Source organism: Schistocerca serialis, chromosome 2 (assembly GCF_023864345.2).
Source record: "Schistocerca serialis cubense isolate TAMUIC-IGC-003099 chromosome 2, iqSchSeri2.2, whole genome shotgun sequence".
Classification (NCBI taxonomy): domain Eukaryota; kingdom Metazoa; phylum Arthropoda; class Insecta; order Orthoptera; family Acrididae; genus Schistocerca; species Schistocerca serialis.
The window spans coordinates 827,758,909-828,047,266 of NC_064639.1; the positions used below are offsets into that span (position 1 = coordinate 827,758,909).

Genomic DNA, 288,358 nt, shown 5'->3' on the forward strand with positions numbered 1-288,358 from the left:
GAATTTATTAGCATTTGCTACTACATACTAATAATTTACTGTCATCAGTTATTATTGATAAATAGTAATACAAATTTATTATCCGGTATTATAAATGATATCGTACATTACTGATGCTGCTGCACTAGTTGAGTTTACTACCTCATTAAATAAAAACAGAAACAATATTGTTATTATACAGGATAAAAACATTAATACTTCAGCTTTGACTGTTTTCTGCATGTGTTAAGTGTACAGTTAGGTAATTTATATTTTGGACACAAGAAGAATGTGCTCTAAGTAACGAAACATTATATTTTATAGAAAACAAAGTTGTGAAGAAAACAGTGAGAACATTTATTATACATCAGGAAGTTAAGGTATTTACTAGAGGTGCATACAATACACTCCTGGAAATTGAAATAAGAACACCGTGAATTCATTGTCCCAGGAAGGGGAAACTTTATTGACACATTCCTGGGGTCAGATACATCACATGATCACACTGACAGAACCACAGGCACATAGACACAGGCAACAGAGCATGCACAATGTCGCCACTAGTACAGTGTATATCCACCTTTCGCAGCAATGCAGGCTGCTATTCTCCCATGGAGACGATCGTAGAGATGCTGGATGTAGTCCTGTGGAACGGCTTGCCATGCCATTTCCACCTGGCGCCTCAGTTGGACCAGCGTTCGTGCTGGACGTGCAGACCGCGTGAGACGACGCTTCATCCAGTCCCAAACATGCTCAATGGGGGACAGACCTGGAGATCTTGCTGGCCAGGGTAGTTGACTTACACCTTCTAGAGCACGTTGGGTGGCACGGGATACATGCGGCCGTGCATTGTCCTGTTGGAACAGCAAGTTCCCTTGCCGGTCTAGGAATGGTAGAACGATGGGTTTGATGATGGTTTGGATGTACCGTGCACTATTCAGTGTCCCCTCGACGATCACCAGTGGTGTACGGCCAGTGTAGGAGATCGCTCCCCACACCATGATGCCGGGTGTTGGCCCTGTGTGCCTCGGTCGTATGCAGTCCTGATTGTGGCGCTCACCTGCACGGCGCCAAACACGCATACGACCATCATTGGCACCAAGGCAGAAGCGACTCTCATCACTGAAGACGACACGTCTCCATTCGTCCCTCCATTCATGCCTGTCGCGACACCACTGGAGGCGGGCTGCACGATGTTGGGGCGTGAGCGGAAGACGGCCTAACGGTGTGCGGGACCGTAGCCCAGCTTCATGGAGACGGTTGCGAATGGTCCTCGCCGATACCCCAGGAGCAACAGTGTCCCTAATTTGCTGGGAAGTGGCGGTGCGGTCCCCTACGGCACTGCGTAGGATCCTACGGTCTTGGCGTGCATCCGTGCGTCGCTGCGGTCCGGTCCCAGGTCGACGGGCACGTGCACCTTCCGCCGACCACTGGCGACAACATCGATGTACTGTGGAGACCTCACGCCCCACGTGTTGAGCAATTCGGCGGTACGTCCACCCGGCCTCCCGCATGCCCACTATACGCCCTCGCTCAAAGTCCGTCAACTGCACATACGGTTCACGTCCACGCTGTCGCGGCATGCTACCAGTGTTAAAGACTGCGATGGAGCTCCGTATGCCACGGCAAACTGGCTGACAGACGGCGGCGGTGCACAAATGCTGCGCAGCTAGCGCCATTCGACAGCCAACACCGCGGTTCCTGGTGTGTCCGCTGTGCCGTGCGTGTGATCATTGCTTGTACAGCCCTCTCGCAGTGTCCGGAGCAAGTATGGTGGGTCTGACACACCGGTGTCAATGTGTTCTTTTTTCCATTTCCGGGAGTGTATTTTGTATTTAATGAAACCATAGCTACTTTGGCAATTTTTTGGCTCTGAAACAATTGACCAATGTATTAAATTTCAAAATTTAGGACACTGAAGTGTATCCAGGATTAAAATTGTAGTAGGTTATTTGTGTGAATAAACATTTGGCAATAATATGATTCAGGAAAATAATTTTGGGAACTTTCATAAATAATAATGTAATTTCCTTTAACTGTAGTAGACTGCTAAATGATGAGAACTTATTGAATAATCATAGTGGAGTAAAGTAAATTATAACTAGCAAGAAATGAAGTGTAAGTGTTTTATGTATGTATGGAACTGTACGTACAAAGTGTAGTGATCTTGAAGGGACATGTTCCCTTCTCTACACCTAAGGGGCGCACAGGCCTACGTGGTGTGCCAGTTAAGAAAGTGGCAGTACATGAAAGAGGGTGCAGGAAGAGCCGTTCAGGTTGGTTCTAACTTACTAATGCAAAAGCTAACACCTACAGTAAAATTCGGTTCAGCATTGCCTAGTGGTGTGAGAAAAACTGCTTCAATGGCGTGCTTGGTAACAAAGGACCACAAAAATGGCTGGGGATAGGATAGTAATAAATTGGTCTGGTAGTCCTGGCACACACTGCACTATTTGCACTACACTGCACACAGTACTCCAATTGCTGATACTGTGGGGATGAATCGGGCATCTGACATCTGGCGGAAATGACCAGTGAGGGTGTTGTAGGGCTGGTTTCTGGTCTATGCAGCCCATCATCATAGAGGTAAGAGAAGGAGTTGCAATGCAGTTCCACCCTTTCGAGAGGAAAACACTGGTCCCAACACTGCAGAGGGGTGCTTGAAGCTGACTGACAATGCTTACTGTGGGGCATGCATGGGTTGTTGCTACTGTGTTCATGCTGTGGGAAATGCGTGGGTTGTTGCTACTTTGCTCATGCTGTGGTTTCCAGTGAAAGGAGGGGCACAGGCAGTGCCTGCATGCTGTGTAGGGAGTGTGTGAAGTAGCGTCACTGCTCCAACAGCACAGGTGCTAGCGGTGGTGGTGAAAACACTCTCTTGAATGTGGCGGGCACCGGTGGGGGTGGGGGTGGGGGTGGGGGTGGGGGGTGGGGGGTGGGGGGTGGTCTATGTCGGCAGGATGCTGCAAAAAGGGTCCCAGGCCCTGGGAGGTATGTCACTCATGTTGTTAGTTGGTGGTGGACCAGAGGCAGTGTCAGCTGGTGGTGCGTTGGACATGGTGTCGGCAGTGGCGTCAGCTGGTGGCACATCAGGGACACCAGAGGAGACGATGTTGGCCTCCATCATAATGGCTGCATTGTTGATTGTGCTGTGGCTGGATCCAGTGTTAGGTGAGGGTAACTAACTCTACCTTGATGGTGCTGTGCTAATTGGCTGGAGGGGGCTCTAGGATGTAGGCTGGCTTGAGCCTGTTTGTGGAGACAGTTGTGACCTCATTCAGATGAGTGGAGAATGTCTTGTTCCTGTGATGCAATACCAGATGCAGGCCCGAATGCTGAGGGTGGAGAGGCAGTTGGTATGCATCCATCCAAAGCATGATGTGTGTGCTTGCTGAGACATCCCGGTGGATGAAGGTGCGGTGCACACCTTGCTGTTTTGGAGGAGTTGGTAGCAGTTGGACCACATAGCGCCCTGGAGCTGCTGCACAAATCCTGGGATGGTGCTGTCGGGAGGGAGCAGGTCATTTCCAAAAACTCCCTAGTAATGGTGAGTGGCTGTCAGCATACGAGCTCGACAGCTAAATTTCCCAGGTCAGTTCTGTGTGCGATCCACAGGCCTAGAAATACCAGGGGCAGGGCAGCGGGCCATCCAGAGGAATAGCATGTAAGGCTGTCTTTATGGAATGGCCCCCACCACGCCGTTAGTTGTGGGATGGAAACTGGTGGTATGGTGGAAATTGGACTCGCAGGTAGCAGCCAGAGACTGGAAGAGGGCTGTGGTGAAATGGCACCAATGATCTGTACTGATATTGTGTGGGTAACTGAAGTGGGACACCCAGATCTGAACAAAGGATTTTGGATGAAATGTCTGCGATAGGGGTGGCCTCCAGCCAGCACGTAAATCTGTCAATAATTGTCAGCAGATATTGATAGCCATTGGAGGAGGTTAGTGGGCCAACAATGTCGAGGTGAATGTGTGTGAACTGGTGTTGTTGGGGTAAAAGTGGCAGTAAGGAAGTAAACGTGCCAAGGAAGTAAACATGCCAAGGAAGTAAACATCTGGCACGGAACACAGGATCGGGCCCAGTTGGTGCAGTCATGTTGGATGTCTGGCAAGTTGAAACATTGTTTCATGAGGGTGGCAAAAACATGGACGCCTGGGTGTGTGAGGCTGTGGACATGGTCAAATGCCAGTTTTCAGAGGGCGGGAGGGAGGAAGGGGTGGGGGCGATCATTGGAGTCATCGCGTTGTGAAGGATCAATGAAGATGTCACAGCAGATCTTATGGTTGGAGCTGCATATGGATCTTAGCTGGAGGTTGAGACTGGTGTCCACATTCCAAAGGGTATGGGCCAGGTCCAGGTTGCCCTCTTGAGCAGCAGCCAGGGCACTGTAGTCTAAGGGTTGGGTGATGGCACAAGAGCGGCTAAGGCAATCTGCCACCATTTTGTCGAGGCCAGCGATATGCCAGATGTCGGTGGTGAATCATGCGATATACTCCTGTAGCCTAAACTGTCGAGGTGAGATCTGGTCTATGTCTTTCCTGCAAAAACCAGAGGCAAGAGGTGATGGTCTGTGAAGATCATAAAGACATGTCCCTCAACTGAAATCAGAAATTGCAGACGGCTTCATGGACTGCAAGCAGCTCGCAGTCATATGCACTCCATCGGCACTGTGTATCAGAGAGCTCGGATGGAAAGAAGGCGAGCCGTTGCCAGAGCTTGTGCATATACACTCCTGGAAATTGAAATAAGAACACCGTGAATTCATTGTCTCAGGAAGGGGAAACTTTATTGACACATTCCTGGGGTCAGATACATCACATGATCACACTGACAGAACCACAGGCACGTAGACACAGGCAACTGAGCATGCACAATGTCGGCACTAGTACAGTGTATATCCACCGTTCACAGCAATGCAGGCTGCTATTCTCCCATGGAGACGATCGTAGAGATGCTGGATGTAGTCCTGTGGAACGGCTTGCCATGCCATTTCCACCTGGCGTCTCAGTTGGACCAGCGTTCGTGCTGAACGTGCAGACCGCGTGAGACGACGCTTCATCCAGTCCCAAACATGCTCAATGGGGGACAGATCCGGAGATCTTGCTGGCCAGGGTAGTTGACTTACACCTTCTAGAGCACGTTGGGTGGCACGGGATACATGCGGACGTGCATTGTCCTGTTGGAACAGCAAGTTCCCTTGCCGGTTTAGGAATGGTAGAACGATGGGTTCGATGACGGTTTGGATGTACCGTGCACTATTCAGTGTCCCCTCGACGATCACCAGTGGTGTACGGCCAGTGTAGGAGATCGCTCCCCACACCATGATGCCGGGTGTTGGCCCTGTGTGCCTCGGTCGTATGCAGTCCTGATTGTGGCGCTCACCTGCACGGCGCCAAACACGCATACGACCATCATTGGCACCAAGGCAGAAGCGACTCTCATCGCTGAAGACGACACGTCTCCATTCGTCCCTCCATTCACGCCTGTCGCGACACCACTGGATTCGGGCTGCACGATGTTGGGGCGTGAGCGGAAGACGGCCTAACGGTGTGCGGGACCGTAGCCCAGCTTCATGGAGACGGTTGCGAATGGTCCTCGCCGATACCCCAGGAGCAACAGTGTCCCTAATTTGCTGGGAAGTGGCGGTGCGGTCCCCTACGGCACTGCGTAGGATCCTACGGTCTTGGCGTGCATCCGTGCGTCGCTGCGGTCCGGTCCCAGGTCGACGGGCACGTGCACCTTCCGCCGACCACTGGCGACAACATCGATGTACTGTGGAGACCTCACGCCCCACGTGTTGAGCAATTCGGCGGTACGTCCACCCGGCCTCCCGCATGCCCACTATACGCCCTCGCTCAAAGTCCGTCAACTGCACATACGGTTCACGTCCACGCTGTCGCGGCATGCTACCAGTGTTAAAGACTGCGATGGAGCTCCGTATGCCACGGCAAACTGGCTGACACTGACGGCGGCGGTGCACAAATGCTGCGCAGCTAGCGCCATTCGACGGCCAACACCGCGGTTCCTGGTGTGTCCGCTGTGCCGTGCGTGTGATCATTGCTTGTGCAGCCCTCTCGCAGTGTCCAGAGCAAGTATGGTGGGTTTGACACACCGGTGTCAATGTGTTCTTTTTTCCATTTCCAGGAGTGTATTCTTGAAGAACGTCTCTGATAGCCATCTGGCTTGTGTCTGCCACTATTGGGAGGCACTGGCTGATACATATGGAGGGCATGCGAGAGCCTCCCCCCCCCCCCCCCCCCGCCTCCTGCAGGGCTGCCCGCATTGCCACCTGTGCCGCCCCCAGCAGTCATCCCACCGCACACTATTCACTCGTTTTTTTCATCAGTCGACTCAACTGAATTGAGTTGTTGTACTTTCCTATGTAGCATACGCATCTGGGTCATTGTATTTGATACTAATGGGAGAGCGTCTTCAATACAAGCAAATGAGAATAAACGCCCTTAATGATGGTGAGTCTGTTAGGCAAGCGTTGTCTGTTTGTCTACATCTGACTATCCTACTTTGCACATGCTCTACAAAATATTTGCTAATCTATCTGCATCTATTGCTACAGTGAAAAGAAGTTTTTCAACATTGCGGTGTAAAAGATGTGGCTGAGGTCAACAATGGAGGAGGATCGACTTAACAGCTTAGCTCTGTTGAATACTCACCCTGACACTGATTGTCCTATTGATGATGTAATTAAGCAATTTTCCAGGAAGAAGAAGTATATAGAATTCATCCTTTAAGGAAGAGAACCACAATTGTAACTTTTTTTTATATTATAAGATGGCATTGTCTTGTATACATGTATAATCAGTTTAAATAAAACTTTCTTAAACTTTGGATTTGACTTGATTATTTTTTATTACGGTAAAAGTAAAGGTAGCTCAAGATATCTTTAGTGCCCTCGCCTGGAGGTTTTCCTGTATCTGCCATTGTTGTGAGGAGGGCTTGGGGGTGAGAGTGGGCCAGTGGGCCAGAAGGACCGCATTGGCTAGGTGCTATTTCGTTTTTTCAAAGCTCTCGATCATGGCTGTGGTCTGCTCTTAATCAAAGGAGGTCTGTAGACTCAGCTTGTGCCAGACATGCTGCACTGTCGGTCATCTGATTCAAGCAGTTCTGTAGTGCTGACAGTTGTGTGTGGAGTTCCGACACCTCCAAAGCAAAGTGCTTGCAGGTGCAAGAGCAAATAGGGGGAGGGGGGGGGAAGCTAATGGGGGCCTGCTGGTTAGAGAGCCCATCGGGCACGACTGCCGTAGAGGTGGGAACATGCGCCAGAGACATCACAACTTAACCATGTTGACAGTGTTCTGCAGTATGCGGGAGGGTGCTGGCAGGCACTGTTGTGGAGAAGAAGGCAAGCGGGGCATGCATGGCATGGACTGCGAGTACAATCTCCACCGTGTGTTGTTGTGGAAAGGGATCTTCAGTATGCTGCATGGTTATGCTGTGGCTTGTCCAGGTGTGTGTCTGTCAGCTGTAGGAGGGGTGTGGTGGTGCCCTTCGAGGGGTGGCGTATGAGGAGAAGTGTGGGGAGGGGAGAAGGAAGGGCACGCTAGTGCGCGCAAAGGGATGGTATGTGTGGAGGGTTGTGAGGAGGGGACAGTGGTGGGTACTGAGGGATGGCATGCCTGGAGGGGTGCAAGAGGGTGGAGAGGGCAAGGGGCAGGTGGGGATGCAAGCAGCATGTGTCCGGCCGACCTAATAGGAACTGGTTTCATGACCACTTGGGACATTAAAAAAAAGGAAGACCAGAGGGTTTCAGTAATGAGTCTTGGCACTTCGGTTTAGAGTGGATCACCAGTGAAGGGATGAGTTACGTTACCTTCTAAACACCTAAAGGACACACATGCCTACGCAGTGTGCCAGTTATGAAAACGGCAGTACATGATGAGGCACACTGGAAGAGCTATGTGAGCTGGTTCTAACATACTAATCCAAAAGCTAATGACTACAGTATCATTCGAAACAGGCCTCTTAACCAAGGGACTGGCCTGTTTGTACTGCTAATACCACTTAATTGAGGAGGGTCTGGGCCAGGCGGACAACAGGTGGCTCATAACCTTTGTTCTGTGTCATCCAGTGGCGTGGGAAAAACTGCTTCAATGGCACACTTGGCAGCAAAGGAGTGCCAAAATGGCTGGGGATAGGATAGTAATAAATCGGCCTGGTAGTCCTGGCATGCACTGCACTTCCCTGCACTATTTGTACTACACTGCACACAATACTCCAATTACTGATGCTGGGGGACGAACCAGGCATCCGTCTTCAGGCTTTGTACTCCTGTAGTCAGTAGAACTGCATCAAGAAGACACAGCTCAGGTAAGCAGCATGGAAAAAACTGCAGTAGCACTCCTCTCATTAAAGGGCCGCGCCAGGACAATGGTGATGAGCACAGGATAACAGTTCTGCGGTTTGTGCATACCCCAGAAAAAATGGGGCAGATGACGATGTGGGCCACATGGTGTTGCATGGTCGAGCTGTCAAGTGCAGGAATGTTGTCTTGTCAGGGTGGAACAAGAGACTGGTCGAGCAATGGTTCAGTGTGTCTAATGTCTGGAAAGCATGGCCGGCAGAAGTGGCCAGCGAGGGTGTTGTGGGACTGGTTTCTGATCTATGCAGCTCATCGTCTGCTACTACAGATGGAGGTGAGGAAAGGAGATGCCACAGTCAAAACACCTTTTGTGCCCTTGCTAGGGGTGACATTTATTAGGATGTATCGTGATATATTAAGTAATGTAAAGATTCATGAGGAATCATAGCGTTAACTGATGTGTTGCTCTAGGAACTAATTTCTTTCACCCTTTAAGGGCTGTGCACATACCTGTTTCTGGCTGGAGTGGGCTGAAATAGGAGACTCCATCAGAATCAGTTACATTAACCACTAAATAGTAAACTGATGTGCATGAAGAAACAGAACATTCTCTGAATTTTCCACTAGGAGGGGCATTATAAATTTAATGATGTCAGTCCCATAACAAATTTAAATTAAGATTATTATCTGATTAAATGTTGTTGTCCATTCAAGTGATCCTGTTTATACACCCAAAGTGGTTAGGGTGACACTGCAGAAAGGCCATGCAACTACAAACTGGCATGTAGAGTGTTTCCATCCAACTGAAGCGTGATGGTGTTGATCTATATGCACCTGCAAGCAATGTGCTGGCAAAACAAGCACACTATTAATCACTATAAATACTCTCTGAATGTAGCACAGTTATACATACATACATACATACATACATACAAAAGGAGTGGCCATTCCACCGCCAAGATCTTCTGATGACAATGGCATCGCCAGATGACCATGCACCTGCAGTAGGCATATCCAGGGGCATCGCAGCACTACAACATTGTTATATCTTGTAGCAGAGTTTTTCTAGCAACTCCTGGCCAGCTCCTACACCATAGCGGCCTCATTCACCCTGGGTCACTACACAGTGATATCTGAAGCATTTTGGTGCCAGCTGACCTTGTTTGGCAGTTGGTGCCACCACAGTCAATATCCATGCAGCATGACTTCACAACCATAGCACACATTTACATGGGGTGATGTGTTAGTTAGATGCATAAGTGATTACCTTATCAATTGATGGTGAGGTGAGGAGGGAGAAATTTATGTGTAGTGTTATACTTCTGTGTTCATTTGCGTGTAAGGTAGGTGTTTTAAGGTTTGGTTTTCTTTCACTTGTCTATGAGAAAGCAGACCTCTAAATAGGGTTAAGGGGAGTGATGGGAGTTCCCTGTTCCCAGTTTTCCATTGGTTGAAGTAAAGATGAGGGAAGTTCTTATCTTGGCAGTGGTGCACCAGGAGTGGAGCACAGGCACTGTGTGTATTACCATTCGAAACTGGAGTACTTTTCTCGAGGCAAGAGGATGTAGTACTCACAAGCCACTGTTGGGCACTGAAGCTGATGCTGAATGCTTGGGAAATGTATAATGAGGTGAATCACTTAGAAGATATGTTTATGGAATTATGGCGGAGACAGAAGGAAAAGATGGGCTGAGGGGAATGAGGAGGGAGTAAGGTAAGTTGCACAAGTCACACAATCAGTTGTGAGGGCATATGCAGCAGACAGTGGAAGTGGTGCCACGCACAGTACAACGATGTGAGCGAGGTTGGTTAGACACAGGTAGTAGGCTACTGAATATGGTTTTTGGGACTGTGGATGTCAGCGACATGTGGGAACTGAATGGTGTGATAGAGAGCCTGAGTGATGTAGTGAGCAGGAATAAGGCCATCATGGAATGGCACACTATAAAGTTCTCTATTTTAGAAAAAGGGGTACTGAACAACACACAGGCATTACAACAGTTTGGAATGGAGATAACGCACCTGGTATAGAGTCAGTAAATATGTGAACTGGGACATGCACATTGTACAGGCTAGGGTAGATGCTTGGAGATGGGAATAGCAATGGAGGATTGTGCAGTCTTTAGCTGATAGTTTGTGGGACATTTTGGTAGTGGTGATGGAGACAAAGGAAGCAGTCTTACATGTGACACACGGGCAGCTGAGTCAAGCTCTGTAAATGCCAGATCAGTTCTTGGAAGGCCTGTGAAAAGTGCAGAAAGGATTGCTGTCAGAATAGGAACTCATAGTTGATTGAGACAAATCAAATCTACCACTTTATTACCACATAGTAGTAGATGAGATTAGGATAGACCAAATGCAATTGTACATATAGATATGATTTATGACTAGCAACAAGTTAGCCAGGTTTGAATGTTTCACCAAACATGCATACCCATTAGAATGGGGAAGTTGTCTAAGTAAAGGCACAAGATCTACCGCTGAATGGGGAAGATTGTGGTATTCATGCAATGATGTTGCTGACCAACCTTGAACATTGGCGGAGGGAGAGGGTTCCCTCTGCACAACGTGGGTGATGCATTAAGCTACTTGCATGTGTGTGATGCAACTGTACTTAGGTAAATTGGAAGGTGAGGATTGTCCATGTGATGTTTTTGGGCCATGATCCTATTTCCAGGAAGCAGGCCTGCACTGAATTTATTCTGTAAACATTACTGAAGTTGTAGTAGTGAACTGTTGTGAGAAAGATAGGCTCTCAGGAGCTGAACATTTGGTACTGCACAAGAGTGGAATGATTATTAATGGGAAGGACTCTGACGTAAAAGGACAGACCTTTCATCTGTCAGCCCGTTACAGGGAAAATGAAGTTGAACAACATGCAGAGAAGCCAGTAGCAATCCTTCCTGCGATAAGTATGAAATTGCATGAATGAAATGTTGGATCCTAACCTAATCCTATCCTTCAACAGGCTAATAAGACCACATAAGAGGGATGTGCTTCAGTAGAGCTAATGCTTTCATGTGCACAGCAATATGAGAAGCAGCACCAGTAGCACTTGATCAAGACCATAAGCTTCACAGGCACTGTGTTGATGTTGGACCCTGTTTTGCACAGCCTTCATCTAGCTTAAGCAGAGGGCCACCATCAATGTGATCCTCCAGTACATCAGATACCACTGGACTGGTTAACTGTTTGTACATGAGGAGGCACAAGGCATGCAAATAACTGGGTATAGTAATAAAAGTTGTATTGTATATATTTAACTGTGATTTGGAAGTGTGTTTCTTACAGTACAAGATGTTGCTATGGTGCAATGAGTGGATATTCATGTAAATAGTTATTTAGTGTTTTGGAGGGATTAACACTTAAAAGGCAGCACAAATGAGAATGGAGGTTTTATGTTGTACTGTATGGGTGGATTGACAAGCCAATGGGCTAATGTACAGGAAATGTGGGGGCTTCTGAGCTTTGCTGCTTAATGTAAGAGCAAAATTGTAAATAATCTATGTCATAATTATGTATGTGAACTCTTCTGCTGCAGACAGCTCAAGAGTTCGTAACATTGGTCCAGGTCTTCCCAAAGAGGGGAGGTATGTAAAGCACTTCACTAATTTTGGGTATTATTGCGTGAGAAGCAGCTCCATTGTAGCTGTATATGAGGGAAGCAGGCAGGCACAGAGGTGCTGATATGTAATATCACAAGCGAGCCTGTTTGTTCACCATATGGCAGCCACTGGGCCAAACAGTGCAATTACGGTGACACTGAGCAATAGGCCAAGCAACTACGATCTGGCCTATGGAGGATTTCCACATCCTTCAGACATGAAGGTGTTGATCTTTATGTGCCTGGAAGCAATGTATTGGCACAACAAGCATGCTATTAATCACTATAAATACCCTCTAGTACAGTTATACGCAGTCTGGTAGCACTCTCTGCGACATTAGATCCACAGACGTCTCTAACACACTATGGGTCAGCCAGCAGCCAATGGCAGTCTGGGCAGCCATCTCCACCAGACCAGTTCATGGTTCTACGTCCACACCTGTGGACTTAGAATGACATGATGGATCAGCTGTCCACAGTAGCAACTGAACTCCTGCCTTGGAGAGTAGACTCCTGCCTTGGAGAGTAGACTCCTGCCTTGGAGAGTAGCAATTCACAGCCAGGGTGGTACTGCCATCAACTGTCTTCACGAGGCTGAGCTTCTAACTCAGTAGCAGTGAACACCTATCAGAATTCAGTGGATGTTCTCATCACTGGCACTGCTCACTCAAGGCCACATAGTGCTAATGCTGGCATGTGCTGCTGAGTGTGGTAAACAGTATCAGCAAAATAGGCCACGGACATGAAAAGGCCATCCTGCTGCTGCGACCTTCCAATGTCAACTGTACTTCAACAGTTTTTGTTACTGGAGTATCTTCATGATCTTCAAACTATGGTTCGTCACTTGAGGGGGATAAATGTTTGACAGTGTGATGATTTATGAATGTGTTTTTACAGAAGTTTCATAGATAACAATGAAAAGCTAACTAGCAATAAGTGAAGTAGAATTTTCTTCCTAAAGATATACAGAACTGTGTTTATAATTATGAATATAAATGTGGTGCAGTCTAAGGACCTTCTGTGCCCTTGCTAGGGAGTAGCACTAGATTCTATGATGTAAAGACTCTTTCAAATGTTGTATTAATTAATGTGGTGGACATGGATCCATTTTCTTTCATCTCACAAAAGGATGGGTACCTATGTGACTTCTACAGAAGTAGTGTGAAGGAATGTGGACTTGCAGAGAATCCACCAATAATTACCATGGTTGTAGTATCATTTGTCTTCTGTACAAGGAAGAACCTTTCTTGCTGCAGAGAAGTACTAATTTATTGGTCTCTGTACCCACATCTTCTGGACAGGGAAGCAATATTTTTCTACTGCTACATGGAAGTATCAGTTCTCTGACTGGAAATTTTCTGAAATAGGAGAATCCACCAGAAATGGTAATTATAGTAATTGAAATACAGGAGGAAACAGAACATCCTCTAGAAGTCTTCCACTGTGAGAGACATATTCCAGTTAAATGACAATTTCAGTCCCGTAACAAGTTTTTCAATTAAGAATATTATTCTAAATTTATGACCATCCCATAAGAAGTTATGAATGAAAATTTTGTGTCTTTTATAGTGAATTTTGTAAGTTTAATTTATTAAATGACAAAATTTGATGATGGTTTGTACAGTTTTCTGTTGAGTGGTGGTAATAATTGGTATGGGTTTTGTGAAAAGGACATTTTTACCGTTTCTGAAATTACAGAGTGATAAAATTGGGTTTATGTAATTTTTTAAGGCAAGTTAGTGTAACATAGTATAGGTAGTCAAGTTCATTTCTTACCCTGCCTTAACAAAGTAATTTAAGATCATGCCACAGGTGCAACTGGTAGTAGTTCTCTTTGCAATTTAGTCCACATAGCAAATGGAAGTTCATATTTTCATTGCTACTCTCTCTGTAGGTATTCCACACAGGGTATTAAGAGTCAATTTTTGGAGCATATATGGGCGAAGCTGGAGGTGTCCATTCTGTATGATTGATGATGAGCTTCATCCTGCAGCCCATTAGTGAAGCATCCCTCACGGATGGATCCTGAAGTGCAGGGTAGGAAGGATCTGTGGTCTATCTTCTTTCTTATTTCAGTTCTAACAGTTGTAATTTACCTTTCTTTCTTCATTGCCTGGGGTGCCATTCTACCCTCTCACATACAACATTCAATAGTGTGAATCCTTCTTTTGTCCATATACTTAAAACCTGTTTCCTTAGTGCTACCCAAGTTGTAGCAACACCCAAGTAGCTTCTGGTTGAGGTATTCTAACATTTTGCACCAGAAAGGAAGCTAACATTATTCTGGATTTAATTTTAAACTGATCAATTAATATAGTGTTGTAAATCAGATGGATGACATAAATACTTTGTTGTATTGGCATATTTTAAGCTTCAGTAGTGAAGAAAGATAATAGTAAAGGAATACATAGTAATATCATAATATTTAGGGAAATTATCACAGTACATAGAAATAGTATGACATTAACAGAACTGTTTTTATTTAAGTCCATATGGTTCTCTGATTTTAAAATAAAAGTGATTAATACTCATGATACAAAGACAAAAACAAAATTGTATATACTCACCTGATGTAACTTGAACTATAGCCTTTAAGCAGCAAAACATAATCGTGTGAATGTTTGGAATAGAAAGATGATTAATAAATGAAAAAGAAAGAAATATGAATTATGTTCAACTATCTATTGTATATAAATTGAATGGGTCTTGTTATAATGTTTAATGTGTGCATTAGATTACTTATAAAATAGTTACATGCTTACACATTTATTTTTTTCAGAATTCTTGCAGAATTAAATCCAAGATTCTTTCCCCGTAAGAGTCAGAGGTGTGAAGTTTTCTGTACCCTTATCATCTGTAAAAGAGCAAATGTCTTGGTAATTAATATTATGTTAAAGGTTATGTTTCTAAATAATATGAAGGTGCATATTTTTACATATGTTTTTATGTGTTAGTGCAAATACTTGTTTTGTGTTGTACTATTTGTTTGAGGTACTATTTGGGAGGTGTGTGGCAGTTGGAGTTTGCCAGCAAACATCTTTACATCACACCAAGTATAGCATGGAGCTTCCAACACAGCATGAGCTGCTTAAGAGGAGAGAGTATATGATGTCACAAGATGACAATGGAAAACTTATACAATAATGGATGCATAAAAGATTTTTGTACACAAAATCTGCAGTTCAATTCAGTATGTTTTAAAGCTCTACTCAAACCTGATGTATGTTATTGGATGTGTGATAAGCGTTCATCATTACCTGTAACAGTTGAACTTCATTTCAATATTAGAGACTGTAAAAGAATTAATAAGTCACACATTAAGATGAAAACTATACCAGTATTGTATGATTTTTTTGCTACCCGGTTCATTCTGTCAACAGAAAAACTCATATAATAACTGAAATTATAAATTCACTGCAAAATAAACTGTATCTTACATAAACAGAATCCACCAGGTTTTGCTAAAGTGAACACTTCTTAAGAGTTCACAGATGTCACATCTGCCACTCATGTGCACAGCCCATGTACTCTGTCAGTGCTGAAAGCCCACTGTACTGACTGCCTGTATCTTGTTATTTTGTCACTTAGCTATTACATGAAATACAAAAGGACTTGGAAAACTCTAACTTATGGGCCTCTGTTGTTGAAACTACTGCGTCTGTAGGTCCATATGCTCTACATCTGACAGATGGAAAATTAAGTAGGATGGACTAGCACAACCTCATTAGTGTGCTGCACAGCCTTGCAAAAAACAAACTAATCTACAGTCCTAAATTTCTTTGCTGAAAGAATGTGTGAGCAAGTGTAAACAGAGAAACAATTGTATAATCTGTAAACATTTTGGTAACCCCAGGAGCCATTGCTTCAAAAGCTAAAAGTCTTTGGGCTCAGTGGCTACTACCCCATCTTTGTTATCTAACAGCATTTGTAGGTGTTCTCACAGGATTAACTTAATTTCATATTCATTACTTCAGAGAATACAATATTTGAACTAGACCTCCTTTGTTATGCATTTCACTTTATTTTTTTCTTAGGATTATGTGTGACATTTCTGCTTCAGTGGATGATCGGCATAAAGCATGTATTGCCAACACTGCATGAAGCGTCGGAAACTAATTTTCTCTGTACCACCCACAACCTTTTGAAAGTCTGTATGCTTCTTCACTCTACCCATGAACCAAAGGAGCTAGGTTTACTAAAACATTTTCGGACTTTACATCATTTTTCAAAATGTACTGGTAATCTGATATTTTTATTATTTTTTCGGCAATATTGTGGTACATAAATTTAGATAAAAAAGGGTCTTATTACTGTTAAGCAATGCTAAGTGGCAAGAAAGTGATTCAAATATTTTGTCCTAACTTAAAGCATGTTACATGTTTAGCCCATGCAATACTGTACAGTGTATAATTACTACTAACTATTGTAACAGCTTTGATATTTTTGATCCTTCCGTTGAGGCCAGGACAGGGAAGCATAGTGGTAGCGTTACTGCCTACCACACAGGGGGCCCGGGTTCGATTCCCGGCAGAGGACTGGGTGTTGTGTGTCCTTCATAATCATTCTCATCATCATTGAATTGCAAGTCGCCGATGTAGCATCACCTAAAAAGGCCACCGAACTTACCCGAATGGGGCCTCCGTATCAGACCAATTGTGTGATTGGATTGAAGAGTTCCTAGATAACAGAACGCAGCATGTCATTCTCAATGGAGAGAAGTCTTCCGAAGTAAGAGTGATTTCAGCTGTGCCTCAGGGGAGTGTCATAGGACCGTTGCTATTCACAATATACATAAATGACCTCGTGGATGACATCGGAAGTTCACTGAGGCTTTCTGCAGATGATGTTGTGGTGTATCGAGAGGTTGTAACAATGGAAAATTGTACTGAAATGCAGGAGGATCCGCAGCGAATTGACACATGGTGCAGGGAATGGCAATTCAATCTCAATGTAGGAAAGTGTAATGTGCTGTGAATACATAGAAAGATAGATCCCTTATCATTTAGCTACAAAATAGCAGGTCAGCAACTGGAAGCAGTTCATTCCATAAATTATCTGGGAGTACGCATTAGGAGTGATTTAAAATGGAATGATCATATAAAGTTGATCATCGGTAAAGCAGATGCAAGACTGAGATTCATTGGAAGAATCCTAAGGAAATGCAATCCGAAAACAAAGGAATTAGGTTACAGTACGCTTGTTCGCCCACTGCTTGAATACTGCTCAGCAGTGTGGGATCCGTACCAGATAGGGTTGATAGAAGAGATAGAGAAGATCCAACGGAGAGCAGCGCACTTCATTACGGGATCATTCAGTAATTGCAAAAGCATTACGGAGATGATAGATAAATTCCAGTGGAAGACTCTGCAGGAGAGATGCTTAGTAGCTCGGTACGGGCTTTTGTTAAAGTTTCAAGAACATACCTTCACCGAAGAGTCAAGTAGTATATTGCTCCCTCCTACATATTCCTCGCGAAGAGACCATGAGGATAAAATCAGAGAGATTAGAGCCCACACAGAAGCATACCGACAATCCTTCTTTCCACGAACAATACGAGACTGGAATAGAAGGGAGAACCGATAGAGGTACTCAGGGTACCCTCCGCCACACACCGTCAGGTGGCTTGCGAAGTGTGGATGTAGATGTAGATGTAGATGTAGACATACCACCACAATGGTGCTGCCATATCAGCACTGATGCTGCAGTGCTTAGCAGGTGACCGATGAGCTTCTCCCAATCAGATTGGGCATGTTTTACCATGACAGGCCTGGAAGGCTGCTCATTCTCTCTGCTTTTGGCCTTGTCATGCGACAGACTGATCTTAAGAGACTGAAGTTTTCCTTCATGGTTTCCCCTACCTAGCATCTCTGAATCCTTTTTTTTTTTCTCTCTCTCTCTTTTTTTCAAGAAACAATTTTGATGCCTTTTATGCCTTATTCTCAGAACCCTTAAATGCAAAGGCTATTCTGTTGCTCTCCTAGCTTTGCCATTCTGTAAATTGATGTGCACAAGAGTGGTGTGTAACGGTGCCATTCTTTTGCTGTACTGAGCCCAGACGATGTGTTATCCTCCAAATGATCTGTTACCCTGGTGCTATCGATGGTGCCACCAGTTCTTGCTGTGTGACTTCTTTCCCGTCTACAGAGAGTGGAGGACTGCAAGAGAGCTTTGTAGTATTCAAGCTGTGAAATGACAACTTCTTTTTAAAGAACACTTCTGCATTTTGTTGCAATAATGTAACAATTACAAGATTCTGTGAACAGATCTCTTATTTACTCAATCATCACATCTGAACCGAACCTCGGAACAGAACAGAAGAGACTCTGCCATTACAGACCATGACACAAAAGCATAGGAGACTCCTTCACAGCATGTGGAGACATCCAATCACTGTCGCACCTTGGTAGTGTTTTGTGCTTGTTCATTTCACTCCAACTTTGTACATTCACCAAACCAGCATGCACACAGTGGAAAGTTCTCTACATGTCAACTACCTAAACAATATTTTTAAATGAACACCTTACATCTGATTGCAAGGTAGGGCTGGACCATCACATTACACCATGGATCCCCTCACTAAGATGAATTTTAATCTTTACACTATAGTAAAACTGGTGAACCAGTGATTATATTTAACAGTAGGCTTTCTGCCACAGGAAACGAAAACAGATGAACACACAACAACATTCCATATGTTACGTAGATGCGTAAACTTTTTCAGTTAAATCCATTTTTATTTATAAATCGGTAAATGATAAAATAAGGCTAACTTCACCCCAGATAAGTAAATGAAGTGAATATAATTGTATAACAAAAGTAAATAAAAGTATTTTTCTTTTCTTTTTTTTTTCATCTCTCTGACTGGTAACATGAGGCAAACTACATCCATAATGTCCTCAAGAACCTCCTTTCTGGATCTGGAGAGTAAAAGCATCATAAATCTTTTCCACCTTATCTGTTAATTAATGCACTTCTCCCTAGTAAGTAGGCTACAGGGCACCAACACAACATAGGATGCCTGATACATCATAGATTTCACTACTCATTAAGTTCCAGCCCAGCTCTTGGGTAACACTTCCTTAAACTGCTTCAAATAGGCAACTTGGTGTACACAGAACCATTGGTTTAAACTTCAGAAATTCCTTCTGGTGCACTAAAATGTTGCCCTAGCAGTTGGTGGCAGCTCTAGGGGACTCAACATTCTTTTGTTCAACTAATCCTATAGGTGCTTGTCCAAAGTAGTAGAAAGTATTTGGAGTACTACTTACTTCAACAAATTCTTTGCTTTGCTCTAATGCCTATACTCATTTTCATGTCTCTAAGATTTGATTATGTATCTCTTCAAATTCTTGGCTGGCTAATGTGACCTATTTTTCATCTTACCATTTACTTCTTTAAATGGTTTTAGAACTTCCTTCCTGACTAAATCACATTGCTTTTATGTTTCCAGATGTCTATCCTTGAGTGACTTTACTAAGATAGCTTTGATATCAGAAATCTCATATACTTTTGCAGATACCTCCTCTAATGCTCATATGTTGGTATTGATATTATTGGATAACTCTTCTTTGCTGGTTTTCGTATCATCAGATAACTTGTCTTTGTTGATGTTAATACCATTTTTTGAAATTCCAGCCCTTGAGTTTGAAGGGATTTAACTCTGTTTGACAGTTTATCTAATACTTTTAGCTTTTCTAATATTTCAGCTGACCTCCTTTCCATGTTGCAGGTGGTGGGCAGCATACAGTAATGACAACAATATATAATATAACCAAGAACCCTGAAATCCTTCTATTCCATATGAAGATCTATTCCAAGAATCAGCAGAATGTATGTTGACAGCAACTCACAAAACAGTGTAGGCACAGCATGATAACTACCTAAACAGTGTTTTTACATGAACCTCTTTCATATAATTGTGAGGAAGAGGTGGAACATCATGTTACACCACAGGTATTAGCTGAGCTGTAATCTTTCAGCTTTTTTCGTGGCTACTACTTCCAGAATAGTAGATCTGCACAGAGTGCACTGCCCCCTTATGGCACAAGGGCATGCTAGAGAGCTCTGTTGTGCTATGCTTTCATGCATCCCCTGACTTCACTATGACACATGTCGCAGTGCGTGCTGCAAGGCAGTAAGCAGTTCTGGTTTCCACATGGCTGGGTGCCATCTGGCATGGTAACAAGTCGCTATCCATTCAAACTGGTTGGGTACACACTGCGTATAATGGCACATCTGGTATGCAAGCCTTGTGGATATGAGTATCTGATTGGCTGGACAACTGGCTACCTGCCCATTCATCATAGTGGGGGGTTGCATACTCGGCTCCTGCTCTGCCACACATTGTCCATGCACTGTTAGCTATCTGTGCTCCGTAGCATCATCAGTCCCATTGCAGTCTGAAGACACCGATCAGAGTTTTGAACTGTATTATTCTAGGTCACCGTGAATATTCCAGAGCCAAAAAATGGAAGAAGACCTGAGAATATTTATTTTAAAATGTAGCTTTATTTGCAGCTTAATAGAAACATGGGATGAGGCCTGAACATCTTTAATTGAAACAACAATTGCTTCAAAATATTTGCTTAGTACTATTGATTTGTTGCCTTGATTAATTGAAGTGTGGGACTATGTTATTATTTTATTATTTACTCTTTGTGTGAAAGTTGGGAAAATTTTTAGAATGTAAGTTGACGCAAAAGAAAGTCTAAGAGTAGAGCTTATGGGAAGATGCATGTAGCAAAAGTACTTCAACTGTAGAGGGAGTTATTATTAGTAAGTGTGTCATGAATTAGGTCAATAAAGAGAAGATACAGCAGTATATTGTAACTCTTAGGCTTGAGAATCAAAAATTAAAGGAAAAGTTGAATCAGCAGTTGTGGCTCAGCAGTATGTAGTGGGCACGAGAAAGTACAAACAAATCCCCATGCAGCAACTGCTTCCACTTCACAAGCCTTTGAAGTTTCACCCCCTCCGACAGTGATAGTTAATTCAGTAGCACACATTTCTTTAAGCAATTTCATACTGCTTTGTTTTTTTTTTTTTTGGGGGGGGGGGGGGGGGGGGGAGCAGGGAGGGGAACCAATTTTTTATTAAGCGTACACATTCCTTCAGATTATTAGAGATGTGGGTCATCTGTGTACATGTTAGGATAAATTCCAATTTAATATCATTCTACTTAAAATGCCAGGAGCTATACTGAGTCAGCAGATTTATTTAGGAGTGCTTCCTAATTTGAAATGCTTGCGCATGGGTTGATGGAAAGTTTCACAGACACAACAGTGTTAGCTTATATCAGGATAAGTTATCTACTTTCAGATAAAAACCTACGGAGGATTCAGAGTCATTTGCAGGTGGAATCCAAGCTGATTCTTGCAGCACACGTTTTGTCAGAATTCCCTGAACATAGTGGTACCCTGCTTCACAAGGTTGTGGCTCATGCTGTAGATGTCTTTATTAAACAAATTGATGTAAGAATAGGAGACGAGAAAAAGTTCACATCCCCTTGTACCTTACAAGAAGCAGTACGACTCTATTGAGGGAAGAAGCAAACCAATTAGTATGAATAGTGAGCTGTGCCATTGATGCAAGCCACATATTCATAATCACACCCAGGTCTGAACATTGTCATCGACCATGATATAATGCACATGTGATACTGCGGAGTCTGTGTTATTCCGAATTATGATACAAAGTTACTTTGAACAAGCATGCTTGTCCAAAGGAACAGGCACTGTGGCAACTACAGCTGTTATGAAACACATTAAATGCATTTGCAGATGCGAATATGGACAACCATCAGCTGTATAATGGAAAGATGACAATGAAAATTTGTGCCAGACTGGAACTCGAACCCGGATTTCTCACTTACTGTGAGTAGTCACCTTATCCTTTGGCTATTCGAGCACGACTCACAGCCAGACCCAAACTTCCACATGTTGTCAACCAAGTGTCTACAACCCCTGTACTCAAACATCCATTATGTACATTCCAGTACAGGGAATATAAATTATCAATTAGCCCATACAAATAAAATCAACATAAGTGTGATTAGGGTTTGTGTGCAACAAGTTCCAAACAAACTTAATTGTGTACGTAGATAGTTCATCCATCCCAGGACTTTGAAATTTCAGCAGTTTCTGACTGTTATTGATATCAATACTGGAAAGATGCCAAAATAGGTGACATAAATGGACATTTTTTGATTACATTGACAAAGAAGATTAAATTTCGTACAAGGGACCACAGGCACCAGCACGTGACGTAAATTCCAACTTGATATGACTACCAATTCTTGAGAAAAAGTGGTCTTCAGAGAGAGAGAGACAGACAGACAGACAGACAGTAGGATAACAAATGATAATTTTTTTCTGTGATATAATTACAAATTAACGATTTATTGATTTTTTCCCTTATTTGTACTGTGAATCCTTGCTTCTTACCAAATTTCATGATTTTAGCATTAACGGGAGGTATGCTATAGGTTTTGATGAGACATCATCATCATCATAATCAGCCGGTTCTGTCACTTAATGATGTGACCTCCTTGATTCGGCGTGTAAAAAAGCATCCTAGTAAGATCTTCCATTTCTTCCAATACTGAGCTTTCTGTTGCCAATTGAATCCCACTGCCTTCTTTATATCTCTGTCCCATCTGTCTGGTGGTCTTCCTCTAGGTCTTTTCTGGTAAATTGGGCTCCAGTCTAGGACTTGTTTAGGCCATCTAACATCTTTTGTTTGAGCAACATGACCAGCCCACTGCCATTTCAATGTATTCACTCTTTCCATTATGTTGGTGACCTTTGTTGTTTGTCTTATTTCAACTGCTCCCTTCCTGTATTCTTTCATGTAACCCAACACCGACCTTTCCATTTATCTTTGGGCTACTGTTAGTTTCCTAACAATGAACTCATTTAATGTCCATGTTTCGCAGCCATACATTATTACTGGCAATATACAATGATCAAAAGTAGATTTATTCAGCTCAACCGACATCTTAGATTTCAAAACTGAAGAGTGCCTCCCATAATCTTCCCACCTCAATTTAATTCATCATAATATTTCCAGTTTTAAATCTCCTTTCATGTTTATCAGTTGACCCAGATAGATAGATATATTCTGTGACTCTTTGGAGTTGTGTACTTCCAGCTGATATACTTCCCTCAGGTGTCCATTCATTTATCATTATCTTGGTTTTATCAATGTTCATTTTTGGTCCAACTTCAGAACACACTAATGCAAGTTCATTAACTAATACTTGAAGTTCTTCTATGTCATCTGCAAATAGGTAAATATCATCCGCAACCCTCAAGTTGTTCAGTCTTTTTCCGAGAACGTCAATTCCTTTTTCTACCCAATTTAATTTAGACGTGGCTTTTTCTAAGACTGCTGAAAATGGTTTGGGAGATATAGAATCACCTTGCGTTATACCATTTTCAATGGGAAATTCATCAGTATCTTTGGCAATGCTCACAAAGGCTGTGGAGATTTTTTAAATGTTATGTAGGGTTTTGATATAGCCCTGTTCTACTCCTTGTTCTTTTAGAGCTGCAAACATAGCTGGGTGACTGATTGAATTAAAGGCCTTTTCAAAGTCTATAACAGCAAGGCAAAGGGATAGTTGTGAAATAAATGGCCATATCTTTTGATTGCATTGGCATAGAGGCTTACAGTTTTTACATCCCAAAGGACCACAGACCTTAGCATGAGACATAATTTTCAATGTGATATATCTACTTGTTCCTGAGAAAAATATTTGTAACATTTGGACAGAGAGACAGATGATAAAGTGACCCTATAAAGGTTCCATTTCTAATGATTGAGGTACAAAAACCTCAAAAGGGATTACTATTGCTTTTCTTAGCCTAGTTTGGAGTAATTAATTGAGAACTAAATAAGACACTTTGAATCTGTAGCTAATGACAATATTAGAAAAGTTGGCTGTAGGCTATAACGTGTAATAGTCTTTTCTTTGTGCCTATCTGCAACTCAGTTGGTCATCTGTATGATTAGTAGCACTCTACCCTTTTCCTAATACTGTTGATACTCCAACCTGGATCCCACTGTTTGGAATCTGTAGCTATGTACGCAACCCAATGTGCCACATTGATAAAACAAGTAGATTTAATTGATGTCATTTTTCACCATTGTCAATTTACTTGACTTAGCTTTTGCCATTGTATTCTCAACACATTAATATGTCATCTCATTCTCAAAGCAAAAAAGGTAAAAATTAGAGTAAATACTTTTAATTTCTATTTTGGACAACACAACACCCAGTCCCTGAGCGGAGGAAATCTCTGACCCAGCTGGGAATCAAACCCGGGCCATTAGGTATGACATTCCGTTGCGCTGACCACTCAGCCACCAGGGGTGGACCTTTGTAGGATGACAATGTAGTAGTTCCCAAATAAATGTGCTCATACAATTCATGCAAATTTCCACTCATCTTCACTTATCCATCAGACCCAGCCTGGTGGTTGCTCTGTCCTGTCTACTGCCTCTGCTTTGTAGCCAAGCCACTGCTCATTGGAAAGCCATTGCTACTGTTCTTTCAATGGCATTCAGAAATTGCACATTATATTCAAATGTACCACCATTAAACTTTTTTTTCCATTGATACTCCCTCCATTAGTTATAAACCCCCTGTCAGAGTAAAGTCATTATGTCACATGGACATTTGGGAGGGAAAGATTGTACACTGTATGATTATTGCTAACTATTGTAACAACCTTGATATTTTTGATCCTTCCACTGAGGCTGGGGCAGGAAACAAAAGACAACATGGCCTGATGCCAGTGCTGCTCCATGGTGTCACTACTGATGGCATGGCGCTTCCCAGGTGAACAATGAGCTTCTCCCCAATCAGATCAGGTAAGTATTACTGTAGAAGGCTTCGGGGGTTGCTCGTTCTCTCTGTTCCTGACCTCAGCTCATGATCGGCCAATCTTGAAAGTTTTCATTCATGCCTCTGCCTCTGTAGACCCTCTATATCCCTTTTTCCAATAAATCACTTTGTTGTCAATTATGCTTTCTTCCTAGTACCCCAAATTTACAGTCTATCTTGTCACCCACAGTCCTAGCTTGGCCATACTGTAGACTACATTGTGTAGCTGGAACAGTATACCTAAAATTTGACAATGGGAATATGCTGATATCCTCCTCAAAGAAAATAAATATATGCATGAAATAAAAAGTTTGATAATTCTGACAGAACAAATCAAATCGTATGCTGCCTTTGTTCCTATTAAAGGTATTATTGAAAGCACTTCCCCAGGCTGCTGCATTTAGAGATAGGCTACCTGATTCAGCTCTACCACCACATTCTCTTTTTAACCAGATGGGGTACCTGGATAAATGCTGCCTTCTTTTAGTGCTATAATTTTGATGAATTTATAAAGATGCACAAGTGACACTCAAAAAATTGTTTTGAACCAAGACCTGATTGAAATCAAATCTAATTTTATTCATTTGCCATGGCAATAACAATGCTGGAAGCCACAGGTTTAGCACCATTGGAATCTTTGACAGCTATTGAACAGGTTGAAAAAACTTTGCAATAATCATATGATGGAAGTGGGTATTGCAGCGATTAATCTCAACAATATTATCAGATTGGAGGGTGGGGGTGGGGGGTATTATCAGCTAATGTTTGAGACTTTCAACTTGACCTGACTTTTTTCAAAATTTCTTTACTTACATCATCTCATCAAAGTATCTGGACACTAGTATGGGGTGAGTCCACCTTTCACCATGCTTGTATTGTGCTAAGGACACTTTCAGTGAGGTATGTCAATGTCTGTGGAGGAACAGCAGACCATTATCCTCAAGAGCCAAAACCTGAGAAGACAGTGATGATGTACTCTGGAGTTGGCCTTCTAACTTCTCCCAAAGGTGTCCCATTGGGTCCAGGTCAGGACTCTGAGCAACCCAGTGCATTTCAGGAATGTTATTGTCCACAATCCATTGCCTAACAGATGCTTGCTGCTTTACGACAGGTGCATTGTCATGAGATTACAATCAGTCATCATCACTGGACAGTTTCTCTACTGTATGCCTCAAAATGTTTTCATATCCTTTTGCACTTAGCATTTTCATAAGCACAATAAGTGGGCACACACTAGCTAAAAAAGAATAATAAAATAAAATAAAAAAAACCGTACCACCACCTCTCTGTAACGGCCCGTGCTGTCTAATGCACAGCTTTCCGGAGTGGGAAGGGGCGCCTGGTCCCCGGCACGGATCCGCCCGGCGGACTTGTGTCGAGGTTCGGTGAGCCGGCCAGTCTGTGGATGGTTTTTAGGCGGTTTCCCATCTGCCACAGTGAATGTGGGCTGGTTCCCTTATTCCACCTCAGCTACACTATGTCGGCGATTGCTGTGCAGACAAGTTCTCCACGTACGCATACACCACCATTCCTCTACCATGGAAACATAGGGGTTACACTCGTCTGGTGTGAGTCATCATACCAAATCATTCATTGCCAGTGGCATCTCTCTTTACACCACCTCAAGCATCACTTAGCATTTACTACAGACATGTGTGGCTTATGAGGAACTGCTCAACCATGATACCACGTTCTTTTTAGCTGGCTACACAGAATCAATGTGCTAGCTCGACAGCTGGTAGCACTTTGGAATTCATGAGTGATTCCTTCCACTGATTTCATGTGATTTTTGACATCCACTCCCCTCAGTGCTAGCTGGTCTGTGTCAGTCTGTACATGAGGTCTGTCTGGTCTGAGTTCAGCTGTGGTTGTTCCTTCATGTTTCCACTTCACAGCCACATCACCAACAGTCAACATGGGTAGCTTTAGAAGGGTTGAAACATCGCTGATGGCTTTGTTAATAGGGTGACATCCAGTGACTAGTCCATGTTGAAAGTCACTGAATGCTGAGCTGACTGGAAAATTCTGCTGTCACTGCTTCTCTCTGACAAAATGTTACTCCCTGCTTTGTTTTATGCTGGTGGGTCAGCCTCTAGTGACATCTAGTGGTCAGTTCCACATTTCATGAGGGTGTCTGGATATCTTGGATCCGATGGTGTATGTACAGCCGACAAAACAAAATTTTTCACGTGGATAATGGCTAAGTCTGACACCATCACTAATTATGGCAACATTTTTGCCATGGTAATGCCCACATTGGGTTATAGCAGCAATGTATTATTATACCAGCGAGGTGTACTATACACAAAATTGAAAATTAATACCAATTAAACATTATACACTGAAGACCAGCAAACATAAAATATGTAGTGATATGACCAACAGTGCTAGAAGTGTCCGAAGGAGTATAGTATCATGTGCATGTAACTCACAGTCAAAGTGCCTGATCATCATTCGTTGTATCAGAATTTGGGTCTGCCATCTGATCAATATTTTTTACATCCCCTTCTTGGTAGATTGCCAACTGTCTTTCTGTGATAGCTTTTATTGTCTTGACTAGCGCAGCACTGGTGTATATTATCTGTAGTCTTTAAGAAAACTATTACAGTATAAGCTAACAAAAACTTCATCACAAAATTTTGAACAAAGTTCACCCAAGTTATGTTAAAGGCATTTGTTTTATAGAAGTGAGATAATATTATTATTTTGAGGAGTCAGTGGTTTGAGATCAGTCAGACTTTTAGCAAAATTTTATCTTGTACAAACCTCATATTTCAAATGTAGGAGAGAGCAACTAATCAAAAACAGTTCTTTGGCACAAATGGAACTGGTAATGATACACTGTTTTTCAAATCATGCACCCAGTTGTAAGCACCAAGTTGAAAAGCACTTTTTTTGCCCTTAAACTTGGAAACACACTCAATTTTGAAAATCATCATGTCCAAATTAGATTGCTTGTCAAAGTAAAATTACAAATATGCAGGGAAAAATAAATCCAACTAATCAGCATAATGGAGCTGAATAAAATGTTTAAATTTTGACAGACAATACTTATTAAAATCCAATTGGATGTGTATAATGATCTAAAAGAAAACTTCAGGCACAAAACTGTGTGACCTTCCAATTGACAAGACAAGCACACAATATGGTTTTCCAACAGAAATTATGGTTTGTTACTCCCTAATTTTCAAGGAAAATAGAACTCACTAACTCTGGTGGTCTGCAGGTATAAAACTACAGAAGTCAGGTGACAGAATGCACCATCTTTTTCCTTACTGCAATTAGAATCTGACAAAATGACTATTCATGTTCTGATTTCAATTTTTTTTTTTTATTTACTCAACAGATACTACCATTGCTGAATATACAAAAAAATTGTCCATTATGGGAGAGTTTGGTAATGTGAGACAGCTAGATTCTGACTATATAAGTGCTAAGCGCTGTTGGGAAGTATAACAATTTAATTATCACAGCACCTGAGGTATGGAGCAGTGACAATAAGACCATTACGGAGCTGGACATTGCCAAGAATCCTTAATGTAAAAGTGTTGAATTTCAGGTTTTCTGCATGTCTGTGCCTGTACTGCTGTAACACCTGAAGATGAGTAGCTGTTGCAACAATATTCATAGGATTATATTTTTCACCAAGTACCCTCTTCATTCACTATAATGATATCGTACCTCAAACTGGGCAGCATAACTATGATGTTAGGTTTTTAAAGCAAGATGACTTATTCTTAATATGCAATGCTATGGGTATCCTAATATACGAAAATATCTCATACTAGAAAATCCTATCTCTTATTAGGATAACTTCAGATGCCATCCTCTTGGCTTGATTGAGACTCAGTTTTACTAAGTGTTTCGACAATTTTGTGAACTTTGTGATGCCATCTGGTAATGATCCTGTTGTGCTAATACCTGATGGACATCATATCACATTTGTGTGGTAGACAAAGCATGAGAATACCATGCCCACATCATTTATTTATCACACCGATCCACACACAAAATGCAGCCTGTTGTATGGAATTCATGCAATCCTTTGAAACGCATTATCCCCAATAAATTAAAACCTGGTGGGCAAATATCCAGGACAAGTAGTAACCTTGTTTTTGAATACAGTATTATTTGAACAGCCTTCTTGAGCAGTAACAATGGAAAACGCTATAAATGGCCTCTACAAAAAGGGACTCTTTCCATGTAACAATCACATGCCTAGAGAAATGACTTTACGATACACTGACAGTTTGACATAAAATATGCACACAATGGTGTAAATGTGAGTCCAAACGGTATCTGATCAGCTCCCACAATCAGCAGGCCACATCAAGAGCCACCTTTCAGGGAACATTTTAAACAATTCAAAGACATGAAAGCTGTAGTGGAATCAAAGGATACAGAAGAGAACATTTTGTTCTTAAAAAAGAAAAAGAGTAAAACACGTGAAACATAATCTTCCAGTCATTTGGAGTCATATAAATTTTCATATGTGCAATCTGAAGAATAACACACTGAATTCTGCAGCAGTCATTTCTCTGAAGACTGACAGAGAGAAACAGGCATATGGCATAGAGTGCTACCCTTGGGCTCCTGAAAAATGATAACTTGAAAAGAGCCTTTGAATGCCCTGAGTGCACTTCTTTTGCACACATAATGCAGAAAACGCTGGAGAGGCAGTAAGAAACAGAATATTAAAATTATAGGATTTATCTGTTGTTTGATATTAAGTGTTGTCTCTGTCTGTCTCATGTTAGGACGCCATTTCTATTTAGATTCAGATTGACTTGTTCGTGCTTCATCTGAATTTACATGTATCAAATGGTAAGTAGCATGAATTCAATAAATAAAATTTAAAACACAATTATTTTACCTTTAAATACTGTAATACAAAATGGAGTAATGTGAGATGAGGTAAGTTGACATCAGGGATGAGGCTAGTATGAGGTCACACATCACTGGCATCAATTACCTGCCTCATCCAAAGAGGCAGGGAGGCGATCAGACTCTGGAAATACCTCCTTGTCCATGAGGCCCTTCCATGTCTCACAGTTGGTCAGGTGCGCATGGGACCGGTGTCAGTCAGTGTAAGTTTATTTTGGCCCACAGATTTTCAATGGGGTTCATGTCTGGCACTCTAAGAGGCAGTCAACCTGGTCAACAGTAGCCTGAACACAACTGCTACATGATCCAACTTGTGTACCAGTTAGTGGTAGTGCTGGGACTGGATTGCTCCACAGGGATATTGCATACCCACACTTGGGACCATAGTATGTTTGCTGATGTGCACATACTGATCTGCGATGATATGACCATAAATTCAATGAATTATCCCTGCACCATCCAATAACATCCACCGCTGGCATGAGACTGTTATAATGCCAACACATGAATGCTGCGTTACATACTGTGGTTTGTAAAATACTTCCTGTGGCCTGGAGACCAACAGCAGATCCTCATTCACTGAGCTAAATACTAACACATCTAAAAAGATGATGTGATGCCAGTCACAGCCTACATTCAGTTCAATGGAGGCAAGCCTTAACATTTGTGATCACTAGAGAGGGCCTCTTTATTACCTGCCATGTGGACCCTAAGGCTGCATCCTGTAAGCAGTTTGAACGGTTGGCAAGCATCCACAGAGAATGGTCACATTCTTGAGCTGCGTTTAAAATGGCTTTTACTTATAGGCGTCTTGCTGAGGCATCAACGCCTTTCCTTAGCCCAATTCTCAAAGCTGGCCAATTACCTGTCTCACGCCACTGCTTTAACCCCTTCTGGGCACAGTGAGGTTGAATGTGGCACCTGGCTGTCCCTTCATTGTCTCGTCCCGGCATGGATCCGCCCGGCAGACTTGTGTCGAGGTCCAGTGAGCCGGCCAGTCTGTGGATGGGTTTTAGGCGGTTTTCCCTCTGCCTACAAGAATGTGGGCTGGTTCCCCTTATTCCCCCTCAGCTACACTATGTTGGTGATTGCTGTGCAAACAAGTTCTCCTCGTACGTGTACACCACAATTACTCTACCATGCAAACATAGGGGTTACAGTCATCTGGTGTGAGACATTCCCTGGGGGAGGGGAGGGGGGGGGGGTCCACTGGGTGCCAAACTGCACAATAACCCTGGTTTCGGTGTGGGGCAGCGGAGGGGCGAAATGGACTGCGGTAGTCGTCGTGAGGTTGAGGACCACTGCAGCTGTGGCAGGGACGGAGACTCTCCGTCGTTTCTAGGTCCCCAGTTAACATACAACATACATACATACAATCTCCAGAAGCTGAATTAATCTGTCAAAAACCAAATTCATTCTAATCCACACTCATAAATTAACACACGAATTTTGTGGTACAGTCCTGAGCTTCAGGTGGCAAAATGTGTATTACTGCCTATATATACACGTGAAGTGGCACACCAGCTTGCTTTTGGAACTAGTTGTTCCATTTTCAGGGAGGAGAAAGTGATAGATTGGGTGTCCAGTATTACACATTTTGCCTCCTGAAAGTAATTACTGACATTAGTGTATTTGACAATGTTGACTGGAATACACTTCTGAAATTTTGAAGGTAGAGGGATAAAAAACAGGGACCAAAAGGCTGTCTCCAAGTTGTACAGAAACCAGATTAGTTATAAGAGTCAAAGGACATGGAAGGCAGGTAGCCATCGAGAAGGGTGTGAGACAGGGTAACAGCCTATCCCTGAAGTTATTCATTGTGTGTATTGAGCATACAGTAAAGGAAACCAAGCAGAAATTTGGAGAGATAATTAATATTCAGGATGCAGGTATAAACATTTTAAAGTTTACTAATGACATTTTAATCCTACCAGAGATGGAAAAAGACTTGGAAGGTCAATTGAATGGAACAGAAAGTGTCTTGAAAAGAGCTTATAAGATGAATGTCAACAAAAGTAAAATTATAATAATGAAGTGTAGCAAAATAAAGATGGCTGTTACAGAGGTAATTAAACTAGCAAATGAAACACTAACACCTTGTTATGAAGATTAACATGCTGAGAACCAGACCTTTCTCCTCCCGGAGCAACTTGTGTACATTGTGAAACATATCCTCCCTATAGAGTGAAGGGTTGTGGTCTCTTAGGTTGTATCAGAGTGATTGATCAATGGAGTGCTTTTGAGTTTTCAGTAAAATTCTTTATCCCACTTTGAATCACAATATTTCAGCTTCTGTCCAGTTGTATTCTTCAGGTGCTGGGAGCTGTTTTGCTATGCATACTGCTTGGACTCTAAGCGAACTGTGGAGTATTGTGCACTATTTATAACTAAGCCCTTTGATACTCATTTGTTCTCCTTAACCCGCACTGTTATTCTGTGAAATACCCATTTTCTCAGCATTTTCCAGCTCTGGGGGGATGAGAACGCTGTAAGATTTTAATATATTCAGTATCAGACTCCAAGCCTTGTTCAAATTGAAACCTCTATCCTGGTTTATAGGCTTCTGTTTCAATAGATTCCTTAATTGTACTGCCCTGTAACTTGCTTTGTTGTTTTATTTGATGTGTTGCTAATGTTCCTCACATCTCTACTCAACTATTACACTAGTTGACCCCACATATGACATATCACATTCACATGGAATGTTTTATACCCCAGCTTTCCGAGACCTAGATCATCTGTAACCTTGCAAAGAACTCTTATTATTAGAACCCAGATTTTCATGAAGTATCAAATCATAAAATGTGTGCATACATGCAGTATCATATCAGTAAACATGTCAATGGGACAGAAAAACAATAGTCGGTATCAAAATTCAGTTCTATATTTATTTCCATTTTCTCCTAAAACGGTACACAACAACCAGTTTCTCCAAATTTTCTTCAGTTAGGCACATGCATTTATCTGACAGAACATTTTCATACATAGAAAATCTACATCGCCGAAGTGACAGGTACAGTCAATGAAACAAAACTGTTGCATACCTTGCTTGATATGCTCAGGTACAGTGTGTACCAGTGGTAACTCGACACACACCGGCTATGGCAGTAGCATCACATGTAACACACTTTTGGCATATTTGTTCTCAATGTATTGTAAAGATTTTACTTATAGACCTTTCTGATTTTTCTGTGATTGGTTATTGTTACCACATATATAAGTATTGTAAGTTTTATAACACTTTCTTTTACCTGTTCGAAATGTCAAGATGCTTCTGACTTGAATTAACACATAAGAGCCTATCTCCATAGTTATGTAGTAGATTTATGGCAGCATTTGAGGCTATGGAATTCAAGTGAAGTAACTAAGCTTCGATTCTCCTCAATACCATAAGTCTTTTTACATTGTACTGTTTTTTGCTGTTTTGGAAGCAATACATGAATAAAGCTGAGGTATGCGGAATGTGAAAACATTGCACCACGGATGGGGTGTATGACAAACAGTCATTTACTCCACCGCAGATGGGTGTAAGACAAACAGTCATTTACTGTCTGGGTGTCTCATGAATAGTGAACGTGTGGAATGGAAATTGATTAATAATTGGTTAAATAATTGGAAAAACTGTGTGGAAAGAGTAGTTGAAACTAATCTTAAGGTAAATTTATAAATCTGTGCACAATCCTGTGTGAGCTTCAACTGATACCATTATCAACAGACCTTTAATTTCAGTACATTCAAGGTCAATAAACGTAATTTGCATTACATGCTCCTTCACAATTCAATTGTGTTTAGTCTTGATTGTGACAATATTGATGCAGGAACGCTCTTCGAGTACCGCGTAAATTCTTTTTGTCTGCACCAAAACTCTTAATGCAGGATCTCGGTGGTGAGTGAAATGATGAACAGGTAGGAGTTGACCTCTTAATCATGTGAATAAATATTGTTTTTATAACACTTTTAATGAATGGTTGAAATACAAAATTTTAACAATGCTGGTACAACAGATCCAAGCATACGTCCGTATGCAACTGCTTCTCGAAACAAAACTGTGAAGATATAGAAATCAATCAATTGAAGAGTGTATTTCTTACTTTGTTTCATACGGATAATTAAGTTTGTATCAAAACATTATCCTTGCCACAAAACAACTCATTAATTTACCTTTGGCGGTGTCTATAACTTATTCAGTTTACACGTAGCTTATATATAAGAAAAGAAAGATTGAAAATAATAATAATAATAATAATAGTAATAATAGATTCAATACACTCAGCATACACTTACCATGAGAGATAGCTTCTTGGCTTGGCTTGGCTTGGAGATTAAAAGTCAACCTGGAAATAGCTCCATTTCGCAGATTACATCTGATCATCTTTGAAATGCAACAATATTAGCAGAAGGATAGATTGATACTCAATGTAAATATTACCCAATGAGTTGCAGACAGGCTCAACAGAGAGAGGGTTATACATTTTTTGTGACAGTGCCACGACATTTAACAGTGCCGCCATGACAGTACGCGCAAACGGCGATAGAGGCGCTCCGCAACTCGGCTGAGCGCGGGAGCACCACCTAGCTACGAACGGCACCGGCCGCATGTCACGGCACAGCAGTCGAATAAGAGATACTGAGTTGTTATCATGTAATGAGCTATTGTTTCTAAGTGAGTGTGTTTGAATATCCACGCAATTATTGGTGATTAAAGGTTATAACACTTTTTGGTGACGAGGTTGGATATTTTCACTGCATTGTGGATTTGTGTGTTCGTGACGGGGCAGACATGGAACAGCTTATGCAAGTGCTCATTGAACAACAAAGACAGCTGACGGCTGCTATTCAGGCGTCGATGTCACTCACTCATCGTCTGTCTTCCTCTTCTCTGCCTCCATTCCCTCCTTACGACGAGGCCGCTGAAGATTGGGAGGATTATGAGAAGCGTTTGTGGCAACATTTCTTGGCTTTCGGCATTGTTGACGCTCCTATATGTAAGTCGTTATTTCTATCTTGGATTTCCCCACGGATCTATCAGCTGTTATCTCAGTTAGCCCCTCTGCAGGAACCTGCCTCTCTGTCCTTCCAAGAAATGTGTGACTTATTGTCTAACTATTACCAAAAAATCACCCATGTCGTTGCCGCCCACGTGGCATTCTACCGGTGTCGTAAACAGCCCTATCACTCTTACCGGGCTTGGGCGGCAGAACTACACGGTCTGAGTAGGAAATGTAAGTTTGTCATGGACACTCATCATGAGTCTTATGCTGATTCAATGGTTAGGGATGCTATTCTACGGCTTGCTCCTGATAAAGAAGTTTGGCAACGTACCCTACAACTGCCAAAACCGTCGTTGTCGGAAGTTCTAAGCATCGCTCAATCCTTTGAAGTGTCTCACGCTGCTGGCACGCAAATAGACGCGTGGTGTGATGTAGGTGCTGTACAGTCAACTTTCAACACGGACAATTTGCCTGTTTCACAGGAGAACAAAGATGTGGCGGCAGTTCACTCACGTAAACAACGTCGCGTTGGGCCGCAACGATCGCAGCGAAAACAGCAACCACAGAAGCAGGTTCGTTCCACACTTCCTTCTTGTCCACGTTGTTTCGTACAGCATGACAGGGCTGCGTGTCCAAAACGTTGGGCCACGTGTAATTCATGTAGGAAAAAAGACCTCATTGCTTCTGTGTGTCAGTCCCCTAAAGTTCCTGTTGACGAGGACGAGGCATCGGACATGGATGTTAACTGTGTGCTTTCTCAAACAAATAAGTTGTTTGTTACTGTTCGTGTTCTGGATAAAGACATTCGCATGCAAGTGGACACTGGGTCTGCAGTAACTCTCATTAATTCTCGCACGTATTTGGATTTGGGCTCCCCTCCCTTGTCTCCAGTTACGCGAAATCTGAGAACTTATAATAAACAGAAAATTCCTATCATTGGCCAGTTTGATGCTTCCACTGCCTACAAGTCTGTTGTTAGGCCCCTCACGTTTTATGTGGTGGATCATGCGGGCACTGAAAACCTGTTCGGTTATGATGCTTTCCAATTGTTCGGGTTCTCCATTGATGATGATGTGCACCTCATATCTGAGGATATTCCGTATCAACAGCTGGATGGATTGTGTTCTGAATTTTCGTCCGTGTTCTCTGCTGGTCTGGGTCGTGCCAAGGATTTTGAAGCCCACATTACTCTTAAACCTACAGCTCGTCCTAAGTTTTTCCGGGCACGCCCTATTCTGGTGGCGTTGCGTGCACCTGTCAAGGCAGAGATAGACAGGTTAACAGCTTCAGGGATTCTCCTTCCTGTTACCTCCACCGAATGGGCATCGCCAATCGTGGTGGTTTCTAAACCAAACGGGAGTCTGCAATTGTGTGGTGATTTTAAAGCCACTGTCAACACTCAGAGCCTCATTGACACTTATCCTCTTCCCCGTCCTGAGGAGTTATTTACCAAGCTCGCTGGGGGCCAGTTCTTTTCCAAACTTGACTTATCTGGAGCGTACCATCAGTTGCTGTTGGATGCTTCTTCCAAGGAACTTCTCGTCATCAACACTCATTGCAGGTTGTATCAGTACCAGTGGTTACCATTTGGCGTCGCTAGCGCGCCGGCCATTTTTCAGCGGTTTTTGGAACAGCTCACGGCTTCCGTTCTCGGCTGCATAAACTATCTGGATGACATTGTTGTCACGGGGGCCTCCACTGAGGAGCACCTTCGCAATTTGCGTTCACTGTTTCGGGTTTTGCATTTCTGCTGGATTGAGGTGCAATCTGGACAAGTCACAGTTCTTCCAACCCTCCATTGTGTATCTTGGTTTCCACTTGTCCTGTGAGGGTATACGTCCTCTACGTCAGCATGTTGCGGCCATTAATGCTCTACCCCGGCCGTCTACGGTCAAAGAACTTCAGGCGTTTCTAGGCGAGATTGCTTATTATCACAAATTCATTCCATCTGCAGTGGCGGTAGCTCATCCTCTGCATCAGCCGTTATGCAAAAACGTCCCTTTCTGTTGGTCCGACGAGTGTGAGCAGGATTTTGTCCGCCTGAAGGCTCATTTGCAGTTGGCGCCTTGTCTTGCCACATTCCGTCCGGGTCAGCACTTGGTTCTGGCGACTGACGTGTCACAGTATGGCCTAGGGGCTGTTCTCGCCCATCGGTATGAGGGTGGGTCGGAACGACCCATCGCCTGTGCTTACAAGACCCTCCACGATGCGCAACGGCGTTACTCTCAAATCAAAAAGGAGGCGCTCGCTATCATTTATGCTCTAAAAAAGTTCAGCATTTTTTTTGTATGGTTCTAAGTTTCATCTCATCACCGACCACAAGCCGCTGGTCTCTCTGTTCAGCCCATCGGCGTCGCTTCCAGATAAGGCAGCTCACCGCCTGCAACGTTGGGCATTATACTTGTCTCGTTTTCACTATGAGATTCACTATCACCCCACGGCCCAGCACCCCAACGCTGACGCATTGTCGCGATTGCCGATGGGCCCCGACCCGGTTTTCGATCGTGATGAACTACTTTGTTTCCACATTGATGAGGAAGAACGTTGAGCGGTCGACGGTTTTCCACTTACAGGTTCGCAGGTCACGTCGACTACTGCGCGGGACCCGGTCCTGCGTCAGGTGATCGGTTTTGTTCAACGGGCTTGGCCGGACAGGACCAAGGGCCGGGCATCGGATCCCCTTCGCAACTACCATGCCTTGCGCCTTCATCTGTCTGTTCGTGATGGTGTTGTTCTTCTGGCTACGGATGGCGCATCTCCACGGGCCGTGGTGCCAGCCTCTCTTCGCAAAGATGTTCTCAAACTGCTGCATGAAGGCCATTGGGGTATTTCTTGGTCTAAATCCCTGGCCCACAGGCATGTTCATTGGCCCGGTATTGATTCGGACATCGTCCACGTGGTTGTTGCGTGTGGTCAGTGTGCTCAACAACTGGCTGCACCTCGTACAATGCCCTCTCTGTGGCCTGATCCGGCGCAGCCATGGGAACGGGTGCACGCTGACTTTGCCGGCCCCTTCCTCGGTACTTATTAGCTACTGTTGATTGACGCCTTCTTGAAGTTTCCGTTTGTTGTTCGATGTCTGTCGCCCACCACTGCGGCGACGACGCTGGCTTTGTCCAAAATCTTTGTGCTAGAAGGTCTTCCATCCATGATCGTCACGGACAATGGCCCTCAGTTCTCTTCACAGGCCTTCCATGATTTTTGTACTGGACAAGGGATTCATCATGTTCATCATGTTACAGCACCGCCCTTCCATCCGCAGTCGAATGGGGAGGTCGAGCGCCTTGTCCGCACTTTCAAAAGCCAGATGAAAAAATTCCTTAGTAAGTTTTCCACAGATGATGCTCTGCTGCAATTTCTGAGTTCTTATCACTTCACGCCTCTGGGTAATCGCAGCCCTGTTGAACTCTTGCATGGCAGCCAACCGCGCACTCTACTGCACCTGCTTCACCCTGTCAGGCCTTGTGCTGTGTCCCCTAGTGCGGGAAAATACTCGGTGGGTGCCGACGTGTGGGCACGAGGGTATGGATCTCGCCCTAAATGGATTCCAGGGGTGGTCAAGGCTCTTCGCAGCCACCGGCTTTGTGAAATACGTACAGACGACGGCATGGTTGTTCGTCATTACAACCAGATGCACCCACGAGTGGTGGCCACGCCGGTGCCACCGCCTCTTCCTTCGCCTCCACCAGCCCAAGAAGCCAGTCCTGTCACTGCTGCCGATCTACCATATGTGTTGATGCAGCTGGCGTTGCTACCACTTCTGAGTATGCCAGAACCGGCCCCAGTCGCGACGCCGCCTTCTCCGGGACCCATCTCGCTGGAGCACACCCCTAGGTCCACGACACTTATGGATGCTGCTCCGGGGTTTTCGCCCATCATCTCGTCCAGGAGGCATGTTCCACGCACGAGCTTCCATCCTGGACATTTTCGACCATACTCTGGTGTGTCTCCGCGGGATCTTCTCGGGGCCTCACAAGAGGCCATGGATGTCTCCGCACTGCCCATGGCTCCAAGGAAGTAAGTATTTTTTTTTTTTTCAAGGGGGGAAAAGTGTTGTGACAGTGCCACGACATTTAACAGTGCCGCCACGACAGTATACGCAAACGGCGATAGAGGCGCTCCACAACTCGGCTGAGCGCAAGAGCGCCACCTAGCTACGAATGGTGCCAGCCGCATGTCACGGCACGGCAGTCGAATAAGAGATACTGAGTTGTTATCATGTAACGAGTTATTGTTTCTAAGTGAGTGTGTTTGAATATCCACGCAATTATTGGTGATTAAAGGTTATAACAACATTATACTGGGTTGGTGCATAAGTTTGTAGTGGTATTCTGTAAGTTCTTTAAAACACAAAGATACACTTGAAAGAGACTTTAGTCATCAGTAATATATTCGCCTTCACTATTTGCAACAGTCCGCCAACGCTGGGGTAACTTTTTGATTCCACAACTGCAGAAATCACATAATTTTGAGATGAAGAATTCATCGAGCCATGTCTCGAGTGCATTTTATCTGTAAAGGACGTCCCTTGAAGTTTGTTTGACAGTGTGTGGAAAAGGTGAAAATCTGAGGATGCAAGGTCAAGTGAATAAGGTGGGTGCAGAATGAATTCCCAACACACTTCCTGTATAGCGTTTTCTGTCAGTCTACTAGAATGTGGGCGGGTGTTATTGTGGATTAACATCACTTCATGTACTCTTCCTTGTCGTAATTCTTGGTATATGTCTGCAAGACAGATGTTGACAATAAACATCAGCAGTGATGGTTACACCTTAGCAAAGCATTTTGTAGTACACCACAATGTCACTCTTCCACCAGACACAGAACATCATTTTTTGTGGATGCGCACAGGTCTCCGTATGGGCAGTTTCTGCTCTGTTTGGGTTCAACCATTCCTTTCTTTTCCTTATTTTAGAATAAAGACACTATTTCTCATCACCATTAACAATACGGGATAGGAATGGTTGGTGTTGTTCAAAGCCAATTGACGATTAGCGAGCAGAGATACAAATACAGCCACTCACTGATTTGTGTGATTTTGGCTTACAGCATGTGGTACCCACACACCCAATTTTTGATCCTTCCCCCTCATCACCATTAACAATACAGGATAAGAATGGTTGGTGTTGTTCACTAGCCATTTGATGAATAGCAAGCAGAGATGCACTTACAGCCACCCACTGATTTTTGTGATTTTGGCTTACAGTATGTGATACCCATACACCCGAGTTTGAACCTTCCCCCTTGCATGAAAATGTCACACAATGGTGGAATGATCACAGTTCATCACATTTGCTAGTTTTCAAGTACAGTGACATGGATAATTGTGGATTAATGTGTTTAAATGATGTTCATCAAACTCTGAAGGTCTTCCTGATCATGGAGTCACTAATGTCTGCTTCCAAATGAGAAAACAATTCTCTAGCCATGCTCTGTGCAAATGGCACTATCTTCATGCATGGCACCAATGTTTCTGGCTGCCTCCACTGCTGTTATCCCTCTATTGAAAGCAAACATAAGAATATGTTGGAAATGTTCTTATCTCTCTGCTTGGCACTTCACTTTCTAGCATCCACAGTTCCATTCACCATCTCCAAATGGCAAAATGACAACACACTGAGTAATGGGTTACTCCCTAATATTGTGTCAAATGTACTTTGGCCCAGTGTAGTGCAGCAAGGGTTCAACAAGTTGTTGGAAGTCCCCCACAGAGCCAGGCTGCCTCTATAGCTGTTTATAACTGCGAAAGTGTTGCTGATGTGGAATGTAGTGCACAAACTGACCTCTTGATTATGTCCCAAATATGATCAACAGGATTCATGTTGCGTGAGCCAGGCACCCAAATCATTCGCTTGAACTGTCCAGGATGTTCTTCAAACCAACCGCAAACAATTGTGGCCCGATGGCATGTCATCATTTGGGAACATGAAGTACATGAATGGGTGCAAGAGGTCTCTAAGTAGCCAATCACCACCATTTCTCATCAACGACCGATTCAGTTGGACCAAGCGACCCAATCCATTCCATGTAAACACACCCCACACCATTATGGGGGCCACCACCAGCTTGCACAGTGCCTTGTTGAAAACTTGTGTCCATGACTTCATGGGGTCTGCACCACACTCAAACACTACTGTCGGCTCTTACCAACTGAAATCAGGACTCATCTGATGAGACAACAGTTTTCCAATCATATAGGGTCCGCAGCTCGTGGTCGTGTGGTAGCGCTCTTGCTTCCCACGCCCCGGTTTCTGGGTTAGATTCCCGGGGGGGTCAGGGATTTTCTCTGCCTCGTGATGACTGGGTGTTGTGTGCTGTCCTTAGGTTTAAGTAGTTCTAAGTTCTAGGGGACTGATGACCATAGATGTTGAGTCCCATAGTGCTCAGAGCCATTTGAACCATTTCAATCATATAGGGTCCAACCAATATGGTTACGAGCCCAGGAGAGGTGGTACAGTGATTTTGTGCTGTTGGCAAAGGCACTCGTGTTGGTTGTCTGCTGCTACGACCCATTAATGCCAAATTTTGTGCCAATGCCTTGCCCTTTTATACCTTGAGTATATGATAACACTGTCATCTGTGTATGTGCATTTTGTTATCCCTTGACTTCTGTCACCTCAGTGTATTGACATTGTGCCATTTGGAGGAGAGGAAAAAAACTCTGGCAGAGTTTATAGATGATGAGGCAGACAATTGGCAGAGGTCTTTTGCCAGGTAGTCACTGTGATTCATCATCACATTGGTGGAGCCTTTATCTGCAGGGAGGATATTTAGGCCAGGATCTGTTTTGAGACTATGTGTAGCTGTCCTTTCCTATGCTGAAAGGTATATGAAACCCAACAACCACCAAAACTACCTGCATTTTGACAGCTGCCATCCTTTCTACACCAAGAAATCCCTCCTATACAGCCTGGCCATCTAGGCATTGGTTGGTTTAAAGGAGAGGGTGAAGGGACAAAACTGTGAGGTCATCGGTCCCTTGTTCCCAGTAAAATAATTACACAAGGGAAAGAAGGAAAGAAAGGAGATGTACAACACAATAACACCAGAAGAACGACAGAAGGACAACGAACAATACTATAGAGAAAACAGGAAAAGAAGACCACAGAGACAAGCAAGAAACAGGTAGAAGGGATAAAAATAACAGAGCAGATGACAGTGACTGGCCGACCATGAGAATAAAAAGGAAAAAACCAGCCACTCTGAGACACATTAAAACATCGAGCCTAAAAGTATTAGAGTGGAGAACACAAAGGGACCAAGGACATGTGAGAAAACTTATATAGAATGATAAAACCCACCATCACGTATAAAATGTAAAACTAAATTAGCCGACGAGACGTTGTCAGCTAAAATTAATGGCAACAAGTCCGGTAACATAAGAGCCCATTGCAGGGCAGCCAAAGAAGGACAGCTCACCAAGATATGGGCCACTGTCAGCCAGGTACTGCACTGACACTGAATTAGTTAGTTAGTTGGTTGCGTGTTCCATTGATCAATCGCACGGTACGGTAGCCGTTATGATGTGGAACGTGTCAAGTGCACAAGCAATGTACATGTGAAATAAGATTTTTTAATATATACATATTACAATACAGAGTTAAAGATTAATATTTCTATTATTTACCCCATTCCCTTAAATGGCACAAAATGCATATACCATATTTATAGATTTATATATTCCTATTCAAGAATTCATCTATGGTATAAAAGGAGTTGTCAAGGAGATATGATTTCAGTTTATTTTTGAAGTTATTACTGCTGTCTGTCAGCATTTTATTTCATCTGGTAATTTGTCGAAAATTTTTATAGCAGCATATTTTTACCCCTTTCTGTGCCAAAGATAGGTTGAGTAAAGGGTAGTGTAAATCTTGCTTTTTTGTGGTATTACAATCATGAATGTCACTGTTGTTTTTAAACTGGTCCACATTGTTGAGAACAAATTTCATTAGTGAGTAAATGTACTGTGAGGCTGTTATAAGAATTCCCAATCTTTTAAAAAGCTGCCTACAAGATGTGCGACTATGAACCCCCACACATTATTCTAACCACTTTCTTTTGAGCAGTGAATACTTTTTGTCTAAATGTTGAGTTATCCCAAAATATTATTCCATATGACATCAGAGAGTGAAAGTATGCGAAGTATGTTAGCTTACCAATTTCTATATCCTCAAAATTGGTAATTATTCTGATTGCAAAAGTTGCTGAACCTAGTCGCTTTAGAAGATCCAAAATATGAATTTTCCAATTAAGATTCTCATCTATATGTACACCCAAAAACTTAGTATGCTCTACCCTGTCTACTGACTTCTGTTGATGTGTTATATTTATTGAAGGGACTGTACTTTTTGCAACAAAAAAATGGATGTACTGTGTTTTTTCAAAGTTTAGAGTAAGCCCATTTGCAGAAAACCAATTAATGACTTTTCCAAAGACCTTATTTGTACGATTTTCAATTGGAGTTTCTTTTACTGGATTAATAATGATGCTTGTATCATAAGCAAACAGTGTCAGTTCAGCTTCCTGTTTCAGATAGTAAAGGAGGTCGTTCACATATATCAAGAACAGAAGAGAACCCATGATTGAACCCTATGGAACATCTAATGTAATTTCACCCCAGTTAGATGAAGTGGCAAACTTATTTAAATCAAATGACCCATATAAGGAAACCAAAGCCACAAAACCTTGCGGCATAGTACTGAACGCATGACAGTAGCAGAGAAGCCTATCTCCATAAGAGGTTTCTACATAGCCTGTTCGGCCAGCTGTCGGCATGTTTGATGCCTGGGATTCTGTGACCTGGGGTCCAGACAAACACCACTGAGGTGGGTCATCATGGCGCAGGAGGTAACCGTTTTTCACCCAAGCGTGGCCAACGTGAAGCCAAGAGAGAACCACAGAGTCCCTGCCATTCTGTCTCCCAAAGCCGCAACACCTTGCGGCATAGTACTGAACGCAGGTCAGTTGCAGAGAAGCCTATCTCCATAAGTGGTTTCCGCGTAGCCTGTTTGGCCAGCCTGTCAGCGTGTTTGTTGCCTGGGATTCCGATGTGACCTGGGGTCCAGACAAACACCACTGAATGACTGGACTGTTCCAGGGCATACATGGACTCCTGGACGGTCGCTACCAAAGGATGACAAGGGTAGCACTGGTCGATAGCTTGTAGGCTGCTCAAGGAGTCAGTACACAGAAGAAATGACTCCCCATGGCATAAACGGATGTGCTCAAGAGCAAGAGATACAGCCACCAGCTTGGCAGTGAAAACACTGCAGCCATTGGGCAAGGAATGCTGTTCAATATGGCTTCCATAGACATGCACAAAGCTCATATGATCATCAGCCGCTGAGCCATCGGTGTAAACCACTTCATTGCCTCAGTACATGTCAAGAATTGAGAGGAAGTGGCAGAGGAGAGCCCTGAAGTTAACTAAGTCCTTAGGGCCATGTGAAAGATCCAGGTGAAGCCGCGGCCTAGGTGTACACCATGGAGGTGTAAGTGAATGGACCTCAAGTATATGTGGTAAAGGCAATGACTCCAGTTTGGAAAGAAGTGATTGGACATGAACCGCGAATGGAAGCCCTGACCTGGGCAGCCATGGGTGGGTGAAGGAAATGGTAATTCGGATGCGCAGCAGAACTAAGAACATGTGCAACGTAACTGGCCATCAGTTATGCATGCCAAACCTGCAATGGAGAAACTCTGGCCTCCACCAGTATGCTGGTCACTGGACTCGTCCTAAAAGCTCCTGTAGCTAGGCGAACGCCACATTGGTGCACTGGGTCGAGTAAACACAATGCTGAGAGTGCTGCTGAACCATAAACCAGACTCCCATAGTCAAGGTGGGATTGAACAAGGGCTCTGTGTAGCTGCAACGATGTAGAGAGATGTGCACCCCAGTTGGTACTGCTCAGGCAGCGGAGGGCATTGAGGTGCTGCCAGCACTTCTACTTAAGCTGACGAAGGTGACAAAGCCAAGTCAATCGGGCACGGAAGACCAGTCCTAAGGATTGATATGTCTCCACTAGAAAACCAGTCCTAAGAATTGATATGTCTCTACTATAGTGAGTGGATAGTCATTAAAGTAAAGTTGTGGGTTCTGGTTGAACAGTACGACGCTGACAGAAGTGCATAACACATGACTTTGTGGCCAAAAACTGGAAACCGTGCGATAGAGCCCATGACTGTGTCTTGTGAATGGCCCCCTGTAGGTGCTGCTCAGCAACACCAGTACTGGTGGAGCAGTACGAAATGCAGAAGTCATCTGCATAGAGAGAAGGTGAGGCAGACGGCACTACAGCTGCTGCTAGATCATTAATGGGCACTAAAAATAGAGATACACTCAATACAGAGCCCTGAGGGACCCCAGTCTCCTGGATGTTGGGGGAACTATGCAAGGCACCAACTTGGACATGGAAAGTACGAAGCGACAGGAAATTTCGGATAAAAATTGGAAGCGGGCCTCGGAGACCCCACTCGTATAATGTGGCAAGGATATGGTGTCTCCAGGTCATGTCATACCCTTTTAGTAAATCAAAAAAGATGGCAACCAGGTGTTGGCTTCTGAAAAAGGCTGTTCAGATGGCAGACTCAAGGGACACAAGATTATCAGTGGTAGAGCGACCCTGGCGGAAACCGCCCTGACATGGAGCCAGCAGGTCACGTGACTCCAGGACCCAACCCAACCACCGACACACCAAATGTTACAGCAGCTTACAAAGAATGTTGGTGAGGCAGATAGCTATCCATATCAAGTGGGTTTTTACCGGGTTTGAGCACCGGAATAATCATGCTCTCCTGCCACTGTGATGGAAATACGCCATTGCACTCAATCGGGTTGAAGATGTCAAAGAGATGTTGCTTGTAGTCAGATGAGAGTTGTTTAATCATCTGACTGTGGATCCGATCTGGCCCAGAAGCTGTGTCAGGCCAAGGTGCAAGGGTGCTGAGGAGCTCCCACTCTGTAAATGGGGGGGGGGATTTCCCTTCCATCCACTGTTTGATAGTGCGATAGGCTAGGGGGTTCTCTGACGCAGAGGCTCAAGGATAGTGCTAAGCAAAGTGCTCGGCAATTGCGATTGCATCGGTAGATAACACGCCATTTATGTTAACACCGCGAACACCTGTTGGGGTCTGGTACCCACAAACATGTTTGACCCTTGCCCCGACTTGGGAAGGTGATGTATGGCACCAAACTGTCAAGACGTATCTCTGCCAACACTCCTGCTTCCGTTGTTTGATAAGTTGGCAATGCGGTCATGGAGCCGTTTAAAGACTATGAGGTGCTCCAGGGAAGGGTGCCGCTGTAGAGCCCGCCGATGCTATTTAATTGCTTCTGTGACCACCAAGGGACTGCCTTTCGACGAGGGCACCCTAAAGAGTGGGGGGTCAAGTTTTCTGCCGCAGAAAGGATTGTTGTAGTCACCTGCTCAACCATCACATCGATGTTCCCATCTGGGTGAGATTCAATGGTGACAGCAGAGATGATAGTTTCCCAGTCCGCCCATCTGGGCAGGCGTCCATGGGCATGACGCCTGGGGGAGTGGCAGGAAGATGGACAAGTGGTCACCACCACACAGGTCGTCATGTGCTTTCCAGTGGATAGATGAGAGAAGTCCTGAGCTGCAATATGATAAATCAATAGCTGAGTAACTACTATGAGCTACAATGAAATGTGTGGCGGCCCCAGCATTTAAGAGGCAGAGGTCCAACTGAGACAGGAAAGTTTTGACATCTCTGACTCGGCCATGATGCCAACCAACGAGTTAAAATTTCATAGAGTGGCTATAGGTCCGCCATGTTTGAAGCAAATTGAAGTTCTGTCCGCCATGTTTTCTTTAGTCAAGGCATTCGTCTACTGTGTCCCGCCCCCTTGTAACTGCGTTTGACTTAATTGAAATAGCCCATACTAGCTTTATTTTTTCTAAAACAAGCAATAGACAGCAGTGATTTCAGTGTACACTGACAGCGAAAAGGGATGTTTTTGTCGAAATATGGCTAAACTTTTCGCTGTAGATAACACTACAAGACAACTCAAATAAGTCTGTCCATCCACTATAACGTTACTTGTTGCCCATAAATTAATGCAATTAGAGCAGGTACCACCAGAATATTACGGTGTAACTTCTAAACATGCTGTGGTTAACCATTAGAAACAGTAATGGGCGCAGAAATGCGATATTTTTGTCGCTACTTCAAAGTAAACAGTCAAAGCCTCAAAAACCAGTACACTGTGAACGAGAATATTATTTGAAATATGTGTTACAAGTAGTTAACACAAGCATAGTAATTCAATAATAATAATAATCTACAAGAAAAGTAAAATAATTTATTTACATTTAATTTTTACAATGTTTTAACTGACATTCGTATTTTTTCAGTCTTTTCACTGACCTTTAAATAAAATAAGCTTCGTGTATAGTTGTCTCACAACTTTACCTCTCTGCTCAGATGATTTTGATTTGCATAAGTGATTTATTCGACATACAAAATAATGTTGAGCAGCAGTTTTATCAGTTTAACATAATGGGTTTCTTCATCAAATTCAATTTCTGTAAAAAGATGTTCATTGTTTATAAATAAGGAGCCTCTCACCAATTGCAACACTTCTGTCTGGAACCTCAACAAAATGTTTTTCTGACATTTCAGGATTATGTCCTCATTATTTCTGAAAACCTCAGCAACATTACAAAGTTTAACATCATTAGCTGGATTGATTAAACTGGTTTTCACATCTTTCACTGCAATCAATCCAGTTCTTTTAGCCTCAATACAAGCAAAAATAACTTCTAAGCAGTCAGTACAGTTAATTTTGTTTGTCGCCTGTCTCACTATACTTCCAGCTTTGTACTCAATGACATATTCTGAGTACATACTCAGTGAGGCATAATCTGGCACATAATCATGGTCTACAGCTGCAGGGCTTACCTTAGCAAAAGGAAGTGATGGAACAATAGCAGGAGGTAGCGTACTAGTATTTGATTCTTGGCAATTGCCATTTTGAGAACCTTCTATCTGTTCAATTAAGCATTTCCTGTATGCTGATCTAAACTGCGCAACATTTGGGTTATTTCTGTTTCCTCCTCTACTACGAATGCTGGAGAAAAATAATTCCAAGTTATCTTGACTTGTTCTATGGGTCAAAATATAATTGAGCTCTGCATTTTCTTTCCAAACATACAATTCTGCAATTTGCCTTATGCTCATTAAATTCAGCATAAGTCCATACAACGGCATTTTTCTGTTAGAGAGAATAACAGGACTTCCATCAGAAAGCTTTAAAGACTTGAAATACTTAATGTATTCATTGATCCTTTTACAGACTGTGTCTCTGTTCCCTCTGAAAATTGGTGCCTTAGTGCCCTTGCCCATTGTGTGACAAGAATTTAATAAATCAAAGGCACTGTCTAGCATTTTGATATATTTAACTGTTGCCTCACACCCATAAAATTCTTTAATGCCTAAATCTTTGCAGAACAACATGGCATTTGCAACAGAATTGCTAAGGGTTTATGCTGCCAAAGCCACTTGCATTTTTTGAGTATGGTACAGAATGTGCTGCCTCCTAAGTTTGTTTGCAGCATGCAAACCTTCCCTTTCATGCAAGTCCACTAACTTTTTAAAATATTCCCATTTAATTATGTTATCACTGCCTGAAATGGTACCATCTAACAAAAAATTCTTTTCTGCAAGTAAATTACGTGCCAGCTTTAGCATGTGAGCTGTGTCAAACATGCAAAATACCCTCATATCATTATTTGAAGGGTGGGGAAACCAACACTGTGCTCCCTGTTCATCACATCTGATCCCTAAATTTGCCATTAAAGATCTATTTGTGGCAGTACCATCGCAAACCACAGCTACTATAGTAACACCAGTGTTGTACCAAATTTAGCTTTACAGTAGAAGATAGGGAGTGAACTAAACAATAACCCACAGGAATTTTCCAATTTCTGTTTAGCGCTGTGACCATGAACACAAGAGCCTCTTTTACTGCCTCGCTAACATCATTTTCTGTGCCACCCTCCCCAAAATCAACATAGCCTCTTATTTTTTCCCCATCCCAAACGAGGTCCTTCTTAATAGCCATCTCATCAAACATCAATGTTGCAAAAATTTGGGTTGTGCTAGTCTCAACTTCAGAGGCAATTTTAGTGAAACCCTCCTCAGTAAAACCTGGATGGCCACCCACTGACATTGCGCAATGACGAAGCGTTCTTGGGTGGGGTAATTTCACAAATTTTCGTAAGTAGCTGTATGCCTTGGCAGTATAAAAGTGTAGGGTCAGGGCAAATTTCCTTATTTGCTGAGAATAATGGCATACTTTAGAGCTGCACTGAAGTTCCAATAGCTCCGTCAACAAACCAACTACATGTTCACTGTTTAACATATCAGAAAATGAACTACATAGCCTTCTTCTCAAACCAGCAACTAAAGTCTGTAACTGCACTATTCTTCTTTTGTGTCGTACACTAAGTTGCTTCATTTGCTTTATCCGCTTCTTTAGTCACACATTCTCTGCTTGTACTCTGTTATATTGTGTTTTCAACTTCTTAGGGCTTGGTAGACAGTAATTGTGGTCAGCAGAAACAGATGTGGGTCCGACAGGCACTGAAAGAATGCAGTTACATCATAAGTTTATAACAGAGTTACACCATAAGATTATAATAGAAAGTATGTAATTCAAAGTAATAAGAACACCGAGTAAAATTAAATTATTGACTTACTTTGTGCTAATGATGTCACTGTAACAGCACTATCTTGCAAATTGTCGAAAGATCGCTTTCTGGGTTGTGGTCGTAATACTTTATCTTGCTTTTGTAAATGTGGTGGAAAGTTAAAGATAGTAGGTACTGCTTTTGACAAAAGGCGCCTCTGGACATTTGTGTGGTACATATATTTCTCTTCAAAATGAGCTGAACAGAGGTAACTGGCTGTAGTAGGAAACCAGTTTTCTCGCTTCATATTTATAATCCATCTTTTTGTAATTTCCTTATCTTTTAAAGGAAATCTGTAATCAACAATAAATAAATCACTTCCTGCATTTGTCTTAAGCATAATTACAGTTCCAATGCAAATGACTCTTTAATAAACATTAAAAAACGTGTGTCGTGTTTCGGCACTAATATACTTACTTATAATATGAAATATTTGTTGTTTTATCGCTGCGATTTGTGCAGTTGAACGCTGAACACACTGCAGGCATGTTGACTTTATATTTTGTAACAAAAAAGTCAACTAGAAAAGTTAAATATTGCAGTAATATCACAACAGCTGACACACTTCCAACACAAACAACAGTAACGCTTTCCTAATGTTTTGACTAAGGAGAACATGGTGGCCGAGTTAGCATTGGTTGCCGCTAGGAGCGCTGTAACTAGTATCTCAGCCACTCTATGAAATTTTAACTCATTGGTGCCACCCCACAGGGTGTTAAAATCTCCCAAAAGTAGGAAAGGTTTAGGGAGTTGATCAATCAGTGCAGCTAATACATTCAGGGGTACTGCACCATCTGGAGGAAGGTATACATTACAGAAAGTTACATCCTGTGTCATCCTTATTCTGACAGCCACAGCTTCGAGAGGGGTTTCAAGGGGCACAGTTTCACTACAGACTGAGTTTAGGACATAAACGCAAACACAATCTGACAATCGATTATAGTCGCTACGATTCCTGTAATATCCCTTATAACCATGGAGGGTAGGGGTCCACATTGCAGGCAACCAGGTTTCCTGGAGGGCAATGCAGAAAGCAGGTGTAAAGCTTAATAGTTCAGTAGCTCAGCCAGGTGGTGGAAAAAAACTGCTGCAATTCCACTGCAGGATCAAGTCATTGTGTGACTGGAAAGGCATAGAACATCCAATGAGGCAGTTTACGCCTCGGGGTCACCTGCTGCCACTGACCTATTGCCTGAGCAGCATATATCCATTGTGTCTTAGGGTCCAGCGAATTCCAGGTCCTCAGCAGATGCCAGAATCTCCACCTCATCTGCAGACACAGAGCTTGTAGGTAGTGGTGGTGTGGACGCACCACAATTCCCTTGGTCTTGGGGATCTTTTTTTGGATTTCTCTCACTGCTCCTTCGGTTTCCCTGGCTGGGAGGATTTCACTGATTCAGTCTCCGGGACTGAGGATGAGCATGAAGCCCTACGACCAGCTGCTTTTGGGCTCTTCAGCCACTGGCAGGTGTCATCTTTCCCACTAGCAGAAACCTGCGAAGAGAGAGAGATCCAAGAAATCCCTTCCTAGCGAGAGGAGTTGAAGACTTACACTTCTCTGGCGCAGAAGTGGGGACTGATATCCCTGATGGTTGGGGAGTGTTACTCCCGAAGTAGGTGGTGCAGGACAACAGGGAGGGAAGTGCCCCCCACCATCAAGGGGGCAGGTGTAGTCTTCTGGCTCTGAGAGGTGACTGGGTTTGGCGGAGCTGATGGGGCTAGAATTGTCATAGCGGCGGCGTAAAATGATGTCATACATACAGGAAGTAGGCGTTCAAATTTCCTCTTAGCCTCAGTGTTGGTCAGTCAGACCAGGGTTTTGTACTCCATGATTTTCCTTTCTTTCTGGAGAATCCTGCAGTCAGGCGAATGGTGCTCTCCGCAGTTGACACAGATGGGAGGTGGGGCACATGGAGTATTGGGATGTGATGGGCGTCTGCAATCATGACATGTAACACTGGAAGTACAGCAGGAAGACATATGATTGAACTTCCAGCATTTAAAGCACCACATTGGGGGAGGGATATAGGGCTTTACATCACAGTGGTCCATCACCTTGACCTTCTCGGGTAATGTATCACCATTGAAGGCCAAGATGAAGGCACCTGAGGCAACCTGATTATCCTTCGGACCCTGGTGGACACACCAAACAAAATGTACATCTCGGCGCTCTAAATTGGCTTGCAGCTCTTCATCAGACTGCAAAAGAAGGTCCCTGTGAAATAAGATACCCTAAACCATATTTAAGCACTTATGGGGCGTGATGGTTACAGAAGCATCCCCCAGCTTGTCACAAGCAAGTAACGCCTGTGAATGGGCAGAGGATGCCGTGTTGTTCAAGATTGACCCAGATCTCATTTTAGACAAGCCCTCCTCCTCCCCAAACTTGTCCTCTAAATGCTCAACAAAAAACTGAGGCTTCATCGTCATGAAATATTCCCCATCAGCTATAGAACATACAAGGTACTGGGGCAAATAAGAGCCACTGCCATCCTTAGCCTGGCATTTCAGCCTGTGAACGCTTAGAGACTGCTGGTGTTTGACCACCATCAAGAGATGATGTACTACACTTCATTGCATGTCATCTGCCCTGATGCCCCCCACTCTGACCAGGGGCCCTCCCCACGGGCACCACCCAGCTGCAGCAAAGGCCACCTGGCAGGATGGCCATTGCCGGGAGTCCGAATACCCCAGGGTGACAGGCATCTACTCCTCGGCATACGTGGGGAGTTAATGGTGTAGGCATCAGCAGAGCGATCCCTGTGTGGTCAGGGGGCTACAACCAACAGGGTACATGGTGGGCCCACCACAATGGACTGGCTACTCTGCTGGATATCAGGTGCAACCAAGTCCATATCATCGTCAGCGTAGAAAACGATACTGCACAGTTGATGCAAAAATATGCACCCAGGAGGGTGACCTTTCCCAACAGTTGGAGAATTAGCAGAAGTGCAGACCCACGTTGACGAAGGATGCAATAGGTGTCAGCGCATGATGGCACGAAGGATCATGTAAGGCGCCCTTCTGCAATTAGCTCGCTCTTTGGGAAAATTGTGAAAAATGGAGGTCAAACCCTACAGGGGACCATCACATAAAGGCCAAAATGAGTGAGACTCTTTTTAGTCGCCTCTTATGACAGGCAGGAATACCTCGGGCCTATTGTAACCCCTGGACACGCAGGGGGTTATCTGGAGACATCATATCTGCAGTGACACCTCCCATTCCCAGTATGCTGAGAGCATTACCAAAGGCCATCAGACAGGCACTATCCTCCAGATCCAGTTAGCAAACAGATTTTGCATGCAATTTCCCCATACACCACCAAGAGCCAGCTACGAAAGAATGCCCACCTCGTCACCCAATACCACCCCAGACTGGAACAACTAAACCACATCCTTCATCAGGGCTTTGATTATCTTCCACCATGTCCTGAAATGAGGGATGTCACACCCAGGATCCTTCCCACCCTTCCTATTGTGGTGTACCATTACCCACCCAATCCCCATGACATCCTAGTCCATCCCTAAGCCACTCCCAATCCCAATTCCAACCCCAACTCCTTGCCAAAGAGATCATATCCCTGTGGCCAGGTGCAAGACCTGCCTAATCCCACCCACCCTGTGCTTCCTATTCCTGTCCCCATCACAGGCCACACTACCGATGAAAGCAGCCATGTCATATACCAGCTCTGCTGCAATCATTGCACTTTTTTGTATTGATATGACTACCAACCAGCTCTCCACCATGATGGATGGCCACTGTCAAACTCACCACGAGAAAAGTATAGCAGTCTGGGCACAATGTGCAGTTGAACATAACATGCTTGATTTGAACAGTTGCTTCGCAACTTGGACCATCTGGAACCTCCCCTCCACCACCAGCCTTTCTGAACTGCGTAGATGGTAGTTATCTTTGCTCCCAAAATTATCCCAGCCTCAGCCTATGGTATTCTCCTGTCTCCACACTGTCCACCCAAGTTTCCACTCCCTTTGTGATAACACCTTGTCCGTTTTCACATCCCCTCATGCTGACTGGGTGTGCCCACTGCCTACCCACCCATCCTTTCCCCTTCCCTGCTCCTCTTTTTTTCCACTCCCCGATTTTTTCCCCCACATTCCATCTCCTGATGCTGCAGTCTCATCAGGCTGCCATCTAGTCTCTGCACGCCGCACCATACAGTGCTCTTCTCTCCCTCCCTCAGAACCTGCCATCCATCTCACTTCACCACCCACTCCAGATTCTCATGTGACAGTCGCATTATGGTTGGAGTTGCCAGTAGTAGCAGTCATATGTGCATAAGGTGTGCTTGGTTCTGTGAATACGTGTGTGTGTTTTTTCTTTGCTGAAGAATGCTTTGGCTGAAAGCTATGATGTGTGACAGTCCTTTCATTGTGCCTCGTCTCATCCCAAGCATGGGTTTTGCAAGGGATTGAGCAACACGGTTTGTGAAAGGGATTTAGCTGGTTGACCTTAGTGAGAGGGAGACTTTTCATCTGGCTAAGATGTTGAAATCCCTGGTGTGAAGGTACAAGACTAGGAAGTGGGTAGAAGTAAACTCTCCCAAACCTTACACAAGTTCTAGTTTATTCAGAAATAATACAGATTGCCCTAACTGTGTAGTGATTGTACCTACAGGATGGCCAAGTCTATTAAAGAGATGGTGACTAACTTCCACCATTCCGACTGCCTGATAAAAGCTCTTCAGTACCTTCTCTCCACACTAGCACCTACATCAGAGTCCCACAGCCACTGCCTAAATACTCATCAGTGACTATCTCTGGCTGCCTGCCTACAGCCCGTTCCTCAGCTCAAGTCAGCTGCTGCTATCCACACTGACTATTTTCGTTACCGGGAGCCTAACCTCAAGAGAGAGAGAGAGAGAGAGAGACCGGAGCAGCGTGCTCCCAAGTTTTATTAACTTTTCCCCTTCGACCCCGTCATCAGTTGGCATGACGTAGCAAGTGCAACTTGTCCTGATTGGGTATCGTTTAAGTATTAATTTCATTACTTTTCTTCAGAAGAGGTAAAACACGATGACATTATACATGGACAGCATACAGTTACAATTATATCAAAATACAATTTCGTTAGACATTGATACATACAATTTGTAGTGTTGGCAGAAGAGCCAACAATGTGTTTCTAGAGGAGGCCGAAATGCACGCGTTTAATTACACGCTGACTGGCGTGAGGTCTGGAACAGGACAATATCTTGAGAAGTGCAAATAAAGTACGTAGATGAAGTAATACTTAACTTTAATCCACAATTGTAGAACATCTCTCGTTACGGTACATGCTTCACATAATATTAATTATCAATTGAATACGGCGCCTTGCTAGGTCGTAGCAAATGTAGCTGAAGGCTATGCTAACTATCGTCTCGGCAAATGAGAGCGTATTTGTCAGTGAACCATTGCTATGAACGTCGGCTGTACAACTGGGGCGAGTGCCAGGACGTCTCTCTGGACCTGCCGTATGGTGGCGCTCGGTCTGCAATTACTGACAGTGACGACACGCGGGTCCGGCGTATACTAATGGACTGCGGCCGATTTAAAGGCTACCACCTAGCAAGTGTGGTGTCTGGCGGTGACACCACACAATTAAACATTGATATATATCAAAATACAGTATCATTAATTACTGATAAATACAATTACAGCAACATCATTGAGCATGGCCAAGAACATTTAACATTGACACAGTGACATTATACATTTCATAAGACAACTTTTACTTTTAATTTTTTACAATTAGACTTTTGTATACATATTTTTAACATTTTACTGTTATTTAACATCTGTTTCTGAACAATACCGTCTCTTCTTGGCCTTTTCCACATCTTTCATAAATTACTACATCTTCAGACCCTTTATACTTTGTCTACTAGTTAAACTAGTTTCTGGGTACTGGTTCACAATGGTGTTTCTTATGCATACTTTAGAACAACAATCACTGTCTTCAAAATATTTCCATATGCTCTTAAAACAGTCTTTGCAACATGTGCATTATTCGCAACAGCATGTTATTATAATAAGGATAATTATTGCTATGGATACATTTGTGGTTATGGAGTAGTGTGTGAAATACCGTGAATATTCCAATTCTTCCTCCTGTCTCTCTACCATCCAATCTTTTTCCTGCGACCTTCAAATCGTCCAACTGTGTTACTACATGATCCAATGGTAAGTCTAACGTTAACATTGAGACATTTCGCTTTTCTTCATTTACAACTCAACAATCAAACTTTAAATTAATCTGCGCTATTATTTCTTTCTTGGTTACATTACTGTGCCTGTCTGTATGAACACTGGTTCCATATTCCTTACATTTAATATAGAAACTTATTTTGCCTACCCCTTTCATTATGAGGACCTTTGGTGGTTCCTTTCCACATAGTACCATTAAGCCTTCTTCCTTAGGAGCTACATATAACCATTCATTACTGTTTAGATGTGTCCAAAGGCTCTGATTCAGTGCGACTACCTTTCCCACACAGTCTCCCGGAATTTCTCTCACTGTCTGCAACAACTTGGCTTCACACTTTTCGTGGTCAAATGTTGATAAGGCAAAAAGACTGCACAGTCGCCTATTCTTACTTAGTTCTTTGCATTTTAGTTGCTCCGCAGAAAGTTTCGCGTATTGCCGTTTGGATTCACCTATTAGTAAGAATTCTTCTTCTGGCTGTATATACAGGTATCTCCCTTTCATCTCTAGGATCTCTTAAGTAATGGAAGTACTCTATACAGGTTGAAATTACTATTATCTATCAATGGAATGTTAATTACATACCCTAATAGGCTACCTGAGATGAAAACATCTAAATCAATTATTCTTAGTAATAGGTAACCTGAGGATTCAGCTAGAGGAATAGGAAACTTTACATCTTTTAGTTCATCCCGTATTAAACTCAGGTATTTTACAATTTGGACTGCAGTATTCCCTTTTGAGCATTGAAAATAGCGTTTATCATTTGTTTATATTCTTCCTCAATTTTGCCAAACACTGCCGCTAATTGTAATACCTGTTCTGTCACTGTGGCAAAGGACGCTACATGTTTGAAACCCATGTCCGTTTCCCTTACATATTCTCTCATGAACCGTTCTAATTTTTGCATGCCTGTTTTTAAAACATGTTCGTTTGATTCTAGTGTATACACTGTCCTGTTCACTCCTGTTGATGTGGCCCTTACCACTGCCACCTGTTCCTTTGTTAACCTCAGCAACCCTTCTGAGTTTCTCTCCATAGCATCTACTCCTTCTGTATAGTATGCTGCATCTGCTTCATCCAATGTTCCCAACAGTATTTTACTCACCTGTCTGATGAAGCTGGATACTCCTCTCTTACTTCTGGTTTCGTGTTTCATCAGCTGTTGTACTAATTGTTGCAAACCCGTGACCTCTACCATGTGATGTGTTACTTATTGATCTGATAACCTACAGTCTATTAATCCTACATTTAATTGTTTTAGTGTTTCCTAGCATCTTTGTACTGCTGCCTTACCAGACTTTTCCGCCTTCTGAAACCTCTCTGCTATTGTATCTAGATTCACATACATAACAATTCTCCATGTAGTACTATATATTTCTACTTGTCCTACATTATCATAGTACAATCCTGACGAGCTCGGAAACTGTGCCACTTGGAAATTGTTCGTTGCATACTCTGATACAGTGATGATATATGTTGCTACCACTATGATGAGTTGCACAACTTGCCACTTGATTGCCATACCTGAAATTTAAAAGAACTGTTTCAACCTATTGGCATGTACTTTTGTTTCCTTATTTCTCTTAATTTTTATTACTACATTAGGACCTTCCACTTTTAATACTTCAAATGGATCTCTCCACTGCGAATTTAATTTCAGAGATCTACCACGTCTCACCGACTCATCGTGCAGTAACACTTTATCTCCTACCTTGAATTCTTTTGGATTCAGCTTCATGTCATACTGTCCTTTACTGATTTTCTTACTCCTTATAACTGAGTCTCTAGCCACTCCGTGGGCTTTCTGCATTCTCGCTCTTAGCCTATTTACATACAATTCATAATCGTAACTTACCTGTTGTGTTTCTTGCTGCAGTGCTCCTGGTATGTTGACCTTTCTTCCACATAGTAGCTCGAATGGTGTGTAACCTGTGCTGCTGTGTGGTGTAGTGTTGAACACAAAAATTGCATATGGCACCCATTTGTTCCAAGAACATTGATCTCCTGTTACAAAGTGCCTGAGATATTCTGCAAGTGTTCTATGACTTCTTTCTAGTGCACCATTTGATTCTGGGTGGTAAGCTGTAGTATGTATGTGTTTAACCCTCAACAATTTACACACTTTTTTAAAAATGTTGCTCAGAAAATTTGAACCCTGATCCGTTAACAACACTGATGGAATTCCATATCTTAAGACAATGTTTTCCACAAACGCTTCAGCTACCGTTTCGGCATCTTGCTTTCAATTGGAACTGCCAAGGTAAACTTACTTAAATCGTCCTGAAATGTTAACATGTACCTTTTTCCTGTTCTGGGTACATCTAGAGGACCCACTACAACCATCGTGCATTTTTCTGTGTCTGTAATTGCTAAGGGCATCCTTGTTTTCATCTGTGTGTTTTTATTCTTTTGACATGAAGGACATTTCCTAATGTAGTTTTCAATGTCATGCTTCATTCCGCGCCACTGCTTGCATGCCTTGATTCTTTCGAGCGTCCTATGCATTTCCTGGTGCCCTCCCAAGGGATTTATGCATCTCTTTTAGTATATTCTCCTTTTCCTCGCGACTAATTTCCTCTTAGCTATCTGTTTCCTGTTCTACTTCAGCCGACACTTGTGCTTGCCGCACATTTATGGAACTTTGTTCGCCACTTTCTTGTGCTATGGAGATCTTGTCTGTCTCCATATTTGAGCTTCAGTCTCCACTTCAGGAGTCTCGAACTCTGATCTTTGACACTAAATATCCATGTTAGTGGCTTATGGTCTGTCACCACAGTAAACTTTTGGCCATATACATACGGTCTAAACTGTTTTACCACGTAGACTATAGCCAACAATTCCTTTTCTGTTGTACTATAGTTCAGTTCTGCCTTCTTCAGTGCTCTGGATGCATATGCAATTCTTCGCCAACCTTCTTTCCTTGTGATAACACAGCGACCACAGCTGCGTTAATAGTGTCCCTTGTGATGATAAATGGTTTCGTAAAATCAGGGTACTGAAGTGGCGAAGGGTTTATCAGTTTCTCCTTCAGCTCCTCGAATGCATTGTTCTGTCATTCGCCCCATTGGTACTCCACTCCTTTCTTTAAGAGCTCGTGGAAAGGTTTCACAATTTTGCTAAGGTTTGCAATGAAACAGTGGTAATAACCTATTAATCTGAGAAACCCTTTCAATTCTTTGGTTGGCCTTGGTTGTGGGAAGAACTTCACCTTCTCCATATCTGGTGATATTCCTTTGTATAAATACAATGACCTAGAAAGATTACCTCCTTCTTCAGGAATTCACACTCGTGTGGTTGCAGCTTCAAATTGTGCTCTCGCAACCTGTCAAATATTTCCCGCAGCTTTTCGTTATGCTCCTGCAGGTTTTTCCCATAGCATACTATGTCGTCTAAATATACAAAACATTTCACAATTTGCAAACCTGCCAAGACTGTATTCATCAGTCTCTGGAAACATCCTGAGGCTCCCTTCAGTCCCATCAGCATTCTTTCGTATTCGTAATGTTGATAATTTGAGCTGAATGCCGTTTTGTCTCTGTCCTTCTCATCCGTAAAAAATTTGATGGTACCCGCTTGCGAGGTCAAGCGTCGAGAAGTACTTGGCTTGCCCTAACCCTAGGACGCACAAGCCTTTTTTTCTAACTTGGATGCCTGTGGGGGGTGGGGGTGGGAGGTTCGGCAAGCCCACAGGTATTAAATAAGTTTACTGACAAAAAATTACAGCTTTCAAAATGGTTTATGTATTTTAATTAAGGCATTGGTTTATAAATGTTGTTAATTGTTATAAATATTGGATTGAGTGAATAAAAAATTGACACATTACAATACAAAATATAGATGTGTTGATATACAATAGACCACTCTGAGTCCTCAACTTCAAGGCAAGAGACACACTTCACAATTTTTTCTGAATGTGTGTTACACACATGTTTATGACACTGTCCACAATACTGTTTCGGTTTACTTAGATTGTTTTATTTCTGCTCCTTTGTTTTAGCTTCTCTTACACAAATATGGCACCGACCTTTCCCTGCAGGAGGCTGACGTGCTTCTGTTGTCACTTCTTTGATTTTCTTTTGTAGAATAGTCTCCATTGATTGAACAATTTGGTTAGATAACCCTCTTGCATTGGCACTTCTTTCTTCTACCTGCAATTTCACTAGTTCCATCCCAGCTTGCAGAAGATAAAGTTTCTGTTTGTTGTATTTCTTTTCATTCCATCTTGGATGTTGCTGGATGAATATGGTGGTTGCATTCATAGCAGAAATGTCGATGAGAGCGTAAAATACAGATAGAGGCCATCTCTTTCTTGCCCTCTTGCAGGTGTACATATGTGCCATTTGATCAATGGTATCAATACCACCTTTAGTAGAATTGTAATATGCATTTATCTTGGTTTTATTCTTCTCTCCTCCAACAGTGCGTTTATCTTGGTGCATTGTTGACAACAGTTTTTACTTGGTTTCATTTTTCCTATGTAGGACACCAAAGTTACTGAAGGCCTAACTGTTGATGGGTCTGTGAACAAGAACATTGATGAATATAGCTCTCGATTTGACGTGTTCTTCATTATGTCTTAAATATGCTTCCTGTTTGATTGGAGAGTTCCTACTGTAGTAACTTTGTAGTGTTGGTGTAACTCTTCCGCCAAATACACGGGTACGATAAATGTGTCAATCTTCTTGGTGGTTACGTTGAAAAGTAACCATAAGTGTACAAAACTTCTGGTAATAAAATAATTGTTTTCTATGACCTTGTCTTTTATTTATGGCCTATCGGAGGTTGGGAAAAAAACAGCCCTTGTATATTAAAGCAAGTAATTAATTGGTAGTGAGATTTTCTAATGATGGTGGCCATTTTGATTTATAGTTGTGGGGCAAACAACAGTTCAATATCACATCTTGTGTAGCAGTTAGACCTAAAATCCAAGAATTTTTGGGAGACAGAGCTATAATGAAACTATGCAACTACTCCCAACTCCTCCGTGCACCAGGCAGCGGAACTTACATTCCTAACAATCTTCATACATAAGAGGAATAAGTTCATTTATTCAAAATTGTCCTCTTCTGTGCTCATTGATGGGTTAATCATTATGTTAGCATCAAGGAGAAACTTCTATTGCATGTAAAATATTGCTCAAGAAACTAAAGAAAATAACAGGCAGGAATTTTAACACTATTATCATCTGTCTGTCACTCCCTAACACGTTAAGAAAGTACACTCTGATATCTTCGGGATGTGGTATTCATGCAGCAGATGTCAAACATATTGTTATAGGTACACACACCACAGAAAATTAGGCTCCAGTTGTCAACAACTGTCAACTAATTAATGAAGTACAATGAAATGAAAGGGCTAAAATGAGATCTCACGTACGTGCTATTGCCATGAAATTCTGCATATGAGGAATCCTCACCCTCAGCATCTTTCAGGTAACTGAGCTCTCATTTGTGGCTCTGACAAGAACAGAACATGAAGCACATGATGATAGTTATTTGATTTTTGCATCTATTTCTTGGTATGGTTGGTTATATTTGCCGTTTCAGTGGTGCCATTAGGTAGAATCAGACAGTGTAGTTTTTTTCACAGCATCATAATATCACAGTATGAGGCAATATATGCACACCTGACAAAAAATTAGTCACTTCCAGGAGACATCCTGACAATACTGCGTAATGCTATCTCAAGTCTCAAAAACGGCCTCAAGTTTCTTCAGGTATGCCATGTCCAGATGAAGTTACCAAACTGTACAGATGTTGATTACCACATTTCACCCATTGTTCCAAATAGTCCCAAACATTTTCTATGAGATTAAGATTGCGAGATTTAATGGGTAAAACAAAGTGCAATCACAGTGTGAATGAGCGGGCCCCCAAAGCATCATGAAACCACCTCTAACCTGAACTACAGCCTCAACACACTGCTGGTTGAACACCTCATTAAGCTGTCAGTGCACTCACTGCCTTGTATAACTGGAAAGAGGCAAAATCACATCTTACCAGCCAACACTGTACAACTCCAGTCAGCTGCTGTTCAGTTTCTGTGTTGTTTGGTCTACAGAAGACATCAAATGGCCTTTCGCAAGGCACCTCATTCCAAATAGCCAATGTGCGCATTTCCTGTTGTAATGTTCTGTCAGAAACTGGTTGAGATGGATCTGCATTCATTGGCAGTGGCAATTTACGTAATTTTTTTAAACCTACTGTTATTCTTTGGTTAGCATCTTTTTACAACATCTCTTCTTACATCATATCACAAGTCTGGGTGGTACACTATTCCTCCTAGTCAACATTGGACGCTCCACACTGATATACCAACAAATTTGGCAATGTCATTCACAATGTGGTCATTGGTAGGTCCAAAGACATTTAGCAATGTCTCCACACTGACCCATCTTACTGCACTGATTCCATAAAACCATCACACATACGACTTATGGCAGTGGAGGAGGATCACGTGAATGTCTGATACCAGTTCTACACCACCCGTAGCACTCCAGAGTGACCAGCATACTCTTGTAAGACGGTGACTAATATTTTGTCTTGTGAGCTTATATTGTGTGGTGTATCATATAATTCAACTGCAGGTACTTGATATGGTAACCACTGTTACCCTTTTCTCTTTATCACAATGTTGATTTGAATGGTTGAAAGTGGAACCACTCACAAACTATTATCTACAAAACAACAGTATTCAAGATTTTCCTGAAGAGGATTTTAGCTGACATTTATTGTAATGTGGGGGTATACACAACATATTAAATTCATTTTGTCCACATTGCATCCCCTTGTAACAACACAAGCACACAGTTTCCACATATCACAGGTAAAGCAGTCTTTATTGGTTGGATGATCTTAACTTCAGTAGGGCCTCCTTTTCACGCTGTAGCTCTTGACACCGCTTCTCGTTGGCAGTTATCCTTTTTTCCAGAGCTGTCAGTAATGGTCCAGATACAGCCTCAGTAATCCGGCAGAGGGCATGGGTTAGTACTGGAAGAAATAATAAAAGTTCAGAGGCAGGATTATCACTAATAATTGCATTCAGCAAATTCAAAAATTACACATCAGTTACTATTGGCTCACTATTAAACAACATGAAATGCTCTATACGGGACATTAAATTATTAAATCAAAGAAGACTTTATTCCGTGGCCAATGCGCTGCCTATTGCTGAATACTGATGACAATTAAGCAAGCTTCTTTCAAATCTTCCATGCTTTTTCTCCAATAATTACATATGTTGATTTATGTATATGGCTGCTACCCTACAAACTTTCTCAGAAAAACTGAGGGTTCATATGTTTTTTGCATTTACAGCCAAGTTTTGTCTATCATGATATCTCGACAACTTCTCTAGTTGTTTTTATACTGTGCCGAGTGCAAATTTCATTGCTTGCTGTTTGGACTGCAACCAAATTGTGAATGGAACATAATGCAGACTACCCTTGTGATCGAAACTTCCTGGCAGATTAAAACTGTAATCGGACCATGACTTGAACCTGAGACCTTTGCCTTTTGTTGGCAAGTGCTCTACTGACAGAGATATCCAAGCACAACTCGTCCTCACAGGTCCAGTTCTCTTACCTGGAAATGCCTCTAAGGTTGTTTCCTGGTGCTGTTAAACTTTAAATGATCAAAAGAAATTCAAAGCATAAATAGTTATATGTAAGAAGAATGTCACAAGACAATAAACTTTACTGAAAAAAGTCTTAGTAAGAGTGCATCGAAGTGTTGTCTGAGAAGATCTAAGCAAACTGGGTGCCACACTCCATGCTTTACTTAAAGAAAGCATCGGCCTTCGTTAATTAAATTATCCACCTTTCTAATTTCAATTGCCTCCTTTATTACACTGTCCCAAAAATTCATCACCTGTGCCATGATGATGGTACTTTCGTATTTCAATTAATGAAGAAGCAGTCAGAATTTTATACCTCCCATACACTGGTGCCATTTCAGGGAAGATCGGGAGAATACTGGCAAAATATTGTTTTAAGGTATATCAAATACTCCAACAAAATTAAAAGGTCTGAAAGGTTATGTGAAAGATAATATGAGGTTCCAAAAACTAGCTTTATACCATGTGCCATGCAAATGAATGTTGCATGTTGGGGAAACTTATAGCAACTATTGAAAAAAAAAAATTTTTTTTTTTAAAGAAAACAAGCATTACATCAGACTTGAGCAGACAATTTGATCAGCTGCTGCTGAACATTGCCCTAACCGCGAGCAGGAAATGAAATACAAAGAGACCACATATTGGTGCAGGCAGCAAATTTTTGGAACAGCTCAATAATGGAGGCAATTGATATTAGTGTGTCAGATAATTTAATCAACAGGTACCGACACAATAGCTTAAAAGCATGGGATATGCCATTCAGCTTGTCAAATCTCACTGGAAAAATGTCTATGTACCCTCTCTGGTCATAAATAAGTAAGTTCCTATTAAGACTTGTCCACAAGGTGCACAGTCTAATGGCATTCTTCTTACTAATAACTTTTTACATTTTGGCATTCTGTTTCTATTCGGTTTGAATTTATGTTGACTGTTTTGTTGTTTAATGATGCCAGCAAACAATCACAAGGGTGACATGCAGTGTGTTCTGATCAGTTTTGTTGAAGTCCAAACAGCAAACAACTAAATTTGTGCACAAACCTGACAGGCAGCTAGGGAAGTTGTTAAAATATTATGTAAAGAGAAAAATATAATTCTGCTATAAACCAAAAAACTTGTAAACTATATTGATATTATCAAGAGAACAGCTGTTCTAGTAGCAATGTGGATTTATGGTGGTTGGTCAGAAAGTAGTACTTCCTACTTTCAACACATACAGTACTGAAGTAACATAGCAAAAGTTTGGTGTTTGGTACCAGAGTACCGTTTTCTAAAGTTTTTGGGAATACTGGTAAGCTTCAGCACTGTAGTACTTGAGGAAACAGCTAATGTTAGCATGTGAATCAGACAAGTGTATGTGCTGGAATTCCTCAATGCTGAAGGTGAAACCCTGAATTTTATGTATGGGAGCTGTGAGACGACTGTCTCTGAGTGATCAAAAGAAGAGCAGCCAGTGCACAACTACCTTAACTACACTAAACACCCAGTATGTAATCCCTGAAGATACTTAAATCATATTTTCATATCAAAGTCTCTGACGATTTCCATGATAGTGCAAGAACATATATGTGTGGCAAAGACTGTTCAGTCTGCACAACTTGAATGGGAATTCTGCTTTATTTTCCTAAATTTGTCACTGAATACTACGAAAATTTCACTTGAGTTTTCTTGTGAATTAAAATTTACATATTAGGGGGCAGTACTCACTGAATGACCCACACACATTTCAGCTAGAAAAAGTCGCAAAAACCAGAAAGTTTTATGTAATGAAGTTTATTTTTATTCAGCTATTCTAATACAAAGCAGAGAAAATGGAAATATTAAGCATCCTCACTACACATCACCTGGCAAACAGTGTGCAGTACAACAATTTGTAATGCATATGGCAGTTTACAAACATTGCAACCATAAAAATAGTGGAAACGTTTAAATTACACATGCTTGTCCTTACTGAAGCTACTTTTCTAAGTGCTTGTCTTAAATATAGCCACATTTGTCTGTCTGACATCATTTTACATACAAGAATTTAATCAGCAATTACCTGCTCTGTTGTTCAACTGTGCAATGTAGTTCAGATGAGGAATCTTTGTTGTTTTGTCATAGCTATCCTTTTCTTCTTGAAACAGAATTTCTGGCAGTACCGCCATTGACTAAAAATTAATAACTTAATATTAGACATCTTAAAGACATTAAAAAAAAGTATCTATATTGAAATGAAACTTCATCTCTGTAATTCTACCTGAATATTTGGTGTAGATAGTGACACCGTTGGTTCTATATGTAGAGGTACTTCCAGCTGTCTGAATTGTGGAGAATCTCCATGTGGATTTTGAGTGACAGACTGGAAGCATGTGATTTGAATTTTCTGCTCCTGTGGAAAAAAATTACAAGTGGGATTTAGTTTTGATGATGGCATATTGCCCAACAAACAAGCCAATACCAATGATTATTAGGTAATTTTCCACACATATTGTTGAGTGTATTTTTAAGTGTTGCCTCTGTACTGATGGTCACCTTTCCTATGTTCAAATTCAAGATGATGCATAACCAAAGGCTACAGCTGCATAACCAAACTCTGTATGTTAATACTAAACTAGTATCGAGCTATGAGCTTATTCTTAGATTGCAATCTTGGCTAAAATAAAAGCACCACACAGAGAAAAGTATTCTGATGCTAGTTCATCTACATCTACATGGATACTCTGCAAATAACATTTAAGTGCTTGGCAGAGGAACCACCTTCACAATTATCTATTATTCCAATCTCGTATAGCATGCAGAGAGAATGAACACCTATATCTTTCAGTACAAGCTCTGATTTCCCTTATTTTATTGTGGTGATCGTTCCTCCCTATGTATGTCAGTGTCAACAAAATATTATCACATTTGGAGGAGAAAGTTGGTGATAGGGATATCGTGAGAACATTGCGTCGCAATGAAAAACGCCTTTCTTTTAATGACGTCCAGCCCAAATCCTGTATCATTTCTGTGGCACTCTGTCCCATATTTCACGATAATACAAAACTTGCTGCCTTTCTTTGAACTTTTTCGATATACTCTGTCAATCCTATGTGGTAAGGATCCCACACAGCGCAGCAGTATTCTAAAAAAGGACAGACAAGCGTAGTGTAGGCAGCCTCCTTAGTAGGTCTGTTACATTTTCTACGAGTCCTGCCAATAAAACATTTTCTATGTGTTCCTTTAAATTTAAGTTGTTCATAATTGTAATACCTAGGTATTTAGTTGAATTTACGGCTTTTAGATTAGACCGATTTATCGTGTAACCGAAGTTCACAAATTCCTTTTAGCACTCTGTGGATGACCTCACACTTTTTGTCATTTAGGATCAACTGCCACTTTTCACACCATTCAGATATTTTTTCTAAATCGTTTTGCAGTTTGTTTTGATCTTGTGATGACTTTTTAGTCAATAAATGACAGCGTCATCCGCAAACAACTGAATACAGCTGCTCAGATTGTCTCCAAATCGTTTCTATAGATAAGGAACAGCAAAGCACCTATAACACTACCTTGGGGTAGTTAACCCTATTCCTATTCCATTGCTATATCTTTGATTCCTGGAGTTCAGGAACTTATTGTCTCTAAATAAAAAGTAGCAGACTCAGCTTTTGCAAATGTCACGTAGCAAAATGTGGGGAGAATAGTAGCTAGGTATGTTATAAAGCCAGTGTCAGACTTCCTTCAGCCCACAACTCCTAGTATTCCTTCCCTTGAGTCAAATACGGGACGTTGGAGGCACTGGTAACTGGCAGCAAAACAAACCCCACTACAAAATGATACTGCGGATCTTAATACAAAAGAAAGACAATTTCAATAATGACTATGCAGTTAGAAGTTTTGGGACCAGTACAGGAAATTACAGAGGTCATACATTAGCACAATTTGCCAAAGATGACAACATGTTTATTGTTAACAGATGTTTAAAAAACAAATAGAAAAATGAATTTGCTAGGCTAAATTAACTAAACATGAAACGGACTATATTATATCAAACAGCAAATAAATTTTACAGTTCATCACAGTTTTAAACCATTTTAGACTTTCACAATAAAGGACATAGGCAAGGGATGGAAAACTATGTCTATCAGCATACTCTGTGTAACATACATGGTACTCACCAAAATAACATGTTGTTTTAGAAGTAGATAGTACAAAATGGATTATTTGCAAGTTGTGAACAAAATTACAGAATGGAGCAATAGTGGTGGCCTTCTGAATTATACAACACACACACACACACACACACACACACACACACACACACACACACACACACTGGTGTGTGTGTTTCCATTGTTTGAATATACATATAAGTCATAAAGCTTCTCTTGGACTTCATCTGGATAGTGGGAGACTTAGGACTGGAACAGAAGGCAGGCAAGGAGATTTCTTATCACATCACTAAACTATCCATAAACTAAAAAGAGGTTGAGGAAAATACACTGATCGAGTGTGCCTGAATCAGCTTCAGTTTACTGATGACATATGAGCTGAAGTGGTTAGAGAAGCTAACAAGTTTTTCAAAACCAAACATTTAATGTGACTGAAGCAGATAGTAAGCAATAGCAAATTTTGACTTCTCACAGTGAGAAAGCATTCAAAAATGACATTCAAAACACAGAGCTCCTAAGCAAGAAATGGAGAAATGAATGTTAGGAATCACCAAGAGACAGGAAGTCAAACAAATGGCTCAGGGAACAAATAAAATTATTGCAAATTAAAATGAAATGGAGGCGAGTGGAACATACAGTTAGATGTACAGATGGTAGTTATCCTCAGGTATATCTTTTAATGGGTTCCAAGAGATAAGAATAGACTGAGATAACAATGCAACGGAAACTGGATAGATGAAATTCAGAAATATGCAGGAAAACGTACCAGTACATGGATGAGATCTGCAATGCTTAGAGAAGCCTGGAAGTCGGACATTTTCTCTCTCTGTTTAGCTTTGTTGAACTGGTAGAGTGTTTGAAGATAACTATATTAATTACCAAGTAAGTCCTAGGTTATCTAGATTTGGACAATGAAGGTAACATGCAACTGACATTTTGTCACAATTTTTTCCCCCCTATTCCCAGCTTTCCATTCAACATTTCTCTTTCTGATCTGTTCCAACTTCGTGGTAATTAAATCTACTGTCAATGTCATAATCTGGGGACTGCTATTGATTTCCTTGCTGGAGTTGTTGACTTCTGATGTATCGCCATTTAATTCCCTATCGTAGATCTCTATATGTGGCAAACGTCCACAGGGCTGAAGTAAATGACGTCAGCAATAGTGGTGGCTGAAGGGTGTTATTATTTTTTTTTTTTCCCCCAGGGCATATATTACGACTTCCAGCTGCTGGCTCTACCAATGAGATTTCAACTTAGGGCTCTGGTTCCCCAAAGGCTGTGAGGGAATTGAAATTCTCCTCTCAAACTTAAATGCTAAGAGAGAGAGAGAGAGAGAGAGAGAGAGAGAGAGAGAGAGAGAGAGAGAAAATATTCAAGAATTGTTGGTTTGAAACTGAACTCATTTATTAAATTTCTTATAGATGGTACTGTGTGTCTGTACTTACACACGAGAAAGAGTGCTTATGTAGCTCAATAGTTAGTGAAATTTTGTGACGTAATAACAGTCCAGTCAACAAAGACCCAAAAAGGGTTGATTAGTGCAGTAATAACAGGGAAGGCCATGAACAATATACTACAGATCCTGACCAGTGGAGTCTGAGCATAGGGGGAAAGGGTGGGGGACGTTTAAAGGTAACTTTTATGAGTTTTTCTTGAATAACACCAAAACCGCAGCTTCTAGTGAAAATGTTTCGCAACACAAAATCAAACTACATTCAATTTCCTTTTAAAAAAAGCCCTGTTTATTTTTCTCTTGGATTAATAGTTTCCAAGTTGCAATGGATGGAAGAATCACTGATTATTAAAAGTATTGTTTTAATGGCATAAAATTAATGATTATTGTTAAATGAAATGGTTCAACAATAAATATTAAATGTGTGTACCTCATCTAAGTACAGTAAGAGTCATATTAAGGGAAAATTTGTGTGCTGGGTGTCTAATAGGGGGGAGGGGGTGGGGTGGAGGGCAGAAGTGCGAGGGAAGGTAGCTTACTGGATTGTGGCTGAGGACTTCCCTCCTCCATAGGCCTACAAACTGAAGAGCAAGTCCCCACACTGTTTCTACCCAATTACACCATAAGAAGGTACTACAGGGTGTTTCACAAAGTTACACGAACCTTCTGTAGTGCCCTTTATGGATCACGGGCAGAGATACGCCCAAAAGGGGGGGATAAGTTCTTAATAATACTAGTGCAAAAAACATGTATGGACAGACTCTATGTAAATGTCTGCACACTGTTCTACACTGTAAATCTATTCTTGGTCACCCCATACAGCAGCTGCAGCGTTCTTTCGGGAAAGGTAACTTCTCCTACCACGAGCACTGCTCAATTTTCAGTTTAGACAGACAGACTATACCTCTCCAGCATTTCTTGTCCAGATATCTTTTGTGAATAGACAAAATAACATCACTGAACTAAATTGGTTAGATTAGATTTACAGATTTACTTTCATTCCAATTGATCCATAGTGAGGAGGTCCTCCAGGATGTAGAACATGTCAGAAAAACAATAATACAAGACAAATATTTACAACTAAAACAAATAAGCTAATGAACCTTCCACAGCTCCCCAAGTGAAATGATCATCATATTTTATTTTTATCTGGACACTATATGAAAGGATCATGTTACAACACTCATTTACATCGCATTAATGCACTAAATTTAAAATAAATAAAAAAAGTTTTTTTGTTTATACGGTAATGAACATATAACAGAACTAGTACAATACTTATTTACAATGAACACATTACTGCACTGAAATGGTGCAGAAGTTAGATTGTACTATATACACACACACACACACAAGTGCACGTGACCCCCCCCCCCCCCCCCCCCCCCCACACACACACACAAAATCAGTTGGTTCTACTGAGCAATTCATCAATGGAGTAGAAGGAGTTGGCCACCAATAAATCCTTTAGGCTTCACTTAAACTGAATCTCATTGGTTGTTATGCTTTTTATGGTTGTTGTTAAGTTACTGCAAATGTGTGTTCCTGAATAATGCACACCTTTTTGTACAAGAGTAAGTGACTTTAAATCCTTGTGAAGATTATTCTTATTTCTAGTATTGATTCCATGAACTGAGCTGTTGGTTTGAAAAAGTGATATATTTTTAATGACAAATTTCATTAAGGAATAAATACATTGGGAAGCAGTAGTTAGTATCACTAGTTCCCTAAACAGGCCTCTGCATGTATCACTAGTTCCCTAAACAGGCCTCTGCATGATGTTCTTGAGTTCACACTACTCTTATTGCACATTTATGTGCCTGGAAAACTTTAGCTTGGCTTGATGAATTACCCCAAAAAATAATACCATATGACATTAGCGTGAAAGTAAGCATAGTATGCCAGCCTTTTCATTTTTATATCCCCTATGTCTGACAGAATTCGCATTGCAAATAGAGATTTGTTTAGACACTTCAGCAGTCCTATGGTGTTCTCCTCCCAATCGAATTCATTATCAAGCTGTAATCCCAAGAATTTAACACTGTCCACTTCTTCTATCTGCTTGTCATCATATGTTAGGCATCTACTCATGGGACATACCTTACAAGTTGTGAAGGTCATGTAGTGTGTTTTTTCAAAGTTTAGTGACAAGGAGTTGGCTAGGAACCAGTGGTTAATATCCACAAATATTTAATTAGCCGATCTTTCTAAGACTACACTTGACTGCTATTTATTGCAAAGTTTGTATCATTGGCAAACAAAACAAACTTGGCATCTGGTAATGTTACTGATGAAAGGTCATTGATATACACAAGAAAAAGTAAGGGAACTAAGATGGAATCTTGTGAGACCCCACATGTAATTAGTTCCCAGTTGGATGATGCCTGATAGCTTAATACATGTCTCTTTCCTAATAACACCCTCTGTTTCCTGCCAGAGATACAAGATTTGAACCATTTTGCAGCATTTCCTGTCACACCATAATATGTTAATTTACTTAAAAGGATATTGCGATTTACACAGTCAAATGCCTTTGACAGAGCACAAAATATACCACTTGCCTGCAATTTTTTGTCTAATGAATTAAGTACATTTTCACTGTAAGTGTAGCTGGCCTTCTCAATATCAGAACCCTTTAGAAATCCGACCTGCAACTTTGACATTATGTTATTTGCGATAAGATGGTTATAAAGCTGATTGTACATTATCTTTTCTACAAGGTGTACAACTTTGCTTCCGCCGTTTGCCAATAGGTGGCGACAACGGTAAGTAGCGGTCAAAAGAAACAGATTGCAGACGCCAGGCAGTTAGCTTGGACCTCGGTCAACATAACCTCACTCTACATTAGTCAATTTGTGTCTGCATCGTAAAGTTGTTCTTGATTGAAAATGTCGGTTTACGAGCCTAATTCTTGTCATTTGCGAGAGGTGTTACTGTTTCATTTCCATATGAAGAAAACAGTGGCTGAGTCTCATTGAATGCTCTCAAGTACGTACGGTAAGGATGCTATTGGTCAAAGAACATGTCATGAGTGGTTTCAAAGCTTCAATATCGGTGATTTTATCATGTTAGACTGGCATAGTGGTGGCAGAGAGAATGTTTCCGAAGATGCAGAATTGGCGACATTCCTGAGTGAAGACTCGCATCAAACTCAAGAAGAACTGGCATGATTAATGGGAGTGACACAGCAAGCCATTTCAAAATGTCTCAAAGCTATGGGCATGATTCAGAAAGAAGGAACTTAGGTCCCATGTGAGCTGAAACCAAGAGACATTGAACGGTGTTTGTGTCTTAGTGAACAGTTGCTTCAGAGGCAAAAACGGAAGGGATTTCTTCATCACATTGTGACCAGGGATGAAAAATGGGTTCATTACGATAACCCTAAATGCAAAAAATTAGGGGGATATCCCAACCATACTTCCACGTCAACGGCCAAACCGAATATTAACGACTCTAAGATCATGTTCTGCATTTGGTGGGACCAGCTCGGCATTGTGAACTATGAGGTGTTAAAACCAAGCGGAACGATCACAGGTGCCTGCTGTCGAACACAATTAATGTGTTTGAGCAGAGCATTAAAAGACAAACGGCCACAATACAGTGAGAGGCATGATAAAGTTATTTTGCAGCACAACAACGCTCAAGCCCGTGTTGCAGAGGTCAAAATGTACTTGGAAACGTTAAAATGGGAAGTCCTACTCCACCTGCCATTTTCTCCAGACATTGCTCCCTCTGACTATCACCTGTTTAGATCAATGGGGCATGGCCTGGCTGACCAACACTTCCGATCTCATGAAGAAGTCACAAATTGGATCGATTTGTGGATCGCTTCAAAAGATGAACAATTTTTTCTATGTGTGATTCGTACACTGCCCAAAAGATGGGAAAAAGTAGTGGCCAGTGATGGAAAATACTTTGAATGATACAAGTGTAACCAATTTGTTTCATTAAAGCCTCAAATGTTGGGGAAAAAATGGCGGAAGCAAAATTGTACACCTTGTAAAATTTTTGAGAATGCTGGCAAAAGTGAAACTGGATGGAAATTTGATGCTATTTCTTTATCTCCCTTCTTAAACAGTGGCTTAACTTCAGCACATTTTAACCATTCAGGAAATATTCCACTGATAAACAACTGGTTACACAGATAGCTTAATATGTTACTTAACTCAGAACCACATTCTTTAATTAACTTTGTTGATATTTCGTCATACCCACTAGATGTTTTTGATTTTAAAGATTTTACGATGGACAATACTTCTGCTGGGGTAGTGAGGGTCAAATTCATGTTATGGAAGTTACTTGAAATGTGATTTGACGCCACTTCGGTGACTTGTGTGTCAATGGGGATGAAATGATGATGATTAGGACAACACAACACCCAGTCCCGGAGCAGAGAAAATCTCCGACCCAGACAGGAATCGAACCCGGGCCCTTAGGATTGACAGTCTGTCACCCTGACCACTCAACTACAGGGGGCCGACTATACTCATCTGTCACCAATGTATCATTTACTCTTAATGCTATTTGCCCCTCTTCACGTCTGGTTTTATCGGTCTTCTCCTTCACTATATCCCATATTGTCTTTGTTTTGTTATCTAATGTGACTCTTTTCCTTGTACTCAATTACAGTCGTACAGTGCACTATTACATAAAAAACCTCAACAGCAGCAACTGAAATCTATTTACCACACTGAAGAGACTGCCCCAAGTGTAACATGCTGTCAATGTGTGTTTCACAATATCTGTTTCATTGTCTCAGTTGTCAATGGCTGCAATACTTTTTATAACATGAGAGGTTTAAAATGCTTCACGTCAACCTCAGATGTCCCAACGTCTGAAGAGGCCCAAAGACTTAAATTGGTTGCATATGCAACAGGTGGAGGTCACCCATGAGTTATGGAACTTCAGATTTTTAACATAAGGCAAGTAATGCATCACAACAAATTACTGTTCAAGACCTGAATATGATCAGTACTATTCCATCAGACATATTCACATCCATTTTGCAAGATACACTGTAGAGGCACGGTAAGCGGCTCGGCGCAATGCAGCCCACTCTACACATGCCATGAATTCCTGAATGGAAGAGAATTATGCAGTGTAACAGTAACGCAGTTATTGGTGAAAAAAGTGCACATAACTTTCTGGCCATTCGTTAATTCGCCACCACCTGTCTACAACATGGTTACATGTCTTTACAATATGGTGTCAATGACAAACAACACAAAAGAGCCATATTTACCAAGCCAATCCCTTTCCTGCTGACACTTCATAGGCCACTGACACCATATTTACAAATTAAATGCTTCTCAGTCATCGTTTATAGGGATGTATTTTACATAAAAGTGCCCACTTAACAACTGTACATAAGCAAACGCTCAATAAGCATAAAAACTCCACTATATAAATGAGCACAATGAAGAAATTTTATCTACTCATATAACACAATTGGACAAGAAATGCTGGGGAGGTATAGTCAGTCTGTAAAGTGAAAATAAGGCAGTGCTCATGGGGGTGAAACTGCCTTTCCCAAAAGAATGCCACAGCTGTTGAACAGGATGACTAACAACGGATTTACTTTATAGCAGTGTAGAATAGTGTGCAGAGATTTACACATAGTCTGCCCACATGTGTTTCCTGTACTAGTATTATTAATAGCTCATATCTGTATTCCATGTATTGTAAATATCTGTGCCAGTGATTCATAAGGCACACTACAGAGGGTGGTTGTAATTTTGTGACTTAATTGGGTATAAAAAATGTAGGGATTCACCTGCTTGCTCTTTAGTTTGCAGCCCTGCAAAGGAAAGAAGTGCATGACCACAATCCAGTGATCTACCTTCCCTCACATTTCTAGCCTCCACCCCCTACCCTCTTAGACCTCCAGAACACAATTTATCTCTTAATATGATTCTACTGTGCTTAGATGACATACACACATTTAATACTGTACTGATTCTTAACCGACTTCACTTAACAATAATCACTAATTTTATACAATTAAAAGAGTATTTTTAATAATCTGCTATTCTTCCATCCATTGCAATGCGGAAGCCACTAATCCCAGCAAAAAAAAAAAAAAAAAAAAAAAAAAAGGGCCATTTCTTTGTAGTTTAATTTTGTTCTGGAAAACATTTTCGCAAGAAGCTGCTGTTATCGAGTTATCCAAAGGAAACATAAGAAAATGCCCCTCCCCCACCCTACCTCGAGTTTGCCACCCCACCGGTTATCATTTTAGGTATATTGTCTGTGCCTCCCTACCACTGCACAATTTTGCGGATTCACAAGGTTTTTTTCCCATTATTTTCCTTTGTGGACTGTAAGTGCCTCTATGCTCTATCCATCATCCATCTGCATATGAGTGGTTGACTTTCCTGATTTTTTTAAATACTTAATTTCAGATATGCTTCAATTTGTGACCTAAAATTTAGTCCAGTCATCTTATGTTTACTGAGAAAGAGTCACACTTCAACAACACTTTGTTCTTCAAAATCTCTTTCTTCACACATAACCATCACATGAACTTGCCCCATTCTGTTTTTCAGAATTACGTTTCTGTTACAGTCTTCAGTGTGTTTTTACATGTGTGCTGCTGATCTGCCAAGTCCTGCAGGCAGATTTTTTTTTTTTTTTTAAAAAATAATTATTTGATTGTAATTTCATTGTAGGCCACTCTTCTAATATTATTTCTGGAGTAAGCTTCTGAATTACTGCTGTTTCAGATCTTTAGATGCCAAAGTATGTGTCACAGGAAATCAATTTATATGAGAATATCTGCAGTATATGCGCACAGAGCAGAGATCACAAATTACTGAAACAAACAGGATCTGCCTATCACTGAATGTACAACAACACAGAAAGCTTATTTAGTTTTTGAATTGACAAACAATATTAAGTTTTCAATGTTGAACAATATCATTTTTCGGAAAGTATTAACAAAAATTGCATCATCGTGTTTTACACGGTACTCAACAAATTGACTAACTTTTGGGTGTAGTTTAAGCAGACATTTAAATATGTATCTGTATTATTTGTTAATAAAAACATGTAAGGGAAAGTAACATCTATTAAAGTTATCCCTAATCCATACCTGCAGCTGTAAATTATCTTCAGTAAGGGGCATGGATATTCTTAGTCCTTCGTTTGTATCACCCAATAAACATTATTTATGTGAACAATAACTGCTTTTCTCCTTGCTTGTAGCTATATTCCTTTTACAGACCAAAGGAATGTAAAGCACAATTCCAAAGTGCAACAATGCATTCATTCCTTTGTTTGCCCTGGAACAATATCAACTCATCAAGACCAATGGCCACCTTCCAGATTTAAAGGGCAAAACATAATGTAGAGCTGATAACAGAGAATTTCACATAAAATGGAAGTTTTTGGTGGCTATGTAAGTGGTATTCAAAATGTTTTGCAAACTATAACTTCTTTATTAGCGTTAATAATGTCATGATGCAGAAACCTGATTTCTTTCATTTATATTTAGCATTTACGTAATATTTCTGTGGTCAGATGCTCTCCAATCATTATTTTAACCCAAAAATAAGACAGGAGGCAACTTTCAGTATGTCATCTTTCTGGAGTTTAGATGGGGAAATTGCCAAGACAGGTGTGTAAAATTACCCAAAAACTGCTCATATTAAAGACAGTCATTAAATCTGAGCATGGGTTCAATGTGCATCTAACTTATTTCCCTGATTCACAATACAGGATTCTACTTGTTACTCTTATGAGCAAATAATATGTTAATCTGTTTCACACAGTTAAAACTTATTTCCTCTTAAGGTCCACAAAATAAGTTCTTGGGCCCATAAGATATAAAATGAAATATATTAGAAAGTAAACTGCCACTAAACTGGTTCTTTGTGTAGAACCATCCATGTTAAACATTTCAAAAATCTAATAATTGACATTCTAAATGGGACCTATGTAACTTGATAAATGAAAGAAGACATGGTTCTGAAAAAAAATGTGATGCAATGTTACCACTGTGGCAAATGTATGGTGAGAATAAATTGCATTATGAAAATGCCGAAGTTATACCACAGATCAAATGCTCTAATTCATGTGTCAACAAACAGAACACCAGTTGTACTGACTGGTACATGTTTCCTGAGTATTTCTATTTTGCCACAGTAGTTTTCTGTCATTTATTGAATTTTGCAAAACCACATGAGCATCTGCGAAATTTTCTCTCAGAATGTTTTGCAGGCAATTCCCATTGCAAACTTTCCCCAAATACCATATTGTAACATATGTATTTCACCTGTGTCAATTCTAAAGCATCTGATTGTGTGAAGGTCTTTCTCAGACATTCACTATTAACATTGCTCAAACATGTTCACTGTGTTGCTTACTACATAGATTCTTTCCAAAAGAAAGAATGAATGGGTGGAGATAATACAGACTAAAGAGGATGCCTGGCAATGCAATACCAGAGACTGTTTTCAAGCAGGAGCAACCATAATTCCACATATGAAAATCTTATCTCCAACATGTGCTTGGACTGCATGATCTGCTTCCTCTTAGTTACACTTCTCTCCACGATGTGTGTATCTCTTCCAGTATTGCCATATCATCTTGTCACAGGAAGCTTCATCTCCTTGTTAGTTGTCTCTCTACCCTTTCTTTCATCCTCTTTTCATCATCTTTTTTCTCCAACCCTCTCATCTTCTCACATCTGCCACTTTTGACAACTTATCCCCCTTAAAAACACTCTTATTTCTCTGTCTCACTGGCTGCCTTCAGAAAACCAGAACATCAACTTCTCAGAAATGTAAATATAATCTCTATTATCTAACAGTTATGTGATATAAGTTGTTACAGCTCATCTGATCTGGGATGCTCACAAATTTTCCACCTGCTCACTATCATTTATCATCTTGCACGACTAACCATTTCTCCATTTCCCTTTAATTCTAAAAGCAAGGGCAATTTGTTTCCAAGTGTTTATATTCAAGAATGCTTCTCTGTGTTTTTCTGTTAGTAATTTTCTTATTTCAAGAAATGAATCACATAATTATTTACATAATATGAATTACTTTTTAGAGTGTTTCTTTCCTATTTACTTTAGATACCACAAAATTTTAAGTTTTGGGATCCCTACGCCCATTATAAAGCAGGTGCAAAACAGAAACACAATGCAGTATGGAAGCAGGTGCACATAAAGAACCCCATGATATGTAAACTAAACACGGCACTAAAAGCAAGCATGAGAGAACAAGTGACATATAATGTGATGAGGAGGAGTCAGTACTAAAGCCCTGCAGACTTGTGACCCGTCAGAGTATCAGAGTAGTCTACTTACAGCTGTGGTGTGTGACAGTGTGAATAAGCTTCCCACAGCACAGTGGAAGTTCCTGACGACGACTGATGCTGCCTCGCCTAATGACACAATCGAGTGAGCACTACCCACAGCCATGCAGATGTTACACACTCTAGCTCACTTGCACTTGCCACTACATCTTGCACTTACCTTCCTCTTTCTGGTCAGTGCTGTTAACATCATCTGTAATTTGTGCTATTAGTACATTCACTCAATTTATTCACGAAAGCCTACTTTGTAGCTACATTGAAGGATTTTTTTAAAATTAATTATAAACAAAGTTGACAATTATAATCAGGTGCCACATTCTCTACACTCATATTTACCATTAAATCTGTTCAAAATATCTCTCACTGTCAGTGGGGTTTTAGCTGCAGACTGAATACAAGCATTATTTCATTATCCATTCATTCACACAAATTTTCAGTCCCACTGCTAAATCAATGACCTCCAGTAACATTCAGTATTTGATTATCACTATAATTTTCATTATACATAATTATACTCAGTCATTGTGGTAATATCTGGTGAATCTCAGGCACATAGCACACACTTTCTCCTAGCAAACAAGAAAAACTGACACCTATGTTTCTAAATGCATCCCAACACTCAACGACTGCATGTCTTCTCAGTGGTGAGGGAGGAAAATGCTGGCCATATGCTTCCACACTGTGTGCATAGCAAGCGATGAAGCATGAACACTGTTTACATGGGTGCAGTGCTCTAGCACACCCCAACATAGAGAAAAGTTTGACTCACTGAAAAAAGTTCTGGGATGTTATCTTTTTATCCATTTTCCAGCTTTCACTGGCATACAGAAGGACAGCCTTCACATTTGTATTAAAAATACGGATTTTTGTTTTGTACGTGATATTTCTATTATTCCATATTGGATACAATTGTATGAAGGCAGCATTTGCCTTTTTAATGCGGTTTTTCACGTCATCTCCAGTTCCACCATCTTCCGCCACTATACTACCCAGATACAGGAATGAGTGGACAGTTTCCACCCGCTGCTCACCTATTAACAATGGCACCTCCATGATCCCTGAATTTACTCTCCTTTCCTTTGTTTCGCCTGTATTTATCTTGAGGCCAGCAGTTTCTGCAAGTTTAATTTAGCTTGCATATCAGTCAGCCTTGGAGCTAATAAAACTATGTCGTCTGCAAAATCCAAATCCTCCAGACATTCATGGATCCCCCACTGGATTCCTCATCTCCTGCCTGCTGTGACTCTTCTCATAACAGAGTCTAGAACAAGTAGAAAAAGTGTTGGTGACAAAATGCAACCCTGCCGGACTCCAGTTGTTACTTTTATGGGCTCTGTTATATTTCCCTTGAGGAGTACGCAGCAATTGTAGCCATCATATAGATCTTTTATGATGTTTAAGATCTTCTGTGGTATGCCATACTTCTGCAACACCTGCCAAAGCATTTTATGTTTCACGGAATCGAAGGCCTTTTGAAAATCAATGAATGCCAGGTGCATGGTTGCTTGGAATTCTTTGCTTTGCTCTAAAATGATCCTAAGAGTGTTAATAAGATCAACACAACTGCGTTGTGCCCTAAAACCGGCCTGTTCTTTACGCAGTCGCTTTTCAAGGGATTCTTTAATTCTGCTTAAATTAATTCTGGTGAGGACCTTACTGGGCACTGACAACAATGTAATACCACACCAGTTGTTCCAGTCTGACAAATTTCCCTTTTTTTTGGGAGCTTTACCACCAAACCATTTTTCCACTCCTTTGGAGATTTCTCTTCAAGCCAAATAAGCTTCAGCAAAGGATGGAGCATTTTAACAGTACTTTCAATATCGGCTTTTAAGAGCTCCAGTGCTATGTTGTCTAGGCTTGGAGCCTTTGTATTTTTTAGTGTTTTCAAGGCAATCCTAATTTTGTCCATTGTGGGGCACTGCAAATTTATATCTTGATCTTCTTAGACTTCCTCTGGAACATCTCTTACCTGTTCCTCTTGGTTGTCTTCACAATTTAACAGTTCCTTGAAGTGCTCCTCCCATCTCTGTGGATGTGCCTGTTGAGTTGTAAGCATCACCCCATCCTTGTTCTTAACTGGTACTTCATGTCTGAAGTTCTTTATTGACGACCGTTTGGTAATATTGTAGAGCTCTTTCATATTTCCTTGTCTTGCTGCCTCTTCTGCCAATTTTGCTTGCTCATCTATCCATTTCCTTTTATCTCGACGTAGCAATATTTTCACTTTTTTGTTCGCCTCCGTGTATTCTTTATGTGCTTCGCTCTTCTGCGCTCTTGTCTTACAAAAATTTAACTTAAGTTTTAGTTCTTTTCTGTGGCTGATTTCATTCCATGTTGCACCGGAGATCCATTCCTTCCTTTGATGTGCCTTAAATCCCAAGATTTTTTCTTCCACATCTAAATAACTTTCTTTGATTTTTTGCCAGCATGTTTCAATTCCCTCTTCCATAAGTTTTCTTCAGAGAGGACCTTAAATCTGTTTTGTAGTTCAAGGGCAAATGTTTCTTTGATCTGTTGGTCTTTTAACCTTGCCACATCTATTTTCTTGCATCTGTGATTGAGCTTGGTTCTATTTGCCACTATCTTCAATCTGAATTCCGCCAAAACTAGGTGGTGGTCACTTCCAACATCTGCCCCTCTTCTATTTCTGACATCTAACAGAGAGTGTCGGAACTTGCGGCTTATGGCTATGTGGTTTATTTGACTTTCGGTAACATGGTCTGGAGAAACCCACATTATCTTATGGCAGTTACGATGTGGAAACAATATGCCTCCAATGACTAGGTCATGTTCAGCGCATGTATCTATCAACAGTTCACCTTTTAAATTCCTGATCCCCATGCCATGCACGCCCATGATATGTTCAAGCCCTTCATTTTCTGAACCAACTTTTGCGTTCAAGTCACCCATTAAAATTTTTATGTCCCCAGAATTTGTTTGTCTAAGGACTCCGTTAAGCTCTGTATAAAATGCATCTTTTAATTCTCCTTTAGCTATTTCAATAGGTGCATAGCATTGAATTACAGTGGTATATTGCACATTTGTTTTAAAGCATGCGGTTATTATCCCTTCTGAGACTGGTTTCCACTCCAGTAAGCTCTTCTTGCTGCTTTTAGGTAGTAAGAGCCCTACACCATTCCTATGCATCGCGTTCTCACCTGTCTGACCCGCATACAGCAACACTCCACCATTTTGTGTTTGGAATTCCCCAGATTTTGGCCCCCTTACTTCACTTAGTACCAATATATCTAGTCGATAGTTCTCCATCTCTCCATCTCTTTTTCAACCTGTCTTAGCCTCCCTGCTTCTATCAACGTCCTTACATTCCAAAAACCGATACGGGTTTTCCTTTTCTGGCCAAAGGTCATATCCTTAAGATCCATCCGGCTGTTTCTTAGTTTCTGTGATATTTGTTTTTTGGTGGTGCGGGTTATCAGCCCACAGCCCCCGAGTGTCCTGGTGGGGCTGCCACCTCATGGCCTGGTCACCCCAGTTACAAAGCTTCATAAATAGATGTCTTCGACACATCATGAATATCTGGTGGCCAGAAAAAATATGCAGTGAGGAGCTCTGGCGAATAACAAACCAGATACCTATAGAAGACCAGATACGAGAGATAAAGTGGGGCTGGTTGGGGCACACCTTGAGAAAACTAGATGGAGCCATCGAGAAAAAAGCATTGGAATGGAATCCCCAGGGAACAAGGAAGAGAGGAAGACCAAGGGGCACATGGAAGAGGACAGTGGAAGGGGAAGCAAAAAGAGTTGGCAAGACCTGGGCAGAACTGAGGCAAATGGCCAAAGGCAGAGACAGATGGCGAGTTCTCCTGGATGCCCTATGCCCCCATAGGGGCCAAAGGAATTAAGTCAAGTAAGTAAAAAAAGTTCTGGGTCGTGGAAGAAACAGGACATCATTAATGGCAATAATAATGCAGATGTGTTGCTAACTCTCTAAAATCAAGTCAACTAGTCATGGCTGTGGCTACATGTATGTACTTGATAATTTAATATGGTGGCAGTGCATGAAAATAACAGTAATTCAGTAATATAGGCTGGAGTGGACACAAAGGTCACCAGCTTTTCCTGCTGCTGGTATAGTCTGCAGTCAATACTGACTTGGCATTCAAACACAAGATTAACATCATGCTCATATCTGGAGATCTTTTGAAGGTAACTGTTTATTTGGATATTGATGATGATGATGATGGTTCATGGGGCACTCAGCATCATGGTCATCAGCACCTGTACAAGTTCCAAATCTTTCCATTTCCAGTCTCCACACTTCCCGAATGATGATGAGATGATGAGGACAATGCAAACACTCAGTCTCCAGGGAGATAAAATCCCTGACCCGGCCAGGAACCAAACCCAGGACCCCGAGACAGCAACGCTAGCCGCTAGAACACGAGCTGCGGACTTATTTGGGTGCTAAGTAAAAGACTGCCATAAGTGAAGTGATGACAAATGAAAGAATAATCTTATCAAGACGGCAATAGTTAATGGCAAAGTGTTTGCATCACAGTAATATAATTCATCTTTCTGCTGGACAGCATGCACTCTAAGTTCAAGTTAGACACCAGGAATGGGACTACATCCAAAGTACAAAGTTCCAAAATCTTTCAAGAGATGTGGGAGATGATTTACAGAAATAAGTCAGAATTTAAGTCAGCAGTGTTCATTGCAGTACACAAAAATATTCAGTACAGCAAAGTTAAAACTGAACAGATTCAGAACTTATTTAGCCTGATATAGACAGCGAAAGTGAACTCACGTAAGTGATAAATGTTTTTACAGTCCACCAAATCATCATCATCATCAATGGTTGTAGAATCAGGCAAATATAGTTTACGTCCTCTGGGCAAATGATAAATAACTTTAACATATATAAAAGGGTGGTTTGAAAAGTTCTCAGAGCGGAATACAAAAAAGCACTTACATCAGTGAAACTTTTATTTTTATTTTTCAATGTAGTCTCCTTGTAGCACTTTGTCCAATGATGTTCCAGTGCCTTGATACCATCTCGAAAATGAGTTTCCTCCATGTCTCCAAAATAGTTGTCAACTCCGGCTACCAATTCATAATTTGAAGTGAATCTTCGTCCACATAGAAAAATTTTCAGTTTTGGGAAAAGATGGAAGTCTGATGGAGCCATATCAGGTGAATAAGGCAGGTGTGCCAACAATTCATATCTTAGTTCATGTAATTTTGCCATGGCGACAGCACATGCGTGCGGGCGCATATTGTCTTGATGGAAGATGACTTTCTTCCTTACTAAACCTGACCTTCCAGGAGGTTAGCCTAGTATTCTCCAGTAATTGCTTGGGGAGATAACCCACAAACAGAATTCCCTTCGCATTTCAGAACACTGATGCCATGACCTTTCCTGCCAAAGAAATTGTCTTTGCTTTCTTTGGTGGCAGAGAATCAGCATGTTTCCACTGCTTTGACTGTTATTTTATCTCTAGGGTACAGTAGTGCACACAAGTTTCATCTGTGGCCACAAACCAGTGCAAGAAACCTTGGTCATTTCTCCTAGAACAGGGCAAACATTGTTCAGATATGTCCACTCTCATACATTTTTGATCCAGTGTGAACAGTTGTGGCACTCATCTTGCAGATAATTTTTCTCGTTTCTAATTCTTCAGATGACATCTGGCAAGCATGAGCAATTTCATGCACTTTCAACTGGCAATCCTGCATGACCATTTTGTGCACTTTTGCAATGATTTCTGGGGTTGTGACACGTCTTGGCCGACCACTGTGCGGATCATCATCTAAGCACTCGTGACCAAATTTAAATTCAATTGTCCTCTTGGCAACAGTTGAATATGAAGGAGCAGAGTCCCCCAGTGTATTATGGAAATCAGCATGAATGTCCTTTGCTTTCATACCTTTCTTTACAAAGTGCTTAATTACTGCTCAAATCTCTATTTCTTCCATCTTCACTAATCACTACACGGAAACGACAGAACCACGTAACCGCCACAGCTCTCTTCCAATAGCACTGACATTGTACATGTTTACAGGCAACAGTCCAATGAACATCTTGTGAACAATTCGTTGCGCTAGTGCTGACCTCTTGTGGTGATTCTGAGAACTTTTCAAACCACCCTCGTAGTATTGATTGCACACCTGTGTATGCATTGTCTGTTGTACAAATAAAAATTAATGTTAAACAATCCTGAACAGAAGCTCCATAATTGCCTTAAAAATAGGATTGCTATTAACTACAGAAGTATTTTAAATCTCTTGTCAACAAACAGAGCTGACTTTAAATAAGCCTAACCTCGTTAGCAACTTTTTATCTATAAGACAGGGATCAGGGAACTTTATATCATTATAATAATAATTTATTTTGGAAAAAACCACAAACAGATAATTAATCTGATATATTTAACAGTTGTGCTTGAAATTTAAACTTGGCATTTACAGAACTCTAGGCATTAGTTCCTGAGGAGGGGCAGCCACCTTTTGAGAAATTGCAGGGCCACCAGTCTGAGGATGATTACCTGATCTGGCACAGCAACATTAGCTACCACGGCGTTATTCGGTTGGTACTGTGAGCAGTTTAAAGCAAATGGAAATTACAGCTGAAATTTATTTCCAAAGAGTGTGCAGCTCTACTGTATGGTTTAATGATGACGTGGTTCTTTCGGGTAAAATATTCTGAATGTAAAATAAACCTCCATTCAGATTTCCAGGCAATAACAACTCAGGAGGATGTCATAAAAAAAATAAAAATGGCTTTCTACACGTCAGAATATGGAATATTAGATTTCTTAATTAGGTAAGTAGGTTAAATAATTTATAAAGGAAAATGAATAGACTGACATTAGATATAATGTACAGTGGTAGGAAGAACTGGCCTACTGGTCAGATGAGTACAGGGTTGTGGTTGTTGTTGTCGTCTTCAGTCCTGAGATGGTTTGATGCTGCTCTCCCTGCTACTCTATCCTGTGCAAGGTTCTTCATCTCCCAGTACCTACTGCAACCTACATCCTTCTGAATCTGTTTAGTGTATTCACCTCTTGGTATCCCTCTACAATTTTTACCCTCCACGCTGCCCTCCAATACTAGATTGGTGATCCCTTGATGCCTCAGAACATGTCCTACCAACCGATCCCTTCTTCTAGTCAAGTTGTGCCACAAACTTCTCTTCTCCCCAATCCTATTCAATACCTCCTCATTAGTTATGTGATCTACCCATCTAATCTTCAGCATTCTTCTGTAGCACCACATTTCGAAAACTTCTATTCTCTTCTTGTCAGAACTATTTATCGTCCATGTTTCACTTTCAGACATGGCTACACTCCATACAAATACTTTCAGAAACGACTTCCTGACACTATACTCGATGTTAACAAATTTCTCTTCTTCAGAAATGCTTTCCTTGCCATTGCCAGTCTACATTTTATGTCCTCTCTACTTTGACCATCATCAGTTATTTTGCTCCCCAAATAGCAAAACTCATTTACTATTTTAAGCGTCTCATTTCCTAATCTAATACCCTCAGCATCGCCCGACTTAATTCAATTACGTTCCATTATCCTCGTTTTGCTTATGTTGATGTTTATCTTATACCCTCCTTTTAAGACATGGTCCATTCCGTTCAGCTGCTCTTCCAGGTCCTTTGCTGTCTCTGACAGAATTACAATGTCATTGGCGAACCTCAAAGTTTTTATTTCTTCTCCGTGGATTTTAATTCCTACTCCGAATTTTTCTTTTGTTTCCTTAACTGCTTGCTCAATATACAGATTGAATAACATCGGAGATAGGCTACAACCCTGTCTCACTAACTTCCCAACCACAGCTTCTCTTTCATGCCCATTGATTCTTATAACTGCCATCTGGTTTCTGTACAAATTGCTCCCTGTATTTTACCCCTGCCACTTTTAGAATTTGAAAGAGAGTATTCCAGTCAACATTGTCAAAAGCTTTCTCTAAGTCTACAAATGCTAGAAACGTAGGTTTGCCTTTCCTTAATCTATTTTCTAAGAGAAGTCGTAGGGTCAGTATTGCCTCACGTGTTCCAACATTTCTACGGAATCCAAACTGATCTTCCCCGAGGTCGGCCTCTACTAGTTTTTCCATTTGTCAGTAAAGAATTCGCATTAGTATTTTGCAGCTGTGACTTATTAAACTGATGGTTCGATAATTTTCACATCTGTCAACACCTGCTTTATTTGGGATTGGAGGTATTATATTCTTCTTGAAGTCTGAGGGTATTTCGCCTGTCTCATACATCTTGCTCACTAGATGGTAGAGTTTTGTTAGGCCTGGCTCTCCCAGGGCTGTCAGTAGTTCTAATGGAATGTTGTCTACTCTGCTCTGTCAAACTCTTCACGCCGTATCGTATCTCCTATTTCATCTTCATGTACATTCTCTTCCATTTTTATAATATTGTCCTCAAGAACATCGCCCTTGTATAGATCCTCTATATACTCCTTCCACCTTTCTGGTTTCCCTTCTTTGCTTAGAACTGGGTTTCCATCTGAGCTCTTGATATTCATACAAGTGGATCTCTTTTCTCCAAAAGGTCTCTTTAATTTCCTGTAGGCAGTATCCATCTTACCCCTAGTGGTATGTGTGTCTACATCCTTACATTTGTCCTCTAGCCATCCCTGCTTAGCCATTTTGCACTTCCTGTCGATCTCATTCTTGGGACATTTGTATTCCTTTTTGCCTACTTCATTTACTGCATTTTTATATTTTCTCCTTTCATCAATTAAATTCAATATCTCTTGTGTTACCCAAGGATTTCTATTAGCCCTCATCTTTTTACCTACTTGATCCTCTGCTACCTTCACTATTTCGTCTCTCAAAGCTACCCATTCTTCTTCTACTGTATTTCTTTCCCCCAATCTTGTCAGTCGTTCCCTAACTCCCTGAAGCACTCTACAACCTCTGGTTCTTTTAGTTTAACCAGGTCCCATCTCCTCAAATTCCCAACTTTTTGCAGTTTCTTCAGATTTAATCTACAGTTCATAACCAATAGATTGTGGTCAAAGTTCACATCTGCCCCTGGAAATGTCTTACAATTTAAAAACCTGGTTCCTGAATCTCTCTCTTACTATTATATAATCTATCAGATACCTTCTAGTATCTCCAGGGTTCTTCCATGTATACAACCTTCTGTCATGATTCTTAAACCAAGTGTTAGTTATGATTAAGTTATGCTCTGTGCAAAATTCTACCAGGCACCTTCCTCTTTCATTTCTTGCCCCCAATCCATATTCACCTACTACGTTTCCTTCTCTCCCTTTTCCTCCTATCGAATTCCAGTCACCCATGACTATTAAATTTTTGCTTCCCTTCACTATTTGAATAATTTCTTTTATCTCATCATCATAGACTCCATCAATCTCTTCGTCATCTGCGGAGCTAGTTGGCATATAAACTTTTACTACTGTGATAGGCGTGGGCTTCGTATCTATCTTGGCCACAATAATGCGTTCACTATGCTGTTTGTAGTAGCTTACCCGCATTCCTATATTCCTATTCATTATTAAACCTACTCCTGCATTACCCCTATTTGATTTTGTATTGATAACCCTGTATTCACCTGACCAGAAGTCTTGTTCCTCCTGACACCGAACTTCGCGAATTCCCACTATATCTAACTTTAACCTACTCATTTCCCTTTTTAAATTTTCTAACCTATCTGCCCGATTAAGGGATCTGACATTCCACGCTCCGATCCGTAGAACGGCAGTTTTCTTTCTCCTGATAACAACGTCGTCCTGAGTAGTCCCCGCCTGGAGATCCGAATGGGGGACTATTCTACCTCCGGAATATTTTACCCAAGAGGACGCCATCATCATTTAACCATACAGTAAAGATGCATGTCCTCGGGAGTACAGGGTTATAAATACAAAATCAAATACGCGAATGCATACGTGCATCTAACAGTGAATAAGAATGTAGGAATGCAATTAAGCTATTATGAACAGCATAGCGAATGAATTATTTCAGCCAAGACTGACACAAAGTCTACACCCAACTTTATGTGCCAAACACCTCTGTATATGACAAAGAGACTGAAATAATGTACAATGAGATAAAAGAAATTATTTAGGTAGTTTTGAGAGATGCAAAAATATAATTTTGATGGGCAACTGGAATTCAATAGTGGGAAAAGAAAGAGAAGAAAAACATGGACTCAGTGCAAGGAATAAAAGGGGAAGCCACCACATAGAATTTTGGACAGAGCATAAATTAATCATTGCAAACAACAATGTAGGAAAAGACAGATTGCTACTTACTGTAACTAAGACACATTAAGTTGCAGACAGGCACAATTAAAAGGTACAAAGTTTTCACCCACAGCCTTCATCAGTAAAAGGGAGACACACATCTTTCATAGACACAAGCAAGCACACCTCATGCACACATCACTACCAACTCCAGCATCTCTGGCCAGAATGCAACTGTCACGTGGGATGCAAGCAGTAATCTGGAGGGGGCAGGGAAGAGGAAGGGAGGTTGTGGGGCAGGGATGTGGGGAAGAAATGAGCAAAAAAGGAGAGGAACGTGAAAAGTCAGGCAGATGCATTGGCAGAGGTCAGCAAATAGATATGATGGGAGGTGAGAATGGGGAGATGACAGGTCAGATGGGATGGAAGCTGTTGGGTGGAGGGTGTTGAGACAGTAAGTTACTCTACGTTGATGCCGGGATAATTACAGGATGAAGAATGTGTTTTAAGGATAACTCCCATGCACGACGTAAAGAAAAGCTGTTGGTGGAGGGTAGTGAAGCAGCCATTGAAATCAAGTATGTGATGTTCAGCTGTATGTTGTGCCACAGGGTGGTCAACTTTGCTCTTGGCCACAGTTTGGCAGTGGCTGTTCACTTGATTTCAACACATCTGCCCGGCTTTTCCTGTTCCTCTCCTTTTCACCCCACCTCCATGTTCCAAAACACCTGACGCTGTACCTGCTAGCATTCTACCCCTGCACACTCCACCAGACGGTGCTCACCTCTCTCTGCCCACCCATACACTACTATCCCTTCCCCCTAACCCTCCAGACTGCTGGTTGCATCCCACATGACAGTTGCATTCAGGCCCGAGATGTTGGAGTTGGCAATCATATGTACAGTACATGAGGTGTGCTTGCTTGTGTGCACGAATGGTGTGTGTCTCTCTTTTACTGATGAAGGCTGTGGCAGAATGCTTTATGTAAGTGTCTTAATTGTGCCTGTCTGCTAGTCAATGTGTCTTCTTTACGGTAAGTAGCAATCTGTCTTTTCCTACTAAGCTGATATTCCTACCTGGAGGTTCAATTGTTTAATCATTGGAAACATTTAGTTTAAGGATCATTAAAGAACACTGTATACTTTGAAGAGACCAAGAGACAGAAAAGTTTCAGATTGATTATACAATGGCAAGATACAGATTTCAAAATGAGATTTTTAACTGTAAGATATTTTCAGGGACAGATGTGGACTCTGACCATAATTTATTTGAAAACTTAAGGAATTGCATAAAGGTAGGAAATTAAGGAGATGGGACCTGGACAAGTTAAAAAAGCCAAATATTACTGAGAGTTTCAAGAGGGAATTAGGCAATATTTGACTGAAACAGCGGATGGGAATACACTAAAAGATGAATGGATTAGCACCGAGAGATGAAATAGTGAAGATAGCAGAGGATCAGACAACCACAAAAGATATCCTTTAATAACACAGCAGATATTGAATTTAATTCATGAACAAAGAAAATATAAAAATGCAAAGCAGGCAAAAGGAATACACAAGTCTAAAAAATGAGATTGAGAGAAAGTGCAAACTGGTTAAGCAGGTGTAGTTTCAGGACAAATGCACAGCTGTGGAAGTATACATGTTTATGGGAAGGATAGATGCCATCCACAGGAAACTTAAACACACAGTTGGAGAAAAAGAGAATCACCTGTATGATGATAGCCCACTAATAAGGAAAGAAGAGAAAGTTGATATTTGGAAGGTATATAAAAAAAGGGCTATATACAGGAAATGGACTTGGGGGCACAGGAAGTAAATGAAGATGAGATGAAAGATACTATACTGCAAGAATAATTTGGAAGAGCACTGAAAGACACAAGTCAAATCAAAGCTCCCCGAGTAGACAACATTTCCACAGAATTACTGAGCTCATCGGGAGACAAGGCTACACATTAGACACACAAAATACCATCAAACTTTGAGAACATGAATTCCAGTAAAAGGCAGGTGCTGACAGGTGTGAATATTACCAATATCAGTTAAATAAGTCATGGTTGAAAAGTACTGAAGTGAATTACTTACAGAGGAATGGAAAAACTGCTAGAGCCAGAATTTGGGAAAAATTAGTTCCGGAGAATCTTAGAAGATAGATTTATGAAAGGCAAACCTATGTTTGTAACATTTGTACATTTAGAGAAGGATTTTGAGAGTGATGATTGGACAACACTCTTTGAAATTCTAAAGGTGTCTGGGATAAAAAATAAGAAACAAAAGATTATGCACAAATTGCACAGAAACCAGAATGAAGTTATAAGAGTATAGGGACACAAAAAGGAACAAGCAGATGAGAAGGGACCGAGACAAGTTTGTAGCTATTCCCAACATTATTCAATCTATACGCTGAGCAGCATGTGAAGATGAAATTCAGGAAAGGAATTACAGTTCAAGCAGATGAAATAAAAACACTTGAGGTTTACTGAAGCAAAGGATTTGGAAGAACTGTTCAACAGAATGGCTAGTGCTACAAAGAGATTATGAGATGAATATCAACTAAAGTACAGCAAAGGTAATGGAATGTAGACAAATTAAATCAGGCAATGCTGATGGAATTAGATTATACAATGAGACACTGAATGTAGTAGATGTATTTTGCTATTTGGATAGGAAAATAAGTGACAACATCCAATGTATGGAGGGGTAAAACATTACACTGGGCCGTCCACATTCTAAGTGCAAAGCCTGTTGTGGGCAGTCATGAAAATGTAAGATAACGCAACAGCTGATTTTTATTGCCAATATTGTAATGAATATTTCTCCAGCAATCAAAATAAAAATATAACTATTTAATGTAACAACTTTAATGTACAAGGTGCTAGCAGAAACAAATACACACTAACACACAATAAGTTGTTTAACACAGAGCTTTCATTAATTGCTTTTCTGAACCTTGGCCTTTGCAATAATCTCAATGCAATTAAACAGAAAATAATGGAAAATTAAACTATCAGCTCCGAAACTAACATAGATCTCTGGCTATATTACAGATCAGTCGGTCACCCACACATAAAATTCAACCACCGAGACAAAATTACGAGAATTACTGATGTGCGAAGAGCCCTTTCTTCTTTTTTCATTCTTCATGATCTGCTTACAGGAGTTTTTTTTTCATTAATTTATACAACCCTTTTTAACTGTCTGTGTTAAAATATAGTGTATATTTAAAAACAAAGATGATGTGACTTACCATACGAAAGCGCTGGCAGGTAGATAGAAACACAAACAGACACATACATATACACAAAATTCAAGCTTTCGCAACAAACTGTTGCCTCATCAGGAAAGAGGGAAGGAGAGGGAAAGACGAAAGGAAGTGGGTTTTAAGGGAGAGGGTAAGGAGTCATTCCAATCCCGGGAGCGGAAAGACTTACCTTCGGGGGAAAAAAGGACGGGTATACACTCGCGCACACACACACACACACACACACACACACACACACATCCATCCACACATATACAGACACAAGCAGACATATTTAAAGACAAAGAGTTTGTCTTTAAATATGTCTGCTTGTGTCTGTACATGTGTGGATGGAGATATGTGTGTGTGTACGAGTGTATACCCGTCCTTTTTTCCCCCTAAGGTTAAGTCTTTCCGCTCCCGGGATTGGAATGACTCCTTACCCTCTCCCTTAAAACCCACTTCCTTTCGTCTTTCCATCTCCTTCCCTCTTTCCTGATGAGGCAACAGTTCGTTGCGAAAGCTTGAATTTTGTGTGTATGTATGTGTCTGTGTTTCTATCGACCTGCCAGCGCTTTCGTATGGTAAGTCACATCATCTTTGTTTTTAAATATATTTTTCCCGCATGGAATGTTTCCTTCTATTATATTAAAATATAGTGTTTTACATATCAATAACAGAAACATCAATATACATCAAAAGCAGAGTGTGAGGGAAAGACCATCCAAAAACACCATTCTTATGTTAGTGGCATGAATACATACGCAATTAACAGCTGTTTGTTGGATACCACATCATATCCTCCCAATGGATGCTGCCAACTTGTTAGAGAGAGTTGTGCAAACATCTTTGCTTTAAACTACGAACAAAAGCAACTTGTGAATGGCCCTTTGTACAGTTTGGCTGTATGGAGGATATAAAATGTAGAACAGAAACGGCAAGAAAAAAAATTTCTGAAAGAGACAATTTGTTGACATCAAATTCAGATTTATATGCTAGGCAGCTCTTTTCTGAGGATATTTGTCTGGAATGTTGCCTTATATCAAAGTGAAGCACAGATACAACGCAGCGCAGGCAACAAGAGAATAGAAGCTTTTCAAGTATGGTGCTACCTAAGAATGCTAAACATTAGATGCACAGATTGAATAACTGATGATGAGATAGAGAACAGAACTGGAGAGAAAAGAAATTTGTGGCATTTGACTAAAAGAAGGGATCAGTTGACAGGACACATTCTGAGACATCAGCGAGTCATAAATTTGGCAATGGATGGAAGTATAGGGGTAAAAATTGTAGAGAGAGTCCAAGGTTCAAATAAAGTGAGCATGTTCAAATGGTTGGTTGGTTGCAGTAACTATGCACAAATGGAGAGTTTTGCACAGGATTAGCTAGTATTTAGAGCTGTATAAAACCGTTCTTTGGACTGAAGATGATGACGGTGATGGTGACAATGAAGACAACAACAAAGAAAATGACAACATGCAAATGTTGCCACACAAGTAAAGAATGGAGATGTCACCACAGCTTAACAAAAATATTTGGAAATTTGTGACAGAGCATACACTACCATACTCTTAGCTCAACAGAACGTAAAAAAAAAACTGACAAACTACAATAGCACACCAACTCCCACAATCATACCTTAGGTATTTTGGAGGACCCCAGAAAATTTTGCTCCTGTGTAAACATGCTTATTATATCAAAAGCTTCTCCCAACTTATTTGATCTTTCAATGCCTAAACAGAAGACAAGAAAAGGACAGCTGAAATCATAGATATTCAATCTGAAACATGCACTTGTACAGGGAGACAGTATTAACGTATCTGCCTGCTGCATAAATTGTTAAATCTGAGTCATAGAAAAAAATGTACATATGATGTAGAGAAGAAGTTAAAATTGTTGAAAGCTAATCGCACACATGGCAAGCAGCTACAAAGGAATGGAAAAGAGTACAAGTGGGTGTTATTTATTAGAAGAATACAAGAGCAGAAAACAAAATTATGGGTAAGTACCATTAATGTATGTGTGCTGTAAGAGTTTAAGGATTATTATATGTTTGGATATAATGATAAAACAGGGACAAAAGTGAACAGGCAAATTCACTATCCTCCTATTCCTGAAATGCATTCAACACCGTGCCCACAGATGACAGACAATGACTATATGTGTGCGAGCTGACTATGTGTGAACCTGTGTCAATGTTTGTCTCTAATTCACATTGCATGGAATTAAAATATTCGTACCTTTGATGACTTATCTTCATTGAAAACAGAAATTATTACTCCCACAAAACCTGGATCCATGACCTGGTACATTGATTGTGTTTGCACATCTGAAACAAATACCATGCTAAAAGGACTACTACAATTAAGTGATGCACTCAATTAAACCATATGAATGACTGAATTATTGTCTTACCCACATGAGATGGCCACACTGTAATATGAGGATGAGAGTGGTACCAACCAATTACTCTCATTGGCTGATTTAACTGGCCAGCCAACTTTTCAGCAAGGTTTGATGCATTTGACAATTGTTCTGGAGAAATTTCCACTCTGTCACGCCGTTTATCTGACCGCCTCAGCATTGCAACAGCTGAAATGTGTGCCACTTTGTGTGAATCAATCTGTGGAATGAAAATTTCAAGTTTCACTTCCTGCAACATATCTGCCATTGGAATATTACTTGTCCCTGTGATACAAAGTGATCTTGACTTTTACTGAATTACTGTCTCAAACTTAAATTTCACAACACAGTTATGTACTGCTACATATAGGCAATAACCTTCCCATTCATATGAACATTGCTTTAAATTAGTTGTATTCAACAGATAACACAAAGTGTGTCACTAGGATTTGGAAAGAAGCCTTGGATGTACATTTTACTTAAGTGCAATACAATAACTGCAAAACTCAAGGTTTTCATGGTCACTTTCTGACAAATTGCCTGTTGTCTGCTATCTCAAGTTCTTTGGCCAATGATTGACCGGTGATTTTTCTGATGTTTTGCCAGCACGAGTAGCTGGCACTGTCAAACCGTCATCCTCCATTGCTGGTGGTAGATTTGAGTTGAGCTCATGGCTGCAGATTATCTGTACCTGGCAGCCAATGTCCAATTCTGGGAATATACTAAATATTACATACATGTGGAAAAATCTATGCTGGAATGAGTGGACAATCAATCAGCACCAGGGACACGTAACATAAGCAGCACTGCAGGTCAGGGCAAATGGAGAAATTGCTGTGGCAGAGCACGCACTGTTTGAGACCAACCACATAATAAAATTCCCTGATATGGAAGTTCTTGCTAGAGAGAAGTGCTATAACACACATTCGTTCTGGGAAGCTATGAAATCCACAAACTGGCAATAGCTTCAACAAGAAAGAGCAGAGTCTGAAAATGAATAGATCCTGGATTACTGTGTTGCAGCAAATGACTGTTGGAGGTAGCAAGGGGAAAAACGCAATGGTGATGACCACAGAAAAGCCCCTGGGCTTTGGTGTGCCAGATGTAATCTGCAGCCATGAGCTTAACTCCAGTCCATCATTAGCAATGGAGGTTGACACTTTGATAATGCCAGCCATTCACTCATTCTGGTGCAACATTACAAAAATCGTCAAATATCAGCCAAAAACCTGAAACTGAAGTCAAGAGGCAATTTGACAATGAAATGACTTCAAATTGTGAAATACTGTTCTATTAACAACAACAACAACAACAACACATTGTTCAACATCAAATGATTTTGAATATGGCCTAGGTTGGCAAGGGCACAGTTTTTGCAAAACCTTTTGCATTTGCTTCAGCTTGGCACGGGACACACCAGGGTCCCCAAAATATAAAGTGTCACTAGCTCAGAATCAGTTCTGGTGACTGACAGCATCTTGAACTTATTGGTTACAGGGATGCGTATAATATCTTGAGTCTTATGTGGTCCCTGCCTCCCTTCTACACGGACCCTAGACCTAGCACTGACATGACACACACAGTCAAGTGGATGAGTAATGGTAAGTCCTGTACTTCCTGTAGAGTAGACAGCATCCACACCAGAGGATAACACTTGCTGGTACATTGTCTATTCTAGACCTCTCAACACATCCACTCACAGCAGCATCCAACTATATGACTGTAGTCAGGGTGATTTCCAGCTGCTCTTAAAGAGCAACTAACTCATCCTGAGCCCAATAACAGCATTCAAAGTGGGGCTTCAGAGTATATGAGTATTATGTCATTACAAGGCAGTGGCTGATGATAGAACCACAAGAATGTAACATGCTGACGACACTCTCTTGCCAGTATCTTGATGTGTTCATTCCGTGCCAACTGAAAATCAGTATTCATCCATAAAAACTTTAGTTTGCTACACAGTCTATAGATTTATCATTTCTGCTTAAAGACATTGAGTTGTTCTCCCTCTTTAAGTTGAAATTAATACTATTTATTTTCTTTATGATCAATGTTAATTTATTACATGCTGCTCAAAAGTACACACTGTTAACTTCATGAAACAAAACAAAAATAAACAAATAAATAAAAATACAGTAGGCCCTGTCACTACAATTGATCAACTCATATAAATAGCTGGATTTAACAATTTTGTAGTAAAATGTAAATGTCATGTGACTATGGCCTCCTGTCGAGTAGACTGTTCGCTGCATGCAAGTCTTTCGATTGGACGCCACTTCAGCGACTTGGGTGTCAATGGGGATGAAATGGTGATTGGGACAACACAACACCCAGTCCCTGAGCAGAGAAAATCTCCGACCCAGCCAGGAATCGAACCTGGGCCCTTAGGATTGACATTCTGTTGCGCTGACCAGGCAGCTACTGGGGGCGGACAATTTTGTACTGATATGAAATAAATGATCACATAGGCTCAGCAGTAGGTAAAGCAGGTGACATACACTGGTTTACTGATAGCATACAAGGGAAATACCATCAATCCACACAGTAGACTGCTTACAAGACACTTGTGTGACACATCCTAGAAAATTTCTCAAGTGTGTGGGATGTGTATCAAACAGAACAAACAGATGGTATCCTGTATACAGAGGACAGCACTTCTCACACAAAAGCTAAGTTGTTCAACAGTCTTTTTGTTGTGCCTGTATGCAATCCAACATCTCAAATATATGGTGAGAAGCAGCCTATCCTTTCTTAATATTGCCATTATTCCATCCTGGATTTTCCACTGTTTGACTGTCCAAACAGTACAAGACATGGAAAAAAATTTATCACTCATAATATGAGACGACCTAATTGAAGAGACAAATGAAATCCTCAAGGATCTACATCCATCAGGTGCCGATGCACAATGCAGAGAAAATGTGAGGTGGGTGGTTTGGGGAGTAAAGGGACCAAACTACAGGGTCATTAGTCCTTTTCCCCGTATTCAAACAGGTCTCAGGTTAGAAACATTCCCAAAAGGAGTCAGAGAAAGTAAAAGGCATAAAACTAACTGGGAACCACACTGAAAGAAAAAATGAAAGAAGCTAGCACAAAGGGGGAAACATACACTAAAAGAAAAAATGTAATGGAAGGTATTAAAATAATATAGCAGATGCTGATTGCAAAAATAAAAAAGGGTGAGCCAGCCATTCTGCAACACACTAAAATCTCCAGCCCAAAAGACAAGGGTAGAGGAACGCAGATAAGGAAAAGACGAACACCAGGGCAAACAAACAGCAAAGAAAGGGCGAGGAAGAGTTAAAATGGAGGGAGGATGGAGGCCTGGGAGAGAAGGCCAGACACACACCCTTAGATTGTGTGATAAAAACCCCCTCACACATAAAACATAAAACTGTATCAGCCACTGATGCACTGTCGCCCAACACCACTGGCAGTGTAACAGGAAGGTTAAAAATCCGCTGCAGAGCAGCTAAAATTGGGCAGTCCAACAAGATGTGGACAACATTCAAGTGGGAACCACAGCAACACTTAGGTGAGCCCTCGCGAACAAGGAGATGGCCGTGAGCCAGCCATGTATGGCCGATACGTAGCCGGAAAAGGACAATGGGGAGTGCCTGCTAATGGCTCGCATGGATGACTGCCACCCATTCATTGTCTACTTGATAACAAATAGTTTATTTGGAGTACTGAGGGTGCACTATTCAGTACCCCAGATCCTGAAAACTTTACAGCGTGACCGATAGGAGATCAGTCTCTGGTGGGCCGATCTCCAAATCTGTTTTACCGGTAGCCCGTAGGCCTGTCAGCAAATTCATTACCTGGAATCCCGACATGCCCTGGGACCCAAATGAAGGACACTGAACATCCACTGTTTCTGAGGCCGTAAAGATACTTCTGGATAGTCATTATGAAAGGATGGTAAGAGTAGCACTGGTCGAGAGCTTGCAGGCTGCTTTAGGAGTCACTACAGGTGACTAAAGCCTCACCTGTCAGGAGCGGATATGCTCAAGAGTGCGAGAGATGCCTACCAACTCTGTAGTGAAAACACTGCAGCCATCCTGCAAAGAGCGCTGTTCAGTATGACAAGCATGAGTGCAAGCAAAGCCATCATGACCATTGACCATCAAGCCATTGGTGTAGACTATTTCTGAACCCTGGAACTCATCGAGAATAGAAAAAAATTGCCAGCAGAGGGCCTCAGGTGGAACTGAGCCATTTGGGCCTTGCAATAGGTCCAGACAAAGCTGTAGCCGAGGCACGGACCAAGGAGGCATAAGTGAGTAGACCAACAGGAAAGGTGGTAGAGGGAAAGTAGTAGTAGTAGTAGTAGTAGTAGTAGTAGTAGTAGTAGTAGTAGTTGTTGTTGTGGACTTCAGTCCTGAGATGGTTTGATGCAGCTCTCCATGCTACTCTATCCTGTGCAAGCTTCTTCATCTCCCAGTACCTACTGCAACCTACATCCTTCTGAATCTGCTTAGTGTATTCATCTCTTGGTCTCCCTCTACGATTTTTACCCTCCATGCTGCCCTCCAATGCTAAATTTGTGATCCCTTGAAGCCTCAGAACATGTCCTACCAACCGGTCCCTTCTTCTTGTCAAGTTGTGCCACAAACTCCTCTTCTCCCCAATTCAGTTCAATACCTCCTCATTAGTTATGTGGTCTACCCATCTAATCTACAGCATTTTTCTATAGCACCACATTTCGAAAGCTTCTATTCTCTTCTTGTCAGAACTATTTATCGTCCATGTTTCACTTTCAGACATGGCTACACTCCATACAAATACTTTCAGAAACGTCTTCCTGACACTATACTCGATGTTAACAAATTTCTCTTCTTCAGAAATGCTTTCCTTGCCATTGCCAGTCTACATTTTATGTCCTCTCTACTTTGACCATCATCAGTTATTTTGCTCCCCAAATAGCAAAACTCATTTACTACTTTAAGTGTCTCATTTCCTAATCTAATTCCCTCAGCATCACCCAACTTAATTCGACTACATTCCATTTTCCTCGTTTGGCTTTTGTTGATGTTCATCTAATATCCTCCTTTTAAGACACTGTTCATTCCATTCAACTGCTCTTCCAAGTCCTTCGCTGTCTCTGACAGAATTACAATGTCATCGGCGAACCTCAAAGTTTTTATTTCTTCTCCATGGATTTTAATTCCTACTCCAAATTTTTCTTTTGTTTCCTTTACTGATTGCTCAATATACAGATTGAATAACATCGAAGATAGGCTACAACCCTGTCTCACTAACTTCCCAACCACAGCTTCCCTTTCATGCCCACTGATTCTTATAACTGACATCTGGTTTCTGTACAAATTGCTCCCTGTATTTTACCCCTGCCACTCTTAGAATTTGAAAGAGAGTATTCCAGTCAACATTGTCAAAAGCTTTCTCTAAGTCTACAAATGCTAGAAACGTAGTTTTGCCTTTCCTTAATCTATTTTCTAAGAGAAGTTGTAGGGTCAGTATTGCCTCACGTGTTCCAACATTTCTACGGAATCCAAACTGATCTTCCCCGAGGTCGGCTTCTACCAGTTTTTCCATTCGTCTGTAAAGAATTCGCGTTAGTATTTTGCAGCTGTGACTTATTAAACCGATGGTTCGGTAAATTTCACATCTGTCAACACCTGCTTTCTTTGGGATTGGAATTATTACATTCTTCTTGAAGTCTGAGGGTATATAGCCTGTCTCATACATCTTGCTCACCAGATGGTAGAGTTTTGTCAGGACTGGGTCTCCCAAGGCCGTCAGTAGTTCTAATGGAATGTTGTCTACTCCCGGGGCCTTGTTACGACTCAGGTCTTTCAGTGCTCTGTCAAACTCTTCACGCAGTATCGTATCTCCCATTTCATCTTCATCTACATCCTCTTCCATTTCCATAATATTGTCCTTAAGTTCATCGCCCTTGTATAGACCCTCTATATACTCCTTCTGCCTTTCTGCTTTCCCTTCTTTGCTTAGAACTGGGTTTCCACCTGAGCTCTTGATATTAATGCAAGTGGTTCCCTTTTCTCCAAAGGTCTCTTTAATTTTCCTGTAGGCAGCATCTATCTTACCCCTAGTGATATACACCTCTACATCCTTACATCTGTCCTCTGGCCATCCCTGCTTAGCCATTTGGCACTTCCTATCGATCTCGTTTTTGAGGCGTTTGTATTCCTTTTTGCCCGCTTCATTTACTGTGTTTTTATATTTTCTCCTTTCCTCAATTAAATTCAATATTTCTTCTGTTACCCAAGGATTTCTACTAGCCCTTGTCTTTTTACCTACTTGATCCTCTGCTGCCTTCACTACTTCATCCTTCAGAGCTACCCATTCTTCGTCTACTGTATTTCTTTCCCCCATTCCTGTCAATTGTTTCCTTATGCTCTCCCTGAAACTCTGTACAACCTCTGGTTTAGAGGGAAAGTGTTGAGTGCCATAAAAAGTAACCGGACACGGACTGCAATTGGAATCCTCAATCTGGGCTGCCGGTGCGTGAGATGAATCGCTGTGTTAAGCCAAAAGGAGACAGTGATCAGGATTTTTTTAAATTTTATTATGGTTTTAGGGTGCAAAACTGCTACAGTCATAAGTAACCATTCTGTGGCTTAGTGAAGGTTAAAAAACAGAAATTTACATCAGCAGCAATGGGGGCGAAACTCAAGAAGGAGAGAAACTAAAAACAGAAGGAAATCGTAGGAAATTGCTATTTGTTTTCCCCGGAAAGAGCTTCTAATGACCGATGTCATCACACTAACACTGATAAACTCAAGGATGTGATCGGCTTAGCGCATGTCATCTGCTAAAAGGAAAGATATATCAAGCGACAGCTGTAAACGGGTGCATAGCGGATTTAAATAGGGGCACTGAAGTAAAAGGTGTTTCATCGTCCACAAATGAGAGCAATGGGGACAAAGCATGGCAGGATCACCACTTACAGGATGCCAATGGCCAACAAGACAGTGCCCAATCGGAGTCTAGTTAAAATAATTACCTCCTCCCAACGATGAGGCCGGGAGGAAGAGGTCCAAGCACATGGAAGAGGTTTTACATCCTGTAATTTACTATCGGCAAGTGCAGACCAATGTATGCACCATAAAAGAGCAACACAACAACATAAAATGCTCTGTAGATTTGCAAAGGGAACCATGAGAACAGCAGGCCGAGGAAGAGAGATTGCAGCCTTTGCAGCTATAATCGGCTGCCGCATTTCTGTGGATACCAACATGTCCCCAGATCCAGAGGAATGCCAAAGAGATGCCACTCAAGTGGAGCATGTGGAGGCAGTCCTGAATCCGGTGGACCAGAGGGTGGACGATCATAAAGAGCTTGGAGGTTGTGAAGAGAGCTGAGCGAATCCACGCATATAGCAACGGATGTATTGGACAGTGTAACAACATAGATTAAAGGTCGACCTGCGACAGCAATCACACAACTTGCATACGGGCCGCTAGATGCCACCGCGAGCGCTAAGAGTGCATTGCGATCGCAGGCGCGCGTGTTGTGTACGGACCCCGAGGTGCCGCCACGAGTGCAACCGTATATAAGTGCCGACCGAGTTCGGCCAGCTCTCATTTTGTTGGCATCTCATTTTTGCCTATTCTCTTATTTGCTTAGCTCTTATTCATTTATGGCTTATGTTATTGTGCTCTCTTTCAGACATTCTGATTGTTTTGATTTACTCCCAATTGAGAAGTGTTCATTTTGGCGTTTCACTTTTGCATATTTCTCATTTTGCTAATAATATGCTCCTTAGCTTTTTACAGTTGAATTGATTAACATAGCCTCATGTACTGTTTGTTCATTTTAGCCTGTTCATATTTTGATGTTCTTTGAATACTGTAATAATTATCGGAAGCATTTCTTCCCTTAAACTTGTGTAAAGTATTCTCGATGTAGGATTTCTTCTGTGACACAGGTGTAAGGCTTTGAATATAAATTATATAAGAAACTTTGCTTTAAAAGGAATTTATTTTTTCAGTTTGTACTACATCAGACAACTATTTTGTGATATGAGGGAGAAATTTGAGGGGCGAACCCATGGAAATAGTCTTAAGTGATCCCCTTTAAAAATAAAAATTTGTGTGACACTGGATGTGACACTGCAGGCACCGAAAATTTATATATATAAAACATATACGTCACAACAGCCTATATGCACTTCCAACACCAAAGGTGGTCTCTGAGCTGTCAGTGTAAATAAATGTGGCATCCTCCATTTGTGCACATAGAGCAGCAAATGCCCGACGATAAACTATGGGGAGTGGAGGGTACTATCCTCAGGAAGCTGACAAAGGTCATGGAGAAGGCAGTTCCGGGGGTTAAGCAAAGGTGGCGCCGTACCCCGATTTGTCAAGAAAGCTCTAGGAGATTGGAAGGAAAGGGAACGTAGCAATTGATGGAAGCAGACTCCCAGTGGTAGTAGAGAGGAAGGGCAGCCTGCATACCCTAAATCCAAGGAGGCGTCGAAAAAAAGTGCATGGGTCAGATGAGCAGGCATGGAAGACAGATGACTAGCGTAAAGACTCAGAAGGACAGATCACCAATTGGACAGTGGAGGTTCAGCAGCCTCAGTGTGAAGCTGCAGGGCTGGTATAAAAAGCTCCAGATGCTAACCGCAATCCACGATGGTGGACAGAGTTTAAACACTGAGTAATAGACAGCCATGCAGAGGAGTAAAGTATACTTCCATAGGCCAATTTTGAGCACACTAAGGCGTGATATAGGTGGAGGAGGACCACTTGGTCTGCTCCCCAGGAGGTACCTTTCAGAACACAGAGGGTGTCGAGGGATCACAGACAGCGAGCCGAAAGATATGAAACATGACAAGACCAGCACAGTTTTCTGTCAAACATAAGTCCCAAGAATATGGTGACGTCCGGGAATGGATGGTTAACAGGGCCTAGATGTAGGGAAGGCAGATAAAACTCTGTACTACGCCAAAAATTTACACAGACAGTATTACTGGGAGAAAATTGGAAGCCAGTTTTGATGCTCCATGAGTGGAGGCATTCGAGACACCCTTGAAGACGTCGTTCAAGAAGGCTGGTCCGTTGAGAGCTGTAGCAGATTATAAAATCATCGACAAATAGGGAGCCAGAGACATTGGGAAGGAGACAATCCATAATTGGATTTATAGCAATGGCAAATGGTAAAACACTTAGCACGAAGCCCTGGGAGCCTTTGGAGAAAGAACAGGAGAGAGTAGTGTTTACCCGCACCTTAGATGTGCACTGTGTCATAAATTCATGTATGAAAAGAGGTAGCCGACCTCAAAAGCCCCAAGAGAACAGTGTGCGGAGGATGCCTGTCCTCTAACAGGTATTGTACCCACTCTCCAGATCAAAAAATATAGCTACCCTTTGGCATTTCCTGAGAAAATTGTTCATGATATAAGTGGAGAGAGCAACAGGGTGGTCAACTGTAGAACGATGCTTTCAGAAACTGCACTGGGGAGGTATTAAAATATTTTGTGACTCCAGCCACCAGCCTAAACAGCAATTTACCATATGCTCCAAAATCTTACTTACACAACTCATGTGAGAGATAGCTAGAGGGGAGAAGTTTGTCCTTTCCAGGTTTTAGAAAAGTAATGACGATAGCTTCCTGCCACCTTCTGGGAAAGATTACTGTTAGTCCAAATTCAATTATAAATGCGAAGGAGGAAATGCAGACTATGGTGTGACAAATGCAGCAACATTTGGACATGGATGCCATCCGGTCCTGAGGCAGAAGAGCAAGAGGAAGTGCGTGCACATTGGAGTTCCCACATAGAAAAAAACGGTATTATAGCTTTCGCGATTTTGAGAGGACAAAGTAAGAGGTTGCACTTCTGTTGCTCGTTTCTTTGGAAGAAAGGCTGATGGGTAATTTGAAGAGCTTGAAATCTCAGCAAAGCGTTGACCCAATGCGTTATAAATTGCAACTGGGTCCACTAAGGTATCCTGTACGACAGTTAGCCCAGAGATCAGGGAGAAACTAGACGTGCTGGTATCAGTCGAATTCGATTCCAAACTACAGATGAGGGAGAGAAGGTATTGAAGGAGATCCAGCTTGCCTTCTTGCTATCACGTATGATGCGACGACATCGCACACAACTGCTTATAGCAGAAACAGTTGGCAAACGTATGATGATGGCGGAAAAAGCAAAGAGCACGTCTCTGCTCGCGTATTGCGTCACGGCACGCCTCGCTCCACCAAGGAACTGGAGGATGCCGGGGCAAAAAGGAGGTACGAGTACTGAATGTTCCGCGGCTGTAAGAATAACTTCCGTAACATGAGTGACCTGATTGTTGATGTTAGGAAATTGATGGTCATCAAAGTGTCCAATTGGCTTGGGAATACTGCCAGCGTCTTAAGGCGCAAAGGTGGCAGTTGTGGCTGTAATTGAAGGACACATGGAAAATGGTCACTTGAGTGTGTATCAGCAAGACCAAACCACTCAAAGCACCGACCTAGCTGAACAGTACTGGCCGAGAGATCAAAATGAGAGTAGGTTGACGTGGAGGCAGACACAAATGTAGGTTCCGCAGTGTTGAGGCAAACAAGATCGGCTTAGTGGAAGAGGTCAATCAATAGGGAGCCTCTCGGACAAGGACACGGAGATCCCTAAAGTGGGTGGTGGAAGTTGAAGTCCCCAACCAGCAAATAGGGGGGTGGGAGCTGACCAAGGAGATGAAGGAGATTGGTTCTTGCCAGTGGTATGGACAACGGAATGTATATAGTGCAAAGAGAGAAGGCGTATCCAGAAAGGGAAAGACATACAGTGACAGCTTGGAAGGAATTGTGTAAGAGGATTGGGTTATAATGGATAGTATCATGGAGAAGAATCATAAGTTCCCATGCGCCGGAGCCCCATCAACAAAGGGGAGATCGAACCGGACAAATTGGAAATGAGGGAAGAGAAAAGTGATCATGAGAACGTAGCTTTGTTTTCTGAAGACAGAAGATGACCAGGGAGTGGGATTGTAAGAGGATCGACAATTCATCCCGATTGGAGTGAATTCTGTGTATATGCCAATGGATAGCTGACAGAGTGGACGGAAAAGGGAAAAATCTCACCACGGTTGCCATCAACTCAGCAACCACTGAGAGCCGGTGGCACGGAATGGCATTCACCCAGAGGCAGAAGATCCCAAACCATAGGTTGTTCGGTGGCAGCTCCCGCCACCAGCGATTGGCTAGTTGACTGGCTGCCATCGGTGCATCTCGGCGACACGGAAGACGGCTGTGGGCGGCTACTGCTGGGTGGCGCTGTAGAAGAGACGTACCATGGCAGAGAAGGAGAGGAACTGTATTTCTTAAGAGCCTTCTTGGAAGCAGGACGTTGAGATGAAGGACAAGTCACTGGTTGTGAGGTCTGGGTAAGTAAAAAATCTTCACAAGTAGTCTTTTTTGGTAGTCCGGGCACCCGATTTTGGGGCCCATGATTTAGCAGGAGCCGATGAAGGTTGATATTGGGGAGGGCTGGTTGATCTGAACATTGTAGTGCTAAAGATGAGATCACAAGTCTGCACAAGGTTGAGGAGAGGCGAGGACAGTGCTATAATTACCCATTGGCAGTACAGTGGACTTTCTACTGGTGAATAACTTACGAGCAGCAATGGTAGCCTTCACTCGGATTTCCTGAATAATTTGTTCATCTTTAAAAATAGGGCAACCTCTAGAGGAAGCAGCGTGGTTGCCCTTACAGCTGATGCAATGAGGGGATGGAGGGGGACAATCACCCTCATGGGCATTCCTGCCACATGTAACACATATGGCTGTATTGGAACACGACTGGCCGGTATGGTTAAACCCCTGACACCATGTAGGGTTGGGGATGTGAGGCCAACTGAAATTACCTCATATCCTGCTTTAATGTTCGATGGATGTTGAACTCTGTGAAATGTCAAGAAGAGAGGGCGAGTTGGTACCAATTCCTTTTCAACCCTTTTTATGACTATGTATGGCCTTAACACCCTGATCAAACAGGTAATTTTGAACGTCCTCATTCGATAAACTGTAGAGTGATCTTGTATGAGGTGTGATTGGAAAGTTTTAAGAATGGGCTTGTAATTGTACAATGATGGTACTTACATGCTACTGTGATGCATCTCCTTCAATAGTCCCCTTCTGAGTGAATACACCGACTCCAACAGTGTTTCCACTTTTGGAAACATTCCTGGACATTTTTTTCCTGAAGTGTGTTCAGGATGCTCTCCATATTTGCCTGGATGTCTCCAATCAAGTCAAATCACCTCCCTTTTAGTGAAAATTTCTGTTTAGGAAACAGGTAGAAGTTTGCAGGAGCTAAATCAGGGGAATACGGCCATTGTGGAAGCACATGAATTTTGAATTTGGTCAAAAATTCAACGAAGGAGAAGGCACTCCAGGGGTAAATTCATGATGCACAATACTGGTAGAATCGAAAAAAATCACCAGCATTGTCTTCACCTTCGACGGACTTTGCAATGCCACAAGAAGCGTTGCCAGAGCTGCACTCTGGCAGGACGGTCTTGTGCCCTAGCGGCCTGGACGCACTGAACATGGAACGGATACAATAATTGCTCATCAAGTACTGTGCAGGCCAGAGGATGACTAATACCTTCAGCTGCTGTTATTCATTGCACACTGGTTCCAGTACTGTTGTCCACTGCATGTAGAACATGTTCCTCAATTCCAGGTGTACGAACTGAACTAGGCCTTCCACTGTTTACACAACCTGTTTCCCCAAGATGCAGGAACAATTGGCTGAACAGCTAAACAGATGGTACCCTGCATGCTGGAAATTGTTCAGTGTACTGGTTATGGGATCTCAGATTAACTCCACCTGCTTAACCATAGCAGTAAATCATATCTGCCATTTCCCTTGTGGAATAAAAGTCCTCCATTGCTAGGTTGTGTTAGAGCATCTGCAAGAGAGAAAACGTGCTGTACCACACCACAAATATCACAATAACATGTACTGTTAATGTGACCTGTAAGTAGGCCAAACATCAATGTACACACCAGGGGTTAGGAGAAATGTATGTAAATGTAAACAGATGTAACAAGTTACGGTATATTGATAATTTTTACTTATGGACCGTCTGACAGCAACTGAATAAAACACAATTTTAGTGCCATACGCGTTTCGCCTTTATTTTCTGCAAGGCATCATCAGTGGCCTGGAATATGTACATATGTTAGGTATTTTATTTACACTTTTATCATTGTGCCTATAGGTTATAAACAGGGGGGGGGGGGGGGGGGAGAAGACAGGACTATAAAAGTTGAAGATGTAACAAGACTTCAGTACAATCACACAACATAAATGGAACAACTCGCTGCAGACCACTGAGCCAACTAATGTTGGCATAGATACTGCATGACAGTATCCCAGCATGCTGTTGACCCAGGTATGACAGAATGCCAATGCAAGAACTGTGCTCATATCAGCAACAGGATGTTCATGCCTTCCGACCTCATGGTATTCTATGCCAGGGGTTATAATTAAGGTTAATTATTGGGTAGTTATCTATAGTAGATCAAGTACTGCATTGTCGTGTGACACCACAAGAGCACCTCCTATGAACACATGTTCACACGCCATTCATCAGAATGTATGCTTTGCAGGACCCATGATCATAAGACATTTTTCTCTTGTTTTGATGCATACTATCGTCCCCTGAAATACTGGACAGTTTTTTTAACACCCTATATATTAAGAACAGAATTGGTCCCCAATATACGCCCCTGAAGAACTATGTTAATTGTTTTTGTCATATTACGACTATGACAGACAAACATTCTTCCACTTATAAATCTTATTGTCTAACCATCTCCAGATGGTACTATATCGTTATCTGTATAATTTGTGATGTTAAAATTTGCTTTTGCTAAACTAAGTAAGATAGTTGTCTCAACGTAACACAGTAATCGCGTTATTGTACAGTGAATTGCTTTTCTCGTACAAACAATGTACTAAAAATGGTTTACTGTACCAAACAAAGGTAAATAAATACGGTAACGATGAAGTTGACATGGTCAAAGGGCACATAAGTAACCATGGCCTGATATTCTTTCTTAACACAGTTTATTGTTTGAGGAATTTCAGCTTTATGAAACTTACTCTCTCAACATCATCTCCCAACAAAACTGATAACATCAGTGACAGGCGTCCTTACCTCTCCAATAAGAAGTCCCATGACTTCTTCTTTCTCAGTCGATAAAGCATGTTGCAAGCAAACCAAATAGACGTCAGCGGCCATTTTAACGGACGTTAATGCCATGATTAGGATCAGATTTAATTTATGCTAGTTGCTCTATTTACACTCACTACTTCGCCCACAGTATTAGAATCTCGTGCGGCATTTGTTAAGTTGTATGTTTCGTGTTTTGATACTGTACCTTACTGCCAACTGTACGAAATGGTTACGTCGTTGTTTTTCTTCCAACGAATCAGAATAGGTAATAAATGGCTGTGGGCTGGTAAAAGTAACAGTCATATAAAACTAGGGTCACTGGCCAAATAACAATGAAAGACGTTCATTGTTAATCACTACGCAAAATAGAATGCATTCGTTTGTAATCGGGAGTACTTCGCCTACGCTGGAAGCGACCGCATGGTTCTGCAGAGTGCGTGTACAGAAAAGGGACTAAAAGCAGAAATCAGAAGAAAACATGGGATTTGTAGAGGATACGCTTATAATACTTGTAACTCAGGTAGGTGGCTGAACGATTGCTTCGTCACTGAAGGGGGTAACCCCATTCGACGAGATGCTCTCATGTTTGCCAACATGCATCATCTTTACTGACGTTTACGGGAAATGAAAGATTTGAAAACTTGTATAAAAGCCGTAATTACTCTACTGCCTGATATAATAATTGCATACTCAGCTCGCATAATAATGTTAGCACAGAAATAAACAGAAAGAAACATGTGTCATCAAGTAATCAGCCGCGTTAGTGTAAGCCATGGTATCAGTTAAAACATCACTAAAAGTGACTTAATATTGTTGCGATACAAAATGCGGCGACGTAAAGCTATAATAATCTTGCATTACCAAACTTTGTATTAACTAACTGTGGAATATGAACTGCGCGATCGTATTAAAAGTAGTGTTACATTGAATCTGTGTTCTCCAGCATACAGGTGTGGCATTATTTAGTTCCCCTGTAATGTGAGCAATACCTGGCAGAGAAGTATGGGACATCACTCACCAGTTTGCTAAATGACTAACGATTGAAAGATATTTGGAAATGAGACTACAGCAAGAGTAAATCAGTTGGCTCTTGCCACTCACACTGGACTTGCATTCAGTAGTATGACAGTTCAAATCCATGTCTGGTCATCCAGATTTAGATTTTCCATGATTTCCATAAACTACTTAAGGGAAATGCCAGGTTGGTTTCTCTGAACGGGCGTGGACGATCACCTTTCCCATTGTGCTCTAATCGGAACTTGTGCTCCATCCCTATCTCCCCTTTTGCCAATGGAACATTAGACACTAATCTTTTTTCCTTTCTCTTACCATTGATTGAAACTGTCTACAATATTGGCGTTGCTTTCAAGTGATTTTGCATATAATTAAAATATCAATATTATCCCTAGGTCTGGGGCAACTTAATGAAGGAAATGGCATGCTTGCCTAGAGGAAACTATAGACAAGCATAGGTACCTGTTTTATTGATGTTATAACAATCAGCTATTCAACACTGGTGCTTTTATAGAACAATAAGCAAACGTTGATTCTGTTCAGGTAAAGAGTACAGCTTTCCAAAAGGCTGTTCGTTTCTTTTTTTTTTTTAAAAAAGGTCATAGGTTTCTGTGTTTGTGAGAGAAACAGAACTCATGATGAAAGTTGGGATAAACATTTTTTGAGACTGGAAAAATCACAGTGTAGAAACTTACATCACTTGAAGTATGTATCCTTACAACACGTGGATTAAATTAACTTTGCACTAAGGAAATGTGTGTGAGTTTTGTTCATGACACTCCTATAGTCCTAACACACACACACACACACACACACACACTCACAAAAAAAAAAAAAAAAAAAAAAAAAAAAAAAAAAAAAAAAAAAAAAGGCAAACGCTGTCTGCCTATATTGTTCCGGTTGACTCTGTCAGCAGTACACTTTGACTGCTTTGAGTTGTTGTGTCAGTTGGGAGGGAGACGCAGCAGGTGCACGGGAGAGGAATGTACACAAGTGAGCATGTTCTAGCAACCAGTCGGGGGAACTGCGTGTTGCAAATGGTGATGGGTGAGGGTGATTTGGGAGGAGGAGACAGAACAGAGGAAGAGGGAGATTTGGAGAATAGGGTGTCAGTGCAAGAGGAGTGAAATTAAGGTCAAAGGTCAGGGTTAGGTAGTTGTGGGGTAGGGGCTAGTGAAGACTGAGCTCAGGAGGACACAGGTCAAAAGATGTGTTTCAGAGGCAGCTCCCATCTGTGCAGTTCAGAGAAGCTGGTGTTGGGGTAGGGTGGTTGTCAAGTCTGCTCTTGGCCATTGTTTGGTAATGGCTATTCATTTGGATGGACCGGTAATTGATGACCATGCCCACATAAAGTTCTGTGCAGAAATTAATATGGAGATAGTATATAAAGTGACCACTTTCACTGCATATGATAAGGTGGATGACTCTGTAACGAGTTTGGGCTATGATGTGCTGGGTCAGTGTGTCGGACTGGTGTATCACCTGGTTGATCCACATTAGTAGAACCCATGTGACAATTTTTTTTAACTTCTATAGTTTGTAGGTTAACTTCTGTAGTAGGTTGATAATTCTGTGAAAAAATAGGAGTAAGCAATAGGAAAATATGGGTAATACACAATATGCACAAGAACCAAGAGGGAACAATAAGAATGTAAGTCCCAGGTTGGTGTGCTTGGATTAAAAGGAAGTAAGACAGGGATGTAGTATTTTGTCCCTACTGTCCATTCTGTGATGGAAATAAAAGAAAGGTTCAAGAATGTGGGATTAAAATTCAGGGTGAGACAATGTCAATAATAAAATTTGCTGAAGGCATTACTTTCCTCAGTGAAATGAAGAAGAGTTACAGGATGTGTTGAATGGAATTAACAGTCTAATGAGTACAGAGTATGGAATTGAGAGTAAACGAAGAAAGACAAAAGCTATAAGGAGTAAGAGGTGTGACATTAGTGATAAATTAAAAATTAAAAATTGTGAACCATGAAGTAGATGAAATTAAGGAATTCTAGAACCTTAGAAGCAAAATAGCACATGACAGATGAAGCAAGGAGGACACAAAAAGGAGACTAGCACAGACAACAAGAGAATTCCTGGCAACGAGAAGTGTACTAGTATCAAACATCAGTGTTAACTTGAGGAAGAAATTTCTGAGTATGTACATTTGAAGCACAGCATTGCATGATAGTGAATAATAGATTGTGGGAAAACAGGAAAATGAATGTGGTGCCACAGAAGGATGCTGAAAATTAGGAGGACTGATAAAACAATAAATCAGGAGGTGCTCTGCAGACTTGTGTGGTAAGGAACATACGGAAAACACTGACAAGAAGAAGGAACTTGCTCATAGGACATGTGTTAAGACATTAGGAAATAACATTTATTATACTGGAGGAGGCTGTTCTATAACTGGCCTGTATGGCATGGGTGATCCTGGGTGCACTTTTGATTGCTCATGGGCTGGCATAGCTAGTTTAGGCTATCCACCAGGTGGTCATATTACACATGTTCTGCACATACATGAACCTCTTCGCCAGCCCTGTTGTTTAGCCAGTGCAGAACTGTTGTATATGACCTGGCATGGCTGCAGGACTGTCCATACAGCAGCTGTTTGCCTGCTCCTGCCCACCTGAGCTTGTGGGTGTCTGGTGGTCTACAGGTCGGCACGGCTTGATGTATAGGGTATAATTTGTTAGGAAAGACAGAGACTGGAATACATGCGACAAATAATTGAGGCTGTAGTATGCAACTGCTACATTGAGACGAAGAGATTGGCACAAAAGAGGAATTTGTGACCGGCCCCATCAAACCAGTAAGAAAAGGAGCTATTGAGATGGGTGATGCAATTGCTGTTTCTATGTTCCTAGGCATTTATTTAATGTGGCTGTGACCCCCTACGATAGACTGGCCCAACCATCACACATTTATGTCTCCATAATTGTTGGTGTCACCTGAAAATGAAGCTTTAGACTTTGAAACTGGTCGTGTAATAAATAAGAAATTATTGACAACTGAAGCAGATTTTTTATTCTACCAGTATGTTTCTCAGTTTCAGATGTTCACATTATCAAATAGGATGCACTAGGATACTGCATAGGTTGGATAGACAATGGGATACCAATTTGGGAGTGGTAGGAAGGATTCTGGACAGGTTGTTCCTAATTTATGGGCAAAAGATAAGTAGTTGGAACCCTGGCAAAGGATACAGTTCAGTTATTCCAATCTGCAATGAGAGGAGTGCTCCTTTGTTGCTGGTTCCTGGAGATGGCCATGGGAATTAACTAAGAAATTTATGGAAATATAACCATGCTGGTCTAGTGGGTAGGGCATTAGACTCTGGTCCTGGAGGTCCTGATTTCAGTACCGGATAGGGTGGGGATGTACCCATGTACTCCTCAGCCCCTGCAGGACAGCCCTAGGTCCACTAAGCTTGCTATCAAATGAATACTGAGGATCTGTGTGAGGGTAAACGGTGGCTGGTGTGATTGGATCATCACCCTCACTCTCCTAGTGTCACAACAGATAGAAAGACTGCACTCTACTGTAGGCTAGTCATGGACTAGCATCACAAACTTCGCCTTAACCTGTATTACTTATCAAACGGCAGAAGATGTTGGAACAAAGAGACCTAAAGAAATGGAAATCTCAAATAGAGCGTGACAACTATTAAAAGAGAAGGTGAGTGTTTCAATCAAATGGCAGTGGCAACATGGTAGAATTTGAATGAAAGCTATTCAGAAAAACTAGAGAGACTGTAAGAGGATACAGTGAAAACATGATAAGAGAAACAGTTGAAAATGTCAGGAGTTTGAGAAAGCAAACCAATATCATCATTTCAGATGGGAATGCCACAGTAACTAATAACAGAGAGAAAGTTTACTAGTGTTTTTAATATTCCCCTATATGATTGTGTAGTTAAGAGATGAACCAGAAACACAGGTTACCTAGTGATGGCAATGATGACATTTCAGAATTAATGACAGATTAAGTATTAAAAAAGCTATCTTTTGAAAGAAAGGAAAAAAAGGGAGTAAAAGAAAAGGGGATAGCATCTGGCACATCAGTAGAAATGGCAATGGAACCTGGAGACAAGTAATACGTACATAAAGAACTTGTAAAATTATTTACAGTATTTCTGTGGAGTAAGACCATTCCCCAAAACTGGATTAATGCTGTAATTCTTCTACACCACAGGAAAGGAAACAGACAAGAAAAAAAATCAGTTTCTATCAGCCTCCATTGCTTAATGTGCAAAATATTCACTAAAATTGTCACCTGTTGTGTAAAAAACACTGATTTTTGATATGGCTCACAAAACATGCTGTTTTAGAAGTGAATGTAGCACAGTGATGCCGTTTCTGTTATGAAAGAAATTGTAGAACAGATTAATGTGCGTGAATTCAATTTTGTCATGGATACACGAATTTTGAGAAGGCTTTTCACTCACTTTCAAGAAAATCTATTTGCACAACACTTGAGAAACAAGACAGTGATTCAACCTATATTAGTATATTAAAGCATATGTATGTCAGTGCTGTAGTTTCCATTGGGCTTCATCTGCACAGTGAGAAATTCAGAATCTAAGGTGGAGACAGACAACGATATTCCATATGACCAGAACTATTCACAACAGCTTTCAAATCTTTAAACTCAGTGTGTTAATGGAAAATATCGCAAACACTTTCAATTCAGTGATGAAACTGTACTGTTTGTAAACTTCAACAAAAGATGAAAGAAGTCAATAGATCAAGCTTGAAAGTAGACATGAAGATCTGTTACATGTCTGAAATAATGTACAACAAAACATTGCAAAGTATCAAGTTATAAACTAATTAATGAGCTATTGTATTAGGACAGTTGAAGACAATGGGCTGGACAGGAAGAGAAATAAATGTGAGAGTAAAATTGGCCTCCACTGCATTTAATTAGACACATAGGTTTTCTAGAACTAAACTTCCAAAGATGTGACTGAAATAGAAAATTTACTGTTAGTGAGTATTACCGGTTTTGACTTACAACCTTGAGACATGGGCAACAGCTATTGCCTGCTTAACCTTCACAACATCGTAGTCCATCCCTAGGTCAGTCTCAGCTTGAACCCCTTGCCACAGGGGAAGATCCAGGCACAAGACGTGCCCAATGTACCCACCCAGCACTTCCTGTTCCAGTCCTGTCACAAGCTTGTCCTACTCCTTCAGAGACTGGGCCACCTGTGAAAGCAGCCATGTCATATTCCAGCTCTGTTGCAATCATTGCACAAATTTTTTTATATTGGTATGACTACCAACCAGCTGTCCACCAGGATGAATGACCACCACCAAACTGTGGCCAGGAGTAAAGTCGACCATCCTGTAGCACAACATGCTGTTGAATAGGACATGTTTGATTTCAATGGGTGCTTCACAACCCGAGCCATGTAGATCCTCCCCTCCACCACCAGCTTTTCTGAACTATTCTGATGGGAGTTATCCTTAAGACTCATTCTCCACCCCTAAAATTACCCTGGCTTCAACTTAAAATAACCTACTGTCCCCACACCCTCCACCCGACAGTTTCTGCCCCCACTGTTCTAACAGCCTCTCCAAATACATATCCCCTCACCCTCATTGTGCCCTGCTCCCTGCCAGCACACCCACCACCAGTCCTCTCCTCTCTCCATTTCTTTCATCTTCACCCCCCCCACCCCCCCCCCCTCCACCCCTTCTTCCCCACAGCTCCCTGATGCTTTGCCTGGCAGCCTTGTCTTGCTGCCTTACAGTCCCTACAAGCTACAAGCTTTGCCAGACCACACTCTTCTCTCCTCCCCGCCCCCCCCCCCACACACACACACACAATACACACACACATAAGCACACGCAAAAGTTGCAGTCTTGCCGGAGCAACTGAAGATAGCAATCGTGTGCGTAAGGTGTGCCTGCTTGTGTGTGTGTTTTTTTTCCTTTTTCTGAAGAAGGCTTTGGCTGAAAGCTCAGTGTGTAACAGCCTTTTCATTGTGTGCGTCTGCAACTCAATAAGTCATCTTTACGGTGAGTAGTAATCTATCATTTTCATAAATACAGCTAAATATTTTTCAGATGTCTTCTTTACATTGTCACTTACTGATTTCCTTTACTTCATCAACTTACAGTGAGTCATACTGAATACTAAGTAAATATTACAAAATTTTTGAGCAACTAGTATTTACATTGCACAAATTTTAGAATGTATTTTTCTAAATAATTAAGTAATTTCAATTTTATTGGTAGCTTTGTCTCATATCTTTATGAGCTTTTGATTTTTCAGATATTATTCTTTGTTGGAGGATGGGTGTTTTTTGTGAAGCAGCTTTTCCGTGACTATGAAGTTCACCATACCCTGGTGCAGCTTATATTTTCTGTTACGTTCTCCTTGTCATGCACAATGTTTGAGCTGATAATTTTTGAAATTCTTGGTATTCTGGACTCAAGGTGAGTGTAAATATGTGTAGATGTCTGTAGAACTGAATTTTGAAAGATCCAGACTCATAATATTCACAATAGTTCAAATAATTACAGTTAAAACTAAATATGTGAAGATAAAAAATCTACTCACCAAGCAGTGGCAGTGGAACACACACAAAAAAGGATTTAAATTTTTACAAGTTCTCGGAGCCAGTGGCTCCCTTCTTCTGGAAGAAGAGTTGAAGGGGAAGGGAGGGGGTGAAGGAAAATGACTGGAGAGGTTTAGAGAAAGGGGTACAGTTCAGAAAAGTCACCCAGAACCCCGGGTCAGGGGAGACTTACCAGATGGGATGAGAAAAAAAGACTGATTGTTGGGGACTGTTGGGCAGACATTTTTTCACAATTTTTAATCTTGCTTATGATGATCATTATTTTGTTTCTAGTTTATGCTCTGAAAAGAAATAAGTTAGTGTATGTAGTGTTGCTATTTTGATCAACAGAGTGGGGACGTACATGAAATTACACTTTTTATCAAGTGAACTTTTAGTGTTGTAGTGTTGCTGTGAATCCTGACTTAAGTTTCTGCACTCAGAACAGTGTGTCTGTTTTGGCATTGCTGCAGAGTAATGTCATATTTCTGATTCGATGAGTGACATCTCATAAATATATTACAGATGTTAAGTGTTCATTGCCAAGAACTCGGTGTTATCTGTGTGTTGGTTTAACATGGCATTTCCAAAAGAAGCAATAAATTTCTTTTTTATATCACAGATACGCAGGACTATAATGAAAACAATAAAGGATAATCCACAAATAATGTTGCAAACACAAATTTAGTTTTAAATATTTTTGATGACAGGAGCTTAGGATACGAGGCCAAATAATGAGAACTTGAAAATAGTACTCATATAATCCACAAAAACTACAAACTATTATCAGAAGCATACCATTCCAAATGACCTGCTGGAAAATATATCTGAAAATCCTGTTCCATGAGCTGTAAGAGATATAATCTGCAATTTATATGGCAGTTTCTACAACATTGTGAGTGAGGGAACATCACATACTTAATTTGCTGATGCTATGTATAGCCATGACCTTTTGTGACGTCAAATATTTTGTTACATTGTGGTTAAATTTTTGATTGTGACATGTTATGGCTCTTTAAATCCACGTGAGAATGACAAACATTCTGGAATAAATTGGGTCTGATATCCCTTACAGTTTTCTTGTAAAATACTGTCATTTCATAAATGCAGCAAATGCATTGCCAGCTATTATGAAAATATACATGTAGATGTATCTTCTATATTGCAAAACAGTGAAGTTGACACTGGAAAGTGAACATCATCTCTTCAGCCCCCTAGTATTCCTTTCTGTAACTAGCAATCACCACTTTATCCCTTGACTCATGACTACAACAGACAATTTCGCTGGAAATATGGAAGTCTGATGTAATTGCTTTTACCCGTAAATATCTGGGAATTCTAAAAATATTAGGGAATTCAGAAAGACCATTGAGTATTTACTGCTTGTTGACAGAGATGGATAGATTGAATTATTTGGTCGGAAATTACTGGGTGAGGTTCTGTTTTGGGAGAACAGTTGGTTGTGGAATCATTACGTATGGGAAAGCAGTGCATTTGTTGTTAATTTTGCTAGTTACTCAGTTGCTATTTGATGGCTAGTGCACTTTATGTTTCAGAAATTGTTTTGTACCTGACTTTATTGTTTGCATTAAATCAAATAATATGTGCAATAATGTTTCATTGATCAGCACTGAATATCCAGGCTCCGTCTGACTAATTTCAGTACAAACTAATACTTTGCCAACTTTATGAAACACTTCAAGTCAATAATGACCATATCGTGATTCATTATTGTTTTGAAATGTGATACATTATTGCTATCAAAGTTTTTACATATCAGAGATGCACTAAATTGGCTCAATACAGAACTGTGATGACGGGTAATCACAACAACAGGCTTTCCACTGGTGGTGAAAGGAACTAGAGTTATATCTTTTTAACTTTGATAATCGTTCATAAAACTGTAAGTAAACTAGTATTTGGTTTTTGCAGTATTGGGTATAGCAAATATTAGACTATATGTTCACAAAAGTCTCCCGGAAAATAGTCACAAAATCTAGCTCCCATACATCATTTACTATGTCTCTGTATTGCCAACAATTTCATTACTGTGAATGAAAAATCACTAATGGCAGAGGTAGGAGCAGAAATACTTTCAAGAAATGTTTCTTTTGCAACATTATTTGCCAATTTTACTGCATGTTATGATAACGTTTCACATTTTACTTAAAGCTGTACTACCTGAAGAAGCACAGGTTTATAAATATTCCAGTTCTGATACTTTTTCTCTCAAGATTTTATGTGAGTGGCTGGAAAATTTGGATATTGTGTTAGAGATTAGTGGAAATTCATCAAAAGGTTTGAATAGAGCAAACTTTATCCTAAGTCAGGGACTATAGAGAAGTTTGAGAATGATTTGCTGTTGCATGATAAAGTTACAATTTTCATTTTACTGGAATCTGATATGAAACCGTTACTTTGAGAATTTCAGATGCATTCTCTTGCAGCACAATTTTTACGCACTACCCAGACCTTGTTGTTGAGAAACAAAAATGAAATGACTTTGAAGCCTGAAATGTTGGTAAACACTTCTGCCATAACACTTCAAGATGTTTAACACAACAGTAATTTTTTCCCTGTAAAGCTCTGGGATGTGGAACATGTCAGAAAACAAGAATACACAATAAATATTTACAGAATAAGAACAGATATGCTAATGTACCCTCCACAGATACCAATTAAATTGGCCTTGTGGGTGTGAAATCAAGCAAAAAAAGAAAAGAAAAACTTGTCACCCTTAGGTACATATGATTATTCTTTGGCAGTTGTAGCAACACAGCTTTTTTTCTTTTTTTTAAAAAAGGCTGTTTTGCTAAGAAATTTGTCAGTGGAGTAGAATTGCATGAAATAGAAGAATTGTGTTTCAATTTCAAGCTGAGAATAAAGCAACCGGTCAAAAATGTATCTGCAAATGTTCCCCTACTTCCCCTGTCTTATAAATTGACAAAAGCTGCAACTTACTTGATACCAGCTTGACTGCGAGTAATCCCAATTTGAGCCAAAAATTGTAGGATTAAATTCTGTCAATATTTGTAGGAAATGACTGACATTTGCTACGTAATTGATGTTGCAGTGCACGAGTTCTATGAACTCTTAACAGGACTACAAATAATTCATGCATTCAGAGCATACAGTCACACATAAAGATAGTTTTGGCCTATCTGGAGGGCATCCTGGATGAATATTGGCAGAGTATGTAGTTACAAGTATTTCCTGTTTCTGTTAGCGGAGTACAAATGTACAGTGGCATGACAGTAGACTGGACTGTGTATATAGTATGTCTGTCTGAGAATATGAAAGGGATATCAATCCTCACACATTAAGAGCTCTTTGCCATTATCATATCCAGTTTGAGTATTCTCAGTGTAAATTACATTTATAATAAAACATTTTTCATTTTCTGCAGTCATGTCATTACAAAATTACATGGCTAAATGATGTGCCCAAACAGATGAGAAAACGTCTTTATTCTTGTTTATACCTTATTTTCATTCCAGACTAAATTCAGAATGATCATCGGTAAGTGATGTGGCAACTCAAATAGTTTTATTTGCAACCATGAACATTAGTAAAGCAGACCTTATTCTTGCACACAACAAAAATTATTTATGGGAAAATTTGAATTTCAGCCTGGCAACTCAATAAACCCATTTAATGGTATAGAATTGCTTTTGGAACAGTATAATTTCTACTGTGGGCACCATTCAAATAATGTCAGAGGAAAGCAGTGAGTACCAAACAGCTGATTGTCACTGATGTGGTTTATGTTGCAACATTGTGCTTGATTAATACAGCTGTCAGCAGAACAAGTTGCTGATATTCAACAGTAAAGCAACAGCTACAGCTGCAGCTGCCACTTATTTGATTAGGAAGGTTAACAGTTGAGTGCAGAAGCAAATGAAGTAGTACACCAAGAGCTTCCAATTTTTCTGTCACCTCTGTATTGGGTGCAGGAATGTGACAGTGAACCAAGCACCCAGGCAAGGTCCCATTTTGTCATTGGGGAGTTATATGTTGGTGACAGTAGGATTGGTCTGCAGTCTGTCACAAATGACAGTTCTGTAAACTTTCTCAGTAGTGTTTACTGAAAAGCACACTTTCTTCCCTCCAGGAATTCATATATTTGAGTTCATGGAGTGTTTCCATAATGCTCACATGTTGATTGAACCTACCGGTAACAAATACAGCAGCATGTCTCAGAATTTATTCAATATTTTCCTTTAATGTGGACTGTTCCCAAACTCTCAAGCAATACTTACGAATGACTTGCACAATTGTGTTACATGCAGACTCCATTATAGATGAACTAAACTTTCCCAGACTTCTTCCAACAGATTAAGTTGAGCATTTGCCTTACCCACAACCAATCTTACATGCTTGTTCCACTTCATGTCACTGTAAAATATTGGGCCTAGTATTTAATCAACACTAGCAGTATCAAGCAGCACACAACTAATGCTGTATTTGAACAGTGCAAGATTGTTAATCCTGTCATCTGCATTAAGACAGATTTTTCCACATGTAAAACAAACTGCCATTCATCACAACAAATAGAAATACTATCCAAGTCATCCTGTCTCTTTCTATTATCATTGGATTTTGACACTTTCCTGTATACTCAAGCATCATAAGCAAACACTCTGTTGATCATTTATGTACATAGAGAACAAGAGCAGTCCGATCACTCTACCCTGAGACACTCTTGACAATGCTGTTATATCTGATGAACAGTTGCCATTTAGGACTATGTTATGGATTACATTAAAGTCTCTGAGCCACTCACGTTTTTGAGAACATATTTCATATATTCAGACCTTCATTAACTGTCTGCAGTATGGCTCTGTGTCAGATGCTTTTTGGGAATATGGAATGTACTTTTTGCCTTTCATATATAATTCACAGGATATCATGCATGAAAAGGGCAAGTTGAGTTTCACAAGAGTGGTGCCTTCTAAATCCTTGTTGATTTGTGGATAGAAGCTTTTCTGTTTGAAGGCTGTGTATTATTGATCTTATAATTAAATGAAATCCTGCTTCGATCATTAGTGTAGCTGTCTTTTATATTCAAACTTAGAATATGCTCAGCAACTGTACAGCAAACCGACATGAAAGATATTGCACTACAATTTTTTGGGTCCATTCTTTTATGGGGTCATGCTTTTTCCAGTCACTTGGGGCTTTCTGCTGGATGAGAGATTCATGACATGCAAGATAAGTAAGGGGTCAGTGCTGAAGAGTACATACTGTAAAGCCAAATTGGGATTCCATATGAAGACATGTGTGGGGAAAAGGGGTAACCCTCAAATGTAAAAACTTAGAGATAAGTGTTGCCATCTGTTGATGGGTACGGGAACTATCAAATTTGACATTGGTCTCACCCCTAAATATGCTATTGTGATATTTAGGGGTGAGATCAGTGTCAATTTTGTTAGTTCCTGTACCCAGCAACAGATGGCAACATTGATCTCTAAGCTTTTACATTTGAGTATTAGCCCATTTTTCCATGTATGTCTTTACATGGGTCTGGTGCCTTATTTGTTTTCAATCATTCAACTGCTTTTCAGTGCTGGGAATGCTTATCCGTATCTCCTCCATATGGCAATTTGTAGGACATTCAAAAGATCACATGTCTGAATGATCCTCCTGCATCAATAATTTATTAAATGCAAAATTTAAAACTTCAACTTTCATTTTGCTACCTTCAGTTGCCACACCACACTAGTCTACAACAGTGACTGGATAGAAACCTTTGACCAGCTTAGTGATTTGGAAGTTGTTATATGCTTCATGCATCAGTATTTTTATAGATGCACAAATTTCTACAAACTTTAGCCTGTCAATATTTCTGCATTCTTTTTTGAACTGAAATAAGCTCTGGTTTCTTGGCATATTTTAAATATTGTTGTTAAACCACAGTGGTTCTTTTCCATCCTTAATCCTCTTACTCAGCGCATACTTCTCCAGAGTGATTTACAGTCAGTTTAAACTTTGTCAATAACTGCTCTACATCCATTATAATGGAACTAAATGTAGCCTGTTCCTTGTCTAAGTAGGATGCTGACAACTGCTTAACTACTTTCCTAGACTTCTTAGGGATTTATTAATTTTAGTAACCATTGTGGCTCTGATGTCTTCGTGACTGCTAAGACCTGTCTCTCTACTGACACTGTCGATGGGCTCAGGCTTGTTTGTAGCTTCCTGTCCTTTTCATCCTATATGGTACGTCTCCCCTGACCCACAGTTCTGGGTGACTTTTCCAAAATTTACCCCTTTTCCTTGACCTCACAGTCCTTTTTCTTCACCCCTCTTCCTTTCCCTCCAACTCTTCTGCCTGAAGAAGGAGCCACTAGCTCCGAAAGCTTGTCAATTACAACTGTCTTTTTATGTGTATGTTCTGCTACCACTTGGCGAGTAGATTTTTTACCTATTCAGTTTTGATTTTGATAGACATAATATTTTTTCGGTTGCAATGAACACTCCCCCTGCATTTTAGATATATATTCCACCTCAATAAATATGTTTGAGCTTTCTACTTTTGGGACTCATTTAGCTCTCAGTTCTGAATGTAATTTGAGCTGACAGCTTTCCTGGATGGCAGTAAATTCAATCACTTTGTTATGAATACTTCAGCAATTTACTGTTAAAAACACAACATTCAAAGTCTCTTTTTATAAAATCTGATCGCTCTCTCTGCATGTTCACTGGCGAGTGTTCATCATAGGACCTTACATACCATAACATAGGTCCAGAAATCTGCAGCAATGACCATCACAGAAACAATGGAGTCTCTTGTTGAGATTTACCAACCAAAGAATCCTGATTAATTGTGGTTATTGTACAGCATATCGTAAGCTCTGCTTGCACCCTACAAGCAAGGTCAGTAATCTTCACTATTTGTGGCAACCACCTGTAGTAACTGAATATGACCTCAGAACCCAAGCGACAGGGATCATTGGTGCCAACATGAGCCACAACTTGCAGGTGGCAACAACATTCACCCTCATTAGCTGCAGGCAGTTTCTCCTCCCCATCTTGGATGACGCTCCTTGGCAGATGTCCTGTGTGCATATTGGACTTTTTTACTTCTTTCCAACTCTCAATGCTATTCCCTAAGGGGATTCATATCACACCTAACATTGGAGCTCCAGATAACTAACAAACCCCTCACCCTGTGTGCCAGCTCAGACCTTGCTGCAGGAGTGGCCACTTGACCATTGTAGGATGAATGGGCGAGGGCGGAGGGTCAGTTTCCACATCCTGAAGTGAGTGCAGTTCCTCTCCATCAGGTATGCTGAAGTTGCCTCTGCAGCAGAGCTCATGAGGCAAAAACATGTGACACTTGAAGTGCACCGCTTTCTCCACCACCACTATACCCCGAGGCAGCAGCCTGTGGTGACTAACAGCATCTTCAGCTGTTTGTGAACTGCAGACAACTCCTCCTGTGCTCATAGATAGTAAACATACTCACTATCCATCCTAATATTAAAATTCAAAACCACACAACTGTGATGTTACAGGTGGTGCTAAGCTACCCTACAGAACTATGAACTACAAAGAATGAAAACAATAAACAAAAACAAACCCTGTTGTCCTATAGACACAGATTTGCAGTACCAAACTTCCTAAGATAACAAATGCAAGCTAATAGAAAGTATTCATACTGTCACTGACGCTATTTTACTGAACAAAGGCAGACAAGGAAATTTTGTGTGGTGCTGTGGAAGTTGCTTCTGGTATCAGTGATCTGTCCCTGTTTTCCTGCTCCACTTGCAAATTGTGCACATGAACAATATCTGTAAGTTTCCATATCAGTTATAATTTCTCTCATTTTTCATGTTATGGTTATTTTGTGAGATATATACAGGGTGTTACAAAAAGGTACGGCCAAACTTTCAGGAATCATTCCTCACACACAAAGAAAGAAAATATGTTATGTGGACATGTGTCCAGAAACGCTTACTTTCCATGTTAGAGCTTATTTTATTACTTCTCTTCAAATCACATTAATCATGGAATGGAAACACATGGCAACAGAACGTACCAACGTGACTTCAAACACTTTGTTACAGGAAAAGTTCAAAATGTCCTTCGTTAGCGAGGATACATGCATCCACCCTCCGTCGCATGGAATCCCTGATGCGCTGCTGCAGCCCTGGAGAATGGCGTATTGTATCACAGCCATCCACAATAAGAGCACGAAGAGTCTCTACATTTGGTACCAGGGTTGCGTAGACAAGAGCTTTCAAATGCCCCCATAAATGAAAGTCAAGAGGGTTGAGGCCAGGAGAGCGTGGAGGCCATGGAATTGGTCCGCCTCTACCAATCCATCGGTCACCGAATCTGTTGTTGAGAAGTGTACGAACACTTCGACTGAAATGTGCAGGAGCTCCATCGTGCATGAACCACATGTTGTGTCGTACTTGTAAAGGCATATGTTCTAGCAGCACAGGTAGAGTATCCTGTATGAAATCATGATAACGTGCTCCATTGAGTGTAGGTGGACGAAACTAAAATGAGCTCTAACATGGAAATTAAGCGTTTCTGGACACATGCCCACATAACATCTTTTCTTTATTTGTGTGTGAGGAATGTTTCCTGAAAGTTTGGCTGTACCTTTTTGTAACACCCTGTATACACCAACAGGGGGAAACAAAAGAAAAAGGAAATCATAACACCAATCAGAAGTTGTGCGACACAAACAAAAGTTGAAAGGCGTGTTTCTGCATCTAAAGATGATGTCTATTCAAATTTCACACCAGTTGCATAAGAGTGGCACTAGTAGTGCCTCTATGAGAATGCAAATCAGTTTTGCTTTAAATATATGCAGTAACACTCATGAGTGTTAGTTACCCTTGAGATGGATGTGGTGAGTTAATGTTAGTCAAGAATTCCTTTAAGGTGACAAAGCTGCCATTATCAGCACCTTTCTGAGTTTGAACAAGGTCTTGTAATAGGGCTAGGAGAAGCTGGATGTTCTTTCTGAAGTATTGCAAAAATACTTGGGAAGAATGTAGCCACTGTACAGGATTGCTGACAGCAGTGATCACAAGAATGTACGGTTGCAGGATTACTGAGCTGTGGATGGCTATGTGGCATTACTGAGAGGGTAGACCGTCATTTCGGCGTATAGCTCTGACATATTGTACTGCAGCTGCAGCAGAAATTTGAGCAGCAGTTGACACCACAGTGGCACAACAAACTTCTACAAATCAGTTACTTCAAGAACAGTTCCGAGCCAAATGCCCTGTAGTGTGCATTCCACTGACCCCAAACCACCTCCATTTGCGACTTCAGTGGTGTCAGGCAAAAGCTCATTGGAGGGCATAGTGGAGGTCTGTTGTGTTTTCTGATGAAATCTGGTTCTGCCTTGGTGCCAGTGATGGCTATGTGTGGGTTAGGAAGAGGCCAGTTGAGGGCCTGCAACCAACCCTTATGCATGCTAGACACATCGGATCTTCATCTGGGTTTATGGTCTGGGGTGCAGTTTTGTATTACAACAGGAGCACTCTTGTGGTTAACCCACACCCTGACTGCAAATTTGTGTCAGTATGGTGATTCGACCTATTGTGTTGGTATTAATGAACAGCATTCCAGGGGTTGTTTTCCAGTTGGATAATGCTCACCTGCATACCACTGTTGCCATCCAACATGCTCTACAGAGTGTCAACATGTTACTTTGACCTGTTCGATCACCAGATCTCTCTCCAATTGAGCACATTTGGGACATCGTCAGACGATAACTCCAGGATCCTCCACAACCAGCATTAATCGTCCCTGTACTGCCTGACAAAGTGCAACAGGCATAGAATTCCATCCCACAATCTGACCTGGCACCTGTACAACGCGAAGCATGCACATTTGCATGCTTGTATTCAACGTTCTGGTGGTTACACCAGTTATTGATGTACCAGCATTTCACATTTGCGATTGCTTATATCATGCTTACATTACCCTGTGATCTTGCAACATCAATCACTTAAATATCTTACCTAGGCGAATGTATTCTCAAAATTTCATTAATGTACATTAATTATTTTTTGATGTTGCAACTGTTTTTTCGTTGGTGCATTTTCTGTCCTATGTGGTGGGGGTAGAAACTATTAATCGTACTTGCTGTGGTAGATACAGCAAACCACAGGAAAGTGAACATATGTTCTTATAAGAGACTGACTCCACAAAGTGAGCGAAGCCCTAATGAGTCCAGGACATAGCAAAGTTGGGGTAGTGATAAAACAGTTCCAAATCAGTAACCATTCGAGACCGGAAACAAACTAAGTCAACTTGGCTGTGCAGTAATGTGATAAGAACAGCTACAAAGTACACCAAGGAATAAACTATGCCATAAGCCGGGCCACAGGCCCAGCACCAAACATTCGTCACTGGATGGTGCCACGTGAAATGCATATCTTGGCGGTGACTCCCCTGGTGAGGAAGCCCGCAGCAGCCACTTGCAGTCTTAGTACCTCTGATGTTTCCACACCCTTGTTAAGTGAGGAATCTGAATCACTGTCAGATACAAAAATATATATCTGAAAGAAATATGTTGCCTGAATGTTTTTGGAAAGTACACTCTCCGAATTTTAACCATAATCCTCTCCATGATCCTCAATGCCACTTTGGTAGGGTCTGCCATTGGAGTCTGAAAAGCATCTACATAATACTGTAATGTTTGATGAGTAAACCTGTGATGATACGCACTGTTCTTGCTTGGATCCTCTATATCTTCTCTATTAGTCCTACCTGGTAGTATCCCACACTGACAAATATGACACAAGAATAGGTTAAAAAAAGTATTTTGTTAGCCACTTCTTTCCTGGATGAGACATTTTTCTTAGGATTCTTCCAGTGAATCTCAGCCTATATCTGCTTTTTCCTACAAAGGTTTTTTGTTATATGGAAAGCAGCTCATTTTTGCATGTTTATGCAGTGCTAAACAATAAGATAAAATCAGAACTACTTCATTGATTGCTGGATAGATATTTCTTTTTCTCATTGCCATTCACGCATACATTTTTTTGTAACTTATTGACATTCAGGATAATTTTTGCAATTATTTAATACATGAAACTGTCCTAGGAATCTCTTAGGTTAATTCTTTTTTTTTTTCCAGCTCAAGATACTTCCACTGGAATGTTGGATTGTATCTGATGTTGTTCATGGTGATAGTACTTATACCATTTTATATTGGCTACTTCATTCTGAGTAATATTCGCTTTGGTAAGTATACATTGTGTTTATCGGTGACAGCACCTGTGTGCTTAATTTTCTCCATCTCTTTGAAGATAGTGTACTGGGCTTGCAGCTGAAAGATTTGATTATGGAAGTCTTTCTTTCCTTGCAACAGCTATTTTCTGTATGCTTTTCTTAGAGAACAACTGGTCTCTCACACCATCATAAGTTATTTATGATCAAAGGAATATGTCAACAATTGAACTATAAATCAGCTTCAGGGAAACCTGTATTGGTGGAAACCTGTACTAGCCATCTACACTTTTCACAACTCCAGATCACCCTTTCACACAAGAGGCCTTGCATCCAGATGTGGTGAGCTCAAGCGACTGTGTATACATTGAACTTTATATGGCCTCTCACATGAAAGGTGTGTGTCTTTGCCTTCAGCTCACTGTAGCTATTATGCAGCTTGTGAAGTGAGCAGTCACTACAAGTTAGTTAGTGAGTTACATGTTCCATGGTTCACTGTACACCTAAGATCACGATGATGTAGAATGAGTCATTTTATATTCACATCACAAATTAATTTGTCCATACAATTACATTTGTAACGTTACAAAAAGAAAATAGATATACAGATGCGAATTAGTAATTCCCACCCACCATCTTTACATGTTACAGTAATACAAATTATTCTATGGAACAGAAGTAGTTCTCTGGGAGAAACTTCCTCAGTTTGCCATCAAATTTTACGTTGCTGTCTGTCAGACATTTTGTGTCACTGGGTGAGGTATCAAACATTTTTGTTGCTGCTTTGTGGATTCCATTTTGTGCTAAAGACAACCTTAATGTGGAATAATGAATGTCATTTTTCCCTCTGGTATTACAAATATGTATCTCATTGTTCCTTTTGAACTGTAGTGGATTTTTTACAACAAATTTCATAGGGAATAAATATACTGTGAAGCATTAGTCAGAATGCCCAACTCCTTGAACAGATTTCTACAAAATGTTCATGGGTGAGCACCACTTATTATTCTTACAGCATGTTTTTGCGCATTGAAGATTTTCTTTCTCAAAGATGAATTATCCCAGAACATTATTCCATATGACATTATCGAATGAAAATAAGTAAAATATGTCAGTTGAGTTGTCTCTCCTCAAGATTTGCAATTATTGTAAGTGCAAATGTAGCTGAACTAAGCTGTTTTAGGAGTCCCAAAATGTGTGTTTTCCAATTTATATTCTCGTCCATATGGACCCCTAAGAGCTTTGATGAGCCACTGACTGTCAGTCATGCATGGTACTGCTTATCACTCTACACACATTGTTTTGCTACACTTCGGTATGACAGCAGCTGTGTTTTTCTGGCTGTTGTTTACCATTGCTAGTTATACAATATTCCATATTTTTTTGAAACAAAGAAATTTATTTTTTTCTCTTCAGAGTCACACTCACTCTCACTTTCGCAGTTATTCCGCATTTTGGTGTCCACTTTTTGAAAGAATGATTGCAGTGTCGTTCTGTGGACATCCCCAATATATGCTAAAAACTGAAAAATATTCTCAGGATCCATTTGAGTTGTCTCGTGAAGGCAAGGGCAACGGAAAGCCCCCTAAATGTAATGAAGAACTACTTACTGAGTGACCCAATTTTGTTTTTTGGCACTAATGACCTTGCTGTTTAGTGCCCTCCACCATAAATTATCATCAGCTTTGTTTTTCCAACAGGCAGCAGTTAAGCTACTATTTGACATTGGAGCCATAGTCAGTGGGAGTTTGAGTCTGTGTACCAATGACTGGTAAAATGAAGCAGCTCACTGCATCCAGATGCACAGTCTTTTGGGTGAAAAGAGCCTTAGTCGTATGCTTACATTTACTGGTACCTTTATTTTTCAGTGTCAGCTGTTATCATATTAGTTATTAGACACTGTTGTGAACGAATAAAAGCTCTGACATTCAAATTTTGGGTTCACTAGCCATTCCACTGAGGCATTTTTAAGAAAGGGTCTTGTACAAACGATGAACTGATTTTCATATTCTTCCATAAATGTGCAGTCTGGAAAAATTGAACTTGCAGTTAGGACTGTGTTTATGATATGAGTGCCCTAATACAGATCTTTGATAATTTTGTTTAAGGTGTATAAGATGGTAGTTTCTTCAACACTGTTAATACTATTCCTTTTACCTGTGGTTATCAGAGGTTCCACTCGTCTCGTATTACCTTCCTTTTGCCACCCAAAGAAAGACTGTTTATGTAGCTCTAAACTCAGTTTTGTGATTTTGGCACCAGGAAAGACATATGCCTAGGGATTATGACTAAACTGAAAAGAATCCGTGACCACACAGAAAATATAGATGTAAATGGAGGTGACAGGAAGACTATACCCATTTAACAACAGATGATTCACTTACTCTTCTGCCAACACAAATATGTTTTATATGTAGTATTGTTATGAACAGCAAACTATCAGTTGTGAAGGAAGCTAAACAACAAAATACCTTGAATCTAATAAGCATACTCTGTGCTTATGATGGCAATAGTAGTTATGATTGTATTTTTGGAAGGGGGTGGACTTCCATCTTAACAATAATCCTCTCAATGCATATGGCGATTCTGTAAGCACATTATTCAATCATTGTTACTGTTGGCCACTTTTACTTTAACAGAAAAAGCTTCATTCCCACTTTTGCTGCAGAATCATTTCATCAATGACATTTCAATAAAGGTGTGTCTACACAATGCCTTTTTTCTGTTCAACTTTGCACAACCACTTACATTTCCAACAGCGCATCTATGCATGTGCATTTCTGCCTTTTTTCTGTTCAACTTTGCACAATCACTTACATTTCCAACAGCACATCTATGCATGTGCATTTCTACAAACCTAATTTCCTCAAAACGGAGCTCGCGCATGAAAACACATTGCTTCCCAGGTTTTGGAGGGAATCTGTTTCACTCTTTAGCAGGTGACAGGCATTTGGTACCCATGAGTGTTTTGTTGTGTAGTATGTTGACATTATGCTGTAAGGTAATTTGTGTGAAATAATGTCCGTTGACTCCAGAGAAAGCACACTGAAATTTATGCATGCTGTAATCTCTTGTGAGAGTTGTGTAATCAGCATTTTATAAAATAAGATACAAATGATGTATTGAAAGTCAATTAACCTTCACAGAATGACTACAGATCTCCCTTAAGTATTTCTGCTTCAGGAATAATCACTGAAATATTTTGTTTTGAATTGCAGCATAAATAGTTCGAACTGGTATATAGGTTGCTGGTTGTCAGCTAATGAGCTATTTTGCCAATTTTGTCTCTGCGATTTTCCAAGTGGGAAATCATAAGTCTTGCTGTGACCTCATTGTGGAATTTGGAAACAAAACATTGCCATCACTTTGATTTCTTGTATCTACAGTCACCTTGTGATTTCTGTTTGTCACACCTTTCATCACAATTAACAGCACAAATTTCTGAGCAAAGAATGGATATGTAGCAGACTGCTTGAACGATGAGGCAACGTGTGGGCATGAGAACACACTTGAATTTGTGTGCTCTTTCCATTAATTATTGGGCATACACTTTTGTTCCCATGTGTCAGATTGTGCGTGAGGGAAGAGGCATTGTGTTTGACATACCTTAACGTTGTCAGTCTATAGATCTTCACTTTTCCAAGATTTTTAATATCTAGAAATTACATGTTTTTTTAAACACACCAAACTAGTGAGAATTTATAAATCTGTGAAAGTATAATGGTCTGTCAGAATTTGATAATGTTGGAGTACAGATACCAATTCACTGAATAGTAAGTGGCAGTGAGTCATCAAAAGGGGCGTAAACAAGACTAAAAACTTTGAATACTTGGTGGCTTTCAAAAGAATCCTTTTCCAAACTAGAGTGCATGCACATGTGCAGAGATTCTCTCAGTGGGGGCACAGTAACCGCCACAGTGGGTCATCCTGGGTGGTTGTGTTTATTGGCTTTATGAGGCATGTAGAAGGTAGGAGAGTGGGGACTGTTAGGGGTGAAGAGAGGGATGGACTCCGGAGAGAGGTTCTGGGATGCGCCTAAGAATTTGAGGGGAGACTTGAGATCACACTGGATTTCTGGAATGAGGTCACTGTGACAGGGCTTGTAGGTGGATGAATGTGATAGCTGGCGGAGTGCTTCTGCCAGATAATCTTTGCGGTGCAAAACAGCAGTGGTCAAGCCTTTATCAGCAGGTAGGATTTTAAGGATGGGATCAGTTTTTAAGTTGTGGATTACAGTTCTTTTTGCAGATGTAAGGTTAGTTTGCATGTTGAGGGATTTGAGGAATGATGGTAACATAAGGTTTGAGGTTAAGAAATTGTAGAAAGTAGACAGGGGGTGATTTGGGGGCTGTGAGGGTGGATCACAGTTGGATGGAGGAGCAAACTAAGTCAGGCAGGGTTCAACGTTGGTCTCTGGTTGAGTCTGATTGATAGGGTTGGTAGCGAGAAAGTGTTTCCACTGTAGGGACCGAGAGAATGTGAGAATGTGTTTAAGAAGCCCTACATAATTGAATTTCCGAGCGGGGCAAAAGGTGAGGCCATTGGGAAGAACGGGTCTTTCTGTGGGGCTAAGACTTTTTGAGGAAAAGTTCATGACTGTGTTTCAAGTCTGTTTAGGTTCTAAGACTCTGTGTGGTGGTGGGAGGGAGTTTTGGTGGGTAGAGTAAATGTAGCAGGTCTGGGGGACAGGGTTTGTCAGCTATGAGGGGATGTGGGGGAGGTTTGGTGGTTGTTGTTGAGGTGGTGGACAGTGGTAATCCAAGGCGGCAGTAGGAAGTGAGCAGAGTGGAGTGTTTTTTGAGGTGGTGTTGTGCATGTTGCTCTAGTTCCTGGAGGGCAAGAGTTTCAGTGTGCATTATGGGATCCAGGAATCTGGGATTGCATAGCAGGAGATTTTTATGGATGGAGACAAGGTATTGCAAGGAGGTTTGGGTTGACTGATATGGTTTTGCAGGACTGTGTTGGTGAGGCATAAGGATTGGCAGAATCTGAACAGATGGAGGTCATTGTGGAAGGTAGGGTGGCAGCCAGAGGTGGATAATTTTATGGTAAGGCCATTTGGTGGGATGTGTTTTCCCATTTTTTTTTCCACCACCACCATGGATCCTTGCTCCTTCCTTCTGCGTCAGTAGAGAAAAGTTTCCTTATCTTTAGCCACAACCCAATCCCACGTACTGTTCCTGTGTTTTTGCTTCGCTCATAGCATCCCCCCAAATGGCCTTATCAAATTATCCACCCACCATCACCCCAAAGATGGCTAATCAATATCTCTGTCCATCTCAACCAAACCAACTATCAGCAGTACCTCCATATCAACAGCTGCCACCCATTTCATACTGAGAAGTCCCTTCCATACAGCCTAGCCACCCATGGCTGTTACGTCTGCAGTGAATGAGAGGTCCATCTCGAAATATACCAACCCGTCTCACTGAGGCCTTTAAAGACCGTAATTACCCTCCCAACCTTGTACAAAAACAGATCTCCTGTGTCATATCTTTCCAGTTACCCAACACCTCCCAAGTCCCACTGTCCAGCCACAAAGAAGCATTCCACTTGTGATTCAGTACCATCCACAACTGGGGCAACTGAATTACATTCTCTGCCAGAGTTTTGACTACCTGTTGTTGTGCCCTGGAATGAGAAATGCCCTACCCACTATCCTTTCCATCCCTCCCACAGTGGTATTCCGCTGCCCACCAAACATACACAATATCCTCATCTGTCCCTACACAACCACTGCTCCCAATCATTGCCTCATGGCTCACATCCATAAATAGACCTAGATGCAAGACCTGACCCGTATATCCTCCCACCACCATCTACTCCAGTCCGGTTACAAATATCACCTATCCCATCAAAGGCAGGGCTCCCTGTGAAACCAGTCATGTGATCTACAAGCTAAGCTCCAACTGCTGTTCTGCAGTCTACATGGGCAAGACAAACAACAAGATGCCTGCCCGCATGGCTGGCTACTGACAAATTTTGGCCAAGAAACAACTGGACCACCCTCTTGCTGAGCACACCACCTAACACAATGTTCTTCGTTTCAATGACTACATCATATCCTTTGCCACCTGAACCCTTCCCACCACCACCAGCTTTTCTGGTTTGCGTGGGTGGGAACTTTGTTTGCAGTATACCCGATGTTTCCGTAACCCACCTGGCCTTTGTTAGTCATTGTCCTTATCCATCTGGCCCCTTCCCTGTTCCCATTCCAGGATTATGCAAACCTCTATTTCACCACTGCACTCAGTCTTTTTACTTCTCTCCTTTTCTACTACCCTCCCTCTCTCTGTTGCCCTCCATCTAACCTCCTGACTACACCTAGCTGCCGTACCCTTTCTCCACCTTGTCCTTCTTGCTCCCACTAGCAGCACTTTACCATCCCCCATCCCTACTCTGCTATTCCTCCCTCTGCCCCTGCAACCATGTTACTCCCACCCGGTTGCTTCTCCCATTATGCACTGCTGCTTCTAGTCTGGCTTTGGCTTCCAGAAATCATTGTACGTGTGTGTGTGTGTGTGTGTGTGTGTGTGTGTGTGTGTGTGTGTGTGTTTTGTCTGTTTCTGACAAAGGCCTTGTTGGCTGAAAGCTCACTTTCTGATAGTCTTTTTGTTGTGCCCATCTGCGACTCAGGATCTCCGCTGTATGGTGAGCAGCAACTATCCTTTTCATAATATTGATATATTCCATCCTGGATTTTCCATTGTTTGGTTTTACTTCTAAATTATATACAAGTACAAAGTATTTCAGTGCAGCAGCTGCTGAATAATGCTTTCTGTGGTTATGTACCTGAGAGGCAGCAGAATGAAGGCACTCTGCAGTGTGTGTGTGCAATTTGTGCTGCCTGTGAACCACCCATCTGCTCCGTTTGCAAGAGTGTAGGCTGAGCAGAATTAAATTTCATGATTTGTTTCTAAAATTCTTTCTATGCTTAGAAGCACTGATTCTTAAAGTTTTCTTGTTCAAAATCTCTATATCAATTTACTAGGATAGGTAGTATGCAGATGTAGCGCACTTCAGCAGGTTCCTGTGAATGAAAAGTCTTGGCGAGTTCTGTTTTTGAATATTCCTTTTGGTCGCTATCAGTATTTGCGCCTTCCTTGTGGTGCGGCTAGTGCCCCTGCTATTTTGCAAACATTTGTAAAGAAATTAACTATGCCTGTCCTGGGTTGCATTAATTATGTGGATTATATTGTTGTCATGGGCTCCTCCATGGTTGATCACTTGAAAAATTTGTGCACTTTCTTTTCTGTCTTACAGTCTGCAGGCTTTGTTGTCTGTCTTTTAGTCTGCAGGCTTATGGTGTATCCTCACGAAATTTTCTGTTTTTTACCTTCTATTGTTTACTTGGGGGCTCAAGGTCTTGTGCGATTGGGTTTGCCCTCTGCCAGACCACATCTCTGCTGTTACATTTAAATGCCTCGCCCCTCATCCACCAGGGAACTTCAGGCTTTCTTATGGAGGATAGCCTACTACCAAGAATTCCTGCCTGGGGCAGCCACATTGGCCCACCCATTGCATGCCTTGTTATGCGAGAAGGTACTTTTTGCTGGAACCCGGACTGCAAACATGCTTTACTGCTCTTCAAATATTGATATCCAAGCTACTCTTGGTCCCTTGTTTAGCTATGTTCTTTTGTGACCAGCACATAATTTTGGCGACTGACACCTTACAGTGTGGCATCAGTATGGTCCTAGCGCACTGATATGCCGACAGCTCTGAATGACCTGTAGCTTTCACCTCTAAATCTCTCAGTCCAGCCCAGCAGCATTACTATCAGGTGGAAAAAGATGCTTTTACCACAGTTGTGCTCTCCAGAAATTTCATGTTTTCTTTGTATGGCTTCCAGTTTCATCTTATTACTGACCATAAACATTTGGTTTCCTTCATTAACCCTCACACTTCCTTGCTTGACAAGGCAGCTCACCACCTACACTGCTGAGTGCTGTTCTTGTCTCACTACAATTACGAAATCCACTGTAGATCTACGTCCAAACAGCCAATGCAGATGCCTTGTCCCACCTTCCTGTGGATACTGATCGCAACTTTGATCATGAAGAAGTGCTTTGCTTCCATCTTGATACTGAAATGCAGGCCATGTTTGAGGGTTTCCCAATTATGAGCTTGTACATAGCAGCTGCTGTGGCCACCGCCCCAGTTCTCTGCCAGGTTGTTTGATTTGTTCAACAGGGTTTGCCATAAAACCGCTGGGTTGTGCTTTGGACCTCCTGCATAACTATTTTTCGTTACGGTGTCACCTCTGTTTTTCACGGTGTTTTGCTGTTGTCCATGGAAGACCTCTTTCTTAGAGTAGTCATTCCTGTTGCATTATGGCACATGGGTCTATGCCTTCTCTACCAGGACCAGTGGAGAGTTTCACACACTAAACAGTTAGCTAGGAGACATGTTTTTTGGCCAGGGATTGAGGGCAAAATTGTCAATTTTATCACAGCTTGTGAGCAGTGTGCCTGACAACAGGCAGCTCCCATGGCATCTCTGTCCGCTTGGCCCGCTCCACGCCAACCATGGGAATGCTTTCATGTAGACTTTGTAAGTCCCTTCCTGAATTCCTATTGGCCCTTGGTTGTGCATACATTTTCCAAGTTTCCTAACATTCTCTGCTGTTTGTCGATGTCAGCTAGGGTCACAGTTTGTACACTTTTGAGGGTTTTTTCTGTTGAAAGTTTGCAGTGTGCCTTAGCTTCTGATATTGGCTACCAGTTTGTTTCTCACACCTTCAGTTATTTTGTTCTCATCATGGCATTAGTCATGTTATGACTCCACCATTCCACACTCAATCAAATAGCGAGGCGGAATGACTAGTGCGTACATTCAAGTCCCAAATGAAAAATTTTGTTCTGTATTCTTTGCCAGATGACATTCTTCTCCGTTTTCTGAGCACTTGTCGCTTCATGTCTCTGGGAAGCAGAGCCCGGCTTAGTTACTTCACAGCTGGCAGCCAGGAACGCTACTCCACCTTCTTCTGCCTGCATTGCAACTGCCATGATTGGGTTCATCCTACCAATTCATGGTGTGATCATCAGTGTGGGCATTAGGGTTTGGTCACTGGCCCAAATGAATACCGTCCACTGCCTTGGATGCTGTCTATGTGATATCCATATGTCTGGCCAGCTGATGGTGCACCACTTTGATCCGTTGCACTCCCGCTTGCCATGGGCAGCAGCTACCAGTTCACAGATGTGACCCCTGTCGCCATAGCCCACATTGTCACCCTCTGTCTTGAGCCTGTAGTTGCCTGCTGTGGAGGTGCTTCCATCTACTTGCAGAGTCCTCAGGTTCTAGCTTCCTGGCGCCAAGCATCGGACCATCTGTGGCCTCAGGTCCATTGCCACAGCCTGCTGTTCTGGATAGGCCACTTCCAATGGACCCTTTTGCATTGTCGTCTCAGCCATCATCACCAGTGGGTCCAGCACTGTTTCTTCCGCACCGGGACGTGCCTGCTGCTGGTGACACAGAGATGACGATGGCACCCTCTCCCCCTGTGGTATTTTCAGGTGCCACATGGGCCCACCACCCTTGGGCGTGTTCCCATCTCTGCACATTCAAGCCCTATGCTTCGGTGCCTGCTCAACACATCATCCCGTCCCTGCCATTGTCACCGGCTGCTGCTGCTCAGGATCCAGTGGATGTGCCTCACATTGTGCTGCTGGTGTCTCCTCCATCGCCTGGGCACCCTGTTCACATAAGAGAGAGGTGTGCTGTATGCTGCTAGTACTGCATATGAGTGTGAGTGCGCTGAGTGTAGTGTTGCCACACTTACGTACTTAAATCAATCGCCAACTGTATCAGCTCATGTCAGCCACTAGAAGCTGCCTGTAGGAAGTGTGCACATGCCATCTACCAGAGACGCACCTGTGTACGCATGGAGGAGCACTGACTTGGTCTCTCTATGTCATTTTAGTTTGTACCTCTCACAACAATTCTTCTGTGTATCGTTTACATTGCGTCTTCTGTATGACTCTTTTTTTCTTGTTACTGTGGAGTCACAAGAGGCTTGGTGCAAGACCTGCCATATTCATCTACCCAGCACATCCTTCTGCAGTCCCATCACAAACTTATTCTATTTAATATGTGGCAGAGCCACCTGTGAAAGCAGCCATGTCATGTAACAGCTCTGGTGCAGCTTGTGCACAGGATTTAATGTGGACATAACCACCAACCAAAAACCATCCAAGTGAATGGTCACCACCAAACTGTAGCCAAGAACAGAGGTGACCATGCAGTGTTAGAACATGCTGCTGAACACTGTTTACATTATGCCTGCAATGAAACAATAAATTTAGTTAAAATCTGTTAATAAATATTTAGAATTGATTTGTAGGCTAATGTCCACACAAACTGTTAGGTGAGAGGTTGCGGCTATGGCCACCCACATGGCACCATCATATGCCAACCTATTCATGGGACATCTCGAGGAATCCTTTCTAAACACCATAATCCAAAACCTCTCACCTGGCTCAGATTCACTGATGACATCATCATGATCTGGACTAAGGGTGAAGACACCCTATCCACATTCCTCCACTACCTCAGCACCTTCTTCCCCATTCATCTCATCTGGTACTACTCAACCCATAAGCCACCTTCCTCGATGTTGACTTTCACTTCAAAGATGGCTACATCAGCACCACCATCCATCTCAAATGTAACAGCCACCACCTACACTTCGACAGCTGCCACCCGTTCCATACCAAGACATCCCTTCCACACAGCCTAGCCACTGGTGGCCGTTGCATCTGTAATGATGAGCAGTCCCTCTTGAAATATATTGAGTGTCTCACTCAGGCCTTCACGGACCATGATTTCCCTCCCAACTTTATACAAAAACAGATCTCCCATGCCTCATCTCTCCAGTCACCCACCAACTCCCAATCCCCCTGCGGGCCCGGAGGTTAGAGTAGGCCCTAGGTATTCGTGCCTGTCGTAAGAGGTGACTAAAAGGAGTCTCACACTTTTTGGCCCTATGAGTTCAGGTCCCATTCTATTGTTTGACCTGCCACTTTCAAAATTCTACAGAAGTGTGGGCCATATGGGAAAGGACACCTTGGGTGAGGACACTTTCCGCGGTATGTCATCTTCTTCTGCTGTCTCCTGTCCTCTTTCCCCCCCATGACAATATTGAATTTCTCTGCAGCCAGTATCCTGCACGGTAGCCAGTCCATTGTGGTGGGGCCATTATGTACCCATTTGGTGGTAGCCCCCTAACAACACAGGGATCACACTGCTGATGCCTGAGCTATAAACTCCCCACGTATGCCAAGGAGTAGATGCTTGTCTTCCTGGGGCATCAGGACTCCCGGCAATGTCCATCATGCCAATTGGCCTTTGTTGTGGCTGGGTGGCACCCATAGGGACAGCACCTGATCGGAGTGGGTGGCATCAGGGCGGATTATCCGCAATGAAGCAGACTAAGTCATCTCCCACTTGTGACCACATGGCACCAGCAGTCTCTAAGAAGGGCAAGATAGATACAATGCCAACAGGTTTGACCCTAAATCGTTTCCCTCCCTCGCTACACCATGGGAGGAATGAAGGGCTATAGAATGGAGAGAGCCATACTGTCTCAGTTTTTAGTCTGTAGCAGAACTGTGTGTGTGTGTGTGTGTGTGTGTGTGTTTTGTCTGTGAAGACTAAGGCCTTGTTAGCTGAAAGTTCACTTTCTGACAGTCTTTTTTTTTTTTTTTTTTTTTGTGTCTATCTACAACAGCATCTCCGCTGTATGGTGAGTAGCAATTATCCTTTTCATAATATTGTTACATTCCATCCTGGATTTTCAACTTTTTGGGAAAATATTCTTCACATTTAATGCATTCAGGAAAAGAAACGTGCTTGAATATTATTCTCCATTTTATTTATATAGTGCAAAGTGTGGTGTGATATTATGCAATTAGATTACAAATGAACAAATGATCAGACTATTATTTACTCTTTCTCTATAGTGAGACGACAACTTATTCGACCACTTACTGTGCTGATCTGGTTGGTTTACATCTATTTCTTCTGGAAGATTGGGGATCCATTTCCAATACTGAGTCCCAAACAAGGCATACTGTCCATTGAGCAGGGGATCAGCAGAATAGGAGTTATTGGAGTCACTGTGATGGCTCTTCTATCAGGATTTGGTGCTGTTAATTACCCTTACACATCAATGGCTTGCTTCATCAGGTAATACTTTCTTTAAGGCACTTTTTTCTGTTAGTTGTTGAACGTATGATGGACAGAAGCAGAATATAGATTTTTGAGTAGGGGGGTTGGGAACTGCTATAAACTGGAGATAGAATTTGTTTGCTTATTTGTAGAAAAAGAAAAATGATTTGTGTACATTTCAAGTCATTTATTCTACTTCAGGTAGATGTCTGGAAACACATTAATTAATAGATTTTCATGTTGTGCCAAACACAATGAAATGTCTAGGTTTTATTAATTAACATAATTTTTATACCACTGGTCTTCTATGCTGATTACAAAATGTTGTAGAACTTCATAACATATCAAGGTGTTATTATTATTATTGCTATTGTGCAGTGTATATGACCAGCAAGTTGTTTCATATTGACTCTTTTTATAGAACGATTTGGAATGAACCAACAGATATTTGCAGTATGTGTACATTTGTGAACTGCCTTGGTTTATACTGTATGAACTGCAAACTGTCATTGTAGGCTAAATATTTATCTTGGATTGTATTTGTCTCAACCCGTGACTGTCTCATTGCTTATTTGTGTATGTGCCATGTCTTTACTTTATCTGCTTATAGCTACTGTTTCATTTATTTCAGAATGTACACACTTAATGCCCCTCTATGTCTGTTAGTGCACAATTTCAGATGCTTAAATTCATGTGTATTCATCTCTGTCCATATATAGCAGGGGTGGCCACACATGCCTCATGAGCTGCATGTGGCTCTTGCTCTTATCTAGAGTATGACCTACTCTTGTAGCAAGTAATATGATTATTTGAGTAAAATTGTGATTATTGCTGTTGCCCTAACAATTATGGTCTGTGAGAAGTGTAAATATTAAACTTAGATGAATGCATAATGTAAATGGAAAGATAAAAGATCTACCCACCAAGCAGTGTTGCACACACACAAAGGGATTTGACTTCTACATGCTCTTCGGAGCCAATGGCTCCTTCTTATGGCAGAAGAGCTGAAGGGGAAGGAAAAGGGTTGAAGGAACAGTACTGGACCTCTCAGCCCTCTTCCTTCCCCGTCAGCTCTTCTGCCAGAAAAAGGAGCCATTGGCTCCGAAAGCTTGTAAAAGTCAAATCCTTTTGTGTGTGTGTTTCCATGCCATTGCTTTGTGAATAGATCTTTTATCTATCCAGTTACATTATATTATCAATAATTGATTATTTTTGTTGTTAGATGAATGTATGATATACACACTGTGCTGTCGTACAATATATTTATTCACCACTGATTTGGACCATCTTCACAGTGGTAGCAAAAAAAAAAAAAAAAAAAAAAAAAAAGTGAAAACTGTGAATATCAACACAAAACACAAAAAGAGAAAGAAACATGTAACAGCTGTAAGTGAACAGCACCACTGCTCAGGCACAACACCACCCTGTAGGGTAACACACAAATGTTGATCAAAGATGCTACAAGGTCAACAAACAGGTTCTAAAATATGTGGACACTACAGTACAGTCACAGATAGATAAACATGCGCTCAAATTACAGTAAAAGAGCTACAATAGAAGAAGATACAAATATATTAAAATATATTTTTCCCCTCTGTACAAATTTTCTTTTCTTCTTCTTTTTTCTTCCCTTTTTCCTTCTTATAATTTTTTCCTATTTTCTTTTTCATTTCTTGTCAGTACAACATTATATAACATAATAGTCACATGACACTATTATAATGTTGCATGATATAATGTCACATGATAAAACCAAACCAACCATTTGGTGAGAACCACCACATATAAAAATATACGTAGACATATACAATTATATGCAATACAACAGGCATGTGATGCTATTGCAGTGTCACTTGATACTAAAATATCACATGATAAAAAGAAACTGACCGTTTGGTAAGACCTACATCATATAAAAATGTACATAGGTTTTGGTGTTTAACAGTTATATTAGGCAATCCAGCTACCATGAATCATACAGACTGGCAGCAGCGAAACATCTCCAATGTCAAATTCATATCAGAGGTTCGAGGATATAATTAGTGTAATCAAATGTGGAACTGTGTTCTACATACAGTGTTATGTAATATAATAATCATATGGTACTATTAAAAATCCAGTGAAATTGGAGCATCACAGAACAAAGCAACACAGGGTGTATACGACCTGGCACAACCGGGAGATATGGGAAAAACCCGGGAATTTTTTAGAATTCCGTTAATTTTTCATTGTTTTGGTTTTCAGTTAGATTCTCGTAATTTTGGCTGGTAAGAACCAATATTCTAACAAAGGATATTACTGTATGCCAGTACTGCAGAATAATACTGCAGCAATAAGACATGAACGAGAGGAAAAAAAGAAAATAAAACTTAAGTTATAAAGGAAGTGCGCCATATACAACAACAAAACACAGTGCTCATACAAGCGTCTGCCAACAGCAAAATGTGTCAAAGGCTTTAGGAAGACTATGCTATGCTTCAGAACAACAAATTGCCTCCAATGAGCATGATGTCACAGTTGTTTACATTAGATTCCTTTGAGCAGTTGCGAGCGGGCTCATGCACATGCGCAGTTGAGTCGCATATGAGCAGTACCTTCTCCCGCTTCTGGCTACGGAAGTGTAGTTGTTAGCTGTATAAGCAGTAGCATCAAGCAGCCAGATGCTACACGTAAAGATTTTACTGGTGCACCCAAGCTGCCAGGTTCACTCATGCGCAAGAGATCTAGATCTAGGTGGCGGAAGAGGGGAGGGGCAAACCGGGGTGTCTGCCCTGGGCGGCAATTTCAGGGTGGGGAGGGGGTGGGGGCCGCCAAATTCATATTCTTGAGGAAAAAACCTTGTTTCACAAAGCGACTAGCATCCAGCGCACATTGGTCTATCGATTATTCATTTAGTCAAGCAGCAGTAGCCGACCGAGACAGATGCAGCAACAGGGAAGTAACCACTTTTGTATCATTTACGAGTTCCTAACCAGGAGTGAATTTTATTGTATCATCTGTGTGCTTTAATAGTTTAGTTTCTTGAGTTTCTACGTGTAAATTTAATATCTAATAGCCACAGTTGTCGCGCTTTCATTTGCGTCAGAAAGTAAACTGATTTTGTGACGTATTATAAGTTCCTAATCAGGGGCAAATTATTTAGTTTCACCTGAGTGCTTCAGTAGTTAGGTTTTTAAATATCTGCGTATTACTAGACGCAGTTTGTGTGTTTCCATCAGGGTCTAGAGTAGTGTTGCGCAGCACGTGCCAATAGTCGATTTATCTGCATAGTTTAGTTTTCCACGGACTTTAGTATGGACAGGGACTGCAATTGTTGTGTGCGGATGCGAGCCGAATTAGTGACACTTTTCTCTCAGCTTCAGGCTGTGATGGCTTCAGTTACACAGCTTGAGGCTGCAGTGGATGGGCGCTGCTGTTGTGGGCCGGCTGTGGGGATCCAACGGATGTCCAGCACATCAGAGTCCTCCGATCAGTCCTCAATGGTGGCCAACCCAGTTACTGCTCACACTGAGGCTGACCATTCACCTGTGGTCATACTTAACAATCATATACAACAGTTCACTCGATGAAAGATCTGTACCAAAAGACTGGAAAGTTGCCCAGGTCACACCAGTATCCAAGAAAGGTCGCCCCAGGGTGAAGCAGGCAGCGAAAGACTTCCCAGGTGGCCACACTAAGTTCTCCCCAGTTTGTCTGACACAGGTTCCAGGTGCTGTCTGTGGCTGACACTGTCGTTGAGCCAGACGCTGTCACCTGTCCTGTTTCAGAGGAAACCACTCAGCCCTCAAGATCCAGGCAATCGCAGAGGGTGGGATTATTGGTAGTTGGGAGTTCCAACGTTAGGCGCGTTATGGGGCCCCTTAGGGACTTGGCTGACAAGAAGGGTAAGAAAACCAATGTGCACTCAGTGTGCATACCGGGTGGAGTCATTCCAGAAGTGGAAAGGGTTCTCCCGGATGCCTTGAAGAGCACAAGGTGCAGCCAACTGCAGGTGGTTGCTCACGTTGGTACCAATGATGTGTATCACTTTGGATCAGAAGAGATTCTCTCTGGTTTCGAGCGGCTGACAGTAGTGGTAAAGGCTGCCAGTCTTGCTTGCAAGATGAAAGCAGAGCTGACCATTTGCAGCATAGTCGACAGGACCAATTGCGGACCTCTGGTACAGAGCCGAGTGGAGGGTCTGAATCAGAGGTTCAGATGGTTCTGCGACCGTGTAGGCTGCAGATTCCTTGACTTGCACCAAAGGGTGGTTGGGTTTCTGGATCCACTGAATACGTCAGGTGTCCACTATACACAGGAGGGGGCTACACGAGTAGCAGGGGCTGTGTGGCATGGACTGGGCGTTTGTTTAGGTTAGAGGTGCTCGGGAAAATACAAGAAGGGCTTCAGTCACAAAGAGTGCAGGCTGAACACAGGAAGAACGTAGATACAGGAACCATTGGTATAACAGTTGTAAATTGTCGTATAGCTGTGTTGGGAAAGTACCAGAGCTCCAAGCACTAATAGAAAGCACTGATGCTCAAATTGTTACAGACACTGAAAGCTGGCTAAAGCCAGATATAAGCTCAGTCGGAATTTCTGCAAAGAACCTAACGGTGTTCCGAAAGGATAGGCTAAACACGGTTGGCGGTGGCGTGTTTGTTGCTGTCAGAAGTAGTTTATCTTGTTGCGAAATTGAAGTAGATACTTCCTGTGAGTTAGTATGGGCAGAGGTCATTGTTGGCAACTGGAATAAAATAATAATTGGATCCTTTTACCAACCTCCCAATTCAGATGATACAGTTGCTGAAAGGTTCAATGAAAACTTGAGTTTGATTTCAAACACTTACCCGACTCATACGATAATAGTTGGTGGTGACTTTAATTTACCCTCGATATGTTGGCAAAATTACGTGTTTAATTCTGGAGGTATGCTTAAATATCATCCGAAATTGTGCTAAACGCATTCTCTGAAAATTATTTCGAGCAGTTAGTTCGTGAGCCCACGTGAATAGTAAACAATTGTGAAAACACACTTGACCTCTTAGCAATAAATAATCCTGAGTTAATAAGGAGCATCAAAACTGATTCAGGGATTAGTGAACACAGGGTTGTCGTAGCGAGATTGAATATTGTAATTCCCAAATCCTCGAAAAATTAGCGAAAAATATACCTATTCAAAAAATCAGATGAAAATTCACTTGACACCTTCCTAAGAGACAATCTCCACTCATTCCAAATTGATAATAAAAGTGTAGACCAGATGTGTCTTAAATTCAAAGAAATAGTATCGGCAGCAATTGAGATAACTGTACCAAATAAATTAACAAATGGCAGAGCTGTTCCTCTTTGGTACACAAAACGGGTTAGATCACTGTTGCAGAAACAACAAAACAAACATGCCAAAATTAAACAGATGCAAAATTCCCAAGATTAGCGATCTTTTACAGAAGCTTGAAATTTAGCGCAGACTTCAATGTGAGATGCCTATAACAGTTTCCACAACGAAACTTTGTCTCGAAACCTGGCAGAAAATCCAAAGAGATTCTGGTTGTTTGTAAAGTATGTTAGCGGCAAGAAACAATCAATGCCTTCTCTGCGCAATAGCAATGAAGATACTATCGAAGACAGTGCTGCCAAAGCAGAGTTACTAAACACAGCCTTCCAAAATGCCTTCTCAAAAGAAGACGAAGTAAATATTACAGAATTCGAATCGAGAACAGCTGCCAACTTGAGTAACGTAGAAGTAAATATCCTCGGAGTAGTGAAGCAACTTAAATCACTTAATAAAAGCAAGTCTTCTAGTCCAGACTGTATACCAATTAGGTTCCTTTCGGAGTGTGCTGATGCATTAGCTCCATACATAACAATCATATACAACAGCTCACTCGACGAAAGATCTGTACCCAAAGACTGGAAAGTTGCACAGGTCACACCAGTATTCAAGAAAGGTAGTATGAGTAATCCACTAAAGTACAGGCCCATATCATTAACGTCGATATGCAGCCGGATTTTAGAACATATATTGTGTTCGAACATTATGAATTACGTCTATTGACACACAGTCAACATGAGTTTAGAAAACATCGTTCCTGTGAAACACAACTAGCTCTTTATTCACATGAAGTGTTGAGTGCTATTGACAAGGGATTTCAGATAGATTCCGTATTTCTGGATTTCCGGAAGGCTTTTGACACTTTACCACACAAGTGGCTCGTAGTGAAATTGCGTGCTTATGGAATATCGTCTCAGTTATGTGACTGGATTTGTGATTTCCTGTCAGAGAGGTCACAGTTCGTAGTAATTGGCAGAAAGTCATCGAATAAAACAGAAGTGATTTCTGGCGTTCGCCAAGGGATTTTTATAGGCCCTTTCCTGTTCCTTATCTATATAAATGACTTTGGAGACAATCTGAGCAGCCGTCTTCAGTTGTTTGCAGATGACGCTGTCATTTATTGACTAATAAAGTCATCAGAAGATCAAAACAAACTGTGAAATGATTTAGAAAAGATATGTGAATGGTGCGAAAATTGACAGTTGACCCTAAATAACGAAAAGTGTGAGGTCATCCACATGAGTGGTGAAAGAAACTCGTTAAACTTCGGTTACATGATAAATCAGTCTAATCTAAAAGCTGTAAATTAAACTAAATACCTAGGTATTACAATTACGAACAACTTAAATTGGAAGGAACACGTAGAAAATGTTGTGGGGAAGGCTAACCAAAGACTGCGTTTTATTGGCAGGACACTTAGAAAGTGTAACAGACCTACTTAGGAGACTGTCCACACTGTGCTTGTCCGTCCTCTTTTAGAATACTGCTGCGCGGTGTGGGATCCTTACCAGGTAGGACTGATGGAGTACATCGAAAAAGTTCAAAGAAAGGCAGCACGTTTTGTATTATCGCGAAATAAATGGAGAGTGTGTCACAGAAATGATACAGGATTTGGGCTGGAAATCATTAAAAGAAAGGCATTTTTTGTTGCAACGGAATCTTCTCACGAAATTCCAATCACCAACTTTCTCCTCTGAATGCGAAAATATTTTGTTGACACCAACCTACATAGGGAGGAACGGAAAGATATAGGTGTTCATTCTTTCCGCACGCTATACGAAATTGGAATAATAGAGAATTGTGAAGGTGGTTCGATGAACCCTTTGCCAGGCACTTGAATGTGATTTGCAGAGTATCCATGTAGATAGATGTAGATGTAGATGTAGATGATTTTGAAACACATCCCTGTTGGTTTTTGAACACATTTAGAGTTGATATCTGAATGAATCATAAGCTGATTTTTGAATGTATGCATAGTGTATGTGATGTCTCTGCCAGGGGATTCCCCGTCGCATCTAGAAATAAACTTCCCTGCAGACAAAAGGGGATGGGGCCATACGAGCTGAGCGGAGTAAAGCCGAACGGGTGAAAGTCAATGTTTGTTTGTGTGGTTGACTGGGTTTGCAAATGATCAGCATTGTTATAATTACTAATAAAAGCCATAGATTCAGACTACCAGAGTGGAAATAAACAACTAAAAGGTAAGAAAGAGTCTATATCTACATCTACATCTACATGGTTACTCTGCAATTCGCACTTAAGTGCCTGGTAGAGGGTGCATCGAACCATTTTCATACTACTTCTCTACCATTCCACTATCGAATGGCGTGTGGGAAAAAGGAACACCTAAATCTTTACTTTTGAGCTCTGATTTCTCTTATTTTATTATGATGATCATTTCTCCCTACGTAGGTGGGTGTAACAAAATATTTTCGCATTTGAAGAGAAAGTTGGTGATTCAAATTTTGTGAATAGATCTCGCCGCAAAGAAAACCGCCTTTGTTTCAGTGACTGCCACCCCAACTCGCGTATCATATCAGTGACACTCTCACCCCTATTGCACGATAACATGAAATGAGCTGCCCCTCTTTACACTTTTTCGATGTCCTCTGTCAGTCCTACTTGCCCTTGCCGCGCAGCAATATTCCAACAGAGGACGGACAAGCATAATGTAGGCTGTCTCTTTAGTGGGTTTGTCGCATCTTCTAAGTGTTCTGCCAACAAAGCACAGTCTTTGTTTCGCCTTCCTCACAATATTATCTATGTGGTCTTTCCAATCTAAGTTGCTCGTAATTGTAATTCCTAGATATTTAGTTGAATTGACAGCCCTTAGATTTGTGTGATTTAATGTAGATCCAAAATTTATCGGATTTCTTTTAGTAGCCATGTGGATGACCTTGCACTTTTCTTTGTTTAGTGCCAAATGTCACTTTTCGCACCATACAGAAATTCTCTCTAGATCATTTTGTAATTGGAATTGATTGTCTGATGATGATTTTACTAGACGGTAAATTACAGCGTCATCTGCAAACAATCTAAGGGGGCTGCTCAGATTATCACCTAGATGATTTGTGTAAATCAGGACCAGCAGAGGGCCTATGACACTACCTTGCAGAACGCAGATATCACTTTTGTTCTACTCGATTATTTACTGTCTATCACTACTTACTGTGACCTCTCTGAGAGGAAATCATGAAGCCAGTCACACAACTGAGACGATAACTCCATATGCACACTTGTAAGGAACGGTATCAAAACCTTCTGGAAATCTAGGAATACGGAATCGATCTGAGATCCCTTGTCGACTGCACTCATTACTTCATGAGAATAAAGAGCTAGCTGTGTTGCACAAGAACGATATTTTCTGAATCCGTGTTGGTTATGTATCAATTAGTCATTTTCTTCAAGGTGGTTCATAATGTTCGAGAACAGTATATGCTCCAAAATCCTACTGCAAATTGAGGTTAGTGGTATGGGTCTGTAATTCAATGGGTTACTCCTATTTCCTTTCCTGAATATTGGTGTGACCTGTGCTACTTTCCAATCTTTAGGAACAGACCTTTCGTCAAGTGAGCTGTTGTATATGATTGCTAAGAAAGGTGCCATTGTGTCTGCATACTCTGAAAGGAACCATCTGGACCAAAGATTACTTGTTATCTTCTTGGTGTATCCAAGAAAATGAAATTTTGATAGAAAGTTTTTGGTGAGACTGCAACACTAGTAAGGGCCAGATGTACAGTCCCTGGCCAGCAGGCCCTAAGCTCTATTCCGGTAGTAGTGTGGAAAATGTGTTGCGCGAACACGTAATAATGCCTAACCGGAGAATAAGCGCGGGATAACTAAACCGGTGATTGTAGCAGGGTTAGTGAAGTTAACCGGATAATAAGTTTTGACGCAGGCAGGAATAGTTACAGAGTTACTGAAGACAAGATTGTTAGAACGAGGAAGGAGAAGATAGGAAGGTAGAGGGTATGAATGAAATGTGAAACTGTTTCCTAACATAAAGCTTTTTGCTTGTAGTAGGCCTGACAGGCATTTGATAGTGGTTCTTCATGAATTATATTCTGTGGTTTTGTAAAAATGACCATTTGCTCCAAACAGTCTCGTTTATTTGGGGTATATTACAATTGCTGCAATATTAGACAGGCCTATTTCGTTTTATATAGCAGACAGTGACAAAATACACCTAATCAGCTCCAGAAATAACGCCAATCTTGGGTACTATTTGTGTTAACAGCTTTTTCAGTATTAGATGTCGACATTTCATTTTTTCATATAACAAAAGGTTTGACGAACTTCGATGAGGTGATAGATTCTTTCGCAGAAAGGAAAGCACGCCATGTAAAGCCGTAACATGATTAGAGAGAAAAAAACGCTAGGACTCCAAGATTGGAGAAATGTGTACTGTGTCTTACTTGTCTCTTGTCTTTACTGGTTTTGGTTTTATGTATCTTATATTTAATTTTATGTCACACAAAACAGCAAGTTATGAGCTAATAGGCAATAAAGAGAGCAAAATTTCTTAGGAGTTCTTGTTCTTCTGGTTACAAATAATTACAGTATTAATTGCGAATTTTTTTTTTTTTTAAATGAGGGGCAGGATGTCAAATCGGTTGACTGGGAGTAGGTGAGGCACCACAAGACATTTTAATTTCCACTGTCCTGAATATGGTTTGATGGCGTCCATAACAAAATATACGCGTTTGAATTCGACAGAGTGAAATACAGTGACGTGCAATAGATGAAGCTGTTTGAAGTGGCGTGACACTGCACCTTGGCACACTAAAGACCAAATAACATGTCTTGCATTTCCTTGAAGACACATGTTGTATGTATGTAGAGTAGATTTGCTGACCGTGTTATAGTTTTGGGTGGAGATTTTAATTTACCAGATATAGACTGGGAGACTCAAATGTTTATAACAGGTGGTAGGGACAAAGAACCCGTGAATTTTTTTAAAGTGCGTTATCTGAAAACTACCTTGAGCAGTTATACTGAGAACCGACTCATAGCGATAACATATTAGACCTTCTGGTGACAAACAGATCCGAACTATTTGAAACAGTTAACACAAGATAGGAATCAGAAATCATAAAGTGGTTACAGAATCGGTGATTTCAGCCATAAATAGAAATATTAAAAAAGGTAGGAAGATTTTTCTGTTTAGCAAAATTGACAAAAAGCAGATTTCAGAGTACTTGATGGCTCAACACAAAAGTTTTGTCTTATGTGCAGTTAGTGTTGAGGATCAGTGGACAAAGTTCAAAACCATCATACAATATACATTAGATGAGTATGTGCCAAGCAAGATCGTAGGAGATGGAAACGAGCCACGGTGGGACAACTACAGAGTTAGAAAACTGCTGCAGAAGCAGAGGGAACTTCACAGCAAACATAAACATAGCCAAAACCTTGCAGACAAACAAAAAATTACACGAAGCAAAATGTAATGTGAGGAGGGGTATGCAAGAGGTGTTCAATGAATTCGAATGTAAAGTTCTATGTACTGACTTGGCAGAAAATCCTAAGAAATTTTCGTCTGATGTCAAAGCAGTAGGTGGATCAAAACAAAATGTCCAGACACACTGTGACCAAAATGGTACTGAAACAGAGGATGACAGACTAAAGGCCGAAATACTAAATGTCTTTTTCCAAAGCTGTTTCACAGAGGAAGACTACACTGTAGTTCCTTCTCTAACTGTGACCAAAATGGTACTGAAACAGAGGATGACTGACTAAAGGCTGAAATACTAAATGTCTTTTTCCAAAGCTGTTTCACAGAGGAAGACTACACTGTAGTTCCTTCTCTAGATTGTCGCACAGATGACAAAACAGTAGATATCGAAATAGACGACAGAGGGATGGAAAAACAATTAAAATCGCTCAAAAGAGGAAAGGCTGCTGGACCTGATGGGATATCAGTTCGATTTTACACAGAGTACGCGAAGGAACTTGCCCTCCTTCTTGCAGCGGTATACTGTAGGTCTCTAGAAGAGCATAGCATTCCAAAGGATTGGAATAGGGCACAGGGCATCCCCATTTTCAAGAAGGGACGTCGAACAGATGTGCAGAATCAGCAATCATAAAGTGGTTACAGCATCGGTGATTTCAGCCATAAATAGACCTATATCTCTTATGTCGACCAGTTGTAGAATTTTGGAACACGTATTATGTTCGAGTATAATGACTTTTCTGGAGATTAGAAATCTACTCTGTAGGAATCCGCATGGGTTTCGAAAAAGACGATCGTGTCAAACCCAGCTCGCACTATTCGTCCCCGAGACTCAGAGGGCCATAGACACGGTTCCCAGGTAGATGCCGTGTTTCTTGACTTCCGCAAGGCGTTTGATACAGTTTTCCACAGTCATTTAGTGACCAAAGTAAGAGCATATGAACTATCAGACCAATTATGTGATTGGGTTGAAGAGTTCCTAGATAACAGAACGCAGCATGTCATTCTCAATGAAGAGAAGTCTTCCGAAGTAAGAGTGATTTCAGGCATGCTGCAGGGGAGTGTCGTAGGCCCTTTGCTATTCACAGTATATATAAATGACCTTGTGGATAACATCGGAAGTTCACTGAAGCTTTATGTGGATGATGCTGTAGTATATCGAGAGGTTGTAACAATGGAAAATTGTACGGAAATGCAGGAGGATCTGCAATGAATCGATGTGTGGGGCAGGGAATGGCAATTGAATCTCATTGTAGACGAGTGTAACGTGCTGCAAATACATAGAAAGAAAGAGCCTTTATCATTTAGCTACAATATAGCAGGTCAGCAACTGGAAGCAGTTAATTCAATAAATTATATGGCAGTAGGCATTAGGAGTGATTTAAAATGGAATGACCATATAAAATTAATCGTCGGTAAAGCAGATGCCAGACTGAGATTCATTGGAAGAATCCTAAGGAAATGCAGTCCAAAAACAAAGGAAGTAGGTTACAGTACACTTGTTCGCCCACTGCTTGAATACTGCTCAGGGTGTGGGATCCGTACCAGATAGGGTTGATGGAAGAGATAGAGAAGAACCCAAGGAGAGCAGCGCGTTTCGTTACAGAATCATTTAGTAATCGCGAAAGCGTTACGGAGATGATAGATAAACTCCAGTGGAAGACTCTGCAAGGGAGACGCTCAGTAGCTCGGTACGGGCTTTTGTTGAAGTTTCGAGAACATACCTTCAACGAGGAGTCAAGCAGTATATTGCTCCCTCCTAAGTATATCTCGTGAAGAGACCATGAGGATAAAATCAGAGAGATAAAGAGACCACATAGAGGCATACCAACAACCTTTCCTTCCTTGAACAATACGAAACTGGAATAGAAGGGAGAACTGATAGAGGTACTCGAGGTACCCTCCACCACACACCGTCAGGTGGCTTGCAGAGTATGGATGTAGATGTAGATGTAGATGTAGACTCTGCAGAAAGATATGCACTACAAAACGAACATTTTTTGAAAAGTCACTGGAGGAAGGAGGGAGGGGTGTGCCACTATCTAGTATTGCCCCGGTTCGGAAACATCATAGATCCGTGACAGAGGACTCTTGAGTTGTTGTGGGGGGAGGGTAGTCTCCATGTGAGCCATGTTTACGTTTAGTGATTTTGCTGTATCCTCTTCGTTTATTGCTCTCAAGTCAAACAAAAACAAAACAAATTTCTGTGGCCAGTAGCTATCAAGTGAAATAAAATACATTCACATAATTGTGGAAAGCTAAAATAAGTTATTAGTTTCAGGTTTTATTTTATTTCATTTCCACCTTTCTAACAGAACAATGAAGTTATTTTTGCTGGTTTGCTAAAGAAATTTGGCTTTTATTACTCTTTTCCTCTGAGGCAATCCATTTAATTGAAACAAAGTGTTTAATTCCACACTACTGGCTGCTTTCAACTGTTCACTGCATTTCAAGTGCACATTTTCATCTTCTAGCGCGTATGGCATTATGCCATAATAAAGAACCAAACATGAGATAATATAGCACTGGTACTCCAACAGACTTTACACCCGAATGTGCACTTTAAGCCGAATTATGCATTTTAGTATGGTTTACGAAATTCCGATGCTCTTGGACTATCTTCACTTGTGAAGGTGTCATACAGAAACTGTAATTATTCATATTATTACAACATGTGTGACCATACTGTCCATCACTAACCAGTTTTATTAAATCAAGCAATGGAAACTCCAGGTAGGAATATCAACAATGCAGGAAAAGATATATTAAATCAAACGATGGAAAATCCAGGATGAAATGTAACAATATTATGAGTAGGGAAGTCCACCCCCGGTAGCTGAGCGGTGAGTGTGACAGAATGTCAAACTTAAGGGCCTGGGTTCGATTCCTGGCTGGATCAGAGATTTTCTCCGCTCAGGGACTGGGTTTTGCGTTGTCCTAATCATCATCATTTCATCCCCATCGACGTGCAGGTCACCGAAGTGGCATCACACCGAAAGACTTGCATCCGGCGAATGGTCTACCCAGTGGGATGCCCTAGTCACACAACATTTACATTTACATGAAAAGGGAAGTTGCTACTCACCATATAGCAGAGGTGCTGAGTCGCAGATAGGCTCAACAAAAAGACTTTCACACTTAAAGCTTTCGGCCAATGACCTTTGTCAACAATAGATACACATACGCACACACATCTTTTCATAGGTAGCTGTTAATGAGTAATGTATACAGCACCTTATATTAATGATATGTGTTATGTTATTGTCATCCAGCGTTTTTTATGGCGTTATCAGTGGCAACATTATTATTATTATTATTATTATTATTATTATTATTACGCACTGATGTAAAGCGTATTTAAGTTACTTAATGTGGTTAAACTGTAGTTCCTTTGTGTGTACTTGACTTCTCATAAACTAGACACCCCTGTCCCAATTACGTAAAACTTTTACATGTACATGTTATTTAAATTTTCATAAAGTTACCCCTTCCCCTCCCCCCATCAGCTCTTGGCGCATCATTGTTAGTTGCTGACACCAGCTTCTATCGTAGACATCTTTTTCTGTTATTAGGCACCTAATACTAGAAGGGTTAAGAATAATTTTAGAGCTGCGTCATTCGGATATGATAACAGATGTGTACATGTTTTCTGATAGTTAAATTCATTATTAGATTGTTCATAATGATGACATTTTATATTATAAGGTGTATTGGGCATATGCTAGACTCAGATTACTGAAATAAGTTTAATTAAATTGCTTAGTGATGGACTGTGTGTTCACACATGTTGTAATAATATGAAAATAATTTCAGTTTCTGTATGACACCATTACAAGTGAATTTAGCCTTGGTGTCTTAATTGGTTACACTATGTTTAATGCAGGAGTAGGTTTAATAATAAAGAAAAAAATAGGAGTGCTGATAAGTTACTACAAATAGCATAGTGAATGCATTATTGTAGCCAAGATAGACACGAAGCCCATGCCTACCACGGTAGTACAAGTTTATATACCATCTAGCTCCGCAGACAACAAAGAGATTGAAGAAATATATGATGAGATAAAAGAAATTATTGAGATAGTGAAAGGAGACAAAAATTTAATGGTCATGGGTGACTGGAATTTGATTGTAGGAAAAGGAAGAGAAGGAAAAATAGTAGGTGAATATGGAATGGGGATAAGAAATGAAAGAGGAAGTCACCTCATAGAATTTTGCACAGAGCATAACTTAATCATAGCTAACACTTGGTTTAAGAGTCATGCAAGAAGGTTGTATATGTGGAAGAGGCCTGGAGACACTGGAAGGTTTCAGATAGATTATGTAATGGTAAGACAGAGATTTAGGAACCAGGTTTTAAATTGTAAGATATTCCTAGGGGCAGATGTGGATTCTGACCACAATCTATTGGTTATGAAGTGTAGATTAACACTGGGGAAACTGCAAAAAGGTGTGCATTTAAGGAGATTTTATCTGGATAAACTGAAAGAACCAGACGTTTTAGAGAGTTTCAGAGAAAGCATTAGGGAACAATTGACAAGAAAAGGAGAAATAAATGCAGTAGAAGAAGAATGGGTAGCTTTGAGAGATGGAAATAGTGAAGGCAGCAGAGGATCAAGTAGGTAAAAAGACGAGGGCTAGTAGAAATCTTTGGGTAACAGAAGAGATACTAAAATAAATGTCGTGTGACTAGGGCCTCCTGGGAGGTAGACCATTCGCTGGGTGCAAGTCTTTTGATTTGACGCCACTTCGGTGACTTGCGTGTCAATGGGGATGAAATGATGATGATTAGGACAACACAGCACCCAGTCCCTGAGCAGAGAAAGTCTCCGACCCAGCCGGGAATCGAACCCGGGCCCTTAGGAGTGACATTCTATTGCGTTGACCACTAAGCTACTGGGTTGGACCGTGGAGATACTGAATTTAATTGATGAAAGGAGAAAATATAAAAATGTGGTAAATAAAGCAGAGAAAAAGGAATACAAACGTCTCAAAAATGAGAGCGACAGGAAGTACAAAATGGCGAAGCAGGGATGGCTAGAGGATAAATGTAAGGCTGTAGAGGCATATTTCACTAAGGGTAAGATAGATACTGCCTACAGGAAAATTAAAGAGGCCTTTCGAGAAAAGAGAATCACTTGTAAGGATATCAAGAGCTCAGATGGAAAACTAGTTCTAAGCAAAGAAGAGAAAGCAGAAAGGTGGGAGTATATAGAGGGTCTTTACAAGGGTGGAAGAGGACGTAGGTGAAGATGAAATGGGAGATACACTACTGTGCGAAGAATTTGAAAGAGCACTGAAAGACCTAAGTCGAAACAAGACCCCTAGAGAAGACTACATTCCATTAGAACTACTGATAGCCTTGGAAGAGGTAGCCCTGACAGAACTGTACCATCTAGTGAGAAAGATGTATGTGACAGGCGAAATACCTCGGACTTCAAGAAGAATATAATAATTCCAATCCCAAAGAAAACAGGTGTTGACAGGTGTGAAAATTGCCAAACTATGAGTTTAATAAGTTATGGATTAAAATGCTAACTCGAATTCTTTACAGATGAATGGAAAAACTGGTAGAAGCTGACCTCGGGGAAGATCAGTTTGGATTCCGTAGAAATGTTGGAACACGTGAGGCAATATTATCCCTATGACTTATCATAGAACATAGATTAAGGAAAGGCAAACCTAAGTTTCTAGCATTTGTAGACTTAAAGAAAACTTTTGACAATGTTGACTGGAATAATCTCTTTCAAATTCTGAAGGTGGCAGGGGTTAAATACAGGGAGCAAAAGGCTAGCGAAAGGCTATTTACAATTTGTACGGAAACCATTTGGCAGTTACAAGAGTTGAGGGGCACCAAAGGGAAGCAGTGGTTGGGAAGAGATTGAGACAGGGTTGTAGCCTATCCCCGATGTTATTCAATCTATACATTGAGCAGGCAGTAAAGGAAACGAAAGAAAAATTTGGAGTAGGAATTAAAATCCATGGAGGAGAAATAAAAACTTTGAGGTTTGCCAATGACATTGTAATTCTGTCAGAGACAGCAAAGGACCTGGAAGAGCACTTGAACAGAATGGACAGTGTCTTGAAAGGAGGCTATAAGATGAACATCAACAACAGCAAAACGAGGATAATGGAGTGTAATCTAATTTAATCGGGTGATGCTGAGGAAATTAGATTAGGAAATGGGACACTTAAAGTAGTAGATGAGTTTTACTATTTAAGAGCAAAATAACTGATTATGGTCGAAGTAGGGAAGATATAAAATGTAGACTGGCAATGGCAAGAAAAGCGTTTCTGAAGAAGAGAAATTTGTTAACATCGAGTATAGATTTAAGTGTCAGGAAGTCTTTTCTCAAAGTTTTTGTATGGAATGTAGCCATGTATGGATATGAAACGTGGACAAAGATCTGTTGGTAGGGCATATTCTGAGGCATCAAGGGATCACCAATTTAATATTGGAGGGCAGTGTGGAGGGTAAAAATCTTAGAGGGAGACCAAGAGATGAATACACTAAGCGGATTCAGAAGGATGTAGGGTGCAGTAGTTAGTTGGAAATGAAGAAGCTTGCACAGGATAGAGTAGTACAGAGTGCTGCATCAAACCAGTCTCTGTACTGAAGAGCCCAGCAACAATAACAACAACATGTTTATCCCCAAACTTCTGATATGGACTTGACATTGGAATTGTTTCGATTATTGTTTGGTCTTTATGCTCTTTGTTTTTAACAGTATTGCTTCCTATAATGTTTCACCATTTCGTGTCTCTGTATAGGTTTTTGTATGCCAGTGATCTCACCAAATTGTTGGTTTGTTTTGTGACACTGTAATTTCAGTGGATTTTTTAGTAGAATCATGTGAATACGATATTACATAATACTGTATGCAGTTCCTCATTTTGTTACGCTGTTTGTACCCTAGAACCTCTGATTGGTACTGATATGGATTTGACATTGGAATTGTTTTGCTGCTGTCAGTCTGAATTATCCATGTGACATTGTAGTATCAGGTGACTTTCCAATAACATCATGTGACTGTTGTATTACATATTATTTGTACATGTCTATGTATATTTATCTAAAAACAAAGATGATGTGACTTACCAAATGAAAGTGCTGGCAGGTCGACAGACACACAAACAAACACAAACATACACACAAAATTCAAGCTTTCGCAACAAACTGTTGCCTCATCAGGAAAGAGGGCAAGATGAGGCAACAGTTTGTTGCGAAAGCTTGAATTTTGTGTGTATGTTTGTGTTTGTTTGTGTGTCTGTCGACCTGCCAGCACTTTCATTTGGTAAGTCACATCATCTTTGTTTTTAGATATATATTTCCTACGTGGAATGTTTCCCTCTATTATAACCATGTCTATGTATATTTTTATGCATGATGGTTCTGACCAAATGGTTGGTTTGTTTTTATCATGTGACATTACGTCATGCAACATTATAATAGTGTCATGTGACTATTATGTTATATAATATTGTATTGAAAAGAAGTGAAAAAGAAAATAGGAAAAAATAATAAAAAGGAAAAAAGAACAAAAAAGAAGAAGAAAAGAAAAATTGTACTGAGGGGAAAAATATATTTTAATTAATTTGAATCTTCTTTTATTGTAGCTCTTTTATTGTAATTTAAGTGCATGTGTACCTCTCTGTGACTGTGCTATAGCGTATTTTGGAACTTGTTCTTTGACTTTGGCTTGTAGCTTATTTGATCAACAGTTGTGTGTTAACCTGTTGCTGTTGCATGTTTTCATGTTTTCAATGTTTTCTGCTTGCTTAAGCTGGTATTAGGGCATTAAGTATCATTTTATGACATTTTCAAGTCAGCAATGGTGTATACTTTTCTGATGAAATAGCATGTATGACATATGAAGTTGTCACATAGATATTTTTCATAAGTACATTTGATTTTTCTGACTAATAATTCTCATGAAAATGTAATTTGTGTTGATATTCACAGTTTTCACTTTGTTTCTATTTTCGTGCTGGCACTGTGAAGATAGTCTGGTGGTGAATAAATATATTGTAAGACGTCACAGTTTACATCACACATTTCTCCAACTTCGTTGACAGTAGCCTGAAAATTTTTTTAGTAAATGTTAAGAAGAGCAGAAAAGAGTGGTTAATAAAAAGTGGGAGGAGGAATTCGTTTTTGCTGAGAGAAACAGTAAATGGGTCAAATGACATTCCCACAGTTAAAGACAAGTCATCTTAAATGCCATGATACTAATCATTGCAATTTCAGTAAAGGCTTGCCTCTAAAATAAGACAAGGTACTAGCGGAACTAAAGCTGTGAGGATGGATTGTGAGCTGTGCTTGGGCGGCTCAGTCGGTAGCGCACTTGTCTGTGAAAAGCAAAGTTTCTGAGTTTGAGTCCTGGTCCAGCACACAGTTTTAATCTGCCAGGCAGTCTGTAGGCTTTCCTGTTGGTTCTCAGTTAAGACAATCTGAATCTGCATCATTGAAGGAAAACTTCAAGGTCACAGTAAAGTTATGTCCCTGTTTACAAAAGAAGCAGAAAAGCCTTGGCTTTTAGTATGGCAAAAGCAGAGAAACCTCACACAATGGGGGAGTTTATAAAGAAGAAAATGGCACAAGTTGTTTCTATTTAGATCCCAAAAATAAGATTAATTTTGTAAAAACTAAACGGTTAATCAAATGCCCACTGCTAAACATACAGTAGAGATGTGAGTTTCTGTTATCATTTGTAATATTGTATGCAATTTCCAAAAAATATTAGTGAGTGTTCAGCAGTGAGCCAGGCTTTGAATAAGTCTACAGATATTGAAGATCTATTGTAACTTGCCATACTTGCAAGATATCTGTCATATTTATTGGAGGTGATACAATAGCTCTTAGACCTGTTTACTCTGAAGGCTATTACATGACTTGTGTCTTCAAAGAAACTTTGGATGGCGTTTTAGTGAAATTGATTAAATGTGCTTATTTTGGGTTCTATCACTTCATTTATGCTGAGTGTTTTATGTTTCATTTTGCTGAACACCATTTTAATAACTGTTGGTTACTATATGATATTGTGATTTTATTTAGAGAACCATCACAGCATGTTAAAATAATTCATCACTATTTTTCATATAGTAGTCAAGCACTGCGAAGGCTGCTTCAGTTTTTGTTTTTGTACATTATTTGTGTACATTTGAAATATGTATCTTTCACACAACTTTTTTGAAATGGTTACAAATGGAACAATTTCATGTAGAAGAGATTTAATGAAAATTGTGTAGAACTTTGTGTTAAATCTTTGAGTCTTTGACAAGAGAGGGTAAGTATTAGCAACTTGCAGATTTGACTTTGTTATAAATGATGCACCATTTTGTCACAGATACTTTGTTCTTTATCCATCTTCCATAACCTTGTATTTTTCTTTTGTGATTTTGTTACACAGTTTAAAAATGAATGAGAAACTGATTTACTTCCAGGTTCTTCTCCCAGTTGACTCACATTGCTCCAACTTAAATTTTCTTTCAAGTTCATATGGTGTTTACTTTGTGGCCAATCATTGTAGTGCCCCACTTTGGTGTGGCATGTGGAAGTAAAGGCTTTTTTAGTTTTAATTGAGTACCTGTTATTAATACCATTTATACTAATTTCTTGTCACAACAATAAAAGTTTCAACCTTTGGTAATAATATCAGACTTGCTATGAATTACTTGTTAAACTTGAAATTATCTTTTACTTATATGAAGGCCAGTTGATCCAAAGAATGTCCAGGCTGTGGAGAAACGACTGATGCAAACAATGGATATGATACTAGTCAAGAAGAAGAGAATAGCTCTTGTTAAGAGGGGTACACTAGCAAGTAGTGCAAGAATGGGATCAGGAAACACCAGCATCTGGAGTATGTTTAGGACTGTAACTAAGACCATCAGCAGTAATAGTACAGAAAGTATCCTTTTGATACAGTACTTTTCCCTGCTGTTTGCACTTGCATCTATTTGGGGAGGTTGTGCTTTACGTGCAATCTGATGTATTTAGTGCCTAAAATTATTGAATGTATTACTTATTTCAGTTGTAAAGAGCACTGTGCATAATAATTTTAGTGGTATGTTTCAATGTTTTTTGCAGTTATTTTTATCTCAATTTTACAATTTTTTATGAGCACCACATAGAGTTAAATTGGGGAATGGTTGATTTATTAATGGTTGTTGTTGTTTGTGTGTGTGTGTGTGTGTGTGTGTGTGTGTGTGTGTGTGTGTGTGTGGAGGAGGAGGAGGAATAGGAGGAGGAGGAGGAGGAGTAGGAGGGGGGGAAGTAGGTTGTAAAATTGGGAGACGGGGCTCTAGGGCAGTGGGCAGACTCAAGTGGACGTGGGATTGCATGGTTGTACAGATACATGAAAAGACTTGTGCAGGATGGATTGCCATGGAGAGCTGCATCTCAAGCTATCTTCATACTGAGCCCTGCAACAACAACTAACATAGAACGCTCCAGGTTAGGCAACATAATTTGATAAAAATGGAGGATAGCAAAGTTAATTCACTGTTATTCAAACTGTCAAATTAAAGACTAGAATTTCAACTCAGGTTTCATAGGATGTCTTTTGTACTGTTTTATGTGACAGATGTACACATATATAAACAAAAGCAGAATCATTATTGGCAATGTCATATGTGTTAATGACTTCAACAAGTGAATTTTCATATTCTAGTTTCTTACAAAAATGCAGTCATCCACATGAGCACCACCTCATTAGATAGTCCCCTAATCATCACACAAAATCTGAAGATTGAAAAAATTCTCCTGTATAATGAAAAACACAAAACAAATAAACTCTTGGTGGTTGCACTGTTTTCATAATTTATTTTGGACTCTAATTAATATGTTAATTGCTAGCCAGATCATAAGTGAAATGTTTAAAATGCTTAAGTTGTGCAGTGAACGGTGTCTTGGAGAGGAGGGGACGGAATGAACTATTTTGAACATGAATATTGAATGTGAATGTGAATTAAATGTAGGTATGACTTTTGACTTATAACCCTATGAACAGAAATAGTATAGTTTTTGTTCTACGAGAAAATAATGGTGGCAAATGCCACTTCATTTTGTGTAAAATCTGTTAATAATATTTGTAAACCCAGCACCGTATAATATTTCAGAACACATACATAAGATATGCCTGTATCAAAATGAGATTCCAGGCAAGAGACAATGAAATTGTCTAACATTTGCTTTTGTTTATCATCCGGTTACTGACAGTTGATGGAAGCAAAACTGTGTTTATATTCTGCAAGCCCCCACACTGTTCATGGCAGAGGGTGGCTTCTATGGCTGCTAGTCATTCCCTTTCTTGTTCCCCTCAAAAGTGAAGATAAGGGAAAATTGGTGTCTATGTTCTTTCATAAGAGCTGTGATTTCTCTTATATTGTCTTCATGATCCTTACACAAAATTTATATAGATGACAGTAGGATCATTCTGCAGCCTGTCTTGAAACCTATTCTCTAAACTTTGTCAATAGTGTTTCATAAAAAGCAAGCCTCTGGTACAACAGGGATTCACATTTGAGTTCATGCAGCATTTCTGTAGCACTCACAAGCTGACTGAAATTAATGATGACAGAAGTAGCAGCACGCCACTTAATTGGTTTGAGGTTTTTCTTTAATCCAACCTTGTGGGGATCCTAAACACTCAAGCAGTACTCATGAATGGGTCGCACAAATGTTCTGTACATGGTCTCCTGTGTAGGTGAGTTACACTTTTCTAAAATTCTCCCAGTAAACCAAAGTCGGCCATTTGCCTTTCCTACAACTGATCTTACATACTCTTCCCATTTCATGTCACTTTGCAATGTTAAGCCTAGATTTTTAATCAAAACATTATTTGATTATTTTTTGCATTCACCTGCATTAATATACATTGTTCCACATTTAGAGCAAGCTTCCATTCATCACATCAACTAGAAATTATGTCCAAATTATCTTGTATTCTCCTATAGTTACTCAAAGACAACACTCTTTTGTACATTATAGCACCTTCAGCAAATGGTCGCAGATTGCTGCCCACCCTGTCTGTTAAATCATTTCTGTGTATAGCAACAGTGATCCTATCACATTTCCCTGGGGCACTCACAAAGGTACCTCTATCTGTGACAACCACTCATAATCCAGGATGACATTCTTGGTTTTGTTACTTAAAACATATTTGAGTTGGTTTCCAGGCACCAAGGCCTCTGTTTCCTTTTTATTCCTGGATCTTCAGTAAGAGATGATCTGTACTTCATTCTTTGTCATTCAGATTGATGTGACCACACTGGAAGCATTGCATCATTGTTATGTGACAGTGCATTGTTGCTGTAAACGTCCAAAAACTTGGAATGGAATGCTGCAGGATTGTTTCCCTTCAAATGCATGAACAAATGACCATACATTATTCCACTTTATCAATGGGCCATGCCATTTTTTGTGACTCTGCAGGTGGTGGGCTAGGTACGGTGGCGCAGGGATTTCAATATGCAACAGAACTGCAGATATATCTGCAAACAAATAAAATATTATTATGTACACAGTTCCACACAATTCCATAGCACCCGCCACTAAGCAACTGCTTGAGAAGAAAGCAAATTTTCTACAAATATTTACAAGCAGCATACGTGAGAGAGTGATTCTAACACTAAACCAAAAGCACGCCATGCCCAGGTAATAGTTGGCAAAAGTTCACGCAAGAGAACTTGAATTGGATGATGGCGGCTCGCAGTGCTAGCTACCACCCATATACAGCTGTGTTGTTGACATGGCAAGCTACTGCCTACATTGTTGAAACAAAGGACTATGCCTTCCTGTGCTATATTACATTTATGAAGATTAAACTGCATATCTTACATCTCCATACAGTGAATAAATTAATTTCTTTGAAGTAATTTTTTGCTATAAAATATATTAAGAAACAGAAATTGATAAAATGCTATTAAAATAGCTAAATAGTTAATTAAATTAATTGTAAATATTCATGAATATTGTTAACTTGTTCTCACAGTATCACTATTCAAAATAAAATAAAAGAAGAGAGAGTGAGAAAGAGAGAAAGCAAAATATATAAAATACAAGTTATCTGAGGAAGGATGGTCAGTATTCAGGGATATGACAGGAACAATCATTTGAAGCAAAAAATTCTAGTAAACATGGGCTCAAGAATGTGTACCCGAAGAGCTATGAACACTTCTTTATCTTCGATACTGTCATAAAAGTCTTTTCTACTGCAAGCTCTTTGCTTTCCATATTTTGGGGAGGAGGTAGTATGGACAAAAAAATGAAAAGAAAAAAAAAATCACGTTGTAAAGTGGGCTGCAAAATGTATAACTTAAGAGTTATGAGCATTTTTTCAGTGAAAGAAATGTGTTTCACAGTAGCAAAGATGAACAGGTACTCAAAGCTCTTAAGGTTTGCATTGTAGTTATTTCTAGAAAATTTTTTCTTGTTTGGTACATAATACCACATCTCAGAATATGGACAGCAAAGAGCTTGCAGTAGAAGAGATGTGTTTCACAATATTAAAGGTGAAGAAGTCCTCGTAGCTCTTAAGGAATGCATTTTGGAGCCCATGTTTACTAGACTTGCTTTGCTTCAAATGTTCATTCCTGTCTTATTCCTGAATGTTGGCCATTCCTCCTGGGACAACCTGTATATAATAAAAAATGTGTACTCTGTAAAAACATAATGTAAATAAATGAGTATATTAAGAATAACTTTCTCTGTATGCATTTCATTTGATGTAGGTAAAGTTTCTGAAAGAGTCAAAAGTATGTGGAGTACATTAGCTAAATCTTCATGTGGCCAAGCTACCTTCATTTATTTTATAAACACAAATGCATTCACATATTCGAATATTTGTATCCCTTGTTATATGCATCCAGTATAGTTTCATGTGTAAATTGTTATTTTTTATTTATGCAAATATCATATATAAAATGCAATAATGACTATAATATTATCCTCAGATGGCATACAGTATCTTAAGTTTATTCATTATACTCACTACAGCAAGCAAATTAAGACAACATTTCTTTTCTCCTTACAAATACAGGGCTATTACAAATGATTGAAGCGATTTCATAAATTCACTGTAGCTCCATTCATTGACATATGGTCACGATACACCACAGATACGTAGAAAAACTCATAAAGTTTTGTTCAAGGAAGCCGCACTTCAGGTTTCTGCCGCCAGAGCGCTCGAGAGTGCAGTGAGACAAAATGGCGACAGAAGCCGAGAAAGCGTATGTCGTGCTTGAAATGCACTCACATCAGTCAGTCATAACAGTGCAATGACACTTCAGGACGAAGTTCAACAAAGATCCACCAACTGCTAACTCCATTCGGCGATGGTATGCGCCTCTGTAAGGGGAAATCAACGGGTCGGCCTGCAGTGAGCGAAGAAACGGTTGAACGCGTGCGGGCAAGTTTCACGCGTAGCCCGTGGAAGTTGACGAATAAAGCAAGCAGGGAGCTAAACGTACCACAGCCGACGGTTTGGAAAATCTTACGGAAAAGGCTAAAGCAGAAGCCTTACCATTTACAATTGCTACAATCCCTGACACCCGATGACAAAGTCAAACGCTTTGAATTTTCGGCGCGGTTGCAACAGCTCATGGAAGAGGATGCGTTCGGTGCGAAACTTGTTTTCAGTGATGGAGCAACATTTTTTCTTAATGGTGAAGTGAACAGACACAATGTGCGAATCTGGGCGGTAGAGAATCCTCACGCATTCGTGCAGCAAATTCGCAATTCACCAAAAGTTAACGTGTTTTGTGCAATCTCACGGTTTAAAGTTTACGGCCCCTTTTTCTTCTGCGAAAAAAACGTTACAGGACACGTGTATCTGGCCATGCTGGAAAATTGGCTCATGCCACAACTGGAGACCGACAACGCCGACTTCATCTTTCAACAGGATGGTGCTCCACCGCACTTCCATCATGATGTTCGACATTTCTTAAACAGGAGATTGGAAAACCGATGGATCGGTCGTGGTGGAGATCATGATCAGCAATTCATGTCATGGCCTCCACGCTCTCCCGACTTAACCCCATTCGATTTCTTTCTGTGGGGTTATGTGAAAGATTCAGTGTTTAAACCTCCTCTACCAAGAAACGTGCCAGAACTGCGAGCTCGCATCAACGATGCTTTCGAACTCATTGATGGGGACATGCTGCGCCGAGTGTGGGAGGAACTTGATTATTGGCTTGATGTCTGCCAAATCACTAAAGGAGCACATATCGAACATTTGTGAATGCCTAAAAAAACTTTTTGAGTTTTTGTATGTGTGTGCAAAGCATTGTGAAAATATCTCAAATAATAAAGTTATTGTAGAGCTGTGAAATTGCTTCAATCATTTGTAATAACCCTGTATCATATTCTTTAAGTGTGCAAGTGTATGCCTCATATCCTTCAAACATTATCAACAGTTTTAAGCTATCATTCAAACTTATCAAGTAAGGAAATAGATTCTCTTAACCTCAAGTCTCTGTTGTGAATAGGCAAGAAACTCTCGTGTTCTCTACACTTGTACCTTATATCAACAACATGACCCTTGAATATGTATATGCTACAAAAAAGATTGTAAATCAAAAATTAACTAAGTGACACATGCTAACAAACTACTGGCAAGCAAACATAAATATATTGAAAGGGGAACATATATATTACACACATTGCACAGCATTATACCCATATAGTTTGCTTTTTATTTATTTATTTATTTTTTTGACATTCCAATATCCTTAGCACTTGTACATTCCACTTGAAAGAAATAAACAAAGAAAAACTTCTCTAATTTTTGTTATTTCTAGTAATGGTGCTCTCTGTCACTGTACATGTAAATTTTTCAGTGTTATGAATGCTGAGGAGGGCTATTGGACCTTATAATTGAAGGGCATTGTGGTTCAGCTGACCTTGTATGTAGACTGCCAACCTTGCTCATACATATTCTTGAACATCACCTCATTCGAGTAGCATTGCCCACTTATTGGTCCTCTCCCCGTACTGCTGTGATGTCAGGTATAAGGAATGTGGCAGATGCTCAGCTAGAGTTCAGACCCACACTCTGACGTTGCATGAAAAAAACACCATGCACATGTTAGAACATTTATCATAGCTGCCATGTTCACAAGCATGCAATGAAACTGCTCTGCTCCTTACCTGCTCTGTGGAATAATGACAAATATACATCACACAAGCATAATATCTCTTGTCACAGTCATTCATGTTTTATTATTCAATATGATATTGCCCTTGGAAGTGCACAATATACGAAACAAGAAGTTGCACTGTCACTCCAGCTGAAGCACAAGGTCTATTACAACTTAACTCACTGCAGGCAAATACTGGCAGTCCCTTGCCACCCATATATTGCATACTTTATTCGTTCAAATAATTTACTTTTGCATATATGTTTACATCTCACTAATTTCGTTAGTATCCTCATCTGTACTTCTCATACCATTGTCCTCCTTTAAATCCTGATGTTGCAGTACCAGAACCGATTCTTAGAAAATCATCTTTCTGTTCTTTTTTTCATATCTGTAGGTACCATTTCTCAATAAATTCATTAAGGTTTTGCTCTTCCAAGAATTTCTTGTAAAACTCACCCAGACCAAGGAAAGCTTCTCGCAGTGTCATGCCGGAAATTTTTTTACAGCAGGCAACTTTGATGGATGTGTTTCACTTCCTCTTGGTGAGATTATATGTCTTAAAAATTTGATTTGTTTCTTTGTAAAATCTGATTTATATAAGTTCAATGTCACCTTCCTAGATGTTGACCTTCACCTCAGAGATGGCTACGTCAGTACCTCCGCCCATATCAAACATACTAACCACCAGCAATACCTCCACTTCAACAGCTGCCACCCATTCCATACCAAGAAGTCCATTCCATACATCCTAGCCACCCGTGGTCGTCGCATCTGCAGTGATGAGCAGTCCCTCTCAAAATATACCGAGGGTCTCACTGAAGCCTTCACTGACTGTAATTATCCTCCCATCCTTGTACAAAAACAAATGTCCCGTGCCTTATCTTTCCAGTCTCCCACCACCTCCCAAAGTCCCACAATCCAGCCACAGAGGAACATTCCCCTCGTAACTCAGTACCATCCGAGACTGGAGCAACTGAATAACATTCTCCGCCAGGCTTTCGGTTACCTCTCGTCATGCCCTGAAATGAGAAATGTCCTGCCCACTATCCTTCCCACCCCTCCTACCATGGTATTCCTCCGTCCACCGAACCTGCACAATATACTCGTCCATCCTTACACAACCCCTGCCCCCAATCTCTTACCTCATGGCTCATACCCCTGTAATAGACCTAGATACAAGATCTGTCCCGTACATCCTCCTACCACCACCTACTTCAGTCCGGTCACTAACATCACCTATCCCATCAAAGGCAGGGCTACCTGTGAAACCAGTCATGTGATGTACAAGGTAAGCTGCAACCACTGTGCTGCAAGCTGTCTGTCCGCATGAATGGCCACCAACAAACTGTGGCCAAAAAACAAGTGGACCACCTTGTTGCTGAACACACTGCCAGACATGATATCCCTCATCTCAATGACTGCTTCACAGCCTGTGCCATGTGGATTCTTCCCACCGACACCAGCTTTTCTGAACTGCGCAGGTGGGAACTTTCCCTTCAATACATCCTATGTTCCCGTAACCCTCCTGGCCTCAACCTTCATTAGTCACTGTCCTCACCCACCCAGCCCCCTCCCTTTCTCATTCCAACACTACACAGCCGTTATTTCACCGCCACACCCAGTCTTTAATTTCTTTTTATTTCTCTCCTTCCGCTACTTACCCCCTGCCCCCTCCACACCTACTCTCCTGCCCTCCGCCTGAACTACAACAATTCACTGCCCGCCACTCCCACCATACTATCCCTCCCCCTCCGCACCCCAGCCTCCTGCTTACCCCCACCCAGTCACCACTCCTATCTTGCACTGGTGCTGCTGCTCGCAGTGTGGTTTCAGCTCTCTGAGGCTGCAGACGTGTGTGCAAGCTGTGTGTGTGTGTGTGTGTGTGTGTGTGTGTGTGTGTGTGTGTGTGTGTGGGCGCGCGCGCGTGCCTTAATGGCCGAAAGCTTTAATTGTGTGAATCTTTTTGTTGTGCCTATCGCAACTCAGCATCTCCACTAGATGGTGAGTAGCAACTTTCCTTCTCTGGTATTGTTATATATAATGTGCAGTGGAGAGGACATACATCAAGCAACAGTATGCAGACCTTCTACAACTCTATCTTCCCTGTAAGTACAATTCACTGTCAGAAATTCATGTTTTTTAACCTCTAAAGTTCCTTTTCTAAATCAACAATTTTGATCATAGAAAAAGACAAAAAGTAACATACACTGCTCTTGGTTTGTGACTGTGAAAAGACACCTGTACTCTTCACCAACACCAAGCATGTAAATAAACAATTCTTGAGTAATCCCCGCCCGGAGATGACATAGCTTTCTACATTGTTGATACAAATGAATATGTGTGCTCATGTGGCATAATACAATTGTGGAGGTTAAGCTACATGTCTTACAAAGTCTACATGCTTCATTTGCTTTCCCTACTACCAATTTTGTGTGTTCATTCCATTTGATATCACTTCGTATTATGACACAGCTATTATTAACTATATCCCATAACATGAATGCAATTGATACTTGACTTTGACATAGCTTCAGAGTAGTAATGTGATGTGTTTAAGCAAAGTATTGCTATATGTTTTGTAATCTATTTAATCCACTCTTAAAAACCAACTGACATGGAATAACACGTGTAGTTTTGAAATGTTGAATATCATATGTGATCTAGTTGAAAAATACTTCATGTTTTGCAGTTCACCTTGATTTTTGTGATCAAAGTGATTAATAATTTGCCATATATTTCTTTTGATTATGGGGTAACACCTCTTCATGACCATAAAAAAGATTTGCTTGATGATTTTGTTTGGGTGGAAGGAAAGGTGATAGAGAAATAATACTTGGGGTAGTTATTGAGCTATGCACTGAAGAGCCAAAGAAACTGGTACACCTGCTTAAAATTGTGTAGGGCACCCACAAGCACACAGAAGTGCTGCTGCACGATGTGGCATGGACTTGACTTATGTCTGAAATAGTGCTTTAGGGAATTGACACCATGAATCCTGCAGGGCTGTCCAAAAATCCGTAAGAGTGTGAGGGGGTGCACATTTCTTCTGAACGGCACGTTGCAAGGCATCCCAGGTATGCTCAATAATGTTCATGTCTGGGGAGGGTGACAAGTGGAAGTGCTTAAACTTAGAAGAGTCTTCCTCGGAGCCACTCATAGCAATTCTGGATGTGTGGGGGTGTTGGATTGTCCTGCTGGAATTGCCCAAGTCCGTTGCAATGCCAAATGAACATGAATGGATGCAGGTGATGAGACAGGATGTTTACGTATGTGTCACCTGTCAGAGTCGTATCTGGACATATCAGGGGTCCCATATCACTCCAACTACACACGTCCTACACCATAACAGAGCCTCCACCAGTTTGAACAGTCCCCTGCTGACATGCAGGGCCCGTGGATTCATGATGTTGTTTCCATACCTGTATATGTCCATCCACTTGATGCAATTTGAAACGAGAGTCGTCCAACCAGATAATGTGTTTCCAGTCATCAACAGTCCAGTCTAGGTGTCGACGGGCCAAGGTGAGGTGTAAAGCTTTGTGTTGTGCAGTCTTTCAAGGGTACATGAGTGGGCCTTCAGCTTCGAAAGCCCATATCAATGATGTTTCATTGACACTTGTTGATTGACTAGAATTGAAATCTGTGTAATTTGTGGAAGTGTTGCACTTCTGTCACATTGAACGATTCTATTCATTCATCATGGGTCCTGTTCTGGAGCAATGTTGGAGATTTGATGTTTTACCAAATTCCTGATATTCACAGTACACTCGTGATATGGTCATATGGGAAAATCCCCACTTCATCGCTGCTGGTCCATCGATTGTGCGCCGATTATAACACAACATTCAGACTCACTTAAATCTTGATAACCTGCCATTGTAGCTGCACTAACCAATTTAACAATTGTGCCAGACACTTGTCTTATAGAAGCATTGCTGTCCACAGCACTGTATTCTACCTGGTTAGATATCTTTGTATGTGAATATGCATGCCTATACCAGTTTCTTTGGCACTTCAGTGTGTTTAAGCACATAACAAAAAAATTTCTCAGAAAATATTAAAAAATGTTGACACTACAGGAATTCTGCTGAGGCATGTTGAATTTGAGGCAATCTGTGGCACCCACTATAACTGGTGCTAATTTGAATCTGGAGAAAAGAAAAAAAAATCTACATAATCTACACGAGTGTAGCTAGTGAACCACATTGGGGATTTTGGAAATATGTTTTTTGTGTAATTGGTGAGTGTTAATACCTATGCGATTCACTCTGAAATGTTGTTTCAAAATTGTTGTTAAAGGTTAAAATAAAAAGACTGGAAATTGTTTGAGCTATGTCATGTGCCATTTTGGAAAATCGTATACCAGGAAAAACACTTTTGAAATTTTGGAATGTGTTGTAGACATGAACAAATGGAAAAAATTATGCTTTTGAAAACTCTTACCATTAATCTGCCATTCCAGGACTAGCCTGTCGTACTGTTGCTGTTGCGATTGAAATCATATCCACTAGTTTATCATAGAATGATTGAAGTGTCATTTGTAGCAATTCCAAGATCACACAAAACTTTACAATTCCGTTTAGCCGTATGCCAAGTAGGACGATTTGACAGTTGATTTCATAAGCATTCCATATAAAGTTTCTACTTGGTGTAACAAGTTTCGGGCGGTTTGACAAGCAATAATTATTATGAAGCCTTAGCCTCAAGGACTTGTTCTTGCAACATGATATCTGCATTGCATGTTTTACATGTTGAGAAATAACAGAGAAAATGGCAGAAAATTTATAATCCTACACCTCAATCTGTAATTCACATCAAAATCCAGGTCACTGTCTTTCAATTTCGTAGCAGAGATGCTAACTCCTTCTGAACTGATCTCAGTATCATATCTGTTCTTAGGACACTTTGATGATACACTGCTTTGACACCATATTGGATATGATGTTTTTGTACCTCCTCTGCCTGAGTACCCTTTCTTACCACTCATTTTCACTTGAAAGACAAAACTCTGTACTGTAAGATCACAAATGTACTATCAAAAGTCAGTGATGCACTCAAAAATCTAGCTTTGAAGTGAAAGAGTTGTCTTTTCCATTCATGTACAGACACTTATTGATGCCAAGATAACATGTTATTGTTGCAAAATGCTTATAACTATACCCAGACACTACGTGGGGTATTGAGTTTGTGCAGAAAGGACAGTTTGGTTCATCCGAGATGCTACAGGAAGAGCCCCCAGTTTTTTACTGAGATGTCATGCATCCTTGATGGCTGGACCCAGCTGAGTATGTGTGTCGCTTCCCTACTCTCTCAGTCTTACTGCTTCTTCCCTTTCTACCACTTCCCTCAGCTTGCAGTCAGTGCTGCCACCACTTCGTGCCGCTAGCTTAGCAGCTGCCGATAAGAGACAGGGAGGCGTGAGGAGTTGTTTGTTTGTCTCTGATTCTCAGAGACTGTTGATGCAGCAGTTGGAGATGGAGGTCATGTGTGCATGAGTTGTGTCTGATTTATTGTTTGAATGTGTGTGTGCTCTCATTTTCGGACAAAGACTGTGACCAAAAATTTAGTTGTGAGTGTGATTGTCTTTTCTCTGTGCCTGTCTGTGCCCCCCCCCCCCTCCCCCCCCCCCCTGCAGGCCCAGGTGTTAGAATAGGCCTGAGGTATTCCTGCTTGTCATAAGAGGCGACTAAAAGGAGTCTCACACCTTTTGGCCTTTATGTGATGGTCCCCTGTAGGGTTTGACCTCCATTTTTCAAAATTTTCCTGAAGAGTGAGCCAATTGGGGAAGAGCGCCTTACGTGGTGCATCGTGTCCATTGTGCATTGAGATCTTTAGCCCACTTTATCGCCTTGGAATTGCAGTCCCATTCATCCTCCATTTCTTGAGCAAGGACACCTTCCTGGGTGTATTTTCCTCCACCCATTATGCAGTGTCGTTTTCTGTGCCGACAAGGACCATGGAATTCTTTGCACCTCATATCCAGCACGATAGCCAGTCCGTTGTGGTGGAGCTGCCATGTACCCTGTTGGTTGTAGCCCCCTGGCAACACAGGGATCATATTGCTGATGCCTGCACCATTAACTCCCCAAGTATGCCATGGAGTAGATGCCCATCTCACTGGGGCATTGGGACTCCTGGCAGTGGCCATCCTGCCTGCCAGGTGGCCCTTGCTAAGGCTGGGTGGCGCCCGTGGAGGGGAGCGGGGGGGGGGGGGGCTTGTCGGAGTGGGTGGCATCAGGGCGGATGACACACCATGAAGCATAGTACGTCATCTCTAAGTGGGCAAAGTCTTACTTCAGTGCTAAGAAATATGACCCCAAATCATTTCCCTCCCTGGCCACACCATGGGAGAATGCCAGGCTAAAGATGGCAGTGAAGCTTATTTACCCTGGTACCTCATATGTACGAGAGTTGATGGGGCAGTTTTCATGCCCATGAAGCCTCAGTTTTTTGTGGAGCATGTGGGAGGACAAGTTTGGGGAGGTGGAAGGCTTTTCCAAAATGTGCTCTGGGTCAGTCTAGATAAAAAAAGCATCCTCTGCCCAGTCACAGGCATTACTCACTTGTGACAAGTTTGGGGATGTTCCTGTTACCATCATGCCCCATAAGAGCTTAAATATGGTCCAGAGTATTATATTGCACAGGGATCTTCTTTTGTAGTCTGACAATGAGCTGGACACCAATTTAGAGCGGCGAGGTGTTCATTTTGACCGGTGCGTCCATCGTGGTATGAGGGATAATCAGGTTGCCACCGGTGCCTTCACCTTGGCCTTCGAGAGTGACACATTGCCCGAGAAGGTCGAGGTGATGGTCTACTGCTGTGACCTCAAGCCATATGTCCCTCCCCTGATGTGGTGCTTTAAGTGCTGAAAATTTGGCCATATGTCTTCCCGCTGTACTTCTGCGCCACATGCCGAGATTGTGGACGTCCATCACATCCCAATACTCCATGTGGCCTGCCTCCCATCTGTGTCAACTGCAGAGAGCATCATTCACCTTGCTCCCCAGAGTGCAGGATTTTACAGAAAGAGAGGAAAATCATGGAATATAAGACATTGGACCAACTGATCTACAGTGAGGCTAAGAGGTAATTTGAGCGCCTACATCCTATGGGTATGACCTCCTCTTACACCGCTACTACGAGAACAGTTGTCGCCCCATCAGTTCCTCGAATTCCTGTCACCTCTCAGAACCAGAAAACTACACCTGCCCTCTTGATGGTGGCGGGCACTTCCCTCCCTGTTGCTCCCGCACCACCTACTTTGGGAGCAATACCCCCCAACCACCAGGGATATCAGTCCCCACTTCTGAGCCAGAGAAGCATAAGTCTTCTGCAGCTCCTCTTGTTACGAAGGGGTCCCTTGGGTCATCCCTTCCCGGGTTTTTACTAGTGGGAAAGATGACACCTGCCAGTGGCTGAAGAACCCAAAAGCAGCTGGTCATAGGGCTTCACGCTCATCCTCAATCCCAGATACTGAGTCAGTGAAGTCCTCCCAGCCAGGGAAACCCAAGGAGCAGCAAGAGAAATCCAAAAAGAAAGTCCCCAAGACCAAGAGAATTAGGGTGGCACCAACACCACCGCTACCTACAAGCTCTGCATCTGCGGATGAAGTGGAGATTCTGACGTCCGCTGAGGAGCTAGATCTGACTGGACCTGAAGAAACAGCTCAGGCAAAAATTGGTGGCAGCATGTGACCCTGAGACATAAACTGCCTCATTGAATGTTCCATGCCTTCCAAGTCTCACAATGATGTCATCCTCCAGCGGAATTGCATTGGTTTTTTCCACCACCTGGCTGAGCTACGGCAGCTGTCAAGCTTTACATGTGCTTTCTGCATTGCCCTCCAGGAAACCTGGTTCCCGACAATGTGAACCCCTGCCCTCAGCGGCTATAAGGGGTACTACAGGAACCATAGCAACTATAATAAAGTGTCAGGTGGAGTTTGCGTTTGTGTCCTAAACTCAGTCTGTAGTGAAACTGTGTCACTTCAAACCCCTCTTGAATCTGTAGCTGTCAGAATAAGGATGACACAGGAAATAACTGTTTGCAATGTATATATTACTCCAGATGGTGCAGTATCCCTTTCCTACTTTTGGGAGATTGTAATACCCATAACCCCTGTGGGGTGGCACCGTGCTTACTGGTCAGGGAAGAGATGTCGAAACTTTACTCTGCTGTCACCGCTGGGTCTCCCCCACATGGTAACATTGATGTGATGGTTGAGCAGGTTACTACCACAATCATTTCTGTGGCAGAAAACACGATTCCTCACTCTTTAGGGTTCCCTCAGTGAAAGGCAGTCCCTTGTTGGGAGCCGGAAGTTGCTGAAGAAATTAAGGAGCATCAGCAAGCTCTACGGCGGCATAAGTGGCACCCTTCCCTGGAGGACCTCATAGCCTTTAAACAGCTGCTTGCCCGTGTTTGCCAACTTATCAAATGATGGAAGCAGGAGTGTTGGGAGATATATGTCTCAACCATTGGGTGCCATACGTCACCTTTCCAAGTCTGGGCAAGGATCAAATGTGTTTTCGGGTACCAAACCCCAACAGGTGTTCCCGGTGTTAACATAAATGGTGTGTTATCTACCGACACAATTGTGATTTCCGAGCACTTTGCTGAGCACGATGCTCAAGCCTCTGTGTCAGAGAATTACCCCCAGCCTTTTGCACTCTCAAACAGCGACTGGAAGGGAAAGTCCTCTCGTTCACTACATGCCACAGTGAATCTTATAATGCCCCATTTACAGAGTGGGAGCTCCTCATTGCCCTTGCACATTGCTCCAACACAGCTCTTGGGGCAGATCAGATGCACATCTCTCATCTGACTACAAGCGACATCTCCTCATCCTCATCAACCGGACCTGGTGCGATGGCGTCTTTCCATTGCAGTGGCTGGAGAGAAACATCATTTCAGTGCTCATACTCAGTAAAAACCCGCTTGATGCGAATAGCTATCGGCCCATCAGCCTTACCAATGTTCTTTGTAAGCTGCTGTAACATATAGTGTATTGGCGGTTGGGTTGGGTCCTGGAGTCAGGTGGTCTACTGGCTCTATGTCAGGGTGGCTTCCGCCACGATGTGCCTTGAGGCTGCCATCCGAACAGCCTTTTCAAGATGCCAACACCTGGTTGCTGTCTTTTTTGATTTGTGAAATGTGTATGACACGACCTGGCAGCATCATATCCTTGCCACATTATACGAGTGGGATCTTCGAGGCCTGCTTCCGATTTTTATCCAAAATATCCTGTCACTTCGTACTTTCCATACCCAAGTTGGTGCCTCCCATAGTTGCCCCATATCCAGGAGAAAGTGGTCCCACAGGGCTCTCTATTGAGTGTATATCTATTTTTAGTGGCCATTAATGGTCTAGCAGGAGCTGTAGGGCTGTCCGTCTCACCCTCTCTGTATGCAGATGACGTCTGAATTTTGTACTGCTCCACCAGTACTGGTGTTGCTGAGCAGAGCCTACAGGGAGCCATCCACAAGGTGCAGTCATGTGCTCTAGCCCACGTTTTCCAATTTTTGGCTGCAAAGTTGTGTGTTATTCACTTCAGTTGGCATCATACCATTCATCTAGAACCAGAACTATACCTTAATCATGATCCACTCACTGTAGTGGAGGCATATTGATGCTTAGGACTGGTTGACTTGACCTCCTCACCTTCATCAACTTAAGCGGAAGTGCTGGCAGCACCTCAGTGCCCTCCGCTGCCTGAACAACGCCAACTGGGGTGCAGATCACTCTACACTGCTGCAGCTCTACAGACCCCTTGTTCAATCTCACCTTGACTATGTGAGGATGGTTTATGGTTCGGCCACACCCTCAGCATTGTGTTTACTCGACCCAGTGCACCACTGTGACGATTGCCTAGCAGCAAGAGCTTTTAGGACGAGTCCAGTGGCCAGTGTCCTTGTGGAGGCCGGAGTCCCTCCATTGCAGATTAGGTGTGCTGAACTCCTGGCCAGTTATATTGCACAAGTTCGTAGTTCTTGTTGTGTCTAAACAAGACAGCCTAGACACAATGAGAGGAAGCCGAAAGGCACGCGCTAAGCCAAAGCAGGGTGCGTGAGGTCTGAAACAGGATACGTTATGAATGCTATAAAGAAAAGTACGTAGCTTCTGGAATACTTAACTTTAATCCATCCTTTTGGTACATCTGGAGATTGTGGCGATACAAGTGAGACTCTTTAGATACATGCAATGTTACTAATGGCGCCTTGCTAGGTCGTAGCCATTGACTTAGCTGAAGGCTATTCTAACTATCTGCTCTGCAAATGAGCGAGGCTTCGTCCATGTAGTCGCTAGCAAAGTCGTCCGTACAACTGGGCGAGTGCTAGTCCATATCTCGAGACCTGCCTTGTGGTGGCGCTCGGTCTGCGATCCCTGACAGTGGCGACACGCGGGTCCGACATGTACTAATGGACCGCGGCCGATTTAAAGCTACCACCTAGCAAGTGTGGTGTCTGGCGGTGACACCACAGTTCTCCTGCGCATCCGAATCACCATCTCCTTTTCCCACCCATGGCAGTTCATCCCCCACATCAGCAGCCCAGGTCAGGGCTTCCAATTGCAGTTCGTGTTCGATCCCTTCTTTCTGAACTGGAGTCCTTGCCTTTACCACCAATACTTGAGATCCATTCACGTAGACCTCCATGGTGTACACATAGGGCGCGGCTTTGCCTGGACATTTCATATGGGCCTAAAGATTCAGTTAACCTCACGGCTCTCCGCTGACACTTCCTCTCAATTCTTTACATGTACCAAGGCCACGAAGTGGTTTACACCAATGGCTCGATGGCTGATGCTCACATTGGCTTCGCATATCTCCATGGAGGGCATATTGAACAGCATTCCTTGCCCAATAGCTGCAGTATTTTCATGTCCATGCTGGTGGCTACATCTCGTGCCCTTGAGCACATCCGTTCATGCCCTGGGGAGTCATTTCTTCTGTGTGCTGACTCCTTGAGCAGGCTACAAGCTGTCAACCAGTGCTACCCTCGTCATCCTTTGGTAGTGACCATCCAGGAGTCGATCTATGCCGTGGAACGGTCCTGTCGTTCAGTGGTGTTTGTCTGGACCCCAGGTCATGTCGGAATCCCAGGCAACGAACTTGCCCACAGGTTGGCCAAGCAGGCTACGCAGAAGCTGCTTATGGAGATCGGCTTCTGTGGAACTGATCTGCGTTCAGTACTACATCGCAAGGTTTTGCGGCTGGGATATAAAATGGCATAACCCGCAGCACGCACAACAAACTGCGTGCCACTAATGAGACTACGAACATGTGGCAGTCCTCCACATGGGCCTCTTGCAGGGACTCTGTGGTTCTCTGCTGGCTCCGCATTGGCCATGCTTTGGTGACACACGGCTACCTCTTGTGCCATGATGACCCACCTCAGTGTTAGTGCGGCTCCCGTCTGACAGTGGTCCATATCTTGGTAAGCTGTCCTTTTTCTTTGGCCGCCCTACAACGGACTCTTGTTACCAGACTCGTTATCATTAATTTTAGCTGACAACATCTCATCGGCTAATGTAATTTTAAAATTTTTACATGACAGTGGGTTTTATTGTTTCATCTTAGTTTTAACGTATGTCCTTTGTCCCTCTGTGTTCTGTGCTCTAATACTTTTGGGGTGGATGTTTTAATGTGTCGCAGAGTGGCTGGCTTTTCCTTTTTATTCTTGTGGTTGGACAGTCACGGTCATCTTCTCTCTTCTTTTTACCACTTCTACCTGGTTCTTGCTTCTCTCTGTGGTTTTCTTTTCCTGTTTTGTCCATAGTAGTGTTGGTTGTCCTTTTGTCATTCTTCTGGTTCTTCCTTTCTCCTGTTATTGTGCTGTACATCTTCTTTCTTTTCTCCTTTCCTTTGTGTAATTATTTTACCAGGAACAAGGGCTGGTGACCTCGCAGTTTGCCACCCCTCCCCCCCCCCCCCCCCCCCCCTCCCCGTCTTTTAAACCAACCAACCAACCTGTCTGTGCCTCAGCAATTATCTGTACGGTGAGCTGCTACCTATCCTCATTAGTATTGATTCTCAGAGTATTCACGCAAGTTATGTGTTGCATGGATTTATCACCACAGTCTCATTTCGTCAACATGGTGTCTGGACATGTGTATAGCTGGCCACATGAGTGGACTTCCCTGAAGGGCCAAAACTGCAGGCCATTTCTGTGGGTACCTCCAATGGATCGTGCATGCCAATCTGAAGCCCATCATTTCCCACTAATGTAAGGCCCTGTCTGGTGGATCTAGTGTCACCGATGTTCCTGCTGGCCAGGTCTGTTGGTGTGTGGTGTAATGTGGCAGATTTTTGTGGTTTATCTGTGGGCACAGGACTCTGGTGCTCCTCTGCAGGCCAGAGGTAATTGGCAATGGATTTCAGGAATTGTGACTGCCTCACTGCATGTACATTGTACAGTGTGGCATTTTAGAAACATTTTATTTATTCTAGTACATTTTGGCACTTCAAAAGTAGTTTATATATTAGAAAATATGGACGATAAGGAGAAGAAAATTGTTGCAGTCGCTGGCAGTTTGTACGCTATGTACTCATGCATTTCTTGAAAGAAAAACCACACAATACCTGTAAAATAATAGACATAACATAGTGGGTAATAACCGACAATAATGAACATAGTAGAATGAACATTTTATTGGTGGTCACCTATAGTGTTGTTTTACACAACTCTTCCCTGCCTTATATACTTCTTACAAGAGGCCTGTTTTTTTTCTGAGATTATTTCTGAAATCAGTGAAGGTATTTTAAATCTGTCTTACAACTCCAATGAAATGCAGATTTTTGTCACCAAATGTGGTTTGTTTTATTGAAATAAAATAACATCAGTGGTCTTAATGAAACACCTGTACCATTTGGCTTACTTTCTCCATCTAAAAGCAGATCATTACAAAAGATGTGGATGTTAGTACTGAAGATTTTTGCACACATGATTAGAAATACAGATGTCCTTACATTTTTTTGTCAACTTATTTTTTACTAACCCATGAGATCGGAAGATTTGTCAGGGAAAAATGCTAAAACACATCTGGAAATCAGGAAAATATCAGGGAATTCCAGTTGGGGAGGGACTCACGACTTGTTACTGCTGCCCATGGCCCATAGTTAATTTTTCTGCCTGACCTTGTTTATCCATAACACTATGTCACAAGTTACAGTGTGTCCTGTGAACCTTTTAGTGCACACAGTATCATTGCATGTGGCCTTGAATCTTTAAGGTACACAAGATATCAATATAAGCATTAGTATTAGCAGTATTATAGTATAAGCAATAATATGTAGGAACTATACAAAGCTTGAGACATACGAAGAAAAAAACAAATAATGCCATTAAGATACTGGAAGTTGGAACACAAAGAGAAGCATGATTATCACTTGAATAGGTAAGTACTGAAATTCAGCGTAACAGTTAGAGGACTTATTTTATGAACCAAACTAACACACAGTGTAGAAAGAAAAATTAAGACATCCATATTCTAAAATACTGAGTATATAAAATCTTACTAACCAAAGAAAAATTTTGTCATTAAAGAAAAATTTGTTCCTGTTGAGGAGTATTCATCTAATTGTACACATAAATCAAAATATACAAGCAGACACTATGAAAATGTTACAGTATTTACTGCCATAGGCTTTGTATAGTTTCCACATATTATTGCTGATGTATTATTATCACTGAGAAATTTTAATTAATAATAAGAATTGAATTTGATCATTAGAAAATAATTTTCTTCACTAGATGTAGTAGAACGGAGCATTTTCTAGTAGAACAGAGCATGTTCACGCATTGAAACTGCTTTTCAGAACATAAAAAACTGTCCCTACCTTTCTTTGTAATCATCACTACAAGGACCTTGACAGTTATTCTCAGATGTGTCTCAGCTGAAACAAGAAATAGCTGGACTGGAGGAATTGAGCAGGCAGCTTTTTCTGGAAGCACATGACCTGCATAACATGCAGGAACGAGCTGAGTGGTCCAATACATGGAAGGGGAAGTATTTCAACTTCCTAGGGTACTTCTTCTCACTTTACTGTATGTGGAAGATATTTATAGTAAGTATAAGCTAAGTAGACATATTATACCTCAGTTAGTTACATGTTACACATATTATTCGTGTGGTATATCATAACTGTTGAGTCAGTTTAAAGGCTTTTTGATGTAATTACACTTAAAAATATGGCCAATTCTTAAGTGACTGCTTTACAGATATAGCAGTGAAAAATATCTACTTGATGCTTTGTGGACAAAGGATCTACTGCTGTAGTATTTGACCGAAAGGAGTATGTTAGTGAAGGTCTACGCCAGCTGTCTGGCACTCTTCTTATAGCGGTTGCCATCAAGATCCCGTCCCTGTGTTTCGAATTGCCCTCAAAACCTCAGGCCCCTCACAAGCACTAACATCTCAATCCATAGAACATCTCACCTCCACCCAAAATATGCACCCCAATCTTTTACCTTCTTCCTAAGATTCACAAATCTAATCATCCTGGCCATCCTAAAGCTGTTGGCCCACCCACCGAACATATATCTGACTTAGTTGATCAACATCTGCAACTCATAGTACAAAGACTCCCCTCCTATATCAAAGATACCAACCATGAAATCCATGACTGATGTCGAGTTTTAATGTAGTTGATGATTTGAACTGCTTCGTAAAGTATCTTTTGCAAAGGTTCAGGCAATCTTTTGTCTACTAAGGCTTCCATTTCACCTCAGGGGCTACTGCTTTGATACGAGCTAGAAGTCCTGTTTTTTTGCCAGACATTGACTTTATTTTATGCAGTAAAAATATCATCTGCTGTTGTATGCAGTAGTTCACATGAAAAAAGAAAATCTTTGAACACTTGGTCCTCCCATAAGAATCGTGCGAAAACCAACATTATAGCTTTTTTTGATATGTCTTTTCTTTCATCCAATTGTAGAGTGTACGTGTCACTCGTGCAAAGTCTAGCTAGCAATGTTTCTTCTATGTTAACTGCCATATCAGTAATTCGTCTTTGAACAGTATTATTTGAGAGCGGGAAAATTCCTATTACCTTAGCAGCTGCGTCACCTAACATTCTCTCACAAAGTATTATTTCTGATGGCAGTATAAGTTCCTCAGCAATTGTGTGGTTTTTTCCACATTTAGCAACAAGCTGAGCCACCTCGTAAGATGCAAGGGTTGCGTTTTCATTTACATTTGCACCACAGTGTTTGGTAATTGTTTTATGAGATGTTTTTAACTCTCCTAATTTATTCTTGAAAAATCAAATGACTTACTTTTGTACTCTGGTTACTTTGTTTCAAGATGACACCAGAGTTTTTCTGGTTTCATACACTCGTTCGAAAGGCTTTAATATCAAATTACACATTGAGGTTTAGGCTGTTGCTCAGGTCCAGTGAACATAAAACTGATTTCCAAGTAATCATAGTTATATTTTCTGATTTTTCCAGTAAGCTTAACACTGATCTTGGAATGGTTAGGTTCAAGGGACGCCGATGATTTAGGTTCAATGGACACTGACAACTTTGGTTCAAGAGTCACTGACTTACTTGCTTGAACATCAGATGCATTATCTTCCTCTTCATATGTAGGCCTTTCTCATTTTAATGAACCACTTTTTAACTGACAGTCCATTTTTAACTACGCGATCTGTAGCTTCTGCGAAAAACAACGCTTTACAAACACTACTGTTTTAATACAGAATAATGAATATGTAAACAACATGGTCTGTGAAAGCACTGGCAATAAATTAACAGTGGCCGATTGTCGTCTGAAATGTGAGTTTCTGTGTAATGTGACTGTCAGTTGTCAGCTGCAAAGAGGCAGCACGCGCAGTCTAACGGAATACAGCAGAACTATTTGCCTCTATCTAATTCAAGTTTTGCGCTAGAGTGTGCTAGTGTCAGTTGGCTCTAGGAAGATGCTGAGACGCAAAAGTTAGCGTCCACTAAAGCCCTGCTCATGCAGGAAGTGGCCAAAACAAAAAATCTGTTATCATACGAAATATATTTAATATATTTTTTATTCTAATAGCATCTTGCGGACCCCTCTGGCATAGCTCGCGGACACCTGGGGGTCCACGTATCACCTGTTGGGAACCACTGCTCTATAACAATGTTCCCCATGGACATGGTCTTTCTGATGCTGAACATTTCCTCAGTCAGTGCCCACCTGATTCCAGACCTACAATGTTCTTCCCACTCACCTAAATCAACTTCACCTTTAAGGGGCAGACACACAAACAGATCAGGGGTAAGACCATGGGAACCAGAGTGGCTCCTTCCTATGACAACCTTTTCATGGGGTGCTTAGAGGTGATTTTCCTGGGATCCATGAGTCTTCGACCCTGGTTTGGTTTAGATGCATTGATGATATCTTTACCATGTGGACTCATGGTGAGGCTGACCTGTTGAAATTCCAGGAATCTCTGAACGCCTTCTCCCAATTAATTTTCACATTCTCCTATTCCAAATCCCATGCCACTTTATTTGATGTTGATCTCGCCCTCACTGAAGGCCAGCTGCTCACTTCCATCCACATTAAACCTACCAACAAACAACAGTACTTACATTTTGTCAGTTGCCAACCTTTCCATGTCAAACGTTCCCTCCTATACAGCCCTGGTATCCGAGGCAAACATATTTGTTCAGATGCAGCCTATGTCAGAAGCAGATTTCCCAGGCCATCACATCCAATACTGGTACTGCAGATCTCTCCAGAAACACAATTTTGGAGCACACCACCGGTGACTCAGTATTATCCTGGTCTGGAATGTGTAAATCAGCTACTTAGAGAGGGCTGTGACTTCCTAATCTCATGCCCTGAAATGTGATCCATTCTGTCTGAGATTTTACTGACCACACCTAGAATAGCTGTTTGTCACCCTCCCAATCTCTGCAATATTCTTGTCAGACCCTATGTTCCTTCTGCACCCATCTCCCTAACCTATGTCTCCTATCCCTGTGACTGTCCCCGCTGCAAGACAAGCTCTATGCACCCTCCTGCCACTACCTACAGCAGCCCTGTAATTGGCAAAGCATATACTCTCAAAGGGAGAGCCACATGTGAAATGACACACGTCATATACCAGCTTTTATGTAAACACTGTTTGTCCTATTACATTGGCATGACTATCACAAAATTATCAATTAAGATGAATGGGCATAGGGAGAGAGTGTATAGTTGCAACATGCAATATCCTGTTGCAGAGCATGCTCTACAACAAGACAGCTGTGATCTCGACACCTTTTTCACCACACGCGCCATCTGGATTCTTCCCCCAGACACCAGTTTCTCAGAACTCCACAAGTGGGAACTAGGGCTACAACACATCCTTGGTTTTCACCACCCAACTGGCCTTAATTTTCGTTAATTTCTTCCTTCTCAGCATTTCTTCACAGTAACTATTGTTTCCGTCTCTCCGTTTGAGTTTTCTACATCTTTCATTGTCTTACTCATCTATTTTTCACTGCCCCCCCCTTCCTCCATTGTTACATACAGTGCATGTAGTGTTCACTCTTATTAGCTAATGCATGATAGTAATATCTGTCTTGCATATTACCCTGTATTCCACCTTTAAGCTCTCAGGTTCTCAACTCTCATCCAATGCAGTTCCTTCTCATCCTATGTAGTAACTCTCACTTGACCTGCGGTTCTGTTATCCTGTAAGTCGTGTATGTATATTGTGAAAATCCACTCCTTTTCCAAGGTCTCTCCAGTACTTTTCCTTCCCCTTCAAACGTTTTGCCAGAAGGAGCCACTGGCTCTGAAAGCTTGCCTAATTACAACCGTCTTTTGTGTGTGTGTTCTGCTGCCTGAGTTGATATTTTATCTATCCTATTAAATTGTCTCAATACTTGAAGTTCATATAACAACAATGGAAATTGCTATATGGAAAATGTGCAAAATAAGGGGAAGGCAGTCACTTACCTATAGGGGATTGGTGCTTGTTCACAGAAGAACACAATAGAAAACAGTTAACACTAGCTTTTGAGCTCTTGCTCTTCTTCTAATAAGACTACATTCATGCAACCTCACAGACACCCAAATGCAAATGCTCACAGTAACAGTCCCTCACTAGGCAGGAAATAGGAAATGCACAATGATACTGTTCAAAGTCCATGTGTTTCTAGTTAGGCCTCTCAGCCACAGTGCTAATGCGATGGCAAATTTAAATGTGTGCAAAAAACTTGAATCTTCCAACAGTGAAATATAGTAAAACAAGGCACCAGATGGAGAGAACCATGGACAGATGTAAGACCATTGCATGTGTCTCCCCATCTAGGATGGGGTGTCCTGTGACTTTGCACTGGACACCGTGTGCACAAATGAAGGCATGCATGACTTTGCACCAGCACATGCACCTCATTGCCATTTCATGGAATGGCCACATTCACGTAATGTTCATAGAAAGTTGCACAGGTGTAAATGCGCTTCTACAGCATGTGGTTGTGGTTATTTTGTGGACCATTGTCACTTCTCCCTTTTCCTGTTCCACTAGCGAACAATTTTTGGGAAGAACAATTAGGGTAAAATGCCATATGAACTTGAATCTCGCTAATTTTACAGTTGTGATCTTTTTGTGAGGTATATGGAGAAGGAAACAATATGTTGGTCTACTCAAAGCTCTCGTATCTTTAACAGTAACCCATACTGTGATGCAGGAAACCTCTCTTGCAGCATTTGCCACTGCAGTTGGCTGAGCACCTCCATGATGCTTTCATGCTTAGTAAATGAACTTTTGGGTTTCTCTGTTTCTTCTATTGATCCTATCTGGTACGGACCCCAGAATGGCAAGCAATATTCAATTACTTGTCAAACAAGTTTTTTTTTAGCTGTCTTCTTTGCGGGTGGGCTACATTTCCTGAGGATCCTTACACTGAATCTCAATCTGGCATCTGACTTACCTGCTGTAAGTTTTATCTGGTTGTTCCACTTTAAATAACTCTGTATGTATACTCCTAGATATTTTACGGATGTAGCTGCTTCCAGTAATTGTTCTGCAATTGTGTAATCTTATAATAATGGGTCTTTCTTCTTTATTTATATGAAGTGTATTACATTTTCATGTTTATGATCAGTTGGCGCTCCTTGCACCAAGTGTCAATCCTGCATTTTGCTACAGTTTTCTAGTGTTGCAGCTTTTCTTATGCACTACCATAGTTCACAAAAAGTGTCATGGAACATCCCATGTTATCCAGTAGGTCATATATGTATGTTGTGAAAAATAATGGTCCTCCCTTGGGGTATGCTAAAAGTTACTTTTACATCTGAATATTTTTCTCTTTTGAGAATGATATTCTGTGCTATAAACTTTTCAACTCAATCACTCAAACTATCTGATACTCTATGCTCATATTGTGTTCAGTAGGCAGTGGTGTGAAACTGTAACAAATGTCTTCTAGAAGTCAAGGAGCACAGCATCAACTTAAATTCTAGGACCTACTGCTTTCTGGCCCTCAGGATGGACAAAGCAAACTGGGTTTCATATTATCATTGTTTTCAGTACCCATGTTGGTTCCTGCAGAGGAGAGTTTTGGTCTCCCAAAATGTAATACGTGAGTGTAAAGCAAGTTCAAAATTGTACAACAGCCTGAGGTCAGAGATATAGGCTTATAGGTTTGCGTATCAGTTCGATGACACTTCGTGAAAACGGGAATGACCTGCACTTTTTTCCAATCATTAGGAACTCTTCGGTCCTCTGGCAACCTATGGTAAACTGCTAGTAGAAAAGGAGCAAGTTCTTTCTCATACTCTTAAGTAGAATCGTATTGGTATGCTGTCAGGTCCAGTGCGTGTTCCTCTGTTGAGTAATTTCACTTGCTTTTCTATCCCATGGCCACTTATTTTGATATCTGTCATTCTGAAGTTCATGGATGATTTAAAGAAGGAACTAGAGTGTAATCTTGCTTATTAAAATAGTTTTGGAAAACAGTGTTTAGTGTTTCAGCCTTTTCTGTGTTATCATCAATTTTGATGCCATTATGATCACCGAGTGTCTGAACAGAGGGCTTTGATCCATTTACTGATTTAACATAAGACCAAAACTTTTTATGATTTTGTGTTAAATCAGTAGATAGAAGAAATGTTGGCTATGTTTAAATTTACAGTGTAGTTACCTTCGCTTTTGTAACAATTTTCTAACACGTTTGGTAAGCCACGGTGAGTTTTTTCCATCCCTCACAACTTGTGATAATCACTCAGGTGATCTGAAACTGTTTCTTATCACTCTTGCTATGCAAAAATATCAGGCTTTCGTGGCTGTTTTCACCGAGACTCGTGAACAGGGGTCAACAAGAGATTCGTGAACTTACACCACTTACTGCCCAAACCGCCCGTTTCTGAGCCAAAAATATCCGTTTAGAATGGGAAGAGTTACCCCAAAATATAATACCATATGACTTAAGCAAATGAAAATAAGCAAAGTAGACTAATTTTAGTGTCGGACAAACACTCACTTCAGATAACATTTGAATAGTAAAAATGGAAGCATTAAGACTTTGAACAAGCTCCTGAACATGGGCTTTCCATGTCACTTTACTATCTATCTGAACACCTATAAATTTGAACTGTTCAGTTTCACTAATCATATGCCCATTCTGTGAAATTAAAATGTCAGGTTTTGTTGAATTGTGTGCTAGAAACTGTAATAACTAAGTCTCACTGTGATTTAGCGTTAGTTTATTTTCTACAAGCCATGAACTTATGTCATGAACTGCACTATTTGAAACAGAACCAATGTTGCACACAACATCCTTTACTACCAAGCTAGTGTCATCAGCAAATAGAAATATTTGAAATATTTTAGAGTTAGCCGTAACACTAGAGGGCATATTTATATAAATAAGGACAGGAGTATCCCCAACACTGATCCCTAAGCCTCCCCCCACTTGACTGTACCCCACTCACACCTCACATCACACCCATTCTCAACATAGTGAATAATGACCTTTTGCTGTCTGTTGCTAAAGTAAGAGGTGAACCAATTGTGAGCTACTCTCTGTAATACATAATGGTCCAACTTCTGGAGCAATATTTTGTGATCAACACAACCAAATACCGTAGTTTACAAAAAAATTGCCTAGCATTTGAAACCATTTGTTTAACCCATTCAGTACCTCACAGAGAAAAGAGACTATAGCATTTTCAGTTGTTAAACGACTTCTATAACAGAACTGTACACTTCCCTCCCTGTTGCTCCTGCACCACCTACTACTTCAGGAGCAACACCTGCTTCCCACCCCCCTCCAACCATCAGGGATATCAGACTCCCTTTCTGTGCCAGAGAAGCGTAAGTCTTCTTTGACTCCTCTCGTTAGGAAGGGGTCCCTTGGGTCACTCCCTTCCCAGGTTTTTGCTAGTGGAAAAGATGACACCTGGCAGTGACTGAAGAGCCCAAAAGCAGCTGGTCTTAGGGCTTTACGCATATCCTCAGTCCCAGATACTGAATCAGTGAAGTCTTCCCAGCTAGGAAAACCCAAGGAGCAGCGAAAGAAATGCAAAAAGAAGATCCCCAAGACCAAGGGAATTGCGGTGGCACCCACACTACTGCTACCTACATGCTGTGCGTCTGCGGATGAGGTGGAGATTCTGGAGTCCACTGAGGACCTAGGTCTCACCGGACCCTCAGACACAATGGATTTGGACTGCTCAGGCAATAAGTTGGGGGTGGCAGCAGGTGACCTTGAGGCGTAAACTGTCTCATTGAATGTTCCATGCCTTTCCAGTCTCATGATGACATCATCCTCCAGTGGAATTGCAGTGGTTTTTTCCACCGCCTGACTGAGATACGGCAACTGTTAAGCCTTACACCTGCTTTCTGCATTGCCCTCCAGGAAACCTGGTTCCTGACAATGCAGACCCCTGCCCTCTATAGCTATAAGGGGTATTACAGGAACCTTAGTGACTATAATCAAGTGTCAGGTGGAGTTTGGTTTACGTCTTAAACTCAGTCTGTAATGGAAATGTGCCTCTTCAAACCCCTCTTGAAGCTGTGGCTGTCAGAATAAGGATGACGCAGGAAATAACTGTCTGCAATGTATATCCTCGTCCAGATGGTGCAATACCACTGAATGTATTAGCTGCACTGATTGATCAGCTCCCTAAACCTTTCCTACTTTTGAGAGATATTAACGCTCATAACCCCTTGTAGGGTGACACCATTTTTACTGGCCGAGGCAGAGATTTCGAAACTTTACTGTCTCAGTTCGACCTCTGCCTCTTAAATACTGGGGCCACCTCACATTTCAGTGTGGTTCATGGTAGCTACTCTGTCATTGATTTATCAATTTGCAGTCCAGGACTTCTCCCATGTATTCACTAGAGAGCACATGACGACCTGTGTGGTAGTGACCTGTGTGGTAGTGACCAGTTCCCCATCTTCCTGTCACTGCCCCGGTGTCAGGCCCATGGACGCCTGACCAGATAGGCCTTGAAGAAGGTGGACCGGAAACTTTCACCTCTGCTGTCACCATTGAATCTCCCCCACAGGGGAACATTGATGTGATGGTTGAGCAGGTGACTACAGCAATCTTTTCTGTGGGAGAAAACATGATCCCTCGCTCTTTAGCGTGCCCCCAGCGAAAGCCAGTCCCTTGGTGGTCCCCGGAACTCGCTGAAGCAATTAAGGAGCGTTGGCGAGCTCTGCAGCGGGATAAGCGGCACCCTTCCCTGGAGCACGTCGTAGCTTTTAAATGGCTGCGTGCCCGCGTTCGCCAACTTATCAAACGATGGAAGTAGGCATGCTGGGAGATATACGTCTCAACCATTGGGTGCCATATGTCACCTTCCCAAGTCTGGGCAAGGATCAAATGTGTTTTCGTGTACCAAACCCCAACAGGTGTTCCTGGTGTTAACATAAATGGCGTGTTATCTACCAATGCAGTCGCGGTTGCTGAGCACTTTGTTGAGCACTATGCTCGAGCCTCTGCGTCGGAGAATTACCTCTCAGCCTTTTGCACTCTCAAACGGTGACTGGAAGGGAAAGTCCTCTTGTTCACTACATGCCACAGTGAATCCTATAATGCCCCATTTACAGAGTGGGAGCTCCTCAGTGGCCTTACACATTGCCCCGACACTGCTCCTGGGCCAGATCAGATCCACAGTCAGATGATTAAACATCTCTCATCTGACTACTAGTGACATCTTCTCATCATATTCAACCAGATCTGGTGTGACGGCATCTTTCCATCGCAATGGCAGGAGAGGAACATCATTCCGGTGCTCAAACCCAGTAAAAACCCACATGGTGTGGATAGCTATCAGCCCATCAGCCTCACCAATGTTCTTTGTAAGCTGCTGGAACATATGGTGTGTTGGCAGTTGGGTTATGTCCTGGAGTCAAGTGGTCTACAGGCTCCATATCAGGTCGGCGTCTGCCAGGGTCGCTCTACCACTGATAATCTTGTGTCCTTTGATGCTGCCATCCGAACAGCCCTTTCAAGACGCCAACACCTGGTTGCTGTCATTTTCTGATTTATGAAAAGTGTGTGACACTATCTGCAACATCATACCCTTGCCACATTATATGAGTGGGGTCTCGAAGGCCCGTTTCTGATTTTTATCCGAAATTTCCTGTCACTTCCTACTTTCCATGTCCAAGTTGGTGCTTCGCATAGTTCCTCCCACATCCAGGAGACTGGGGTCCCGCAGGGCTCTGTATTGAGTGTACATCTATTTTTAGTGGCCATTAATGGTCTAGCAGCAGCTGTAGGGCCATCTGTCTCACCTTCTCTGTTTGCAGACTACTTCTGCATTTTGTACTGCTCCACCAGTACTGGTGTTGCTGAGCGGCGCCTACAGGGAGCCATCCACAAGGCGCAGTTGTGGGCTCTAGCCCACGGTTTCCAGTTTTTGGCCACCAAGCCATGTGTTATGCACTTCTGTCAGCGTCGTACCATTCATTTTGAACCAGAACTTTACCTTAATGATGATCCACTCACTGTAGTGGAGACATATCAATTCTCAGGACTGGTTTTCAATGCTGTCAACTTAAGCGGAAGTGCCGGCAACACCTCAATGCCCTCCGTTGCCTGAGCAACACCAACAGGGGTGCAGACCACACTACACTGATGCAGCTGTACAGAGCCCTTGTTCAATCCTGCCTTGACCTTGGGAGTGTGGCTTATGGTTCGGCAGCACCTTAAGCATTGTGTTTACTTGACCCAGTGCACCATTGTGGTGATCGCCTAGCAACAGGAGCTTTTAGGACGAGTCCAGTCACCAGCGCCCTGGTGGAGGCCGGAGCCCCTCCATTGCAGGTTAGGCTTGAATGACTGCTGGCCAGTTACATTGCACACATTCATAGTTCTCCTGCACATCCAAATTACCATCTCCTTTTCCGACCCACGGCGGTTCTTGTCCCGCATCAGTGGCCCAGATCAGGGCTTCCAATTGCAGTTCATGTCTGATCCCTTCTTTCCGATCTGGAGTCCTCGACTTTACCACTTATACTTGCGGTCCATTCACATAAACCTCCATGGTGTACACCTAGGGGGTGCAGCTTCGCCTGGACCTTTCACATGACCCTAAGGACTCAGTTAACCCAGCGGCTCTCTGCTGTCACTTCCTCTCGATTCTTGACATGTACCGAGGCCATGAAGTGGTTTACATAGATGGTTTGATGGCTGATGATCACGTCGGCTTCGCATATGTCCATGGAGGACATGCTGAGCAGCATTCCTTGCCCAATGGCTGCAGTGTTTTCGCTGCCGAGCTGGTGGCTATATCTCGTGCTCTTGAGCACATCCGTTCATGCCCTGGGGAGTTGTTTCTTCTGTGTACTGACTCCTTGAGCAGCCTACAAGCTATCGACCAGTGCTACTCTTGCCATCCTTTGGTAGTGACCATCCAGGAGTCTGTCTATGCCCTGGAACGGTCCAGTTGTTCAGTGGTGTTTGTCTGGACCCAAGGTCACGTCAGAATCCCAGGCAATGAACTTGGCGATAGGCTGGCCAAACAGGCCACGTGGAAACTGTTTGTGGAGATCGGCTTCTCTGCATCTGTGCTGCGTTCAGTACTATGTTGCAAGGTTTTGTGTCTTTGGGAGACAGAATGGCATAACCTCAGTATGCACAATGAACTGCGTGCCATTAAGGAGACTACGAATGTGTGCAAGACCTCCACGTGGGCCTCTCGCAGGGACTCTGTGGTTCTCTGTCAGCTCTGCGTTGGCCACGCTTGGGTGAAACATGGTTACCTCCTGCGTCGTGAAGACACATCTTAGTGTCGTTGCGATGCCCGACAGGCAGTGGCCCTTATCATGGTAAGCTGTCCTTCTTTCGCCACCCTGCGATGGACTCTTCAGTTACCGGACTCGTTGCAATCAATTTTAGCTGACAACAGCTCATCAGCTAATTTAGTTTTACATTTTATGCATGACGGTGGGTTTTATCATTCTATATAAGTTTTTGCACATGTCCTTTGTCCCTTTGTGTTCTCCACTCTAATGCTTTTAGGCTGGATGTTTTAATGTGTCACAGAGTGGCTGGCTTTTCCTTTTTATTCTCGTGGTCGGTCAGCCACGGACATCATCTCTCTTATCCCTTCTACCTATTTCTTGCTTCTCTCTGTGGTTTTCTTTGCCTGTTTTGTCCATAGTAGTGTTGGTTGTCTTACTGTAATTCTTCTGGTTCTTCCGTTCTCCTGTTGTTGTGCTGTACATCTCCTTTGTTTTCTTCTTTCCCTTGCGTAATTATTTTACTGGGAACAAGGGACTGATGAGCTCCCAATTTGGTTCCTTCCCCCTCTCCTTTAAACCAATCAATAAATCTACCAACATCCTTTTTCTTGCTCTATCACATACAACATTTATATTGAAGTCATCACATATAACTAATTTTTCGTACTTCCTACAAAGTGTATCAAGAACCCTCTCTAGCTTGAGCAGAAATGCTCTGAAGTCAGAGTTAGGGGACCTATAAACAACAACAACTAGAAGTGTAGTTTCATTAAAATTAACTTCCCCTGCACAAAATTCAAATATGTTTCCATTGCAGTGCTGTGATATGTCTATGGGCTCAAATGGAATACTGTTTTTTGTGTACATAGCCACTCACCCACCCCACAAGGAACTCCTTGAAAAGTAGCCAGCTAATTTGTATCCTGGTAAAGGAAGCCTCTGAATTGCCAAATTATTTAAGTGGTGCTCTGACATACCAATAATTTCAGAGTCAACATCTATAAGCAGTTCACTAACTTTATCCCTAATACCTCTTATATTTTGATGAAATATGCTAATTCCTTCTCTACTTGGAAACATGACGTCCTCTGAAGGTGAGCTCTTAGTTAGAGGGACTTCCTTTAAATAGGTGTACCCGTCAGCTGACTTCAATCTAAAAAAGGTGCAACTTTTTATACCAGCTACTACAGGAATTTTTCCATGAGTGATCCCACCACCACCCACTACACTGTCACCTATAAGCTTTGCCAGCCTCCCCTTTCTTACAGCTATAAACAAGCCTGCACCACAGGCATTCGACCTATCTTTTCAATATATATTCCAGTCAGAATTTAGAATTTAATTGCTATTAACATCTGGTTTCAGCCAGGTTTATGTCCCTGGTATTATATGGGCCTTGTTACCGTTTATAAGGGAGACTAGTTCTGGCACCTTTCCATAGATGCTCTTGCAGTTAACTAGTACTATATTAATATTTTCTTTCTCCAGTCTGCCATGACAAATGCTACTTTCTTTAATTACTGGGGGTAGTATTCTTCCCTGTCTACTGTGGGGTACAAATGCCACCTTCCAATAGTTTCATGAGGATTGGCACAGGAACACTGCAGTAGTATGCTTGAAGCATGGGAAAAGTTTATTTACAGTAGACTAATTGTTCGCAGCTCGCTTTGGCACATTAGCACAAGCTCTTAGTAGGGTGCGATTACATGCGTTAATGCATTTAAACTGCTAAAAGGGTCCTGTTCATGTAAGTAAGGAGTTATTCACTTATAGATACTTTACACAGGATGAAATGAGCTCCCTGATAAATGGAAGTCTCACACACAAATCTTGCAGAGTCTGCAATCCAGTCATGTACATCCGTTTGTTCATCTGTTGTAGCATCAGGTGATCTGTACCATTAGCAAAACAATGCACCAACCTGCCTCTCCTGAACTGTGTCAAAATGGTTTGAGGAACACTCGATGAGCAAAGGGGTGCTATGTGGTTCCCATATCATCTGACAATCCTATTTATCACAACTGAGGCACAGCTGATTGAGATTTGTCAACTCAGATAAATCTCAGTGAGCTGTAGGTGTTTGAGCAGTCATGTGTCAAGAGGACTCCCCACAATTTCAGAGTTTTGTCAACTTGTTCAGGGCAACGTGGATTGGTGCACATTAATAGGTTGATTTCTTTAATTCAGTTGCTTGCAGATTTATAAGTTTTATAAAAGGTATGCAAATGTATGTAACGCTGTTCACCAAGTTATTGAAAATGGATGTAACTATAAAGATGAGCGTAAAGTTTCATTTGTAGCCTTTCTTATTTTACAGCTACAGAAGTTCACTTATCATTTCAGATTTCTGGATCTTTTCAGGTACCAATAAATCTATTTCTCATTTTTTTTCTTATATTTAATTTAATTTAATTTTACAGTCAACTATCAACATAGTTTTTGACAGAGTTGGAAAGAAAGATCCAGTAACCAGAGGCATTGAAATTGCAGTACATTGGGTCGGCATTAATATTGATGTGACTTTCTGGTCACAACATATTTCATTCTTTCTTGTTGGCTGCATTGTGGTCACTTCTATTAGAGGTCTTCTTCTGACACTTACAAAGGTAAAGTACTAGATTTTAAGTTTCAAGTTTGTTAAAATTTGTTCCTTTTAGTTGTATCTTGATTGATGTGAAAGGCATAACTATTATCACCAGCTTTGCTTTGTTAAAAACATGCAGTGTGAAAATAAAGAATCTGTTGTTATCAAGCTTTAATATATTATGCTGAAAATAATATAACAAATATTTAAACATATACAAAACAATGCAATTAATTATATTTATTTATGTTACAGTTCTTTTATGCTATATCCAGCAGCAAGTCCTCGAACATAATTGTTCTCATTCTAGCTCAGATAATGGTAAGTCAGTACTTTCCAAATGTTTCATTTTTTTTTTACAAAAGAAATTTTATTTTTAAACAAGATGGAAAATAGGATAGGATAGAGACTGGTGAACCTACCCTGATGCAGGCACCGGAAGTTGAATATGGCACACAAAGTAGAGGAGTGGTTTGAGGAGATAAATAGAGAAAGAGGCAGAATGCAGAGAGAAGAATGTGAATGTAGATTAATAGAGGGAAGTAGGATTCCTGGGAACAGGTGTGCATGTGGATGACTAGGGAACATGGCAAGCAGAGACTGAGGTCACGAGGATTTTGGGATTGGGGGATGTTTTGAAAGGACAATTCCCATCTATGTAGTTCAGAGAAGCTGGTACTGAGAAGTGAAGGATTCCCATAACCAAATAGCCATTGAAGTAAGCATGTTGTGCTCAGCAGTATGATCTGCCACTATGCAGTTAACTTTCCTCATGGGTGGACTGCTGGTTGCTGGTCATATCCACATAAAACTGTGCAAAAGGTACAACAGAGTGGGTATGTGGCAGGACTGCAGAGTGGGTATGTGGCAGGACTGCTTTCACAAGTGGCACTGCCTCTAATACAGTAGGATATCTCCATGAGGGAACTGGAAGAAATAGATATAATAGGCTTTGCACCCAAGTCTTCCACAAAATATGGGTCATGTGGTAAAGGGATGGGGTAGCCATAGCACAAAGGTGGACCAGGATATTTCTTTGATGGTTGAGCAGTGGAATACCACTTTGGAAGAGACAAGAAGCATTTTGTAGGGAAGGTCCTTATCTCAAAAGCTTGCTGAAAGGTAGTATAAACCCAGTGGACTATGTGCTTAAGTAGTACCACCATATTCTTATTGCACCCGCTCCAGCATGACTACTTCTCCTTTGAGGGCAGATATATGAACAAATCTGAGGCATGGTCAAAGGCACCTGCATGACACTTCCATATGCCAAAGTTTTTAGAAGTAGCCCAGAGGATGGTGCCCAGATATCCAATATCCGAAACACGTGCTTGGTATAGGTTCATTGTATATATCTTCATGATGTCCTGTATCCAGGACACTGTACCATCCTTCCTCTACAGACTCAATGCTTTCTCTCCTATTCGTTTCTGCCAATCCTCTTCGTCTCATTGTGTCAAGGAGGTCATTGATCTCCAACTTTCCAGTGACTCCATAAAACCTACTGTCCATATAAAACCTGTGAACCATCAACAGTAATTCCACTTTGATAGCTGCTATCCTTACCACACTAAGAGGACTCTCACATACAGTCCATCCACTCACAGACAGCACAGCTCTAGTGATGAGCAATCCTGTGCTCAGTATGGCGACTTCACAGCTGATCTCCTATGCCATATCCACACATGCCAGTGATTCTCCAAGCACCTCCACAAATCAGCTCCAGAGAATAGTCTCTATGCTCCCCTTCTCCCTCCTATTATTGAAGATCAGTACAGAGTGGAACAACTTAACAATGTCCACTAACATGGCTTTGACTACCTCTCATTGTTCGATGAAATGAGGAACATCCTTCCCAGAATCCATCCCATCTCACCCAAAGTGGTAATCCACCATCCGCTCAACCTACAAAATACAATAGTCAATCCTTAAAACACATATACCACTACTCCTTGTCACACAGGTCATATGCATATGGAACATCCAGGTGCAGAACCTGTCCTATGACCCATTCTGTATATCCTGTTAAAGTCCTGTCACAGTAAAATCCCATCCTATCAGAGGTAGGACCATTTGTGAAAGCTGTTCTGTCGTACACCAATTATGCTGTAACTTTTTCTTGGTCTTTTATGTGTGCATTACCATCATCCATTGGTCCACCTGAATGAATGGCCACCTTCAAACTGATTTACACAAAAGTAATGTAGACCTCCTAGTGGCAGACCATACCACCAAGCATAAAATACCCACTTACACTGGCTGCTTCACAACCTTCTGGATCTGAATGCCCCCCTTCCCCTGCCAGTTCAGTTTTTTTCATTGTCTATATCTTCATGATGTAAATGGGAACTGTCATTATAGAACATCCTTCCACCGTGCTGTCTTCATGGCCCAAATCCCCACCAGCCGTTGTCACTATGCCCCACCTCCTTCCCTACTTCACTCAATTAATTCACTCCCACCTTGTTCTTTCTGCATTCTCCCTCTTCCTTTATTCTATACCCCTTCCCTTTCCAATCCACTACTCCATTTCTTCATGTGCCATTTGCAATTTTCCCTACATGCATCAAGGCAGGCTGCAGGTGCCACAGTCCTATGCCATTCTATTTCCAGCATATTCTGCAAAGTGTATATACTTTTATAATATTATCAAGAAGATTAAAACAGTGTGATAGTCAGGGTATCAGTCATGAACCTTCTCAATGAGTGAGGTTTGACTGAAAGTTTGACTTACAGTTTTAATCTGTCAGAAAGTTTCTGTGTGATTTTGTTGTTGTGTGTATGACATATAGAGTACAGCATAGCAGGAGAATAGTTTCCAGCTGCAGAAGGATACATATACGTCGTGTTGAAGCAGCATATTTGACCACTGAAATGTGGCAGATTAGATGAAGCAAAACATGTCTGACAAAACATGAGGTGTATTTTTAAGTAAGTACTGTTTTGAAATAAAACTAAAACAGTTAGACTTTTCTTAGCAAGTTCATTTTTAAATGAAAACCTGTACTTTAATCTACTTTTCTACATAATTCATGCAATAGTTTCTACACAATTCATACTACCAGCTTTTGAATACCATCCTCATGGAAAACTGCCACCTGATTAGACAACCATTGCAACAAGGTCATTTTGGCATTGTTATCATCATTGTAGTGCTAACAAGTCAAAAGCCTCTTCAATTGCAGGAACATGTGGTAGTCACTGGGCACTGGATTGGCGCTCTATGGTGGGTAGTCAGGTTGTTCCCATCCAAATGATCAGCTCTTGAATTCGATTGGCCATGTGTGGACAGGCATTCCCATGAAGCAAAACAATCCCCTTACTCAGCATGCCATGCCTTTTGTTTTGGATTGCATGGCAGAGTTTTTCTAATGTCTCACAATAAGTCTGAAAGTGGATGGTCCCATCACAATTCAAAAAATCCGCGAGAAAAAAACAGTACACAGGATTTTTCTGGGCTGAAATTATTTGCTTGAACTTCACTTTCTTGGGTGATGTTGATTGCTGTCATTCCATGGATTGCTGCTTTGATTTATGTTAAACGTAAGTGACCCACGTTCCATCAGCTGTGACAATTTGGCTTAAAAATTTGTCACCCTCATCACAGTACTGCTCTAGAAAAGTTAAAGAACTGGCTGCACATTTGCTTTTGTACACCTCAGTCAGCATTTTTGGTACTCATTTTGAGCTTAACTTTCCATAATTTAAACATTTTGTAACAGCTGCATAATGCACACTTCTTGACACTTACCGGTAATGTTGAAAGAGTAAAGTGTCTTTTCTGTATCAATTTTTCATCAGTTTTCTGCACCAAATCATCAGTAACTACTGAATGTCATGCACTTTGTTACTCATTGTGCACATTCGTACTGCCATCTTTAAAAGATATCATTGATTTACGAACCACCCCATCGTTTATAATCTTTCCTCCTTACACTTCTCTAATCTGCTGATGAAATCCAGTCACTTTCACATCTTTAGCACAGCATGTATTTTGCAGTCAGTGGGATTCTCAATGGAGACCTTTCAGATACTCACAAACATGCCAAATGACTGTAATGGAGTTTGTGGCTTGCCAATTGAGTGTGGCGCACATTGTGCATGTGCCAAATGCTGACCATTATGCTGCAACGGTGGAACTTCAAAACGGTACTTACTTTAAATACACACCTTGTATAAAATCATTTTTTTCATTTGTTCATCAGACAGGTCCTTGAATTAAAACTGTAGTATAAAATAAATGTTCATTCATGTTTCATACCTTTTTCTGGATAACAGAGGGCTATGAATGTAGGTATTTCTTAACCAGTTTTAAATGGGGTGGAGCAGAGTGTAGGAGGCAAGGAAAGGAAACTCGATCACACACATAGAATGCTGTGGAAAGAAAAATGGTCTGAGGGAAGTAAGCTTCACCTCCATCTAGTAATACTTGTCAGTTGCAGAGGTGATGAACACTGAAATATTTCATATGATCACAGTTAAAAGTGTCTTGTGCAGATAATGCTATGGCTTGTTGCATCATAAAAAAATATTTTTTTGTTTTAATTCCTCCCTAAAAGCACATAAATGTGTATTCTCAGAATTCATAGAGTTGAGCTAACAGTAACAGAAGCGAAGTATAATATTAATGTTGCATGTCATGTACTAGACATTTCATGGAAATTAATGTAAGGTAAGCAGTCAACCATGGATAACATTAGAGAACATTCTTAAGTGAATTGTGTGTCAGAATTTAATTTAATTGTTTGCTATTAACTGTTATTTTTTTCCTTAAAGAGAAAGAGAGAAAAAGAAAAGAAAATGTTGTGATTTCAGCCAAAAGCTAAACATTGAGCATTGAGACAATCCAAACCTTTAAAGGTCTCGGTCAAATGTGTTCTCATTCCCTACATTAGACTTTGTCATTTTATTCATATTTTACTCCACCTTTGTTTTCCCGTTTTACACTCAGATGAATACATTGTCCCCCCCCCCTCCCCCCCATGAAGTCCAAGATGCTGCATTTATTACATCCTTTATTACTGTCTAATGGCTTTGTCTCTGAGTTCCCTCTCTCTAACATACTGTATTTATTTTATTACATTCTAGGGCATGTACTTTGTGTCATCTGTGTTGCTGATGCGGATGAACATGCCACCAGAGTACCGAATCATCATTACACAAGTCCTGGGTGAACTACAGTTTAATTTCTACCACCGATGGTTTGATGTCATTTTTCTTGTTAGTGCTCTCTCATCAATTGGCTTCTTGTACCTTGCTCATAAGCAAGCTGTGGGTGATGGTGGCTAAAAGCTGCCAGCATACGGCAGCAATCGGAGCATAATGTGTCAGTCAAGATATTAATATCTCTAAGGATGCTGTTTTATGGAGGTATTGTCATGTTTTGACATTTCTGTTTGTTCAGGAATAATGTAACATCAGTCACAAACAAATAATGATTCATTTCTTAGAAGTCACTCTGAGAGAGAGACAATTAATATATATCTGTTTTAATCTTTCAGTCGGCAAAATACTTCTAAACAATGAAATTTGCTTTATTAAATTTTATAATATTATTATGGTTTTGTTCTTAATACCATCTACTGCATCCAGATGTTGCAACACAGGGAACTGATTGAATATTGTGAAATTCATGCAGCAGACTGGTAATTAATAAATGATATTTCTAATTATTTGCAATTCCAGTAGCATAGTGATGAAGAGAACTATATCCAAAAATATATCGAACGAGGATGTCAAACTGTGTGATATCATTCTAAAAGTTGTTATTGGTAATTTCAGTAATGTAGTGTTTTGTACATACTAAGTTTCAGGTGAGTGTTGAGTCACTTATCATGCATCATCTTCCAAAACCTTCATTCATTTGTGTGTGTGTGTGTGTGTGTGTGTGTGTGTGTGTGTGTGAACAATCTAACAATTTCATAGATCTGGGAAGGAATTATGTACTAAAACGTATTAGAAATTGGGTTCCTCTGCTGCTCTTGTTAAATTACACCTGTAATTTTATGCTTCTAACAACAATACAGTGCTTCACTAGGATAGGAAATTCTTTATTAATTGTGTATTGCTTCCTGAAGATTTGAATGTAGTATAGTGGAATCAGTGTCTGCATAGAGAGGCACTGCACCTTGATTCGGCACTATGTAGTCGCCGAGAGGTGCGTGTGTAGCCTATAGTTCCGAAGAAGCAATATTCTCAGTCTTGTTCATGTGCTTGTTGATGGCTCAAAATGTCTCAGCTATTCAGCTACTTAGTGAGTTGTTATGTTTACTACTCCCATTATTTATCTTCCACCAAGGACTTTCCATTACCATTTTAAGATGTGAGTTAACTATATATGACAATAACACATTTAAACAGAGCATAAAATATGAGTGGCCAATACTATACTAATTTCTGTTTTTAATCCTTTAGAACCATGTTTTGTATACTGAATGTGAATATAAAAATTAACTGAGAATGATTGTGAAGAAAGTGAAGTGTATGGGTCAGTCAATACCCTCATCAAGTGTAATTAACGAGATGTGTGAGAGTTAAGACATGAAAACAAACAAACTACTACAAAGAAGATAGAGATCATAACTGAAGATACCTTTTTCTGTAATTCAAGTTTAGTGGTCATGTTTAAAGGAATGGGTAATCAGGATCTGATTTGTCTGTCCCTGCTAGAAGTTTCTGATATATTTGCATACAGTTGTCTTCAGAAATGTTCATGCACATTCCTTGTTTCTTGTACTTCAAGATTTCCTTTCTTTTTGGCCCCACGTCATTATAATAATCTTTGTGCCATAATTTTAAATGATTATGGAGACCAAATGTTAATGCACTTGTGGCTTAGGACTGCCCATGCAAGCTGCGTATGGCTTGTTTTCTGTCCAATGCTCTATAAGAAACTGTCACACTTACAATCTTCATTTTGACATCTCTAAAAAGTATTTCCATAAACAAATTTTGCAAGAATAATACATGAAACTATAAAAACTTCAACATACCTACTTCTCTGTGTGCTTCATAAATTATACTAGAACACTCATTGTCAGTGTCCTTTGCTTATCTTTCATCAATAGACCACCTCTTCTGATTCATCACCACCTCCTGTGATAGCATTATAAACAATAAGATCGAACACACTTGGCAGAATCTCTGATTTACTCATCAGTTAACTAGTCAGCTGATTGTCTTCTAAGTTTCCTGCTACCTATTTCCTTTTGATTGTTGGCAGCTGTGGTGGTTCCAGAGATAACCAGAGAGAATGCAATATTTAGCTTTTTAGCTGCCACTTTCACACGTCTTAATTAGACACATCGTCCCAGAAATTCAAAATGTCAAAGTAGTTCCATAGTCAGGAAAAGAGTGTAGGGGTGCAGATTCAGGAATCCTGCAGTGCCATTCTAGGAAAAGTCCTAATGAAGATAGTTTGGCGTTGCTTTCATCCAACTTATTATTAAGGATCATGCATGTAACATGTGAACAACTGTGAGGAGGGCTTGTACGATGTCTTGTTGTGTTTTTGTTGTGATGGATGAAGTGAAGGGAGAGGAGGAAACCCATTGCTGGCATATAGTCTACTCCTCTTGAATAGCATCAAGGGAGCCGACTCGCTTAACATCCCCCTTTAATAGACGGATCACCATCAACAGTATCACATGCCATCACTTCATGAGACACTGCCGAGAGGTTTAGAATTTAATCAAGGACATTGACACAGGAACTGGTGGTCAGGAACTTTACGCCACCACCTCTCCTCCTCTTGCTGGCCAAATATTGGAATTGAAAATTTTCTACCATTAGGATTCAAATTGGTTCACCCCTTAGTGAAATGCCACTGCACAAGCATACAAAGTGACCTCAGCTATGCAGGTGGGTTTTCACAGAAATTACTTAAATGAAAACTGCATTGGTTTCTAGGAACTGAGGGACTGATAACAGAAACACAAAATGAACATTTTGTATATCTGTTAGCACTGCTTACATTGTTAATAGTTCAGCATTTCTGTTCCACATAGAGCAACTCTGTATGTTCAATTATTGTACTTTGAATTTAGTGTGATGGTGGAAAACTGATTGAAAGCAAGCAAGGGTGTAAAAGGAGACACACACCCACAATAAAGAAGAATTACTAAACAGTAGATAGGCATACAAAGAAGATGTCAGTGACTTGCTTTCTTCATTGGAGCATAGTGGCTTTTCTCATACCATATTTGGAATGAGAGTAAATAGAGCAATTTGAGCGTGTCTTATCTATTTAAACAGCTTGATGTTCTCCTTTTTGTATCACTCCATGTCTGTTAGTTCCTCTTTCTTATCATTTGCTCTGTTATGCAGTGCTACATTAACATTTTCCTCTTAATTTGCTGAATATATGTTCCCTGTGTTGATGTATATACTTTCTTCACTGAAAGTGTCCAGTCTTTGACAGGTAGAGCTCATAAGTCACAAGTCACGGTAGACTGTGAATACATTTACCCAGTGCTTGATTTGTAAAAAAAGAGGTTCTGTACTGTTACTTCCTGCGGAGGAGGTGGGTGGGAGGGTGGGTTGTTTTTGAAATTTAGACTTCTTAAAGTGTTATTTTAATGCTTTCTGCACATTTTAAAAGTCAAATACAACATTGGTACTGGTAAAAAATAAGTTATATCGTACAATATCTCAAAATCTGTGGTTCTGATTTTTTTTTCCGGTATGGAGTGCTGGTGTGTACTGTCAAAAATCAAGCACTGCATTTATCTCTTTTTGCCATGTGTAGATTTCTTATGGACCTATGTTGTGTGCTGCAAAGACTACTGGTGCTATAAGCTATGGTGAAAGACATTTTGAGTGGAATTTCTTGTACCATTGCTACTGTGAAATCCTTTGCAGAAGAAGAGCACAAGAATACTGAAAAAATGTAATTAGCATTTATTTTGTTTCCTCAGCTGTTTCGCTTTTGTAATGAAGGTTGTGTTACATGTTCATTCATAACACATGCTTCACAAATACCTCTAAATAAACTGTTTTCACTGTGGCCTATTATGTAGATATTCAATTGTGTTCAGTGCATTTCAAATTGTTATTATGTTATAAAATTGTAAACATTCCTCCATTTCCAAGTACATAGTTCTAACATGTGTAATTTGTGAATCAAGTGGGCTGTGCTTATTTCCTTAAAAGGCTTTACCACATTGTGTTCAAAATGAAACTCGACAACAGAGAGAGAGAATTTTTTTAACAATATTTCTTGTACTGTTTCTGTATTGAAACTGCAATTTATGCATCCTTATTGTATCATTTTCATTTAGCTTACATAAAGGAAAGTTTTATAGATGCAGAATAATAATTTCTGAATATGTATGACATATATACCCAGGATCCCACTATTATTGTACACTGATAAGCCAAAGCATTATAACCACTGCCCGTTGCAATATCAGATGACACCTAGTGGCATTGTGGGCACAAGACACGGTAACAAAAGTGTGTAAGCAGAGCAGACACAGATAGGGGATCACACTAGTGAAGATAAGGGCTGCAAATGAGGAATTCCATTGAGATAAGCGACTTTGACAAGGGGCAGATAATTATTAACAGAGCCTTTGAACAAGTGTCTCAAAAATGGTGAAGCTCATCAAATGTTCATGTGCTACTGTTGTGAGCGTGTACAGAAAACGGTATCCCATTTGAGTCAATTGATGTTTCAAAGTACTGCACTGAAAAGGTGTTTGAATGTTGTGCAGGTGTGGTTAAATTTAGTGGAGCTAAACTTCTTACTGTTGTTATTTATAGATCCCCAGACTCCGATTTCACAACATTTTTGCTAAAGCTAGAGGTGGTTCTTGGTTCACTTTATAGGAAATACAAAAAGTTAGTTATATGTGGTGACTTCAATATTAATTGTATAAGTGATTGTGCAAGGAAAAGGATGCTGGTAGACCTCCTTAATTCATATAATCTTATGCAAACCGTATTCTTTCCAACGAGAGTGCAAGGGAACAGTAGAACAACCATAGACAATATTTTTGTTCATTCGTCATTATTAGAAGGGCATTCTGTTAGCAAAAAGGTGAATGGCCTTTCAGATCATGATGCACAAATTTTAAGTCTAAAAGATTTTTGTGCTGCAACACATGTTAAATATAGTTACCAACTTTTTAGGAAAGCTGATCCAGTTGCTGTACAGACTTTTGTAAACCTTATCAAGGAACAAGAGTGGCAAGATGTTTATAGTGCTGATACAGTAGACGATAAATATAATGCTTTCCTCAAGACTTTTCTCGTGCTCTTTGAAAGTTGCTTTCCGTTAGAACGTTCAAAACAGGGTACTAGCACAAACAGGCAGCCTGGGTGGCTGACTAAAGGGATAAGAATATCTTGTAGAACAAAGTGGCAATTATATCAAAACGTTAGAAACAGTCAAAATCTAAATGCAGCAGCCCATTACAAACAGTATTGTAAGGTGCTTAAAAAAGTTATTAGGAAGGCAAAAAGTCTGTGGTATGCAGATAGAATAGCTAAGTCTCAGGATAAAACTAAAACCATATGGTCAGTCGTAAAGGAAGTGGCTGGTCTGCAGAGACAGGTCGAGAATATAGAATCAGTGCGTAGTGGGGATGTCCGTGTTACTGATAAGTCACATATATGTACAGTATTTAATAATCACTTTCTGAATATAGCAGGTGAACTAAATAGAAACCTAGTCCCAACAGGGAATCATATAGCGCTCTTAGAGAAAAGTGTTCCGAGACTGTTACCTGAAATGCTCCTCCATGATACTGACAAGAGGGAGATTGAGTTAATAATTAAATCACTAAAGACCAAGAACTCTCATGGATATGACGGGGTATCTAGCAGAATACTGAAGTATTGTTCCACGTATGTTAGCTCAGTACTTAGCCATATCTGTAACTTTTCCTTTAGGAGTGGTCAGTTTCCTGACCGATTAAAGTACTCGGTAGTGAAGCCACTTTATAAAAAGGGAGACAGGGATAATGTTGACAATTATAGACCTATTTCTATGCCATCGGTGTTTGCTAAAGTTATCGAGAGGGTTGTATATACAAGGTTACTGCAGCATTTAAATTCACATAATTTGCTGTCAAATGTACAGTTTGGTTTTAGAAATGGCTTAACAACTGAAAATGCTATAGTCTCTTTTCTCTGTGAGGTTTTGGATGGATTAAATAAAAGGTTGCGAACGTTAGGTGTTTTCTTTGATTTAACGAAGGCTTTTGACTGTGTTGACCACAAAATATTACTGCAGAAGTTGGAACATTATGGAGTAAGGGGAGTAGCTTACAATTGGTTCGCCTCCTACTTTAAGAACAGAAAGCAAAAGGTAATCCTCCGCAATATTGAGAGTGGTAATGATGTTCATTCCCAATGGGGCACTGTTAAATGGGGCGTTCCCCAAGGGTCGGTGCTGGGGCCACTGCTGTTTCTTATTTATGTAAATGATATGCCTTCTAGTATTACAGGTGATTCAAAAATATTTCTGTTTGCTGATGACACCACCTTGGTAGTGAAGGATCTTGTGTGTAATATTGAAACATTATCAAATAATGTAGTTCATGATATAAGTTCGTGGCTTGTGGAAAATAATCTGATGCTAAATCACAGTAAGACTCAGTTTTTACAGTTTCTAACCCACAATTCAACAAGAACTGACATTTTAATCAGACAGAATGGGCATGTTATAAGCGAGACGGAACAGTTCAAGTTCCTAGGCGTACGGATAGATAGTAAGCTGTTGTGGAAAGCCCATGTTCAGGATCTTGTTCAGAAACTAAATGCCGCTTTATTTACCATTAGAACAGTATCTGAAATAAGTGACATTTCAACACGAAAAGTAGTATACTTCGCATATTTTCATACGCTTATGTCATATGGTATTATTTTTTGGGGTAATTCTTCTGATTCAAAAAGGGTATTTTTGGCTCAAAAACGGGCTGTTCGAGCTATGTATGGTGTAAGTTCGAAAACCTCTTGTCGACCCCTATTCAATAGTCTGGGAATTTTGACATTGCCCTCACAGTATGTATTTTCTTTAATGTCGTTTGTTGTTAGCAATATTAGCTTATTCCCAAGAGTTAGCAGCTTTCACTCAGTTAATACTAGGCAGAAATCAAATCTGCATGTGGAATGCACTTCCTTGACTCTTGTGCAGAAAGGAGTGCAGTATTCTGCTGCATCCATTTTCAATAAGCTACCACAAGAACTCAAAAATCTTAGCAGTAGCCCAAACACTTTTAAGTCTAAACTGAAGAGTTTCCTCATGGCTCACCCCTTCTATTCTGTCGAGGAGCTCCTGGAAGAGCTAAAAAATTAAGCAAATTCCAGTGTTACATTCTTGATTTTCTTTATTTAAACTAACGACTTGTCGCCTGAATATGTTTCTTATATTTCATTTTATCTGTTTCTACAATCGTGTTATAATTTCATGTATTGACTCGTTCCATGACCATGGAGACTTCTCCTAAATGTGGTCCCACGGAACAATAAATAAATAAATAAATAAATAAATAAAAAGGTAAAAGGACACTGAAACTATCACTAGGCACTATATGGTTGGATGCCCATTACCCTTCACAGAACATGGGGTTTGGAGGCTTGTCTGCCCTGTAAAGTATGATTGGTGGTGATCGGTGGCATCTCTGCTGAAAGAGCACAGTGCTGGTCCATGCACAAATTTTTCAGAGCACCCCATTCATTATACAGTGTTGAACATGGAGCCCCATAGCAGACCACTACTATGTGTTCACATGTTGATCCAACATCATCATCAATTATGATTGTAGTGGGTACACGGTCATCGGGTTTCAACTGTTGATCAATGGAAACATGTCGGCTCTCTGTGTGAATCAAATTTTTGCTGCACTAGGTAAATGGATGCCTCTACAGATTCCGTCATCTAGGTGAATGGCAGTTTGGAATATGCAGTGTGCCCCAGCTGGTAATAATTGAAGACATGCTGATAGCTGTGAATCACCTGCATCCCTTCATACTTGGTGTCTTCCCCGATGGTGATGTCATATTTCAGCAGTTTAATTTTCTGTGTCTTGGAGCCATAACTGTGCTACAGTGGTTTGAGGAGCATTATAGTGAACTCATATTGATGTCTTGGCCACAAATTCGCCTGGTGTACATCCTGCAGAACTCATTTGGGTCGCTATTGGTCATCACCAATACGCAAATCAGTGGCCTATTATTTACACAAATTACGTGACCTGTGCATAGACACTTAATGATACATACCTCCAAAAACCTACCAACAAACTGTCAGATCCCTGACGTATGTATTTCGTTCCAAAGATGGACAAACAAGCTGTTAAGGAGGTGGTCATAATGTTTTGGCTCATCGGTGTATAAGTGCTTCTAGCATCATAGTAATTGATAGAGTGTATATCCTCTTTATTTCAAAGCATGTGCTTTTGAAAGCAATACATACAATTCTGTGCATACTCTATAGCCTAAGGAATCCACAGCGAACAAATCTTTTCCTCAGCATGCTTTACACTGCAGAAGACTACCTGTGTCTCACGGTATGTCATATGATGCCTCTTTTCAATCGAGTAGCACACAGCTTCAATGTTTTCGGGAGCAACATCTGAATTTGGTCAATCTGTAAATGTTCATTGCTGATAGAAGCATGATCCTGACAAAATTCTGCAGACCCCAATTGCAAACTGTTTTTCTTAGGAGGATTGATTACCATAATTTGAATGACATGATTTGAGGCATTGTCATTGAGTTTGGTCTTAATGAAAATGTAAAATATCAGCCAGTGAAAACTTTCATGTGAAATTTTTGTTTTTTTCAGCATACCTTTTTTAACACTTGCAGTAACACTTCTCATTAGTGATATGTAGCGGTCATTTGTGAAAACCTAAACATTGACCCTCATAATACTGTACTTTGTGTCTCATTAATCATGTTTCATGCTTATGCTGTTTGCTCTGTTAATTGTGTGGCTGTTTTTGCCATTCACTCCTTTAGAGTCTCACAACATATATCCCCTACGCTGGTTCTAGGTATTATAAAAAAATGTTGACACTTTTGCTATCTTATTTATTACATCCTGATTCTACCTTAATTAATCCATTTTAAAGAACTTATCAGTTTATGAAAATTACAGATCATTCAGTTCTTTACTCTACCTACATTTTTGTTGATCAACCAGTGTTCAGGTGAAAAACAGTTTACCCTTTTTGAGTCACCAGGGAAACCTTTTTATGCTACAAAAATTGTTACAGTGTGAAAGAACATTTCATCTTGTTATGTAAAATATTCTTCTAAGCCAAGCCTCATTTCCATAAGGAAAGACTTTATTCTGCTAAGCTAATTTATAAATGTATGGTTGCAGATAAGGGTGACTTTGTGATTTGTGCCAAATGACTGTGCATGCGTGCGTGCGTGCATGCGTGTCTTGTCTAATTCAGTGTCAAAAGCTTACTTGTTTAGCAGTGTTTTTGCTCTGCCTGTGTGTGACTCAACATCTCCATTATATAGTGAGTAGAAATCTATCCTTTTCATTAATATTGTCATTACTCCATCCTAGACTTTCCATTGTTTGATTATATCAGAGCAGTTTTATCACTAGTTCAGCTACACCATTAAAAAAAGGAAAGTGCTAGTTTTCATTTTGAGACTAAATTGTTTTAGAAATTTTCTGCAGAAAGTTAAATAGTCATGGTATGTGAGAGTTACTTACTCTTCCGATGTTTCTGAGTTGTGATCATTGACTGCTCTTTTGGTGGTCAGTAAAAATTTGTTGTCTGTTTGAATCGCATTTACAAGAACCTCTCTTAATCTTTGTCTAATTTAGTTTTATTCATTTAATTAGTCTGGGATCATGTATTAAAGCTGATTAACAACATGAGACTGGTTTTTAATTAAAGTGGTGACAAGGTGCTACCCCACATGCTGAATATTATGTGTAAGTGATTATGCTCAGTTCTCAGCAAAAGATCCTAACCAAGAAGGACAGGAGGTTACTGTCACTCATTTCTAGAAATTGTGAAAAGGAAAGTTGCTACTCAACATGTAGTGGAGACACTGAGTCGCAGATAGGCACAACGAAAAGTCTGTCACAAATAAAGCTGTTGGCCAGTAAGGCCTTCATCAACAGAGACGACAGACAACACACACACACACACACACACACACACACACACACACACATACACACACGGGGGCATGAGGAAGTGAATGGGTTGGGGTATCTACCTCAGCACTGTTTGTAGAGGTTCATATTCACCTTGATTGCATGACAGTGTATAAAAGAGTTGGCAAAGGCCGTACTGGCTGAAAGATTTATTTGTGGCAGTCTTTTTGTTGTGCCTATCTGCTTCTCAGCATTCTGCTATATGATGGATAGCAACTTTCCTTTTCATAATATTGTTACATTCTGTCCTGGATTTTCCATTGTTTGATTTCTAGAAATTGATCATCTGCAATTCTACTAAATCATAAGTCTAGCATTGCTAAGTGGCAGGTAACACTGTATCCTGGGTTTGTTCAGTTGTTACTGTACTCATGTGAAATTAAGAAGTTTTCATGGCATGGAGGCTTATTGATCTGCAGAAAAAGGAGAAATCCAATGCTGTGGTGTCTGGAGACTCACCAGTTACCTGAACACCCCTCTCCTCTCTCACCAGCACATCATCATCATGGCTGTAGTACTCCTGGCCAACATCAGTCCCCAATCCCTTCAAGTACACCCCCTTGCCCAGGTGCATAACTTAATCACATCAGAGTTTACCTTTTGTTTGTGTATAAATAAACCTGTGACGGCTTGCTAAGACTATGAGGTCTGTTAAAAAATTTCTGGAACTTTGTCCACAAAATTTTTCTATGCCTACCTTGTGCATAGTTTATGCCTACTTATTGTGCGTGGTCTCCTTCAACATACTCTCCTTCACAACTGATACACTGCTCCCATCAATGTTTCTGCTTCCAGAAGTAGTCTCGATACACCTTCTGCTGGATCACATGAAGCACTGTCTGCGAATTTTCTTTTATGTCGTCTATCATTGCAAACCTTTGTCTTTTCAGTGGGGTTTTCAACTTTGAAAATAAAAAAAAAGTCCGCAGGGGCCAGGTCTGAAGAGTACAGAGGATGAGGTGGCATAGTGATTTCATTTCTTGTGCAATAGTTACACACAAACAGGGATGAATGTGGGGGTGTGTTATCATGATGCAAGAGCAATGAATTGTACACCGTATTAAATTTGTGACATGAAGCACTTGTCAACATCGAGTCTGAGTACTTAAAATGAAAGGGTGCCACATATGCACAAAATAGTGAGGCAGTTAACATACGTAGGGTAACGTCTGCAGACAGATTATGTTGTGGGTACAGTGGTTACACTGGAAGGTTGTCTGCTAAGAAACTAGATTTCTATTCAGCAGTATGGCAATCAAATTCTCCTCCATCTATTCAGCAGTATGGCAAGCAAATTCTCCTCCATTCATTGGATTTGTGCCTCCTGCAAGAGATAGGGGTGGGGTGGGGGGAGGGGTGGGTATGTGCTACACCTGAATTATGGGCTACAGGCTTCTTATTCAAGATGCAGATTCAGTATAGGGCCAAGTTTCTTAGATTATGTGCTGCGTGGCAGTGAAGTGATGTGTATGTGCCACTAGGTAGAGTGGAATGACTGCAGTAAGATGGGTCAACATGGATTGCATCAATGTGGACTATTTAACGTATCTACAGGGAATCCACTCACAGCCATGTAACGTGGAGTAAGAACAGAGGTTGATGACAATCGAGTTCAAACAAGACAGGAAGTGATACTGTCAGGTCTCTCTCAACCAACTGCTGAGTAAACATTACGAAAGGAATGGCATGCAATGGACTTTTAGAATTGGCTACCTTGCAAAAGTTCAAGGTGCCAAACAACATTGAAACTGGGCAGTAGCTGACTGGAGTTATACAGTCAGGTCTAGAAAGTCACAATTTTGCCTCTTTTTCAAATGATTCAAGGCACTGAGTGCAGAGGTGGCCAAATGAAACATTTAATCTGTGGAATGAAAAGAATGTAGTTCGGGCTGGAGGTGGTTCTGTGAAGTTTGGCTATGTCTTTCCTGCCATGACTTGGGCTCACTCATTCAGATTACCTTGAGCATATATCAGAGTGTTTATTTCAAGTGACAAATTGTAGCTCTTTCTTCTACATCTTCACGATGAGTATGCTGAGGACACACTTGTCTTCCAAGATGACAACAGCCTTGTTCACAGGGCCTGCACATCTGTATTCCTCTTTTGACAAAAGCAATAGCAACTTGACTGGCCTGCTAATTCACTTGAGCTTAATCCCATAGAAAATGACTGGGACTGTTTGGAAGGGGGAGGGGGTGAAATGTAGCAGTCAACATCTGTGCTGTGAGATCAATGAGATAGCAGTGCAGGATCTAATTATCAATGAGTGGCTTTAGCTGCATATGGAAAACATGAAGAAACGTATGGACTCTCTTCCTCACCTGTGTCCATTACCAAAGCCAGATCCATGTTACATGGTGTTAGTGTGATGTCTCCTTAAGGTGTAAAATATTTTGTCTGGTGTGCTTATGTATATTGATGAGCAATTAAATAGAGACATATTCTTAGTATTGTTTACAACTCTGCTTTAGCCTGTGAAGGAGGCAAGTTGCCATGAAGCCTATTCCACTAGCCACCAGAGGTGTTAGGAAAAGAAATCATCCAGTGCCCTTCAGTAGCCATCCGTGACCTACAGGTGTTGTGAAATGAAGTGTAAGTCATGCAACCCATTTGCAACAACATCCCACATGGGCTCAATTGTATTGGGGCCAAGTTGGCATATGGGAGACACAAGTAGACCTACAAATGTGGAGGCTTCATCGAACCACTATCATTCAGTTTTTGATAATGGAGTGATATGTTGTCGTTATGAGCATTTGTAAGTTGGGAACATGTGCTTGTCTCTTGTTAATAAAAGTGTGCATGTGTTACTCTGCCACATACTGTTCATAAAGATTGCTTCAAGAACTAAATATAGTCATGAACAAGTCATAGATTTTCAACCCTGAGTCAAATGTTGTTCTGTTTCCAACCACTTTATATTTGCTGCAGGAATACCTTAGGTGTATTTAACTGTGATTTTTGTCATTTTAACTTGCTAGAGTTACAGAGTGTCTTAAGTATCATGTACCTGAAGAGGATTCCAGTTTTTTATCTGGTCCAACAATCCTAATGTGAATTTCTTCCCAGTATCATTCTATTTGAATATTGGGTAGTTTGTAATAACAGGCCATGATCTGTGACTTCCATATTACCTACCCATTATTGGTAATTTGAATCAACATGACAGAGGCAGTCACTTCAGTGTAGTGCAATTAATCAGTGGTCCTTTGGAATAAAAAAGAAAACAAAAAAATCTTGTTTATCCAGTGCTCTACTGTCAATCACATGGGTGGTGCAAAGTCTGACAGTAATATGGTTACAATACCAAAATAGTCAACTTAGGCATGTGAGTACTCTGTCTCCTGCATAACAGCTCTCTCTTCCTTTAGTACGTCCTCTATAATACAAAAGGAAAATTCAAAAATTGCTGGATGTGGCTTAGCCAACTAAATATTTCTGTCAGAGCTGGTAGGTAGTGTAGACTTGGTTGTACAAAAGATATAAAATGCAGCCACATAGAAACAACTCATAAACAGAATGTGTGAGGTAGGGGTTGTAGCTGAATAATTGGTCCCAAGTTTATGCCACTTTTTAATTCTATTTGGATGGAAGCATTGTGTCCACGTAAAAATTTCACTTCAAAATGGCCAAACTATCAGTAGACATTATAGAACAAACTATCCAAGGATGAAATCCACAACTGAAGACTCCTGCCCATACCTCATTATGGGATGTAATATCTAAAAGACATGATCTCAGAACAAATATGCAAGATATATGTAGTGCCAGATGTGTTAGATTGGGAAAAAATGTGATGTGCAAAGCTGAATGGATCCTCTACAATCTATTGTCTGATTCTATCTGGCAATTTGACTGGGAAGAACCAAAAGTGTGATGGCATCTTAACTTCATTATTGAGATGGTTGCATCTAGGGTAGCTCTAGTAAAACATGCATATGTGTCATAATGTTCTAGAAAGTGAATGACTATCTCTTGCAACATAGAACCTTGTTGGCACATCATTGATCCAAAAATCTTTGTCACCATAATCATATTTTTAATGGAATACTTACTCTAGATTTTCTGCTTATGGAAACTAATACAGGGCTGAACTGTACTCATTTGGCTCCTTAAATCATAGGGAGGGAAAAGTCCTGTTATTGAAATTCCTCTATATTTGCCAGATTTTAATTCTGCAAAACAGAAATGTCATGTTACACATTATGGAAGACAGTTATGCCTTTTGCAAACAATTATATCTTCTGTATCACGTGACAGTCTTCCAAAATGTTTTGAGTTTTATATCTTTTTGTTTCTAAGAAAAGATTGTTATTCATGCTGGGTTCTGCTGGTTATGTAAATGTCAGCGGCTGTTGTGAGTTTTCACGTCCATCCTCAATTTTCCTGGGTACACTTTGTATCAGATAGTATTTACTACTGTTGCAAATTGATATTTTATTTAAAAACCCTAGTGCAGTGATGTTGTGGAATTAGAAGTGACACCTGATGGTGATGGCGGTTGGTTGCCTGTTGACTACGAAGTTGGTTTTGTTGTAGAGTGCATCAGCCTCCTCCTATGATGATGACCATGTGAGGTGATCAATGTAGTGGGGGTCACTGCAGTCTATGCCTTATGTTAAGAGTCTGAATTAAGTCACTCTGGTGGCATCAATGGTTATGTCTGAAGCAAGTGTGGCATATCTTGCAGCTGTTGCCTGCGGAGGACCTCAGCCAGAGCCTGCGTATTGACACAACCACGGATCCATACCTGCCGGGGAGGGTTGTCAACACCTGAGTTGGAATAAGACCAGGTGTTGTCTTCATTTATTGCTTGAAAGTCTTGACCATTTCTTCAGACTCTTCTTTCGTAGAAGTCAGTATGATGGTATGTTAGCAGTATATGAGCAATTTGGCAGAACATCACTAATAAGGAATCACATTATGCCTCTGATGGACCACATAATAATAATGAATTTGATCCTGTAGACATCAGATTGCTGGTTAGTGGGTGAATTTATGGGATGGGCCACCTGGTTGTGTCCTATAGTGGGCACTCTGCCACTTGAGGTGATCAGTGTTAACCCTCGAGCAGGTGCACCGTTTTTCATAACACGAGCGGGCACGCAGCACCCTTTGTACACATAAAAAGAATAGCTTTCCTTATGTTACCAAGGTAAGTCCAGTATGATCAAAATCACAGTTTAATCTAAGTTTATTTAAACAAAGAGAAAATAAACTTACATAATACAGGGTGTTTCAAAAATGACCGGTATATTTGAAACGGCAATAAAAACTAAACGAGCAGCGATAGAAATACACCGTTTGTTGCAATATGCTTGGGACAACAGTACATTTTCAGGCAGACAAACTTTCGAAATTACAGTAGTTACAATTTTCAACAACAGATGGCGCTGCGGTCTGGGAAACTCTATAGTACGATATTTTCCACATATCCACCATGCGTAGCAATAATACGTCGTAGTTTCTGAATGAAATTACCCGAAACCTTTGACAACGTGTCTGGCGGAATGGCTTCACATGCAGGTGAGATGTACTGCTTCAGCTGTTCAATTGTTTCTGGATTCTGGCGGTACACCTGGTCTTTCAAGTGTCCCCACAGAAAGAAGTCACAGGGGTTCATGTCTGGCGAATAGGGAGGCCAATCCACGCCGCCTCCTGTATGTTTCGGATAGCCCAAAGCAATCACACGATCATCGAAATATTCATTCAGGAAATTAAAGACGTCGGCCGTGCAATGTGGCCGGGCACCATCTTGCATAAACCACGAGGTGTTCGCAGTGTCGTCTAAGGCAGTTTGTACCGCCACAAATTCACGAAGAATGTCCAGATAGCGTGATGCAGTAATCGTTTCGGATCTGAAAAATGGGCCAATGATTCCTTTGGAAGAAATGGCGGCCCAGACCAGTACTTTTTGAGGATGCAGGGACGATGGGACTGCAACATGGGGCTTTTCGGTTCCCCATATGCGCCAGTTCTGTTTATTGACGAAGCCGTCCAGGTAAAAATAAGCTTCGTCAGTAAACCAAATGCTGCCCACATGCATATCGCCGTCATCAATTCTGTGCACTATATCGTTAGTGAATGTCTCTCGTGCAGCAATGGTAGCGGCGCTGAGGGGTTGCCGCGTTTGAATTTTGTATGGATAGAGGTGTAAACTCTGGCGCATGAGACGATACGTGGACGTTGGCGTCATTTGGACCGCAGCTGCAACACAGTGAATGGAAACCCGAGGCCGCTGTTGGATCACCTGCTGCACTAGCTGCGCGTTGCCCTCTGTGGTTGCCGTACGCGGTCGCCCTACCTTTCCAGCACGTTCATCCGTCACGTTCCCAGTCCATTGAAATTTTTCAAACAGATCCTTTATTGTATCGCTTTTCGGTCCTTTGGTTACATTAAACCTCCGTTGAAAACTTCGTCTTGTTGCAACAACACTGTGTTCTAGGCGGTGGAATTCCAACACTAGAAAAATCCTCTGTTCTAAGGAATAAACCATGTTGTCTACAGCACACTTGCACGTTGTGAACAGCACACGCTTACAGCAGAAAGATGACGTACAGAATTGCGCACCCACAGACTGGGTTGTCTTCTATATCTTTCACATCACTTGCAGCGCCATCTGTTGTTGAAAATTGTAACTACTGTAATTTCGAAAGTTTGTCCGCCTGAAAATGTACTGTTGTCCCAAGCATATTGCAACAAACGGTGTATTTCTATCGCTGCTCGTTTAGTTTTTATTGCCGTTTCAAATACCGGTCATTTTTGAAACACCCTAAACTACTGTTTTATTAAACAATAATGAAATAAATTTTCACTATAACCCTCTTTTGCCAAGGATAGGTGTTAAAGAGACAGTAATGATGCATTCAAAGCATTAAGCAGTGCAGTTGTATCAGATCTTGGTCAGCTGCTTATTCGATCACTAACTATCTCATAGACAACTGCTTCAATGTGAGATTATGTTGCTAGTTCGTAACTGGGGTCATTTTTTTGAACTGATCTTAAATTTTTTCTCGCCAAGCTTGCTTTGTATTTTATGTTACTGCTGCTCCCTTGGACGTATGACAAAGCAATTTATTGCTGCATTACCTGAAGCAATACTGAAAGAATAGGTATAGGTTTGCAGTTGTGAAACAAAAATGGAACTGCACAAAATCATTTTATTTTTGGTTGGCACACTTTATACGCAGGTGCACCCGCTCGAGGGTTAAAGTCAGTATTGGTTCAATAAGTATGGCACTTACCTAGTGCCTTTCTAGTGACCTGAAGGTCAGCAACAACAACTGACTGTCACAGACTGATACATTTTGTCTTGTTGTTAAGTTCTTTGTATTCTGTTTCAGAGCACTTTATTGTGACCTAGTGACTTTTATTGTGTGAAAGTTTGTGTGTATTAAAAGTATCTATTAATGAGCTGTGTGTGCATTTACTTCACACCAGTACAGCATCCAAAAATCCTACAGTGGTTATCTGAGTAAGAACACAGAAAAATGATGGAGCAACATGGAAAACAGTGTTAAATGGGGGGGGGGGGGGGGCGTGAATGATGTACAGGAAACACCACACCCTGCTGCAGCATCCACTGTTGGGGCCCAACCTTTTGCGTGAGAGGTAACTGAGAATACTTTGATTAAAAATGCTTCCTGATATGACAATAATTATATTAGTCACAGACACAGATTTGCCATTGACAGTATTGGCAGAAAAAGCAGAAGCCATTACTGTTTTCATGCAATTCAACATTGGCAGTGTTGTAGTTAGAATCAGCACAGCGAGTGGGCCAGAACCAAACATTTAATGAGCAGTTACATTGACCAGTCCTGGGCTAAGCATTCACTTGGGTGCTCCAGTGAATTTCAGAAACTGCTGACAGAGAGCGTTCATGCACATAAGGCGAGTCGCAGCATTACAGAATAGACAATGTTCAGAGGGCGCCTTGCTAATAGAGGAAGTCATCCACCAACCTAGCAATATAAAGACAGAACAGATAAAGATTACTGATGTCGGTTTCACCAGCATTTTGGATGCAGGGCATAAAAGGGCACAGCCCCTTGAAAACACCCAAACTCTTTCAAAGGCCTTTAAATGGCAATACAGGGTGTCATGCTGCATTCTTCAATCTCCCCTCTCTATCCGCGACTGCTGCACCAGGTATGTTGGTGATGCTCGTAACCAAAAGTTCCATGGTGTGTGCTAGGATGCATAACTCAAAATGTCTGTTGTGTGTTTTTGTACACACGGCACTAAACAGGCACATTGACCTACTTCTGAAATGTGTCAATTTTTGAAAATGGAAGAGGTTCTCAGTCCTGGTACACAGAAGAGCAGTACAAGAGATGTTTTTCCTGCTCATCAAAATGTGAACAGGCAACACAACACCGTGAATCTTAGCTGGTGCCTCACACTGAACCGATCAACACATGGTGTCATTGCATTATTTTCACATATGGCTGTGAAAACCTCAGCTTCGAGTAGTTACAATATTACACTACTGGCCATTAAAATTGCTACACCAAGAAGAAATGCAGATGATAAACAGGTATTCATTGGACAAATATATTATACTAGAACTGACATGTGATTACATTTTCACGCAATTTGGGTGCATAGATCCTGAGAAATCAGTACCTAGAACAACCACCTCTGGTCGTAATAATGGCCTTGATACGCCTGGGCATTGAGTCAAACGGAGCTTGCGTGTACAGGTACAGCTGCCCATGCAGCTTCAACACAATACCACAGTTCATCAAGAGTAGTGACTGGCATATTGTGAGGAGCCAGTTGCTCGGCCACCATTGACCAGATGTTTTCAATTGGTGAGAGATCTGGAGAATGTGCTGACCAGGGCTGCAATCGAACATTTTCTGTATCCAGAAAGGCCCGTACAGGACCTGCAATATGCGGTCATGCATTATCCTGCTGAAATATAGGGTTTCACAGGGATCAAATGAAGGGTAGAGCCACGGGTCGTAACACTTTTGACATGTAACGTCCACTGTTCAAAGTGCCGTCAGTGCGAACAAGAGGTGACCGAGATGTGTAACCAATGGCACCCCATACCATCACACCAGGTGATATGCCAGTATGGCAATGAGGAATACACGCTTCCAATGTGCGTTCACCGCGATGTCGCCAAACATGGATGCGACTATCATGATGCTGTAAACAGAACCTGGATTCATCCGAAAAAATTACGTTTTGCCATTCATGCACCCAGGTTCGTCATTGAGTACACCATCACAGGTGCTCCTGTCTCTGATGCAGCATCAGGGGTAACCGCAGCCATGGTCTCCGAGCTGATAGTCCATGCTATTAGAAACGTCATCGAACTGTTCGTGCAGATGGTTGTTGTCTTGCAAACATCCACACATCTGTTGACTCAGGGATCGACGTGGCTGCACGATCCGTTACAGCCATGCAGATAAGATGCCTGTCATCTCAACTGCTAGTGATACGAGGCTGTTGGGATCCAGCACGGCATTCCGTATTACCCTCCTGAACCCACCGATTCCATATTCTGCTAACAGTCATTGGATCTCGTCCAGCGCGAGCAGCAATGTCGGGATACGATAAACCGCAATTGCGATGGGTAACAATCTGATCTTTATCAAAGTCGGAAACATGATGGTATGCATTTCTCCTCCTTACACGAGGCATCACAACAACATTTCACCAGGCAACGCCGATGAACTGCTGTTTGTGTATGAGAAATCAGTTGGAAACTTTGCTCATGTCAGCACGTTGTAGGTGTCGCCACTGGCGCCAACCTTGTGTGAATGCTCTGAAAAGCTAATCATTTGCATATCACAGCATCTTCTTCCTGTCGGTTAAATTTCACGTCTGTAGCACATCATCTTCGTGGTGTAGCAATTTTAGTGGCCAGTAGTGTATTTCCTGAGATGACCAATAGTCCTAACGCACCTGATTACGGTCTTCAAAGAATTGGTTTCATGAGTGCACGCAACATTTCTCAATGGCTTTTTGTGGTGGACACAAAGTCTGAACCATAGCTTTTGTTGGACACAGGTTCAGACCTAAGTGTGCTACCAATCAGCCTTTTCCAACTGAACAGTACAATGGCGGCACTACATCTTGCAGTAGCAAACAATTTAGTCATCAAGACATATTGCAAAAAGACCGTGAAATTAGACATCGACGTAAACAAACAACTTGAGTGGAATATTTTGGTAGCAGATGTCAGTGATCCCATTTTAGGAGCAGATCTTTTATATCATTTCAAACTGATTGCAGACCTGAACTATGGAGAACTGCAGACATTCCAGAGAGCGAAGTGGCAGAGCACAGGATATTTGAGCTATATTTTAGGCAAGTTTCCTGGTATTACGTTAATGATAGAGGCAAACAGCAAGATGCACCTCAACACAATGCACTTCATTCACATCTTACTGGGTCCAATGGCCACAGTCAAATCATGCTGGCTCAAGCCAGAAAAATTTGCTGCAGCAAAGAATGATGTAGAACAGCAAATTCAGGAAGGCATGATAAGGCCATCAGAAAGCCAGTGGGCTTCTCCATTACATATGTTAGGAAAACACAATGGCACTTGGCGATTATGGGGCAACCACCATATGTCAAACTCCAGAACAATGCCTGACATGTACCCGATACCACTCATCAAGGATTTCGACAGCCACATGGAGACAACTGAAATCTTTAGCATCATTGACTGCACACGAGCTTGCTTACGGATTCCTATAGCACCAACTGATGTAAAAAAAGAAGGCAGTCACCTTGCCAGTTGGATTATTTGAGTACCATTGCAAGCCATAATGCCAATGGCCTTATGGCGGTGGTAAGACCAGTTCCCAGCAGATCACCAAGTTAAGTGCTGTCAGGCTTGGCTAGCATTTTGATGGGTAACTGCCCGAGTCTGCTGAGCGCTGTTGGCAAGCAGGGTGCACTTGGCCCGTGTGAGGCCAATTGAGGAGCTACTTGACTGAGAAGTAGTAGCTCTGGTCGCGAAAACTGATAATGGCTGGGAAAGCAATGCTAGCAACATGCCTCTCCATATCCGCAGCCAGTGATGCCTGTCAGTTGAGGATGACATGGCAGTTAGTCAACACTCTTGGCACCTTCTGAGGCCTATTTGGATGGAGAGTTACATGCCATGCAGGATGAAAAAATGCCACCCGAATCTGCACACAGCACGACTGATATGTGCAGGCACCCCATCATGCTGCAACCACACGTGTAGCCGTATGTCCAGGGGACCATCTTCCAGCAGGCCAGCAGAATTTCTTGCAGAAAGTGAAGGTAATTTGCTCCAGTAAGTCGAGAAGGTTGATGGACAGGCCCAGTCAGATGGTCACCCACAATGCCTGCCCAAATGTTAAGCGAAAATCATTCCTGGTGTCCGTGGACATACGTGATGTGAGGACTTCCCCTTGCCCAGTAATGAACATTTTGAGGGTTGTAAAGGCCATCCTGATGGAAGGTGCACTCATCGGCAAACAACACAATGGCGGGGAAGTCGGGATCTCATGCAACACGTTGCAGAAACCACCGGCAAAATCCCAGCCTGTGTTCATAGTCCACCACAGGATTTAAGTCTTGGAGAGGGTGGAAAGTAAATGGATGCTGGTTGTCATCCCTCAAAACTTCCCAGACTAACCAATGAGTGACCCCCATGCCGTGTCCAACTGCTCGAGTTCTTGTCGTAGATGCTTCCTCAAAGTGCTCAAGAACAGTCTCTTCAAATGCAGCATCCCGTCATGTTTGAGGTCTTCCAGCATCACCATGACATCACAGTAACGAGCCTGTTTTGCCAAGTCGCTGGTGAATTGCTCTAAACGTTTGCAGGTGTGGGTGCTGTCTTGCTGGGTACTGTTCCTCATACAACCATCGAGCTTCATGCGCGTTACCATTGGCTGTTCCATAAACAAATACCATATCTCATTGTTCTTCAAACGAATACTTTGCAGCCATGCTTACTCTATGACTAAATCACAGGCGACATGCGTGTGCTGCAAAGCAAAGCTTATGTGTGAATGCCTCTGACATGATGCGGAGACAAACAGAAAGACCTGTTCAACACGTGTGCGTATCATGTTGGGGCAGTGACAGGGTGAGGGACGTTTGCATGTGTGAATGGACAACCATAGCGCTGCCCGTCAACTGATGAACACCAACGGGGCAGTCCCATGGCTAATTGGAGTGTATGGCACTAAGCTTCCGTAGCTCAAGTTGGTGCGCTGTTGACCTACACAACATTAGTAATTTGGTTCCTACTGCCATCAGCTATCCAGGGTTAAAATTTCGTGACACAATTTTTCTCCACCCTGTATATAGATTGACGGACTACAGTAAACTTTCCAGTCGGGTAAGCACACTCTTTTACAGCCTGAACGTATCTGCTGCCAACAACAAACCCAGCAAGGTTCAAGAGACCAAAGGTAGAGAACTAACAAACCACAGAAAGTGGTGTTAAACAAAAGATCATCCACTAAGGAAAAAATAACAGAAAGATTAACTTCTGTGACTGGAAGCAAAAGCAGCTGAAAGAAACAGCATTCTTCTTTATACACTTACACAGCCGTATTCTGCATCATGTGTTCATAATGGCAGAGCAAAGTGGATTGCTGATAATGGTGATTCCACATTTCAGTTTTATACCTTATCAGTTATGAAGTTGTGAAAGTTTGTTGCTGTTACAGTTCTTAAATCAACTGCATAACCTGTGAATTTTACAAATGCTTTACAAATGGTGTAATTTTCTGAACTGCAATTTTTTGAACTTATGCTAAAGTAATGTACTAAATGCTAATGTAAATAAATTATCATCATCATTATTATATTAAAACAATTTACGTATTGTACCATCATTGTTAAAATTCTGGGTATCTGTGTCACAGTGCAAGTGATGGTGACAACAAATTATATTTTGGGGGGGGGGGGGGGGGGGGTAGGAGGAGGGACTGACTGAGTAGTGAAAACATAACAAACTATGATGTCGTCATCATCATCCCGCTTACCCCACCAAAACTGCAGAACCTAACTCTGAATCTACACATGGGGAAGGGGGATGTGGGAAGGGGAGATGGTAACAAATTGTGGTTGTCTCCAGACCTGGGCCTGAGCCGTAGATCCACACATGCATGTTAGCATATATGACAGTGACATCCCATTGCTGCACTTCATTGGATAAACAAAGAAAGGAGTGCCACAGTGAGTCCGCTACAAACTGATGAGTGACAGTGGGTGAGATAATTACTCTAGATGTGCAGAATTACGTACCACAATCACAAGTTGAAAATACACAGACACATTAAATGTATGCAAAATGAGATAGCTGGATTTAAAAGGTTGGCACCGACTCTTGCTAATGAGCTACAGCAGAAACTCAAACTTCATATCAACCACTGTGTGAATTGTGCAATGGATAAGCCACTGAAATCAAATTTCCTTAACTGGTGGTGATGAAGATTCTCAGAGACAAGGTACCAAGTTAGAGAGTTCTATTTATAACTGATGAAGTTCATTACAGTGTAGGTACGTAAGAATGACCCTCTCATGCAAAAATTATTGCTGTTTTTCAAAATTTTGCAGATTTTGATATGAAAGAAAGATGTTGTTTAGAAGAATTTGTAGTATTGGCAGTGCAGAGGTGGGACCTCATCAATCAAGAGTGGTGATGTAAGGGTGGCATATGCGTGGAGGAGGAGTGCATACAAAAAAGTGAAGCACCATCAGCAAGCAGTTAATAGTCCGCAGTGACTTCACTGTAGATTTTCTAAAGTATTCTGATAAGAAAAATGATATGGAATCCTTATTTGGATCCTACAATTTAATCTCAGTAATTAACTTTCCAATACATGTGGATAAATACGGTAGAACCCTAATTGATAATGTTTTCTTTGATGAAACTCAAAGTGGGAAAATAACTTTTTACCCAGTAACAAATGATCTCTCTGATCATGGTGCACAGTTAGTAGGAATAAATAATATAGTGCCTTACAGTATGATACTCCCCAGTGGAAATCAGTTAGAATAATTAACGACTCCAGGACATTTGTTTTTAAGAATAGTTTACAGGTGGTGGCCTGGGATGTAATTTATAATGAACCAAATGCCAAAATAAAATTTAATTTGTCCAAGATAAATTCACATCATTATTTGAAAATACCTTTATCCATAAGCTAATCAGAAAGGACTCTAAATAGCCATGTGAGAAACCATGGATCACTAGAGGGATTAAAGTACCTTGTGAAAGGAGAAGGGAAATGTATCTTTTGGCAAGAACAAGTAGGGAGCCTGCAGTAGTTGTATACTGCAAAAACCACTCAAAATTATGAATAAAGGTTATTAAAAAAAATCAAGGAACATGCAAATGGTGTCAGGATAAGTTCTTCGAACAATAGACTTAAATTTCACATTAAAAAAAAAAAAAGAAAAACACCTGACTTTGTTTTTTAACTTCCACTGCCATGAGTGTGAATGCTGAAGCCTTCCTGGTCATGCTGACAAATTTTATGAATTTATTTGTAAAAGTATAGACAGTGGAAATTAAAATGACCTGTGGCGCCTTCCCTGCTCCAAGTCGGCCCGTTTGACGTCCTACCCCCCTTATTAAAGCTATATGGAATGTAGTAAAACGAGAGAGGATAACCATCCACAAAACAAGATGACATCACTATTGAACTGAATGAAAGGGCTATAAATGATGAGTCACAGGTAGCAAATGCATTTAATAATCATTTCTTAAATATGGTAGAAAGCATAGGGACAAACAGTTCAAGAGCAAAATCACAGCAGTATATTGAAAATGGAACTCTCATAAAATTAAATCACATGAATGTATCACCGTTTCTGCTTCTGAAATTAAGAAAATTATATAGTCTCTCAAAAATAAAAGCTCTACTGATTTTGTTGATGTTTCCAATAGAGTACTAAAGATTTGTTTCAATGTAATAAGCCCAATCTTATCCAAAATCTATAATGTATCACTAGCTCAAGGCATTTTTCTAGAGAGACTGAAATATGCCATTGTTAAACCCCTCTTTAAGACAGGTGATAAAAGAGACATCAATAACTACTGACATATTTCACTGCTGACATCATTCTCTGTAATTTTTGGGAAGGTGATGTATTCTAGAATAGTATCTTAGCAGCAGTAGTATCCTTAAAAGATCACAGTTTGGGTTTCAAAATGGTTGCTCTACTGAGAATGCCATTTACATGTTCAGTCACCAGATTTTACAAGCATTAAACAATATAATAGTGCTGGTTGGTATTTTCTGTGACCCCTCTAAGACTTTTGTGTATGTGAATTACAGTATTCTCCTTTATAAATTGATATTTTATGAGACTGATGGTATAGCCAACCAATGGATAATGTCATATCTAACAAAAGAATGCAGAAAATTCTGATTGGGAAGAAATTGCGTATATGTTTCCCCAAGGTTCAATCTTAGGTCCAGTACTGTTCCTCATATATGTGAATGATCTTCCATCTAATATACAACATCAGAATTAGTTCTTTTTGCGTAACTAGTATTGTAATCAATCCAAGCATACATACAGAAACAGAAGAAATGGTAAACAAAGTTCTTAAAAGTATAATCTAGGGGCACTACACCAATGATAAGTGGAACACAATGTGAGATAATAATAAATAGGGTGAAAACTTCAAAATTTTTAGAGGTCCATTTTGATGAGAATTTAAGTTGGAAAGAAACACATTTTGGAACTTGTAAAACAACTTAATTCACCACATTTGTACTTACAATCATTGCAAATCTTGGGGAGAGACAAATTAGTAAGTTGGCACATTTTGCATATTTTCTTTCAGTAATGTAATATGGAATAATGTCCTGGGGTAACTCATCTTTAAGAAAGAAGGTGCTCACCCACGATCATCTTGTAGACTTCTCTTTAAGGAGTTGGGTATTATGACTACTGCTTCACAGTATAATTATTCTGTCATGAGGTTGTTGTAAATAATCCATTACAGCTTAAAAGGAAGAATGATGTACATAATTACAGTATGCGAAGGAAAAGTAACATTTATTACGCAATGCACAAAAAAAATTTTTTTGATCACTTATCCAGTGATATAGAGTGTCTGAGAGACAGCCAAGTAAAATTTGAAAACAAACTGACAAAGTTTATCTTTGACAACTGTTTCTATGCTGTAGAAGACTTTCTATTACTGTAATGTGCAGAAGTTGGTGGGTAGGAATTTTTTACTAACATCAGTATATCGTTTTTTTCTTTTTGTAATTAATAAAAAAAAAAAGCTTAAAAATGTTGAGAAGTAACTGTTTGTACAAATTAATGTGTGATATGAATGTAAAATAACTTATTCCTCATCATTATGATCTATTGTGCAAAATGATCCATGGAACATGTGAGTAACAGTGACACTAACAAAATCATTCCAGAAAAAAATGGCTAGATCAACAGGGAATGAGAATATTTTAGATTTCAATATTGGTCTGTGGAGAGAAAAAAGCACTACTGCTGTGTAGATGTAGAAGAAACTGGCGAGGACTTGAGGAAACACCAAAAAGACTGCTGTGGGACTGAAAGAGTAATCAACCTTCCTTTTCAAATATGTCTGATGCATCTTAAAGAACTGAGAAATTTCAAAAAGTGTCTGGCCTGTCTGGAGCCAAGAAAATTTTTTTTGTTTATTCATTTATAAGTCCGCAGCTTATGGTCTCACGGTAGCGATCTCGCTTCCAAAGCACAGGGTTCCGGATTCAATTCCTGACGGGGCCAGGGATTATCATCCGCCCCGAGATGACTGGGTGTTGTTTTGTTGTCTTCATCATCATCATTCATCCCCATTACAGTTGGAGGAAGGCAATGGCAAACCACCTCCATTAGGACCTTGCCTAGTACGGCGGTGCAGGTCCCCCCATTGTTCCCCTACACTCTGTCAAGAAGCATGGGACTTCATTTCCATTTCCATTCATTTATAACATGCTCCATTACAATACTTATAATACTATATGCATGAACTGTGTGTGTATGCATGGAGTGTAGTGTAAGGTTTCTGTTGTAAGGTGGTGATGATAGAAGGGAGAGGGTGAAACCTGGTGGTGTCACATAGCGTACTCCTGACAAGGAGCACCAAGGAGGCTGTCAAGCTTAATGTCCCCATCCAATGGATGGTTCACCATCAACAGTGTTACATGACATCACTTCATGAGATCCTGTGAAGAGGTCTGTATTTAGACGAGGACATTGGCGCAAAGTCTGGCAGTTAGGAAGTTTATCCCACCTTCTCTCCTCCCCTTGCCAAACAAATAGTGGCCATGAAAATTTTTTTAATCACCAGGATTTGAACTGGCCTAGCCAAAGGCGAATGTTACTGCACAAGCATGTATTGGCGACCTCGCCTGCAGAGATGGGTTAAAAGTAACCATTATACTGCTTTGCTTAGCAACTGCTTTCTTGACACATGGATGTCTCAAGTCTCATTTGGCCCTTGGCTACAGCTGGGTATTATGAAGAGGCTGAAAAAAGCTAAAACAAAAACTGAGTGAACATGAAAGCAGAGCTGATCACAAAAAGTCATACTTTGAGTGGCAATGATCAGAAAATATGCTAAACAGCAGTTCAGCCATAGAAAATCTTTTAAGCCACAACATTTTAAAGAACAGTATTGAAATGAAATACTGAATTATGTAATTAATGTGGTTCTTTTTCTTGCAGTAAGAGTTTTAGCTTGATGAGGTGATAGTAACTTCAAGGGTGCCCATAACCAGGAAAAGGAAAAAATACAGTGTAGCCAGGTATTTTTCTTTTAGGAAAATTATTTAAACACCAGTATTATGCAGGTTTTTAACAGGATTGGAACTGGAACTAACGAGTACAAGTTGCCATTTGTCATCCAAAATTTTAAAAATACTCGATACCCACAGGCGTTGCCTCCCCTATCCCACAGACTGTCGTAAGGGTGCCCTTGAGTAAAGCAGTCGTAGTTAATAGAAATGGCACTTTTTTGGACCTCTTACAGATTTTCGTGAAGTTTGATACAGTTATAAAACAGCATTTACGAAAATTCAAGGCATCACAACAAGGAGGAAAATGGATCATTTATTATTGTCTGTCATATGATGCACAGTACAAATTTATTGAAATGCAGACTGCCTGTTTGCTTCTGTCTTGTGTTCTTTGGACAATGTTTGTTTGCTGAAATAAGTGTTGGCCAAAGAGCTCAAGACAGAAGCCAAAAGGCAGTTTGTCAACAAGTGGCCACAAAAACCTTAACAATTTTTTTAAGTAGTTGAAGACATTGTTTTCCTAACTCTTTCAACAGAGATAAAATGTGATAAATATTTTTCTGTTATGGTAGATGCGAATCCTGATGAAGCTCAAGCAGAGCAAAATGTTTTTATGCTGTGTTGTTTTGCCCTTGATGAAAAAAATCAACACAGAATTAGAGTGTTTTCTTGACTTTGTTGACTGTGATCAGTAGACTGGTAAGTACAATTTGTAATGAGCTGAAACATTTTGGCGTAGAGCTTCAGTCTATCGTAGGCAGGGCTGTGACAGTGGGAGCTATATGGGTGGCACCTGTCAGGTACCTCAGTTGCATAGGGAAGGTGCCGCAAAATGTTTGGATCTGATTATTTTTCATCAAATAATCTAAAAGTCTTATTTCTATTACATATATGCGTTTATTATGCTGTGAGGAAGTACAAAATATGTCTAGAGCAGACATATAGCTCTTGCAACTTTTTAAATCAATCATTTAGCACAAAAGTCTGTTCTGCCCAATATGTGGGACACAGCCAGGTAATATTTTCTTTGTTAATTAAATGTTAAATATATCCTGCAGCAAAATGTAAACTGAAAAAACGGTTCTATTCACATAATGCACAAATGTGTGTGGTTTTCTCATCGTGTGCATCAGCTCCTGCATATGAGTTGTTGGCCCATTTCTTGCATGGTGTGCATCGAGTTCATCCTTCTTCAGAAAAATCTTGACAGTAGAGACAATCATCTTCCACACTATCACATGATTTAAGTCTGTAGGACAAGCACAACCAGTCTTGTTGTTACTTTTGCCATGCTTAGAAGAAGGTTTTGTTCTACTTCCTGCAAATTTGGGACATTTTTGTGGTAAATCCAAGCAACATTCAACACTTCTCTTACATTGCTTCCCATTCAGAGATTGTCGTAACTCCTTCTTGTGCGGGGATGACATTAAGATGGTGGCCCAACCTCGTTTTCTTTAAATTTATTTAGTACTTTGTGTAGCTGTAGGAGTGGGCAAAACTTTTTCTCGGCCTACACGCTGGAAACTACTGCAGGATGGTGAGTCTCTGATGTTGTCATCAGATGATAAAGTCAGAGGCTCCTTGCCAGTTGAAACTCAGGGTGGTTCTTTAACGACACTGAATATCGGTTGTTGCATATGGAAAGAAATCTCTGTCACTGAGCACATTCCTGTCGACAGGCCAGATTCCATTTCATAAGAATCCATTCACAGCAGTGATCGTTGTTGCAGCTTGCACATAATAAGCTGCACCAAACAGCCAAGTGATCTGAAATAAGGTCACATCTCTTCCAGGATTAGAACAATTTTCATACTTCATCCTTGTGATATTTGTTCAATGGTTTCATAAATGATACAGCCAATGGCTACAGTCTTTGAGAGCAATGTAGTGGGAAACACAACAGAATCACCCCATTTTCCCATTCTAGGACAATCAGGTTCAAACTTTTTGTGTGGATTGAGTGTCCATCCAGAAGAAGCAACACTGATCTTTCTTTTGTCACTCCTGTGAGTGAAAAGAACTTTTTGAACCACACTGTAAAAAGTTCTATAGTAGTCCATCATGTTTCATGAACTTTAGCAGAAGTACCAGGAGGAAGTCCAGTTTGGAATTATTGTTGCATCCATTTTCTTGGCAAGACCAGTATGGTCTTTAGGATTCACAGTTAGTACTGTTACATTACAGTTGAAGATCCTTTCATTGGTGAGCTTGTAAGTGTCTACTACCGGAAAATGCTGGTCATAAAATTGTTCTACTGCCACCTTGTTGAACGCCATTGTACAAGCTGCCGGTGTAGCTTGGGTGTTGTCAGGCTTAAATTAGGATGTCTCTTGCCAAATCTGTACCTCCTTTTCCATCATGAAATGCATGAGGGGGCTTATTACACTTGGCTAACTGGAATGCAAGTTCACACAACTCATCAACGGCAAGTCCAAACAGTTGAGCTTTCATTTTTATTGGATACTGAACAAGTTCTTTTTCCTGCTCCTCATATGATTTTGTTTATGAACTTTGCACTCCAGATTCTCCCATCTTTTCTTAATGTGGTGCTCTTAAGTTGTCTGGGGCACATAGAATTGAGTAGCTGCTCTTTTGCATCCCATAGAGCCATTCACAACTGCCTGGAACTGCTGCTCCCATGAATACACTGCACCACTGCTTCCTTTCCGTCTTCCTTTTATATGTTCTTAACATTCTGAAAAATAGAACTGAAAAAGAAATCTATCAGAATAAATAAAATGTAATCAAATATGAAGTGGGGCAGAACATGGTACTACCCCATTATGCCCCACACATTTTGCCACAAAAGCACGTTTTTACAGTTATGAGGTCTTGACAGCGAATGTATTTCAAATATTGTAAGTAATATAATGGAATAAGAAGCTCATAAGGCACACTTCAAAATAACAATACAACATGTTATCTAAATGTATATCATTTATACTTACTTGAGGTGAAAGATTGCAGAACAACTGCAAAACAGTGGGATAATACTAGGTAGGGCTAAAATAACACAGACACATGCAAAGTATGGTGTTAAACTTTTGTGTGGTAGCAGATAGGCACCTGGTATCAATGTCTTGAAAGATTTAGACAGATTGCACAAACTACCACGGAGACATGTGCTATACTCCATTTTGCTCCACTACTCAGTTTTGTCCCATCTTACTAAAAGAAAATCTGTTAGGAACTTTTTCTCCTTGCGCCACTCAGTCATTAAATCTTTGTGGCATCCACTCTGTGGAGTGTCACACAGATGTATTCACTCTTTTTGCAATTGTTTTGAAAGCATGTTTTTTTTTTCATTCTAGTCCTCATAGAAAGTTTTAAAAGAAATTATTGGTTCGTCCCTTTGCAGGATATCTGCATGGATACATGCTATGCATCTACTTGCTAAGCATTTTGCACAATTACAAAGGGTGTTTGAACTTGTTTTTAACTTTGATTGTGTAGGCACGTGCTGAACTAAGGGGCATTTGGAAATATTTGAAAACATTTCAGTGTGTGTTGATGTCTTCAATGTGGTACAAAGTATTAGCTGTAATAAACATATGTAACATTGTGATTCAAACAAAGGAAATCACAATAGATGTTGAAGTGCCAATATCAAGAGTCTATCAGAAGAATTAAATAAACTGAGAAATAGCTGGTATGCTTTTTACATACAAAGTTGCAAGGTGGCAGAAAAGATTGGAATATCACATAACTTGAATGTAATGATTAACTATTTGGTGTGCTGCCATAACAACGTGGTGGAAAGGTTTTTGGTTTCTTACTGAACTGCGTAAGCTTAGATGATCAATGCTTTCATAGTGCATAGCACAAATGGCATATTTGTACGGAGTAGACGTTAATAAGCAAGATTAAAGAGAACAAAATTTTGCAGTTAAAAATGATTTGTGCAGCTAATTTTGGGTTCATGCCACTTCCCCCTCCACACCTTCTCAATGCTCTTCATAAGTACAAGTTAAAGAAAATTTATTTCTGAATATAATGGCAGGCCCGTGGATTTTTGGCACTTTCCTTGATACGTACTGTTTTCCAAACAGAGCGATAATTCATCTTTTTTGCAAAAGTTAAGAACTGTTTGAGAACTACAGTGGGGCAAGAGTGGCTTAGCAATGACTGCAATTGAGTCAAAGTTGGCCCCATCATTATGGGATTTATAAAAAAAGTTTGCATCTAAAAATGTTAGAGAAAATGTTTAATTGTGTAAAGTAGTGAATTTATGTAAACTGCAAGCATTAAAAGAATTCCTGAAAGGTGTTGATTTGGACTGCTGGTAGCTCTTTTGAACTCACAGGTGATTCCTTCCACTGATTTCAGGTGAGTTTCTACAACTATCCTCTGCTGTGCTTGATGATCTCTGTCTGTCAGTGTATGAGACCTCACTGGTCTTAGTTTAGCTGTTGTTGCTCCTTCGTGTTTCCAATTCACGTTTCACAGTCGCATCACCAACAGTCGACTGGGGCACCCTTAGAAGGGTTGAAATACCCATGATGAATATGTTACTCAGGTAACACCAGATGATTAGTCCACATTCAAAGTTGCTGAGCTCTTCTGACTGAGCAATTCTGCTTTTATTGGTTCCCTACTGACAACACAATACTCCCTGTCTCCTTTTATGCTGGCAGGTCTGCCTCTCATGACATCTAGCATTCACTTTTGTGTTACATATGCATGTTGGGATACTTTTGATCAAATAGTGTATATAGACCGACTTGAAAGCAGAAAACGTTTGACATTTTTTGGGATTTATTCTGGATGCTACAGGAGAAGCTCAACACAGCTGTACTGATGAATCGTCTTGCTGGTTATGATCGGTAGCATTTTCCCTCAACGTCATGTGCAGCCCCAGTATTGGGCAGTACCAATGATCCCAACACACTAAGAGACAATTTTTCATGAAAATCATACTAAAGCATTTGGTTTCGGGATTAGTGTACCAGTGACAGCAAAAGGAGGAAACTGGGATGAAGAAAGCAATAAAATGTGATAAATGGTGTATTGCAAACTGTGTTACATTTAAACGAGGACTTTTTACACCAAGACAATATCACAATGAATGTGTGAAGGATCTGTTAATATCTCAGAGTCATTAACTTCTACTTCTCATCTCTTTAGAACACTTCCTTAACTGAAGGGCCTACTCATTCTTTGACTGAATAATTCCAAGATACAGTAAAACAGAACTGCCAATGACCTTGCCCTTGTAGCCAAAATCCAAAAGGATGTGCAAAGAATGCTGCAGATCTTGCATGAAATCGCTGGAAAAATGGGCCTCAAAGTCTCATATGAAAAGATGGAATATATGGAACACAGATGCCAAGGGGAGAAATAATTGGAGGTAAAATATGGAAACATTAAAAGTACAGATAAATTTTAATACTTAGGAGAATGGATGCAACCTAATGGGCTGAATAAATAGACAGCTAAAGGAAGAGCCAGACAATTAGACCTTGCTTCCAGACCAACACAGAACAACAAAACAGGTACAACAAGTGAGTGATTTTCTACAAGACCTAAACCAGGCACTATAATTCAGTTACACACTGTCCAGTCATATTAATGTGACCACCTGTCAGAAACCTGAATAGCCACCTTTTGCAATGTGGACTGCTGCAAGACATGTAGGAAGAGCGTCAATGAGGTTCTGGAAGATACCAACAGGGGTGTGGTGCTGTGTCGACTCTGTGCCATGGCGAGCTGTGCTAGGTTTCTCAGATGAAGAAAGGTGCAAACAGCGTGACTGAGAATTTGTGGAACCACCTCGGTCCCACAGATTCTCAATTGGGTTTAAATTTGGTGAATTTGGTAGGGGAGTACAGTAAACTCATCCAAGTGCTCTTAGAACTCTGAAAATATTGCACTGTCCTGCTGGTATATGCCATCGTGCTGAGAAAAAGCAAACTGCATTTAGGTGTGGACATGGTCCCCAAGGACAGATGCATACTTGTGTTGATCCATCGTGTCTTCCAGAATGACAAGATCGCCTAGGAAATGCCACGAAAACAGTCCCCAAACTATAACACTCCCTCCTCTGGGTGATGATTGTTGCAGGGTGTTTGCTTTCAGATGTTTCATGCTGTACATGCCACTGGCCATCTGTCCGATGGAGCATAAAACATGATTCATCTGAAAAGACCACCTCATTTGAGGAGAAACTACTAAAGAGGTGGTTCACACATTATTACATGTGTGAGGAGGAGAGAAATAAAAGAAATGAAAGAATTAAGCGGTTCTGGGTAGAGAGGGAACAGGACCATTGCTAGTTGTTTTGCTACTTTAGGTGAGAATTGAAAAATGACACTCTCTCTCTTTTACTACCTTTGGTCCCTCCAATAACCCCCTTCTGCACCATTACCAACATCCAATGGTTCAACAATGCAAATCTCCTATATCAGTTTTAATCATTAAACTAAGGTGATCAGACATCTTCCTTTCTGGGGAGAGCCCTCAGTTTTCTTGCTTTGACCTAAATTCCCTTAAGATTGACTGGGGACAACAAATGTCATCAGTTTCTTATTTTTAGTTCTTAGTGTTTTAATTTCTCCTCTTTTTCATTTTCCCCCTCATTTGCTCAGTTGTTTTTACACTTTGATTTGAAATCAGTCTTTTCTGCCCTTTGCTGCTCCTAAAATTTTGCCTCTCTAGTCAGGTGCCTAGTCTTGCCTAATGGTGGAAATGGGCATGGAGGAAACAAAAGACCAAGAAGCTCTAAGTTCTACATGGTCCCAGTTTGCCAGAATCAGAAGAAGGAAAGAAAATCAGCATTCGCCATGGCTCATGAATTAAAGAGAAATCATTCTAGAACTAAGGAATGGAAGAAAAATAATAAAATGATGGCATCTACACCTCTAAAGAATGCTGAAAGATGTCAAAATTAAAAATGAAAAGAAATTTTATACTTTCAGTAATGAAATGCGCCAGTGCAACGCTTTGTACACAGGTTGTTTAAAAAAGGTGTCACATATAGCTACATGGGGCAGTAAGGTCAAGACTAAAACTGAAGTTCTTGTAATGACATGTCTGGAAACAAATATCTGTTGAGATATTGACCAATTTGTCCCCTCATTCCCATATGTCAGTTACATAGAAGTAGACACTATTGGCAGTGCTGTATGTGGGTACCATGCATCCTGCCATCCTACAGCCCTTGTTCACGGGAGATCATTCACTCCTTCAAATACACCTGGCTAAATTCGGATTCCATCACACGCATTGCTGTCGATGGGTTAAGCATATGATAATGGCTTTAAATGTCCACATAGCCAGAAATCTAGTGGATTCAGGTCGCGTGAATGGGGAGGCCATGCTGCTGGACCACCTTGACCAATCCATCACCCATGAAACGTTGCACAGTGAGTTATTGTCACATGATCTCTATAAAATTGAGTGGTGCTCCACATGCATAAACCACAGTCATTGACTTTCTGCATAAGCAGGGTTCTCTAATGTTGTTATGATCTTCAGTCTGAAGACTGGTTTGATGCAGACACGGACCTCAGATTACAACATTATGTAACTTTTAGCTGTTCACTGCCTTTATATGAAGCATAAATTCTTGAAGTACTTTACACAGTATGCAATGTATGAAATATCTAGATTTCAGCTATATGTGTATTATACATGCATTTTAAAGCTTCTGTATTTCACTCTTCGAATGTGGTTGACTTCATGAACATGTTACAGAACAAACTGGGATATTGCTTATTAGTCATCAGCTTATTGTATTTTTACGTGCCAGCAGTTCATGCTATATTCTATAACAAACAGCTAAGTATAATGTCACTTTGATAAAATCTTGTCTTTCTATCGTCTGCAACATGTTATAGTTCAGTTATACTTCTGTTGGTTAGCGACATATGTACTGGTTGAATTATCATATCCATTTATTGGCTGTTTGCATTTGGTACCTAGATCTCGAGTTACAATATTATTTCTTCCTTATATTCAATACATTCATAGGTGGCTACATCAGTTCCCCTGTCCATATCAAACCTACCAACCAGCAGCAATACCTCCTCTTCGACAGCTGTCACCCATCCCTTACCTAGATATAGCCCATGGCCATCACATTGCTAAGGATGAGCGGTCCCTCTCGAAATACATTGAGGGTCTCACAGAGGCCTTCACAGACCATAATTACCCTCCCAATCTTGTACAAAACAGATCTCCCATGCCTTATCTCTCCAGTCATCCATCACCTCCCAAACACCCACCGTCCGGCCACAGAGACGCATTCGCCTCATTACTCAGTATCACCCAGGACTGAAGCAACTGAATCACATTCTCTGCCAGGATTTTGACTCTCTCTCATCACCCCCTCAAATGAGGAATGTCCTACCCACTGTCCTTCCCCACCCCTCCTGCAGTGGTATTCTGCCACCCAACAAACCTGCACAATATTCTCATCTGTCCCTATACAACTCCTGCTCCCAACCCCTTGCCTCATAACCCATATCCCTGTAATAGACCTGGATGCAAGACCACTCCCATGCATCCTCCCGCCTCCACCTACACCATTCCAGTCACAAGCATCACCTATCCTATCAAAGACAGGGCTACCAATCATGTGATCTACAAGCTAAGCTGCAATCACTGTGCTGCATTGTACATGGGCATGTCAACTAACAAGCTGTCGGTCCACATCAATGGCCACCGACAAACTGTGGCCAAGAAACAGCTGGAGCAGCCCATTGCCCAGCACACTGCCCAACACAGCATTCTTTATTTTAATGACTGCTTCACTGACAGTGCTATCTGGATCCTTCCTACCAACACCTACTTTTCTGAATTGCGCAGGTAGGAACTTTCTCTACAATGTATCTGCTGTTCCCATTACCCTCCTGGCCTCAACCTTTGTTAGTCTTTATCCTTACCCTCTAGCCCTTCCCTGTTCCCATTCCAGCACTACACAGTCCTCTATTCCACCAATGCACCCACAGGCTTTTTACCTCCCTCGTTTCCTGCTAACCCCCCTCCTCCGTTGCCATCTAACCTCCCAACTGCGCTTAGCTGCCCAACCCGTTCACCACCTCACCCCTGTGTACTCCCACAAGCAGCACTTTATTGTCTCCCACCCTTAACCTCTATCCCTCCCCCTCCCTGCCCCAACCTTCTCATTACTCCCACCACTGGGTTGCATCTCTCATCATGTGCAGCTGCTCGCAGTGTGGCCTCAGCAGCTAGAGACTGCGGTCATGTGTGTGTGTGTTTTTTTTATTACTAATTTATGTTTTTTGAACAGTAATATTGTTATATTTTTCTATATTTAAAATAGTGTATTGTCTCCAGTCATATCTTTGGATGTAATTTCCTGACATTCAGTATTTCCTGTTTTTTATTATTATTTAACAAGCAGATAATACTCAATGTTTATTTAATACAAATACACTGATATGAACATAATTTCTCTCATTTATATAATGTAAAATTATCAGAAATTTCATTTTATTAACATCCTTTGTCTTATTAGAGACAAACTTGTATTAAATTATTTGGTTGATAGTGCATCTAGCAGTAAGTGTTCTCATGTAGCCATGACGCTACACCTCAGCCAGTTGGCTGACAGCTGTCACATAGACAGTTACTAGTTCCTGTTGTCAACATTAGAAGTGGTACCTTGTTTAAATCCACTCATGGGCAATGCAACTATCATTGCTTTCAATTGTTTGTACACGTTTGGCAATATGGGCACTGTAACAATATTTGATTAGTGATTAATGGTGTCAGTTAACTTAACTAGGTATGATTTTTCATTTTAGGTAAGATATTTCATTTTATCCATCATAGTTTTGCACATTATTATTGTGTCATGTTTTAATATTTTTCGTGCTGATATTTTTTTTAACTATCCCTAAAAATATGATGGTGTGTAATGACTGTCACACATTGAACAACATTTTAGATTGGTATGTGTTGCATAATGGGAATTCAAATATTGAATGTATTTCATATTGTTCACTTTTTATATGCAATATTCTGTACTTTAGATCTGAAGGTGGCTAGTCAATGAGGCAAACCCAGTAAACAATAAAGAAAAGTTACAATCTTGATGTATGATTTTTATCCACTAATGTTTTAAATCATCAGATCATGTATCTCCCCTCTGACACTGTCAAAGAGTAACACAATTTTGTGTTATTTGCCAAACTTATTTCACTACTATTGTGACATTTTCAGTGTGTTTTTCTTTTATTGCTCCTGGTAGATGTACAAACATTTTTTGTGTTTATCTTGGAGAAGCAATAAAAAAACCACTGAAGATACCAGAACCATGGTGAAACATTTCAACTTTGCGAAAATAGGGAGGAATGAACATCCGTATGGAGTTTCTGGGAAATATTCACTACATGAAGAAAAAAATAAGAATGGGGACTTACTATCCCAATTCACGGGAAGGAATAATATGATTACTCAAAGTACCTGCTTCCCACTCAAAAGGATCCATCTGGGTACTTGGAAGTCTGCAATCAATGGAGTAGTCAATCAGATTGACCACATTTTAATGATTGCACACCAGTCCACGTCAGATATGGATGTACGGAGCTGCAAGAGGACCAAACTGTGACCAGACCACTTTGTGATAAAATTAGTCTTGAGAGAGAAACTGTCAATAACAAGTGGCAACAGAACAGGAAAGATGATGCAATGGAATACTGACAAACTGAAAATCTCTGAGAAGTAAAAAAATACCAAGTAACACTAAGCAGAAAGTTGAGCAATGAAGCGACCACAGCAGGAGTAGACAAAAGGTGGGGCAGGATTGAAAAAGTCATTAAAGATGCTGCAGAAGAATTAATAGGCATAAAAAGATGCAGAAGAACCCAGGAATGGTTTGTCAAAGATTGCTGGTCAGCAATAGAGGAAAATAACAGGGCAAGAACAAAAGTGCTACAGAGAGAAACCAGATATAATGTGGAAAAATATAGAGAATTAAGGAGAAGAGCTAACAAACTGTGCAAAAGAAACTGGAAGAGTTGAAGGAACAGAGTGAAATAAAAAAGTTCTGTCATGCTGTAAGCAAAATAAAGAACAGATTCCAGCCAAAAATAATGACATATTCCAGTGAAGATGGGAAAATTATAAGGGAGCAAGAACAGATAGTGAGAAGATGGGCAGAGAATTTCAAAGATACACTAAGCTCCAGCCAAGAAGATGAAGAGATAGCTTTGCAGGAGGAAAGAGTGGAGCTGGAACTAGTCAATGGTGTCAATGAGGCAAGTAAGTCAACACTACAATAAGTTTCCAGGATTGTGCTCAAGTCAAAAAACAATTGAGCCCTGGGGGAAGACAGCATAATCCCTGAATTAATAAAAAAACTGATAGTGAGGAACTGCACACATTAACGTCAGATATATGGGAAAAGGGAACTATGCCAGATAATTGGAAAACTGGAGTAATAATTTCCATTTACAAGAAAGAGGACAGAACACCATGTGAAAACTGTAGAGGTATAATATTCCTAAGCACAGCTTATAAGATCTTCACAAGTATATTAAATGAAATGATATAGAAATGTGCAGAAGCCATAGTAAGGGAATATCAGTGTGGCTTTCGACCAGACAGAGGAACAGTTGATCAAATATTTGTGATAAGACGAGTGATGAAAAAGTTCCATGAATATGATATAGATCTGCATTTCCTATTCATTGACTTCAAAGTAGCCTTTGATAGCATAAACTGGCGAGAACTATACAGAGTACTGAAAGAAGTTGGTATATGTGCTAAACTAATAAGACTAATCACAATGACAACGACAGAGACAAGAGCAAAAGTAAAGGTCTTCAGCAGAACAAGTGAAAGCTTTGACTTTAGTAAAGTTGTGAAGCAAGGTGATAGTCTCTTCACTGTCCTATTCAATATAGTCCTGCATAGTGCAGTAAATAAAATCAACAAAAGAGCACCATATTTATGAAAACCAGCCAGATATGTGTATATGCTGATGACATTGCTATAATAGGAAGAAATATCAATACACTCCAAGAAACATACCAGGCAATAGAAACAGAAGCCGTAAAAATTGGTGTCATAGTAAATGAAAACAAAACAAAATATATGGTAATGTCACAATATGAGGCCAGAAGAACCCCAAGGACCTAAACATCAATGGGAAATGCTTCAAAGGAGTGTCCTCTTTTAAATACGTAGGAGCTTTAATAACAAATGATAACAGTATTGGAAAGGCTATAAGGGAACGAATACAAGCAGGAAACAGAGCTTACTTTGCAAATATGCAACTTTTCAGAAAGAGCCTTGTTACGAGAAAAAAAAAAAAAAAAAAAGCTGCTAATTTATAACTCCTCAGTCCACCCAGTTATCACATATGGGTCAGATGTGGATGCTGACAGAACATGACAAAAATGCACTAAGAACCTTCGAATGGAAAATACTATGCAAAATCTATGGTCCAATAAAGGAAGAAGGAGGCTGGAGAATATGCTACAATGCCAAATTACAAGTGTTAATACAAGGCAGGGGCATAAACAAATTTGTGAAATCACAGCAAATACGATGGCTAGGACATGTGAAGAGAATGGCAGAGGATAAAATTTCAAAGAAAGTGATGAAACATGTGATGTGTCCAGCTAGGTGAAAAGGGAGATCTAGAAGAAGATGGATTGACACTGTAATAGTGGATTTCACCAGTCTGGGAGTCCGGGGGTTGAAATGACCAGCAAACAACCGGGAAATGTGGAGAAAGATAGTTGAAGAAGCCAAGGCTCACAAAGGGCTGTAGTGCTATCGAAGTAGATTTTACCACAATTGTGGCTTCTTCATTGCGTTTTTCTTTTACTGCTTCTGAAAGATTGGAAAAGCAATAAAAAATCCGCTGAAGATGCCAAAACCATGGTGAAACCTTTTTAGGCCTAAAATTATGTTGTGTTTTGCAAGAAGACCTACCCTTTTAATTCATTATTTTTTCAGCAAGCACGGGAACAAAGCTTAAATTCCATTATCAACAAATTCAATATATCATGTTAGGGAAAAAAATACAAGTTATATAAACCTTCTACAAAAATAGGAAGTAAAACAAAATCTATATCTATGTGTGGTGTCTGTTCTTCCAGACATATCCAAAAGAACAGACACTCATATGTATATAATAATGATCTCTTCAGTGCTGATGGACACTAGGCTCAAACTCTTAGGAATCGGCAAAATGCCATGAATAATGAGACTAATGGGCAAGGGGCACTACATTTGTAGTGTGTAGGTAGATTGAGAATTTGGATCTACGGAAGGCATGCTGGGATTCTCTGTGCAGTTGCGATGATTACTGTGTCTGGAAACTGAGTGAGGCTGTGCAGTGGTTAGCACACTGGACTTGCATTTGTGAGGCTAATGGTTCAAACCCAAGTCTGGCCATCCAGATTTAGGTTTTCCATGATTTTCTTAAATTGCTCCGGGCAAATGCTAGGATGGTTCCTTTGAAAGGGCATGGCTGATTTCCTTCCCCATCCTTGACACAGTCCAAGCTTGCGCTCCGTCTCTAACGAGGTGAAATGTTTCCTGAACATCCAAAACACAAACTTCTACAACCAAGGTCTACCCTAAGTCACCCATCGTAGGAAAAAAAATGTATCGAATTAAGTGGTGAATCTGCAGAGGAGGACTGACACCTGCACCAAGTTTCATGATCGCAGCTTGACTTTCTCATGGTGATAATCAAAATTTTATGACTACTGCTCATAGACAATAGAGGTTAAGTGAAAATGATATTCCTGAAATAAATATACGTCATTTCTATGTTTATGGTTGCTATCTATCTATACTTCGCAGGTCACCTTACTGGGTGAGGCAGAAGGTTCTGCTTTGCTCCCCTTTCATGTTACCTTTGGTGCAGGATGACCGACTGTTGGTAAACGGCTTGAAATTCTGTAAGCCTCCTTGCTAGTTCTAAAAAAATGGTTCAAATGGCTCTGAGCACTATGGGACTCAATTTCTGAGGTCATCAGTCCCCTAGAACTTAGAACTACTTGAACCTAAATAACCTAAGGACATCACAAACATCCATGCCCGAGGCAGGATTCGAACCTGCGACCGTAGCGGTCGCGAGGTTCCAGACTGTAGCGCCTAGAACTGCTCGGCCACCTCGGCCGGCTGCTAGTTCTAGTTTCTCTAATTTTCTCGTTGTGGTCGTTATGCAAGCTGAAAGTTTTTACTAAAGTAACGAAGCAATTTATTTATTGTGATTTCAAATAAGTTTTCTTTTAAAATTGGGCGTACCTGTTTTTCAAACTGACAGATAAGGTGTTTGATACCAGGAGTTACCTTGGACGATGACACGTTTCCTGTTTGTGCATAATGTTTCCCGTAATTGGGCAAACTGCCTGTTTCTATTATCAGAGAAGCTACGCTACACCGAACAAACATGCTTCGCCGATTATGCGTGTGTGCTGATACGATTACTCATACGTGCTTTCGATGCTTTCTGAGTGCAACCACAGTAGCTGATACTGTAGCTTTTCGTGCTTGTATCAGTCGCTCACGGACTTGATCTCTCTCTCTCTCTCTCTCTCTCTCTCTCTCTCTCTGTGTGTGTGTGTGTGTGTGTGTGTGTGTGTGTGTGTGTGTGTGCGCGCGCAACGTTTAAAACGCCGGTCGTATATCTGTTTCAAGTTACGGTTCGTTAATGAGGCTTATCTCTGTTTACTGGATTTGCTTTCCAGTTTAGTGGCAACAAGAAAGGAACAAAATGTGTAGCTCTGACAGATGGGTTATTTATATATTTCTGGTCTTCGGGAGTTTCCATAAGCTGTTAATAGATGTCGTCCCTCTCACTGCGGCCGCCACGCTTGAAATGCCTATAGAACGCGTGACGTGACACGACACTACAGCGCAACGCGCACGTGTCGCTCTGGTCCAACGCATATTGAGACGCGTACACGTACTTTGCACACGTCAGTTGGCGGCGCTTTGCGCTGACAGAAACGAAGCGCGAGCTCACTGTGATCTTTCTCAAATGATTTTACAGAAACTATTTAGTAAAAATATTTGATTTTTGCCTTGCTTGTAGCGTTATATGTCAGCTTCAAGGCGAAGTGCCCATCATCTCGCTAAGGGTCATACTTATTGTGATATACACATTTTAGTAAGACGCTACGCACAATTCGAAAAGTTTGCAATGAAATCGAGGGGTTGCTATGATTTTGCGTTTGGTGCGTATTACACCATACGTTGCTGCGTATGAAATTTTGCCAACGTGTTGAATTTTTCTTTAGGCTTAGAGGGAGGTCTCTATCTGTCTCCGATCTCGAGAAAATGGATCCCATGTAGCGCGCTCACTCCCAAGCTCATGCCCGCGAGAATGAAATATTCACAACAGCCCTCATATCTCCTAATCCGCTCGAGACATCGAAACGACATATTGGTGAATGATACCACACAAGCAGGAGAGTATTTTGCCAATTCGTAATCACACGGAACTTTCTTATCTATGACGATATATCAGTAGTTATACTGCCTTCTTTATTTTTTTTTAACTCCACTGACTGCAAAAAAATGGTTCAAATGGCTCTGAGCACTATGGGACTCAACTGCTGAGGTCATTAGTCCCCTAGAACTTAGAACTAGTTAAACCTAACTAACCTAAGGACATCACAAACATCCATGCCCGAGGCAGGATTCGAACCTGCGACCGTAGCGGTCTTGCGGTTCCAGACTGTAGCGCCTTTAACCGCACGGCCACTTCGGCCGGCTACTGACTGCAATTTTTTAAGAGTTATCGACAGCTAGTGAAACAGGAATTTCCTAGTGTGAAAATAAACATGAAATTTCTTCTCTTATGTTAATGCAAACCGACACAGTGAGGTTTTTTGTTAGCTGTTGAGCTCTCTGGTTGCCAACTATTGGTTTAATGAGGCACTTCAGTCGCAATAGCTACTGTAAGATGAGTTTGTGCAAATTATACTGTGTTTTGGCAAAGGAAGTACAAATAAACATATCAACAAGAGAAATGTGGCCGTTACTCGTAAACGGTGATGCGTCTTCGAATAAGAAAAGGTTAAGAATTCACACAAAAATAAGTTACCAATTCTGTTGGAATTTTGGTTGAATCCTCGTAATCCACCGTATTTTTAACACCTAACAACTGGAATGGAAACGTACCAGAGGATTTTATTCCTTTTCTTGATCTGAGCAGTATTTAAATAATGATGAGCGTTCCCTTCAGGCGGAAGAACAGCCACATGCTAGATGCTGGTTACTCACCTACGTCTTGCCAAACTGACAATGTGTGATTCGCGAATAAAATAGTTGTTATTGAGAAAAACAAACAATTGATGTGTTGCACAACACAATGGTCAGCGCATTGTCAGCAGCTGAGAATAGCCGGCTGGTGTGGCCGAGCGGTTCTAGGCGCTTCAGTCTGGAACCGCGCGACCCCTACGGTCGCAGGTTCGAATCCTGCCTCGGGCATGGACGTGTGTGATGTCCTTAGGTTAGTTAAGTTTAAGTAGTTCTAAGTTCTAGGGGACTGATGACCTCATATGTTCAAATGTGTGTGAAATCTTATGGGACTTAACTGCTAGGGTCATCAGTCCCTAAGCTTACACACTACTTAACCTAAATTATCCTAAGGACAAACACACACACACATGCCCAAGGGAGGACTCGAACCTCCGCCGGGACCAGCCGCACAGTCCACGACTGCAGCGCCTTACACCGCTCGGCTAATCCGCCTCGGATGTTAAGTCCTATAGTGCTCAGAACCATTTGAACCATTTAGAAGGGGCGCTTAAACGGCGAAACGAAACACTACTCAGTGACAATAAAATTCAATATACCGTAAGGCCGTATTTTTCAGATGGGCAATACTTCCTGTGCCCATATGCGCCATGCCGAAGTGAGCATATATATGGTAGGACTACGTTCCCCTTTCCCCGCCTCACCCCTCCCACAGTACTCGCCTGGCGCGCGGCGCGAGAAACTGTGCGCCAACCACAACGCCGCGCGACCTGGCGCAGGCGCGTGTTCCCGCCCCAGTTGCATCGCGTCGCAATTTGCCTACCAAATAAGGCTAGGCGCGAATTGAGACGCGTACAGCGCGTGTGGCGCTGCGCAGTGCAGCGCGCATTTTTGTAGCTTCACGCTTTCAAATGGGACACCGCAGGACGCGGCGTTGACGGTTGTGGCACAGTTTCTCGCGTCGCGCGAATACTGCGGGAGGGGTGAGTCGGGGAGCGGGAAGGCAGTCCCGCCGTATGTTCACTTCGGCATGGCGCATATGGACAGTGGAAGTTGTGCCTATCCGAAAAATACGGCCTTATTGTATACGGAATTTTATTATCACTGACAAATTTCGTTTTTCGCCGTTTAAGCGCTCCATCTCTTTTCGTTAGTACATAACAGTTTTCAGTTACATATAACTCTACAGTTCTTTCGTTTTGTTTATTCTTCTGTCAAGAGCAATGCACAGTTCAATAACTGGTGAGCCATTAGCCAATGGGATTGTATTTTCTGCCTCCACAATGTTTTCAAATCGTAAGAAGGGACAGATGATTCATCGTGAAGGTAATGAATAAGGAAGTAAGGAATATTATAAAATCACGTGAGATAGAAGCAAGGTAGAAAAGTAAAGGAAGGTTATCTACTTGTTGCCTGTTATACTGACGTATCTCTGTGATCTGTTGCGAAAAGTCGAAAATGTGCAATTTCAACAGACATGACCCCTTTGTGCTTCTGGAAAAAATCGTCCAAGGAATGAAGTAAATATGTTTCACTATCGTTACTTGGATATGGATGTAATAAGAGACATTACACTACATACATGTGGATATCACATTTCCACTGCAAGCTAGAAATAGTCGACAAGCAGTCACAGATAGCGATGTTTTAATTGGCTCGCCGTGTTGAGAAAAAGCATTTCAATTGTTACATACACATGATTAGCATTAATAAACTAATTATACAACAGGCTACACAAATGAAAAAAGGTTGGTATTATTACAAAAGTAGGAGTATCCTGAAAGAGTGTGGTTATTAGATATATTTAATTTGTTGAAATGTATTGCTGACAAAGCCAGCTCTACATTCATGGCAACGTTTTTCGAATTCCCGCTCACAACTAGCTTCTGCATTCCTTTCACGTGCATTATGTTCAGCTGCAGAAAATGCACTGAGCTTTGTGTTGTGTGACAGACCAATCGTTTATTTTTCCGTCATTATTTTAATACTGCACAGATTAGGAGAAGGAATACAATCCTTCGGTAAGTTTCCATTCCAGTCGTTCAGTGTTAAAAATTCGATGGGTTATGCGCATTCAACCAAAATTCCAACAGAATTGGCAATTTATTTTTTTGTGAATTGTTAACCTATTCTCATTCGAAGAAGCATCACCATTTATAAGTAACAGCCACATTTCTGTTGTTAGCAGGTTTAATTGTACTTCCTTTGCCAAAACACAGTGTAATTTGCACAAACTCATCTCACAGCAGCTATTGCAACAGAATTCTGAAACAGAGTGCATCATTAGACAAGTAATTTTCTCGAGCTCGGAGGCAGATAGAAGTAGTGGGACTACCTTCGTGTTGCCCCAAAGTACCATTCTCGAAGATGGTGGCGATGACATCCAAGATGGCGGCCGTGACGTCACCTGATGATGTCATACAAGATGGCGGCCTTTGGCGGGAAGTGTTAATTTTTGCGGGAAGATAGGTCAATTGGGCTACCTCCACTAACTTAACATGCCCAGAAAATGGCGGGAAGTTCAAATTCCATTAGGACAATGCAACACATTTCTACTAACCTATGAAAATGGCAGGAATGAAAGTGCAGTTGGGCTACCTCCACTAGGACTCGATCTGTGCTGGACATAAGGCCTTATTTTGCGTGCACTGTTTATTTAAACAATTAGAGGCAGTGCCACCATCAAGTGTAGTTTCTTTGGGGTCCAGAGCCCAACTCACCTAGTACACAGTACTGCCACCAGAGGGTGCTGTCATCCGTTCCGTGATGTAACCCAAAATTGCTGTCTGGAGGGGGAAATGACTCAGCCTGTACTGGGCTGCTGGAGAGAGGAAGGAGTGTACTTTATTTATTTTGGAACAATTTATTTTGGGATGGATTTGAGATAGTGTATTTATCATTCTGATACAAAACACATGCTCTGACATGCTTGGAATCATGCCACACAGCTCACAGACCTGTAAACTACTCCTAAATAACGTTTTGTAGACACGCAAACAACCCCTAAATTACCGAAATAATTTCAGTACAGACAGGCAAACTCCTCCTAAATAATGCAGCACACTGATGTGCAGACGTGAAATCAACTTGTAAACTGTCCAAATAACACATAGCTCCGCATACAGACCTGCTCACAAAATAATGCAACGGACATGCAAACGACATATGCAGGCACTGCCCGCCACCCCCTGTCTACTGGGTTGTGCAGGAGGCTGCTGCACACGCTCCCAGATGTCAGGATGTACCGGCACCCCCCGCGAATTGATGCGCAGGTGCCCGTTCGAGTCCCACAAGCTTGAGGCAGTGACCTCCATTTCATACTTGGTGCCTGAGAAATTCCTCTTGAAATACGTGTTCACCTAGGCACCATTGCTACGCGACCAGATGGGAGCGAAGACCTATTTGCAGAGTGCAGATGCTCCAAGGGCACGCATAGATCGATGCTGCTGCGAGCCACCACCAGACGCAAGCTACTGCAAGCCATCACTCTCACTCAGCTGCCGAAAGCATGTGAAAGTTCTTCAAGTGTTATACTGACATCGCATGTCTGTCTAAATAAGCGCCAAGTTATCCTCTGGACCGTGTGCATGTGTGTTTGCTGTTGCTGGCGTGATGACGCATAGCTGCGGTGCGGGTTTGGTGCGAGCACCGTTTCCCATTGTTTTCTGCAGACGAGACTTTCAGCGGTAAAATTATTTTGCATAGATCGCTAAATGCACTGACAGTTAAACCTGCAAAAGTTGTCTACAGATCATTAAATACATACAAGACTCACGAGAATATTAGAAGGCAGGAACATATTTACCAATGTAACTACAATTAAATATTACGATTGCTGCAACCGTCTGACACCGATCGAAGTACAGGTAATGTCTCCTCTTGCCGGCTGTGGTTCTGGAACGAATCTCAGTATCTATAGTGCACATAATTTTCCACATAAAAAATAACCTCACAGTTATTGATGTGCTGAATCTATACATCCCTCACGATAGGACACACACTCTTCATCTCTGGTCATGCCACAACATAAGCCACAGTAACTTTACAAGTATAGCTATCACACCCAACAGTCAAGAATTAACTGGTGAAATTGTAAATGATGTTTTTCAGAAAATCATTAAGTGGTTCTCTGCAAATGGGCTCTCGTTAAACTTTGACAAAACACAGTATATACAATTCCACACAGTAAATGGAATGACACCATTAATAAATATAGACTTCGATCAGAAATCTGTAGCTTAAGGTAGAATATTCAAAATTTCTAGGTGTATGCATTGATGAGGGGTTGAACTGGAAAAAACACACTGAGGATCTGCTGAAACGTTTGAGTTCAGCTACTTATGCCATTAGGGTCATTGCAAATTTTGGCGATATACATCTGAGTAAATTAGCTTACCATGCCTATTTTCATTCTCTGCTTTCATATGGCATCACATTCTGGGGTAACTCATCATTGAGTAAAAGAGTGTTCATTTCACAAAAGTGTGTAATCAGAATAATTGCTGGAGCCCATCCAAGATCATCCTGCAGACACTTATTTAAAGAGCTAGAAATCTTCACTGTAGCCTCACAATATATATATTCACTTATGAAATTTGTTGTTAACGATCTGAACGAATTCAAAACTAATAATAGTGTACATGGCTACAACACTAGGATAAAGGATGATCTTCACTACTCAAGGTTAAATCTAACTTTAGCTCAGAAGGGGGTAAATTATGCTGCCACAAAAGTCTTTGGTCACTTACCTAAAAGCATCAAAAGTCTGACAGATAGCCATATAGCATTTAAAGGGAAATTAAAAGACTTTCTTAATGGCAACTCCTTCTACTCATTAGAGGAATTTTTGGATATAGTAAGTGGGTAATTTCACAACCCCCACAAAAAATTGAGTGTCATGTAATATTTTGTGTAATCTAATATCTTATATAGACACCTTTTATTAACCTGACTTGTTCCACATCATTACGAAGTGCCGTTTTCATGATCTATGGAACAAGTACTAATCTAATCTAATCTAAACACTGCAATATATACACATTTTACACAAACAGTGCAATTATCTTTTATATCTGTACAGTGCCTCACACCAGCTATATGTCTCGATTCTCCTCAGTCCTAGGAAATTATCTGACAAAGTCTAACAATGAGCGCTTCTGGAAGGTGCTGCACCTGCCAAGATTCTCTCAAACAAGTGTTACGAAGGACAGGCGTCCGGCCCTATGTGTGATAATGAATACCACACCCACAGACTAAATGCTGGGAAAGACATCACTGATGTGGGCTGGTGTACTGTAATCATCATCACTATCGATAGAACAACAAGGAAAATGCGAATTACTGATGCCACTGGTGTGGAAGCACCGTCCGCTTTTTTTTCTTTCTGAAGATGAGACTTTCAGCAGCAAAAACTATTTTACACTGATTGCCATATTGCACCGACAACTAAACCTTGCAAAGTTCCCTACATATCGTCAAATATGGAAAGAATCTTACTCAATTACATTGCTCTCCCACTGAGGACAGAAGCTTGAATATTAGGGCGTGAAACCAATCTCCAATCCAGCAATATATCACCACGTACCGTGCTGATGTAGTAAATATACAATTCGTATCCTGCACCATACAAAATCAGCCATCTTACATCATTTGTACATATACCATACTTCCCTGTGAGGTTGGCAGTCATTCACTCCCAACAGGTGACTAGAGTGCCCTCAACACTGGAGTCACTCTATGAACTGTTCTACTAATTCGGGCTCTTTCCCCCTTGGCACAAATGCGCTACTGTTTCTGGTCTGGGCCTGCTTGCTTGCTTTTCTACACCCATCTCCACACTCTGGGATTACAAGAACACATGCATTTTCGCTTGTTTGCCATAATATTATACCATTTTCGCGGTATTTCTTGATATCAAGCACACAGCAGTATCCTACCTATCTCTCGCACAACATAATTCCAAAGATATAGACTGGAAATTATTTCTCTACAAACCCCAAACTTGAGCGAGCTGGAGCATGCTCTAGACCACTGAGCAACTAGAAACTTATCCCGTCTGCCAAGACCTTTACGTGAGAGCTCGAAACAAATAGAGGAAAATGATATTTCCACTCACGAATACCAGTGTCGATGATGTAACAGATTCCAAATCACCCCTATAATTTACAAAGTCAACCAAGGTGTTTCTCATGTCTAGAGAACCAGAAAACATCTTCCACGTGCTAGACACATACACCACAATCGATCTTCCCTCAACTAAATAAAGATGTCAAATGCAACGAAGCAGTCAACTGAACAATTTACATTGGAGGGAATAATGCCCAGCGGAAACACTTGTCCATATTGAATATTGTCAAATTTCCACTTGATCACGAAAGCTGCCAAACACATACTAAGTATAAGTTCGCTGTTCAACTGTCTAGAGGACAATACAGTTAAGTCAGCTGCAGGGGAAGTTGCTGCAGGTCATTTGACCATTTTTTTTTTTCCTGATGTTCCATGAGGATGCATCAGATGTGTGACATCACCTGCATTCGACTAGTATACAACTACTTGTTCTGTGTGGGTCTTAGAGCAGTGTCTACTTGCGATTGTTAACAGTAAACCTTTCGCTCATCAGAGGAGTTCCATCTCACGTGTGATGAAACGTGACACATTCCTCTAAACGAATGAAGATTTATGCAGTATACTCCATTCCCCTGTCGCATCTTAAGTGTGAAATCGATACTTCAGTTTCGTAACTACGTCAGTGATAGGTGTTTGTGAGATACTGCAATCCCTGTGAATACAACTGATTGACAGATGTGCTGTTTACAAAATTAGTGGCGGTATTACTTGTAATTTCACATATCGGAAGCCGCTGCTATGCGTTTATCTGTTTCCTTGTAAGAGGTATTTTCCGATACTAAGGATAATTTTATATAGGACTGATGTAGGCATAGTATAATTTCTGAACCGTGATCGGATGTGGACAGTGGATGTCACACATCAATGGAAAGCTATATTGTACATTTATCACACAGAGCCACTGTTTTAAGGAAGCAGTTTTCTCGTTTTATGGTTCGATACCATAGTTTATCGTAGAGAAACCGGGAAGAAGGATGTATGTTATGCGCTTGAAATATATGTCTTACATTGGAATATTAATAGCGCTACATTCCGTACGACTGATAGGTCGGAAACACAAGAGATCCAACATTATAGCCCGTTTTAAGTGCAGAACGTTGTAGCCTTAGGAGTGCCTGTGTTTATGTTTGCTCTTACCAATGCCTTCCAGGTGCTGATCCTACACTCTGGAATGATACTTTAAAGTTGATAGCTTGGTTGGTTTACGTAAAATGCTTCGAAATCCATCCACTTGGAGCTCCATCATGCATAAAACCCTCGCCCTTTATTGTTCTTCTTAACAATCTGCTATTACATCACAACACTTTCAAATCTGTTACCATAGATCGATGAGGAGTGGTAACACCCTCGACTTGGGCGAACCTTGAGAAATCTTGTGCACTAAGATGGCTGGGGACTCGGCAAGCCCCATTCATTCACTAGACGTGGAATGTACCGGTCTTCTTCTGGTCGGTTGCAGATTAAATCAGTAATGGTGCTACAGGGCAAGCTGGTCAATGACAGTGTGAGGGGTCTTTCAGTCTCTAATTTTACCCTAAGACTGTGAGAATGCTCTGTGACCCCCCAGCAGCATAGAGATAAATCGTAAATTAAGCATTATGCTTGAGTTGTTAGAAATATGTAGAGCGCTGTCTGGTATACTTTGATGATGTGTGTGTTGACAATTAACAATGAATGGACATGCTGCACAGTCATCTACCTACATTTATAATGATACTCGCAAAGTAGAGAGGGGATGGTTCAGCTATGATACTGAAAGTGGGAAACATGCTGTCCCAGCACTGATCGGTGTTGAAATTACTGTTAAATTGCTAAAATTGTTCACACTATCAACTGTGATGCTTATTATTGGAGTACATTGATGGTGTCTTTTCCACCCCATCCATCCACTGGTACGCTGTTGGTTACCACATAATGATTGACTGACATCGATTGTTTGAGTTGGAGAAAGAGTTTTGGTGGAGAGACACCTTCTGGGGATGGATAGCACCAAAACAGCGATTGCGTACATAACTGCAATGTGAGGAATCTGTCGAAATGGAATGCAGAGCCATCAGCTATTCCATTACTGGGACAGATGAGTTTAAATGGAGAGGTCGTCAATCACTTTCAGACAGCAGTTTAGAAACTCTCCACAATGCTGTCAAACTCTTCCAGTTTCCTTACGTTGTAACTGTCTTTTATTGAAAATCACCCAGTGGGTGTGGTGTGCTATGGTAGCCACAGTAACAAGATGATTTACACCGTGCGACATCTATTTTTCTGTGAGAGGCAAAGGATCAGAATGTGTTAATGTCAGTTTAGAACCTGACATAGACCTTGAAGTCGTGACGGAAAAACAGAATGTATGGCAGTGTACAGAGCGTGTTACTGCAGGAAAAAACACAATGTTTCAAACAATTACATGGGGTCACTGGGAGTATCTCTTGCGACTTACAGTATAGTCTGTGGGATACGGTCATCCTCCTACAGTACAGGTGACGAAACTTTAAACTGGTCTGTGTAGTGCAGGGCTTAACAACTAGCCGGTTTTGAGCGCGAGTACTCGCGTCTGCTCAGGCACGTGCTCGCGAGCAGGTGCAAGGTCCTGGAGTAGGGAGGGAGGGAGGGGAAATGCGCGCGCACGTTTGAATAGGGCCGCAACGTGCCTATTGAATTCGCGCCGACTGTGTAACGTTTAAAATACTACGATCAGCTCTAACAGTCACTTCGCTGGTTAAGAATCATGTCAAGTCCCCGTTGTGTAACCCCAACCATGCTTTCACAGTTCAACCCCCATTGGGAGGAATTGTATCTGTTTACAGAAAAAGTTGGTGTTGCAAAATGTTTAGTATGTCACTAAACGCTGAATTCTTTTAGGAAATTTAATTTGCAGCGACGTTATATGTCGTACCACGCGAAAGACTACGGAAGTGGAAAATGTGATGGACCAGATCGTGCACAGGAAGTTATTAAACTTAAAAGGAAGCTATTCGAAGAAGATTTGGACGACGAAGAAAAATCAACTGACGCAGCTCTCAGAGTGAGTTACAAAATTGCTTTCCTTTTAGCAAAATCCCTGCGCCCCTTCACTGATTGCGATTTAATAAAAGAATGTTTGGTAGTTGCAGCGGAACATTTGTGTCCATCTCAAGTTGAACAGTTTCGGATTGTGCCATTATCTAACATGACCATTATGCGTCGCATACAGGACATGGCAGACGACTTCCAGAGCCAGCTTGCGAATATCTGTAAAGATTTTATGGCGTATTCTCTAGCTCTGGACGAAAGTGTTGATATCACTGGAACAGTGCAGCTTGCCATATTTATTAGAGGTGTTAATAGAGATCTTCAGGTGAGGGAGGAGCTCCTCGACGTATTAGCCATGAAGAACACTACAACCGGAGGTGATATTTTATGTAGTGTTGAAGAAAGTGTTGAAAATATAGGATTATCGTAGAATTCTTTAGTTTCAGTGTCTACAGACGGTGCACCAGCGATGACAAGGAAAGAATCAGGTTTAGTTGCGCTGTTGAAAGCCGGCCGCAGTGGTCTAGCGGTTCTAGGCGCTCAGTCCGGAACCGCGGGACTGCTACGGTCGCAGGTTCGAATCCTCCCTCGGGCATGGATGTGTGTGATGTCCTTAGGTTAGTTAGGTTTAAGTAGTTCTAAGTTCTAGGGGACTGATGACCACAGATGTTAAGTCCCATAGTGCTCAGAGCCACCGTATCCAAAAGAGCATTTATGTGGATAGAAAACAACAGCGGACCTACCACACTTCCCTGGGGCACTCCAGATGCTACCCTCACCTCCGATGAACACTCACCATCGAGGACAACGTACTGGGTTCTATTACCTAAGAAGTCTTCGAGCCACTCACATACTTGGGAACCAATCCCATATGTTCGTACCTTAGGTAGGAGTCTGCATTGGGGCACCGAGTCAAACGCTTTCCGGAAGTCAAGGAATATGGCATCCGTCTGATACCCTTCATCCATGGTTCGCAAGAGATCATGTGAAAAAAGGGTGAGTTGCGTTTCGCAGGAGCGATGCTTTCTGAAGCCGTGCTGATGCATGGACAGCAACTTCTCTATCACAAGGAGATTCATTATATTCGAGCTGGGAATATGTTCGAGAATCCTGCAACAAACCGATGTTAAGGATATTGGTCTGTAATTTTGAGGATCCGTCCTTCTACCCTTCTTATATACAGGCGGCACCTGCGCTTTTTTCCAGTCGCTCGGGACTTTACGTTGGGCAAGAGATTCGCGATAAATGCAAGCTAAGTAAGGAGCCAATGCTCTGTAAAACCGAATTGGAATCCCATCAGGACCTGACGATTTATTTATTTTCAACCCATTCAGCTGCTTCACAACCCCAGGGATGTCTATTACTATTTCCTCCATACGGGAATCTGTACGAGACTCAAACGGCGGTATGTTTGTACGATCCTCCTGCGTGAAAGATTTCTCAAATGCTAAATTTAAAATTTCAACTTTCGTTTTGCTGTCTTCCGTTGCCAGGCCAGACTGATCAGTGAATGACTGGATGGAAGCCTTCAACACGCTTACCGATTTTACGTAAGACCAGAATTTCCTGGGTTTTCAGCTAGATCTTTTGCTAAGGTATGACGGGGGTAGTGGTTGAATGCTTCGCGCATCGCTCTTTTTACAGCAGCACGAATCTTTACTAACTTTTGCCTGTCCTCATTCTCCCGATCTTTCTTGTACCGCGAGTTCAACTGCCTTTGCTTCCTGAGCATTCTCTGAATTGCGCTGTTAAACCACGGTGGGTCTTTTCTGTCCGTAACCCACTTTTTCGGCACATACTTGTCCAATGCGTGATTTACAATGTGTTTAAAATTTGCCCATAATTCTTCCACGTCCATCGTACCGGAAGTAAATGAAGTCGATTCATTTACTAAGTGGGATGCTAACAACTGCTTATCTGCTCTTTCTAGTAAGAATACTCTCCTAGTCTTCTTGACCGACTTTTTAACTTTCGTAACCATAGTCGTAATGATAACATCATGATCACTAATCCCTGTCTCGACACTGACACCGTCGATGAGGTCTGGTCTGTTCGTGGCTACCAGACCTAAAATAATTCCATTACGCGTTGGCTGTCGATATAGCTGCTCAAGACAGTTTTCGGATAAAGTGTTCAGAAGTAATTCACACGACGGCTTGTCTGTACCACCTGTAATGAATCCATAGACATCCCAGTCTATACTAGGTAGGTTGAAGTCGCCTCCGACTAATATAGCATGATCCGGGTACTTCGGCGATACAGAATGTTGACTCCCTTTGAATGGTTCTAGAGCTGTCACGGTGGAACCTGGTGGCCGGTAATAACACCCCACAACTAACTTTATTTCCCCTAGCCCTGTTAAACGTGTCCAGATAACGTCACAATCACACTCTACTTCGACGTCAGTAGACACAATATTTTTGTCAACTGCAATGAAGACACCAGCTCCTACTTCTCTGCCGTTCCACTCTCGAACAGCGCGCAACAAAAACGAACTCTTAAAACTTGCTGTGATTCCTCATATTATGATGATCATTTCTCCCTATGCAGGTGGGTGCCAACAAAATAATTTCACACTCTGGGGAGAAAGGTGGTCATTGAAATTTCATGAGAAAGTGAAAAACGCCTTTGTTTTAATGACTGCCACCCAGTTCGTGTGTCAAATCCATGACACACTCTCCCTTATTTCGCGATAATACAAAACGACCTGCCCGTCTTTGAATTTTCTCGATGTCCTCCATTGATCCTGTCTGATGCGGATCCCACGCAACACAGCAGTACTCCGGAAGAGGGCGGACAGGTGTAGTGTTAGCAGTCTCTTTCGTAGACCTGTTACATTTTCTAAGGGCTCTGACAATAAACAGCAGTCTAAGGTTTGCTTTCCCCACAACGTTATCTATGTGATCGTTCCAATTTAAGTTATTCATAACTGTAATCTCAAGATATTTAATTGTGTGATTTATTGTGTAACTGAAATCTAGCAACTTCCTTTTAGTGCTCATGAGCGTTACTTTACTCATAAACATATCCTGTGTAAATAATTCTGCAAATCCTTTTGATCATCTGATGACATTACATGATGATAAATGGCAGCATCATCTGGAAACAATCTAGGAGGACTGCTCATATTGTCTCCTAAATAATTTATGTAGATCAGGAACAACAGAGGGCCCATAACACTTCCTTTCATGTTGATAAAACGAAGTGCCATCGCCATTTATGATTTTTTGCAGTTAAGAATTGTCCGTGTTCTGCATTTCAACCAAACCTGGATTGTTGTTTTTCCTTGCGAGTCAAGATTTGTGGGGCAAACTTCGCACTCAATTTACTCTTCTTTAAACGATTCTGGAGAATGTCTTGAACTTTTGAGTTTAGATGTTGCTCAGTTGTGATTTGTGACACGACGACGTCAGCTCACTATGCTCGCACATCCACTACATAACACTGTCTGCCTGCAACTGACTGTTCAAATGCACATCTGTTTACAGTTGCTAGTTGAAGCTGCCACCGTAGTTATTGCACCAAAGTCGCTTATAAGCCAGGAATAAAACCAGTGTCGAAATGTTTTGGTTGGACAGTGTATGTGGAAGTAAGAAATGCGTTGCCCAACTTTTCTTTGAATGAAACTTCTTGAAATTTCAACAGCATGTCTCTCTGTATGCAAAGTGGCTCTCTTGCAACGTCAGTAGGGGACCAGAGGGTATCACCCCAAGAACAGTTATCCAAGATGGCGGCGATGACGTCACCTGATGACGTCATCCAAGATGGTGGATTTTGTCGGGAAGTTTGAAATTTGGCGGGAATGTAGGTCACTTGGGCTACCTCCACTAACCTAAGTCACCCGGCTGCCACCTCCTCCTAGGGATTCGTGAGAAATGGACTCTACCAGTGCTGGACATAAGTCTTTAGTTTGCATGCTCTATTTTATTTAAACAATTAGAGACACTACCGCCATCCAGTGTGGTCGTCAAGGGATCTGGACTCCAACTGACCTAGTACACAATACTGCCACCAGAGGGCGCTGTCATCCCTCCTGTGACGTAATCCAAGATGGTGGTCTGGAGGGGGAAAATGACACGAAAAGGACTCAGCCTAGTGATTGTAATGGAACATGCGTGATGTGTGGCTGATGCATTGCCGCGCATAGCTACATACCATCACAAGTGCATCTAGCAACATTCTCAATGTTATACTGGAGGCACATGGCTATCTAAAATAATTACGAAGTTGAACTCTAGTAAATTGCATAGTGTCCCAGAAATACTGAATGTGTGCTTTTGTAGGAGTTTTCGTGATGTCTTAGCTTGTATACACGGAAATTCTTTCCCTAACAGAACCTGTTAACGAAAATAGCGCAGAATAACATCGAATGCACTCTTCCCAGCGGTCCTAATGTCATACCCTTCCTTCTCTCAACACACGCAAACGTTTTCACGACTATGTAGAGACTCCTACATCACATCACAAAGGACATCTTGTGAATGAATCGAGCATTATGACTGGCTCTCATCGAATTTACCGTCGAATTAGTGATGCTGCCAGTATCAAAAGCACCATCCACCTTTTCTTTCTTTCTGCAGACGAGACTTTCAGTGGTAAAATTATTTTGCACAAGATCGCTAAATTGCATTTACAGTTACACCCACAAAGTTGTCTACAGATCGTAAAATACATACTAGCCTCACAAGAATATTGGAAGCCAGGAACATATTTACCAGTGTAACTACAATTAAATATTATGATTGCTGCTACAGTCTGACACCGATTGATGTACAGGTAATGTCTCCTTGTGATGGCATTACTTGTGGAACGAATCTCAGTATCTATAGTGCACATAATTTTCCACATAAAAAATCTCTCTCATAAACCTACGGTTATCGATGTGCTGAATCCATAGAACCCTCACAGTGGCACACCCAGTCATTTTCTCTTGTCATGCCACAAAATAAACCACAGTAACTTTACAATGCAATATATACAAATTTTACACAACATAAGCCAAACTCACACTGGCTATATGACACGATTCTCCTCAGCCCTAGGGAAGCATTGTTTGCCTTTTCTTTTTTCTACAGACGTGACTTTCAGTGGCAAAAAAGCTATTTTACACTGATCGCCATATTGCACCAACAACTAAACCTCGCAAAGTGCCATACATATCGTCAAATATGGAAAGACTCTTACTCAATTACACTGCTCTCCCACTGAGGACAGGAGCTTGAATATTAGAGCGTGAAACCAATCTCCAACCCAGCAATATACACCACATACTGTGTAGATGTAGTAAACATACAACTCATATCCTCCACTATACAAAATCATCCCTTTTACTTCAGAAAGCTGTCTCAGAACTGGTGTGCAAAGACTGGCCGGTTTCCCACTAGACACAAACGCGTTGCTGTTTCTGGTCCAGTCGTGCTTCCCTGCTTGCTTTTTTCTACACACATCTCCAGACTCTGGGATTCCAAGAACAAATATCTTTTCGCATGGTTTGCACACAGCAGAAATCTATCACTCGCTCATGCAACATGATTCGAAGATGCGGACTGGGAATTATTTCTCTACAAACCCCAGACTTAAGCTATGTGGAACATTCTCTAGACCACTGAGTAACTAGAAACTTATCCCGTCTGTGAAGACCTTTACTCGGCAACTCGAAACAAATCGAGGAAACTGATATTTCCATTCTCAAATATCAATATCAGTGATGTAGTAGATTCCAAATCATCCCTATAATTCACAGGGTCAACTAAAGTCTTTCTCATGTCTAGAGAACCACCAAGTGTGTCTCCCACACGCTAGATGCACACACCACAATCGATCTTCTCTCAACTAAATAAAGGAGCGAAATGTGCAGAAGCAGTCAACTGAACAAATTACATGGGTGGGAATAATGATCTGGCGCAAACGCCCCTCCATATTCATTCTCAAATTTCCACATAATCACGAAAGCTATCCAACACATACTAAGTATTAGTTCGCTATTGGGTCGTCTAGAGGAAAACACGGTTAATTTATATACATTCCTACACTCCAACAGGCATCTCCAGCCTGTCAGCTCCTACCATTAATGGGAAACGTGAATCACCCCACCACAGGTCACCGGTACTGCGGGCTGAACGCATACAAGTAGAATGTTTATCCTAAGAAATCGGTCACATATATATTTTATCCCTGTACTTACAGCTAAATGTTAAGATCGTGGTCTCAGCTGAACGACATTCGACAATGAGCAAAGTATCGGAAATACACTCTGCTGACGGCTGTGGCTCTGGAAATAGAAATATCAGTACCGTTCTTATGACTTGACATACTCTTCCCATGCTATCACAGTAATCCACGTCAAATCCATACCTTCCTTATGACTGGACATAGTCATTTCCTTTACACATGTCGGAACACAAACACATACATTATAAACCTGTTGCTCAAATGCGAACATATCATGCACCGCCTACTACTACATATAATACTTTGTCAATAATTGATTACCTACGATACAAAATATTACTGAGAGAGAATCAACCATGGGTGGACATGTCTCATAAGTTTTTCTTGCGAGTGCCATCACCATGTCCAAGAAAGAGAAGTTTAACCGCCATATGATAAAAAAGAATCTCTATCCCAACAAATGCGGTATGTTACTGTCAGAAGCGCTCACGGTTCTACAGGTGCACATTAGTATCCATGTTACAAGCTATACTGGCTTTATAAGTTGCGATACGACATTACCTCTGAATGAGGTGGCTTTTTGTCTGGACAAATACCGTGACGGCGATCACAGGAGTATATAGTATCAGACCATCACTTCGATTACACATCGCCTATAGTGCAACCTCGAAATAAAATTGCTGAATTTTGAAAGTGATTCAACTAAGGAATGTGGCATGTAAGAGGTATTTGCGACTCCCTCACGCGGCCCCAGCTACATTTTTCTACAGGACTATAACGTTTTCTGTCTCGATACCATGTCAGAGATTCAGTGATATATCCACTGAGTTATAGGCGATGACTGATTGAGAAGGAACACAAACTGTAGCAGTAGATGTTGTGCTGATTGAGGTTGTAAGAAAATGTACACTAGCTTCTCAGAACTCTAGTGTTTCGTTATCTGCTAGAAATGATGTCCATGATTTGGTACCAGGTCTTTCCATTCAAGCACATACCCGTGTTGGATCCTACTGACAAGTCCTTTAATGATTACTGATGTGTCGACAGAAGTGCCGACTCAGTGTGTCTTGAGGAGACCGAAATGCACGCTATAAGCTCACGCAGGATGGCGTGAGGTCTGAAACAGGATACGTAATGAATGCTATAAAGAAAAGTACGTAGCTTCTGGAATACTTAACTTTAATCCATCATTTGTATACAGCGTTCTTGATGATACAAGTGAGACTCTCTCTAGAAATGGTTAATGGCGCCTTGCTAGGTCGTAGCCATTGACTTAGCTGAAGGCTATTCTAACTACCTGCTCTGCAAATGAGCGAGTCTTCGACCGTGTAGTCGCTAGCAAAGTCGTCCGTACAACTGGGGCGAGTGCTCGTCCGTATCTCGAGACCTGCCGTGTGGTGGCGCTCGGTCTGCGATCACTGACAGTGGCGACAAGCGGGTCAGACATGTACTAATGGACCGCGGCCGATTTAAAGCTACCACCTAGCAAGTGTGGTGTCTGGCGGTGACACCCCAATTACAACCACTACTCAGTCATATTTCTGGCACTCTCATGTCACGAAACGAGTCACCTTTCTCGAACATGTCTGCTACAGTAATATTCCAACGTGGTTTTAGTCACCCCCTATGCATTTTGCAACTGCTCCCATTTCTACAGCTTTCTGCATGGGATCATTCCATTTTAAGTCGGAACTGAGCAGGAGTCTGACAAAGACTTATCCAGCACCTTCTGTAACCCGTGTAGAAACAGAACAACCTGAGTTATATCAACAGGATCGTGTTTTGACCATTCGGTGGAAATGCGCACAATGTGGTATGTCCTCAAACTAGATACAGATACTACAATCCAAAGCAGATCCGCGTCCATTCAAATCTGTCAGCCAAATATGCCGTCATCGTTGTTCTCTACCCCCCAACAGAGAAAAATTAAGAACTATAGAAGCTGATTTATGTTAAAATGCGTCGAGGTCCATCTGTCTGGAGCTCCATCGTGCATAAAAATCATTCGTTTCTTGTTCTTCTTAACCGTCTGCTATTACATCACAGCACCTTAAAATGTGCTACTATATATCGACATGGAGTCACCATGGACCTTGGCTTCATTTCGTCAAGTGGTTGTCTTACGATTGTGCTCTTAGCTCCTCTCCCCTGAATTTTGAGGACGTCGCATCAGAACAAGATAGGGAGAACATTTGGATAGCTTCCACAATGACATCTCCAGCGGCCTATGATTGGAATTAGTGCTCACCCTGGTTCCTCCTACAAGATTTGGTGTGACATTTTGACAGGAGCACATCGTTCATTTTTCCCAGGAAGCTCTGGCACAGTTTATTCGACTGTGTCCACGAGCTGTCATACTCCATGTAAGTAGTGGGACAACCTTCGTGTTATCCCACATTGCAGGTTGTCTACATCAGGGGTAAGTACACATTCAGAGGCAAATCCATTGTTGTCCTTTGATTGTCATGTCCTTAACCTATTGTGCTGCTAAGAGGATTAAGACCCCCTGGGGATAATCCACCCTATTGATTGACAGTTTGTGACCCCCTATGGATTATCCTTCCTTTTGATTGACAGATTCTTAACCTATTGTTCTCGCACCCTTCCACCCTCATCTTCCTCCCCCCTCCACCTCCTCCTCCCTCATTCCTCTGGGAACTCACCTCACTGATACAAGCACACTTTTGATATAAATTTGACTGTCTAAATAATTAAATCAATCAATTAATTAATTTCCCCTCTGGGAAACCCTCCTGGCCATCTCCCTCCCCTCTCCCTCTCGGAAATTGGCGGGAAAAAGATTCAGTTGATCGGCGATTTGGAGGGAAATCGATTGCAGTGTATTGAATATTGTTTAAACAATTTAAACAATGTGTGAAATGTTGTTTATATAAACAATTTATGGGATAGGAGGTGATATATGGAATATTTAAACAATTGCGATGCTTGTCATTCTGATTGCACAAGAAATACGATCATAAAACATCCATCACACATAATTACAGTGCTAAAAATCGTTTGGTCACGAAGCACGGACTGCCCACTGGCCCACACAGAATGCCAGCTCGCGCAGGCTGCCTGCAGTCATTGTGCACCGGCGGTCCTGTGAAGCGACGTGTCTGCTCGGGCCCTGTGACTGACGAACGGGATGTCACATTAATCCCCGAACAAAAGCACCCGAGAAATTCCTGACGAAACACGTGCTCTCTCTCTCTCTCTTTATCCTCCTGTAACATGCCACGCCGGGCTTGCACGCGCCATTGGTCGCAGACGGCCAAACCGCAAACAAAGCAGAGTTTACCTGGTAATCCCCATGGGAATACCGACACACACGAGAGCTCCTTCAAAGGCAAATGCCTGACTGAGAATGGGTTCTACCATGGGCTCTAAGCTGCCATCTGTGATGGAGAGAAAGGATCTCACGACAAGAAATTCAGTTATGTGGTATAGTAGTAACTGTTTGGGGTCTCCAAAAAACAAAATGTCCATACACTCTGTGACCAAAATGGTGCTGAAACAGAGGATGACAGACTAAAGGCCGAAATACTAAATGTCTTTCTCCAAAGTTGTTTCACAGAGGAAGAAAGCACTGTAGTTCCTTCTCTAGATTGTCGCACAGATGACAAAATGGCAGATATCGAAATAGATGACAGAGGGATAGAAAAACAATTAAAATCGCTCAAAAGAGGAAAGGCCGCTGGACGTGATGGGATAACAGCTCGATTTTACACAGAGTACGCGAAGGAACTTACCCCCCTTCTTGCAGCGGTGTAGAAGAGCGTAGCGTTTTTAAGAAGGAACGTCGAACAGATGTGCAGAACTATAGACCTGTATCTCCAACGTCGATCAGTTGTAGAATTTTGGAACACGTAGTATGTTCGAGTATAATGACTTTTCTGGAGACTACAAATCTACTCTATAGGAATCAGCATGGGTTTCGAAAAAGACGGTTGTGTGAAACCCAGCTCGCACTATTCGTCCACGAGACTCAGCGGGCCATAGACACGGGTCCCCAGGTAGATGCCATGTTTCTTTGAGAGGCACCCACATGCCTTGCATGCCTTGCTCATACTGTGGCATCAAGCAGTCAGGCCTGCAAGATGATTGGTCTGCCAAGCGAGTGGATTAATTCTTACTTATCGAGTAACATGAACTCTAGTACTCACACTTAAGTTACAAGTTATCCTCCTATATGATTAATACGCAACGGAAACACGCATCTGACTATCAGTAATTTACAGAACTCTGACTGTACACTACGCACTGGCAATACCACATTTTCTTTTTGTCTTTTATTTAACGGCTTTTGTCAACACGTGGCCACTGCACTGAATATGAATGGCGCACGCATTATAAATTCGGGACATTATGACAACATACAATTCGAAGGAAAAGTCCACCAATCTTTTTCGTTTCACTATCTTATTTATTCCGATAAATTCTCTAACCTAAACACACAAATTCTATAACCTACAACAATAACACATGAGAAATTCCGCCCAGTGGGCATGGCTTTACAATGGTGAATCTCTATATTATGGTCTCGTAATTACTTTTAACGCTACAGTGCACTTTCTGGATAGGATGGTGGATCTTTTATTGTACCTCACACTTCGACTCTCACAATCATCATCACTAAACTTTCCTCCAGACCGAGCGGTACCGAAGAAACAAGCATAACCCACTAATCTTTTGAAACTACCTCGCTACTGTCCCGTGCAAACCACACATACCCAAATTACATGACATACACCACACTACAACATGAAATACTACACAGAGAATGGTCACAACATTATCGCTTTCAGCTTTCCCACTTCAATTAATATTTATCCCAGTTTCACACGACACTGCCCCACTTCGTAAGTCTACTTTCCTACTATGAACTCTGGAGATATATGCACATCTTCCTGTGCAATGCAAGCCAAGTGGCGTTGCTGGATAGACGGCCGACTCACCTTGCTTCTCTCTCAGAGTTTGAATCTAGCGTCACACGGAATCATATCACGCAAAGTAATATTAAGAACGTATTCATCACACACGCGAGTCCTCAACTGATACCATGGACGAGTACTTCTCTTTATCTTTTGTCTCATACACAGTTTGAGACTCACACAGTACTCACCACGTGGAAGTACTCGTCTCTAATTTCAAGTCCTGCACACGCCATTTCTTAAATATTTCAACTTATGGTACACACACTATTTCTTAAGTATTTCAACTTATAGTACACACGCTAGTAATTCAGCTTAACTTAAGCACACAGAAGTATTTCAACTTATTGCTACACGTGGTTTCATTGTGACCGTTGGTCACTTCCGAAGATTACTACAATCCCATTAATATTACCTGCCTGACATTTAATTCTCCCCACAAAAGTTCCTGAAATAGAGAAATTATTATTTCAAACTACTCTTAAATATTCCACATGCATACCATGTCTCCACTCTTTCGTCATTACGGAGCACAACTAAAACAGGTCTTAACAGCACAAGATCCAGCGGCAGAGTGTTGAAACATGGCCGTTCTCCAGGTCATCTCCCATCTCTGTTGAGGTGGGGGAAGCACCTTGCTATCGTATTGGTCAGCCACATTTCAGGCGCTCAAAGCTCTGGTAAATTTCATCTCTTTGGCCCCACCAAAGGTGGCCAAAGGATCGTCTCAAAGATGATCATATATTCACATTCACTATCTGCAGTTAGCAGACGACCATACATTCATTCATTTCACAGATCTCACCAAACTGGATGTAGGGATTTACTTTGTGGGAGTGCACATGTGATCAATTAAATAAATAAATTGTCATTCTTTCCCACACTGGTATCCGGCTTCGCTGTATTAATTGAAACTGAGTTATTTTACAAAAAAAATGTGTTCTTCTGACAAAAATAATGAAGTATGTTGTACCTATTTTCAATGTCGGGCGGTACTGTACCCTTTCATCTTGACTTCCGCAAGGCGTTTGATACAGTTCCCCACAGTTGTCTAATGAACAAAATAAGAGCATGAGGACTGTCAGACCCATTGAGTGATTGGATTGAAGAGTTCCTAGATAGCAGAACGCAGCATGTCATTCTCAATGGAGAGAAGTATTCTGAAGTAAGAGTGATTTCAGGTGTGCTGCAGGCGAGTGTCGTAGGACCGTTGCTATTCACAATATATATAAATGACCTTGCGGATAACATCGGAAGTTCACTGTGGCTTTTTTCGGATGATGCTGTAGTATATCCTGAAGTTGTAGCAATGGAAAATTGTACTGAAATGCAGGAGCATCTGCAAACAATTGACCCATGGTGCAGGGAATGACAATTGAATCTCAATGTAGACAAGTGTAATATGCTGCGAATATATAGAAAGAATGATCCTTTATCATTTAGCTACAATTTAGCAGGTCAGCAACTGGAAGCAGTTAATTCCATAAATTAATCCATAAATTACCTTGGAGTAGGCATTAGAAGTGATTTAAAATGGAATGACCATATAAAATTAATCGTTGGTAAAGCAGATGCCAGACTGACATATTGGAAGAACCCTAAGGAAATGCAATCCGAAAACAAAGGACGTAGGTCACAGTACACTTGTTCGCCCACTGTTTGAATACTGCTCACCGGTGTGGGATCGATACCAGATGGGGTTGATAGAAGAGGTAAAGAAGATCCAATGGAGAGCAGCGCGCTTCGTTGCAGGATCATTTAGAAATCGCGAAAGCGTTACGGAGATGATAGATAAACTCCAGTGGAAGACTCTGCAAGAGAGACGCTCAGTAGCTCAGTACGGGCTTTTGTTTAAGTTTCGAGAACATACCTTCACCGAGGAGTCAAGCAGTATATTGCTCCCTCCTACGTATATCTCGCGAAGAGAGCATGAGGATAAAATCAGAGAGATAAGAGCCCACACAGAGGCATACCGACAATCTTTCTTTCCACGAACAATACGAGACTGGAATAGAAAGGAGAACCGATAGAGATACTCATAGTACCCTCCGCCACACACCGTTGGGTGGCTTGCGGAGTATGGATGTAGAAGTAGATGTAGATGTGTCTACCGCCAGGGCGCCGCCAAGAAGGACAAAACAGCCTAATGTGCTAATTATAAATCATGTTACTAAGTATCACTGACCACAGACCAGATATTGGCCTCCCTGGATCTCACAGGCCCCAAACAAAGCATCAAGTGGCGGCATTCTGTTGTTTGACAAATTCGAGACTCGCTTCCTGTCTCTGAAGCTCTCAAGAAGCCACTCCCTATTTGCCTGTGTGAATGAACATCTTCAAACACGAAGCTGGAGCTTTTCATCTCTCCTCAGAATACTGTATTCGTATTGGCTAGTGCTGGAGACAAAGGGAAAGCTGACGAAACTTCCGTATTAAAAATAGAGTGAAATAATCTGTTTGCACTACCCTGTCAAATTAATTATTTAACAATTTACAGGTGTCAAATACACCGCTTAAAACACTCACTTCCACATTAAGATGGTCCTTCTTCATAGTAAAACATAATTCCGGTGTTTAAGAGTATCACACGCAAACACTATGCAAATCGAGTAATGAAACTTCCGTCACAAATAGATCGTAGTGCTAAATATGTCCAAGCTCTTGTACGCGCCATTCGCCACAACATTTCTGGTGAAAAAGAAAGGACGCTGTGCAGGCCAGTTCATTAGAGGGATGTTATTGTCGTGTAACCATTCCGCCACAGGCCGTGCATTATGAACAGGTGCTCGATCGTGTTGAAAGATGTGATCGCCATCCCCGAATTGCTCTTTAATAGTGGGAAGCAAGAATGTGCTTAAAACATCAATGTAGCCCGGTGCTGCGGTAGTGCCACGCAACACAGCAAGGGGTGCAGGCCCCCTCTATGAAAAACACGACCACTCTATAACACCACCGCCTCCGGCTTTTACTGTTGGCACTACCCACGCTTGCACATGACATTCACCGGGTATTCGCCACATCCACACCCAGCAATCGGATCGCCACATTGTGTACCGTGATTCGTCACTCCACATAACGTTTTTCCACTGTTCAGTTGTCCAATGTTTACGCTCCTTACATCAAGCGAGGCATCGTTTAGCATTTACCGTCGTGGTGTGTGGCTTATGAGCAGCCGCTCGACCATGAAATCCAAGTTTTCTCACCTCCCGCCTAACTGGCATAGTACTTGCAGTGGATTCTGATGCAATTTGGAATTCCTGTGTGATGGTCTGGATAGATGTCTACCTATTATACATTACGACCGTCTTCAACTGTCGGCGATTTCTGTCAGTCAACAGACGAGGTCGGCCTGTACACTTTTGTGCTGTGCGTGTCCCTTCACGTTTCCACTTCACTGTCACATTGGAAACAGTGGACCTAGGGATGTTTAGGAGTGTGGAAAGGTCGCGTACAGACGTGTGACAAGTGACACCCAATCACCTGACCAGGTTCGAAGTCCATGACTTCTGCGGAGCGCCCAATTCTGCTCTCTCACAATGTCTAAAGACTACTGAGGTCGCTGATATGGAGTACCTGGCATTAGGTGGCAGCACAATGCACCTAATATGAAAAACGTATGTTTTTGGGGGTGTCCGGATACTTTCGATCACATAGTGTAGTGGTTTTGGCACAGAAAGAGCGAATGAGACTTTGGCAGTGTGGGAGAAAGAGAGGGCACAGTGGCAGTAGAACATAGCTAACAGTGACAGAACAGTCCTAAGAAAAGAGTAAAGGAGACGGTGCCAGTGGGAGAGGAGTAAAGAGAAGGAGAAAGTGAACGTGGGTGAGAGCCAGTGATAATGAGAGACTGAGTCTATGACAATGACAACGAGGAAGAGAGAGATAGTGACAGTGAGAACTAACAGGCGGGGATTGAATGAGATAGAAGCAGTAAGAAAGCAAGAAGGAGACAGTGACAGTGAGAGGAGACAGTAGTAGTAGAACAGAACGAAAGGTACTGTGGAGATAGAGACAGTTAGACAGACACAAAGAGATAATGACAATGAGCTGGGCTGAATAAGCGAGTCAAAATGGTCAAGTAGAAATGGGTCTATACCTACATAAACTAGATACTCCGAAAGCCGTCGTAACGGCGCTTGGCGGAGTGTACCTGTACCATTACTACTAATCATTTCCTTTCCTGTTCTACTCGCAAATAGACTGAGGGAAAAACGACTGTCCATATGCCTCTGTATGAGCCGTAATTTCTCTTATCTTATCTTCGTGGCCCTTTCGCGCAATATGTGTTGGCAGCAGTAGAATCGTTCGGCAGGCAGCTTCAAATGCCGGTTCTCTAAATTTTCTCAAAAATGTTCCTCGAAAAGAACGTCGCCTTCCCGCCAGAGATTCCCATTTGAGTTCCTGAAGCATCTCCGTACTGTTTACGTGTTGCTCGAACCTACCGGCAACAAATCTAGCACCCCGCCTCTGAATTACTTGGACGTTTTCCTTTAATCTGACCTGGAACGGATCCCAAACACTCTAGCAGTTCTCAAGAACAGGGGGCACCAGCGTTCAATCTGCGTTCAGCTTTACAGTTGAACCACACTTTCCTAAAATTCTTCCAGTAATCCGAAGGCGACCATTCGCCTTCCCTACCACGCTCCTCACATGCTCGGTTCATTTAATATCACTTTACAACGCTACATCAAAAATTTGAACGGCGTGACTGTGTCAAACAGGACACTACTAACGCTGTATTCGAACGTGACGGGTTTGTTTTTCTTACACATCCGCATTAACTTGCATTTTTCTACATTTAGAGCTTTCTACCACTCATTATACCCAATAGAAATTTTGTCTAAGTCATCTCGTATCCTCCTACAGGTACTCAACTTCGACACCTCGCCGACCGGAGTGGCCGAGCGGTTCTAGGCCCTACAGTCTGGAACCGTGCGACCAGTACGGTCGCAGGTTCGAATCCTGCCTCGGGAATGGATGTGTGTGATGTCCTTAGGTAAGTTGTTTTAAGTTCTAGGGGACTGATGACCTCAGAAGTTAAATCCCATAGTGCTCAGAGCCATTTGAACCATTTTCGACACCTCACCGTACACCACAGCATCAGCAAACAACTACAGATTGCTGCCCACCCTGTCGACCACGTCATTTACGTATATAGAGAACAACAGAGTCCTATTACACTTCCCTGGACCACTCCTGACGATACCGTTGTCTCTGATGAACACTCGCCGTCGAGGACAACATACTAGACTCTATAACTTAAAGTCTTCGAGCCATTCACATGTCTCTGAACCTATTCCATATACTCGTACCTTTGTTAACCGCCTCCTGTGGGGCACCGTGTCAAATGCTTTCCGGAAATCGAGAAATATGGAATGTGCCTGTTTCCCTTCGTCAATAATTCGCCGTATATCATGTGAGAAAAGGGCAAGCTGAGTTTCACACTAGCGACACGAGCAATGCTTTCTAGAACCATGTTGATTCGTGGGCATAAGTTTCTCCGTCTCAAGAAAATTTATTATATTCGAACTGAGAATATGTTGAGGGTTTCTGCTGCAAACCGATGTTAGGGATATTAGTCTGTAATCTTACGGGTGCGTTCTTTTGCCCTTGTTATAAACAGGAGTCACCTGTTCTTATTTCCTGTCGCTTGGAACTTTGCGCTGGGTGGGAGATTCGTGATAAATGTAAGTTAGGTAGGGGCCAATGCCGTAGGGTACTCTTTGTGAAACCGAATTGGGATTCCATGCGGCCCTGGTGACTGATTTTCTTTCAAATCTTTCATTTGTTTCTCTACGACAGGGATGCTTTTTATCATGTCGTCCATACGGGAGTCTGTCGGACGATCAAATGGCGGTATGTTTGTACGATTCTCATGCGTGTAGGATTTCTTGAACGCGAAATTTAAAATTTCGGCTTTCGTTTTACTATGTTCGAGTGCCACACCAGACTACTCAACAAGGCACTCGATGGAAGCCTTAGACTCAGTTAGCAATTTTACATAGGACCAAAATTATCTCACCTTATCTGCCAGGTCATTTGTTAAGGAATGACGGTGGTAGTTGTCGTGTGCTTCGCGTATAGATCTTTTCACAGACGTCTGAATCTCTACTAACCTTCGCTTGTCATCATTCGTGCGTTCCTCTGCTTCCTCAGCATCCTCCAAATTTCGTTTTTAAACCATGGTAGGTTTTTTCCATGCTAATCCACTTATTAGGCACATAACTCTTTTGACCACGATTTACAACCTGCTTAAATTTTATTTACTATCAAAAACAGTCTTGATCACAAATTATTTATTCCGGTGACCGGTTTCGACCACAACTGTGGTCATCTTCAGACCAGTGAGTAAGAACCTCCTTCTGGTGGTGATTTACGACCAGAAGGAGAATAAATAACTTGTGATCAAGACTGTTTTTGATAGTAAATATTTGTAATAAATATTGATGACTGTATACTCCCACAATGTATTCAAAAGTAACTGCTTAAACTTTGCCCACAATCCCTCTACGTCCAACTTACTGGAACTAAGTGGTCTCAGTTCACTGTCTAAATGAGATGCTAACAACTGCTTATTTTCTCTTTCTAGCAGGAACACTCTCTTTGCCATCTTAACTGATTTATTAACTTTGGTAACCGTGGATGCTATAATGACATCATGATCGCTAATTCCCATATCTATACTGACATCGTCGATAAGATCCGGCCTGTTTGTAGCTACAAGGTCTAAGATATTTCCTTTGTGTGTGGACTGCCGAAACAACTACTGAAGACAGTTTTCAGAAAAAGTGTTCAAAAGTACTTCGCACGACGGTCTGTCCGTAATCCCCGCAGTGAATCCATAGATATCCCAGTCTATAGGTAAGTGTAGCCTCCAACTAGTACTGCATGATTACCTACACTTGTTACACGCAACCAGATAACTTCACTTTGACACTCATCTTCGATCTCAATAGAGATAATATTTTTGTCTGCTGCAATGAACACTCACCCTTCTATGGCCTCTAACCTGTCTCTTCGATGTACGTTCCACGACTCGCTTTCAGCCAGCTCTCGCTGCCTAGAATAATTTGAGCGCGACAGCTTTCCTAGAGAGCAGTAAATTCAGAAACTTTATTACGAATACTTCGACAATTTACTGATAAAATTTTGACAGTCTTTACTCTGAGCGCGGTCTGACTTCCCTTGCTGCTTATCGACTGGCAGTTTTTCATCAGAGCACCTCAAACTACTGCCTAGCCTAAAAAACCCTTATGTACCCTCCGCAAGTACTATGCTACCCGAGTAGAAGATTCCTTTGTGTAGCGCGCCCCTAACCCATCAAGGGGAGTTCTACAAAACCCCACCCGATAGCCTTAGAAATCTACAGCCAAGACTGTCACATAGTTGATGAAGCCTTTGGTTGAGACCCTCCAATCGGCTCCAAACCAAAGGACGCCAATCAACTCTGGGAACAATGCTGCAAATTTGCGAGATCTACTTGCACCCAATGCGCGAGGCCAGCAGCCTTCACCATCTCCCCCAGCCGTGTGCACGAACTGAGAATCGTCTCAGAACCCATGGGACAGGCGTCGTTGGTGCCAACGTGAGCCACAACTTGCAGACGACTGCAAGCTGCACTCTCGATGGCTGTAGCCAAGGCCCCTTTCAAATCTCGGATGAGGCCCACCAGCAGACATACGAGTTCACACTGGCTTTTTTTTCAACCCTGAACGCTACGTCTATAAGGGGGTCCATCACGCGCCTAACGTTAGAGCTCCCTCCAGCTAGTAAACCCCTCCGTGTATCTGCTCGGACCGTGTTGAAGCAGCGGCCACATGTCCACTCACAGGCTGAAGGGGTGAGGCCAGACGGCCAGTCTCCGCATTGGCCCTCCGCCTCGAGCGACGTGAACACGTTACCACGCGCCACCCATCCTGTTGTGACGGCGGATCCACCGCGTTGGATACAATAGGTGTCTCGGCAGTAGAGCCCGTGCGGAAAACAAGCGGAACATGAGGTCTCCCACGCGACGCGCCAGATTCTCCGCCACTGCTACCGGCCGGGGCAGCAGCCGGAAGATGACTGACCGTAGCCAAAAGCGCATTCAGCTATTCGCGAACTGCGGTCAGCTCCTCCCGCGATCGCACGCTGCATGCACACATCCTACCCACCCTAGCAAGTCTACCTGAAGAAGTACGCTGTAAAGCAGACAGAATCCTGGATATGCAACTTACTACCCCCCTGATGTGTCACCAGTGGACGCAATGCATTACTGAGCTGACTTACATTGACGGACTAGTGGGTGTGAGCGAGTTACAGTTAGGGGAGCTTGTGAGAATGTGAGGTGATTTGCATGTTAAAAAGTTAGCATTCCAAAATTTTATGGAAAAGTTTGACAGGTAAAGAGGAAGTAGAATGAGGCAGCTGGTATCCCACATTTCCGTCAGAATCTTTTAATAAACAGGCTCATATTCGACTTTTTTGTGCTTCGATAGGGACATTTTCCGATGGTACTTTATAAGTTTGTATTTTTTTCAATTAGCAGCATGGCGGAAACTGTATCGAATGCCTTTCGGAAGCCAAGGAACACGGTATTTACCTGGCAGCTGTTCTACTGATTTCTGTGTTCCGTGGACGAACAGAGCAAGCGAGGTTTCACACCATCGTTGTTTCCGAACCCATGTTGGTTCCTACAGAGGAGTTTTTGTTCCTCATAAATCTCATAATCCGCAAGCGTAAATCCTGTTCCAATATTCTACAACAGACCGAATCAGATATATAGCCCTACAGTTTTGAACGTCTGTCCGATGACTCGTATTGAAAATAGGAGAGAACTGTGCTTGTTTTCCAATCATTAGGAACGCTTCGCTTCTCAAGAGACCTGAGCAGCTGGTAGCAGAGGGGCAAGTTCTTTCGCTTACTCTGTGTGGAATCGAACTGGTATCCCGTCAAGTCCAGTGGCCTTACCTCTGTTGAGCGAAATACTTTGCTTTTCTATCCCTTGGTCACTTTTTCGGTGTTATTCTGTCGTTCGTGCGACGGTTTAAGGAAGAAGTAATCCAGTACGTTAAACGATGCGAAAATATGATTTTGATCAGAGACTGTAGCACTATCGGCCCTTACCAAGTTGAAAATCGCAGATAATGTTAACCTTCTGTGAGGGTTTTGCCTGACCGTGACAGTACATAATGACGAGGGATCTGACTATAATTTGGTAATTGTGAAGTAAGTGAAATAGTAACTACAGCAAAGCAAACCAGTTTTGAATTGACGTTCTACTAATACGGAAGTAAACTATAATTATATATACATGCTGTCGGCAGCCTAATTAGGCAGTGAGGTATCAAGTTTTATGGCAAAGTGGAAATAAACTTCGCCTAAAAAACTAACCTCACTTGAAACCCAAATAATTTCTTCTAACACAGTTACTCTCCATACTATACAGTAACTTGCCCTAGCAAACAATACATCAGCTGACCCTTATGCAGAACCAGGCCCCCACAACCGCACGAGTGGTCGACTGTGAAGAGCGGACAAATTGAATAGCTGGGCGGCGGTCATTAGAGTGGTAAACTGACGCGCGGAGTTCGAATGTTTATACATCGCTTTTGGTTATAAAATGCCTTCCCTTGAGTTAGGTCACAAACATAATGCCTCATTTAAATACGTTACTACAATACACTTTTTAATTTATGAACAAACAGCAACTAGTCACTGTTTATGAATTTATCTTACGTACTACATGGAATCTGCCGTAGCTATAAGTTACGTACTGGACCCCTAGCATTTTTCGTAGTTCATTTACGATAGATGTACGCAAAATGCATCAAAATACTCGAAGATTTGCCCGCTATATTAATAGATATTTTCTGACTCTACCTTGCTTTAGATTTCATGACGAGAAGTGCGTTATATATGGCATAGTGCTTTGGCAACTCACGACCAAATTATCAAGTTTCAACCTAACCTAGACCATGAAAACACTACAGATCAGCCAACTTTCTTCAAAATGATCAGAACACATAAAATGGTATTCTGTCGGTCGGAAATGTTGCCTCCTGACAGCATGTAACCATTTTTGTAACAGCTATGGTTTTGAGAAAGAAAACCTGCAAATAGATGCACAGACATTATGCTAATACCGTGTTACAAAAACATTTATTAAGCAAGTGCACTGACATACACAACAACTTAAAATATTCACTAATCTGTGAAATGTAATATTCGTTCCTTTCTCGAATTTACTTGTACAATTAATCGCTGCACAACTCTTCACCATTGTACTTCTTTTGATTGGAACGTACAGACAGTAGAATTACGAGTAACAAATACCGTATGTACGTCCCAACAAATATACAACGTTGAATCAGGGTCTTCATAAACAACAGTACTACACAACACATCAGTTTACAACCACTATAATGGCGTCCAGCCGAAGGTTCAAATTATCCCGCGACTGCAGCGCCATCAGTGAGTCTAGTTATTTTTTACAAGGTCTTTGTGCAGAACATAGGATGGTCAAAAAATGCAGCAATATACACTGTCTCACAATAGCACTTGCTATTACCAAAACTATTATGCAGTATAATGAACAGATACAGAAGGACGTAAGAACCAACTTACGAAGTTTGGCTGGCAGTAGCAAGAACTACTAGTATTTTAATTAATGATCACCAAAAAACCATGATTTTGTAACAGTACTGGTTATTATGGGTTTCAGAAATTTGAACATGACATTACTCTATACAAATGGGCATTACAATTATTGTTGTACGAAAAGAGTTGGTACAGAGTAAATGATTGTTCTGGTTGCTACACTTGCATAGAAAGAACCTTTGCTGTCATTTATCACGTAAGTTAAATAGCTTACGGGGTCCCCTAAACTGGTATGGTTTGAAGAATCATTATCAATTGTAAATGGTAACACACATAACTAAGAAAATGGCAAATATCTTCAGTAACAACTTTAAGCATAATGAATAATGCAAAATCAGTTCAACAGTTAACAAGGGGGACTAGCAACTAGTCTCTCATTGAACTCAAAATCAAACTGGCTTTGTAAACGACTGCACAACTTGAAAAAGACTACTTTAAAACAACATAGAAAGGGAACGAACGATTACTTGTTTACAAACCTGTTCAATGTGAAATAATGCTGACGTCTTCTTTAATCTTTTGCTTACAGGCAGCTAGAAGTACTTTATTTTTGTCATTTATTATTTTAATAGCAGCGTCTTATTTAATGAAAAATCTTTCTCTGTGAACACACTTCAAAAAATTTAAGATGGAAAATTATGTGGAGTAAATCATTTCCTAATGTTCAGAAAACTAACCAAACTTCATACACCACAAAATTAATAAAAACCGTAAAAGTCTTACAGCCAAAAGTGTCAGTTTAATAAGAAAACAGGATACTCGGACTTAATTCACTTGCAAGGGACCCTGTCTAGGAATGTAATGGGGATAATCAGGAGAGTGCACATGCAATTTAGAGGTTCCACAAAAAGTTATTATTCAATAAATAATACCTGGTCCATTGAATGTGCATGTTTAAATAACAGTTCTGCTGAATATGGTAGCGCTTGTGGCAAATTACAATGGCTGTAAAACTGGAGGTAAAGCAACCATGATTCCCGAAACTAGCCATGACCTGATATAGCTCTTCTTGGCATCGTAAATTCAACTAAACAGAGCCAATAATGATGCCATGGTCGATAGGCCACTTTACACTCCATCCTAAGCTAATTTACATGCTTGAAAGCTCTTCTTGCCTCAGTTTATGCCACAACAGCTGACCAAGGCTGCTGCTGCTGACCACTCTGTAACACAGTCAGAACTCGACAGTGTATTCGCCACAAAAGAATCAAGCACCTTGCTCGTCTTAAGGATACAAGGTACTTTTCCGGCTCAATATTATGTAAAACTAAACACCTAATACTTTCAGGCACTGTTTGTAGTGTATATGTTTTACAGATTTTTTGTTGATGTCAGGCAATGTAGCACACTTTCTAAACAAATTAGAAGTATTTTGAATATTTTTGAACCTGCTTAGGGTTATTAAAAAAATTACAAAGAAATTGATGCAATTCTTTTTGCAAAATGCTTCCACAAATTGAGGTACCATTTAATCCAATGTTATACATTTGAAGGACACGAAATTTTTACCAAATGTGCATGACATGATGGCTGAGGTACTAGACCTGTTTAATTCCACCTATTATGTATATTACAAGGATAAAAAAAATCACATCTTACATTTTAATTTTTATAATTTTTTCCTAGTAAAAATGTTATTTTTTCAATAATTTAGTTGATTCTGCAATAAAACTTAGGTCTACTTCATAAGTATGGACTATTGCAAGTTACAGAAAAAAATTAGACCAATGCTTTATAAACTTTAGGAAAATTTGTACCTGACTTCTGAAAAATACAACCTGCAGGAAATTGCGAATGAAGATATGAGTCCAATTAAACTTTGCCTCAAAACATTCCTGAAGCATAGTCTTCATCCCACAGCATTTCTTCATCTTCAAGCTTCCTCTTGGCATTCCTTTTAGCACTTCTTGCTTCTTTGGTAACTCGAAGAGCGAATCTTTCAGCTTCATGCACCCATCGTCTGTCACGCGCAAGCAACTGATCTTCCATATTAGAGCCACATTTTATGCCTAAATTTCTCAGGAATTCCAACCTTCCTATCATTTCATCATTGAAACATATCACTGCATCTAGTACACCAACTTTTAATGTATTTAGCCCTACAAAAACATTCTTGGGTAATCTTTCCCACGTGCAATGGTTGAAACTTTCATGAAGACATTTACTAAACAAAACAGGGTCACTCAGGTCTCTACAAATTGGTTTTATTTCATTCATAACAGGCTCAGGAAGAGAATGCTTATAATGGTAGATTTGACCACTTTCTTTTGCTTTTTGGTAACCACACCAAGCATCTGCTTCTTTAGGGTAAAGTCTATTAACAGGGTGGTCATCTGTGGACAACTTATGAAAGTAAGTGGACCATACAGCTTTTCTCATTGTTGTAACATCATTCAGAGGTGCAGTTCGTCTAATGGCTAGTCCATAATAACTCCGAAAAATGTCTATTTCAGTTTCTGTCAATTTGCATCGGCCAGACAGATGTTTTCCATCAGAGAGCAACTTCCCTTTCATTTCTCTTCGTAGATTCCTCAATCTAGCACCCATTCTCTTTTGCACATGTCCACAACACTCCAGTTTAGTGCCAAGGTATCATCATAAACACTGAACTCAATTTTATTGAAAGCTTTAGAGTCCCCATCGCCTAAGTACTCCGTATATCTTACGTTATAAACGGGTACCGACCTCTGAAATATTTTTAGAGCTCCATCACCCTCCATACCTCCACTGAAACCATCATAGCTCTTTTAACATTGATGTTCAATATGCCCTTCAGAGTTACCATGGCAGATGTGGCAGTACTTAGATAAGCACTCAACATCAACAACTTTTCTCCAAAGAAGTAGCACTTACAACACCGTTCAAGAAACGATGTCCTCGACGTTGTCATGTCCCATCAAGTGCAGCAGCAATGTCCCTGGTTGCACTAATATTTACAGTTATTTCTACTGCACGTTTCATAGATGCTTTAGACACAACCGTCTAGGTACCTTAAAGTATTTTTATATACTTGCTGAACCTACTGGAAGGAGGAGGAAGGTCCGTAAAATCACAAAACTTTTGAGCAGCCTTTTCTCCTTTTCTTATTGCACACACAGCATACGCTAACTTCAGATTCACATCATATGAATTATGCTCAATGTTCGAAGTCATTTTAGAGGTAGATTTATTGCAGTATATACACAGAACAACTAATTTTGACGCTAAACCCTTCCTGATACTTTGTTGTTCAGTTATTTCCAGACAGGCTACACCATCACATTGTTTAGATTTCGCCACTTGCCTTATCAAAGAAGATAAGATGCCCACATCATCAACAACAAATCTACTACAAACAGCGTAATTGTTAACACAAAAATTTGAGTCACCATAAAGTGTGCCATGTGGGAGGTTCTTCCCTGAAGAACTGATACATAGTTTACTTTCAACAGTGTAGCTTGCTTTGTTTGTGAACTGGTTACCATGGAATTTCCTTTTATTGGATTTCTTGATGCGTGGCATAGTTCGTACTTATTGCACACTAAAGGATATGTACTTGCACAAATATATGAAGCACTTGGGCAACAAACATTCAGTAACATGCGAACAAACTGCTTCAGCGAAACAAAAGTAAATACTAGCAAAGATAATCATTTACAGACACTTGAAACTTGCACTGTCACCAATATGTACAATGTATCATACGTATAATCGCTGGAAACAGGAAGTTCACAGTTTTTTTGATAAAATACTGGTTTCTGTAATAGAAATAAAGGGTGAATGGCAGCATAAATGGCCGTAACTTTAAAATTTGGTATAAATAGGTCATTTTTCATTTGAAACCCTGTAATGTGTATATCAATGTAATCAGGAAAGACTATAGAATTCAATAAAGTCATAAAAAATTTCTATTTTTCCACCATTTAAAAGTACCCTGTATCCGTAAGTCCACCTTTTCCAGTCCCGCCACACTACTTCCGTAGCAGCGGGGCTTTACTACAAGTTTTACATTTAGCTCCCCTACTTATGGGCCAGTAAAACATATAGAGTTTTTACAAATTATTGCATTAACGAAGTATTACACATAAAACCAGAGATACAGTTACAACATAATTTCTTAAATCGCCAAAATAATTAACATAATTATTACATATTTATATAACCAAAGATCTTGACTGTGCAGTTGCACTAGTGTACAATGTCAACAAAGAACTTACACGAATTATACATTAACCTATCGATTATTGGTGTTACAACTGGAGCTCAAAGGTAGGAAAAGTAAGAGTAGATAAAATGATAAGAGAAGATGGCGTGGGGAAAAGGATGCGCAGGGAAGCCACGTGGTAGAATTTTGCACAGAGGAAAAATTAATCATTGATGACACTCGATTTAAGAATAAAGAAAGAATGTTTTATACGTGGTGGAGACGTGGAGATACCTGGAGGCTTCAGACAGATTATACAACGGTAACACAGACATTCAGAAATCAGAGTTTAAACTGCCTAATCTTTCCAGGGGAAGATGTGGTCTCTGATCACGACGTATTACTTATGAAATGCAGATTAAATCTGAAGAAAGAACAGAGGTACATAAGTCAGAGGATGGCGCTTGGATAGCTTGAGAAACCAAAGGCAGTTGAGAGTTTCGAAGGTAGCACTGGGCAGCGACTGACAGATGAAAGAAATACAACAGAAAACGAATAAGTAGCTTTGGGAGATGAAATAGTGAAGGCAACGGAAAAAAGTAAGCAAACATACACGGCCCAGTTGGAATGTTTTGATAACAAATAAGACAGTAAGTTAGTTGATGAAAGGAATTGTTATAAAAAAGCAGGTGAACGAAGCAGGCAAAAGGAAATATTTTTGTCTAAAAATGAAACTGATAGAACATGTAAAGTGGCAGAGCAGGAATGGCTAGAGTAGACATGAAAACTGTAGAAGGTTGCATGATTCTAGGAAAATTAGAAGCCGCATATAGAAAAATAAAATAAAGCTTTGGAGAAGGGAGAAGCAGCTTCATGAAGATCAATAGCTGATAGCCAGTCAGTACTAAGCAAGAAAAGCGGGATCAGAATTGAAAGAAATGTATAGAAGGGTGATACAGGAGTATGTGAAAAAAACTTGAAAACAGTATTGTGGAAAGGGGAGAGAAATTTGATGTAGCTGCGATGGGAATGCGACATTGCGAGAGGAATTCGACGGAACACTGAACGACCTTAGTCGTAACAACGTAGACGGAGTAAATCATATTCCCCCATAATTATTAATATCCTCGTGTAAATTAACCATGACAGAACTGTTTCTTCTGGTATGCAGAATATATGAGATTATAAGAAGAATGTAATGATTCCAATACCAATGAAGGCAGCTGCTGAAAAATGTATCATCGATATGCATTTCAATTAGTACTGGCTGCAAAACTCTAAAACGAATTTTCTATGAAAGGATGAAATGAGTGGTAGAAGCCGACCTCGGGGAAGATCTGTTTGGTTCTGGAGAAATGTAGGAACATGCAGTTCAGTGCTGCCTGTGTGAATTATTTTAAGAGATAGATTTAAGAAGGGTAATCCACATTTATAGTATTCATAAATTTGGAAATAAATTTGACTGGAATACAAATCTCAGAATTCTGAATATCACATAGATAAAATAAAAATGTTGTCTATAACTTGTAGAGAAACCAAACTGCAGTAATGAGAGTGGAAGGCCATGAAAAGGAGGTAGTATCTAAGAAGGGGGTGAGACAGGGTCGCTGCTTATCCCCAATGTTATTCCGTCTCTTCATTGAGCAAGCAGTAAAGGAAACTAAAGAGAAATTTGGAAAAGGAATAACAGTTTGTGAAAAATAAAACGAAAACTTTAAGGTTATAAGATGAACATCAGCAAAAGAAAAGCAAGAGTAATGGAAACTAATCGAATAATATCAGGGATGCTGAAAGAGTTAGACTAGAAAATAAGACATTGAAAGTATAGATGAATTTTGATATTTGGGTAGCAAATTAACTGACGAATGTAGATGTAAAGAGGATGTGGAATGTAGACTGACAATAGCAAGGAAAGTTTTCCTGGAAAGTCAAATTTTTTATTGTCTTATAAAATTTAAGCGTTGGAAAGGCTTTCCTGAAGGTATTTTTCTGTAGTTTAGCTTTATATGGAAGTGAAACAAATGAAATGAAAAGCACAGACAATGAGAGAAGAGAAACTTTCGAAACATGGTGTTGCAGAAGAATGCTGAAGATTAGATGAGTGAGCAGGATAACTAATGAAGAAATACTATATCGAGTCAGGATGAAAAGAGCTTTGTGCTGTGACTTGACTAAAACTAGGGATAAGTTGGTAGGACTCGATCTGAGGCATCAACGGGTAGTTATGTGGCACTAAATGGAAATGGGGGAGGGGGGGGGGGGCGGAAATCAAAGCTGTAAAGGAAGACCAAGGTTCTATTACAGCAATCAAGTTGAGTTGGACGTAGGCTGCAGAATTGTGCAGAGACGAAGGACTTTCGCACTAAGGGCTAGCAACGAGAATTGGATCAATCAGTTGTTAATTCTTATCGAGGGACAAGAAGGTGAGGACTGTAAATGGAACGTACACAGATTTGATTACCTGAATACTTTCCCCGTCACTGGCAGGATACCACGATCGTTTGGACCAATATTGCGTAAATCCATGTTAATCACTCAGAATATATTCTGCACTAGTGAAGAAGCGTTACTGGTTTCAAGAAGATCATTTGACTGTGAAGCAATATTGACCCATGTTTCCTGAGCTCTTCTTAAACGTTTCTGGAGAACGACTTAATTTTTATGTGAACGAAGTTATAAGATGAACATCATGGTCAAATGTTTTCAATATAACAAAATCGGAATATAAATGAAGCACCTAAACAAAGATCACCGTTGTTGGGAGGAAATCGTAAAACCGACTCAAGTTTCGAACAAAAATAATCTGGAGGAGGAAAGATTAAGAAAAAGGTTTATTTGTACTTGAACGGATAAGAATGCGACAAGGCAATAAATTTGACACGTGTCAACTGCAGAAATTCAGAGGTTATAACAGCAATTAGAAAGAATTTCTATGGCATTATTGATAGCCTATTTAACCCTTGCGAGGATTAAAAAGTCAATTTACATAAATACTCGATATTAACGTGAACTACTGTTATTCAGAATGCCCTTTTCACTTTTCCGGACTTAAAGATTGCTGTGTCCTTTCTTGTAATACGAAGATGACCTTCATTTCCGTCCTCTACGCTCTCCTCGCCGATTTGGATATTGCAGAAATAGCCTAAGAACATTATTGTTATCCCACGTTTTTCTCTGAGCTCTCCAACCTCCACCCGTTCTTCTAAGCAAAAACTTGACTCATTGGTGTATTATGATGCTCGTTGCTAACTAGTAGCAATCCACTTCCAACGGAAATACGGCAAAAATTTTTGCAATATGTTTAGAAATACCTTCATCTTAATTTATCTTACATAAAGCAGCTATAGGCCTCAAGTCAATAATATCACTTTTTACCCCAAGTCATGGATCTGGCCACGAAACGGCATAGTCGCATGTTTTGTAGTTAAATTTATTTCAGTAATCGCTAGAAGAATTTTCCGCCAAGCCAATTGGGTTTACGTCAGTAATTTAATGAAGCAAAATGTCAGTGACAATTTATGTCCTGTGTAATGTTTTATAGTTTCATACCAACGTAATAGCAATAACAAAATTTTAGTTTAGTTCTTCTTAGTATACGAGAAATTTTTTGTACACTTACACATCACAATTTTAGTTTACGTGGCTTGCAGAATATGCATATTATTTTTAAGACGTATTGGTCCTTGTGATCCTTACCCACGACAGAAGCGGGTTTGGTGTGCAAGTGGACAAAAAAGTTATTTATATCTTCTTTTACAAGAAACCTAGAATCACCTGCCAATGAGGTTTTAATTTTATGTTATGAAAACCAATTATCGTTTTCTGATCAACAGTCCTGGAAACAAACTGAAGACTTTTTTTAATTGTGTGATTATTTGTTTGCAACATGCCCCACTAAAATATTTCTAATATTACATATTTAGGCTTAATTTTTATATAAGGTACATAAGGAAGAAGTCTAATTATAATGAATTACAATAGTATGGATGCAAAGTATGAAATTAATTACATGATCCTCGTAAATTTTTTACTTATTTCAAGTAACGTAATTATTCGTATGCTGGGAAAGGTTACTACGTTATAAAATTTGTGAGATTCATTCAAGTACACCTAAAGCTGGTTTATTGACGGGTCACCTGCCTCCCATTTCTGCAATAATTTTTTTAAAGCATATCTCTCATAAGCAAGTTCATGGCATACCTCTAAGAGGTGACCTGCTGTTTGATTACCATCTATGCATGTACAAGCAGCAGCTGGGGATAGTCGTAATCGACGGCAGTAAGAAAGTAAATTTCCATGTCCGATTGACACTGATTTAAGATTAGATGCCTTCAATAACTTTATGGAAAGATGATGTCGAACAGTCGGAAAAAATCTTTTGCGATCACCCCTTTTGTAGTTTCAAACCATCTTTCCCCATTTCCCTTTCGATATGTATCTTCATTTTCTTTTGTTCACAGACAGACGGATGCTGTTGTAACTTTTTCTTGCGTTTTCTCGAGCTACTTGTTTTGCAAGCTTGTCTGCCAATTCAGTCTCAGAAGTTCGTACACGGGCTTTAGTCCACTCTAACTTAATATGCCATTTCCTCTGACGCAGTTTCCTAATTTTGTTTCTGATCTCTTCTATCAAATATTTATTGTTCCTGGATTTTTTAAAAAGAATCCAGTGCAATTCGATTGCCCGTGCTATTACAGCTACCATTTGAACATTTATTTCTCATAAATTATCTAGTTTCTCTAAGGCTCATAAGACTGCTAATTGTTTTGCTTGGTTACTGGTGCACCCATTTTTAGTGTATATTTTAACTAGGCAGGTGTACCAATAATGATTATTGCTAGTTCTGAACTTGTTCCGTTCTCCGAATCGGTAAAAACCTCCACTGGATATTCCTTCAGTTTAAAATTTCATTCTAAAGTTACTGTAGTTGCTGAATGGGGTCACTGTTTTTAATCTACGGCAGTGTCTGTATAGAATGGACCGCTAGTTTAGTTTTTATAATTTTATGTTCTTCAGCTATTGCCTCGAGTTTCTACCAAACAATCCAACTAAACTTCAGTGTTATATTGTTGATGCTAGTATGTACTTAGCAGCTCGTCTGTTACTAGTTTTATGATGTTCATTTTATGTACTGACTTGTTCCTTGAGCACGGAAATTTGCTCCTCAGTTTGGTCCTACAGAGCTAGACGCAATAATTATTGACGTACGGCCGGTTAGAACGTGCAGCTTTCAGTAGACGTCGTTCTGTAAGTCTTAGAAATCTTAATGTTGATCAAGCGCTGGATTCTTCGATGCTTAGTACGGTTATATTTTCTTCAGAGCGTGACTCCAAGCGGAAGGAGCATATGCCACTATTTGTAGTATAGTTCGTTTGTAAATTGTTTTCATTGCTCCTGAAACAAGTCCCCAGTTGAGCCTTCAGATGTAGATGAAGAATGAATTAGTTTTGTGCATTTTTCAGTCATGTATTGTATGTGTTCATTAAAGGTAAATCTGGAATCAATAATTGTTATATCGATATATGTTAATTGTTCAACTTCTTGCAAAACATTATTGCTTAGAATTGTACTATGTGTTGCTCTGTCTTCATGTGTTGTCCTAGTTTCTCGCATTACGTTTAACTTTTGATCATTAAATCGGATTTTGTTGTTTTGAGCCCACGCTGTGTTTTTTTCCTTTTCTGTATATCGGTGCTCCTCACCAATAATGACAGTCTTTGCCTTGGTCAACGTAAGTCGTCTGCAAATATTACCGTCTTTGTGTTAGCTGTGTAATTCAAATTCGGTACGGAATTATACTAGGTATTCCAAACATCTGAATCACAGCAGGACCCCTGTGGGCACCCTTTTGTCACATTCTTTTCAAGTGAGATGTTAAATGCGAACCCTGCTGTTTTGTTACTGAAATAGTTTTTAACTAGGTTACGTAAGCCCCTAGGACATTGAAATTCTCTTATTTAGGATGCTGGGCCGCAAAACCTTGGGCAAAAGCTCCCTCAACGTCGAGACCGACCGTTATTACATACTGTCTTTGCGATATGCTATCGTCTATGAAGGTATTACAGCCAATAATGCATCTACCGTACTGTTGCTTTCTATGGACTAATTCCGTACCACTTGTTGCTTAGAAGGTCTTTAGAGAAGACATGGTGCATAATTCAGGTAATAACTTTTCTAATACTTTTCTCTGCGTTCACAGAAGGCTGATGGACGGAATTTGGACACTTCTGTTTTCTTTACCAGATTTGAAAATGGTTAGTATTTTCGCCCTTTTCCATAATCACGGAAAACAAGCCTTCTATAAGCAGCTGTTATGCATAGCGGAAAGACAGATGGGAAAAAATGCAGTACACTCGAAGAAGGAACTTACTTCTAACACCATTTTCGCCAGGAATCTTGTTTACAGGCAAGTTCTCTATTATTACCTCTATTATTGTCTGTGTAAAAGCTACATCACCGAAAATTCCGCTGGATCGCAGCGATTGAGGTGTCATTAGTTAATGGCATTTCGCGTCTTGTGTTTGATCGTGCTCAGGAACATAATATTGAAGCCTATAGATGGCAGTTTCGGTGAAATCTGTTGTTATCGTGGTATCACTTCTTAGAGTTGTCATGGGAGTATTATTTCCGATTTTCCGTGGTGCAGTTCGACAGACTACGTTGCAAGGGTTATTGTTGGTTTCAGGCTGCAGTATTGCTTCCAGGGCTGTGTTTTATCTTTCTGAACAGCTGTGCTGAATTCCTTCTTCTCTTTACAATACTGTTGTCTTCGTAGCTCGCTGTCTTTTTAGTCCAGTAGAATTAGCACTCAAATCGGAAATAATTGCCACAAAAGGTTTTATTGTTTTAATGGCTTCGTTTGTGTCCCAGTACGACTGGGATTTGTGGAAAAGTGGGAGGGGGGGGGGGGCAAAAATGTACCCGAAAAAGGGATATTTTTCGGTTTTGTGATTATATCTCGTAAATGACTCACAATATCGAAAACATAGTAGAATTAAAAATTGTAGGGCATGAAATTCTGCATTGAATGAGACCATCCGCATATTTTTTGGATCACCCGTTTCCATACTAGTGCACTTCAAAGTTGGACCAATTTTACATGTTCATGAAAAATTTTCGTTTCAACCTCTGTTTTTTGGTAATATCGTTGAAACTAACCCACCTATCGATAATGTCGTTCATAAAAAAGATATAGAGATATAAATTCTGCATTAGATGAAATCAAAAGTGAATTTATTGGACCACCCATTTGTGTACAGCTCCTCATTAAAGTTGGACCATTTCTCATCATCAATGAAGACAATTTTAAACGTAGTTCTTCAGTAATTCTTATGTCCACTCTTTTAAATACAGAACTATAGCAACCCATTGTCTTATACTTATTTAATATAGTAATAGAATAAAATATTAAAATTTTGTAAAATTTGAAAAATAATATTAAAAAAGTTTTTCATATATCGAGGGTTAAGAACTGAGACCTCGTATCTGACCCATGTCAGAAAAAAGTCCTGGCTCAAAAAAACTTGTAAGTGAAAAAATATATGCTATAACAAAATGATGCAAAAAAGACAATGCACAACCTGAGAGTAATAAATGATTATACTCTAAATAAAAAATCAAAGCAATCAAAATTTTTATTAAAAAGTTATATTTTTTAGCTCCCCTGTAAAATTTGTCTTTTGTCAGATACGTGGTCTCCATTCTTAACCCTCGATATTATATAGTGATACCCATTCAACTGATATGAAGGAGACAAGAAGAGAGAGACACTTCTTGAAGTTAAGTAGTGGTTATTATATTTAGTAATTACAAAATATTACATAAATGTATGAGATGAAAAGGGCAAAAGTAGGTAAGTACACAAATTTCACATACGTCGACGTTTGACTGTCATTGCACCACTTAGATCCCCAAAGTCTGTAATTTCGGAGTCCGACACCCCGTCACTCGACTCCTCAAAGTCAGTAATTTTCGTCACCTCATATATACAGTCCAGGTCTTCGTCAACATCTGGTTCGTCAGTTTCATCTGGTTGGAGGGAGTTAGTGCATGTGTTTCCCTTGCAGTTGACACAAATTAATGAGCACTTAATACCAGCCTTCCGACACCCACAACTACCTGCACAGCCCTTGTTGCATTTGCAGGAAATTGTTGAGAGAAGAGACTGTGGAGCTGGTTCTTTGGGTGTAGGAACGGGGCCAAGACCAAACTCTGAAGCCTGCCACCCCCAGAGGAGTGGATCCATCTGGTGTGCTACCCTCATTTGTACTTGTAAGTAGGTCCTCAAGCAATGCTGGCAAGCTGCTTCCGACGTTGGTGGTAGGACTGCTAGGGTGAATCTGGATTTCACAATCGCTTTGGAAAACAGGTCGAATCGCAATTTGTCTAAAGTGTCTCCTGCTGTACCTCCACAGAGGGCTGTTAAAAATCGGAGGCCAGCTTCGACAACAGCTTCAGCTTGAGCGTCATGCTCTAAGAAAGGTTTGATATCTTCCAGAAGACATTTATTTTTGACCAGTAGATTGACCAAGTCCTCAAACATAACATTCTTCAAAGGTGCTCCAGGATGTTCAAATGTTGTTACTGGAATTACACACAAATCTGCAACATTGCTGGTTTTTGGAACAGTAATTGTTCTAGCAATTACTGTACCTCTTGAAGAGGGAGAAATTGCTGGCGTTACACATTGGATATCACCCATAGCACGGAAATTATTACGGCCACCAATAGTGTCAACACTGACGTCTGGATTGTCAAACGTCTATTGAGAGAAAGAATTTGGGGGGGATAGGGCTCTGAGGGTGGTTCATACAAGACACTTCAAACATCCTGGCCTAGTCGTAGGAACAGCAGAAACCAAGTCCACTTGCTGTTTGTATTATCTCCCTTGAGCCATATTTCCTGGACAGGTGGGCTCCAACCCCAACTTGGAGGGAAGAATGAAAAGATCTCGGTCTAGTGGCAGATATTACACTATGAGAAATAGAAATTAGTTTGGTTCTGTCTCTCTGCCGTTGGCCTCGCTTGCATCTATGTATGATTGAATCAAGTAACACATGGAGGGTTTGTGGAATATCCTGCTCACAGTTTTCCAGAAAGTGTTGGGGATCTGGGTAACTGTCAAGGCGATACACTTTTGAACGGATATCTTCCCGGATTATGGCAGCTGCTGCGCGAACAACTCGGAGACGTTCTTCCTCCTCATTTGCCTGTTTGGATGTATACCATTTCTGAGACAAGATTTTGTAACCAGTATTGCGGAAGCAGAGCATTGTCTCTCGGCGTTGACCAACTGATATGATGATGTCCCTCCCATAATAGTCTTGCAATCTTTTCATCAGAGTTTTCTCACTTACTTTGGGGTCAGGGAAGTCTTTCATGACGTCTTTGAAAGAAAATTGTCACTCATCTTCCATGCCCTCAATGTAATTGCAAACATATTGTAAAGCATTAGTGATGTCTTTATTCTGAGGCCTACCTTTGATTTTTGTTGGACGTACAGGCAAGAAAAATTTTCTCATACAGTTTTGATGGTATCTGCCCTCATCAGCAATCAAATCATTCCCTAGTCAGGATGTGACTTACTTTGCCCACTGGTCACCTCGGGTAGTTTCCAGAACACTGTCTCTAAATCCTATAGTGGTTACGGTGCTAACAGCAACCTGTCGATGGACATTCCGTCTTAACTGTTTGGAAATGAATTCATCACTGGCATCCGTGTTACAAAAAAAAAAAAAAAGTTGTTTTAAAATTGAACGCTGGCTGACCTGGTCGGTCTTGACGTGTATATCCACTTCCACTTGCTTTCTCTGCAGCAGCGACATTTCTGTCCGTGGTGTAAGATGTGTGACAAGAGACATGAAGTTTTACAGTATTACATGTCTCAAAAAGAGCATCCATTCCATCACGTCTCTTCTTACTGCACTCCAACAACGTTCTGATTCCTCTTGCTTTCACAGTCACTGCCTCATCCTCTACTATCGACTTTTCGCACACAGGGCACAGTTCTGTCATTTTTACGTCTGCTTGTTTCCAACATGCAACAAAATTAATTTTCGTTTTATCTCTGTTTATCATTGAAACTAACCCATCTATCAATAAACTGATTCACACAAATTGTAAGGTGTCAGGCAAATCCAACACCTTCCATGAAAACCCTGACATGATAAGCAAATCCAGTAGTATGTAACATAGCTCCGAATAAATCGTGACATTAAATTAACCAAAGTAATACGAGTAACGAGTGAGCAAATGGAATACCACAGACTAACACAAGAATGCCTAAATGCATGTCATACCTTCCCACCGTGAGACAGACGCAGTTCCGAGGGGAGAAACAAGAACAGAAGCCGAGAGCAGAACCGTGTTAAGTTAGAAGGCCCTACGATAAGGGACGGACACCCACGTAGCCAGCTAACCGTTAGGACCACCCCCCAGCCCATGTTAAAAGCTAGAGCCTTAGCGTGAGACTTTTTCGCGTCTCTGTTACGCTAGGACCACCCCCAGCCCATGTTAAAAGCTAGAGCCCTCCAGAAGAACACTATAGATCTTA

The 288,358-nt window shown here is 41.1% G+C and overlaps 2 protein-coding genes across 6 annotated transcripts; one reads left to right on the top strand and one right to left on the bottom strand.

Annotated features, from left to right (window-relative positions):
• Window positions 1-62,279: 62,279 nt before the first annotated feature.
• Window positions 62,280-108,297, bottom strand: LOC126458090 (lys-63-specific deubiquitinase BRCC36-like). 4 transcript variants are annotated; one of them, XM_050094911.1, is made up of 7 exons: window positions 108,094-108,210; window positions 106,533-106,839; window positions 93,965-94,172; window positions 93,790-93,878; window positions 65,438-65,569; window positions 65,240-65,348; window positions 62,280-62,576 (listed from the first exon to the last, which is right to left on the bottom strand). In XM_050094911.1, the coding sequence occupies exons 3-7, from the start codon at window positions 94,131-94,133 to the stop codon at window positions 62,425-62,427; spliced, it is 651 nt and encodes a 216-aa protein (XP_049950868.1). In that variant the 5' UTR covers window positions 94,134-94,172; window positions 106,533-106,839; window positions 108,094-108,210; the 3' UTR covers window positions 62,280-62,424. The 4 variants fall into 4 exon arrangements, with proteins under 4 accessions (XP_049950868.1, XP_049950867.1, XP_049950869.1 ...); XM_050094910.1 differs by lacking the exon at window positions 106,533-106,839 and having other exon boundaries at window positions 108,094-108,297; XM_050094912.1 differs by lacking the exons at window positions 106,533-106,839; window positions 108,094-108,210 and adding an exon at window positions 106,025-106,437.
• Window positions 108,298-108,343: 46 nt separating this feature from the next.
• LOC126458089 (Golgi pH regulator A) lies at window positions 108,344-213,690 on the top strand. Of its 2 annotated transcripts, XR_007585573.1 has the most exons (10): window positions 108,344-108,631; window positions 115,402-115,565; window positions 126,798-126,904; window positions 138,853-139,078; window positions 159,535-159,734; window positions 179,851-180,032; window positions 193,565-193,750; window positions 193,984-194,049; window positions 198,817-199,098; window positions 213,555-213,690. XR_007585573.1 is itself a non-coding variant. In XM_050094907.1 (9 exons), the coding sequence occupies exons 1-9, from the start codon at window positions 108,590-108,592 to the stop codon at window positions 199,015-199,017; spliced, it is 1,374 nt and encodes a 457-aa protein (XP_049950864.1). In that variant the 5' UTR covers window positions 108,344-108,589; the 3' UTR covers window positions 199,018-199,400. The 2 variants fall into 2 exon arrangements, 1 of the variants encoding a protein (XP_049950864.1); XM_050094907.1 differs by lacking the exon at window positions 213,555-213,690 and having other exon boundaries at window positions 198,817-199,400.
• The last annotated feature ends 74,668 nt before the right edge of the window (window positions 213,691-288,358 follow it).

Coding starts and splice junctions, on each gene's coding strand:
- LOC126458090 (XM_050094909.1), bottom strand. CDS start 105,145: ATGGCAGCCAGTCAACTAGCCAATCGCTGGTGGCGGGAGCTGCCACCG. Junction 93,879..93,964: donor AGTGTGGCCATCTCATGTGG/GTAAGACAATAA, acceptor TATTTGTTTCAG/ATGTGCAAACACAATCAATG. Junction 65,349..65,437: donor TATCTACACCAAATATTCAG/GTAGAATTACAG, acceptor ATTAATTTTTAG/TCAATGGCGGTACTGCCAGA.
- LOC126458089 (XM_050094907.1), top strand. CDS start 108,590: ATGGGATTTGTAGAGGATACGCTTATAATACTTGTAACTCAG. Junction 126,905..138,852: donor TCTGAGTAATATTCGCTTTG/GTAAGTATACAT, acceptor CTTTCTCTATAG/TGAGACGACAACTTATTCGA. Junction 180,033..193,564: donor GTATGTGGAAGATATTTATA/GTAAGTATAAGC, acceptor TTAATTTTACAG/TCAACTATCAACATAGTTTT.